The sequence below is a fragment of the Ammodytes marinus genome (genome assembly GCF_949987685.1).
Source record: "Ammodytes marinus genome assembly, chromosome: 6".
Lineage (NCBI taxonomy): Eukaryota > Metazoa > Chordata > Actinopteri > Uranoscopiformes > Ammodytidae > Ammodytes > Ammodytes marinus.
Window position 1 is genome coordinate 9,612,937 of NC_137235.1, and position 247,404 is coordinate 9,860,340.

At 40.3% G+C, this 247,404-nt stretch overlaps 16 protein-coding genes across 20 annotated transcripts; 11 read left to right on the forward strand and 5 right to left on the reverse strand.

Moving 5' to 3' along the window:
• Positions 1 to 27,451: 27,451 nt before the first annotated feature.
• parn (poly(A)-specific ribonuclease (deadenylation nuclease)) lies at positions 27,452 to 35,622 on the forward strand. The gene is made up of 26 exons (XM_080028944.1): positions 27,452 to 27,495; positions 27,735 to 27,812; positions 27,909 to 27,988; positions 28,078 to 28,145; positions 28,291 to 28,372; positions 28,539 to 28,599; positions 28,740 to 28,905; positions 29,743 to 29,805; positions 29,888 to 29,926; positions 30,018 to 30,060; positions 30,149 to 30,229; positions 30,316 to 30,372; positions 30,538 to 30,615; positions 30,730 to 30,773; positions 30,873 to 30,915; positions 31,209 to 31,284; positions 31,375 to 31,485; positions 31,572 to 31,641; positions 31,729 to 31,784; positions 32,379 to 32,465; positions 32,561 to 32,635; positions 32,736 to 32,892; positions 33,026 to 33,153; positions 33,771 to 33,837; positions 33,924 to 34,084; positions 34,715 to 35,622. The coding sequence occupies exons 1-26, from the start codon at positions 27,477 to 27,479 to the stop codon at positions 34,759 to 34,761; spliced, it is 2,037 nt and encodes a 678-aa protein (XP_079885070.1). The 5' UTR covers positions 27,452 to 27,476; the 3' UTR covers positions 34,762 to 35,622.
• Positions 35,623 to 37,739: 2,117 nt separating this feature from the next.
• On the reverse strand, positions 37,740 to 46,756 carry rexo5 (RNA exonuclease 5). Its single transcript, XM_080029032.1, has 19 exons — positions 46,682 to 46,756; positions 45,803 to 46,081; positions 45,213 to 45,339; positions 44,995 to 45,115; positions 44,483 to 44,590; positions 44,141 to 44,229; positions 43,497 to 43,612; positions 43,182 to 43,320; positions 42,638 to 42,732; positions 42,432 to 42,534; positions 42,183 to 42,289; positions 41,951 to 42,059; positions 41,015 to 41,131; positions 40,646 to 40,786; positions 39,609 to 39,701; positions 39,144 to 39,477; positions 38,842 to 39,047; positions 38,072 to 38,181; positions 37,740 to 37,988 (listed from the first exon to the last, which is right to left on the reverse strand). The coding sequence occupies exons 2-19, from the start codon at positions 46,063 to 46,065 to the stop codon at positions 37,934 to 37,936; spliced, it is 2,433 nt and encodes an 810-aa protein (XP_079885158.1). The 5' UTR covers positions 46,066 to 46,081; positions 46,682 to 46,756; the 3' UTR covers positions 37,740 to 37,933.
• Positions 46,757 to 47,231: 475 nt separating this feature from the next.
• On the forward strand, positions 47,232 to 51,619 carry eri2 (ERI1 exoribonuclease family member 2; the record flags this gene model as incomplete). Its single annotated transcript, XM_080029916.1, has 9 exons — positions 47,232 to 47,254; positions 47,546 to 47,610; positions 48,066 to 48,146; positions 48,224 to 48,351; positions 48,480 to 48,642; positions 48,819 to 48,919; positions 49,185 to 49,266; positions 49,367 to 49,455; positions 50,177 to 51,619. 9 exons carry the CDS (start codon positions 47,232 to 47,234, stop codon positions 51,617 to 51,619), a joined length of 2,175 nt encoding a protein of 724 aa, XP_079886042.1.
• A 1,900-nt stretch (positions 51,620 to 53,519) lies between these two features.
• Positions 53,520 to 56,621, forward strand: thumpd1 (THUMP domain containing 1). Its single transcript, XM_080030131.1, has 5 exons — positions 53,520 to 54,057; positions 54,574 to 54,757; positions 54,849 to 54,934; positions 55,253 to 55,415; positions 55,833 to 56,621. The coding sequence occupies exons 1-5, from the start codon at positions 53,851 to 53,853 to the stop codon at positions 56,162 to 56,164; spliced, it is 972 nt and encodes a 323-aa protein (XP_079886257.1). The 5' UTR covers positions 53,520 to 53,850; the 3' UTR covers positions 56,165 to 56,621.
• A 15,492-nt stretch (positions 56,622 to 72,113) lies between these two features.
• LOC307251683 (axin-1-like) lies at positions 72,114 to 84,661 on the forward strand. Its single transcript, XM_080029077.1, is given in 14 exon segments — positions 72,114 to 72,260; positions 73,727 to 73,840; positions 73,842 to 74,411; positions 76,074 to 76,267; positions 76,508 to 76,660; positions 76,942 to 77,076; positions 77,207 to 77,303; positions 77,475 to 77,612; positions 77,775 to 78,165; positions 78,621 to 78,798; positions 78,901 to 79,077; positions 80,319 to 80,618; positions 80,746 to 80,895; positions 81,032 to 84,661. Coding segments are annotated over 14 exon segments (2,760 nt in total). The 5' UTR covers positions 72,114 to 72,224; the 3' UTR covers positions 81,159 to 84,661.
• Positions 84,662 to 87,457: 2,796 nt separating this feature from the next.
• Positions 87,458 to 108,725, forward strand: gtf3c1 (general transcription factor IIIC subunit 1). 3 transcript variants are annotated; one of them, XM_080029631.1, is made up of 40 exons: positions 87,458 to 87,897; positions 88,523 to 88,732; positions 89,310 to 89,486; positions 89,580 to 89,726; positions 90,213 to 90,309; positions 90,396 to 90,519; positions 91,296 to 91,466; positions 91,642 to 91,757; positions 92,201 to 92,253; positions 92,353 to 92,687; positions 93,100 to 93,168; positions 93,354 to 93,490; positions 93,628 to 93,743; positions 93,846 to 93,999; positions 94,455 to 94,558; positions 94,711 to 94,787; positions 95,615 to 95,989; positions 96,398 to 96,543; positions 96,676 to 96,773; positions 96,872 to 96,968; positions 98,081 to 98,264; positions 98,378 to 98,474; positions 98,789 to 98,921; positions 99,067 to 99,154; positions 100,186 to 100,244; positions 100,408 to 100,516; positions 100,650 to 100,792; positions 101,171 to 101,313; positions 101,409 to 101,493; positions 101,607 to 101,719; positions 101,830 to 101,889; positions 101,997 to 102,090; positions 102,287 to 102,459; positions 103,239 to 103,916; positions 105,679 to 105,818; positions 106,138 to 106,242; positions 106,340 to 106,629; positions 107,147 to 107,691; positions 107,815 to 108,001; positions 108,340 to 108,725. In XM_080029631.1, exons 1-40 carry the CDS (start codon positions 87,677 to 87,679, stop codon positions 108,547 to 108,549), a joined length of 6,660 nt encoding a protein of 2,219 aa, XP_079885757.1. In that variant the 5' UTR covers positions 87,458 to 87,676; the 3' UTR covers positions 108,550 to 108,725. The 3 variants fall into 3 exon arrangements, with proteins under 3 accessions (XP_079885757.1, XP_079885758.1, XP_079885759.1); XM_080029632.1 differs by having other exon boundaries at positions 93,357 to 93,490; XM_080029633.1 differs by having other exon boundaries at positions 108,350 to 108,396.
• Positions 108,726 to 109,838: 1,113 nt separating this feature from the next.
• LOC307252280 (vascular cell adhesion protein 1-like) lies at positions 109,839 to 125,048 on the forward strand. The gene is made up of 9 exons (XM_080029917.1): positions 109,839 to 109,967; positions 110,522 to 110,605; positions 111,047 to 111,379; positions 112,685 to 112,969; positions 120,424 to 120,588; positions 121,340 to 121,621; positions 121,752 to 122,078; positions 123,400 to 123,657; positions 123,900 to 125,048. The coding sequence occupies exons 1-9, from the start codon at positions 109,895 to 109,897 to the stop codon at positions 124,064 to 124,066; spliced, it is 1,974 nt and encodes a 657-aa protein (XP_079886043.1). The 5' UTR covers positions 109,839 to 109,894; the 3' UTR covers positions 124,067 to 125,048.
• A 1,325-nt stretch (positions 125,049 to 126,373) lies between these two features.
• Positions 126,374 to 131,422, forward strand: LOC307252281 (hsp90 co-chaperone Cdc37-like; the record flags this gene model as incomplete). Its single annotated transcript, XM_080029918.1, has 8 exons — positions 126,374 to 126,484; positions 128,246 to 128,542; positions 128,635 to 128,728; positions 128,820 to 128,935; positions 129,023 to 129,145; positions 129,233 to 129,415; positions 130,585 to 130,656; positions 131,300 to 131,422. 8 exons carry the CDS (start codon positions 126,374 to 126,376, stop codon positions 131,420 to 131,422), a joined length of 1,119 nt encoding a protein of 372 aa, XP_079886044.1.
• Positions 131,423 to 136,760: 5,338 nt separating this feature from the next.
• LOC307252282 (3',5'-cyclic-AMP phosphodiesterase 4C-like) lies at positions 136,761 to 145,972 on the forward strand (the record flags this gene model as incomplete). The annotated part of the gene is made up of 18 exons (XM_080029919.1): positions 136,761 to 136,802; positions 137,766 to 137,900; positions 138,743 to 138,873; positions 139,262 to 139,444; positions 139,584 to 139,623; positions 139,778 to 139,848; positions 140,273 to 140,435; positions 140,878 to 140,971; positions 141,101 to 141,258; positions 141,684 to 141,782; positions 141,879 to 142,043; positions 142,157 to 142,256; positions 142,355 to 142,509; positions 143,261 to 143,383; positions 143,606 to 143,788; positions 144,718 to 145,187; positions 145,363 to 145,370; positions 145,530 to 145,972. The coding sequence occupies 18 exons, from the start codon at positions 136,761 to 136,763 to the stop codon at positions 145,970 to 145,972; spliced, it is 2,763 nt and encodes a 920-aa protein (XP_079886045.1).
• A 1,840-nt stretch (positions 145,973 to 147,812) lies between these two features.
• Positions 147,813 to 156,909, reverse strand: LOC307251986 (ADP-ribosylation factor-binding protein GGA2-like). Its single transcript, XM_080029492.1, has 16 exons — positions 156,776 to 156,909; positions 155,725 to 155,809; positions 155,188 to 155,263; positions 154,784 to 154,882; positions 154,373 to 154,496; positions 153,156 to 153,256; positions 152,887 to 152,967; positions 152,511 to 152,648; positions 151,444 to 151,657; positions 151,146 to 151,313; positions 150,973 to 151,040; positions 150,791 to 150,894; positions 150,111 to 150,271; positions 149,791 to 149,960; positions 149,262 to 149,372; positions 147,813 to 148,842 (listed from the first exon to the last, which is right to left on the reverse strand). The coding sequence occupies exons 1-16, from the start codon at positions 156,816 to 156,818 to the stop codon at positions 148,732 to 148,734; spliced, it is 1,854 nt and encodes a 617-aa protein (XP_079885618.1). The 5' UTR covers positions 156,819 to 156,909; the 3' UTR covers positions 147,813 to 148,731.
• A 1,882-nt stretch (positions 156,910 to 158,791) lies between these two features.
• On the reverse strand, positions 158,792 to 167,096 carry ears2 (glutamyl-tRNA synthetase 2, mitochondrial). The gene is made up of 10 exons (XM_080030065.1): positions 166,754 to 167,096; positions 166,022 to 166,177; positions 165,682 to 165,871; positions 165,147 to 165,297; positions 162,645 to 162,966; positions 162,351 to 162,459; positions 161,069 to 161,222; positions 160,369 to 160,499; positions 160,129 to 160,264; positions 158,792 to 159,405 (listed from the first exon to the last, which is right to left on the reverse strand). The coding sequence occupies exons 1-10, from the start codon at positions 166,890 to 166,892 to the stop codon at positions 159,310 to 159,312; spliced, it is 1,584 nt and encodes a 527-aa protein (XP_079886191.1). The 5' UTR covers positions 166,893 to 167,096; the 3' UTR covers positions 158,792 to 159,309.
• A 1,297-nt stretch (positions 167,097 to 168,393) lies between these two features.
• mslnb (mesothelin b) lies at positions 168,394 to 203,057 on the forward strand. Its single transcript, XM_080028921.1, has 76 exons — positions 168,394 to 168,441; positions 170,892 to 170,989; positions 172,162 to 172,180; positions 172,325 to 172,361; positions 174,181 to 174,303; positions 174,596 to 174,795; positions 174,882 to 174,985; positions 175,700 to 175,812; positions 175,929 to 176,180; positions 176,657 to 176,731; positions 176,916 to 177,157; positions 177,733 to 177,814; positions 177,994 to 178,137; positions 178,440 to 178,642; positions 178,739 to 178,851; positions 179,391 to 179,509; positions 179,607 to 179,783; positions 179,877 to 179,908; positions 180,148 to 180,245; positions 180,407 to 180,429; positions 180,553 to 180,574; positions 180,862 to 180,889; positions 181,128 to 181,206; positions 181,325 to 181,471; positions 181,574 to 181,779; positions 182,285 to 182,379; positions 182,556 to 182,674; positions 182,796 to 182,966; positions 183,044 to 183,075; positions 183,255 to 183,352; positions 183,524 to 183,546; positions 183,670 to 183,691; positions 184,260 to 184,287; positions 184,387 to 184,465; positions 184,573 to 184,719; positions 184,822 to 185,027; positions 185,659 to 185,753; positions 185,924 to 186,042; positions 186,164 to 186,334; positions 186,418 to 186,449; positions 186,541 to 186,638; positions 186,959 to 186,981; positions 187,077 to 187,098; positions 187,201 to 187,228; positions 187,334 to 187,418; positions 187,546 to 187,692; positions 187,774 to 187,985; positions 188,081 to 188,184; positions 188,565 to 188,683; positions 188,790 to 188,945; positions 189,178 to 189,392; positions 189,594 to 189,679; positions 190,057 to 190,193; positions 190,437 to 190,562; positions 191,589 to 191,779; positions 191,887 to 191,975; positions 192,335 to 192,462; positions 192,616 to 192,743; positions 193,217 to 193,334; positions 193,913 to 194,131; positions 194,248 to 194,418; positions 194,849 to 194,998; positions 195,095 to 195,159; positions 195,252 to 195,381; positions 195,981 to 196,066; positions 196,162 to 196,291; positions 196,803 to 196,993; positions 197,528 to 197,618; positions 197,729 to 197,846; positions 197,932 to 198,122; positions 198,840 to 198,995; positions 199,078 to 199,214; positions 200,427 to 200,569; positions 200,692 to 200,786; positions 201,071 to 201,725; positions 201,978 to 203,057. The coding sequence occupies exons 2-76, from the start codon at positions 170,938 to 170,940 to the stop codon at positions 202,067 to 202,069; spliced, it is 9,159 nt and encodes a 3,052-aa protein (XP_079885047.1). The 5' UTR covers positions 168,394 to 168,441; positions 170,892 to 170,937; the 3' UTR covers positions 202,070 to 203,057.
• A 2,800-nt stretch (positions 203,058 to 205,857) lies between these two features.
• On the reverse strand, positions 205,858 to 215,322 carry txndc11 (thioredoxin domain containing 11). The gene is made up of 13 exons (XM_080028949.1): positions 215,006 to 215,322; positions 214,104 to 214,200; positions 213,822 to 213,941; positions 213,386 to 213,483; positions 212,667 to 212,796; positions 212,349 to 212,442; positions 211,922 to 212,034; positions 211,570 to 211,773; positions 210,324 to 211,044; positions 209,053 to 209,237; positions 208,328 to 208,440; positions 208,110 to 208,190; positions 205,858 to 207,613 (listed from the first exon to the last, which is right to left on the reverse strand). The coding sequence occupies exons 1-13, from the start codon at positions 215,128 to 215,130 to the stop codon at positions 207,082 to 207,084; spliced, it is 2,613 nt and encodes an 870-aa protein (XP_079885075.1). The 5' UTR covers positions 215,131 to 215,322; the 3' UTR covers positions 205,858 to 207,081.
• An 817-nt stretch (positions 215,323 to 216,139) lies between these two features.
• Positions 216,140 to 223,820, reverse strand: LOC307252546 (bifunctional apoptosis regulator-like). Its single transcript, XM_080030243.1, has 9 exons — positions 223,673 to 223,820; positions 222,589 to 222,869; positions 221,267 to 221,365; positions 220,493 to 220,586; positions 219,228 to 219,400; positions 218,888 to 219,032; positions 218,543 to 218,722; positions 218,083 to 218,279; positions 216,140 to 217,396 (listed from the first exon to the last, which is right to left on the reverse strand). Exons 2-9 carry the CDS (start codon positions 222,867 to 222,869, stop codon positions 217,204 to 217,206), a joined length of 1,362 nt encoding a protein of 453 aa, XP_079886369.1. The 5' UTR covers positions 223,673 to 223,820; the 3' UTR covers positions 216,140 to 217,203.
• Positions 223,821 to 224,514: 694 nt separating this feature from the next.
• Positions 224,515 to 232,006, forward strand: LOC307251808 (uncharacterized protein). Of its 3 annotated transcripts, none has more exons than XM_080029225.1 (12): positions 224,515 to 224,653; positions 225,422 to 225,596; positions 225,710 to 225,999; positions 226,565 to 226,739; positions 227,034 to 227,086; positions 227,629 to 227,794; positions 227,888 to 227,971; positions 228,091 to 228,165; positions 228,276 to 228,362; positions 228,884 to 228,961; positions 230,267 to 230,509; positions 230,859 to 232,006. In XM_080029225.1, the coding sequence occupies exons 1-12, from the start codon at positions 224,645 to 224,647 to the stop codon at positions 231,641 to 231,643; spliced, it is 2,220 nt and encodes a 739-aa protein (XP_079885351.1). In that variant the 5' UTR covers positions 224,515 to 224,644; the 3' UTR covers positions 231,644 to 232,006. The 3 variants fall into 3 exon arrangements, with proteins under 3 accessions (XP_079885351.1, XP_079885353.1, XP_079885352.1); XM_080029227.1 differs by having other exon boundaries at positions 228,884 to 228,937; XM_080029226.1 differs by having other exon boundaries at positions 227,647 to 227,794.
• Positions 232,007 to 233,500: 1,494 nt separating this feature from the next.
• On the forward strand, positions 233,501 to 238,518 carry LOC307251761 (uncharacterized protein). Its single transcript, XM_080029172.1, has 6 exons — positions 233,501 to 233,756; positions 235,626 to 235,721; positions 235,877 to 235,951; positions 236,087 to 236,316; positions 236,755 to 237,024; positions 237,748 to 238,518. The coding sequence occupies exons 1-6, from the start codon at positions 233,527 to 233,529 to the stop codon at positions 238,365 to 238,367; spliced, it is 1,521 nt and encodes a 506-aa protein (XP_079885298.1). The 5' UTR covers positions 233,501 to 233,526; the 3' UTR covers positions 238,368 to 238,518.
• Positions 238,519 to 247,404: the final 8,886 nt, after the last annotated feature.

Genomic DNA, 247,404 nt, shown 5'->3' on the forward strand with positions numbered 1-247,404 from the left:
TCACCATACTGTGTGTGTGTGTGTGTGTGTGTGTGTGTGTGTGTGTGTGTGTGTGTGTGTGTGTGTGTGTGTGTGTGTGTGTGTGTGTGTGTGTGTGTGTGTGTGTGTGTGTGTGTGTGTGTGTGTGTGTGTGTGTGTGTGTGTGTGTGTGTCACCCCTCAATTGGTCTCTCGAGGATAAATAAAAGTTAAATGAAATGAAAATAATATGTGTGTGTGTGTATTTTAAAATATAAATCCATAGACAATAACCAATAATTCTGATTTGTTATGCATATAGCCTTTCAGCGCATTCTTTGAGTGTCTGTTAGCAAATTGGACTACAAAAGGCTAATCGATAAATGTTGGTCTATTGATTTGCACTTTTCAATGAAAGACACACAAACACACACAAATGGCAACAAGAGTTGGTTGACTACATGAAATTGAGCTTGGAGGCCAAAGAGTATATCCACATTGTCTTGCCTAATAGTAGTGTACCTTTGTGCACAAACACACATGAAAACACTGAATATGACGATGTAGATGGATTGACTTGAGTACAATGAACCAGCAGCAGGTATGAAAGACACAGCTACAAGGTGATGTATTAACATTTTACCAGCAAAAAGGCTATAAATATATACTGTATAAAAGACTTTACGAGGATATTGCTATAGACATTGGATAGTTCTATGACATTGCAAGGGCTTCAGATGGCGGGTTCATGGGTTACAGTTAAAGTCATCTGGCAACCATAAAATAACATGAGCTGTATGATCCCAAGAATGTGTTGGGATGAGGGTATCTGTGTTATGACTGTGTTTATGAATGTGTGAGATGTATTTCACTGTGTTGTGTAACACAGCCTTGTGTTTCTCTGTCCTCAACACACTTCAGGATATTAGTGCAGATGTTAATAAGATAAAACAATAAACTCTTTTCACATTCCTTAGTATTCAGTCCTCATATTCAGTTTTCCCAGCGATGCAGTGTAAACTTTTAACGGGAAAACATTATCTCTTCACAATTTTCTCACACAAATAAAACCTTTCCTGCTTACCACTAGTTGTTTCCAGTCATGCAGATAGTTTTGAGTTGATTTGCTTTATTTGCTCAACCTTTAAAATATCAAAGCGTGACCATGAACACGAATGTTCTGAATATTTTCAAATCTGAAAAAAAAACACCAGATTATGTTCAATGACAATGTACCTGTGCATTGTAACAGGGTCGTTAAGGCAAGTAAAATACTCTGGCTTGCGTTAAAGTTATTATCATGTAACCGGGTGGTACAGTTGATATCTTTATGAATATAACACTTTCAGTTGCAGTACTTGGGAATGGGATTGCGGGTGGTTTGCAATGGGTAGTGTGGCCGTTTGGTCACAGGGTGGCAGTATTGAGTCTTACTATATAGTGCTGCGCCCAATGCATCCTGGTCCCTTCTTCCGTTGTTTACCTCTGGACAGCGTTGGTCTTTTCCGTGAAGACGAGGTATCTCCATTGTTTGCGTTTATAGAGTGGCTTATGGACATATGCTGCCGGTTGTTGCTGTATGGAACAGTTTTATAGCGATACCAGTGAGTATTTGTGTTGGATGGCCGTGTTTGTTTAGGATGTCTGGAGATTTTCGGCGCCAGTCGCCAAACGTGGGCGTTCGCTTGCAATGAGATGTATGGCACCACGCGGTGTGTTTGTGAATCGCAGTGTCGTTTAACAGTGTCTATCTTTTAGAGATAACGACTCGGGGGAAATAAGTCCGCTGGAAACTTCGGGAAGGGCTTGCTTTAGTTCAAGTTGCTGAAATGTAAGTGTTATTCAATGTGTATAATATGTATAATGAGTCATTTACTGTTTACATTATTAAATGACCTGTTAATGTTTATAGTGGCGAAATATGTGTGTAACGTGATGATTTGTATTTTCTGTTTAGTCATGCCACTGCCGTATTTTATAGGCTAGTATTTTATAGGCTAGTATTTTAGCTGTATTTTTCTACTGAAGCATTTTTCTATATTAGTATTTACTTTATTCATTTCTTTTATGATTCGGTCTCCTAGTGTTAAATTGTAGTGCAACTGTTGAGCACTGAAGGATAAAGAAAGTCTTTTAAATCAAAATATATCACTCTGTCACAATAATTGAAATGTGTTCTATAATAAATTAATGCTACAAAAACCCCGAATTCATTGTGTCCTGTGTGGCAACCAATTCCACGGGCTACATAATTTGGTACCAGGAGTGGGGTGTAGCAAGAACAAATTTATTTTTTTAATTGGCAACAGAGTGATTTAGTTTTAGTTTAGAAAATACGGTAGTGGTGAAGATTCCAGGTCCTTTGGTGATTGAGTCGGTGAGGCCAGCCTGCGGTGGAGGTGTTGAGCAGCGGGAGACGTGCTGAGGTGCTCCAAGGTTTGCTGCTTCCTGGAGAGACGACTCATCGGTACCAGAGCATCTGTGAAGAGGATTCAGGGACTCAAATTTCAGCTGCGAAGAAAAGAAACCTTCAGCAGGACATCAAGTTAAAGACTGTCTTCATAGTATCCTTAACTCACATTTTGGACTGGTGTTTCACATTGTAACCGGACTGTGCATAGACTTAAAGGTCTCATCATGAGTGAATCGGAAGATGAGGGTACTGTTATTGATAAAAATGTCCAGCCAAGCCAGGTTCCAGTTACAAGTAGCAAGGCTACAGGGGAAATGCAGGGTCATTTGCAAGAGCTCGCCAGATTGCGAGATGAGCTTTCCCGGTTAAATGCTGAAACAAGGGCTCAGAGGGAAAATAGTAACCCCGCACCAGCACGTTCATACATCTATGTTCCAAGAGAACGTCACATCACACCATTCAGTGGGGAGGGTGGTACAGATGGGAGGTCAGTTGAAGAGTTTATTGAAGAGGTTGAAAGGGTCTTGAGGTCCAGAGAGCAGACACCATCAGAACAGTGTGACTACATAGTATCTCTTCTACGTGGTCCTGCCTTAGAAGAAGTTAGACTATGCATGAGGGGCCAGTCTGTGTTTCCTAGTGATTTGTTTTCCTTCTTGAGAAATGCTTTTGGGGAGAAACGCAGCGCCACACAGCTTTTGCAGACCTTTTACAACCGTAGACAAGCTGACGGGGAAGACCTCCGTGATTACTCCCATGCATTGTCCCAGCTTTTGAGCTCTGTAATGAAGCAGTCCACAGATGCAGTAGCTAATGAGGAAGCTGTTCTCAGGGATCAGTTCATTGAGGGTCTTAGAGATGCCGCGCTACGGCGTGAACTCCGGAAGATGGTAAGGGACAGACCGGGCTCCTGTCTTCTAGATGTGAGGGATGAAGCCCTCCGGTGGGATATGGAGGACAGCAGGTCCCATAAGCCCAGAGTTGTAAAGAGCAGCCATGTTAAGTCTGAAGTCTCGGAAATGCAGAGTTCCGCTATTAAAACAAACGATGTCCAATGCACAGTATTAGACGATGTCCAAAAAACAGTAGCCCATCAGGAAAAACAACTAGCAGAGTTAGCTAAAACACTCGCTCAGCTAACTAGCGCTGTAAGTGAACTGAGTAGGCGCAGCACTCAACCGACATACCGAGAGCCTCAGCATCAAGCTAGAGCCCAGCCTAAGTTCACACCCGATGGTCAGCCGATCTGTTTCAAGTGTGAAGGCGTGGGCCACATTGCGAGAAAATGCCCACATGCTAGAAGGGGCCAAAGTGTAATGACACCTGATCTTTCTGTAGCGCAGGAAAACCCTTACCCTCGGTTGTCATGAGCCACACAACACGGGGGGAAGCAGTTGGCTCACGTAAAGACATGACAGACAGATGTAAAATCTTAGAGAACGCAGTTGGGGAATGCAAGACTGTTGAGTTGAAACTCCGGGGTGTTACAGTACCATGCCTGCTTGACACGGGGAGCCAAGTCAGCACAATTTCTGAAGGTTTCTTTAGAGAGCACTTGGCAGTAGAGGGTGAAGATGTGCATTCGGCCTTCGAGTGGCTTAAAATCACTGCAGCAAATGGTTTAGACATACCTTATATAGGCTATGTGGAGTTTGATGTAGAGGCAATGGGTTTGACTATCCCGGAACGAGGTTTTCTTATAGTCAAAGATTCTGCACACTCTTCCTCTGTTCCAGGTCTCGTGGGGATGAACATCGTCAAAAAATGCCAGGAGTTAGTGCACACAGAGTTTGACACCACACTACAGGGTAAACTTGACTCACACTGGAGGGAGGCTTTTCATCGTGTCCATGCTGTAAATGTAACAGACAAGCTCTCTTTCGCTAGAGTAGCTGGTAAGGGTGTAGTCCATGTGCCCGCTTCATCTGCTGCCACAGTCATGGCTAGGGGACTCAGAACTGTGAGTGAGAATGGTCCTTTGTTGTTGCTGGAGCCTGTGGGTACAGCTGTGCCTGATGGTTTGGTTGTTGTTCCAACCTTGGTTTCTTCTGAGAGTCACATTTTCCCTGTGCAGGTAATGAACATGTCTGATGAAGATATCTGGCTAAGGCCAAGAACTCGGTTAGGTGTCTTGACTCATGTAGATAGTGTGAAAAGCGATGAGTCTTGTGAAGTACAGTTTCAAAGAATCTCAGCAGATACTGAACAAGTGAGTATCGACAAACGTCCTGAAGCTTCTATAGATGTACAGTCTATCTTAGCCGAGCTCAATGTAGGCGGTAGCCCAGAACAGCAAGCACAGTTGGCTTTGTTGTTGGAGAAATACTCTTTTGTGTTTGCGAAAGAAGATGAAGACTTGGGTTACACTGACAAAGTACAACATGAGGTCCATCTTACGGACGACATTCCAGTGACACAGCCATACAGACGTATCCCACCCACACAGTACAGTGAAGTCAGAGAACATATTGGCAAACTGTTAAAAAAGGGAGTCATTCAAGAAAGCTCCAGTGCTTATGCTTCGCCAATAGTGCTTGTGAGGAAGGCAGATGGTAGTCTAAGGTTATGTGTCGATTACCGAAAACTCAACTCAAAGACAAGACGTGATGCATTTCCTCTCCCGAGGATTGACGAGAGTTTTGATGCACTAAGGGGTGCACAGTTCTTTTCCACCATTGATCTAGCGAGTGGATACCACCAGGTGGCCATGCATGAGAGAGATAGGGCTAAAACAGCTTTTACTACACCATTTGGTCTCTACGAGTACGTGAGAATGCCCTTTGGTGTTTGTAACGGGCCAGCTACTTTCCAGAGACTTATGCAAGTCACAATGAATGATCTCATTTTTCAGATGCTTCTGGTTTATCTTGACGACATTCTTGTTTTTTCTGAGACATTTGAACAGCACCTGCAAAGACTTGAGACAGTGTTAAAGAGACTAGCAGAGACAGGTCTTAAGGTAAAACCACAAAAGTGTGCATTTTTACAACAGTCAGTGAAGTTTTTGGGCCACCGGGTGTCTGCAGAGGGTGTGGGGACTGACTCTTCCAAGGTCTCCGCTGTTAAGAACTGGGAAGTTCCAGCCACTGTTAAAGAGTTGCAGTCGTTTATTGGGTTCTGCAGTTACTACCGGAGATTCATCAAAGGTTTCTCACAAGTTGCTGGTCCACTACATGACTTAGTAAACAAATGTTCAGGTGTGAAGAAAACAGGAAAAGTAAGTCACCAGGTTGGTGCAAAGTGGTCACCAGAGTGTGAGGCTTCTTTTGAGCAGTTGAAGGAAAAACTTACGTCAGCCCCCATTTTGGGCTTTGCAGATTTCACACAGCCTTTTGTAGTTGAGACAGATGCCAGCCTAAACGGATTGGGAGCTGTGTTGTGTCAACAGCAGGGGGACAAAAAACGGGTCATAGCATACGCTAGCCGCAGACTACGTCAGGCTGAGAAAAATGACCGGAATTACAGTAGCATGAAGTTGGAGTTACTTGCACTTAAATGGGCGGTTACTGAGAAATTCCGGGGTTACTTGCTCGGTGCAAAGTTTGTTATCCTGACTGACAACAACCCGCTCTGCTACCTTCAGACGGCCAAGTTGGGTGCTATAGAGCAGAGGTGGGTAGCACAACTGTCTGTTTTTGATTTTGAGGTTAAGTATCGTCCTGGTTCTAGCAATGCAGCTGCAGATGCACTCTCTAGGCAGGAGTTTGCAGGGGAGCCTGAAACTGACCATGATGCAGAGTTTGACAATTGTGTCGCAGTGTGTAACCCTATTTGGAGAGGAACAGTTTTGGATCCTGGCCTTGCCACTAAAGGTCTTGAGTGCTTCAAAGTGAGACAGATCCGGGTTGCCGAGTCGGTTTCTGGTGAGGATAGTGTGGGGCAAGGCAACACACCCACGCTGCCGGGTTACACTAAGGACGAGCTCATAGGTTTTCAGACCAGTGATTCCACTCTAAAGGGGTTTAGAGCGTTTTGGGATCGGGGGAGGAGGCCAGGGCCTAAAGAGAGGAAAGCCCTGTCAAGTCAGGTAAAAAGACTGTTGAAACAGTGGAGTAAAATACAACAAAGGGACGGGTTGCTATACAGGGTTATTCATGACGCACGTCATGATGAAGTGTGGCAGTTACTTGTGCCTAGTTGTTTGAAGGACCAAGTCTTACAGAATGTACACAACAACATGGGACATCAGGGCATAGAGCGCACTATAAACCTGTTAAGAGAGAGGTGTTTCTGGGTGGGGCTATGTGTCGATGTTGAAAACTGGGTTAAAAACTGTGAGAGGTGCATTCTTACCAAGATGCCGCAGCCAAAAATCCATGCACCAGTTAAAGCCTTTCTGGCCTCTCGACCACTAGAAGTAGTGGCAGTTGATTTTACAGTGTTGGAGCAAGCCTCAGACGGGCGTGAAAATGTCCTGGTTGTGACGGATGTATTCACAAAGTTTACCCAAGCATATCCTACTAAGGATCAGAAAGCTGACACAACAGCTAAAGTTTTGCTGAAGGAGTGGTTCATGAAATATGGGGTTCCAGAAAGACTTCATTCAGACCAAGGTAGAAATTTTGAGAGTGAAGTTATAGCAGAGCTTTGCAGACTCTATGGGGTTAAAAAGACACGGACAACTCCTTACAGGCCACAAGGAAACGGTCAGTGCGAAAGATACAACAGAACACTGCATGATTTGTTGAGGACGCTTCCTCCAGAGAAAAAAAGGCGTTGGCCGGAGCACCTTCCTGAACTAGTGTACGCCTACAATGTCACTCCTCATTCCTCTACGGGGTACTCGCCATATTTTCTGCTTTTTGGGGTGCAGCCACATCTCCCTGTAGATGCATTAATAGGACGTGAGTGTGTTTCAGACAGGAAACAGGACTGGTTGACTGTTCATCAGGAGAGACTTAGACAGGCACATGAGAAAGCGAGAGTGTACTCAGAGCAGAAAGCAGCGGAGAGAATCACACTGCAAAATGAAAAAGTGTATTGTCCTCCTGTCGACATTGGTCAGTTGGTTTTTCTGCGTCATCGCCCTTTAGGTAGACACAAGATTCAAGACGCATGGGGTCCAACAGTTTACAAGGTAGTTGACGTCTACGGTACCACACACACAGTTGAGCCTGTTGAGGGAGGTCCTGTTAAGAGGGTTCATAGGTCAGAGTTGCGTCCTTGTCCCAGACCAGTTCCAAAACCAAGAACTAAAGCTAGGTTGCAGACTAGAACACAGCCTGTAGCCAAGGACATGCCAGAGTCACTTGGACCTGATTTTGTCGTTGTTGAAGAAGTGTTTCCTTCTCAGCTTGTGCAACCACCAAACCTGTTTCATGTTGCAGAAAGAGAGAGAGTTGATGTATCAGTATCTTCAGATGAGAGTGACTTTGAGGAATCTAAAGAAAGTTATCCAGATGTGAAAAATGTTGACACCGAAACAGAACATGTGGATAGTGATGTGTATCCAAAGAACAGTGAGGACAGTGATGGTGACAGCACCTCAAATGGGGACGACGGGTATACATTTCCAGTCAATGATTGTGCACAAAGTAAAGCCTATACACCTAGAGCTGCCGTTAGAAAAAGCAAAAGGGCAACAGCTGGGTCTCATTCTAACCCATTTCACCTTCCGAAGTCATCTTGTAATGCTGTTTCAGTCAGCGCAGACAACGAGGTTTGGACGAACGTCTGTACTTCTCTATTCACATTTCTCTTCACAGCCGTTTTGTATGGACTTTTTCGGTGAGAAATAGTGGTTGGGAGGGTACAAAGAGGAACACTTACAACACTTCATTGTTGAGCAAATACAAGCATTGTTGATGTTTTATGTTAGAAATGATCAGAGTAAAGCTGAAGCTGGATTTGAGCTTCTTTAAAGTTCTGTAGTCACCGAGGACGTTGACTTGCTGCAGGGGAGTATGTAACCGGGTGGTACAGTTGATATCTTTATGAATATAACACTTTCAGTTGCAGTACTTGGGAATGGGATTGCGGGTGGTTTGCAATGGGTAGTGTGGCCGTTTGGTCACAGGGTGGCAGTATTGAGTCTTACTATATAGTGCTGCGCCCAATGCATCCTGGTCCCTTCTTCCGTTGTTTACCTCTGGACAGCGTTGGTCTTTTCCGTGAAGACGAGGTATCTCCATTGTTTGCGTTTATAGAGTGGCTTATGGACATATGCTGCCGGTTGTTGCTGTATGGAACAGTTTTATAGCGATACCAGTGAGTATTTGTGTTGGATGGCCGTGTTTGTTTAGGATGTCTGGAGATTTTCGGCGCCAGTCGCCAAACGTGGGCGTTCGCTTGCAATGAGATGTATGGCACCACGCGGTGTGTTTGTGAATCGCAGTGTCGTTTAACAGTGTCTATCTTTTAGAGATAACGGGCCTGTTTCAGGTAGCTGGTTTTACATACTCTGAGTTTAATCCTGCGCTCTGAGTTGGTAAACTCAGAGCGCAGGGTTGATGAGTAACTCTGGGTTTTCGGTTTCAGAACAGTGGATCAGCGTTGGGTTTATCAACTCTGAGCGTGTTCACTCTGGGTGGAGCATGTGCGTAAAAGCCATCGTCAATGGATCGCTGATAACATGATTCACCATGGAAACAGAAGAAACAAATGCTTGATCCTCCCACTTCTCCACTTCTCAAAAAAGAAAAAAAGAAATCTCCGCTCCTCCCACTAGAGTTAGAAATATTAACGAATGAGCTTATGGTAGCCTATGGAGAAGAATTAACGGGATATTGTCTCATAAATCTGATCTAATCTCCTCGGCAATTCAGAAAAAAACAGAGCAAACATTTTTTGTCAAGAGAATAATTTCGCTTCCGTATGAGAAGCCATAGTCTATTTTAAAAAGTTACGCATATCAGCTGTAAAGTAATAAAGCTGGCGCGGCACAGCATTGCTGACAGTGTTTTATATTTGCTGTATAATATGTTGGCAAGCTATAGCCTAATAACCTACTGTGCAGTAAACAGAACAGACTGTCGCTTCTTTTAAATGGGGAGTGAAAGACATTAACGTCAAGACACATTAGGTGACAGTTTCCATTGAAGAGCCTGATTGATTTATTACCAGATCCATTTTCCTCAAGTGATCACAGTTTAAATTATTATATAATTTTTATATTCATATTAGGCTATTTAACGAGGCTCGTCTGTGACTTTAGGATCGCAGAAGGGAACTGTAACGATCGCGTGCAGCCGCAGCGTTACATGAATCCACCTGACACAAATCTGTTCAGTGGCACATACGTTAAAAAACATACAATACAAATAGGTTTATTAATCTGAATGTAGAGCATGTCACGATGTGTAAGGTGGCCGTCTATGAACGGACCGAGGGCTGAGAACAAGGCTACTGATCAGATAAATGATCGGTCAAACGTAAAATCATCAGGAAATTATAAAAACATCCCGATGGAGATCTTTATGGAGTGATTTTGCTTCAAACTGTACAGGGACGCGTGTGACAGTGACACTCTTTCTTCAGTCGGAGCTGCAGCGTAAAGTGAAAACAAACTCAGGGTAGGACTAACCACCTCCCGAGCAGGTTAGACCCACGGCGTATGTTGCCGCAGTAACTGACCCTCGGTTGCGCTGAACCTGCTACCTGAAACGGAAAACCCAGAGTTTCCACCAACTCAGAGCGAACAAACTCTGGGTTGCCTCAAAACCAGCTACCTGAAACAGGCCCAACGACTCGGGGGAAATAAGTCCGCTGGAAACTTCGGGAAGGGCTTGCTTTAGTTCAAGTTGCTGAAATGTAAGTGTTATTCAATGTGTATAATATGTATAATGAGTCATTTACTGTTTACATTATTAAATGACCTGTTAATGTTTATAGTGGCGAAATATGTGTGTAACGTGATGATTTGTATTTTCTGTTTAGTCATGCCACTGCCGTATTTTATAGGCAAGTATTTTATAGGCTAGTATTTTAGCTGTATTTTTCTACTGAAGCATTTTTCTATATTAGTATTTACTTTATTCATTTCTTTTATGATTCGGTCTCCTAGTGTTAAATTGTAGTGCAACTGTTGAGCACTGAAGGATAAAGAAAGTCTTTTAAATCAAAATATATCACTCTGTCACAATAATTGAAATGTGTTCTATAATAAATTAATGCTACAAAAACCCCGAATTCATTGTGTCCTGTGTGGCAACCAATTCCACGGGCTACAATCAATATAGTGATTTTGGTATTAATCCACACAGTCTGCCGTTACCCTTAACTCAATGATGTTTTTTCACTGAAAACAAGAACAAAGTGTATGCTTCCTGCCAAGCACCAATTAGAGAGATCCAGATACTTGGTTGTGTGTGATCATTGTACATCATGTAACAGCTCAGGAATTGGTTGAGACCAAAAACATACTTATGTTCTTACATTTCTCAAGTGTTCAGACTCTAAAAGTGTGGTCATGTTGCTCTGTTACTACTGGATGTGTAAATAGATTGATACTGATTCGACAGTGTAGAAGGTGTTGTCATAGATTCACAGTGTGGCCAAAATAATTAGTGTCTTGCACCATCACCATCGAGGTCAGGAGGTCTGGACCTCTGTACTTTCTTCCTAGGTGTATACAATAAAAGTAAATCATTTCCTATGATGTGCTTAAGATCAAGATCGAGGTCACCCACTTTCTAATCGGATCCCCATCATCAGTTGTGAGTGTGGGTGCTGCTGTGGTGAGGTGGATGATGCCGTCCTTCAAGAGCGTTCTTCAACACGAGCCTTCTTTGAGGAAACTGGACAGGCAACTGAACCAACATAAAGTGTGATACAGTTAAATAGGGAATTTCACTAGCAGACTGCTTTTGGTTACAGTATATAACATTCATCCCCAGACATTATCTGATGAGCAGCTCCTGTGTGATCGTGATCGAGCGTCTCTAGAGTTGAAATAAAGGTCACTGAATTGAATTAAACATTGGCTATCCATCACGATGCAGGTGTCATCGGTGTCATGCAAAAAACTGATGTCCGCCCACGGCAACACGCACAAACCGTTAAAGATGTATCGTCCCGTTCATATACATGTGCAGCTGCTGAATCTAGAATCAGTCTTCACAGACCCCAACCCCCCTAGCAAGCTCATGTTTTGAACCAAGAATGTACAGTATATCTGAAACCTTGAAAATGGCCCTGCATGTCAGTGTCAACTGTTTCAATGGCTGACCAAGACAATTATCTTTTCCCACACTAAGTCTTTGCGTTTGTGTCATAATATAACCATAAAACAACGAGTAAGGCTTTCTTTGCCACCAGCAGATATTGTTGTTATCCGACTTACAGACAAATTGTACTGTGATCTCAAGAGTCTAAGGACATAACACTTTTATTTTCTACGGCAGTGCCACGTGTACACAGTCGTTTTTCGGGTTGTGTACAACTCCATGGTCCTAATTCAATATGCAACCTGTGTGGTGACAGGTGGAACCTCGTAAACCTAATTCTAAAATCCTCCTCCTCAATAGGTTCTGCTATTTATATAGAGCAAATTGACAGTTAAATTAGACGATGTGTCTTCCCTTCTTTGTTGGAACCATTTTAATCCCCTCATCTAGGTCAGTTCTGTCACTTGTACGAGGTGAAATGATTCTCATATAGAACATGGAACATGAAACCCAATGGATCATTATGTACATCAAACAGCTGCTTTATCTTACAAATAGAATTCAACCTGACTAAAGCTACACAACCGTCCACCAGCCCAACCTCTATTACACTTACATTTGGACGTCAAAATATCAATAGTCATACTGGGCTGGATTGTATAACATGTAGTAGGGGTATGTGGTAAATGGAATTGAATCCATTTCACATGGACCTTTTATGATAAGGTGCATCCTGTTCGCTTTGTGCCTTAATGGTTTGACATCAGCAGCAGTTCAAACAGGCTTCATAAAATGCAAGAATGCATGCCATTACCTGTAGTCATCATGAGATCATTTCCGTGTTTTCTTTGCTCCACTGCACATGGGCCAGTGTGTTGAGCAGCTGCATGGTTAATAACAGAGGCCCGGCATAAGTCCAACACTTTCATTCCAATTCATTTTTTATTAAAAAAAATTTCACATCGACACTGGAAAGCATCACATTTGCATATCTGCTCATGAGGAAGCCCTCTCCTCTCTCTTTGTGCATGACAATTTACACACAGTCAGGGTTTAATTCGAGTCATACCCTGCTCTTCACCCTCACATGTGGTACAGCACACGCTCCAGTTCACAAACTGTAACGACGGCTGCTCTGAGGGTGGGCAGCAGCGGCCATGCCTGGGCTGTGGGCAAAAGAAAATCCACATAGCATATGAGGAAAGAGAGATTTAATTCTACAAAAAAACTTGTAAACCTCCATAGAACATATAACATTTATTATTTTCTCCATTTCCCAGGAGATTGCAATTAATTAAACTGATACTTTAAGCTGCTTTTAATGCATAGACTTGATGAATTTCCTGTTAGACCTACCTGTTCATTAATATTAAAGTGATAAACAACACATTCATAATAAGGATAAATGCCAAAGCTACAACAGCAGACATTTAGAAGGTCATCAATATAATATGATTAAACCAATAATACCATGTTGTAATCTGTGATATATTAATTTTATTTTTATTTATTTTTTAAAGCACCACAGATAGGATTTAATATTCGCTCTTACGACCTGCTGACCTGACACCATTTACAGCTCACATTATTATCTGAATGTGATTCTGTGTGTGTAAAGCATATACAGCATGAGAAAAAAACAGGAAGAATGCAGTATGCAACAGCTCATGCCGTTAATGTCGAGGGGAAGATGTATGGACTAGTTTGCTGAGGGTAATGAGAGGAGGGGGCTGCTGGATGAAAATACATGCCCGAGATGTAGAATCTCATCTGGGATGAAAAACAACTTGCTGTGGGACTTGTGCACCCACAGCGCTGCTCACCTTCCACTCTGTGTTGGGAATAAAACAACTGCTTGCTGACTCTATGTTTTCCCTCACATGCTACAATTCAGCATGCTCTACAGCAGTGGTTCCCAACCTGGGGTCCGCGCCCCCCAGCAGGGGGCGCCAGAGATCGCAAGGGGGGCGCACAAGTTTGTCTGTGCTGAGGTTGTGACTTGTGAAAAAAAAAATAAAAAATTGCACATTTTTTTTTTTTAACCTTTATTTATACAGGTATATCCCATTGAGTCCGAAGACTCTTTTGCAAGGGAGACCTGTTCCCATTTACACGTTACCATTCACACACACATTCATACACCGATAGCAGGATAACTATCGACATTCACACGAGGCAAGGTGGGTGAAGTGTCTTGCCCAAGGACACAACAACTATGACACAGGTGGCAGGGCGGGGATCGAACCTCCAACCCTTTGATCATCGGCCGACCCGCTCAACCAACTGAGCCACAGTCGCCCAAACATTAAATTCATAAAACCCCAATAACATCCAATTGGATAATCAAAACGATGTTTAATGCTAATTAAAACATATTATTGGTCCACATTTAAATTCATTATTATATGACCTCTGAACTTGCGTAAGCAACCTTCTGGTCGGCTTGTGGGTGGCGGGCAATGCTGATTGTTTTGCTGTGGTCAGCCTCACTTTACACAGAAAAAAAAAATGTCTGTGAAACGTAAATGTACAGATGGTTCGTCTGTACCAAAGATGAAAACAAAGCAATATCTCGAGAGATACATCGATTTTGGTTTTATGGAAGGACAGGACAGTTTTCAGAATGCGTCATTTGTGGCGAGAAGCTAGCTAATCAAAGCATGAAACCATGCAAACTGAAACGACACCAGGAGACCAAACACCCCGAGACTATTGGTGAAAGTCGAGAATATTTTGAGAGAAAGAAGCAATTGGCACTATCAAGAATATCCACGGACATCAGAAAAGCTTTTGAAAAAGCAGATTCTGATTTACACAGAGCCACGGAGATCTGTGTAAATCAGAATCTGTTTATTTTTTTTGCAAATAAAAGTTATTAATCACTCTATATTTTATTGTGTGTATGTGGGTCGGAGTTAGGGTTGGGGGGGCCTTGCTTGTCTTGGACCCTGGCACGGGGGTCCTCAGGGAAAAAAGGTTGGGAACCACTGCTCTACAGTGTACACAGTCATGAGTCGTGTAATAAAGAAAGGCCCGGGCCGCCAGGCCTGGTCATTGGGTCTTTCATTTATTCAATCTGTGAGTGATGTCTGCGCTCAGTGGACTACTCCAGAATTCATTTTTAAGTTTTGTTATTCCCTTTGTATACTGAAATTCGCAAAGACATCCGGAGTAGTTCAGATTGTATATCTTGATGTTAGCTTCAACGTGCTTTTAGTGAACAGGACTATTTAATTTAAATTACTACACCTTTCAATGATGCAATGGCAATGACTGCCCGATGATTTGCTCCAAAATCTCAATCTCAATTTCTGCATTACAGAGATTTGTTATTTAATTTTACTTAAGATGATCTATAGGGACGTTTATTAGGTGGTATAGTGACTCTGAATTGATGCCATAATGTTCAGTGTTGTCCCATACTGAGAATAAAATAAGGCCACCGAACACCATGGAGACCAATAACCGGTGTTGTTGTATGAGCCCAGTCTAAAAAAAACTTTTTGACACTCCGTCCTGACCTTGGAATCGATTGCAATTTTACTCTGTCTTGTCTAAGTCTCAGACAAAAAGGACTTTTTCAAGACTGCTCATTAACTCACATATACAGTCAGTGGCGGACTCAGACTGTTTGAAGGGCAGGGGCGAAAAAATTAAAAGGGCACATTCTGGACAACACGGGCCCCACCAGCGCACACAGTGGCTTTTCAAACTCAATGGTATTTTGTTCCGCTAACGGAGCCTGCAAGGCAGCGCTGCCTGGAAGGCCCTATTCCCTTACCTTAGCAGGTGCTGCCGTGAAAGTCCCGTTCGGGGAACTTGTTACACCTCCATGTAGTAAAAATGTTGGGCTCATACAATAAAAAATGTTGCTTCAAATTTCCCCTTATTCTAGCGACTTTATTAACACCAAAATGAGTTGTTTCACATCTTAGCCAAAGAAAGGAGGATGCCTTGCTGCTTTAATTTTTACTAACATTTAAGTAAAAATTAGACTGCAGAAAATTCAATGTGCCGCTACCATACAGTCTTTGACGGCAGACAGCCAGCTACGGAAAAAGTTGTAGCTGTTTTCCTTCATGTTGAGGTGATAGCTGACTATCATCGTCTCTCTTGCATGACATAACCTACACTTGAATGAGGACCGCACCTTGAACGCTCAAAAAATGTATATACATTTTAAACGGATTATGCAAACTGAAAATATTACGTTTTTCTAACTTGGCATCTAATTGCGCTTTTCCACTATGGGTACTGACATACTCTTAATCCGCTTTTTGCTTCGTTATCCAGTGGAGATTTAAATACCACTCGATGAAGCTGTTTGTCATAGCGACGCCACATGAAACCAACGCCTCTTTCGCATTCCCCGTTCACGTGTAAAGGGCAGACAATAAGGCACCATAGAGGGCACTTTAGCAACACTTTTTCAACCTTGGGGCACCAGACGGGCAGAAGGGCACTAGAAGGACCAGAAGGGCACCAGAAGGGCACTAGAAGGACCAGAAGGGCAGAAGGGCACCAGCCAGGCAGAAGGGCACTAGAAGGACCAGAAGGGCAGAAGGGCACCAGCCAGGCAGAAGGGCAGAAGGGCACTAGAAGGGCACTAGAAGGACCAGAAGGGCACCAGCCAGGCAGAAGGGCAGAAGGGCACTAGAAGGACCAGAAGGGCACCAGCCAGGCAGAAGGGCACTAGAAGGGCACTAGAAGGACCAGAAGGGCTAGGGGAACCAGCCAGGCAGAAGGGCAGAAGGGCACTAGAAGGACCAGAAGGGCACTAGAAGGACCAGAAGGGCACTAGAAGGACCAGAAGGGCACCAGAAGGGCACTAGAAGGACCAGAAGGGCAGAAGGGCACCAGCCAGGCAGAAGGGCACCAGCCAGGCAGAAGGGCAGAAGGGCACCAGCCAGGCAGAAGGGCAGAAGGGCACCAGACGGGCAGAAGGGCAGAAGGGCACCAGACGGGCAGATGGGCAGAAGGGCCCCCTGAGTCCGCCACTGTATACAGTATGGCAATGAAAGAGGTGAATGATGGGATCATAAGTAGTTTTTGTTGGAGTTTTTATGTGAATGTGGCTCTTTCTTTCAGGATTGCCTTTGGATTGCGTGTTCCATATTTCATTTTAAAGGTCACCTATTATACAAGATGCACTTATTTCATGTTATTTTCACCATTAATACTGTTCTGACAACAGACTCCCAAAATGTGAGTAAAAAAACTCTGTCTTTCTCTCCACCTCTAACTTTTTCAAAAACCTATGTTCAAAAACCCCAGTGAGATGACGCCATAAGCGGAGAAGGCCCTCCCATCACCAACCTTGTCTAGCATTACCTCAACCTGTACTAAGCACACCCCCAGATACCACTGAATATAACTGGCAGTTATACATAATTGTTACTCATCCACCGAGCATCATCTTGATTGGTCCTGAAATAGAGAGAAACAACAGAAAATGCTCACTTAATGCCACTACGAGTAACTTTGTCCGTTGGCGGCCCCTTTGGACAAAAGCGGTAGTATTTTTCCGACGCCCGCTGTCGTAAAGCTGTTTTCTAGCTCGTGCCGGGCGTGCGAGTGTCAAATGGTTAGGGCGCGGGGGCTCAGTTGGTAGGGCAGCAGCAGACACGGGTTCGATTCCCGCCCGCGGTCGTTCTCTGCATGTCACTCCCCTCTCTGCCCCATTTCACCTCTGTCACTCTGCACTGTCAATAAAGCATAAAAATGCCCAAAAAATATCTTAAAAAAAAATAAATAAAAGAAAAATGGTTAGGGCGCAATATATTGCATGTCCGTGTGTTGAAAGTGTGAGCATGCGCGAACCAAAAATCTAACTGGGTGTGCGACCAGACCAAATGCAGTAATAAAAACTATATAAAAACGTATTTCTTTGCACTGATGGTCTCGTTTGCTGTTAAAGGTAATTTATGACTATCAGAGGAAACATGAGGCTGTTTAAAAGATATTTAAATGTTACTCGTGGATGCTTTAAGGTGGTATTTCTCTAATTACATAGATTTCATTTCAGTTCCTTCTAAAACAGTTTGCTTTGAAAGGCTTTTTATAGACCTTCGCATGAGAAAAATGTGTTTAAACATCTGGGACAAAATGTATTAGAATCACTGGGAAAGAGAGAAAATTACCTTTGAAGCAAATAGCTAGTCCAAATTTGAATTAACGAGCAGACAAATACGTAAGCACATTTTCTGTCATAGAAATTGCCATACAAGCCCACGCACACACACACACACACACACACACGCACACACACACACTCACACACACACATACACACACACACACACTCACATACACACACACACAAACACACGTTTGTCAGCACCCGATCATTTTCTCCCTTTTACATGGTGTATGACACAACATATTTTGCAGAAAATAACGCATTGCTTTTCTACAGTGGTTATAATGAGCACATTTTGAATATCATCTCTCAGATATAAATTAGTCTGACTTTTTTACTCTCCGATTTGTGTTTGTTTGTGTTTGCACATGATACTGTGTGTGTGTGTGTGTGTGTGTGTGTGTGTGTGTGTGTGTGTGTGTGTGTGTGTGTGTGTGTGTGTGTGTGCAACTGTGTGACACTGTGAGACACTGTGCTACACAATCTAATTTCCTGCTCGTCTCTGAGGGTCGCATGTCAAGGCCACGATGTGAAGCATGTCAGTTTACAGCACACAATCAGTCCTACTTTTGGGAGCCATGTGGTAAACTCTTCACATGCATGATCACACGCATTTGCACATCAATCAATCGTTTAAATACACACACATGAATAAACACATACACACATCAACAAAATAAAACCATCTTTTATTTCTAGGTTTACGTGGAAATGTGGGTTTGAGGTTGTCTGGCTACTGTTGTCAACTGAGGAAATGAGGACAGATTCAAACCCATTACACAAACTCCCTCGTATTATTTCTTTTTCCTTTTTCTCTCAGCTTTTTTCTCTCTCTTCATTGCATCATCGTCCTTTTCTTTTCCTTCAAGGCTCAACTCAAGCTACATCAGTATACTCCCTTAACACAAGGCTGTGTGAGATTAACTGTATGGGTGTGTGTGTGTGTGTGTGTGTGTGTGTGTGTGTGTGTGTGTGTGTGTGTGTGTGTGTGTGTGTGTAAGAGAGAGATAGAGAGAGAGAGAGAGAGATTTACAATCAATGCTCTCAGTTTTCATCACACACACACTCACACAGATAGATGTGGTCTTACATGTACTCCACACTAACAAAAGGAATTTTTAAAGAATAGAACCGATGTGGAGGTAAAAACATAAACTGAATTGTTCATTCTTGTCTCCTGTATTTGTTTTTTTAGTTTTTAGTTTTTCTTGGCAAGCTTTCTCGTTCCCTTGTTCATGACTGTCACCATTTAACAGTGCTGTATTGTTTCAAATGAATGCATGCCTTAACTCATAAATCATTGTCACAGAGGAAGATGAATTATCGGCAGACAGAGAGCAGCAGAGACATGCCAATGGAAAAGCCTGGAGGAAACTATACCTTTATTTATTAAGTGCAGGTTCTCAAGTATTCAGGACTCTGAGTCATTGGATGCATTCCCACAGTGCCACTATTTGACAGATTCCAGGTTTTATATGAGATCATTATATTAATATAAGACAATACAAATAAAAAGGTCAATGAACCAATAAGAAGTTTTCAAAAATAAACAAGCAGTTGATTCAGTACATTAAACCTGCAGTGTGTAGAATTGTGGGATTTTTTTTCATAGCAGACTTTGTAGAAAATAATTATAATATCCATAAGTACGTTTAATTTAGTGCATAATAGCTGTTTTTTTTTATAACTATTATTTTTTCCCTTAGAAAGGGTCTATTATATCTCCGTGTTTCTCCATACAATGGACCAAGGCATGGGCGCTGCCATTTTGGAAGCGTCATGGTTGGAATGTCATCAGGTGCATTGTTTAGAATTTAGAATTGTTCTTGTCCTTGAAGGCCAGTGTAGCTTCTGTTATTATTCGAAAGGGGTGGGGTTATCCAGGGAGCGTTGCATTCTAGAACTTTCTAGATGATGTCATATTACACACTGCACCTTTAAAGGGACACTGTGTAACATTTTAAGTAATTTATTAGCTAAAATCAATATCCTCATTCATAAATATGTCCTCATTGGTGTAAATTCACCTCTGCCAATAATCTGAATTATCCTCCTGAGCGGAGAATTACAAATATTAATGTTACATTTTGTACATTGAGCAGGCAAGTCGTATGGAGGAATCCATGTTTTTGGAAGGTCATCAGGTGCATTGTTTAAAATTTAGAATTGCTCTTGTCCTTGAAGGCCACTGTAGCTTCTGTTATTATTCAAAAGGGTTGGGGTTACCCAGGGAGTGTTGCATTCTAGAACTTTCTTGAACTTTCTTGATGATGTCACATTACACAGTGTCCCTTTAAGTCAACAAAACAGATTTTTAAAAGGAATTTAAAGGGTGGTCACTTTTTCAATGTGTTTTATTTTATTCAAAAGGGATTTTTTTAGTTACCATGTACAAACTTATTGCAAACTAACTTATTGCTTTGGACTTTGTCTCCGCCCATCGAAATCGCAAATATTTCAGCAAAGAAAGCTCTTTCAACCAATATAGTTCCATTTTTCTACATACAAAATAAAGTGCTGGTCGGTGCTTATGCATTACAGTTGTAGCATAGCATTTTCCTGATTATTGGACTCAAGGTAAATTAAGGGGAACCACCGGAGTCTTTAGGAACCATCTAGCTGTTAAGATATTTCTGCCACTACAGCCGGTAGCCTGGCTAAAAAGTGAGCAAGCAACTCACTGACTGTGTGATTAGCTTACCGATTAAGTGGGTGACTCAACTAACGGAGTGATAGACAGACTGACTGACTGACTGACTGACTGACTGACTGACTGACTGACTGACTGACTGACTGACTGACTGACTGACTGACTGACTGACTAATGCAGCGTGTGAGAATGTTCTTGTCCTAACTTGTGTGTTCATTACTTCTACAACAACTGGTACTTCATAAATAATGCACAGTGTTTTCATGTTGGTGTCACTCTCGAGCTCTTGCCCACGCACCTTCCTTCTGAAGATAATTGTGCTACATCGCATACACATACCTATACACAAAGCTCACTCATGCCTATAGACACAGGCTTCATTAAGCCACCGCTAAAGCACACAACTTCCTTCCTCATTATAGGTATATTCTCTCCCTTTCACAGACACTATACACAGATCAGATGTACAAAAACCCACGCACCTTGATTATTAGGTTAGCATCCTCCCACACAATATGACTGTGTAACTGACAAAGTGATGGTGTTTAAAGTGAAAGCAATAATCTGATATTAGTTCAATTAAAAGAATACTCCACGAAAGGAATTGCCATGTTTAACACAGTTTCTAATTAGCTTAATCCAAATAAGGTCATAGGTTTGAAGTAAAGACTTGGAGGACTCAATTCCATTATTAAGCAGCACTTTTGACATGTATATGAGCTTATCAGAATATGACTCGTGGAGGGATTTTCTGGCACACACAGCAGTCGAAGCTGCTTGATGACGCATGTGCTACTGTTTGCATGAATTAAATCTCATATATAGCCATGGAACGGGACAGAACAAAGTAGAAATTTGCACAAAGCAGCAACAGAACGGAAAGGACTCAGAATTTTTTTTAACGCGCTTGTAAATGGTATGTCCATTGGGCCAACATTTGCACCTGCTGGAGAAGCCAGTTACCTTTTGATAACACACACCTGTGCAATCTAATGCAAAACCATTGTCCTTCAAATAAAACTACTTTTTCTCTTTGTACTTCTAATTTCATGTGTGTGTGTGTGTGTGTGTGTGTGTGTGTGTGTGTGTGTGTGTGTGTGTGTGTGTGTGTGTGTGTGTGTGTGTGTGTGTGTGTGTGTGTGTGTGTGTGTGTGTGTGTGTGTCACTCCTTTTCTAACCTCTCGTACCCTTACCCCTAACCACCCTGCTAGTGTGAAAACCCAGACATTAAAAAAAAAAATCAGAAAATCTGCTCACGTCTTGCGCTGAGTTCAGCTTTCGGTGAACTTTGACATGAACTTTGAGTGGTTGACCAAAAGCAAACAGTTTTGACAGTGCTGCCCTTTAAGGTAACGCAGAGCCAGAGGGTTCAAAACCTTCACATATGCTTCCTTTAACTGCCAAGCATCTAGCACCACCTTCATGAGGATCGTTTGTAGCTGAACAACTGGGCGACCAGGCCTTTAGTCAGATTAGATTTGAGGCTATCAATATTCAATAAGATATTTATTCACCTCTATGGACATTTCTTTAGCTGCATTTCATGGAATTATAAAACCTTATTATTTTGACTTACACACATCTTGTAATGGCCAACTGGTTACTATAATATATAATACATTATCTTCTTCATTCATTACAGCCATTAAATGATGAGAAAATGTGGGTCTTTTGGGCTTGTGGACCAGTTTTTTCACAAATGCTGTGTTGTGAATGAATAATTGATCACTTCATCATTTCTATGTCAGCCTGAACTAGAAAAAAACTTGAGATCCAGCAGTGCCCGAAAACCATTTTTCAGTTAAATGAACTGGCAACTGCAATTTTGTTTTCATCTCTGTGAAAATATATCTTTAAAAGCCCTCCATTAAAACTTTGAATCGTGGTTGCATAGTCAGAAACAGGGGTTATTATTGTTCCATAAACAAACCCTGAACACTCTTTTATGAAAATGCCTGAACTGTATTAGAAAATGACACTGTGACCCTTTTAGAACAAATAAAATTCAAGCAGCCACTGTTGGGTTAGGGGTTAAGGAGACGCTCTCCATTCTTATACTCACAAAGATCAGGCTGTTCAAAAACCAATTGTACTGTATCTGCTCAGTACTAAACAGTTTACTGACAAAGCAAGCAACCAACTAGTAAACACATTGGAACATTAAGCTGCTTAAAGCTATGCTGGGTAACTTTATCATATAAATACATTTTGGTCATTCAAGCCATTGCCAAATGAGTTGACACAAAGTTCATAAAGCCTATCAGCTCCACAAAACTGTCTCTGTGTTTAACATTAAGGCATTTACAGACTGGTGTCACCCCCTGACACTGGCGCAGGAGCTCAAGAAGCGCCCAAGAAATGAGGCATACCTCATTTACATTAGTCGACAGTGTTGTTGTACTTACTCGGAATCCTTTAAGGGGGTGAAATAATTTACACACTATAGCTTTAAGAACCAGATATCTTCTGAAGGAGGTGGTGAAGACCAAAGCGGATTAAAAACTCAAATTAATATTGGACTTTATCCACCAGGTGGCTACAAACATTAATCTAAATGACAGCTAATGTGTCTTCTGAATGTGTAAACAGGCAACTGGTTGCTACACGTTTACCAAAACAATTCATATGGTGGTTCACGTTGTGTTTAAAGCTAGATCTGCCCTCCTCAAGTGGCCCAAAACTCAATTGCTGCAATGCAGGTTTAAGTGACATGGCAAGGCAAGGCAGGCAGGCAAAGCAAGATTATTTATATAGCACAATTCAGACACAAGGCCATTCAAAGTGCTTTACAGGGGCAAGATAAAAATACACAATACACAATTAGAAAAGCATGGTTGGTTAGAAGACGAGAATTCACCTTGCTCAGTAGCTGGATACCAACCATGATGACATAAAAAAGCATGGAGAGGACAGGAGAAGGGTTAGATATCATTGTCTGCTGGCCCAAGGCAACACCGTGTAAAAGTTAATGACTTCAAGGAATCTTTTAGAACTCTGACATAACTCAAGCGACAAGATATTTAACTCAATACCGCTAACCTTCACATCACTGGTAATTGGGTTTTAAGCGTTGACAAGGATAAAGCCTGATCGTGTGAAAGATACAAAGAGACTGAAAAGGGAGAAGCAGCAGGAGTGACTGCCCTTTTACTTAGCTGAATGATGAAAGACAGAGTAACAATAAAAGAAAGCTGTTTGAAAGATCTATCCATCTATCCATCCATCTATCCATCCATCCATCCATCCATCCATCCATCCATCCATCCAACTATCTATCTATGTATAGATTTATATATAGGCTATATTGTGCATATATATAGTTTTGCAGCAACAGATATATTGGGCATTAAAATGGGTGGGGAAAATGCAGGCAGTTTTTTAGCTGCCTTCTATCTTGCAGAGTCAGAGGCCTTTGCAATTGGAAGTGATTCATGAAATTATTGTGGCAGGGAGTGCCATCACAGGATGAGATTATTATCACTAAATGCTCAGCGCTGTGTGTGTGTGTGTGTGTGTGTGTGTGTGTGTGTGTGTGTGTGTGTGTGTGTGGGTGTGTGTGTGTGTGTGTGTGTGTGTGTGTGTGTGTGTGTGTGTGTGTGTGTGTGTTCCATTAGAAGTCGTAGCCAATAAAAACGTTCAATGTTGAGCATGTTTCATATGTAACACAGAGAGAACAGCTGCTAACACCTTCATGCAAATCCAAGCCCAACGTTTACGTTTATTCATATCAACCAAAGAGCTAACCGTTTGTATGCTCATCTGGGATCATCATAGCACGACTTCACAGCTGGAGTTTTGGCTGAACTTGGCCTTGACATTGCAGCCACATTCCCCTTTGTGTCACTTTGTGTTTTGCTACGAATTAAGCCAGATTCCATATACAGTAACTCCAAGTTTTATTTTAACTGGCTTCATTCTTCAGACCAATGGTGCTGACCGTTTGGTGCATGTGGATTAACCAGAGTGTATTCACCGTGCCAGTCACCAAGGCAGATTTAGATTCTGAGACTGCACATATGTGTTTGGTTTGAGATCTCAGCCGCATGGACAGCAAACAACGGGGGGAACCCAGAAATGCTGAAGAGTCATTCCCAGAATAATTTGCGATCAATTCAGAGCCCCAGAATGTTCTTTTCAAACAAGAGAAAAGCCTGCTCCTTTCCCGTCCCCTCCACGACAATTATAGAGTAATAAATTACCCTTACTGTGTTCATTCTTCTATTTGGCCTAAAAGCAAATCAGATTCCGTTCACGTCAGGACCAGTTAGCAGTTAGTGTGTGTGTGTGTGTTTGTGTGTGTGTATGTATGCGTGCGTGCGTCTGTGTAACGAAAAGGAATAGGACGCGTCAACAGCAGGTTTCTGCTTGTGTGCTGCCACCTAATCTCACGCATGATTAGGAGAGCAATAACACGACTGTCTGAGCAGCTTACAAAAAATGGGAGCTCCACTCTCTCTGTCTGAGTGAATGTGTGTGTTTGTGTGCGGATGCTTTTTTTCATGTGTGTGATAGCCAAGAAAAAGTGTATTGAACCACTGACTGTCACATTATTAGCAGAGTATTTATTCTTGTGCTCCTTCAGCTTTAAGTGTCATGTCTTTCTTTTAATGCCTGTTGCATTACAAATCTCTGGCCTCTTTGCCCTCTTGACCTTCGCTTAACCTTCCTGATTAAGTCTTTCACTACAATATTTATTTTCTTCACCACCTCCATCCTCTTTGGCCTATCTTCAATTTCTTTGTGTGTGCTATAATAAAATTAAATAAAATGGTTTACTGTGGAGATTCCCACTGGTTAGATCAGTTAACACACACACACACACACACACACACACACACACACACACACACACACACAAACACACTTGACAGATGCTAATGGGGTCCCCACTGCCTGCCCTTTTCCTTAAATTGCAGCAACCCTTCTTCCTTCCACTCATCCTGCCATTCTCCTGATCCCACTCATATCAGTATGACTGTATTTCACTCTTTCATTCACTTCCTGGCTCTGCACAGTCTGTCACTTCCCCATTGTGCTCCTTTTGACTGTAAACGCTATGATGTACTGTGATGAAATTGGAAAAAAGAAAAATCGAAGGAGCAAAGAGCTCAAGAATCCCCATGCAGGTGTGTGGGTTTACATGTGTGTGTGTGTGTGTGTGTGTGTGTGTGTGTGTGTGTGTGTGTGTGTGTGTGTGTGTGTGTGTGTGTGTGTGTGTGTGTGTGTGTGTGTGTGTGTGTGTGTGTGTGTGTGTGTGTGTGTGTGTGTGTGTGATATGAAGAGGGGAGGGGACGTGAGGGGAGGGGAGGGGACTGTCGAAAAGCAAGATAGCATCTTAGCCCATAATATGGAGTATAGTGCCCCCCTGTGGTGTCTGTTCAGTTTAGATCAGTCACCAGCAGAGATTTTTTTAGTTTATTTAAAAGATACTTTGTCATAAATCCAGTCAAGTGAAAGATGTTTTTTCCCCCAGTACTCCAATCCTCACTGTCCACAATTTAAATAGGTGTGATTTTGTGCTCAGTGATGTGTAAGTGGAAAAATAATCAAACTAATCCCGTTTTTTTATTATGAATGGAATTTGTTGGAGTGAACATTACAAAGCCTATAAGTGGTGGCAGAGAAGTATACTGAAAATGACGTTGTTGGAACAGACACATCTGTCGTATAGCTGATTAGGTTAAGGGTAGAAGAAAATGGCAAACAAATGAACACAATGTCAGAGCGATAATACAGTGGAATGAAAAGGAATTCCAACTTGATTATAATGCTACAAACATGATAAATTGGAGACAATTATTATTCCAACAATTCAGGACTAGTTTGATTTGGGACTTCAGGCAAAATACAACGAGGCTGTCATGTGAAGTCTGATGGGTGCATTGGACTTGATTGACACTTGACACGGACTGCACAAAGCTTGCTTTTGCCCTGAGGCCATAGGCAGTGTGAGTTAGGTTGGTTAGAAACACATCATAGCCTACTACCTAACAACATACTAAATATACACAAATACGGGAACTTTACTCAAACATCACGGTCAGTATGTGTTGTCTTATCATCATGGTTTGGATGCTGCTACATGACACTGCATAAGTTCCTGCCGACTGGGGACCTTTTGTTGCATGTCGTTCTCCATTTTTCCCTGCTCCGTCACTGTCCATTATACTGACATTCCCACTAATATGTTGAACTCATTTTGGTTGCTGCATTGAAGGCCTATTGCTGCTGTCCATGCTGGCTCCACAAAGATCCCTTTTTTTAAGCCATTTCAATTAAAGTGATGAGGGACAAATTCAAAAGCCTTCATTTTGTGTAAAAAAAAAACAGCTGGAAAATAATGTGGATGTGCCGTCCAAATTTAATATAAAAAAAAGGTCCCAGAGTGTCCTTGGTGAGTAGGGGAATTTGATCATAGTAACACAGAGAAGAAATGTTTTACAAAAGCGATGGTAATATACCCATAACATTTGTCTAACTCAGACTGCTTGAATGTCACGAGCTCCAGCTTAATTTAACAAGTCATTTTTACACAGTCAAGTCAAGTCAAAGTTAAATATAACAATTGACAATGACCTCTGGCCTTAAAACTACCTTAAGAAAAGTTAACAGAGAGAAATGTAATACATCTCAGGAAGATCAACAGAAGAGAGCTCCCTGCTCGTCATGTAGGCCTATGCCTACGCTCCAGGGACCCCAAGTCCCTTTGTGCCCCTGGTTACCCAGCCCACTGCTACGTGCCCCTGGTACTTCCCCCAATATATATATACACACTATATCTATCTATCTATCTATCTATCTATCTATCTATCTATCTATCTATCTATCTATCTATCTATCTATCTATCTATCTATCTATCTATCTATCCATCCATCCATCCATCCATCCATCCATCCATCCATCCATCCATCCATCCATCCATCCATCCATCCATCCATCCATCCATCTATCTATCTATCTATCTATCTATCTATCTATCTATCTATCTATCTATCTATCTATCTATCTATCTATCTAATGTATGTAAAATTATTTAAAACATAGATTTGCAGATGTAAAGTTACATGCATTATTCAGCAGAGGTGTGACATGTATTATGGTGCATGCCAAAACTCTGCATAACACCGGAAGTGTTTGTAAAACGGTTAAAAGGCTAGCTGACGTCGGCTAGCTAGCGTTAGCTGTCAGCCGGGATTCAGTCATTGTGCAGGGATGGAGGTGACACGCAGGAGTAAGTAACCAGCCGGAGTTTAAACACTGGATATTTAGCTCGCTATACACACAAACACACAATGATAATGCACAAAACAGTAGTGACCTGATATGTGTTTAAAACGCACACGACTCTTATTACCTCAATGTATGTGCTGCTAGCTGGCTAGCTCAGCTGCGGGTTTAATGTGTGCGTATGCTAGCTCGGCACGCGTCACTCACAATAATGTTAATGCTGTTTTCTCCTTTTATTCCCAGACTATAAAGAGTGTTTACCGACGGTGTACAGCGCAATAGAGGAGGCTGACTTCCTTGCCATCGATGGGGAGTTTTCAGGTATCTGTGTGAGAGCATTAGCACAGGGAGAGATTGTATTAGCCAAAGCTATGTCTACAAATTATGTTTGTTTGTGTGGGTTTTTTTTTTTTAAAGGTATAAGTGACGGTCCTAATGTCAGTGCACTTACCAACGGGTTGGACACACCGGAGGAGCGGTACACGAAGCTAAAGAAGGTAAATCCTCCAGTGCATCCTACATAAGTCCTGCAGACACTTTGAAACACGTGTATTTTACTATTTTTCTTTTCCTCTCTGTCCACCAGCACTCCATGGACTTTCTTCTGTTCCAGTTTGGATTGTGCTCATTCAAGTACGACCAGGCGAAGTCAAAGTGAGTCAGTTTGTAAATAGAACCGTTAGAAATTTTTAAAAATATATTAGTAAACCCGGCCAGCACTCCATTTTTAGCCGGTCACTTCAGCCACTGGGAGGGTCTCACTAATCCCCATTGTGTTTCTGTCTTCCCTCATCTGCAGGTATATCATCAAGCCTTTTAACTTTTATGTATTCCCCAAACCGTTCAACAGGACGTCTCCAGACATAAAGTTCATCTGTCAAGTAAGTCATTGTTTCTCTTATGGGTCATTGGGTTGTGTTAGCTTTAACAGTTATGTTTCTGGGAAATGCCTGTCCAACTGTGTTTGAAAAAATAAAAAATAACAGCATTTATGTTGACTTAAGTTTAAAAGTTGTAAAAATGGAATATGGTGTTTGTCGTTTTTAGAGTTCCAGTATTGACTTCCTGGCAAGTCAGGGATTTGACTTCAACAAGGTGTTCTGTAATGGTGAGTACACTCCACAGTATGACGGTGAAACGCATTGTGTCAGAGATTTGGTCTTTGCATGGTGGTGAACGTCTAGAGCCTGCACAGAACTTCAGTTCAGTACTCGGCAGTCAAATAGAATTTCCTGTGATTCTTTTAAGGAATCCCATACCTAAATCAAGAGGAGGAAGCTCAACTGAGGGAGCAGACAGAGGAGAGGAGAAATCAACATAGTAATGGTGTAGGGACTCCATCCTTCATCTCCCCTTCCTCCAAAGGCCCTGCACACGTCCCAGAGGAGCATAAAGACTACATCAACAGGGTCATGTAAGTGTGTGTGTAAAGCAGTTCATGTGGCTATTGTTTGAGGCCATGAACACAGAGGTGTGGGTACACTACAGACGGGGTCTGTGGATGAGCTCTTTTGGACAGAAGTTGTGCATGATCGGAATCAGAAACAAAATCAAAAATACTTTATTGGGCTCCGGGGGGAATCCGGTTCTTTACAGTTGCTCTAATTTAGAATGGAAACATTTGAAAGAAACGGATGGTACCAATATCTGGTCTGGTCCATGGACTAATACCTTGTTGCATTAAGCACATCATTTGCATATTTATTCAAACATTTCTGAAAAGATTGTAATATATATTTAAAAAAAATCAACTGGCAAAGTTTCATTAGGATATGTATAAGTGAGAATGTTTACCCTATTCCTCTGCACTGTCTTGCCTCCATTACATTAGCCTATCATTTTAGAGGGGATAACCACTCGTATAAAAGGTCTATCACATCAAAATATATTAAAAAATCACAACTAGAATTTGCCCACCCAGATGGTACTGAAAAGTGACATTTTGGGACTTGGCCCATGGACTATATAACCTAACAATATTAATATAAGTAAGCCAGTTTTATTTACACAATAAAAGTACTGGAATAACGTGTATATGTTGAATTTGATGGCAGCTTCTTAGTTCTTTATCACTTGTAGGAAGTTTGCCTTTCCTCAGTACATTCGAGCATTGCTCAAGGACTCGCTATGAGTCTCAAGGGAGGGACCTTACCTCTCCGTTGGCTTTTGAATAACCATGCTCTAAGGGCAAGACTGCAACTTTTCCCCGTCCCTTTTTGTGATACATTTTTTTTTTACTGTTTTCCTACAGAGAGAAGGTTGAATCCCTCTTCTCTAACTCAGAGAAGACTGTGATCTTGGATCCATGTACTGGGTAATCTCAAAATACAAATATTTTTATTATGTGTACATTTATTTATTTTTATTTTCTAATTATATTTGTATGTCCTAACCAGGTTTCAGAGAAAGCTGATATACCAGACACTCAACTGGAAGTGAGTGTCACTAATACACTTTGCTGTACTTTTTTTTTATTTAATTTTTTGGTCAGTTTGTAGTGTATTAAGATGTGTCCTCCTCTCCCAGGTTTCCCAAGGGGCTTCATGTGGAAACCATCGAAACAGAAAAGGTAAGGACATGTTTTATGTCAATCAGATTTGCATTTGTTTTTGTGTGGCATGTTTAAAATATTGCTGTGACTTCTTTGCTCTGTGCAGAAGGAGCGTTTCATCCAGGTCAGCAAAGTAGATGATGAGGAGAGGAAGAGGAGGGAACAGCAGAAACTGGAGAGAGAGCAGGTGAGTTTGCGGTTCAAGATGGATATTAAAAACTTTCAATATGCATTAGGACAATAATCTTACAAGCATTTGCCTACCTCCAACAGGAGGAGCTAAATGATGCAGTCGGCTTCTCCAGGGTCATCCACGCCATCTCTAAATCTGTGAGTTAACACATTTTTCTTTCAGTTAAACTCTATCGGGTATTGTTTTAAGAATTGCATTTTAAACTCTTAATTGAAAGTAGTTTGAATCCATTCATTATGTTTGTACATTGTTGCACTGACATTTTAACTTTTTTTTTTCTACCCATTTCATCCGTCTCGCAGGGTAAACTTGTGGTCGGCCACAACATGCTCTTGGATGTGATGCACACCATCCACCAGTTCTACTGCCCTCTGCCAGAGGTAAAAATTAAGATGGATGTTTTAAATGTGGATGCTTTTTGGCAGCATGAAATTACAGTTTATCGCCAAGTAATGTGATTTATGAATTATTAATGCCAATGCACTTATCTTCAGGATCTTCAAGACTTTAAGGAGGTCACAATGTGTGTCTTCCCAAGGTAACATTCACCTCCTTTGCTAAATGTTTTTAGTCCTTACAAGCTTTTCTGTGCTTATGGTTTTTCTATAATATTATTATATTATTTATCCACTTGCAGACTTCTGGACACAAAGCTGATGGCTTCCACTCAGCCTTTTAAGGTAAATGATCTCCTTCAGAGCTGTAGAATACCAAGAGCACCACATTGAAGTTTGCGGTATTGGGTTAAAAATAAATATTTTGGATAAAACAATTGCCCTGTCCTTTCACGTTTTGAAACTGGTAGGAGCTTTTTAGAATAAAGCAGTAGAAATGATATTTGCTACAGATGTGCAATTTAAGAAGACATAACATAAAAGGAAAAAAAATAAGAAGCTTAAACTCTAATGTATAGTAATGAAGCACTCGACTCAAATGTTATTCATCATTGTTATTTATTTTATTTGTGTTTCAGGAGATGATCACCAACACCTCTCTGGCAGAGTTGGAAAAACAGTTGAAGGGGAGCCCCTTCAAGTCACCACAAGTTGGTGAGTAAATGCACTGAACAACAATTGCCTCAGTCACACTCAATTTTACTGAAATCCTACGAACACCTTTTTTTGTACTGTTCCCGTCAGAAACTGCAGAGGGGTTCCACAGCTATGACACAGCCCAGGAGCAGCTCCACGAGGCCGGGTACGATGCCTACATCACCGGCCTCTGTTTCGTCTCGATGGCCAACTACCTGGGTAATTCACACTATCACACTCATCCTGAATTGCAAAAAGTGTAAATACCAGTCGTTTTAACTTTTTCTTCTCAACATTTGTTACAGGCTCTTTCTTGACTCCACCCAAAGCATTCATCGCTTCTTCCTCCAAACTTATTGAGCCTTTCTTCAACAAGTAAGAGATGTGTTTACATTTTCTGTATTTTTATTATCGAAATGGTTTAAAAAAAAAAATCATCATGTCTCTTTTTCTCTTCTCAAGGCTTTTCTTGATGAGGATAATAGATATTCCCTACCTCAACATCACAGGACCAGATTGTGAGTAAGACGATGTAGCACAGCAGGGCTATTTGTCAGGATCACTTGAAGTTACTCTGAAAACTGTAGCAATGATTTTACGTGTGGGTCCATTTGTCTGCTTTGTGCACACACAATACACATTCCTGCCACCAAAGTTGTGCTAAGCCTCGCAGTGCACTCGCAAAAGACCACAAGTTTGCAAACGTGTATGTAAACTGCACTGATGTAGATGGATAATTTTGGTCAGACACACAACTTTAACATGATTTTAACAGGAAAACATCATTACGGTCACAGGCCTGATATACTATCAACTTAGCCGTGTACTTGAATCCACATTAAATGTGTTCATTATGAAGAATGACACCACCACAGCAACACATGCGCAGTTTGTTTTGCCGGCCTGTCATTCGATTTAACTATTTATTTTCTTGTTTGTTTTTTCCGTTGCTATCCAAGAGGTGTTATCTGTCTGCCTGACGGGTCGCTTTTCATTTCTCAGCTACTTGCCAACTTCTGCTTTTGATTCACTGTTGATATGAAACGTCCCTTAATGAAGCTTTAAGTGAAAACTGCTCGCCTGTTGCACTAATCTCCTTTTTGTTCTTACAGTGCAACCTAAAAGAGACCATGTCCTGTATGTCACCTTCCCAAAAGAATGGAAGACCAGTGACCTCTACCAGCTCTTTAGTGCCTTTGGTGAGACAGGATTTTCTCCTGATATTTCTGCTTCCACATTCAGTAGCTTTATCTCATTGTTGATCACTCACCGTCTGCTGCCTTTGTCCACTCAGGAAACATCCAGGTTTCATGGATCGACGACACTTCAGCATTTGTGTCCCTAAGTCAGACGGATCAGGTACAGATAGGTGAGTACACACACACAGATAGGTGAGTACACACACACCACCTAAACCTAAAAAACGAAACGCTGATGCAATCTGTGAACGTTCTTCGCTCTCCCTGTAGCAATGAACACCAGCCGCTATGCAGAGAGCTACAGGATCCAGACGTATGCAGAGTACATCAAGGGAAGGCTGCAGAACAAGGACAAGAGCGGCCAGACGGTGTCCAAAACCTGGGGACAGGACGGCTGGAGATCTTCTACTGCTTTTGGATATCCCAGGTTATACAATGCATTTTTAATATAAAATCTCCGTGTTTTTCATTCTCTGCTTTAGAATTTTTAAAAGGTATGCACCCTTTGTTATATATTGATGCATGTACTGACTTTTTGTATTGTTTTTTTTTTGTCCTAGGGGTTTGAGGAAACGCTGCATCAGTCCCGTTCAGGGAGAGCAGGGCACCGGAGAGGCTGTAGCTGCAGACGGCTGGAGTAACTACTCATACCCAGACAGCACAGGCAGCAAGAAGATGAAAACTGATGGTATGTGTGCGTTAGTACTTTCCTGCTACACTGTGGTAGCATAAGTCAAGTAGAGATCTAGTGGCCCTTAGGAGAGGGCAGGTGGCATTCTGAATACAACCAATGAGATTAACTACGTCAAGGGAAGCTGGGTAAAATGTGTTTTTAACATTGCAGTATATCTATAAATGGCCACCTGCTGCAGAATAGAGAGGTTGGATATCTTCCTTATTGTAAACATTGTCCTTGTACACATATTTCAGAAGTTTTGTAGTTGTCATTTTAATTGAGGAAGCAATTTTCTCGCAGTTGTGCTTTTTATTGTCCCAACATAATTTAAAATTTTTTGTGTTTTCAAATGTACTAAAATACACTTAATGAACTCATCATACAAGGCAGCATGTTAAAGATAATGAGAATGTGTCCTAATTAGCATTTACTTTTTCTAGATTTTTTTTTAATACATTTCTTTATTAGGCAGCAAAACAAAATCTAATATTAGTGGCAATTCATCTTTAGTCCGGAGACATTTCCCCTTCGCATGTCTCAATCTCGCCTAGGTAAACTGCAATGTGTATTAACGCTGCATGAGAAGGTTTAACTCAGGTTCTGATTCACTGGTTTGCTTTGTATCCTAGCCACAAGTGGACAGACAAACACAGAAGCTGTGGAGAGCAAGACCTCAGAGGGATGGCTGCGGACAGCGTGAGTAAGACGGAGGTGATGCTTTCTGCTGTCGGTGTCATCTTGTTTGTGTTATTAAGTCTCTTGCTGGTCGCTGTGCCCTGCAGAGACTCATCAGACTCAGCGGGGTTAAGTCCGGTCCCTGACGGGGAGGGAAGTCCTGAGGGCTCAGAACCAGCCAATGACGCGGAAGGGTCAGTCCCCTGGCAACAAGCCCCGACACGCCATGGGAGGAAAGGTCAAAAAAACAAGAAGAAGAAGAATGACGGTTAGTTTCGTCAGTGTGCTGCACACAGTTTAAATGGTTAATAAGAGGGTTTGATGTCTAGTAAATTATAGACTATAACGTGACATCTTGCTTCCTAATCCCTGTTTTGGATGTTTTCTTCAGTATCAAAATGTGACAAGGAATTTTTATGTTTATCCATTGTTAAGGTGCAAACAGGAACAGTTATCAGCTAATGCAGCATGACTTTCCATAACATAGACTGACACATTTAAAAAATATATAGGCTTAATGCAAAAATACAGCAAGATATTAGATAGAGTTGGAAACCAGCTGTTGACCGTAGTCCAGCATTTAGCTGCTAAAAAGGCAATTATTTCTCTCAGGACTGCATGGAGACCAAAAACGGACTCATGACTCCAAATAATTGATAATGCTGTAGTAACATCTGGATCTGTCAATATAAAGAAACTTCTGGCTAACAAGTTGGGGATGGGTAAATTCTATCAACGTGGTTATTATATTGATGCATCGTTGACACTCCTTGAATTTTTATGTTTTCATATGTAGAGAACCCTGTAAACAAATTGAATAAAAACTGAGCTGGGGGTCAAAAGGTAAAAGGGTCTAGATTTGTATGATACCTTGAACATGTCTCCCTCTCTCGTACAGGGGCGGAATCTACCACGTCGCTGTTCCAGGTCCCAGAGGTTTGGTAGCGAGATGTGAGGAGCAGAGTGGCCGCTGTCCCACATTGAGCTGCTACTGTTCTCAGTCTCTTTTTGTAAGTACTTGGGGCGCTCCCTCCCTCCCCTGTAAGGCTGTACACCCCCTGAGAGTGTTGTACGCACTTAATTCATTGGTTCAATCGACAGCTGTGTGGACACCGTTTCCAAAGCTACCAGCCAAGCTACTTGACTGTTTGAAAAGACAGAACACAAGCCATAACGACAGCTGCCATATTTTGAGCTTGTACCAGAGGAGCAGGCAACTCTTCTGGGTAAACACACACGCACACACAACTGGAATCTTCAAAATCTAAACTACAGAAATGTTCACCACCACAGCCATAAAATCACTTTGAAAATCGTTCCTCAATTTTAACGTCACCTCCAATCAGTCTTATGTTTTCTGAGTGTGAGTTGTGTGTGAGTTTGTGCATGTAAGGGAGATTTACATTTAAATTGTATCCCTGTGACGCTGTTTTCATAAATACTGAGGGAAAAAAAGACCCCTTGACTGGTCCTGTAGTTCAGAAATGTCTGGTTTATTAAATATTTTTATGCTCGCATATATTTTTTAGTTCTGTCAACTTCCCCAGTTTTATTATACGTATATAAGATTATCAATGTGATGTTTATTAGCGGTGGCAACTTGATCCTACATGAGAGGTGCTTGTGTTTTTCTTTGTACAGAATTGTTTTTCTTCCCCTTTTGTGTTTTATGTTTTGTAAACGTGTCAAAGTATGTTCTAATGCAAAATGTGTAACTGTTAAGATGACGACTACATTTTTGTATAAGATGTTTAAAAATCCTTAAATATTTCCTTGGAATGGGGAAAAATAAAAAATTGTTTCTTAGCATTTTTGTCTTTTCGGTTCTTTAACTCACACCAGTTAAGTTGAGCATCATTTTCACTCTTTAGTCATTGCACAATTGTTTAAAACACAAAATTAGATTTATTTTTTTTACTTCTGATTTCATTATATCCTCATTTATAGGGATGTTAAAATTAGGATCTAATTTAGTCCTTTATTATTTAATCCCTCAACCCTATTTTATTTATTTTTTTATGGAGATGCGCTCTGAGGACTTCAGCACATTTTTAATTATCAGATTCAGTGACCAAGTATATGCACACACAAATTATTCTACCGACAAATAGGAGAACGATAAGTAGGATAGGGAGTTCAAATGGTGGGAGAATTTGATCAAAATATTGTAATGTTGTGTGGTACCGTTTCCACCCAGTTATAAACGGGGACCAGAGTTGAAGTTTTAAATCGAAACATTTAATGGTGCAGTATCAACATGGATAGAACCTGTGTGGTACATGCAGTTCAATTAAAGTGGTGGTCTCCTTATTTAAATTACATTTTAATTCTCAAAATTATTAATATTATACATTAAACTAACGGTGTTGGATACAGACACCCTATGACTATAGTGTTTATTTTTCTCCAGTTGAACAAATTGTATCTGGGGCCTGTTGCATAAAACTAGGATAAGGGATTAACCTAGGATATTTCGGTTATCCTGGCTTGCGTTAGCCATGATCCGGTTGCATAAAAGCGGAGGGACAGAAGTTACCATGGAGATTTATCCTTTGCGTTTAGCCTGGTCCCGACCAGGCTAAACGTAAAGGATAAACTTATTCTGTTGCCTGATTGGCTCAGTCAGCTGTCACTCCGATCTGAAATCAAGGTATTTAACAGTTATTCCATGATGTTCTGTGTATTGCTTTATTTTCATTAGCCTGTTTTAAGGTACCACATAAAAGACTGCATTGTCATTTAGTTAAATAGTTATTCTTTTTTATGTATTTAACCTGAACCATTTATAATTAACTTAATTATAATTAGAATAAGATGCAATGATATAAATTATAATAATTGATGTTCAATATTGCAGGCTATATTTATACAATTGATTATCGATGGCAGATGACGTTGCAAGTGTGGGTCAAATAAATTCACTTTGTACTTATCACTATATCGAGGTGCATCTAAAACAAAATTCAATATCAATGAAAAATTCCTTTTTTCTGTAATTGAATTCAAAAAGTGAAACTTAAATATATTCTAGAAATTCATTACACATGGAGTGAAATTAATCTAGAATAAGCATACTTTTCAGAAGGTCGACATTTCTGTATTATAAATCCTTTTTCTGATTGGTTGTATGTAACATTCTAATATTTTGAGATACTGGATTTTTTATTCCATGATCAATCAATCATCCAAAAAAAAGGCCTGACATATTTCACTTTTTGTAATGAGTCTATGAAAGTTTCACTTTTTGAATGGACTTTCCATGATATTCAATTTTTTTGATACACCTGCAGACTGCTCACTGTCAACTATTTTATCATAAAACAATGCAGGGACATCATGAACAGTTGGCAGAGAATACATGTGCTGTATGAAATTAACTGCCCCCTCACTTATGGTTTAAACTAGCAAGGCATTGTGGGAAAATGGGCCGTCTTTTCCATTTTTCCATCAGTAAATCTGTGTTCGATCTCTGGGTCTACTTCTGAAAGCTGTGGGCTGGCAATTAACAGAATTACTTACACCTGGCTTGACAAAGCAGCGCCTTTTCATCCTGGATTGGCGTTTATGCAACTGACTAATCCAAAGTGCCCAGGCTAGACTTTGTCAAGGCTGCCTTTATCAATCATCCTGGATATCTTAATTCCACTTTTATGCAATAGGCCCCTGGACCTGAAAACCCTTCCAGCATGTGTGAGTTGTGTGTGATGTTTGGACCTCGCTGCATATTGTAAGTTTCCCATTAAGAGAAAAACCAAGTAAAACCAAAATGTATATCTGCGAATAAATAATACACTAAAGCCGTGTGCTTATTTGTAGCATTTATTTCCATGCTACAACACATTTACAATTGCTCTATTTCACTTAATATACAATTTTTAATATACATTTATATATTTGCCAAATAAGCATTATCATGAAGGCACACAGATCTTTTAGTCAAAACAGTTAGTCTTATTAAAATTCAAAGTTTGATCTAAATTATTTGATTTATTCTTTATCTTCCGTGATTTTATTTGGTTCAAGTCACACAGGATCAGGCATCGTTGGACTGGAAGTCATTTTGATTGTGTAGCTTTGTAATCCTTGCCACAGTGCACCGGGTCACGGGTCTTCTTTGTCAAGACCCTTCCTTCACCTCCATAAAGCACAGACCAGGAAGGAGGCCATGAGCACTGGAAGAGAGAAAGGAAGTTGGGGTTTTACTATATTTCACTTTAGGGCAGATTTTTTCTCTAGACACAGTCAGAGTCCTCACCTGTTGTGTCCGAGCAGTACGACCACAGACAGGGTGCATTCTGGGAGGGATCTGAAGAGCTTCTTCAGGCGGCGGTCCAACTTCCTCAGCATGAGATCAGTTTCCTGCTCCTACACAGATTAAATTGCTTCATTACATGTGTTCAATTAAACAAACTGTACACAAATCTATATAACTTTGCCTCATGCTTCAATTCCAACAAGCAGAACAAAGCACCTTCACCTTTAGTGTGTAAAAAGTTAAGAAGGATACATTCTCAGGCTAATAAAGTCAGCCTTCATATACAAAGCTCGGTTTTCACTATGGGGTTAAAGCCAATAAAAAGATTGACGAGGAATGACTGACACTGCAATTTCACAAGCAATCGATTAAAGAAGAATCAACCAAGTGCATAGGACTATAGTGTTGCTTTAATGCTCAAACCAGCAAAACAACATTTCTGGATGGATGGAAAATGCAAAATGAAGTTATATTTCCGAGATAAAAAAATTCTAACTTTGAGACAAGGCCATGATGGCCATTATCTACATTGGACTCAGTTTGTCACATTCAGCTCTACATAGTCAGACGTTGCTCAACTTTCAACAGGCTCAGCTGTCCTTTACATTAGATGCTTACAATGCATGCAGAATAGATTTGCTGAAAACAACGCATACACAGCACCTTTCACTTGGATAGACACATTTTTGTACAAAAAAAGTGGTCATAATAATTGAGTTAATCCAGTTTTAGGGCTGTGAGACAACCAGTCAGTGCAACATGGCCTTTACCTGAGAGCCTGTGTGCATGTGAGTCCTCTCTCTGTCGTCGTCTGCTGCTGCATCTTTGTCAGGATCCTCTGGGGTATTTGCCGTTGTCATGGACACCCACGAAGGTAAGTGGGGTGGAGTTAGGGATGGACAGACCAGGTAGTTTTCTTTCCAGAGATCCTCAAAGGAGCTGAGAGCTGCACGTTTCTCCTCTGAACTCTCAAACTCTGTCGACCAGAGACAGAAAAATGAACTGTAACACATACGCTACAACAATAAAGGGATAATATACAGTACATCAATATAACTTTTTTCCCACTCACTTATATATGCATGTCTTGCATGTCCAGGTTTGGCAGGCAGGATGACCCTCTCCACCGTACCAAAGCGTCCAAACGTGTCTCTAATGCTCTCCTCTGATAGTTTAGACGTTGTGGTGGACTGCAGCCCTTCACCGTTTACTTGAACTGCTTCAATCCCTATACAGTTTGTACCTAACGTGTGTCCATTGACTTTTGCCTTTGAGACTGCCATCCACTTTGCCATACTGGGGCTCAACTTAACAACGTACAGGTGACTGCTGTTGAGACCGTCGCTCGTCAAAGCATCAAGAGTCAGATCCAAGTCCAACATGGACTCGTGAACAGGCCTCTGGACCTGGAGGAGGCACACACAAGCAAGCAGGTTGGAGATACTGCAGTCTGGAAAAGTCTCTAATAACTGTATCCTTTCATTCAAATGGATAAGTAACAGAGAACAAAAGAAAAAGGGGGAAGAGAGAGACTCACCTTGATGGAATGTCCCTGCATATTAAGTCCATTCAGAGCTTTTAAAGCCAGCACAGCTCCCTCCAGCAGCTCAAACTCTACCTCTGCATGAACCTATAGAGGAAATATTGTCAGGATTTTTTTTTTTTTAAATGCAACTGTGAGAAAACAATGAACTGTTAAAAGCTCAAGTGTAATAGTGGAGCGGCTAAGTGCTTATTTTCGTCAGAATCTTTCAGTTGATAATACAAGCGTGAAAAATGGCATGAGCTGTCTCCATGGGTCACTTGACAAGCATAAATAGTCCGAGACATTTGAGATTGTGAATTTGAACATTTCTCATAGAAATGTATTGGGTTTTTTCCATAGATAGTATATAATATGGATGTATCATCCGTGCTGACCTCAGTTATTCACACGGCATCCAATAATCCTGGTTTATGCGCGTCGCCATCTTGTGAGATTTTTACTCAAACATTGGATTCACCCTTAACTACTGACCTTCACTGTTTCTGATGTTGTATGTGGTATCATAGTAATCCCTGACCATGAAAACATAGGGGTAGACATTACTAGTTATGTGTTATTATGTTTGGTGCAGGAGTTATGAGGAAAAATGCATAATTAGGCTATGGCGGAAAGTAAAATGGTCGCCACGGCAACCATGATTACATTTTGCAATGGCTAAATATCTGAAACTGCTCAGGGCCCCAAACTGTATAAGTGTACCAAGTTTCATGCTTTTCTGAAAAGGTTAACAATTTGGCACATATCCCCTCTACCATAAAACAGTACTTTAGGAAGCCGAAAATTGGCATAAAAGGTGTGGTTAAGAAAACCCTTAAAAATTACTTTCCACCACATGGATTCCTTAAGACTTTTAGTATGTTATTTATTACATATTCATGAGTCAAAAACTGTTGGAATGGTTTCTGTTGCAATTTTTTTAAGGTCAGGTCATATATGCCTGGACTATATATTGATATGTTATTCTCACGAATATAAATAGCAAGTTTGTTAGATGTAGAACTTAAGGATTTAATGTAGGTGAGATGTACCCTGACGGTTGTGTTCAACATTTTGATTTTCCGAACGGGTCCGCAGCAACGAAACAGCCGCCGCACTTGCTTCTCAGAAAAGCCTGCGGGGAACGGCCCGGCAAACACTACGCACATATCCCGAAGGTTTGCACACACCTGCTGCTGGGGGTAAACACACACACACACACACACACACACACACACACACACACACACACACACACACACACACACACACACACACACACACACACACACACACACACACACACACACACACACACACACACACACACACACACACACACACACACACACACACACACACACTAAGCAGCACATTCAAATAATACTCGTAAGTAACACTTTGTTTTCATTCGTCCTCACCCTCTGGTATTGCTGCTCCTGACCAGGGAAGTGTCTTTTCAGATGGTCGGCGTAAGAAGAAAAGCGAAGCACTGAGAGGAACGGACACTTGGCCTGTCTCCTGAAAGAGGACAACACCTGGAGTGGAGAAACAGAAGAGAAAGAAGAGTAAAAGGGAAGGATGGTGAGTGAAAAATAAGAAATGCAAAGGACAGCCGCTGCCTGCCACCTCTGATTTGATTTAAAAACACTTGCTTTATACATGAGATGAGAGGAATCTGATTATCATTGATTATATTATATAATCAAATGGTAATCAAATTATTCTCTTAAGCAAAAAGAGCAGCTTCATAAATATGTCATCTCTTCAACACTTTATTGCTCATTTTCAAATTAGGCAGAATTGCCACTGAGGATATTTTTTCATAAAAGAAAAATACCCAAATAGGCCTTCCAGAAAATATTCACAACCTAAAGCAGGCGGGGATCCTGAGAGGAGAATTTGCTGTGAGAGCACCAGAAAAGAAAACAGGTTGATGCATATTTTAGCACAAGCTCATTTTAAAAGGTGGACGCTTGTTGTCAAAATCAATTTTTGTCAAAACCAGTGAATATCTCCTCACGCAACCTGTCCGTACTGTGTGTGCTGTGAAAAAAAATCTGGTGTTAAAAAACCCAGCCTAGCTAGCACCGTAAACGGGTATCTAAACAAGGGGGCCCACCGTAGCTAGCAACAGGCCCGTTTACAGAGCCTAGGCTGTGTATCAACACTGGATATATATTTGTCAGCGCGAACTCACAGCAGGTAGCAGATCACTGATTTGGACAAAAAGTGATTTTGACAACAAGCAGTCCCCAGAATCACTGACTTCACCTTTAACCATTTGGTCATGTAAATATCAGAAGGCAGCAGATGGCTCCGGAGTCAAAAAACCACAGTTCCTCTTCATGTCTCACCTCTTGGTCAGAGTTATGCCAGTGCTGATGTGACAGATCCAGGGCCATGTCAGAGCGCTTTCCTATATAAACCACTGAGCGGCCAAGTGTCTGTAGAAGGTCAGCAAACCTGCACAAGACAAAAAGACAAAGATTTGGTCAAACAGAGGAGCAGCAGCAGAATGTACCAGAGTTCATGTTCTGAGTGATGGCAGTGCAATGTAAAGGATCCAAATAGGGTTGCAGAATGTACCTCCGACTTGGTGTTGGTGATGGTCGTGGTGGTGGTGCAGGTGCAGAGTCAGCAGACTCCTCCACTATAGTGTATCCCCACAGCTCCTCCATATGAAGTTCTACAACCTGACAGTGAGCAAATATTCAACAGTGTGCTTTTGTGTGTGTGTGTGTGTGTGTGTGTGTGTGTGTGTGTGTGTGTGTGTGTGTGTGTGTGTGTGTGTGTGTGTGATTGTGTGAGTTTGTGTGTGTATGTGTGTGGGTGTACCTGGCGTGGTCCTATTTTAATAAAGTACTGGGCGAGCTCCAGGGCAGCAGCAGCATCCTCGGTGGGATCGTGACCCTCCTTCTCTTCAGTTTGTATTTCCCTCCTGGGAAAGTGGGAAATTTAATTATAAACCGTGGTGGGTGATAGACACATACACGCTGACAGAGAGAGAGAGAGAGAGAGAAAGAGAGAGAGAGAGAGCTTACTTCAGCACTGTCTCTGCCAAGACCTTAAGCTTAAACCTCTGTCCAAACTCTCTCCTGTACAGCAGTGAAGTGTCGATGACATGCTGGTGGATCAGCTGCAGGGAGGACACAAACACATTAGACCTCAAAAGTTCCAACTTTTTATAGAAGTAATGAATCTGTGATTTTACAAAATGAAATCCTTAATATATCTGGAAAATGGGGTGAATTCAAAATGATGTCTGGCATGAAGAGATATTAAAGCATTAAACAGACATGTTTCTATATAGTTTAAGTAATACGCTCACATGAATTTCTGACATGTGACTAATATCTTGTCCCTGATCTTGATCCAAGCCTTAAAAAATGTGCCACATTGTAGATAGATGTATTGACTCATGGTACAAAGATTGACATTTTGATTGACAAAAATTGTTAAGCACACATTTTTGTTTGTCTACAAAGCTTCACCTGCCGACACGTTCTTGATCATTTCAAACAATAACCATGAAGACGTAAGAACCATGTCCTGATCTGATAATCATGTTGTGTTGTGGTTACTCACTTTCAGAGCAATGAGGTCGTTGTTCAGAGAATGGCCCACCAGAACCGCATTGCTTGGCAACAACGTCCTGAGCTTCACTTGAACGTCTCGCAGGGTGGTTGTGATTGGTTGCAACATCGCTGCGGTTATACCAGAGAACCTATCAGAAGGTGCCAAGCAATGAGGGCAGCAAAAATGTGTTACTTCAAATATTTTAACGCAGTGATTAATGTCACCAGTGTGTGTGTGTGTGTGTGTGTGTGTGTGTGTGTGTGTGTGTGTGTGTGTGTGCGTGCGTGCGTGCGTGCGTGCGTGCGTGTGTGCGTGTGCGTGTACCTGGTGACATAATCAAGGATTCGGTTCTGAGGTTTCACCAGTTGGTCCAGTACACAGTTCCCATCGCTGTCCACCAGAGACACACGAGTCAACTCATATCCCTTTTCTGTTAGACACTGAAGCAAGACATTAACTCAGTGATTTACTGTTAGAACAGGAATGGAAATGTTAAATTTACATGGGACAGAAACTAATAATAGGCTACCTCCTTTACAGGATGATAAGAAATGCAAAATGATTCAAAGTGAAGTAGCTCACTGTCAGGTGGTGATAAAAACTTACAACCGGGGACATAGATATTCTTAAAATTTAAGTAACAATGTCAACTGTAAAACAGCTATTAAAAGCGTGATAAAATGGACTTCCTTGTTTTATCATATAATGGTCTCTTCAATTGATTATTCCTACCTTATAAAACAATTTAGTTTTCATTTTTAATAGCATATTATAGTATTTTAAGTGCACTATTGCACATTCTGACCTAACAGATTGTCCTATAAATTCATGAAAACTCAAAACATACTTGTATAAAAACATGTTTTTATACAATAACCCAGATTCCTCAGTGAATTCATTTCATATCGCTAACAGATTTCTACAGTGCACAATCGGTAATTTACAATACATTTAAGAGCATTTCTCACCATCTCACAGTCAAGTCCATACAGGGGGCTGTGGTCAGTCAAGCAGTCAACAGTGTCTGTGGACACAAATTCCTCAAAGCCTGGCATTCCTGTGGTAGAAGAAAGAAAAAGAAAAAGTGAGAAGGTTAAAGATGCAAACTGGGTGTGTGGCCTACTAAAAAGGCCAATATATGAACATGAATTAATAACCCTGACCTCAGAGCTTTAAGGGAAAACATGAATGCACAGTATGCCTGCTGAGATACAGTCTGGAGCAGACAGTGGCAGTTAAAAGTCCTGATAGCACTACCGTGAAAGGACTTAATTTATCCATGACAAAAAGAGAGAGAGAAAGAGACTCACCTTTGACAGGGAAGTGTCTCCTGATCATCTCGGCCTGGGGGAGAACGTACGCCGTTAGTCCTTTTATCTTGGTCCCAAACCTGATGATTACTGGGTGAATCCTCAGTTCTGCAGCAGTATCACACACACACACACACACACACACACACACACACACACACACACACACACACACACACACACACACACACACACACACACACACACACACACACACACACACACACACACACACACACACACACACACAATCAAACAATTAAGAACAATAGCAAAGAGAGAAAAAGACAAGCTGAGAGAAAATATTGAAACATTTAACTCTATACATGTATCTATAACTGGAGGGTGGAGGGTTTTCATCGATGGCCTATGTTCCCTAGGGAACTTAAAGGCCTAAGTATGTACCTATAACTCTATATGAGAAAACCTAGTGTTGAGTTTTACTAGTAGTACGGCATTCATATGTTGCCCGGTCTACACCCACTCAGAATGTTTTCTTCGATGATTCTCACCTTTGTCCAATTCACTGTTTTCGTTGTGTCTTTGGGAAAGAGGTGGCCCCTCAGAGTCAGGGACTTCACTGCTGAATATCCCTGATGGCAGGTCAGTAGACGATGGAGTAAAACTCACCCACTAATCACACCATAAAAAAAAAAATAAAAAAAAAATAGTGTTTACTAAAAACACTGACACATTTCCCCACCCTATTTTCTATAACCTGCTTACTCACAGTGCTGTAGTTGGTCCGCAAGTGTTGCAGGGCGAGGTAGTGTTTGTAGAAGTGACTCTCGGTCAAACCCTCCACCATCACCACATTCATGGCTTTAATCCTCTTCTGATGGAGGAGACGGCACCAGCTATAAGAGTCGTAGGAGGATGAGGACAGGGGAAGGAGGTTTAAAGATGGAGTCAGCGATTTTTGAGAAAACACTTGTGGTCAAAACTACTTTTGTGAAAACTGGAAGAAAAAATCCAGTGGTAATACACAGCCTAGGCTCTATAAACTTGTATTTAAACAAAAGGCACGTAAACAAAGGGGACCCACCGTAGCTACTAGCAACATGCCCGTTTACAGACGGTGTAGCAATACTAAATACATTTTCAGTGCAGACACAGGTAGCTGATCGGGAGGACAAGGACATATTCACCGATTTTGACTACAAGTGATTTAGACAAAAAGCATGCTCCATAATCGCAACAGCCTTAAAACACTCAACAATCACTTAGATTGTTGTTAAAGCATAGGTACACAATATAATTAGTGTACACAAGGTTATTTGATGAGAGACGATAATCTCTTCTCACTCCCACAGTCATTACCTGGGTTGTTTAAGGCCACCTGTTTTCCCCAGAGCAGCATAATGCAGCAGCTCTGTCAGCTCATTCAGTGCAATCGGTTGTTGAAGGCGGTCGGGCAGCACAGAGATCCTCGGTGAGCGAGAGGAACGTCCACACTCAGGCGTCTCACCACCGTCCGGCACTGTTTTTAATCTCTTGACGTTTTCCTGTGCTGTGGGAGTGACCAGCTTTCTTTTCTTTCCATTGCATGTTGCTGCTTCTGCTGCTGCTGATGAAGGCTCCATGTTCAGGCTGAGGTTTCTACAGGGAGATAACACATTTATTTGATATTGTGTCTCTCCGGGTCGTCAAATATACATAAATAGGGAGGTCTATTGGTGCTGAATATCTTCTTTAAGTCAATGGTTAGTCTGAAGATGCTTTGAGCCTACAGAATATAAACACAGAGATGAAGATCAAGAAAAGGAGTTTACAGGTGGGGGTTGTCATGCTTTACTAAATGAAACTAGTTGATCCCTTTGTCAGAGAACATATTAAAAGTATTACAGTTGTATTATAGTGTTATTGTTGAAGATGATGAGAATTACTTACAAAACATTAGGTTTGTTTGTTGTGGCACTTTATCCCACTTTAGGGGATGTGTGCATTAAAAGTATATTTAGTGTGTGTATTATAATGGTTATGTTTCATATGTGCTGTAACTGCAAAACACAATCAAATAAACTGATGCATTGCGGGTCAGTTTGGTTGTTCATTATTAGAATAAGAGTTACACCGGTAACACCACATTCCTAGCTTGCTAACTGACTCTTAAATAACGTTTTCCATTCATAATTTGGCAGTGTTTCTTGGTTTGGTACACGAGTGAGAATAGTTACGAGAGTAGAACATTGTAAATACCAGATGTTATTGCTCCTGCAGGTTCCAAATTCATATTTCAAACCACTGGTAGAGGCAAAAAAACACATGGCTAAAACACAAACTACACGTTACATGTGGTTTAAAGTTTAAAACAATACTTAAACTACTTCCTGTATCTAAGTTGAAAAAATAAACGTATACCGACTGTTTTTATTGTAAGTCAGTCAATGTGGCTAAAATCCCCTACATTTTACATTTGCACACTACACAAACGACTGACACTTTTGAGGCAAATAGATGTTGTTTTTATTCGTGCTGTCTTACATGCGTTGCATATTAAACTATCATTCAGCGCATTTGTTTTGAAGCGATAAAAAGTAAAACCGGAAATACAGTTAGTTCAGTTTGGGTAAATTCCTCTTTTTTAATGTGATCGATTATTTGTTTCTGCCGTTGATTTCAAAGACTCGCAGCCCAAATAAATCGAGCCTAGATTGATCGATGGAGAATTTAAAATAAACAGCGCGATTTGTTTTCTCTCGTAGCTAGTGGCTGGCTTCTTTTTTTGAAAGGTTGTTTGATAAACATTATGTCAACAAAGAAACTAGCCAAGTAAGTAACTGTTTGAATATGAACCTTTTAGCGTTAGCAAACGGCTAACATAAACAACAATAGCCATGAATGAAAACTAGGTGTTTGTGTTACGTTGTATATTGCATGGGTATTGTAAGTAAAACCATTTAAAGTGTTCGACAACATCACTCGTCGCTCCTTGGCTCCGGTGCTTTGAATGTATCTATACGACGTTACTATCGTTAACATTTGTCTAAAGACTATTATTATCTAGGTTTTTTGTTACTGCATTTCTAACAAAGGCTCTTAAATCCTTTCGTGCCTCCACAGAGAACTAGGATTATTGAGGCAGCGGAGTCAGTCCTCTGATGGTCAAAAGAAATCCCTGGTATCAAGTAAGTTTGATTTTTGTTTAATCGCGTGTAGTGAATGTTTGTCAATACAATTTCACATTGGATAATGTTCCTGCAGATCCTTAAAAAGTCTAAAAAAAAGCACTTCATCTAAAAATTAGGCCTTAATTGTTCTTTTTATATTAAATAAAATTTTAGTGGAACATTATAAATATCGGCTTTTTAGTTGTGCATTAAATGACTTACATAGAGAAATAATGTATTTAAAAAGATTTGAGATTAATTTTTTTATGTTACAAAAAGCATCAGGCAAATGTCCCCAACCTTAAATAATTGATATTTTCTTTAGTTTTGTTTTTTGTAAACTTGGCCATTAATTTTATTCCGAGTAGCATTTAATAAGTTTATAATGTCATTTGTCTAAAGCTGTATGAACCCTGCTGCTGGACACTGTTGCCCTTGCAACTGTGTAATATAGTTTCTGTTTATTTTTTCAGATCAAACCTTTTCATACCTGATTGTGATTGATTTTGAGTCCACTTGCTGGAGAGAGAAAACAAACTACGGCCAGGAAATCAGTAAGTACCTTTCCATATGTTACATTGGGAGCGTTTATCTTTTTCACACTCATAACATCTATCCTTCTTCGTGGCAGTTGAGTTTCCTGCTGTTCTGCTGAACACGTCCACGGGAGAGATCGAGTCTGAGTTTCACACTTATGTACAACCCCAAGAGCACCCCGTTCTGTCTGAGTTCTGCACTGAGCTGACAGGGATTACGCAGGTGTGTGTAGAGAAATAAATACATTGTTACTGTACAAACACACTAATGCACCTTCTTCTGGTCTACCAACTGTTGGAGTTAGTTGAACTTTCACTTACATCTGACAGCTTAATTTCTCTATCCCACAGATACAAGTTGAGGCAGGGATCCCGCTTCAGATCTGCCTTTCTCGGTTCAACCGATGGCTGCAAAAACTGCAGCTGGAGATGGGTGTGGTCTTTCCCAACAAGAAACAGGGATCTTCTGTACCTGCACCTTCTCAAAAACTGTGTACTTTCGTCACATGGTCAGGTAAAAGTCAAATGCATTGGTCTGCAACTCTTATAGTCACAGTCAATTACCATAAACCCATCACCACAGGTCCATGGGTAGTTTATTTTCACATGGTATGAATTTATACATTTTGGAAGAAGTTTAGCTGAACATGTTGTTAATTTAAATGTGTCTCCATCTGCGTTGCATTTCAGACTGGGATCTTGGAGTTTGTTTGCTGTACGAATGTAAACGCAAGCAGATCCATAAACCTGACGTGCTCAGCAGCTGGATAGACCTGAGGAGCACCTACAGGGTAAGATTATTTTAGTCTAATGAATAACATTTGATTGTAAATTCCTATACTAAGTTACCAGAGACCAAGGAAGGTATTTAATTGACTTATTTATATGCTTTTTAATACACAAAAGTACCCAGGAAAAGTATCAAGTCTTCGAGTGTTAGAAGCAGTACAAGGAAAAACAATTTACTTAAAAAATGACCAATTTATTATCCAAATAGTCAGTGATCACTTCTGCACACCTCATATTGTGCTTAACCCCATTTTTTGAATTTTTCAGATGTTTTATGCCAGGAAACCCAAAGGCCTGAACGGGGCCCTGCAAGATCTAGGAATACAGTTTGCAGGGAGAGAACATTCTGGTAAAAAAAAAAATTAAAACTTTCTTCTGTCAAAACAAATTTAGGATTCATAGAAAATTGCCTTGATCTAATCAGGCATGTTATGTTCCTTTACACTCAGGTTTGGATGACGCCCGTAACACAGCTCAGTTAGCAGCAAGGATGATGAGGGACGGGTGTGTGATGAGGACCACTCGGAGCCTAGAGAGGGTGAGTCATCCGCCGATGCATCCCAACTTCTAAATCCCCCCCCGTGCCCCTTGTAACTCCCCAAGCAAATGGAGGAAGTCTTCATGGATGCTGCTCGTTCGGTTCACAAAACATCCTACATGTGGCGTGTTTAAGTTTGTTGTGAAGCTTTCTTTTTTTTTAATATATGTAAATAAACAACTGGACTGTCGCAAATCATAAACACTGATATTATTCATTCTTTACTTTGTCAAGTTTTTACACATTTGTGCTTAATCCTGTGTAATATATAAAATTAATATGTTTGGACATTGAAGAGAGAAAGATTGAACTAGAAAGATAAGTTAAAGGTGGAGAGAGCGATTCCTGAGAGCTTGTCAAAATTAATTTTGTCAAAATCGGTGAATATCTCCAGACGATCCACTACCTGTCTGTACTGTGTGTGCATAATCTGGTGTTAATAGACAGCCTTGGCTCACAAAGGGGGCCCATAGTAGCTAGCATAAGCTATAGGCTGTGTATTAACACTGGATTTTTTTTCAGTGCACACAGAGTATGGACAGGTCGTGGATCATGAGGAGATATCGACTGATTTTGAAAACATGCTTATAATGGGACTATACAGACAGTGTAGCACCAACAAATGCTGACTGTTTATATCACAATATAGATTATAGAAAAGCAATGGATGATTACTTTATGTATTACTGATTCTATCTCTCATCTTATGTTCTTTCTGTAGACCCCATTAACAGTCAAACCCTTGTTTGGAAACACAACTGCAGAAAACAAGAAGGAGCAATCCAACACAGAGAAAGAGAAAAACAAACCTTCATCCTCCAAGATTCCTCTCAAATCATGTCAGATAATGTTGTGTTCAGAGAACAATACAAGGGATTTAGCCACAAAGGAGAACCAAGGGTCAGCTCAGGAGCTGGTTCAAATCTGTCAAAGCCTGATCTCCCCAAAGACACTGCTGAATGGTACAGCTACCACACCACTATGGGGACGCAGCCGGAGATCAGTTTCAGCAGAGGCGGTCGCTTGCATTCCCTCTTCAGTTATGATCAATTTTCCTTCACCTCACAATAATAATAATAACAACAGCAGCCTCGTTCTGTGTTCTACTACTGTGGGCTGCCTTTCAACTCTCCCACAGCCAAACCAGTCCTCAAATACTGGGGTAACAGTTAGAGTTGTGGAGGAAGAGGAAGGTGCAGAGCTTTCGGTGGAAATAGAGGACAGGTGTGGTTCATATGATGACGTGGTGTTGGACGGTGATGACGAGGATGATGTCACCAGGGAAGTGGAAGGAGAATTTGATGTAAAAAGTGCAACAGATTTTGACAGCGGATGCCATGTGTGGGAACAGCCTGATAAAGCGCATTCGTTGTGTGCTCAGGTCACATTAATGGACAGCATGAGAAAAACAGTGAGTGTTGGAAACTACTTTAAACCTCCTAAGATGACCACTGAGTCCTCAATGAAGTCTCTGTATGCAAAAATGAGCTCCAACATGTCGAGTCACCTAAACCAAATCGGGCAGAGTTCGGAGCCTAATTATTGTTTTGCTGTCCCTAAAACTGTGACTCAGAACACAAAATCAGTACAAGAAGAGTCAGATGGGCCCCGTAGTAAAAACTCTAAAACAAACACAACCTTTCCATCAAGGCACAATCGGTTTGTTCCAGAGAAGACCTCCACTCCTCATACCTCATTTGCCATGCCCAAAGCAGGCGTCACCACCACACATCACAAAAAGCCCACAGAGAATCCAATGTCTTCCTTTACCATCTACACTGACCCAGCAGCAGGGCTCTCACGTCCCTCTTCGCGTAGCTCCATTAGCGCCCCAAAGAACGCCCTCTCCTCTCTGTTGGCCAACTCGAAAGCAGGCCAGAGGATCACAGCGCCGCTGTGTGCGTGTGGGCGCCGTGCAAAGCGTCAGGTGGTTGCCAATGGTGGTCCGAACCACGGCCGAGGGTTTTTTTGCTGTCCGGTGCGCCGGTCGGGTAGCGGATGCAGGGTCCAGAAGGGATGTGAGTTCTTTAAGTGGGAGTCGGCTCTGATGAATAGCAGCTCGGTGGCTTCTCCTACAGTCAGGGCCTCCGTCTCTCTCTGTCAAATGAACAACATCGTGAGCAGCCGTCCACCCCAGAAGTCAACGATAAGAAAGAGCTATTAGGATGTTGGAGAAAAAGAGTTGAGGGTATTTGTTTTACCCTACAAAGTTTTTGTGATGTGACTTATTTGTGTTTTAACCAACATCCGCAAAGACGGATATTTACTCTTTTGTTATAAAAAAAAGTAAAAAATGAATTAATACAGTTGAAGACCAGGAATTTTTTTTCTATAGCTGTCAAACCGATAACCACTGGGGTTATGTCCTACTATGAACTATATGAAGCAGAACAAATCAAAGCTGTTACTATATTGACGTGTTGATTTTAAATTCACTGATTCCAGTTTGTTGGCATTTATCAAGTTCAAATGCCCCCACAAATCTAATGTATTATTTTTCTGTATTTCACACCATTATAAATTGAGTCATACTTTTAAGGTAATGAAAGTGCAATAAGTGTTTAATGTATAATGACAATTTTAGCTATTGAAATGAATTAATAGTAATATGAATTTTAATGGAGAAATAAGTCAGCCCATTTTAACCACTTGTAATAAACTGCACTATTGTACAGTTAATTTTTTTTAGAAACATGTTTTGGAGATGCAATTAAATCTAGAGTGGCTTTTTTAAAACATTGGTGCATGTCATTATCTTTAATATTGTAATATTATGTAGTATTAAACCTACTACATTATAAGCATAACTGTATTATATTCAAGAGACAATCTCTTATGAGCACTTCCCTTAAATGTTGCAGCTGGTAAAGGTGGGAGTCATTTCTGACTCCCACCTTTAGCTTATATTTTTTTGTAATTTTAAATTTGCACTTACATGCGTTTTTTTTTTTGAGAGACACTCGGAATTTATCATTGCTAATGTCTGCTTCGGTAATTGTTGTGCATATGATAAACAAAAATATAACGTGAGTAAAATAAGATATTCCTTTATGGAATCCAGATTATGTGCAGTGGTATTTCACGTGGTGATCATTGAACAGTGTAGTATAAAGTACATTTATACTTAAATTATGTTCAAGAATAATCGTACTTAAGTAGGCCTACAGTAAATATAGTAGGTCCTCCACTGCTTGTTATGTAGTATACTGTATACAGCATGCATACAGGCATTGCCAACAATTACTTACTTAGGCCTTTAAATTTCTTAGGGAACATAGGCCATCGATGAAACCCCTCCATCCTCTTCGGTCTTGTGCCTTCCGATCCTGTTGTTGCCATGTCAGCCCTTTCGTCTTCATCTCCTGCTCTGTGGTTCTTCTCCAGGTGGCTCTAGGTCAGTGGTGTCAAACATACGGCCCGGCCCGCGACTTGTAGAGCACACATTTCTGAGCATTTAAAAAAAAATACGGCTCTAGAGGAGTAGGGCCACACATGGAAAAAAAAAGTTCTGAGATTAAAGTAAAAAAATCAGAATTCTGAATTTAATCTCAGAACTTTATTTTTATTTTTTATTCTGATTTTAATCTCAGAATTGTGAGAAAAAGGTCAGAATTCTGAGATTAAAGTCAGAATTCTAACTTTTTCTCATAATCTGAGAATAAAATCTGATTTTTTTTCTTGTGTGGCCCTAATCCTCTTCCGTACATTCCTGTGAGGAGTTGAGAATTTTTAAAGAACTAAACAAAATGCTCACTCCAGCCGCTAGGGGGCAGCCAAAATAAAATAAAAGCTTGTGGCCCTCGAACCAAAATGAGTTTGACACCCCTGCTCTAGGTCTTCCCCTCCTTCTCCTGCCTTGTGGGTTCCATGTTAGGGCCTGCTTTGTAATTGATTTGTTTTTTCTTCTAAGTGTGTGGCCTATCCATTTTCTCCACCTGATTTGGGTCTCTATTGGTTCTTGTTTGGTGAGTTCCCACAGGTTGCCAACAATTCGAACGTGCAAAATGTTTCGCGAAAACCAAACGGTACCGGACACTTTTGTCCCTCCTCACACACCATCCGGAACGACCAGCAACAACGTGCTTTGTTTTGGCTCTTTAATAGGTCCATGGTTTTGGCTGAATGAAACGTCGTCCATTGAAACCGCCAGTTTCTACGTTAATTTGTGTTTAGCCAGAGAGAGTTAACAGTTTTAATCTTCAGTACATTTTGTTTTTACATAGTAGTCGCTGCAGCTTTGAAATTTGGGAAATCTTTTGTCAGTTGAGCTAACAGCTAGCCAAAGGGGGGAGTAACCAATACATCAACTAGGTAGCCTGTTGCTATCAAGCTTTATTAACATTCTTGGGGTTCTCTTAGTTTTTTGATTTTACGAAAGGCTTTTCTGCTTCTACCATGTCGACCGTGTCAAACGACTCGAGGAAACGGGGCAAGAAGCGGTATGCGGCCGGTGGACACACCAAGCGGTGGAAGACTTCCCGTGAGCTGGAGGTGGGCATGCAGGGGATCCTCATCACGTGCAACATGAACGAGAGGAAGTGCACCGGCGAGGCCTTCAACCTGCTCAATGAGTACGCAGACAAGCTCTACGGGCCCGAGAAGGTGAGTCCACTCCACGCACCTCTTTTGTCTGAGTCTATGGTCCACACAAACTCTTTGTATTGCCTCTCACAGACCTGGGCCTAGGCCTGTTTCACATTAGCCCTTCACTGTGCACCCTGTCATTGAAATGGGGTTCACACTAAAGTAAGTAATTTCATCTTCAAATGTGCATTGTCTTTTGAGTATTGCGTGGAGGTAGACAGAGCAAACACTTTTCATTTAGCACATGCAAGTGGAATATCTTTGGGTAAAGTCATTTCTTGAATGATGTTTCCTTGCACTCAAAAGTGTCAGTAGCCTTTTTCAGGAATTAATTTCCATGTTATAGGCAAGCACCTTTTATTTCCGCAGCACATCTCAAACCCAAAGCCAGTTGCTTAACACAGGCAATTAAATACAAAACAATGAGCAAACCAGGATAAAATGAATGATAATTTACAGAACAGCGGACCAAACAATGAATTGAAGTTGCAGATCTTATATGGTATTCATAAAGTTCCAACCTCATGATCCCAGTTTCAGGTCCAGGATAAGAATGGGAGCAGCAGTGAAGAAGAGGAGGGTGAAGAGGAAGATGTTGAAGTAGCGTTGAAGAAAGAAGTGGCACAGCTTAAAGCCTCTGGAGCTAAACGGGAGCGCCGCTTCCAGGCTTTGGACAGCGGAGCAAACAATGTCATCTTCATCAAAACTCTAGATCTGGGTATGTCTTTTTTTCATTAATGTGATATGGTTTGATTTTTCTGTTTAAGGTGGCCACAATTTTAAGTTTGGGGTTTTCTTTTGTTTCCTAGAAACTGACAAGCTGGTTCATCACATCATGTCTGATCTCCACACCACCAAGAAGAACAAGTCTCGCGTGATCCTTCGCATGCTACCAGTGAGAACTAAAAATCACATAAATTAACATGTTAGTGTTAAAATGATGCATGGGATTTAACTAAAATGGATTATCAAAGGACTAAGCTTGTGTCCTTATTAGAAATAAGGCATTTATTGTATTTGAGATTTAACGGATAACACTTCTCACTGTGTGAATGTCCGAACATAGATCATAGTTTTCATGCATCACTGATTTATTATGTCTCTTGTGTTTATTGAAAATTAGGTGCAGTATCCTAATCCCTAAAATAACTTGTATAGCTAAAGTGTCATGGTGTTGTCTGCGGTGCCTTATCCTTGTTTTGGTCTCATCCAGGTCACTGGAACGTGCAAGGCCTTCGAGGATGACATGGTGAAGTACCTGACCACTTACCTGGAGCCTTGGTTCAAAACTCCAAACTGTGCTACTTTTCAGATCGCCTTCAAGGCCCGCAACAGCAGCCACAACAAGAGAGACGATATCATTAAATCAGTCGCAGGTAATATTGCACTCTTTATTAATTTGATTGGATTTATTGTCTGATCATTTTGTCGGGTTCAAAAAGGGTATTTCACCTTTTGTAATCATCATCAGTAGTGATGCAACACATAACAATTCATGCATGATCCGCAAAGTTCACCCACCAAGGTTGGACACGCACGTAAACCGCACATTGGCTTTACCATCAATCTGTCTCATCAAGTCTGACAGCAACGCTCTATCAGGGTATTGATAGTTTGTGAAATCACTGTCCATGTATAAAATAGCAAGATACATTGAAATCAAAGTTTATGTTTATCTGGTCATCTTTGCCCTTTTTTGTCGTTACTGATATGAAAAATGAACCTTGTTATGCATCCCTTAGCAGCAGTGAATGAAACTGACTCCTCGTCCTTGTGTTCTCTGACCATTGCAGGTCTTGTGGCGCAGATGAACCCTAAGAACAAGGTCGACTTGACCAACCCAGAACTGACAATCATTGTGGAGGTCATCAAGGCTGTGTGTTGTCTCAGTGTGGTAAAAGACTATGCACTATATAGAAAGTACAATGTTCAGGAGGTAGTGAAAGAGGACACACCGAAGCCTGATGTGACCACAGCAAAAACAGATGAGAACACAGCCGAGCAGAAGAAGAAAGAAGAGGCAGCAGAGGCCAACAAAGAAGAGAAGAAGGCTGAAGATGACGACGATAAAAATGTACCAAAGGGCAACAAGAAGGCTGATACGGGGGAAGGTAACGGGGAGTAACACCTAGTATTATCTCAAGTTGTTTTATTTTGTGGTGCTTTTGTTTTTAAATGGGAGCATCAAAGTCAAGTCAAGTTTTCTTTTCCCTGACATAACATGAGAATCCTTAATGTTGTTTTTTTTTAATATTCATTAAGATATCTATCATTGATATGTCCATTTTTAATGGCAGTGATTTGGAATGAACTGTCACTATTCTACAGCATAACTTTGCCATTGGCTGATGTTTTTATGCTGCATTTGTTTTTTTATCTTATTTTGACATTTTTACTCCAAGGAACAAATATTTGTTCAGGATATCTGGTGTGTGGCTTTTTTGTAATTATTTCCTAAAGCGGTCACTGGATTAAAGCTATTTGTGTTCGACTGTTTTTGACAAATATTCTTCGCTCATGTTATCCTTCAATTATTGACACAGCAGCAGAAGAGAATAAGAAATTGTCAACTACATTAAAACATGTTTTTGTCTAAAGGGTGCTATTTTATTTTACATTATTTGGTGAAATGCCTGCCTTTTGACATTGTGTTTTGCCCATAACCCTAATCATGGAAGTGGCAGTTCTTCTCTGCACCACAAGGTGGAGTTAATCCCTCATTTTGTAGAGTTGTGAACGTCTCTGGGAAAAGTACACCTTAGTTATTGACAGTTATCACAAAATATTTGATACAATCTAATTATCTTTGCAACATCACCTTCTGGTATCAATAGCTGGGTCATTCTACGAAAACTTGCCATTTCCCTCTCTGAAAATCAGATTTTCAAAGTATTATTTTTATTGTGTTTAAGGACTAATTTGGTTTAAGTAGACCCTTACCTGTAAGAAAAATATGTGGTGCCATCTCAGGCTATTTTCATTTATTTTTTATTTCCCTAAAATAATCAACATGGACATGTGCTTTGTCAATCGCGTTACCAACACCAACTTGTATTAAATAAGTAATGAAGTGACACTATATTTAGGGACAAAACATGCTATTCTTAATATAAATAACATTTATTATCATGTATTGTATAAATTACTCTGGTTTGGACACACAATAAACATGGGGTCATGGCGGGGAAAGGGTTAATAGTTTACAGGTTTGACAAAATATCCTTTTGGCAGCCATTACTAGCCATGTGGTTGACACCACATGGTGTGCATTCTAAAGATGCTAAAATGTGTTTTTATATGTACATTTTAATTTAAAATGTTTAATTTTTTAATACATGATATAATGGTAACGCAGTTTGACACTATGACCGTCCACTTTAGTCAAATTAAAAACAACTCAATGAAAATTCATTAAAATAGAGCAGCACTTTCTTGTCTCTTTGGCAGCATCCTGATAAAAGGCAGATGAGGACACTTCCTGAAAATGATGTCACTTATGGGATAGTGCATTGTCCCTGGGGGCGTGTTTATCCAAAGTAACGCATTTGACGTAACATAGGGACATTACTTAAATGTAATTTTTTTCAATATTCCAAAAAGGTCAAGAATAAAATAAAAGCATTATCTGTTAACTAACAATTAAGGCTTTTCACAAATTAAAGTTGTTTTCAGATAATTTGATTTTATCCTCTCTAAAAGCTGCTTGTAATAGAAAAATGTAACCAAGGGACAAGCCATTTTTACAATATTTAACAGATATACAATTGTAAAATCTTTAAAATGCAAAAAAATATCAATGTATGAGTATTTAATGAAGATTGTTTACCATATCATACCAATGAATTTTTTTTAAATTGTGTTGTTAATACAGTTTATTGGGGTAGATTTTGTGTCAGGGACACAAAATGGCACGTTTTCGTAGAATGACCCAGCTGCTTTAAATACTTTTTCTTAACGTTCTGCAGCTATTTTTAATTGTGAACACTATGTTATCACACTGCTCATAATTCCATAGATGGTGTACACAAAATTAAATGACTGCAGAAAAGTAATTGACTAACGACAACCAGGGAAGCCAGAAACCGCATTGGGTGATTTTTTTTCAGCTGCATGCTGACATGAGGTCTACAAATATGTTAACCAGATTCACCAATTTAGTTTTTAGCCTGTTAGCATGCTAACATGTGCCAAATAGCACTAAACACAGGACAGGCTGGTGGTAATGTCAATATAGGTTAGCAGTGTTTTTTATTGTTGTCATAAACAAAAAGAAAAGTAAAGTAGCCTACTGGGTTTAATTTATTACAATTCACCCTAAAGGGAATGTCCGTGTCTGTAGTGAAGTCCATGGTAATCCATTTAGGCAAGGCAAGTTTATTTATAGCACAATTCAGACACAACGCCACTCAGTGCTTTAGTAGCCTAGTTAAGAGATGTCACTAAAATACACATGTTAAACTTGTGGCTGTGTTACAGGAAATACTGCGATCACATAAGGCAATAGGCTTTATCATCTGGGGACCATTAATGTACAAAATGAGTGGACAGATTCCAATAGATGTTGAAGTATTATGTCGGTCTCGACAAACTTGTGGACAACAAGACCAAATATGAGAGCTGTTTTCTTGTTTTTTTTGTTTGCAATTTGTAATTCCAGCATGAGTTTTTCTGTTCAGTTTACAGGTTTAAGGCAAAACATAATACCCTGGGTCTCTCATATGTGTCTAAGGTGCCTCTCTGCAAAGGTCATGAACACTTTTATGGTTGTCTTTTTCAAGATATGACAGAGGGCATGCCTTTGTCTATATCTTTTTTAAGTAAGACTAAGTTTAAAATCAAGAAAACAATTTTTATATAAGGCAATAATGCTGCAGTATAACCACAGAGCTGGTATTCAGTGAAGGCATTAATCATAGTGAGGACGTCCACAGTTCTCTACCTCTGTCACGTACACAAGCATTAACAGAATAGTGTGAATTTCTCTCTGCTCATTACACTTGGGCTGAACTGTTGCTGTGACCCGTCAGTCGTTATCTTCGCCGTATTACAGCTAAAACTCACAAATTGCATTGCTACTGGCTCTCGGGTGCCCCAATCAGTGTGACCTGCTGACAAGCTTATAGCTCCCAACGCACGGGGGAAAGGAGTGGATGTTTTCAGCCTGCCATGTGTGTTATTAGCACAATCCCAATTAGACTGTGTGACTAGCCTACATAATGGCTGACATACAGTGGCGGCATCTTAACGATATCTCTGCTGTCAGGTGGAATCCTGATGTCCTTCTAATAACACAAAATAATAAACATTAATTTGCTACGGATGCAAAAGCATTGTTTGGGATTGCTGAATGTTTTCCTATAACCGCACCATATAAAATAAATTAAATCCATAAGAAGCTTTCGGTTTCAAATGTCTAACCAGGAAAAGCACAATCAAAATCAAGAGAATAATAACAGTGGTGTTGTCTGCATGAGGAAAATAGCCTCTGATGTTTTTAATTGCCCCCAAGGCCATGTCTAATTAAACCACAGTGGGAACCAAAGCCCACTGCTTGCCAGCCAACTAAATAGGCATACAGACACGTGCTCGCTGTTCGTCCACCCAGGATTGTACTTGTGTTCGGGTTTAAATGTCACAGGCCTGTGAAACAATTGCATCTCCAGGCGCATGTGCACACGGTCCCCCGGGTCAGGATTAGCATCCATTGGTGTGGCTCCATATCTGACCTTTATGAGTGGCTAAGTAGTGCTCTCCAGGGTCTCATTTGTCTCACTTTAACCCAACAATGGCCTCAGCCCCCTCACAACTGTATAGCCTTCTCAGCCCCCTCACAACTGTATAGCCTTCAATCTCACAGTGAACAATGAACATGTCCAGGCTCAAATGTGTAAAGCTGCAGCAGAGCTTTTCAAGGACTCCAGTTGTACTTGGTTAAATAATATTTAAAGCCTTGGAAAATTCAAGTGTCGCATTATAACCTTCAATATGTATGACTAAATAAGATGCAAGCAAAGTAAAAATGTAATAAAAAAATAAAATGCCTCATTAATACTGTGTTTGTGGTTTTCTTAAAATGTAGGGACATACTGACAACATAAGCAAACAACTGTCAGCACCTTTGGATTAAAATCTTGCTAAATTGTGATTTGCATGAATGTACATGACATCCCTGTTGCAAATCCACTGTGACGAACACATACAAAAACAAATACAGAATTCTGTCATGTGAAATAACCGAAAGTGTTCTAAAAAAAGTTTGTTTAAATTATAAAGGAAGCCATCTCCTGAAGGAAGAATAGGGTTGCGTTCCGAATCGCATACTCTTTCTTTTTTCTATTCTACATACTACATCTGACGATAAAAAGAATCTAGTTAGGATGCAGTAGGCATACTATTGGGACGTACTTTTCTCTCTTATTTCATCATAACATTGCGCCTTGATCTTGCCTCTTGCTTTTATATCCGTCGCATCCCCGTTTGTTTTCATAACATGGACCTATAGGCTTCGTCGATGTTACGTCACTTCACGTGCGCACTGGATTGTGGGTCAGAATCGCCCAAATAGGATGCACTTTTCAACACTAACAATCTTGGACGCATGAAGTAGACCATCCGGGTATTCTAACCATCCTAAATCTGGCCACAAGAATCGGGACATCCTAAATCTTTTTTCTACATACTATATAGTAGAAAGTATGCGATTCGGAACGCAACCTAGGTTTTTACTTTAACTGCCTATGGCTTTTCTCTTTGTGCACGAGTTTGTTTTTGCCTTAAATCCCATTGATCAAAATGCTGATTTTAGTTGTAATGTGCAGAGTAGTGTTCATTTGTTAAAGACCAGATTTAACGATATCTCGATCAGCCATATGTCATCAGCCACTTGTAATAGCAGTGTTAACTTTTGGAGCTCTTGACTGTATCAGAATCAGAAGCAAGTCTATTGCCATTTACGTACATTCACACATTAAATGAATTTTCCGCATGTTCTGATGGTGCACATAATAAACACACACTAAACATAAACAAAAAGAAAAGCAAGTCAAAAACTATAAATGTAAAATATATCATAGAAAATATTATGAATAGAAAAATTATGAAATTATCAATCAATCAGCAAAAATCTAACTATTTCAGTAATTTATCATAATGCTAGATTTCTCTGAATATAAAAGTTTGAATTTGAACAAGACACATTTTAGAGTACTTCACAAAAAACATGCATACATAAACAAAGATTAGAGAGTCAGGGAAATGACAAATTAATCAGTAGGACAATTACATGTTTCTTTTTACTTGTCCCATTATTAAGTTGGCAGATTTATCTTGCAACAGATTGGAATGAACACCTAGGTTGGACACCACTTTTCAAGAACAATAATATTAATATTTGCACATTAATTATTAAAGGGATTTTTGGTGTATGCAATTTTCATAGTTACTAACAACCACACATAGCTTCCTTTCGGCACTTGCCTCTCAAAGGCCCTTATTCACAGTGGGAAAAAAGGCACACGTGTGAAAAATGAAATGAATGATGGCTGGATTCCATATTGGTGCTTCAGTTTAAGGGTCCTTGTATTGTGCATTGCGGCTCACTGTCACGCTGCCATGGCTTACAGGGACATTTGAATAAAACAGCATTGTTAATGTTATCAATAAGGCAATAACGAGCCAAAATGTTTCAGATTGAATCACAATTTAAATTTTTCACATTGTGCATTTCATTTGTATCCTTGGACCATTTAGAGACGTGAGCAGTGATCGTGAGATCACATTGAGGAATTTGTATTTTAATATGGAAACAAAACCTGGAAAAAAGAGAGGAAAGTAATACTGGTGCTTCCCAGGTCTGAAATATTGCAGTTAGATTTGTGATATTCAAGGTCATCGCATTTTTTGAAGCTGAGCTATTTGTGTATCTAATTGTGATTTAAGTTAGACTGCGGGACCTTCTGGTGCATCAGTCACAAATGTATGCAATATGGCCAAAAGTAATGTCTCGAAAACATTGACGCACACCGAATGCAGGAAAGCGGCAACGTCTGGCAACTGGGGAAGCTGAGTGGACATTGAGTGATGGACACTAAATCTGGTAATGTTTTTTTAATACCAATTATGGCCTTGAAAAATACTGAATTAAACAAAAAACGATTGACAGCCACAACGAAAAGAGATAACAAGCTTTGTCAAATTTACTGCACAGCTATTGTTCAGTAAGGTCTTTTCTGTTATTTTGTCCATCCCAAGGTGTTAGTTTGTAGCAGATGCTTTTTCTCTTGTCACACCAATGCATAGTCAATAGATGCACATAGCAACCATTTCTATATTTATTTATATCTATTGTTACAGTGATGGGAATATGGTTCGGAGGACATATTTTCTGTGTGTGTGTGTGTGTGTGTGTGTGTGTGTGTGTGTGTGTGTGTGTGTGTGTGTGTGTGTGCGTGTGCGTGTGCGTGTGCGTGTGTGTGTGTAAGTGTGTGTGGCAGCCAGCTATGTGAATGGATTTCAGTAATGAGAAATGCTTATCAACCCTCTACAGCCTGTCAGCTCGGTGCCATTAGCTGTTATACCCCAGCAATCCCACAGGTAGATGAGCCAAGAGTGCTCGTATATTGATTCCAAAACATTGTATGTGTCCCCTCACCACCACCCCCTAGCAGAAAGGCACCCAATAAGCAGACGGATTTAGTTGATTGGGATTATGGGAAGTCATTTGTGGAGGAAAAGAAGTGGGCCATTAATGTTGGTAAATTAGTTTCCTTAATACCTGGGTGTAGTTGCTGTTAGAATGTAAATCAATGTTTATGCGACCGGAATGAGAGAAAAGAGGCTTGATTTTTTAAGAAAAGCTGAGGAATATGTTGTCCTGCTGAAGAGATGCAGAGAGAGGAGAGAGCACGAGTGGACGACAAATTCGGGAGCAGTTAGTCCCCTTCCACACAGACACGCTCACATTTGCTCATTCGCTCTCACGATGAGTGGTGTAATCCCGGGCTGAGGGTGCTTTCCATATCACTGGGATGGCTGGCTCTCGGTGTGGGGAGACACATTTTTGCATAATGCTAACAAGAACCTTGACAATTAGTTGGACAGGAGAGGGGACGTGGGGGCAGAGAGGCAGCAGGGCAGTGTGCAGAGGAGAAAGACTGGAATAACTAAGTGAAAACCTGGGGAAAATATAAAAAAACAAGAGGCTAAAGAGAGGAGATGGGACTGAGACTGGGACATCAGCTGTGTGTTACTCTTAAACATCTTTAATTACTTGTCTTTCTTGTTACTGATCAGTGCTAAGAGGAACTGGATCAAAGCCCTATTTCAGTGAGGAGGCTTTTCCCTTAAGTCTACCACAGATTACATTCACAGAAAGAGATCAGCATATCACTGAATGGCACCAACACTTGTAACATGTAATTAGTCAATGTAGTTGTTTAGAGATATCTACAGGCGACAAAGTCTTTGTGGCCACTTAATAAATAATATCACCTTTTTACTATGACCCCAATGCTTTTATTTTGCCACAATTCCACCAAAAATGTAACATTCTAAACATCTTGGAGGTAGAATGTAAGGCAGTGATGAAGTGTGTTTGATTATACAGCTGCTCCTTATAACGTGTTATAAAACACTGTAGGCTACTTCGGTGCAAATCATCTTCAATCACGTCATAAGCCTTTCATAAAATAAAAGCTTCTGAAATGGAGACGCAAAGTATGTCTTTCAATCATGTGCAGGAAAAGCTTTGGGCTTATTACACAGTACAGACTTTATAAATGATATGAGCTAACACATTGGTGATTCAGGGAAATTATTTCGACATTAACTCAATGCAAGCAATGTATAAATAGCTACAGTAAGTCTAGTCATGTCTAGTCATCAGCTCAACTTGTTTGGCTTAACGATAACTAGCCCAGCTGAAATGAGTAGCAGCAACTGCCATCTTACCTTTTGACCTTCTGCAGGTGATGTAGTGTGGTTTAAGTTTGAGGTATAAAATATTCATTTTTTAAAGGCATAAAATAATGCTTCACACCCTTTCAATATGTTCCTCAGTTTGTCTGAAAACTTGAAACCCTTTGTTTCTCAACTTCTTTCTGTAGTTACTGCTCTCTGCGACTAAATATACAAATACTGTTTATAACTTGATGATTCAATTCAATGTATGGCAAAGATATGCTGATAGTTGGTTGGCTGTAGCCTTTTCTCTTTGCTGCTACATAAAATTGGGGCGATGATCTCATTGGATCGGATAGCAGCTGCCGCGGAGGATTGAAAGACATGTATATGTGATTTTCAGGCACATGACAGACAGACAGAAGGGCTCCTCCGGAGGACATACAAACTTTTAACAGGATTGGAAATGGTACCCAGCAGCTGTAGGAGGTAAGAGAGAAAGAGCAGGGGATGAGCGTCAAAGTGGGAGGAAAGGAGGGGTGGAGACGTAAGGAGGAGCTTTCAGTTTGAGGAGGAATTATCTGTCATTTAGCCACAAAAGTTGACCACTTGGATGTGTTTGTGTTTTGCTGCAACAGCTTGGAGACATGGATAAGGAGGATGGAAGAAAGAAAAAAATGGTGGAGAAAGGGAACAAGCTTTTGGGATGAATGAAGCCGTTAAACACACCATCAAACGCTGCAGGCACAGCAGGGGGCCTCCTCGGCATACACCCGTCTGAGAGTTGGGTGGCGTGGGTGTGTGCGTGTGTGTAGAGTTTTGCATCGGCCCTAATAAACCAACCAATCTGCATGGAGAGGAGAACAGTGGATGCTGGGGAGCTTAGGAGTTGAGGTGGGGGGGTTACAGCACTCTTAATGCTCCATATTTACACTCCTTTCAAAACGCACAGACCGACAGATACACACAGTCCTGCCCCAGACGTTCCCTTTGATGCCTGTCGATAGCGCTCTGCGTGATGATGTCATACGGCAGAGAGCAAGGGGAGGGAGGCATGATCAAAGGGTGGAGAGAGGGAGGGATGAAGACGCAAGAGGATATATCCAAGACAACAACGGGACAAAGATGGCGACTGCTTCTGCCGTGGGACGTCCACTGGCGTCAAGACCTCTGCATCGCCAGGAGGAACGCCGGCCGTGTGGCGAGGGCATTGACCACTGCCCTGATTCTAACAGGATGACCACCAGCATGATACACTGGAACCACCAAGCCAACCTCACCAGCCACCACCACTACCGCGGGGCTAGCAGCACGGTAAGCTCTCCGTCTTACCTTAGCCATCATCTTGTCCGCTGCCGTTAAAAACCCTCAACGCCCCGATGTCTGGTTACCATCACTCCATCCCGAGTATTCATCACGACTTGCCATTCTCTCTTTTTTTTAATAACACATTTTCTGGCCATTTTCTTTCTCTTTTTCTGGGGCCCTTTCATCATGGTCTTTTTGGCTGTTAATATAGGCCTCTCTTTTTGCCATCAAAGGCAGCACATCAATTGCCTTGACTCCCAAGTGTATGTGTGTGAGGGTGAAAGAGAGAAAGGGAGAGAGGAGAAAAAAAGAAGAACGAACACCATGTATCAAAGATCAAGGCACGCTTTCATGCCTGATTTTGGCCCTGGTTGGGGTTTTGCTTTCCATCATCTTTCCATCCTTCCCTTTTTTTCTCTTCCCGTTCCAGGGATACAGACGCTCTCCGGAAGAAAAAAAAACATCGACGTTTTCTCCTGACCATCACTTGTCCAAACGCAACATTCGTTGAAAAATGTCAAGTCACGCGCTTTTGGGGGTTAAAATGGAAGCAAAGACATGTTGTTTTTTTTTGTTTTTCTTTGAGAATATTCTGTAGCTTGTAGGACTATTGGGCCACAAGCTCTGCCCCGATGATGACAATACGTGAAACAATATTTGAATAAGCAGCAGGAGGGCAGCCAGCTAATCCACTGTGGCTAATCCAGTATTGGTGCAGGCCATATTGGTAGCTGGAGTATTCAGCCCCACCACAATACACATCAGCAGGACGCCATGGCAGATATACTGACACTCTTACCACAGGCATGGCTGGGAAAAGGCCAGCAGATGGACGGATAGGTGGGTGGATGGATGGATGATATAGAGATACATGAATAGACAATTGCATGGAAACTCTTGATAGTGATACTGTGGTTTCTTTATTTTATATATTGTCTAGTCCTCTCTTTTTGAAATAATTACATAAAAATAACAGAAGGAAATTGTAGGATTAAGACAAAAATAGAGGTGATGGACTTAAGCTTCACCTCTCAGTGTCCTTTGTGGCTCTGTGACCGTGTCTGATTTGAGAGTAAACAGGACTACAAACCGACCTGCAGTATTGATACACTCCCCAACTCACAATGAAAGGGTTCACTGTAAGAGATTCTCCTTATCCTTTTGTTTCTGGGCCTGCGCCGCGGCCACACCAAATACACGTCTGTAATTAATTTGCTTAAAGAGCAGAGGTCTGTTCCCCTTTTAAGATGTATATAATGAAGATTTCACTCCCTGTGAGGATCTAAATGGGCCTTTGTGCTGGGAGGCCCCCAAGAGATAAGCCTGTTTCTGACAGGCCTCCGTACAGACGCCCAAATCTGCTGTGGCAGCTGGAACAAAGGGACCCCATGAGCTAGACCAGCGCACTGACAAAAAAATAAGCCCCATCCCAGTATAGTCCAAGGGGGCTGCCTCAATTTAAGAATTAATAATCCACCTTTTTCCTTTACTGGAAATAGTTGTTTTCATCACATACTTGACAATGCTCAGACAGAGCTCTTTGTCTTTTAATTGAGACACTGTGAATAGCTAAAAAGATTCATCACTCAATTGATATATAGATCTAAATGCATTATTGACAATATAATTAACCAGTATCATCGCAGCTACATCCACAAATGCACAATCTTATTATACAAAGCAGTCGGTCTCCTAGAGCACAGAAAGGGAAGAGAATTACAAAGAATTCCCCTGCCCAGGGACGGAAGATAGAATATTGGAATCTGGTACAAAGCAGCTCTTCTTATTTTTCAGTTCATTGATTTGCAACATTCCCCCCTTTTTTTACAAAATATTTTTCTAAAGGAAAAGCAGAGGTGTAGGTGATGAAAAATATTGATGGGTGAATTCCACATAGATAATTCAGTTTCCGGGTCCTGGTATTGTGCATATTGGCTATATTTTACAATGTCATCATGGTCTTACATGGAGACTTGAATAGAACAGATCCATTGTTCATGTTATAAGTAACACATGTGCTATTATGACAAATCAAAATGTGCTATGAGAAAGGCCCATGGCCGAAAGAAAAAACACCTAATGATAATGTTGTCAAATTTCCTAAAGCTAAACATGAATAACCATAATATAACAGGTATTTAAGAGCCCATTAATGTTGATTGTTTATCAAACTTAATATAAATCCAAATGTCAAGTTTGAAAAAAATCAAGTTCAACTGATTGTTAACTGTAAAATTAAGCTAGGAATGAAAACAGTCTTACCTGATGTCACACTGATTTGTCATCACTGGGAGGTCGCGTTGCAACCAGTGGAAGAAATCACTGCGCCCGGTCAAGAAATAGTTCCTTACGAACCTCCTGCAAAACAATAAACATTTTGTCTTTATACTCCAGTTTTTGTACGGATTAAATCATATATTGTGAACTTTAGAGGACTGGATCCCAATACTCAGTCAATATTCTCAATAAGCTATTTTTAAGAAAAGTGAATAGGTGATGAGGCATTATTTCAATACATATCCCTATAGATATACAGTATATAGATAGAGGGAGCATGAGGCCAGGTGTATGAGTGCCCCCCGTGAGTTATGACCTTTCTTCAGTTACGAGCCACACACACACACACACACACACACACACACACACACACACACACACACACACACACACACACACACACACACACACACACAGTCAAGGTTCATTATATATTCATAAGTACCAACACACCCCCAACCCCTCCTCACCAAGACATCATAAAGGTCAAGTTCATCTTCCTCAGTATTCTCTCTGTGTCTCCCCTTCCTCTCTCCTCATTGTCTCTGGGGGCACTGCAGCAACCATAACAACGCCATCCGCCTGTTGCAGATGGAACCTGTGTGTGTGTGTGTGTGTGTGTGTGTGTGTGTGTGTTGGGTGTGTGTGTGTGTGTGTGTGTGTGTGTGTGTGTGTGTGTGTGTGTGTGTGTGTGTGTGTGTGTGTGTGTGTGTGTGTGTGTGTGTGTGTGTGTGTGTGTGTGTTGGGTGTGTGTGTGTTGGGTGTCTGTGTGTGTGTGTGTGTGTGTGTGTGTGTGTGTGTGTGTGTGTGTGTGTGTGTGTGTGTGTGTGTGTGTGTGTGTGTATATGTTGACTGTAAGTAGCATATAAGCAAAAGTGATATGAATACATTTCCGTAATGAAGCGTGTTTAGCTTGGCTGTGAGGTCTGCCAATCAAACACACTGCGAAAAAAAAGGCACATTTCATTTTCATTTTCTCAATCAACGGTTGCAAACCACCCTGTCTGTCTTCATTGCAGCCAAGCTCAAAGGCTTCTCTACATCTCAATGTCTCACTGGTTGTCTCTTCAAACACATTTAAATGGTTTTAGTGTATGGTGTCTATACTAAGGTGAGGCTCATCAATTTACTTTAAAAAAAAATTCAACCAAACAATGACCAAACAAATAGAGGTATTTGTCGTTCTTTTCGGTCAAGTTAATTAAGTTATTCCAGAAATGTTCATCACTTGAGCTTAAGAGAACACAAATGTCAAGCTATATTATGTAAATGAAAGAAAAATATAAATGATTTTTGTAAATTTTTAGGCTGTTTTCAAGTGTGTCAGCTTCTTAAATTGTGCATTAAAAGAAAAAATACCTGATTTCTTAATGTGTTTTTTACTCCCCAGATTACCATGGTAGAACTGTGTATCCAAGAGTGGACAAAGATGAGAACAGGTGTCTGGACCTCAGCTGAGCCACCGGACCCTGACAGCGAGCCTCGACGGCTTACTGGAGGCATGGCAAACTACTTCACTGCTGTGCATCATGGTAGGAATTAAAGTCTTCTTAATGAATATTTAAAAGAGAAAATAACCTCTAACGTTGTATTATTTTAGCCTCTTAATACATTGAAAAGCAAAGAGACTGTCTACAGAGAAATCCGGAAGCTGCCTTCAAACGACTGGTGTTGATTTTTCAGGGATATTTTTAATTGGATTCAAATCAAACACCATTTGAATGTAACATCCATAATCAACAGGTCCAGATGCACTAATTAACTGTCAGTGTACAACCTCCACACTTTCATTAATTCAAGTCTGGTGCTCTGATTCTCTGTGTCTTGACTTGAGTGTTCTGTCTGCATTATTTGTTGATTTAACGGTTGGATTGGTTGGATTTTGCTTCTAATTTTTTGTACTTGTTTTTTATAGATTTTTGCCACTGTTCCAATAGCTTATTATTAAAAACAAAAAGCCAGAGCCACATTCATTTTTGCAAGCACTGTTATTGGCTGAGAGGTTCAAAGTTCGTTCTTGACCTTGAGAAACAACAAAATCTCACCACAAGGTCCAAGACTGACAAGAGCCATGCCAACTGGGCACACTCTATGTGCTAAGGACAATCGTGTGATTTGATCAACAGCCCCAGAATGGATGATCTAAATAGAGATTCAATTATTTATTTATAGCATTTTTTTCCTTTTCTATTTTTATTTATTTATAGCATTACATGTTAACACATCAGCTCCACCATTAAGATAAAAGTAGCCTATTATTTTGTAGTTTTTTTTCATATGGTTGTCTGACACTGCATGTGAAAATAGAAATTTCCCATGGAAATTATAGTCTAATCTCCATCTCTCACTGACTGTGTGTGTATTTGTCTCACCCTCTCTCTGTGTGTCTCTCTGTGTTTCTCTGTCTGTCTGTCTGTCTGTCTGTCTGTCTGTCTGTCTCTCTCTCTCTCTCACACTCACACACACACACACACACACACACACACACGCACACCCACACACACGCGCGCGCACATTACCCAGCGGTGGCAGTCCGGTGCTCCTGACTGAGTGACAGCCTGTGAGAAGCAGGATGCTCAGGTGGCGGCGGTGGCGGTGCGCTCTTTCGTTCCTGTCAGTCAATCTGCCTCCGGTGGTGGAGCAACTAAACACCTGTTTCCCAAGGTAAGAACAAATCCGTAGTTTTGTCACTCTGTGTCGCTGCCATGTGGGGCATGTCTCAAACGTGTCTTGCAGTCACACCTGGCTGATTTTCTTGTTGCAAAGTATTTTTTTTTCTTACCTTGTCTGTGCTGCTGCTCCTGTGACGGGCTGTTTTATAGTTTTACTTTCAATGCATCCCATTCATCTTTATGTGCACCGTGTAGTACAATTAACTTATCCTATAGCATGTACAAACTAATTAGTCTCTAAAGAGCGGGCGTTTGTAATGCAAATTACTTTAATATGCTGTGAAATCTGTAATGACCTGTTGGTTTCGGTAGGGGGCGCTATTGGGCCTATTCCACTACATAGAAATGCGACAGATAGAATTGATATTATCTCTAAAATCTGTTTGATAGCAATTTATTTAATTCAGTGTCAATGCTGGAAATGTATTAACCCTATTTATGCAGAGTTGCACATGCATAGTTTTCATGAATTGATTCATAATTGAATAAACTAAGTCATACTGGATTATTAAGTAGCTCAGTTTAGCTCCTTTACAACTACAAAAAGTACTGGTCAGATTCTTTTATATACGGTATACTGTATATGGTCAGATGTTAATGTAATAATTCTCATTAAGCCTATAATATTAATACGGCCCATCCCTTATGCGATTATTCAGACACATTTAAAGAAAACACTATCAGAATGCTGTAACAATGATACAAAACTAAATAGATTCCACACAGAATGCTGACAGAATAAAATTAATATTGGTACACATAGAAAATAAAAAGGTTAGTCAAAAAGGTATTCCAAAAATAAAAGACAAAGGGAGGACAAATTGGAAAGAGAGTGGAAAAAGAGGGAGAAAGAGACTAGAATTAAAGTGCGTATTTTTGGGAAAATATTGTTATCAGAGGATTGATAACTGTGTTCAGAACAAAAAAGTATGCTGGCAACATAAGAGATAGTTCTTACAATATTGCAAAGTTTTATTTAATATTAACAATTTGACCTCATGCATACTACGTATTTTATACGGCATCTATTTCTTCAATATTTTACAAATGCCTTTCACATTAACGCCACACAGTTCAACATGGTGTGATCCGATATGATAACATTGATACGTTTACATTTTAAAGCTATAGTATGTAACTTCTGTCGCCCCCATGAGTAATTCGGAGTAATTACAACAACACTGCTCGTCTACATGAGGTCAGCCTTGGGTTATCGCCTTTTATATACTATCTATGGTTATCGCGCATGGATTTTATTAATTCTGCTGTATGTCGAGGTTTTTTCTTAGCAGTGGAATAACAGCTGAAACCTTTCTTGGGCGCGGCGAGGGTTTTTCTGTGCCAGTGTCAGGGGGCAACACCAGTTTATAAAAAAGTGACATATTATTTGTATAATTTTTGACTTTATAGTTGTGTATTTTGAATGCCCGGTAATGCCTCGTTGATATTTTACTGGATCAAATAAGTCATGTTTCATGCAAAGTGTCCCTTAAGTAATTAATGCTGTTTATATCCTCTTTTTTCTTCTTTTTTTGTAAAATTGGATTCCAATTTCATTCTGAGTGCCATTCATACCTTCTTAAAAAGTAGGTTGTCCAACTTGCCTTGTATTCTATAATCTATAATAATTTAATTAGGCCTACACTTTGTTAATATTAGCCTACTTCCAGGATACAATATAGGATTTTCTTTCATTTTGACTATTTTTTACATGGTGGTATTACTAATTTAATTTGAAGTAAGTTGGTTGTAATAACAATACCCAAGATACTTTTGTACCACATGTCCACTGGGAGCTTCGGACAGCGCTGTGATTGTCGATTCTATTCGTTGTGGTTCTATGAACGTAGACTGAACACCGCACGACGTCGGCGTTCACGCACGTACTCTCTCGCGCTGTATTATTGCTCCGAAAGCAGCCACCATGGGGAGTTAAGGAGACAGTCGACGGGCTATTTTCGTTCATATTTAATACCATAACGCTATCCATATGCTGCGCTTTGGAGCACACAGTTCGCGCCAGTATCCCCAATGCATCGGATTACGGGGCCCGGGCTTTCTGACACGGTAGGAAGGACACTTCTGTGGAAAACACGGGACGTTAACGTAAAGCTAAGCTAAGATAGCCAGCTAACAGGCTAACCCCAAACTAGCTAACGCTGCAGCCAGTAGAGTGGAAAACGTGCCCTCGCTTTTCTTGTTTTGTTTGATCTCTGTTGGGCTGATTTGTTTGGGGGGTTTATTAGTTGGAAAGTTTGCGTTGTTTCTGTACGAGTTTGCCTGCCGCTAATACATGTACATGTTAACGCTTATGTTGAAGTGTTTTTTTGCTGAACGCAGGCCCGTCTTGTGTGGTTGTAGAGTTTGTCTCTGTACCCATCCCCCACCGTCTTTGCAGGCCAAGATGAATGAGATTCTCACTTCAAAGCGGTGGCATTGGTGCTGGCATTGCTACGAGGCTAGCTAGCTGTCTACGCTTGATAACATTAGTTTGGTTATTTAGGAAAACTATGTCCAGCCGTTATAAAGTGTGAGCTTTGTTTTGACAACTGTTAGCGGTAGCTTTGCGGATAGCTGGTAAACTGACGACACAAACTTAATGTTGCACTTCAGCTTGGAAATGTTCACAACATTAAGTTGTATATTGTCACACTGGTGGTGACTACCTTGTTGGTCACACGGAACTGTCTGATTATTACCAACGTATGCTTACATGTATTTTTTAGTAAGCCGGGCTTCCTACAGATCATTTGAATGTCTTGAAATGCATAATCTAAAATACAAGGCCATACACTCACTGTATTCAAATATCTTTGGTCAGTCTTTCCAAAGACATGCCGGGTAGGATTTTATCAAGCGTGTTTTTTCTGACATTTTAAAAGCTTAATATGAGTGGTAGCATAGCATCTATATTTTTAGATAATGTACAAATGGCTCTCACATTAATATCCTGAAGATCAGCAGGACATGGTCCCGTTGAGATATTTAATTGAAACATTTGTATTGTGTTTGGCTTTTTAGTTGTGTATTTTGAATGACCTGAAACAAAATAATGACATACCTAAATCCACATTTAAAGGTACTTTACTTTTTCGCTGGACCAAAGAAGTCTTGGTTTATGCAAAATTGTCCCTAATCCAGTTTAATTTGTATTCTTTCTCTCTAGTTTTGGTTATTGTCAAATTGGTATTTAATTTCACTCTGAGTTGCATTAAAAAGTATTTAATTGAACCCTGGTAAAATGATATGGCAAGTTAGCATTTTAGCAACATTTTTATTTCTGTAAAAAGACTCTCCTCATTAAAAGCCACATCTTGCTCCATTCTGTTGTGTTTATCTGTCCAGCTTATCATCTCATTGTGTTCCTTTTTAACAGTGCTACATAGCGATTTATACATACAGATAGTGGTCTGACACAGCGACGGGAGCAAGATATTAGTCAGTCAATCTTTGTCCTCTTACTGATAATGTTTATGTCCTTTGTGTCAAATGATGCTGCTAAAACTAACTGCTTTTCCTCTTTCCATTCGTAGGGTGAATTGTTTGCCAGCAAAATCATTGCAAGAGGGGAAGATCTGACCTCTTCCTTGTGCAATCAGAGACATGAGCGTCGTCAGAGAATCACATGGGATTGGGTACAGGGGCGGTGGTGGGGTTGTGGCCTCGTTGAGCGGCCCTACCCACTTCACTGAGGATGCTCCGCGACCCCCAGTTCCTGGCGAGGAGGGATCTGATGTGGACCCGCCGGTCCAGTCGGCCAACACCCGTCCAAACCCCCTTTTCCAAACTCTTGGCTATCAGCCGTCCTCCTCTAAAATGGCGGACCCATCAAGTTACACGCCCTCCTCATCGTCAGCGACCCCGCGTCGCCCGGACCTGGACTTGGGCTATGAACCCGAGGGCTCGGCTTCACCTACTCCACCTTACTTGAAGTGGGCAGAGTCACTGCACTCTCTCCTAGACGACCAGGAAGGCATCCAGCTGTTCCGTAACTTCCTGTGCCAGGAAGGGTGTGCAGACCTGCTGGACTTCTGGTTCGCTTGCTCGGGCTTCAGGAAGACAGGCCAGGAGAAGAGGCCCAAGCTGGCCAAGGCCATCTACAGGAAATACATTGTAGACGGAAGTGGGATCGTCTCCAGGCAGATCAAAGCAGCCACCAAGAGCTTCATCAGAGACTGTGTGGGAAAACCTCATCCAGACCCTGCCATGTTTGAACAGGTAATTTAAAACACTGATTTGTGTTTGTCAACGCCAGATACATTACACTGACACTGCTAGATGTTACAGATTTTCTCACAAGCTGTGTATTGTCCATCTCAGTTCTTTGAAATGGTCACATAACGTTCAGCCAGGCTAAGGGAGGATATTAAAGGTATTTGCCAATGTGACACAGCATTGCAGACTGGCAAGAGGCAGCCACTGAAACTGAAATGTGACGGTTGGCAAGATCATTTATGAAACCCGGAATGAACCACAATTGCCTTTGATAGCAGTGCTGTCTGCAGACTGGTGCTGAGAATTTTATCCTTTAAAAAAAAATCACATTTGGCGTCCAAGTGTTTTTGGCCTATGCTTGTAAAGCCATCGATGTTTAGTTTTATGTCAATAATTACGTATGGATTTGAATAACTTGACAGCTACATCTGCTAGAGAGTATATTGGTTTCAGAACATGCCAAAATTGCATTTCAAACCATTGAGCATGTTTGCGTCTGTGTATATAGTTTCTATGGGAGATTAATCATGTTTTCAGTCGGGAGTGAATGCTCCACAGCAGTTGTTGCAGGCTTAAGGCTTGTGATGGACCTGTCAGCAACATTCAGTTAAAGGACAGGAACTATGGCCCAGGAGCTAAAACTGGATCAGGTTCCTGCAGTTGAAATGCAATTATCGTACCTGAGTACCTCCAAAGTATCCTGTGACCAGAAACGGCTGTTAAAGCGTTGCTGTAAAATTTGATATATATATATATATATATATTTTTTTTTTAAATATTGGGCAAATAGAGGATGCAACTAGGTTCCCCTATGTATGTTTTTTCTTGTGTTTTGTAAACCACAATAAAATACCAATCAAATAAGTTGCTAATTTTGGGTTAGTTTTCACTCCCTCGCCCACCTGTCCCGTTTCACACTTTAGCTCTTTCATTCTTTCTGTCTTCTTAGCTCTTTTTTCTTAAAATGTGTTGAGACCACATACTGCTTTCATAGCTTGTTAACAGAGACTCCGGTCTCCAACTGTAGTTCCTTACACATCACCGCTGAAAAATGGAATGACACAGAATGAGATTACATAATTACCATAATGAACCAAATGGAGCTACTTTCAGTTAAGAATTTCTCTGCAGCCAATTATTTCATGCACTGTGCACTTTCTGTTGTTTTCTTTCCTATTGCAGTGTTGCTTCTTCTTCTTTTCTTTTTTTTAAGAAGATTTTGGAAGTTGGTTCTTCAAAATGAAATGCTGTCTGACTTGCATTCAAACCTAGTTAGGCGGACTGTTGCTGAACCACATCGAGGGATGCTTATTCACCCATTGAGTTTGACCTTGTAGTGGGCATAACACACCTCTGTCTCGGTCTGGATTGAGAATTGCATTACATAAATGTGGGTTTACCCCATGTCATTGTGTTGGTCTGGAAATTGTGATAGTTTGCTATAGAAATCTGTGTTGTGTTAGCAGTTTATGAATTGTGTTCAGCCTTACTGAAGAGAGAGGTTGTGAACTAGGTTCAAACGTTTCAGAGCATTATTCTTTGCTTCAGTCTGAAGGAATGTGTCATTGATGACTAGGTTGTCTAAATCAATTTTGTGAAATGAGGCAACATGTTGAGGCACCAGCTCTGATAGAAGATATGTATTATTCTGTTTGTTTGTTTCAGGCCCAGACAGAGATCCAGGGCATGATGGAAGAAAACACTTATCCGTTGTTTCTGAAGTCAGATCTGTACCTGGAGTACACGCGGACAGGAGGAGAGAGCCCCAAGCCTAACCCCAGTGATCAGAGCCCGTCATCGGGGCTAGCCAAGCCTGTGCCTGGGTACTTACCCACACTCGCTGAGGATGAGGAGTGGAGGTGAGCTGATACGCTACTAATTTAACTTATTGCACAGTATCCATGCCTATTATTATTATTATTATTATTATTATTATTATTATTATTATTATTATTATTATTATTATTATTATTATTATTATTATTATTATTATTATCTAGAATAACTAAGCCATTATCTTGAGTTTTCTTTCTCATAGCTTGTGGAATACTGAATGTTTTTGATGTTTGACTAACAGATCTAGTTTAATCTGATTTTAGGTGTGGAGAAGGAGAGAGGGAGGAAGATGAAGAGAAAGATGAGGATGAGTGCGGAGACACACCAGCTGGTAGGCTGACTCACAGCCTGCTTATACAGACAGCACCGCTGAGAGCCTCGTCCATCAGGAGGAGGCCAGACACTAGAGATTGCAGGTGTGTGTCTGTGTGTCTTGAAGAAGACAGTGTTGTCGTCGAGTTTATATTGTAACACACAATATATAACATTTTAGTAAAAAGCAATAATCCAAATCTTCTGAGTAACAAGCAACCAAACGAGAGAGATGCATTCTCAGACATGGAAGTCTTTGGGGGAATCTGAAAATTCATGGATTACTCCTCACTTTATTCAGACCCTTTTGTGTGCGTGCGTGCGTGCGTGCATTTGTTCATGTATCAACATTTTTCTGCATTCTAATCTCTCTTCTCATCTTCAGACCGTGGCGGGAGCCGGTAAACCCATACTACGCAAACATGGGCTACGCTCGTGCTCCAGCGACCAGTGCCAATGACAGTGAGCAGCAAAGCATGTCGAGTGACGCGGACACCATGTCACTGACCGACAGCAGTGTGTAAGTACACACAGACACACACAGATTTACTGTGTATATTTCACACATTTGCGTTTAACCACAACCCCGGATCTCACAATAAATGTGTTGTTAAAATATGTGTTTGATTGTCATTTGTCTTTGTTTGCAGAGATGGTATTCCTCCATACAGATATCGGAAGCAGCATCGTAAAGAGATGCATGAAAGTGCCAAAGCCAATGGACGTGTGCCCCTACCTCATATACCTGTGAGTTATACCGACACTACTTCTGCCTCACTGAAGGCTGTATTCTACTGTGTGAGCTGCCTTCACTTGTCAAAAGTTCACATGTTAATTTGCTAAAATTGCATCTCCGCTTTACCAGCAGAAGTAGATGGGAATATGTTTCATGTAATTGTTGTGCTTGTGTCTATACAGCGCACGTACCGCATGCCAAAGGACATCCACGTGGAGCCAGAGAGGTTTGCAGCGGAGCTCATCAGCAGGCTGGAGACGGTTCTCAGAGAGAGGGAGGCTCAGGAAAGACTGGAGGAGAGGCTGAAGAGAGTACGACTGGTGAGTTTGGCACTGTGTGTGTTTGTGTGTGTGTGTGTTCCTTATGTTTTGATATGAGTTTTGCTACAATTTTTTTTTTTTTTCAATATTTGGCCAAAGCTTTTTGTCCTTGTTGCGTTGTTGTCCAGTCAGAGACAAACATATGTCTCCTATTCCCAACAGGAAGAAGAGGGTGACGATGCTGACATCTCAGTGACAACCTCCATGTCTTCTCATAGCATAGCGCCCCCGCTCCCCTCATCGTTTCCACCTCTCTACGGCGCCCGTTATTCAGAGACCACTGCTAACTCCGCAACAGTCGCCACTTATGGTGGCCTGGTTGCCATGGAGGATTCCCATGACGACGACCCTGAATCTATTCTGGACGAGCACGTTCAGCGGGTGATGAAAACGCCCGGCTGCCAGTCGCCAGGGGCAACAAACAGCACCTTAGGAGGAGGGGGTCGACATTCTCCTCCCAAATCATCCCGTTCACCGGACGGAGGGAGCGGGCATCCTCACTACCCCCCACACAGAGGGGCCGGCCACAGTCTGCCTGCTGCCGGGGTCAAAGGTAAGAGGACCAAAACATCCCGCCCTACTATTTTCATCAAATCCTCTTCTGTGGTGTTGTAGATAAAACAATCTTTATATTCTGACTTTCTTGCCCTTATTTAAGCCCCCATGAACGGCTATATATGAACTATAGACTGTAGCCTATATACTCTGATTGCGGCTATCGCTGTCGGGCATAAACTCCGCCTACCAAGTAAGGGTGCTGTCTGCAGCGGAAACTCAAGTCAGGTCTAGGGTTACCGTGCTGAACCAAACTGTGCTGCTCAGTGGAAACAGCAGAAAATAGTTTTATTTTTCTTCTAAAAGGATTGATTAATTCCTAAATCTGCTGGGCACAGTTTTTTTTATAAATTTTACTCAAAAAGGAGGAATTGGTGCTTATTGCTGGACTATTTTCAGCGGTGGATGAATATCCTGTGAAAATTGTGTCACTAATAAGTGTTGCTGTCTCAGGTATGCATCACCCCAAGCAGCTGTATCACCACAGAGGAAGAGAGGGGCTGGAGGAGGCGGGCTCTAGGTCTCAGGCCAACTTCCTGTGGAACGGAGACCCTGCCAGCCAGTACGCAGGGAGAAGTCGTAACTACGCCGACGGGGCAGGAGCCAGCACGCTGGAGGGCATGGGTTACAGGTAGGCTGACGTCTGCTAAATGTACAGCAAAAACTGTCTGTGCCGTCTTTCATACATGTGATCTAAACTGTTCCGTGTATGTGTTACCTGTTTGTTCTGCAGTAGTAAAGGCAGCACGCTGTCACGGCGAGGCTGTAAGAAGACATCAGAGTCACCAGGCAAAGGTGAGGAGAGCGGGCGTGGCGTGGAGGGCCCGGTACAACTGGAGGATCTGGAGAGAAACCAGAAGATCCTGCAGTGGATGATGGAGGGAGACAGACAAAGGAAGACGACTCATGGGTGAGTCATATTCTGTGTATTACTCATGAGCCATGTTAATCTGTAAATTCTCATAAGAATGGAAAAACACTATTAGGATTGCAGATGCTCATTTTCTCTGCGCTCATCAGTACAAAATGAATGTGTTTCAGTGTTTCCCGCAGGATTTTTTTCAGCAGCGGTGGTGTGGTCCCCCGAACCCTCTAAGGGGGTCCGGGGCATGCCCCCCCGGCCGAAAGTTTTTTGTACCTTTTTAAATTTGAATGCATGAATCTGGTGCACTTTGAGAGGAGAATATGCACTTAAATCCCATTCAAGAAGTCTTGTGTATTACTATAGATAGGATAGGGGGGTATGAGAGCACCCCCCAGAAGATAATTTCCTGCATTCTGGTGAATTCTGTGAAGGAGAAGACTACATTCAGGTTCATTGAGAAAGCTATTATGGAATATATATATTTTTTTTAGGAATCGTGACCCAGCACCGTCGTAAACTATTTATGACAGTTTACATTGGTAATGAAAAAAGCCACCACTGGAAACAAAAGGGAGCAGCTAGCTAACGTTAGCTACATAACACATAACCAGATAATGTTAGCATTCATCCTTAGACACTTGACACAATCAAACATCAATATTAGCACGCTATTTAGCCACATAGATTGGCCTATTTAAAGCCCTTTAGAAAACTGACATCTTTTTCATTGATGCAAGTTCATCAATTAATGGCTTTAAATCCTGAGCTGTAGATATTTCAGCAGACATTCCTAGCGGTAAGCTGCGCGAGTGTCCACCCGTTGGGAGCGTGGGCGATGTGTGGATATGAGACATGCTCCTAATGCAGCAAAAACCTTTTTTTAAACCTAAATTTATATGCAAATTATTTTTATAGCAGCGGCGGGAAAAATATAGCTGTGTGAACCTGGGGTAAACACTGCGTTTAACTCAGTTGTTTAATCCACGATAATTTAAAACATTGATTTGAACTGATTCATACTATCGAGTTTATTTTGCTTATTTCAAAGGGCAATCTATTCAAGATATTCCCTGCTTTCATGTCCAACAAATCTCATGAGAAAAAGGCTTCACATTTGCCTGCCTAATAAATTTAAAAAAGCAGGTCATCAGTTACTTTTCCTTCAGAAAACTGGATTTTGGGGGCTGGGGGGTCATATTGATCCAGCAGCATGATTGAACAGACTTTTTGCAGTTCAATAAGTGTGAAAACTCATTTCCTTTTTCTCACCATTTTGTTTTTCACAGGGGCAGCACCAGCAGCTCGAGGAGAGGCGGTACCAGCAGCGAGTCGCCGCACCCGACGTCAGTGGAGCGCCCGGGAGCCGTGCACCCCTGGGTCTCTGCCCAGCTGCGGAAAAACCCTTCCTCAGTGTCCCCCGCCATCCCCGGCCCACCCTCCACACAGGTCCAGCCCTCGCACCCTTTCATCCAGGACCCGGCCATGCCCCCAAACCCCGCGCCCAACCCCCTCACCCAGCTGGAGGAGGCTAGGAGGAGGCTGGAGGAGGAGAGGAGAAGGAACGCACTACAGCAGGCCAAGCAGAGGTAGACGGCAATTTTGCTTTGTGAAGCCCAAAAAAATCACACATTTGCCTCCAGAGAGCTTTAACATGTGTCTTGTGTTTGCATGTTTTTATGAGTGTTTTGACATGTATCCTCCTCTCTCTATAAGGCATAAGTCTGGGAAGCGGCAAGTGTGTGAGAACATGACCGTCGCCTACTACTTTTGCGGGGAGCCGATCCCGTATCGAACGTCGGTCAAAGGCCGCGTGGTGACTTTGGGCCAGTTCAAGGAGCTGCTTACCAAAAAGGGCCACTACAGGTGAGAACATACAATGCATATATTTAAAAAGAAATGTGCAGTGTGGGCTGGAATGTCTCAAAATGCACAGCAACCATTTATTCATTGTTCGGCTTGAAAATAAACCAACCCGTATGTTTGTTTTCTTTGTGTGCAGGTTCTACTTTAAGAAAGTGAGCGACGAGTTTGACTGTGGTGTGGTGTTCGAGGAGGTTCGTGACGATGACGCCATCTTGCCCATCTTCGAGGAGAAGATCATCGGGAAGGTGGAGAAGGTTGACTGAAATTATTTGGAACAGGAAAGTTGACACGGAATTTGCAAAATGATCATTTGGAGAAGAAGGAAAGGAAAAGGAGATCTAGAAGAGAACATTGGGATGGGGTAGAAATACAGCCGTGAGAAAATGAATGAACGAAAGCAAGTAGAAAGATGGAAGGAGCAATGTGTGACGGAAAGGAGATCGCGCTACATTGGTAGAAGCTTGAGTATTAAGAAGGTGGTTATGTTTATGGAATATCTGGACATCTGCGTCACGCCTGGATCAAACCCACAATACAGTAAAGAAGCTTGGCCAGATGAAACGGGGAGCGGAGGAAAGGAACCTAAATTATTTCACCCGTCTTGTCTTCACTGTGGATATTCGAGGAGCGCTGTTCAAACCGGAGTTCTGACCAGTCTTCCACTTCAATGGATGGAAAGAGGTGAGAGGGGACTGCTGGAAGGAGAGAGAGAGAGAGAGAGAGAGGAGAAAGTAGTCTTCCACTTCTGCTCTGGACGAGTCGGTCCTCCGCAGACCATTACGATGCTGCTACATTACCACGGAAACTCTTCAATCGGTGCTGGGGGCAGTAAAGAAAGCGTTTTTATGTTCCATTCGGGAGTCTCGCTGCCTTTTGCTGTCTCTGTTCCTCGTCAGCTGGTGACAAGGGGGGAGAGGACAGAGGATTTTTGGGGAGTGGAACTTTTAGCCTCTCGTTGACTTCATAGCCTCAAAACAGAAAAACGTTCTCACCTGTGATTCCTAGATGTCATGTAGTGATCTCTCACATCAACATGTTCAGACGACAGTTCTCCACAAACAACTTGTTTACCAAAGCTACATATTTTTGATAAGACAAGTATCCTAGCTACTTGTTTCATTTTATTTGAATTGTGTATGTATGTACAAGGCAGGTACTATTACTTATTAATGCAGCCTAATTTCGTTATATCTCAACTTACTGTTGTATTATTGTGTATGTTTTGAAGCTAGTTCATTAGTCATTTCAGGGCAGACATTTTGTTTTAGTTTTTTTCCCCTCTATAATACATCTTCAAATGCACCTCAATTCTCTACTGTTAACCTTTTGAGTGTGCAGCTCTGTTTTCCAGCGCTAGTGATTTTTTATTATAAGGTTGCTTTTTTTCCACCATCAAAAAATCTCCATGAAAAATACACACTAAAAGCTGTGCCATCTTTGACCACAGCATCGGTTGTTTTTTAACAGATCACACTGTCACCTCATGTACGCTGTACTCTTTACTATACTGAGAGCCTGTGTACATAACTCCAGACTCAGTCTAGGTGCCTGCCCCCCCTAACCCCCCTCTCCTGCCTGCCTGACCAGTGCCATTACTAACTAAATGCTTACTATGTAGGGTGATGGTGAGTGTGAAAGCCTGTGTCGTGAATACCTGAACTCAGCCAAAGAGCATATTGTGCGTCCCGTATGCCTACACACGTGTGACGATGCAGTCCAAGTCCATAAGTATCAAATTATTATTATTATTATTTTAATTTTTTCTCATCATAAGCAGAAGATTCCTAAGCTTCACACATTGAAGCTTAACACCGAGTTTGAAATCTACAGTTCACCCTAAAAGAAAAAGTTTTACATCATTAGGAAATGCATTTATTTGCTTTGTTAGAAAATGTGATAACCCTATCATGTCCATATAGCAAACATGAAGCTACAGCCGACAGTTGGTTAGCTAAGGTTAGCATAATGAATGGCCATGGGGGGAAACTTCTTGCCTGGCCTTTGTACAAAAAAAAGAAAGGGCTACATTTTAATTTTTCAATCCGTCAAATTTAATTTTTTTAATCAGTTGTTTATTTTATCAGTCTCCCGAATCCCGAATTGTCAAAAAAGAGTTTTTTTTCAACAAGACAAACAAGTCTTCACTATCTAGAAACTGGAATAGTGTGTTGTGCATTTCTCCTTAAAAAAGTATTTGAAGTTACCAAAATTCTTACCCGTTTTATGAATAAATAATTCAAGCTTAATTTCCAAAACAAACTGCATTCGATGTTTAAGTATTTAAGCTTAAAGGCCTACTTCACCGGTTGGAATATGAAGGTGTATTGAACTCGGAGATCCTATTTAGTATAAATGTGCAAAAAAAAATTGAAATCGGATCATCTTAGCCTGAGAAAAGGCAGAAAGAGTGTTTTATGGTCTCACTGTCTAACCCTACAGTTTCCTTCTTGTGACATCACAGTAAGGGTTAGGATTAACAGGACAGCTGGGCCAAGGGAAGACTGAGGGAAGAAAAACCTCATTCATTATATTATAATAGTTATTTTATAATGATAGAACGCTGGTTCCGTATGGGTGAAGTATTCCCTTAAATGTGCTGATAGGTGTTTTTGTTCCCTTACGATGGAGCCAGGCTATCTGGTTCCTTCGGTTTCCAGTCTTTATTCTAACCTAAGCTAACTGTCTATTGGCTGTAGTTTATCACACAAACATGAGAATGATATTCATAAAGCATGATGGTAAATAGGCGTATTTTCCGATAATGTTCAACTGTTCCTACAACTTCCTCATCAGTACAGTGCTGCATTAAGGCTCCAGAGCCAGAATATCATTTGAAGCGCCGTGCAGACAATGCACTGGTCACACACCTGCTATTTAAGCTGAATGTAATTGAATATTTTTTTAATTTAAATTTTTATCCTAAAAAGAAATCCCTTCATTGGTCATGTCTACATGTCTGTCTTCAGTATTGATCTCAAACTGTTGGCGTGATTGAGTGTTTTGTGTTATCTCTATGCTGGTAGTTCATTGAATGTGTTGATCAAAGAAAAGAGGGTCCGGCAGGAATGTCGAATACAATTTTATCCTGGGTTTCTGCCCAGCAAGGGAATCATAGGATTGGAAAACATCTGTCCTTAACTTCAACCCATTATGCCTTCAATATGACATTTTAAATTTAGATATGTATTTGTTTATAGAAAAAAAATGTAATTTTAATAATCACCAAGCATGATCTTTATAAGGAATGTTTTCCTGATGAGTTGAATTATCTATTTTGTTTTGATGTTTATGTGCTATATGGCCCTCTGATATATTTTATCTGTTTTGTTAAAACGAATGCCCAGGGACAGATGAATGACAACATTTGTTAAGAGTTGTTTCTTGTGATTATGATTTCGATGGACAAAACATACAACCGCGTCTGTTGTGTTGTCAATTTTGTGTGAAACACAGTGCCTTTATCATGTTATCTTTAAAAAAAAATTATCTTTATTGAACCAATCCATGCTGTTAATGTAAGTTTTTATTTTCAGTCCCGTTGTATTTTTTTTTCTTTCTTTTTTTTTTAGCTGCAGTCATGCTCGCTCACTTCTGTTCTGTTAAATCCTCTGCTGTAAATATGTACATTATCATTTCATATGTCTCTTCAGACCTGCACAACATGTCCACGGTGTTTTCTGTTTTTCAAATGTAAACACCAAGATGTCACTGTGCTGGTTCCACTTGTACATTTCTTTTAAAAAGGTACTTCATAATAAAGATGTTGAATAAACACATGCTCTCTTTAATTGGTCAGGAGTAATTATGTGTTCACCTCATTTTCACCTCAATACCTTATTCTATATAGTACCGCATGATACTACACACGGCTTTAACCCACTTTCTGCTTGTGGCATCTAAAACCCCACAGTAACAGTTGCTCCATGCTATTAAGTGTGCCACTAAAACACCGGAAACTGACACAGCTTATTGAAATTCAGCCGTCATTTAAACCTTTGCTATTTCTACTTTCAGGAACCTCTTTGGCCCCTTTATTCATTTGGTTGAAAGAGGAAGTATTTACTGAAATTAATTGTAAACTGGAGATATAGCCAAAAGAATAAAGTTAAGATAACTTATTGTGTAAAACATAAACATTTACTGAGTAATACAAATTTCAGGAGTAATTTTATTATAAAATAATTGTAAATAAAATAATCCATTTAAATGAAAAATATGCGTGAGAATGAAATCTGGCTTCTCAAAACAAAGAAATAATCTCTACATATACAGGTCCTTCTCATATAATTAGCATATTGTGATAAAGTTCAATATTTTCTGTAATGTACTGATAAACATTAGACTTTCATATATTTTAGATTCATTACACACAACTGAAGTAGTTCAAGCCTTTTATTGTTTTAATATTGATGATTTTGGCAAAAAAGTAAAGAAAAACCAAAAATCCCTATCTCAAAAAATTAGCATATTTCATCCGACCAATAAAAGAAAAGTGTTTTTAATACAAAAAAGTCAACCTTCAAATAATTATGTTCAGTTATGCACTCAATACTTGGTCGGGAATCCTTTTGCAGAAATGACTGCTTCAATGCGGCGTGGCATGGAGGCAATCAGCCTGTGGCACTGCTGAGGTGTTATGGAGGCCCAGGATGCTTCGATAGCGGCCTTAAGCTCATCCACAGTGTTGGGTCTGGTGTCTCTCAACTTCCTCTTCACAATATCCCACAGATTCTCTATGGGGTTCAGGTCAGGAGAGTTGGCAGGCCAATTGAGCACAGTAATACCATGGTCAGTAAACCATTTGCCAGTGGTTTTGGCACTGTGAGCAGGTGCCAGGTCTTGTTGAAAAATTAAATCTTCATCTCCATAAAGCTTTTCAGCAGATGGAAGCATGAAGTGCTCCAAAATCTCCTGATAGCTAGCTGCATTGACCCTGCCTTTGATCAAACACAGTGGACCAACACCAGCAGCTGACATGGCACCCCAGACCATCACTGACTGTGGGTACTTGACACTGGACTTCAGGCATTTTGGCATTTCCTTCTCCTTGATTTCCGAATGACATGCAAAATTTGCTTTCATCCGAAAAAAGTACTTTGGACCACTGAGCAACAGTCCAGTGCTGCTTCTCTGTAGCCCAGGTCAGGCGCTTATGCCGCTGTTTCTGGTTCAAAAGTGGCTTGACCTGGGGAATGCGGCACCTGTAGCCCATTTCCTGCACACGCCTGTGCACGGTGGCTCTGGATGTTTCTACTCCAGACTCAGTCCACTGCTTCCGCAGGTCCCCCAAGGTCTGGAATCGGCCCTTCTCCACAATCCTCCTCAGGGTCCGGTCACCTCTTCTGGTTGTGCAGCGTTTTCTGCCACACTTTTTCCTTCCCACAGACTTCCCACTGAGGTGCCTTGATACAGCACTCTGGGAACAGCCTATTCGCTCAGAAATTTCTTTCTGTGTCTTACCCTCTTGCTTGAGGGTGTCAATGATGGCCTTCTGGACAGCAGTCAGGGCGGCAGTCTTACCCATGATTGCGGTTTTGAGTAATGAACCAGACTGGGAGTTTTTAAAAGCCTCAGGTATCTTTTGCAGGTGTTTAGAGTTAATTAGTTGATTCAGATGATTAGGTTAAGAGCTTGTTTAGAGTACCTTTTCATGATATGCTAATTTTTTGAGATAGGAATTTGGGGTTTTCATGAGCTGTATGCCAAAATCATCAGTATTAAAACAACTAAAGACCTGAAATATTTCAGTTGGTGTGCAATGAATCTAAAATATATGAAAGTTCAATTATTATCATTACATTATGGAAAATAATCAACTTTATCACAATATGCTAATTATATGAGAAGGACCTGTACATCCATGAAAAAAAACTGTTTGCTGACTACGGAAGACTTGTGGTAGGCTTCACTCAACAGGACGCACTCAAGCACTATATAAACGGTTAGGACAGACAGTTCAACGTATTTCATAGAGTTCATTACCGAACATTACGTCTTCCTGAACTATATCCAGATGTAGAAAACATCTGAAACATGTCATGCCTCTCTTTAGTCTTGTTGTTTTCAGGCACAATAAAATGCACATTTCACTGGAAGGCCTCCTTCAAATTGACAGTTGTAGCCTACATAATATTCAAGATTGAGCTTAAACGTATGAATGTCGAAGGACAATTGTGCTTAGAATAATACATTGACAAAAAAATTGTAAACACACAAAGCAATCTGAATTAAAGTTCATAGGCTTGTGCACAGAATCTGGGCTTCTCTTGTATTATCAAATCTAGCTAGTCGGCATACGTGTAGCCCATAAAAAAAAATGTAACGTTGGCAACGTATTATTATTATTATTATTATTATTATTATTATTATTATTATTATTATTATTATTATTATTATTATTATTATTATTATTATTATTAGTGTTGTTGTTATTATTATGAGAAACTGTCTTTGAACGCCACCCTGTGGATTGTCTGTTTTGAAACGACGTACAACGTGACGTGAGGTCTACGATCACATGTGACGCAAGCACGCACGCAGATGCTCACAAGTTGATAAACGTAGTTAGAGTATGCAATTTGAAAGCAAGTTTTCTTTCTAGTTCCTTAATTTATTAGCACAGTCATTTGACTGTAAATAGCATCAGAACGCGGATAATCTCTTCTTGATATCCAGTGTATTTATGAGGCCGGAACGACTGCATACAAACTGCTAAACTAGCGGTAGCTAAAAATTAGCATGTTAGCATGACGATAGAGTTAGCCTAGTCCATGCCAAAGCTATGGATCCGTTGAGTATAGTCGTGGATGAAGTGGCTTTGGAGGGGCTGGATGGAATAACTATGCCCTCTCTGTGGATACGGCTGGAGGAAAAAAAGTCCAAGTTTCCCCTGAAGCTAGACGACGGCACAAAAGAGCTCATCTGGAGGTCTCTGATCCACAACACCGACCTGACACTCTACCAACAACCACAGGAGAGGCGAGATGTTGAGCTGTTTGATAGGTGAGTTCAGCTCCACAGGATCACTTCTTCACAATTCTATACTTTTAAATTAAATAATCAAATTCATTGATTCCCCTCTTAGCCATGCACACATCCCTGGTTATTCAAGATAATCCACAGAGCGCAACAAACGTGTATTTATAGTGAAACTAGTTACTCCAGGAAAAACATGCTGAGCCTCAGCTGCAAGAATAAAACTAATGCACACGGTTCCTTCCTACAGATCCTTAATACGTCTAAAAGGCATTTATTCAATCTATCTCAAATGTATCTGATGTTGCAATTTAAAATCAATTAAATGTATATATATATGTTTAAATGCCTCTCACATGTACACAACACAGACATTTGTGAAACATATTAATATTGTCTTTTTAGTTGTATATTGTGAGTTTACCCGAAATAAAATAATAACTTACCAAATAAAAAATTGGAAGGAGATGATCTTACTTTTGTACTGGACCAAAGAAATTAAGTTGTATCCACAAAATAATAATGTAAAAAATCCTAACAAAGTTAGTTGAAGTCATTTTTTCTCTACAGTTCTCTACAATATACAAAGTGCATCATACTGGATTCATACTGACTCTGATTTCGTCTTTTGCATGTGTTTGTGTATTTTCAGGTTCAAAGAAATCGACCCAGATACAGGAATTGAAACAACGGAGAGGTTTGCTGACACACGGCCAGAAGTCTACCCGGTCGAAATGGTCCAAGAAAATAAAGATGGGCTACAGGGCTCGTGTGTGTTCTTTAAACGGAGGATAGACGTCACTAAGCAAGTTCGCTCCAAGTCCCTCACCCCATTGCTCAACCTGCAAGAGGCTTTGGAAAGGTTCGGAAGAGTTTGTTTGATAGCATTCAAACAAATGCTATCATCAGCATGGTGTTTATAACAGAATGATTGAAGCATTATGCATACAAGAAATCTTGATGGACATGATAATGATGAATAATATACGGTATATATAATGACAAAATCTGCTTGAGTCTATTTCAATGTTAATAGTAGATTGCAGGTAACATAAATATAGAGTTAACAGCATTAAGTGTGTAGGACGCATTGAGGTGAGAGACATCTTGAAATACTGCACTATGTTAATAGCTTGTATTGACTTTACTTAGGTACGAGTTTCAGTAAAGATTCTCTGATATATTGCAATAAATGTCATTAAAGCAAAAGCAGAAATATGAATAGATTTTTTTTTATGCAATGCATTCAAAATGATGAATCAGAATATTCTGCTTCAGTACTACATTTAGAACCAATAGTGTTTATCCCCTTAATTACACTTTAGAAGAACCACACAGATGTCTTTTGGGTAAAAACTGTTTATCAAAGTTGAGCTAAAATTATACGTTTTCTCTTAGTTTTCTCACTTCTCCCTCTTTTCTGACCGGTACCTCCTCAGATATGGCCGAAAGCTGGTTGTGGTGGCGTCTCAGAACCTGCGATTCAGGACTCTGATTGGCTTGGAGTGTGATCCTGAAGTGAAACTCAACGACGACTCTTACTGTGTGTTGGAACGAGTGGGCCGAGCGCGATGGCAAGGGGAGCTACAGAGGGACCTGCACGGATGCTCTTTCAAGTACGGCACACACAGACATATTCATTTAGCACAGAGGCACTGCTGATCTCTGTTTACGCTGTGCACTTGACAGACTGTGTTGTCTTTCAACAGGATCGACGCTCGAAAGCTGCACTACATGAGGAAGTCCCTGGTCAGCCACGGCCTCATCAGCATGCAGTCTCATGTCGCACGGCTGACCACCACTGGACAACAGCAGCACTCCATTCTGTTGCTGCTCAAACGCTTCCATGTAGACAGGTGTGATTATGGTCTGTTTATGTTTTCATTCTAAAACTGTTTGCACACGTAAAGAAGGAAGTGGGGAAAATACAAGAGTGTTTCCCCTAGGTTTACTGCTTTGACAAAGTCACGTCCATTCAAAATCTCTTCTATTTGGCTCAGGACAGGCTGTTTTGAGCACTTTACCAGTAGCTTACTTTCGAAACAGTTTCCACTGCCTCCTGGTATGTAAAGTCAGACACCTCTGGTCCATTGATTGAGATCCTCATAAGATGTCAAGTGTTCACTTTTTTTTTAAGTAAAATAGCACCTGATATAGTATATGAAAAGAGACTGTAGATAGATGACTTCTGTTGTTAATTAGCACAAAAATCGTGTTTAAAAAAACATGTTTGTGCTTTTACAAACATTATTAGGATTCAGGAGCATCCTGAGTGTGTCCCTCCCCCTCCCTGTCGTTGTGTCTCTAGGATGAATTCTTCTTAACTTCTTTTGTGCTTCCAGGAGGAGTAAGTATGATGTGTTGATGGAGTACGTGTCCAACATCCTGCAGGAGTCACCTGATAGGTTTGCCACCTTGATCATGCTCAGAGATAGACTTGTGAGTATCTCTCTGTGAGTCTCCGTTGGTCTGCGTGTGCTGGCTTTTTCTTTTTAATGGTTAGACCCGTGTGTGTTCTTTTGCAGAATGTGAATGAGCGCTCTTTCAAGCGTATATTTCAATACATGCGAGCTTCCAAGTTGGTGGAGTTTTGCCTGTACCCTCTGGAGGACTTGGATCCCAGCGCTGGTCCCTGTATCAACAAAAAAGGTACTGTGCTAAATTGAAACACCAGCACATGTAAATACCACATGATAGTGTGCTGATGATCTCACCAATCTAGTTGATCTGCTCCAATAACAATACATTGCTATCAGAATATGTCATTACAATTAGGGGTGTACACAGGTAACCGGTTAGTAAATCATAACCTTTTACGGAAATTCAATGATGTCACGGTTAACCGTGTACACAAAAACATATTTGTTGTAAGCGTTTACACCCCTAATTACAATATCAGAAAAATGTCCATATTGCCCTCAACAAGTTCCCATGGCCGAGGTGAAATCTTCGGTGCAAACGCCAGATGTGTTCAATTTACTATTTAAGCAAAGAATATTGACAAATATTCATATTTGCAAAGCCGATGATATTTTTGGCATTTTTTCTCTATATCGCTGAAAATGGTTGTAGATCACTGACTTATTGATGGACAACCTAAAGCGCTTTGAGTGCGAGAAAAGCGCTATATAAATTAAATATATTAATATTATAATTAATAAATATAACAGTCACATTTTTCCTCTGGTGATCATTAATTACATGTAACTGCAAACAAGACCATCTGTGCAAAAACTGTATTTTCATATAGTTTTTTTTAATGCCTTTGTCATAGGTATGCTCACCCAGGAACAACAGCTGGCATAGTAAAAACACTACCGCTTTTGTCCAAAGGGGATGCAAAGAATTAACAAAAAAAAGTCTAATTTACAGTTGATTGTATTAACTAACAAATCTGCACTCAATCTTTTCCCCTTGTTTCCCAGGAAAGAAAGTGATGGTGCGCTGTGCCAAACTGCTAAAGCCGTATGTAAGGAAGGGCGTCACTGAGGATGATGACGAGGATGAGGAAGATGACGGCACCGGAGCAAGAAGGAGAGATCTCCCTTTAGGACGGGTCATGGAGAAAGATGTGCTCACACAGGCCTATCACTGTGGTGGGTTTTACTGCTTTCATCGTTCACTTAACAGATGACGGGGAAACTGATTGTCAAACAAATCAAATGTGTTCATTTTGCTCTCTTTTTATCAACCAAAAAGGACATTTTCTCATTTTTAAACTACTTTATTAATAATTATTGTTTGTTTGTTTGTTTGTTTGTTGTCCTACAGTTTTATCCTCAAGCACAGATGGAATTTCCCAGCGTGCAGTTGGTGTAAAGATGAACGTGGGCAAGCTGGAGGCTCGCATGCTCTGCCGAAAGATGGAGAAGGAAGGTGTTATTAAGGTAAGACCTTTGATAGGTAAGGCTGTAACGTTTTCCCATACAGAAATAATTTTTTTTCCACCAAAATTAATATGCTACATATCCCAAAAATAAGTACTTAAAAAGCCGCTTGAAAATGCTATGAATTCTATTACAATTGTTTGGGTGCAGTCGGAGAAATTGGGGGGGAAATGTTACGTAATGGGATTTGTTTGGTGTCGGATGGGAATAGCTTGTTTGAGTGAATATTGCTGCTTGTTTGCATTCATGACTTGCTTTTGTGATGACCATCACAGCAGCCTTATATGTTACATTAGATGCAAACAAATCAAAGATTTAGCTAATACACAAACTGAGAAATTTAAAGTAATATCATATTTAAATGAGGGCCATTTGATTACGTATTCTATTTCATTCTGAAGGTGTTTTTCCGGGTTTCATTTTATGTGTGTGATGTCCTGCAGGGATTCATGGAGGACGAGGGTCGACAGAGGACTACAAAATTCATCAGCCACAGGTGTGTAGCTATAAACAAATGGAGATTTCTTGAACAGCACCTCGTATGAAATACTAATTTTTTCCTACCAAATCATGCTCTACTCTCCTCTCTCGACAGGTGTGTGGGTGTGAGTGATCAGCTCCAGATGTTTGATAAAGAGAAGGAACGGACAAAGCTCCTCTACTCTTCTGAAGCACAGACATCAGTAAAAGAAAAGACCAAAACCAAGAAAACTCAGAAAGCCGTTGGAGGAGGAGATGGCGATGCAGAGGAGGCTGGGCAAACGAGTGGTGATAGAGGAGTGGATTCAGAGGGTGAAGGATTGAATGGAGATGGGTGTAAAGCAAGAAGAAAGTCTGCCGGGAAAGGGAAGACGGCACGGGGGAAAAGCAGCGGAAAAACGAAACAGGCAAAACCTGAGATCCCCATCGTACAAACTACATCAGCTGAATGTAAGTGCTCATTAAACATGGAGTCAAGGTGGAGAATGCTCGTTGTCAAAATCTTTTTTTTTTGGCAAATGGGTGAAGATCTCCATACGATTTGCCACCTGTCCGTACTGTGTTTCCGCTGGAAAGAAAATCCACTGTTGATGCACAGCCTAGGCTCTCTAAACCGGTATGTAAACAAAGTGTATTTAAACAAAGGGGGGCCCACCATAGCAAGCAACATGCCCCGTTCACAGAGCTTGCGCTGTGAATTAACACTGGATGATTTTTCAGTGCACTCACAGTACGTACAGGTAGCAGATTGTGAGGAGATATTTACTGATTTTGACAAAAGTTTATTTTGACAACAAGCTCTATCCCGCTACAGCTCTTTAAGTTGTTCCACTTCTTAAATTAAATAAATGCTATCACTCAGGTGAAGCTCCAGACTGCAGCAATTCCACCAACGGTGTGACACCTGACTCGGTGGCTGATCCCAAAGCAGGTAATTTTCAGAAATGGGCCCAAACAACTCCACTACAGTAGAGCTACAGTTAGGATTTGAAGGAACCGTAGTGTTTTCATATTGATTTATTTTATGCTTTTTTCCGTGATGGATACGTGTTATATTTGAGTTCTTCCTTTAGTTTCTGTTCAAGCATATTGAATCCATTTTGTCTTTTCTATCAGAAGGAGCTCAAGTTGAGACCGAGGAAGAATCCAACTCGAGTCCTGAAAGCCCTTTGCCTCAAAATGATGTGTCCAACAGGACCGATGGTACAGACGGAAACAACATTGTGACTGTTGAAACGTTTCTACCGCCGAAGGTCAGTCTCACTGGTTGAGTTCAAAATTTGTTTCTGTTCCTTGCTGTTTTTGTTCCAGCAATTTGAGATGTGTGGATTCTATAGGTAACAGTTCAATGTTCCGTCTTCACCCCCCCCCCCCCCCCCCCCCCCCCAAGGTGACCAGGCCCAAAGGTTCTCTGGTGGGCTCTAAAGAGACGTTCCGCCTGCTGAGGAGGAAGAACCTGATCGTCGACGCAGTCCGCAGCCTCAAAGTCATCGAGGGATATTTCCCGTCAGTTGGTCTTCTTCAATGCTATTGGTTCATTTAAAAAAGCACTTTAATCACACAATACGGGCAGGGAAAGAGAAATGTTCACATGCTGTGTTTCTCCAGGCTACAGAAGATTATCAATGATGAAGAGAAGCAGGACGGAGTCAGCGCAAAGTGCTGCAGGAAGACTATCTTTCGTCTGGTCCACAATCTGTCCAGAGGAGGCCTGCTTAAGATTTATAAAACCACTGTCATTCAGGATGGCATCACCAAGAAGGTAAATGTCATCACACCATGAGGGTAAATGAATTTCAACTGTACAGTTTAATGTTGAACTATTCCTTTAATCAATATCCCTAAGGGGTTACAAAACATATGTTTTAAATGAATATTACATTTTTAAAAACTGTCACGATTTTTTACTGGTCATAGGCTCATTCAGGGAAATAAACAAACGACAGACGTAAGAACAAGAATACAATTTACAAACAAGACTTTCAAGCATCATGTCAAGGTCTTTCTCAAACCATTTCTGTCTGTTTTTCAAATGTCAGTGTGGTATTATTGCATTCGGTTTCTATGATCATCGCTATAACACAAAGTAGATTAACGGAAGAACGTGGTTTTTTTTTTTTTATCAAACAGCACATGCATGACAAAAGCACTAAACTACTGGTCCCCCGCCATTGCCACCTAATCCCTCTTCCTGTGTGATATCCTTCCTACATGTAGGTAGAACTTATCGTTCATCCATCCGTTCAGCAAAACGATGAAGTCGTGTGCCGAGTCATGGACCAGATCCGCTTCAAAATCTCCAGCTCGTACACAGCTGTACGGTGAGCACAGACTAAATACTCTCAATAATAAAATACAGTCTGTCTAAGAAGTGTTACGTTTGCTCATGTTGAAGTAAATTGACGCTCTGATATGTATTGTAACTTGATGATGCATCTGCTCAACTGTCTTTGGTCTTTCTCCTCTCCATCAGTCAAGCTGAACTGAGAGCCAAAGAACAAGAAGACAAAGCAAACAAGATCAAGACCGAGAAGAAGCAGTTCAAAACAGGTTCTGTTTTGACTGCATTAAAACGATAGCAAAAATGGAAGCAGCTAGCTCGGGATCTAGAAGTCTAGTCTTTCTCTGAGAAGTTAGTGTTCGGTCCCAGGCAGCTGAATTAATTAACAATCGGCACAAACAAAAGTATGTCAGTTAAGAGGACATATGTATGTCACCTTGCATACAATCTTGTAGATTATGGTTCTATGTTGTGGGGCAGCTTTTATGCATGATTGCAGAAACAAACTATTTTACAATTTTCTTTAACTCTATACTATCGCGCTGGCTGGTGCGTTTGCCAAAGCATCAGTAAGGTCTGTTGTATACTTAAAACTAGTCACCATACCGAACTAGGGTGGCAACCATTGGTTAATCTTCTGAATATCTTCTTTATTCATTATTTCGTTAAAACATTTAAAAAAAAGATTGGTTTGTACCTCACCATGGACAGCATCAGAAGATAGAGAAAAGTTTGAGTATAATATTTAATGAACATTTGTTTCCTCTTAAAAGCATAGTGTATGTTCAGCTAGTTACAAAACTGACAAAGTTAAGATGATTTTACCATTATTTCCATAACGTTACTCAAGTATAGTTGGGGAACATGTAATTAAATGTCTCTTTGTTTAGAAACATCAAGGTTATCATTTAAAGAAAACTTTTGAAATTGAAATCACAGTTGGGAAAAATGCTTTCTGATCCTGCCACTTTGCCCCACCTTGCTGCTCTACTTAAGTGTCTTTTTGACGATTTGATTATGTACCGTATGATGTTTTAGATCCGATTTCTTTCTCCTCTGTTCATTGTTTTGTTGCTTTGTCTCTTCTCCTCTCTAGTTAAGGGATTGGGGAAGTCTCTCGGCTTCCAGCCTAAGATGCATCGTCTGCGTGTCATTCACAACTTCATCTGGTACCTGACATACGGTCACCCGCTCAAACACGACTTTGCGGCATCCCAGTCGACCAATGAGACACCGGCAAACTCAAACAGCTCTGGTCCTGATGCCAAACAGCCAGGCGACCATGACAACCAGGATCTGAAGGACACCCACAACTCCACCGCCTCATGTAAAAATGCTGCTGCCGGCTCCATGGAGAAGCAAACCGCAGATTCTACTTTGACCAAGTTATATACAACGTCATCCTCAAGTGATGAAGAGGAGGAGCCCAAGGATAATTCCAGACCTGATCGCTCTGAGTCTGACATGAGAGGTGGGAGATGTGTGGGAACTCTAAAACACGTGTTCCTTTTTAATGAATGAGCTTCCATTTAGTTTCTTATAGAATCTGTCTTTGCAGGATCTCTCTATACCGTTATTTATCTCTATGTTGGGACTTACTGGTACACACAATTTAGTTATTCAAGGTAGAGTCAGTGATTCTGGAGAATGCTTGTTGTCAAAATGTACTTTCTGTCAAAATCAGTGAATATATCCTCATGATCCAAGGAGATATTCACTGATTTTGACCAAAAGGGATTTTGACAACATGCGTTCTCCAGAATCGCTGACTCCGCCTTTAATTATTGGGACAATATTGCTCTTTCATACAGGTTGGGTTTCCTAAAAAAAAACTTAAATAAAAACTCAACTAACCACTGTGATTCTTCTTCTCTGATAGTGTACGCTGATGAAGAGTCGTGGAGGAGGTTCGTACCTCCTGTCCGTGTGCACAAAGACTTCGGCAGCGGCTGGGCCATGGTGGGGGACCTGCTGCTCTGCCTGCCACTCTCCTTCTTCATTCAGGTCATACAGATCAATTATAAGGTGGGCACCCTAAAAAAACTGTCAAATTCATGTATATTTTATTTTGCCTCATAAGTTGTGTATTTTAGTACATGGACAAAAACAGCAGACATGTTGGCCATACAAACCCATTTGCTGCCGTTGCGTCCATAGGTGGATGGACTTGAGGAATATCTCAACGACCCCATAAAGCAGCACTATCTCGTCAGAGAGCTTCCTGCCAGAATGAAAAGACAGCTGCTTTATAAACGGTGACTTTCCCTCTCTCTTACCCTCTCTCTCTCTCTATGATGGAAACATTGAATCTGTAATTCTAATCCGAGAATGTATGGGTTCTTTATATTTTTAGGAAATACATCTTCTCATTTCATGAGAACCTGCAGAAGTTGGTCTACATGGGCCTGCTGCAGTTTGGTCCCGTAGAGAAGTTCAAGGACAAAGGCCAGGTTAGACGATAACCCCATCAACTCAAGTCTACCAAAAAAATAACACACAGAAAGACGAGATTTACATCATCTGACGGCTCGTTTTTGCTTTCAAATATATTGTAATCTTCTTTCATCTCTGAAGACAATCACCCTTTTTTATTTAATTTAACTTGAATAAGTACATTTAAAAACACATAGTATTAAAGGTGCTGTAAGCGGAATGGTTCTTTTAGCTAACTTCCTGTCAGTTACTGCAGTTAGCAGTCCCCTCGCTCGTCCCTACGTCACCACATTAATGCACTGCGGTCTTCAAGCAGCGAGTTATCTAGCATCATCTCAGATCCATAAGTGATGAAACATGATTAAAAACCATAAAAACAGACATTGGGAAGGATCTTTACCTGCTCCGCCATTGTAGGCGAATAAACATTCACCCATCTGTTGCTCTGCGGGTGCACTGGCAGTGAGACGGGTGCCGGTTTGTAGCGTTCTTTCTTCTGATAGGATACCACTTTCGGGATCCCCAAACTAATTAATTTGCCGATTACATGCAGAGCGGGTGACTGAGAGATCGGAGGTATGAAACGCGCACACTATTTAAGTGATCACTGTATGAATATAGAGCGATTTAATACTTATATTAACTTAAATATATCGCTCACTTCACCTTTAACAGTTTGAGTTTTTTCCCTTTCTTTTTATAAAACAAACAGAACAACTGTACAAACTTGCAAGTAACCTGCAGTTCAACTAGGGAAGGTTTAAGTTTAAAATGAAATATTAAATTAAACAAACCAATGTTAACACAAACGTAGATTTTATTTTAATTTTTTAACTGATTTAATAGAATAGAATAGTCCTTTATTGTCGTTGTGCATGTACAAAAAAATAGGATGCAGTCCTGTCAGTGCAAACATAAGAAAAGTGCAAAACGGGTATAAATAAATATAAAAAAGAGAGTTGCGTCAGGAATCTATTTCAGCATGCATTGTTTAGTGTGTAAAAAAAATAATCTCACTTTTAAATAAAAGGGCATGCATGAATGCTGCTGAAAGTATAGAGATATTTACTTTGTCAAATTCAATTTCAAAGTGAAGTCTTTTTTTCTCTCCATGTCTGCATTCATCCAGGTGTTTTTGTTCGTTAGACGCCATGCCGCCATCGTAGACACCACCAACGCTGAGCCTCACTACTGGCTGGTAACAGAGTCGCCGGACAAACCGTTTGAGAGGCGCCAGTACACATTCAACACCATGAAAGATGTAGAAAACTACTGGTTTGACTTGATGTGTGTCTGCCTCAATACACCACTGGGTATGCACACTGACACACACTCACACTTTCACACACATCAGAGCAGAATCTCTCACAGAACTTGGTAATCGTATGGAGGATTGCAAATGTTATAGTCATTTTTCCGTTTTTAGGGGTCGTCCGCAGTAAGAGATATGCCACGGAAGAAGAAAGGGATCCTTCCTTTGTGCACGAACGCAATGTGTTCGTTGGACTGGCATACCTGCTAAAGTAGGTGGAATGTGACATTAGAAGAAAACATTAAAATTATTTAAAAAAACACGAGGCAATATAATAAAGACAATATGAAATAGGGTTTTCTAAAGTAAAATGGAAGATGAAAAATTAGCTGAATAGAAGACAATTTAAATAGAATAAATTATTACAGCACAGTCCAGATTTGACTTAAAATGCAGTCGCAAACAAGAAAAGTTTTAAGCCCTTATTTAAAGGGAAAATTTAAGTTAAAAAAAGGGTCACCACCAGTGTGTTAAAGTAGTACTGATGTATATGTTTATATGTTCTGCACACACACATACACACAGGGGCAATCGTGAAGCGTGTGACGACGCGTCAATACCAGGAGACGGTAAAGGAGCCGGCGGTCTGGACTCTGAGTTCTTTGGTCATCTGAAACGCAACTGGCTGTGGACCAATCACCTCCTCGCTGTCAAGACGGTACGTACAGAAAACACTGGCGGAACTTGTGTCCACAGTTTGTAGGTGTGTGTGAAGTATAGACGGATACCATATGAAATGCTGGCTAATGTTTGTGCTTTTGGCATTTTGGACCACATGTTTCTGTTGCTGTTTCTTTTCCTAGACCCCATCTGGTTTAGAGGCGACAGAGAACAAGATCAGACTGAAGAGCCTGTTGAACAAAAGTATCCTCAGGATTGCACTGAAGACTGGTGAGTCGCTGCTTGGAACGTGATCACTTTCTGTGTTCAATCATGACAAAGCTCTCACAGCTGCATTCACTGATTTTGATATGTATCTACTGATTTTTTCTTGAATATTATAAGTGAAATTATTGTTGTTGTTGGTATTATGTGTCAGTTAACATAAGGCTGGAGTAAACAACTCAGCACATATAATTACAAATGCAAAAAACTTAAAAATGCATCAAAGTTAAATGTTTTCCAAAGCTATTTATTTGAACAGTTTCTGTACATGACAATGTTCAAGTGCAATTGTAAATTGGCAACTCTTTCATAAGGTTTGGAAGTGGATATTTGAAATAAAAGTGCAAGAACTGTGTAGAGAAATAAATATCCTCACTATCAAAAGCCCATATCAACTATGTTAAAAACAAAAATGGCTGATTCTTGAACAGAACAAATCAAGTTGGGCTTTATGTTAATTTCATTTATTTATTTTCATTTATCCTTTGTTTAATCAGGTTACCGGTAGTCTCATTGAGATTAAAATCTCTTTTTCAAGAGTGACCTGGCCAAGATGGACAGCAGAACACAGTTACACATAAAACACAATACAAAATACAAGTTCGATATTAAGTACAGTTGTAAAACATAAAAATTAGATTATTAACTAAAAACATTCACAATTTCCGATGGAGTCCAACTTCAAACTCTTAACAACAGCCTTAAATTCGTTTAGAGTTACTAGGTCCTGAAGCTTAAGCTGCTTCTGCAGGTTATTCCATGACGACGGCGTAAAAAACTTAAAAGCTGTTTTACCCAGCTCTGTACGAGCTTGAGGAGCGGCAGCAACTATTTAACAGCATCATTGATCTAAAAGCATGTGGGGGAAAAGGGACCTGGATTAAGCTGATCAACTGATGGAAAGCGTTTAAGGCCTTTTGCCCTCTGATTTCCCGCCAAAATGAACCTTCAAACTTGGCTTCATCTTTACCAACACTCTGTCACTGTGTTAGTGTTCATTTCTAATATACTTCTTAAATGTCTATGTGCTACGGCAGGAATTACTTCAGCACGCTCCATGGCTGGCAAGCGACACCTGCTAACAGAAAATGTTGAGGTACAAGTTCAACCTATTTTTAAAGTTAAATCTTCACACACACACTCTCTGTTGACAGTTTATGAGGTACACTTAGCTATATTACAATTGTCCTTCAATAAATAATACAGAGGCATTCATTTGACTCATAAAAAGTAATTAAATATTTGTTGTTTATAACCAGGTGTGTGTGGAGCCTGCATCCAGAAACCAACGGGTGGTGGGAGGAAAGAAACGGAAGAGGAAGAGACTCAAAAAGGATGTTGTCAAGGTCCCCCGCAAGAAGAGGAAAGGTACGATATGAGCGTAAAGATTCCTACGTGTGACTGAAGATGGACAGCTGACTGATTGTGTGTTTTTTAAAATATATATATATATATATATATATATAAATATTTCTTTGTGTGTTTGTTATTCGTCTTAAAGAGCCCAAGCCACGCACCCCGTCCCACGATGCGACCGACCACCAAGCTTTGAAGATGATGACCAGGCAGAGGGTCTACTGGTCTTTACAGGAGGACTCACTGATGATGCTCTGCAGCGTAGCCTCCCACCTGCTCAACAGAAAGGTACACACACACACACACACACACACACATGCAAATTCATGAAGTAGTGCAGAATTTCCCGCTCTGTTGCTCTTTCTAAATCAAGGGTCTAATGATATGGGGTATAATATGCTGTAGAGATTTCAAAACCTCAAATTTGTGATCTTTTTGGATAAAACTGATTGGCTTAACTAGAGTTTGATAAAGACAATTGTGCAATGATGGTTTAAATGTATAAAAATGTGCACAACATTTTGATGAACATAAAAAAATAAATAATCATTGCTCTAGTCTGTATCTTGTTTTTCCCCTAACTAATTTATTTTTTAATCTAGAATATTTTCACTCATTTGTTCCTCTTCGGATCCAAACCCACAGCGTATTGTTATTGTGTTGCAGCGGAAAAAGCCGTTCATATCTTACCACGTGGTCAGAGACCTGCTGCACGCAGAGTTCGAGATATCCATGGATAAAACATCCTTCGCCGTCGGACGTCGCTCACGATACATCCTCAAAAATCCTCAGACTCTTCTGAACTACAGGTTGTTATAAAACACACACACACACACACACACACACATTTTCCACACAATTTCCACACAAACATACAGATTTATTTATCACATATGCGTTCTAGGATCTGTCTGGCTGAGGTGTACCAGGACAAACCTCTGATGAGAGTGTTGGAAAAGAAGCTACCAGCTGATCTAGACAATGTTCAGGTGTGCCATTCATTTCTCTTGTTGTTAATCTTGCTTTTTTTGGTTTGGTTTCTCAATGCTTGTCGTTGATTTTCTGATGTGACAGTTCGATTTCTCTGCCTGTGTTGTTTTAGGATTGGTGTAAAGCGTACTCTGAGTACATCAGTCTGCTCAGACACAAGTTCAGCTCTGCTCTGAATGCCGGTGAGATGACCATGCCTGACACCAAACATGAGCTATACTCAAGGTAAGAGGAAATAGGAGATTTGAAGTGCTGACTTAAGGCAAACAGTGATGCTTGGTACCAGAATCAGTAGTGTAGTCTGTAATGAAATGCATTTCATGTGTGCGTTACAGGTATAAGGTCTCAGCAATAGAGAATAGAAAGCGGGTGTCGAACAAAGACGTTCTCAAATGGTGAGGATCAGTTCGATTCAAACATTTTCTTCCACTGTTTTAAATGTATTTTTTTTAAGGTAGCAGTTTGATTTTGACTTTTTTGATGTGTTTGTGTCCTTTTGCAGCAGAGAGGACATTCACACCATAGTGTTGCAAAACTTGATCCAAAGCACTCTGGCCATGAACAACAGTCAGATGAAATCCAACAGATCCTTCCAGGTGCGGTCATCTTTCATTTTCTTCCTCTCTTCATAACGTTTTAGTTAAAGAGCACCATTCAGTGCCTCACTGACACAAAAAACACGGACTCAAGAAGCGTAAAAAACAACCATGAACACCAATTATAATACATTGAAGAATACAGATGTCATTTTGTTCCCACCCTACTGTTTACCCATTGGTCCTTTCTCTTTAGACCTTCCACATGTACAGTCGCTTCAACCAGGAGCTGCTGTGTCAAATCTTCATACAATGCAGGTCCAGAGGTCTGGTCAACCGCCGTCGTTTCAGTAAGCAATTCGGGCCAAAGAAGAACCGAGCGCTGCCCATCCTGCCCATGTCCTTCCAGCTGTCTCAGTCCTATTACAGGTACACAGCCGTCTGAGGGACAAAGATACCTGACCATGTGCCATTGTAACTTGCTGCGGTGCTTTATTCTTCATTTTATTTCAATGCAGTATTCAAAACAACTGTTGTAATTTGATGTGTTGTGCCAGAGACACTGTATATTATTATTAGAGCTACTCCAAATTGCAGCTTTCAGGGCCCTCGTGTTCTTGTTTTTGTGTCATCCTGTAGTTCCTGCTTTTAAAAATCCCCTGCTCCATGGGGAAGTCATTTACAATCAAAAGCCTCAAGAGTACGGACATTCTATAACATGCTCATAATAAGCAGTGTTTCTAGTAGCACTATATCAGTAATACAGATGAGTCAAACAGACTTTTGATAGAACGATATCAAGTAGAAAATATCTTTTTTATTTTTTTATTTTATTTTTTTTAACCTTTATTTGTACAGGTATATCCCATTGAGTCCGAAGACTCTTTTACAAGACTCTATTGCCTTTGTGTTATTTTTTTCGAACTCTTCCTCGAAATATTTTTAACATTGATTGAAACCTATCCATAATTGCTTTGACACCTGGCATGTAAACATTACAGTGTGGTTCTTTGGATGTGATGCAAACACAACCACAAATTCCCTCATGGAACGTTTCAGCTTCTGATGTCATTCCTGAATGTACTTCTCTGGAATATTTCGTCCAAAAAAGCAATGCATTTTGTGTTGTTGTTAGTAGCAATATTTGAATCCTTTCTACTAGCTGTTGGAGTGTTTTCACCCTGCCTCTCCCACTCCTTTTCTGACAGGCGTTTCTCGTGGCGTTTTCCTCACACTCTTTGCACCGATTCTTTCCGCTTCTTGAGGAGTCTGATCAACAACGGCACGCAAGACGACAGGCCCTTCACTGTGTTCCACCAGGAGACAGAGAGCCGGTCGGGGAGCGGGGAGGAAGTGACGGAGAAAAGGGCGGGATCAGAGAAGAAGAAAAAACAGAACGCGGGGAATGGAGATGCACGACCAGGAAGTGAACTGGAACAGGAACAGGAAAAAGCAAACGGTGACTCTGCCAAAGATGGAGAGAGCGAGCAAAGGGAACAGGGAGGAAGAGAGGACTTGATGGAGGTGAGCGACCAGAGAACGGAGGCGACAAGCAAAACAGATGAACAGAAAAACACGGAAGATTGCTCCACCACTGGTTCTGGTTCTGGTCTTTGTGAAGAACCCTCCAGCAGGGAGCTGACAGGCGATGATCAGCCCAAAGAAGAGCCTCCTGAAGCGGGGGATATCTCGGACGCGACGCCTGGAGTTTCAGAAGAGCATCCAGAAGTGTCGGAGATGATGCAGTTCTCCATGGAGTCTCCGGGGGGAGCCGGCGTGGTCTCTCTCAGCCTCATGTCCCTGGGTCTAGTCAGTGTCTACTTGTCCATTCCTAAACAGATGGTGGTGGTCGACAGCACACTGGTGGACAATGATGCGGTCAAGAGGTGAGTTTAGAATCGGTGCGCTACCGTCTCTGCATTTTATTCTAATCACACAGCCCTGGAGGAGATTACAGTGTAATGGGAACACCAAAAAAGCACAACATGTGAAATTCTATTTCCACCTGCAGTGTGTTATTGGTGGAGGCATGAATCCCACAGTTATTTATACCCTGTGTCTGTAACATGAAATATTTCATAACCTGGACAACTATCAGAATGACATATTACCAAGCAATGGTAAATAAAAAAATTACACTGCCCTTGTATTTTACAGGAACTCAAAACAAAAAATAAAAGTAAAATTATAATTTTTTTAATTAGGGGGTACTTTCCTAGCCTGGCACCGCCCGCCTACCTACTTCCACTAATTTTTCAAGTTCTCAAGAAATTAGAACGATGGTCTGAGAGGAACAGGAAACCTGCATAAACCTTCAAATGACTGTTAGGGGATTTCCAGTCATCAGTGCACCACAGTATAAGAATGCTGGCTTCAAATCACTCATCAAAGTTAGTTAAAGTACATATTTTGATAAAAACCAGTCGAAAAGATTTTCAGAGCCCTATTTTGGCACTAAACAGTGAAATTGCTGTTTTTTTTTTTTTTTTTTTTTTTTTGGTTTTGTGCAAGTACAATTGGAGACAAATCTGGCCTAGTGCGCATAAATACCAATTAATGCTGCATTGATGAATCACTGAGTGCATTTACCTGCAAAATGGTATCTTATTTTTTAGTCGGTTATGCTATTTTTAGGGCTGTCAAGCGATTACATTTTTTTATCTAATTAATTACAGGCTCTGTGATTAATTAATCTAAATTAATCGCATACTTATATGACACTGTATGCCTGTTTATAAACAACTGTATAGGCTTCTCTCTCTCTCTCTCTCTCTCTACTTCTCTCTCTCTCTACTTCTCTCTCTCTCTCTACTTCTCTCTCTCTCTCTCTACTTCTCTCTCTCTCTCTCTCTCTCTCTACTTCTGCTTCTTGCTAAATGACGACTGTCTATCTTCCACACAACAGACAGCGCTGCACTGCCACAGGTGCGGTGCGCATTGCCTATGCCGACTCAGCAACTAGCAGCCCATAACACATCCATAGAGCCCTCGGCCTCTTTCCCCTGCTTCTTTCTTCACTCTTTAATCCCGTGCGGGCTGTGTCAGCAAGCTACAGGTGCAGCTCCGCTATCGTCTCACCTCTTTTGCACCGGGTCAAAGGGCAATATAGAAGTGCGATTAATCTGCGTTGATTTTTTTAATCGCCTTAATTTTTCTGTGATTAATTAATCGAAGTTAACGCGTTTATTTGACAGCCCTAGCTATTTCTGTTCATATTCAGGATAATGATCATTCATATCCCTGTAAGTGTTCACAATACCCAGGAGGTTTCTGATCGTCTGCCTGCTGGTGCGTTCTGATATCTACCATCTCAGCTGCTTATTTCTGTACTTTTCTACTTTTCAGAGGCCTGGATAAATGGTTTATATAACATCTGGGAAGGTGGATGTAAGATATGTGGCACTGTCTTATCGGACACACATAGGGAGATTATAGCAAGGGTGAAAACTGTGGGAGAGATTATATGAGACAATGAGAACACTTCGAGAGACTCTATGCAAGTGAAATAAACTGCTCCTGGGCTCAGTTACATACGTAGCTTAAAATGGTTTTGAAGCAAAAAAAATAAAAGAATGTTACACTTTTGCAGGTTTAGTATTCAAGTGTGTGTCAAAGGTACTAACGTTGAGGTGACCTGTGTCTTCTCAGTATGGCTGCCCTGGATGAAGAGGACGAAGAGGAGGACGACACCGAGGAGTGCGACGGGAGAAAAAGAATGGAAGTGAAGTCACATCAAGCCTCTCACACCAACTACCTGATGATGCGGGGATACTGCAAACCTGGCATAGGTAGTGTGTGTGTGTGTGTGTGTGTGTGTGTGTGTGTGTGTGTGTGTGTGTGTGTGTGTGTGTGTGTGTGTGTGTGTGCGTGTGCGTGTGTGTGTGTGTGCGTGTATGAATGTTTCGATAAATTTACAGTTTCTGGTTTTAGCTTTTTTAAATGTGAATATTTCCTGTTACTCTGATTGATATCCTTTTGACTATTGTTCAGACGATTTTAATTGATTATTTTAGAAAATTGAAAGATGAACCTACCTACCTATCATGAGAAGATTTGTTCCAGCCCTTTTCCAGATCTGTAAAATGATTCTATTTGTTTTGTTTCTAGTGAAAATACGTAACCTCAACAGCAATGATAGCATCGTGGTGGAGTCGTGCACTATGAAGATGCAGCTGCGCAACACACCTGCTCACCACGTGTTCAGTGCGGAAGGTAGGTATTCGACATGTGTGTTTTTTTTTGACAAACACAGTCATCCGCAAAAACTGCTATCATAGTTATTTTCCTTTTTTATTCCCTTTAATTTCAGACTCTTCACCGTTGGACTTGACTAAATGTGGTCCCTCTCTGTTGCCCTCCATCCTCACCCACACCATCCGTTCGTCCTCCTTTTCACCATCCAACGTGAAAGAGTGTGAGGGCCGTTTGGTCGAGCAGAGAGGATACACTCCTCAGGACATCCAAGCATGTGCTGAGCTCAGCAGCAGCTTAGATAGAGCCGGTGAGAACGGCCTGGATATACATGAACTGTACCAGAGCCACACACACCTGGACGAACCAAAGGCCGGACGCTCCAGGAGCCTGCAGCAGTACATGAAGGTATCGTGTTGTTGTTGTTTTTTTGTGTTTATTGGGGGGGATCAACATTGGTGTACATTGTACAGCACAACATGCATACATCATTTTCTGTTTACATTTTTATCAATACAATTAAATAATAATTAGTAAATGAATAGATTAATTAAATGCTGAAAAAGAAACAACGCAAATAAACTGTGAACAATTAACATTTGAGTAGCTTAAACAAAATCTTTGGGAAAAGTAATGTATGTATTACATAATATCAAATGTTTTCTATTTTCTGGGGGGCTGCTCTTGGTGTAGTGGTGAGAGCGCCCACCCATAAAGGCTCAGTCCTCAGAAGCAGCAGACCACGGGTTTAGAATCAGGCCCGTGGTCATTTCCCTCTATGCCCAATTTCATCTCTTTCTCTCCACAACTGTCAAATAAATCATTAAAATGCCAACAAATTATCTTTTTTATAAAACATTTTTTTCCCCTAGTTTCTTCTTCTGAGTTTCTGCCAGATCTGATTTTCTCCCTTTCTATGCCCCAGGAGTTGGAAGAAGAAGGCCAGGTGTTACAGGTGGGGAGTTTGGGCGCCCGTTGGGTGCTCAAGAAGCACGCCGAGCCGTGGCTGCTGACTTTAAACCCCAGACAATGGTCCCAGTCACGCTTCACATCTGACAGACAGCAGTATCTGGAGCATCAGCACAACATCCCATTCATGCGCAAGAGATGCAGACTAGATGTACAGAAGGACCCCGGGGAACCGCCAGCCAAGAAATCAGCTGTGGACAGACTAGGGGACGCGGAGGGACCCTCTAGTGTCGCGACACCAGAGAAACGCACAGAAGAAGAAGAAGAACAGCTAGAAAAGCAGAACGAGGGAGCAAGTGGAGACAATGTGTTGAACTCGGTGGAGGAGGGAGACAAGCAGATGCAGCCTGAGGAGAAAGGGGAGAAGGAGGCAAAGCGGGAGAAAAAGATGGCAACTCAGGAAAAGAAGAGAGAGCTTAGACCCAGAGGGGACAGAAGAATCAGTGAAAGACATGAAGATGCATGCTCAGCACCAACGGGACCGTCCAGTGCAGACCATGAGTAAGTAAAATACTTTAATAGACAGATTATAGAATTGAAGTTCTTTGTGCATTTTCCATCTCCTGTTTGTCACACCCTTTGCTTTCTCTCTTGTTTCCTTCACCAACCTGCGATCCTGTCCAGTGAGAGTGTGAGTTTCATCAGCCGGCCGTGGCGCATGGTGGACGGCAACTTGAACCGCCAGGTGTGTAAGGGCGTGCTGGAGTCCCTCCTCTACCACGTCATGTCCAAACCCGGGCTCACCCAGCAGACACTGGTGGAACATTACAAAGCAACGCTGCAGCCCATGGCCGTGCTGGATCTGGTGCAGGTAAAACAAAAACTTGCAGTAAGTGAGTAAGCTCACATGCAAATTGTGATTGTTAAATGCAGTGCTGTTGTCACTAAAAGTATATATATTTTTTTTTTAAAGATATTTTTTTGTCATTTTTATGCTTTATTGATAGTGTAGTGACAATGTTGAATTGGGGCAGAGAGGGGAGTAACTTGCAGAGAACGACCGCGGGCTGGAATCGACCCGGGTCCGCTGCTGGCTGAGGCCCATGGGGGGGACGCCCTACCAACTGAGCTAAGGGCGCCCCCTAAAAGTAGGTTTTTAAACATAAAATTGATTTGCTGATATATGCTATGCCTATGTCTTCTCCACAGGCTCTCATAGATATGGGCTGTTTAAAGAAGAAAACGCTGGTTAAAGGTCCTAAACCCTCGCTGTTCGCCCGCCCAGCGCATCAGACAGTAAGTGACACCAAAGTGAAGATTGAGGAACCAGATACGGTGTTCTACGAGCCCACTATCAGCTGCGTCCTGCGGCTCAGTCAGGTGTTGCCCAACGAACGTCACTGGAACTATTGTGTATGAGAGCGATCATGGGCCTCACATGGGTCCGCACTTGGACTTTCACTGCCTTGGGAAGTTTTAAGTAAAAAGTTGAAGCAATAATCAAACTTTTTATGAAAAGTTGTCATGTCATCAGGTTCTTTGACAGGTTAGCTTGCACTTCTGGTTTTACAGAACTTTGCTTGTTTTGTGTTCGGTTTTTTTGTGTGCTAATAAAAAATATTAAGAAAAATGCATTACATTACATTGTGGAGTTCTTACAGATCAGTTTGCACGCTTAGTTGTTAAATGCTGTTACCAAATACAATGACAAACTAACGTCAATTTATTTGCGACCACAAATTAATATTCTTTGCAAAATTGCAGATTAACTTGAGAATCCCAGAGCTCCCACAAGCTGATGCATGTGCCACAAGTTTGTTTTGATATATCGCTGCAAAGGCCAAAGTTGTTGTTTGTGTATCCAGAGGTGAAGCAACAAGTGACACCATTTACTGTAACTGTAACCATACAATGTCTCACTTTCACTTTCAAAATTAACGCTTTTAGACATGAAGGAACTTGAATATGGGTTTTCAGTGTGTGCTGCCAACATGCCAACTATAATAGAAAGTCCTGGGGCTCTCGGTGCTTTCCATAGCAGATCATCACAGGTCACAATACAAAACATATTTTCTATTCTAATAAGCATTCTTATTTCACATTAACATATCTGTTATCACATTTTCTTCCACGTTGACCCTTCTGATTAAATTATAAATCCCACAATTCAATCATTCATCAGGCATCTAATGTTTGGAAAATAAGATGTATTGCCGCCGCTAAAACTCCCTGCATAATGCAAAGGGGAAAACTGTCTAAATACAATAAAGTCATACAAGCAAACTATATAAAATCACTTCAAACAGGAGAGGGGAATCAGACCCAACTTGGTTATATACACAGCAAAAATAATTCATTAATCTTAGGGGAATGTACAAGTCTACCACGCCTCACAAATGCCCTATTAGAATGAAAAGAAAAGCTTTGATTCAGTTATTCCAAAAACTGTTTCTAAGTGCTTTGTTATCTAAATTTAAGATGTACTGAGAGTCGATTTAGAGGAGTGCACATCACTAGAGGCCAAAGTGATGTCTCTTACAATGCATACTTTGTCCAAACCTGTAACAATGCCAAACTTTCACTTTCAAAAATGTAACTGAAATTAAAAAACCCTGAGGAGGGTTTGTGGTTGAAAAATAGGCAGGGCCAACCCTCTACCACTATAATAAGGGTGGAAACAGGAGTGAACTGGTTCACTTTCGGATTACCTTTTGTTTAAAGTTTGACAAATTTTAATTGATCTCAAAATTATTACGTGGGAACCATGTTTTTCTGTGTGGTCTTTTTGTTTGCTTCCTTGATGAGTTTTCTGCCTGGCTTCTACATATCCGCTTGTGGTAAGTAAAGCATTTTCCATCTAGCACCAAAAAGGGCAATTTTAATCATTTGACATTATGTTTTTCATTTCCATCCAGAACCTTCAATAGAAACCTTCTAAATCAAATGTGATTTTTTTTTTGTGATTCTTTTTGGCATTCATCCTTTTCTATTTTGTTTTACAACTCAGTATTTTGGTTCCTTTGTGCTCGACAAAGTTTTATAAATGTTTTATTAATCAAAAATAAAAACAACACAAAACATTTAATTTTATTTGTACTTTATTTATGCTGAAGGTCTCCTGAGACCAGGGTCTCATAGGAGTGACCAGCAGTTCCCAAGTAAACATATACAGAAATAAATAGCAGTTGTAGCAGTCAGTGTCTATTCTGCACAATACACTAGTTTAAGTGTGTATTTTATATACTGTGTACAATAATCGCACTCAATAAGACATATGCACATTAAAGCAGGACGATACTCCCAAACCGTTCATAGACCTATACAAAATGTAATTATCAATTTCCCATCATTCTGTTTCAAATCATTGCCTAACGTAACGCCCGTGTTACAGATCCAAACTGTGCAGGTGGACGTACACCTGTTTGCAGTCCATCCAGAGTGTGTTGTAGGTCTAGCACTCCGAGAACTCTCTACCGTAAGTAGACCTGCTCTTACACAAATATTCTGTTGCTAATGATGATTTAATCCTTTATAATTAAAAATGTAAATTAAAGGCCTACTTCACCGGTTTGAATATGAAGGTGTATTGAATTCTGAGATCCTATGTAGTATAAATGTGCAAAAAAAATTAAAATCGGTTCATCCTAGCCTGAGAAAATGTACTTTGTAAATATTACTGTGATGTCACAGTAAAAGACATCACAGTAATATTTACAAAGTAAGTTTTTTTTAACCCTATATTTCTCTTTCTGTGATGTCACGAGAAAGAGAAATATAGGGTTAAAAAAAACACTCTTTCTGCCTTTTCTCAGGCTAGGATGAACCGGTGAAGTAGGCCTTTAATAATAATTTATCTCGGTTGGATTAGGGTAGTTTAGATTGTATATCCCTACATCGTTTCTGTTTGACTCCACAGAGCCTCCAAATGATGTGTCCATCCGTTTCGTTGATCACACTGGGCCGATGTTTGAGGGTGGTCAGTACACTGTGGAGTGCAAAGTGCAGGATGTTGCTCCTGTTAAAAACCTGGTCGTGACCTTGCACAGAGGAGAGACAGTACTGGGTCAACTACAGTCCAAACTTAACCAAATGACGACACCAGTGACTGAGAGCTACACTTTCAACATTAACCCCAGGAAAGAAGACGACGCAGTCCCGTACTGGTGTGAAGCCAAGCTGGAACTGGGACCTGAAGCAACACAGCGCCCTCCAGTGGTGAAGTCACAACACATCACTGCTTCCGTCTACTGTGAGTCTGATGCGGAAGGAATTTTTACTTATCATGCAAATGTCAGGTTCAAATTTGTAATTTCAGTTCTACTAGAAACTGTTTCCATGTTGCTATTTCCCAAAAAACATTTAGACTGTATTTCTCAGTGCATTCCTTAATCCTCTCCTCTCAGCCTCTGTCTGAGCGCTCCATTTTATAGCCTGTCATGGGTCAGATTCAGGGGTATCTGGAGGTGTGCTTTTCACAGGTGAAGGTAGTGCTTAGTTGGGTTGGTAATGAGGGGGCGTGGCCTCTCCCCTTATGACATCATAGTGAGAGAGACATCTCACTTGGATATTTGAAAGATGGAGGTGGAGAAAAGGAGAGTAAGTTGTTGTTTTTTCTCATCGTTTGGGAGTCTCTTGTAAAACAGGAGACCAACATTAATGTTGAAAATGTTTTGCTTATAGGTAACCTTTAATACAACACATAGGACAGCCATACAAACAGTCCTTTTGTTCCCTCTTATAATGTATGAAGAAAATCCCAATTCGTCACGTTCTTGCTGAGAGTTAGATGAGAAGATTGATACCAATCTTTTGGTTCTCAATTAAAAGTATCAACAAGCATTCTGCAAAAGGGCTCAGTATGACTTTAATGTAGCGATATCAGAGCAGTGCTCAGAAGGTGAGCTGGCACCTCTTTAGGAGCTACCACTATCAAGGTTACTGGTCCCTTTCTGGACTTGCACCGGACACCCTCTAGCCTGGCACCGCCCTCCTACGTACTTCTGCTTAATTCTCATTTCCCTTCAGTAGTCAGTCTGGGTAGGCTATATAAATGGGTTTTCTCTGCCAGATTTTTGGCGGTCCAATCAGTGAACAGAGGGAGTGGCTGAGAACAATGACGATGAGGTCGTCCGCCAGTCAGAAGCCGGCGCATGATGTCACGACCGAACGTTATGCAATTGGTTATGGCAGATCCAGAGTGGCACTGGGCAGATCCAATAGTTTTAAACTTCAACAGACACCCGCCTTCAAGTGAGTTAACGTTAGTCAATTGAGCTACTCCAGACCTTCTGTACAAATGAAATGAAATACGATGGTCTGGTAGGACCAGGTAGACACCCTCCGGTTCCGAAGCATAGTCCCAACAGACTGAGCTGCTGCCGCTTCATGTTTGCCTTACAAACATGACAGTTGCATTGATCTTTGCAACTAACTTTAGTAAAGAAAGCTAAATAAATCAAAAAGTGTCAAACTATACTGTACCTTTGATAACCATCTGTTTACTTATTAATCTATACTTGTTTGGTATTTCCCTTTCTGTACGATCAACACACAGATAAGCCTCAGCTAAAGGGATCGTCACATCTTGATCCAATCACCATAACAGAAGGAACCCCTCTACATCTGAATTGCTTGGCCGAGGGAAACCCCACCCCCTCATACACCTGGATGGGCCCTTCAAATAGCATGTCCCTCTCCAATAGTAGCGACCTCACCATCGACTCTGCAACCTCTGCAGATGAGGGGTCATACACCTGTGTTGTCACCAACGATGCGGGGACTGCCACTGTGACGTTTAATGTGGTCGTCCAATGTGAGTTCAAACTTCAAACTCTTCCAAGTTAGTGTTCATATGAATTTGCTTTTTTACACATTAAACACAGTGGCTGTGATTGTTGCTAGTGTTGGTATGTCGGTTACTTAATGTTGCACATTAAAAGCCTGTTTCACAGCCAATACCAGTCAGACAATGTCCACAATCTCATCACATCCACCATAACCAGCAGCAGACAGTCATGATAATTAGCCTCCACTAGTTAACAGAACATTAATAGCCTGCAATGAGAGTTACCTTCAATGTATTATACACAGTAGGCTTCCTTACTCATTCTGCACTTGTTTGTTTGTTTTTTTCCTTCCTCTTCAATCAACACACAGATGAGCCATCACGTCTTGATCTGCTCCAGTTCCTGACAATAATCTCAGGGGTGACAATTGTTGCCATGATGGCTAAGATGACCCTTTCAATGGGTAAATTAAAGGTGCTGTAAGCGGAATGGTTCTTTTAGCTAACTTCCTGTCAGTTACTACAGCTAGCAGTCCCCTCGCTCGTCCCTACATCACCACATTAATGCACTGCGGTCTTCAAGCAGTGAGTTATCTAGCATCATCTCAGATCCATAAGTGTGATAAAACATGATAAAAACCATCAAAACAGACATTGAGAAGGATTTTTACCTGCTCCGCCATTGTAGACGCATACACATTCACCCATCTGTTGCTCTGGCGTGCACCGGCAGTGAGACCATGGAGTGTATATAGCCTACTATCTATGAGTGAAACGGGTGTTGGTTTGTAGTGTTCTTTCTTCTGATTGGATAAACATTTCGGGATCCTCCAATAAGTTTATTTGGCGATTACATGAAAAGCAGCTGACTGAGAGATCGGCTTTATGAAACGCGCACATTATGTAAGTGATCACCGTAGGAATAAAGAGCGAATTAACACTTATATTAACATAAATAAACCGCTTACTTCACCTTTAACCTAAGCTGTTGAACGGCGCTGACTAGTCCATATGCAGATTGATGTTTAATGTTTGTTTCACCTTTTCGGAGAGATGATGCATAGGGGTGACACCCAAAGTTATCCATGCGGTGTCAGTGCTGCCATCAGGATGGATAAAAAGCCATCATACTGAACTGCTCGGCTGAGGGAAACCCCGCCCCCTCATACACCTGGATGGGCCCTTCAAATAGCTTGTCCCTCTCCAATAGCAGCGACCTCATTATCGACTCTTCATATTCTGGTAACGTTTAGGTTACAATGGTGAGAGGACCATTCATCAGTCATTACGATTGACTCACTGGTGAAGAATTGTCTGCACCAAATTTCATGGTGATCCATAAAATGTGGTGGCCTGAAGCACAGACCAAATATCATTTGAACCACACTGCTTGCATGACAAAAAAAAATCCAAAAGATTATTTAAATGTTATCTTCTCGACAAAATTGAGTTTTGCGAATCTCCATGGTCCTTATAATAATCTTAGCAGGAGCAGTTGTATGTATGTATGTGTGAGTTATCCTCATCACCATCTTCCTCTTCAAATCTCTATTAGGCTTATTCTGCAGTATGTATCATGATTATCAGGGCAGTTTTTCAGTATTTCTACGGTTTGCAAAGCTATATTTACTCACAATGTAATACTTGTGTTTTACCACTAGAGGACGTTAGACTGTAATCTACAAAGTGCTTGGTGTTTAAAATGATCTTCCTGCCTCTTGACCTATTGAGGAATCAGAACCAGGGCTGCTGCTATCATTGAATTAAAGTTTGTTTAAGCAACTTGGTGTTTACTAGTATAGAACATGTTTAAGTCAGCTTTACTTGCTCAATAAATGTTTGCTTGAATAAATCAAGTTTTGAAGTATGACAGCATTGAGACTCACAATGGGAAAGAAAATGTGTGGAAAAATAATTAACGGTGAACCAAATAAATAAAATAAAAATGTTTTAAATGCAAGTTTTTTAGGAACATGATTCATGACCTCAGTATGTTTCTATATGTGTATGTGGCCGAGCTCAGAGCACACTGCAGTGAGTGATACGTTACAGTACATTATACTATAGCCAATTAACAATTTAACAAGACAAAAATATATATATATATATCAGTTGTAACTGTGCCAATGCCAATTTTTTTTCTTCCATTTTCTATAATATGTTAATACATGACATGTGTTTTATTCAGTTAAATACGATTAATTATTCGTGTTCATGTGCAAGAACCGTGAATAAAGAGTAAACGTGACTTTCTTCTCTCAAGCCACGATTGCAATCAAAGCATAACAAGTGTGTTTCCTGTGATTGAAGAGTTGAACTGCTCCCGGCTCTGAGCTGGATAAACAGGATTTTGCTCTTGTACCTTGTAGTTTTGTATAGGCGTTACCTCACAAACTGTATAAGCCACAAGATTCAGAGTGTCCTCTATTATTAACAGTAACTTTAACATTAATCATTAATCATTGTAAGGTCATTTTTTATCATTCCTTTAACTTGGCTGACATAATGTTATACTTGTAACAGTTTTAAATACCACTAGAAGGCCCCACAGTCACATAATGTAACTGAGGATAAGGTTTCTCTTTTAAATCGATTTTAAATATTTGCAAGTAAACAATGCAAGAGTCCATAATTACAGCTAAAGCTACCTACCTACTACTACTTCAGGACAAGCTAGTAGCTAATGAAAGCACTGAGCAACATGGGAATATTTTATGACTTTAATGTCTACGTGAATCCGGTTGGACAATGCAATATGGGCAGGTTGTGACTTGCACAAACCTTACCCGTCTCACCTCATCAATTCTCTAGCGTTTTGTTCTCCTGACGATATACACTCAACAAAAATATAAACGCAACACTTTTGTTTTTGCTCCCATTTTTCATGAGATGGACTTAAAGATCTAAAATTCTTTCCAGATACACAATTGTACCATTTCTCTCAAACATTGTTCACAAATCTGTCTAAATGTGTGATAGTGAGCACTTCTGCTTTGCTGAGATAATCCATCCCACCTCACAGGTGTGCCACATCAAGATGCTGATCTGACATCATGATTAGTGCACAGGTGTGCCTTAGACTGTCCACAATAAAAGGCCACCCTGAAATGTGCAGTTTTGTCTCACAGCAAAATGCCACAGATGCCACAAGCATTGAGGGAGCGTGCAATTGGCATGCTGACAGCAGGAATGTCAACCAGATCTGTTGCTCGTGCATTGAATGTTCATTTCTCCACCATAAGCCGTCTCCAGCAACTTCGCACAGCCATTGAAGAGGAGTGGACCAACATTCCACAGGCCACAATTGACAATCTGATAAACTCTATGCGAAGAAGATGTGTTGCACTGCATGAGGCAAATGGTGGTCACACCAGATACTGACTGGTTCTGAGTCCCCAGACCCCCAATAAAGCAGAAAAATGCACATTTCAGAGTGGCCTTTTATTGTGGACAGTCTAAGGCACACACCTGTGCACTAATCATGATGTCAGATCAGCATCTTGATGTGGCACACCTGTGAGGTGGGATGGATTATCTCAGCAAAGCAGAAGTACTCACTATCACACATTTAGACAGATTTGTGAACAATGTTTGAGAGAAATGGTACAATTGTGTATCTGGAATGAATTTTAGATACACAAATTGAAAAAAAAAAAAAAGATTTATTAAAATAAAATAAAAAATAAAGTGTTTATTTTAGTGTCCATATGTTCTCCATCATATGTGAGTATATCAAATTCTCCAAACATATTCAAAAACACCTTTTCTGTAGTATAAATGTTGGTCTTTTCTGCAATCCCTCCATATTGTCAGCTCTTGAGCCTATTTATGATGCACTTACGCCTTTTGTGCGCCAAGCTCAACTGAAGGTTTTCACTTACGCCTTTATGTTTTCAGCCTTTATTTCAAAAAGTATAATGTTTAGTGACGTTATTCGTTTACCATTTGATAGAACTTATCAAGACCTTTAAAATGATATATAAAAGTCATTTCTAATCTCTATTAAAGTAGAGATTGCTTCCATATGCTGTTTTTTGTTAAATATTTACAATCAATAAAAAGTTTGTTTTTGCTCTCCTGTAAAATTCTGAAAATGTCACTTACGCCCCTTTTGCGCCAAGCCCTCGAAATGTGCTGTCAAGAAATGAAATTTTTAGATCCTAATTTCCAGTTATCCAACATCGGCACCTGGTGAAGAAAGAACTGCACACCCTCTGACTAAAGTATAACCTCATAGTGAACATGTGACAGACAGTACTCCATATTGCTTGCTGTCAACTATGACCTATTGTGCTTTCCTGCCACCAAAGGTCAACTTATTCTCAATGAAGCCCTCAGTGAGCTTGTGTGCGTGGATTTCTGTTTCACTTCTGTTTATTTTGCAGAACTGGAAACCTCTAAATACGTAAAGGTGCTGTAAGCGGAATGGTTCTTTTAGCTAACTTCCTGTCAGTTACTGCAGTTACTTCACCTTTAAGAATGCGTTTCACAATGACGGGGAATGTCACTGTTTCCACATGAAGCTTCAAAGCATTAAAGGTGGAGTCAGTGATTATGTGGAATGCTTGTTGTCAAAATATTTTTTAGTCAAAATCAGTAAATTTTTCCTCACACTCTGCCACTTGTCCGTGCTTTGTATGCACTCCCAGAAAATCTGGTGTTAATTCAGAGCCTATAGGCTCTGTTTTGTTAAGAAAGTGGAACCACTAGCAACATGCACGATTACAGAGCCTAGGCAAAAAATAAAATAAAAAATCACACACACAGTACGGAAAGGTAGCTGATTGTGTGGAGATTCACTGAATTTGACAAAGATCATTTTTCTCTAGACAAGTTGCGGCTTACAGGCATTCTTCAGAGTGCCTAACCAGAAGTGATATTCAAACAGGCAATATATACATACAGTGTTGTGCGAAAGTTTGTGAACCCCTTGAGCCTTTTGGAATTTTATTTATTTTAACCATTATTAATTAATTTTTTTCCAATACCAGTATTTTTTATATGAAATAACAGATGTTTGTTTATCAATTCAACATTTTTCTTTTCCAGAAATCAATTGTTAAAATAGATAAAACAAATTATTTGACCAATGTTGTATGTGCAAAAGTTTGTGAACCCTAAGCTGCATTGCTTAAATCGAGCAAGGTAAATACAATCAGGTGGGCCAAACTGATTGATGAAATAGACTAATGTAATGAGAGATCTTGAGGGAAGAAATTGGGCGCCACTAGATAAAACAAAGATAAAACCAGGTCAGTTTAGGCTCACCAAACTGAACCCATACAGGTCAGACATGCTCAAAGGGGAAAAAATCTCAGAGGATCTCAGGAATAGAGTTTTGATGTTGCACATTTGTCTGGGGACAGCTATACATTCGTATAAAAAAGTTTGAGCTCCATCGGCCCACCGTGAGGCAAATCATCTACAAATGGAGAGCTTTAAGAGTGACTTAACATCTGCCTAGAAGTGGACTTCCTTCAAAAATATCCTCAAGCGCCACAAGAAAAGGGATTTTTCAGGTAAAAGCCAACCCACACATTACATCTGGAGATTTGCAGACCTCTCTTGCAACATCTAGGACAGATGTGCATGGTTCCACAATAAGAAGAAAACTCAGTCATTACATTGGTCTATTTCATCAATCAATTTGACCCACCTGATTGTGTTTACCTTGCTCGATTTAAGCAATGCAGCTTAGGGTTCACAAACTTTTGCACATACAACATTTGTCAAATAATTTGTTTTATCTGTTTTAACAATTGATTTCTGGAAAAAGAAAAATGTTGAATTGATAAACAAACATCTATTATTTCATATAAAAAATACCGGTATTGAAAAAAATGAATTAATAATGGTTAAAATAAATACAATTCCAAAAGGCTCAAGGGGTTCACAAACTTTTGCACGACACTGTATATCTCTTCTGGTTAGTCACCCGCAATAAGTCATATGTGCTGCAACGCGTTGATGCATATTTGATACTTTTTGCCATGCATTAGCCGCATCAATAAAGGTTTTTAAACTTTTTTCAAGTGCCTTGGTGTTTTCACTGTTTTGTTGCTATCGGATCACCCTAAAGGCCAACATTGAAAGTGAATTGAAGTTGACTTTAAGCAGAAAAGGTGTACATCTTGTTAACATTTTGTTATCAAGTCACTCCTATGGTTAATATCATGAATCCGGGGGAGGTAATGGAGTCACATATCTACATACCAGTTCCTGGTTCAGCATGTCTCTGTTTATGTTATCGGTCAAACTCCTCTTATTGCATTTAACTGGAGCATCCTGAACCCCCCTTACCTTCACCCAAATAATAAGTTACTAAAGGATACATAGAAGTAGTCTTGAAACATTCAAAGTTATGTAAAAATTAATAAACCCATGGAAAAAACATTACACTTACATTCTTCTTTTCGATATATTTCTATTCTAAATTTAAGCAACTGTAACAAAATAACTTCCCCCTGCAAGCAATACAATTTGAAGCATCCCTGTTTTTAGTAAGAACATGAAGTGCAACTTAAACCGGAGTCAGATCATTTGTTTGTCACACAAATGGCCAATAAGCTGATTCTGACGTTAACCAACAATGCTGTTTTCTAGATCTATAAATAAATTAAAAAATAAATAATCCACAGCCTTCAGTAACCTGTTAACCTTTTATAAAGAGTTGTTTTTAATCAGAAAATGTTGTTGGTAAGGGTTTGGTTCACTGGCATTCAGGAACCCCCTCTTCCCTTGGGGTTATTCTGGTTGCGCTGCTCTGCTACTCTATTTCTATCACCAAGTGCCATTAAAATATCTGGCCTCCTGATATAGAGTCCTGCCTTCCTCTGATAGAAGCTGAAGTGGAGTGGGGGAGGAGCAGGAGGTGAGGTAAAATAACAAACTAAAAAAAGCACAACAGAATTCCTGTAGATGGAATATGGAGGGAGCAGATAAAGGGGTAGGAAGATGGGTAGAGGACTAGAGGTGCATCAGTAGGTCTTCAATCCTACTTGAAATGAAACTCAAGCGTAATTTCCTACTAAGGGAGTAGGCCTAAGGGCCCTCAGGAAGGAGATAAGGGAAGTGTGCTTCCGGAGCACTGGAATTCCTTCACCGGAAAAACAAAGCAAAGCTTGTCCTTATAAACCTGTAAGCTCTGTGGATTGTGATTGTGTGTATACCACCTGCATGCTGTTCTGTGTGTGTGTGTGTGTGTGTGTGTGTGTGTGTGTGTGTGTGTGTGTGTGTGTGTGTGTGTGTGTATATGTGTGTATATGTATGTGCTGTACATTAATAGATCTATCCTTTTGTCTTCATGTTGAGTTGACTCAGGGGTCATGAGGGTCATCATCCTCCATGACACAATACCGGGATTTCCAGGATTCCTGATTGCTGACTAGTTTCATTTTCACTTATCTGCCCCCAACCCCCCTTCCTTCCCCCCCCCCCTCCCCTCTTCAGTATTACCTCATAAAGTCTCACTGCACAGAGGAGGAGTGTCCAATGTTCATAAAAACCAGAAAGGGAGTGTACTTTTGTTTTGCCTTTTTTCACTTTCAATTTCAACCGGACTGCTCATTTGCCTCCGAGCCCTATAACGGAAACAATGTTTTTCGGTCACATATTTGTAGCTGTATCTTTGTTGACTTTTCTGCAGGACTTTCATGTGTCCTGCGATGCCTGTGGTGAGTTTTTTCGTATTTCTAATTCGTTGTGTGACATGTACTAAAAGTCTGCCTCTGATAGTGGTTTATGCTCCATATAGACCACGTGGTAACTTGTCTCATTAGAATAACACTTTTCATAGACAAGCCATCAAATAGCCGATATTATTTATTTGTTTGGTTTATTGTTCTCGGGACTTTCTTTTATCTGATGGTGTGAACATGTGTAGTTACATACTTCACATTCAATTTAAGAAGCATATATTGTATTGACTTACCATACTATGTTTATATTTGTAATCATGATTGTTTACAATGCACTGTGTTGAAGTTATGCAGTTGTTATACATGGTTTAAACCCTCTGTAGTATATTGATATATAGTTATATGTAAAGAAAAAAAAGTGTTATCTTTTAAAGCTAATATGTATCATTCAGTATCTTAATAAAATGCTGTGAGCTGTTGGGAGAACAAGTGAATAGCCACACACCTTATATTCAATTATGGCATATGCTATAACCTTAACGATTCATTCAGCAGTAAACTGGAAGTGTAGAAATGTAAATGAACAGTATGATTAGAAAAACATGACAACATAATGTAAAATGTACTCTCCACCACTTCAGTGTTATTGGCAGAACTAGCTATTCAGAAAAAAAACACATCATTGATTAAAATAAACAATGTAAGCTGCAGTATAAAGCAATCATGCAACTTTTGGTTTCTTGAATAACACCGTAAGATGCTTCAATGTCGAATGTGTGTGTTACAGTTCAAAACTGCACCGATAAACCTACATTCACTCCATCCAGCCTGGTAGTGAGGTTTGGTGATCCGACCTCTGCCAGCTGCACTGTTTGTCAGCATCTTTGCCCCGATGACCTGTACGGTTTGGAGCATTCGGTTGGAGTCTCGGACAAAAATGGGACAACGATTTCATGGTCCGTGGACAACATGACTGAATGGGACACAACTCCTCAGTGTTATTATATGATTATATATACGGATGACAATGTTACACACATTATTAGGACATTGCCTATAATTCTCTACCGTAAGTAAACATGTTACTAATGATGATTTTATCCTTTTTAATGTAAATTAGTAATATTTCATCTTGGGTAGATTTAGGTCAAGATTCTCTCATGTTATGTCCCTACAACTCTTTCTGTTTGACTCCACAGAGCCTCCAAATGATGTGTCCTTTAGCATTAACCACACTGGGCCGATGCTTGAAGGTGATCAGTACACTCTGCAGTGCAAAGTGCAGGATGTTGCTCCTGTTGAAAACCTCATTGTGACCTTCTACAGAGGAAAGACAGTACTAGGTCAACTGAAGTCCAACAATAAAGTGAAGAAACCAGCAACTGAGATCTTCACCTTGAACATCAACACCAGTAAAGAAGATGACGGACTCCAGTACTGGTGTGAAGCCAAGCTGGAACTGGGACCTGAAGGACCACTGCGCCCTCCAGTGGTGAAGTCACAACACATCACTGCCACTGTCTACTGTGAGTCCAACAGGAGGTTAACATTTGTATGGTTAACACCCTTGGTTATCATGTTAGTCTCTTTTGCAGCAATGGAAACATTTGTATAATTTTACTCACAACTGCTCGGATATATTTTTTCTTGGGCAATGGAACACAGGACTACTTATCTACCTACACATTGTTACTCCCTTTCATGTCTTCCAAATGAATGTTAATATTTTTTAAGCTCTGAATGAACTGGAAAGGTGATAATGTGTCAGTGATGTGTTAGTTTGTTTCTGCTTCTCCCAAGCGGCCAAAAAAGTCAGTTATTGCAGGTTTAAATCTTATAGCACTGTACGAATGGGACGATATGAACTTTTTAAGTCAAAATGTTCACAAAATCATCCCGATAGTCATCAGGAAAAAATACCGGAATCACTTTACATCTTTTTTTATCAAATCAATTAAATCTTTTAATGTGACAAAAGTTTTTTTTCTGTTTGACAGAATTTTTTTTTTGTGAAAAACTAAAAATCTAAAAAGTATATAAACATTTTGTGGGGGATATAGTTGGCAAGCTGAGCCTCTTGCCATGGTGACATGGTTTATGAACCCTAATGACTAATGGAGATCCCCTGACTTTCCCCTAGGATCACCATAAGGTTTTGGTTTTGAGTGAAATCTCTAGTCACTTATTGAGTTTTGAACCTTGGCATTCATGTATCCCTGAAGATAAATTGTAATAACTTTTGGGGATCCAAAAAAAAAGATCTTTCTAGTGCCATCATCAGATTAACAATAAATTCAAAGCTCCAATCTCTAACACATCACTCCCTGCTTGTTACAGCATCTAAAACAGCAAGATGATTCTTGTTTATATAAAACATCAAGTAGAACCTAAAAGGGAAGTACTGTGTTAGGGAAAGCATTGTGATGAAAGATATTTGGTACTTTCCAGTTTCCACTGTCAACATGTTCTGTAAACACTGAGAAAGTGAGCACTCAAGAGTCAGTGAAATAACACATATTTGAAGTTAAAGTTATTATTATTGTACAATAGGAGACAAAAACAAAGAATTTGTCTTTCGTTCTGACACGGAAAAACATCAAATGATTTGCTGGTTACTCAAAGTTTAAGTGCCAATTCGATACCATACAACTCACGATTTAGACATGTAAGAAGTCTTGAGGAAAAAAGAGAACAATTGGTTTAAATTCAACCTGTGCTAATGACGAATGAACAACAAGAACTCGGATGAACAAATTATATACCTTATCGATTGGATTCAACATTTCAAAGTTGTTCCCATTTTGCTGTTGCTGACATATGTTGTATTTCTTCCTCCCTAACCAACAGATGAGCCACATTTGGAGGGCTCGTCACATCCAGTTCGGATCACCATCGCAGAAGGAAACCCTCTACAACTGAACTGCTCTGCTGTGGCTAATCCTAACCCCTTGTACACCTGGACTGTCCCAAGTGACGGCCTTACCCCTCCCAACAGCAGTGTCCTCTTTATCGACGCTGTAGCTCTTGAGCACAAAGGGCAGTACACCTGTGCTGTCAGCAACAAGTTGGGGACTGCCACTGTAAATTTTAACGTGGATGTCCAGGGTGAGTTTTGACTTTTTCTTATGTCTTCAAGGTTATGAATGGTTGTGGAAAACAAGTCACGAAAGAGCAACCACAAAATTTGCTTTCAGTTTTGCTTTCCATAAGCAGTTTGAGAATATATTGTTACCCACGTGAAAGCAGGAAGGAAGTTCATTGCGTCTGTTTTGGTGTTTGGTCTGACTTGAACTATTCTCTGCTCCTTTTTGTTTCTTGTCCCAAACCCCTCACCCATGTCTCTGCAGTGAACTACAACACATACATTATAGTTGGGGTAATACTAGCTGCTGCTGTTGTCATCATGGTGGGAGCCTTTATATACACCTGCTACTACAAAAACAACCGATGTGGACAGTACAACCTGATGGACGTTTTGCGTCCTAATGCACGTTCCAAGTCAACTGTAGTGTGAGTCAGCAGGAAGGTGTGAAATGAGTATGGACAGTCTGGAGAGGTTGCTTTGACCCTGTTGCTTCAGAGTTGAAGTCATACCTCAGGATTTACTGTGAGACGCCCAAGAGGAACCACAACATCTCCAATATGAGTCTGGTGAAGGACCTTTGCTTCAGAAAATCTTTTTCATTGTTAATTTATACTTCAGTCCATCCGGTCATGAAGTGCAAACGGTGTTTTGAACATGTATACATGGTAACTTGTATTTCCACAAGTGTTTGTAAAAAAAAAATATATATAAAATGAGTAACCCCTTGTGACTCACAAATAAAAAATTGTTTGGTTACAGAAATGGCAGTATCTCGAAAACAACAAGCAGTTATATCAAATGTTTGGTCCCATTGGATTCAAAACTGCTTAAATTTCAATGATGCATGCTTTGAAACTGTGTAAATAGGATACTTGTAAAAGAAGTGTTGAACCTAATGTTGTTGTTGTTTTTTGCATTTTTTTAAGAAAATCCACTTTATCAATTGAGGTATGACATATGATAAGTACATTTTTTGTAATTTGTCATGGGCACTACAACTTTGTGTTTCCACCTTTATAGTCATTGCTAGTTTAGGACAGATGTATACAGCTACTTCAATACTGCATTTTTTTCACTCTTTATGTAGTTATACTATACGGGAAAATCAACTGTGTGTGTGTGTGTGTGTGTGTGTGTGTGTGTGTGTGTGTGTGTGTGTGTGTGTGTGTGTGTGTGTGTGTGTGTGTGTGTGTGTGTGAGTGTGAGTGAGTGTGTGTGTGAGCGTGTGTGTGCGTGCGTGAGTGAGTGAGTGAGTGTGTGTGTGTGTGTGTGTGTGTGTGTGTGCGCAGCATTGTTGTGCCAGCTGAGTCAAAGTAAAAGGGCAGAATCGATACAAGTAAATACTATAATCTGCACACTGGAGTAAGCTCTGACCACTTTCATTTAAAAGATATAAAATGTGAATAAACGAGGACCCTATGTAAATCCCAGTCTATTTTAATCAAAATTTGTTGCATTTTAAAGTAGTTGCAGTGAAAGGGGCACAAGATACTGTTGATGGTCAGACATGCTTGGCAAGATGTACAACAAGATTGGCAAAGTGGCATGTACAGTTAACCCCAAAGGTAATGCTGTTACTGGTAGACGTACTCTGTAGATTCCTTGTTTATGATATTCTTTGTTGGTAAGCTATATAAACACCTAAATAACTTCATATTAGGGGAAACACATGTCTGATCTGCCTCAATACATGTGATAGCCTACTTGTGTGAGACTGAAATTAAAGCAGGTCCATCTTCCATGTCCCATAGTCCCCTACACATTCACATGTTTATTACCACTAGAACAGCCTACATTTACTTAATAGTGTGGCCTTGTTTACAGTCTGATCGGCAGCCTCACAAAAAAAAAAACACTTCCAGAGGAAACACCTGTGCATCCTGGCCTGGAAATCTGGCCTGGAATTCCTTCCATGTTTACGGAGGCACAAGTTCATGTTTTCAATTGCACAAGTGTGAACTTGTGGAAGCATGTGATTAAATGTGATTAGTCATACCCTGGTTGCCCTGATACACTCAAATACAATTCTCCTTAGACATGTTAAGCAAACTACAGTACTGGCATCTCTTAAAGACTGAATATGCAGTATCGTTCGCCATCATCATTTTACATATACAGATTTAGACTGTTCAAGATGAGTGAGTTGTTACAGTATCATGTGTTATTTTCGTTTTACACAAGATTATTTCCATTCATAAAATACTGTATAGGCCAACCATAAAACGGAGCGTACATATGTTCCCAGAATGGGAATCAACTACATGCCATATTCCTTGAACACAACTGGGCAGTTATTGTACCAACACTAAAACCATGTTAATTGATGTGGTGTCTATATGATACCTAACTTTTTCTGTCCCCACAAATCAATCATACACTCTATTACTGTTTTTGTCAATACAATTAGGCAACAGTTGTGTTGTGTTCTTTGGCTATTTAAAAGCATTATTATTAAATGTAAATGAACGTGCAGTCAAGGCTAGTCATGTCCAGTCCCACGCGCACCTTGGTGACGTTGGCGCGGATTTCTGTAAACAGCTTATGACTGCCTGCTTCTTTAAGAGGATTTGGGGGCGACTATCATGTTTTGTCTTGTTCACGGACGCTTTGTCGGTTGTAGGGTCCCAGCTAAACAACCCTTGTAGATTCACTGCCACTGTAACTAGTGTCACTTTATCAGCAAACCCGAGGAGAGAGAGGAAGAGGAGGGGGACTGAAAGAAAGAGGCCGGAGAAGATGAGCTCAGGCATCGACTACAGCGTGTGGGATCACATCTATGTGTCCGACGACGAAGACACGACCAGCCCTTACGTCGACACGGAGAGCTTGTTCAGAATGAGACACCGGGTCAGCAGTGAAATAGTAGTATATGTGAAGTTTAGAGTTAGTTTTTATCAGCAGTAGAAGTGACTTAGTTAACAGATAGACAACCGGTGGAGTCGATACAGCAGAGGGTTCACACAGACATCTGTCACCTGTCAAATTAAGTGTCAACGCAGGATCTAACTTTACAAATTGCTCCCGATGGTTCAGAAAGCGCCTTGCATTGGCAGCTACTGCCATCGGTGTTTGAGTGTGTGTATAAAATGTGTTAAGATTTGTGAAGCGCCTTGTGACCCTGGTCTGTGAAGGGCGCTCTATAAATAAAAGCTTACTTACTTACTTACTTACTTAGATAAAAATCAAAACAATAATTTCAATTGGCTTTAAAGGAATAAGAAAAGAGGGAGGTATAAGGCAGACAGAATTAAATATGTAGGCCTAAATCACAACATGAGATAAATAAACGTAGAGTGGGCTAAGCCAAAGAAAACACTAGAAAAAGATTAAAAGAGTGAACTGCTACTGACTTTTGTATAAGAGCTGTAGCCTACTAGTGGCTATATGGAAGCCAAGAACGGCCATGTATTTAGGCTTATGTATTTAGTTAAAATAATCATGGATTTTTTTAAACTCAGAAATCAAGTACAAAACAATGCTTACTAAAAGCGTTGAAAAAGCCCCTACAGCATTATTGTAGATCAGTGATCCCCAATGTTTTTTGTGACCACTTAAAATGTCTAGCGGAACTACTTTCAATAGTGTAATTTCTCAATAATATGTGTATGTTTTAGAGGCCTGAAAAGAGAAAACTATTAAAAATAAATATCAAGATTCGCAAATCAAAAGTATCTGAACTAGTGTGGCTGATGATGTGTGTTGGTCAAGCTCAGATTGTATGACTCTGGTTCTGTGCAACTAACTAATGAGCTTAGCTGGTGTCTGGCTGTCATGTGACTAGTTGAGTGAAAGGTAGAGTGACTTGTAGTCTCCAGCCTTCTCCTGGTTTCCTAGGTGTCTATAGTGCTTAAATCTGATATTTATAGAAAATCAAAGCTCACAGAGATGTGGTACAGTTAAAATATTACCACTGATTGATGTGTTTTAGATATTAATGGCTGGTTCCCATGAGTAGGTGTGGGTACAGCTCACTGTTGAGGTACTGTTACCTGGAATTTGGTAATATTTACGAACTGTAACTTTTTTAATAATAATGTTATATGAAAATTGTAATTTCTGTTGTAAAGATAAGACCAAACTTACCATTGACCTGACTGTTCAATTGAACAAGCTGCAGAGGGTAACCTACTACCTAAAATGTTACAGTTAACTCAAGATGAAGGTTAAGGTGTCAGAAATTCTGCACCAATCGGTTTTACGCCATGAATCGTTAACCGATAGTAGCTACACATGTTATTCCGCTGGTACCCTTAAAATAACTGATTTCTGTACCCAGCCCTACTCATGAGTTCAATATCATTGCTCACTGCGGCCATTTAATCTACATGTTTGGCCCTGTTAGACGTATTTAGGTAAGATTTTTTTTTTTTTTGTATTTCATTGTCCAGCAACCGGAATAATAGTTTGAATTATTAGTTAAAATATGTTGGATCTTTCTTCCACATCAGCTATTGTTTTTAAATAAAAGACAGTCCTTATATTGAAAGCTATATCTTCTAGATAAATAGTTGTCTATCATATGCAGTTTGTTTGTGTTCTAGTTTTCGTATGTTTCTTGATCATTTATCTCCTTACTCTCATCTTCTCTGGCCTTGTCACTCACAACAGTCCCGGCTGGAGAAAATGGCTGACTTTCAGCAGAGAGGAGAAGACCTGGAGAATAACTTTGCAGAATGCAAGAGGCTGCTGGAGGAGGCCGAGGGGCTGCTCAAAGAGCTGGAACAAAGACGGATTGAAGGAGAGGAGGATGAGGAGAAAGAGGCGGAAGTGATTAAAGTCCATGCAGAGGTGAAGAAACTGAAGAAGGACGAGAAGTCCTTTGTGAAAAAGATGGAAGAATACCGGCGAGAAGCAAAGAGACTGCCGTGGAGCGTCGACACTCTGAGCAAAGAAGGTTTCAGTAAGGTGAGGCAGGTGGCATCATCGTGCTCACAACGTTTGAGGGGTGAAAGTGTGACTTCTTGATCTATCTCTGTCCTTTTCCTTTTGTGTTCTAGAGCATAGTCAACACAAAGCCTGAAACAGTGGTGGAAAAAGTAGACAACCATAAGACCTTTGTGGAGAAGTACTCAAAGGAAATCAAACACTTTGGTATGCCTTAGTCTTAAAGTGACAGCGTAAAAACATAATCTCTGGAGCTCTATGCAGCATTACACTGGTTGTGGTTGTGTGTGTGCAACAGGTATGTTGAGGCGCTGGGATGACAGTCAGAAGTATCTATCGGACAACCCACATCTTGTGTGCGACGAGACGGCCAATTGCCTTGTTGTCATCTGTATTGACTTTGAGATAGATGAGGTGAGTGCTATGGGGGTGTATGCATTTTATCGGTAAAAACCCCCAACAAATTCAGCTAAGCCTTGTCAATTGTGCATCTTTTCTTAGAAACAAGCACTGATGGAGCAGGTGGCCCACCAGGCCATCGTCATGCAGTTCATCTTGGATTTGGCTCGGACGCTTAAGATCGACCCCAAAGGTTGCTTCAGACAATTCTTTTCAAAGATCAAGGTCAGTGGTTAGCAAAGTGTGAACCGTTGATTATTTATTTTTGGTAAATTTGTGTGAATTTTAGCCATTGTATTGTTTTTGTGTCAGACTGCAGACAAGCCATACCAGGACATGTTCGACCATGAGCTGGAGTTGCTGAAGGGTCGGGTCCGCAGCTGTGCACAGATGCGTATGGAGAGCGCTATGAAGGAGCTAGAGGAGGAGGAGATGCAGAAGAGGCTGGGCCCAGGTGGTCTAGACCCCATAGAGGTCTATGAATCACTGCCAAAGGTAAATCCTTCACACACATATGCAAACATACACACAATTATGAGTATTTCAGGGAGAAGTTCGCCACAGCGGTCGGCAGGTGCCGATTAGCAAAGTTATGACATGATGGGACAAACTCATGAAAGGTTACTTTTAACTCTAGTTATGAATAGTATGTGTGTAATTGGATGCAAACTAATGCCCTTTTGTTATATTTTCAAACTTAGTGGTGAAATCAGTCAAAGATTCACCACAACATCAAATGAGATTCAATTTGATCTTTGATCTGCTAACTCTGATCTGTGTTAAAACTTGTGTATAAGATAAGATTAGTAGCAGTATAGCACATGACAGTGACCTGTCTCCTTCATAAACATGATAATAAGTAAGTATAGTTGATCGCAATATAAAGTGTTTTTATTAAAGTGTCTTTGTTTTTCTGTTTTCAAACAAATGCATGATCTCTTATTCAATGAAGGCTCACCAAAGAAGCCAGTCAATAAACCTTGTTTGATAAATCCAACAAAGTTTGGAGCAGAATAAACTTCATTTTGCTCTAATGATTACTATCACAAGTATGAAAACACTGACAACAAAAATGTTTACTATGAATACATGTCAGCAAGATTTAATGAAGCCTTCAACTGCAACTTAAAGAAGTGTGTTGCATCCCTCTATATCCCTCCAGGCTGAGAGAGAAAACAGCAGCCTATCTCATTCAGTTCACACACAAAAGCATTGACCTCCTCATTTTGCTGTATTGACTGGATCTTCAAACAACACAGTCGTGTCTCGTGCAAGGGACTCAATTTTTTCACAGATTTCCAAACCCTTTGTTTGTAGATTTACAAGTCAGTGTTTGCGCGGTCTATTGATATGTTGCCAGTTGGATAATCGGTCAAGTCAACACACAATTTAGCAGAATTTAACTCCACAAGTCAATCCTGTGGTCTCTGTATAAGGTAAATAGCATTATCTAGTTCTTTCCTCAATTTCATTAAAAATAAGTCAAAACTTAATGTAAATAGATTTAGCAATGAAAAATGAATTTGAAACACTCTTGTCCCTTTTAAGAGTGCTCATATGCCGAAGTTTAAGACATTACAATGAGTTATTGACTGACAAAGGCGGTACTCGGCTCACGCGGTTTATTGCATTACATTATACAGATTTTTTTAACTCTTCCATAGGAAATACAGAGAAGCTTTGATGAGAAAAACCTTCAGAAGCTGCAGGAAGCCATGAACAAACTGGATCCTGAGGTGAGGCTGTGTGTAACGTGTAGCTCTCGCCCTAAAACATTGTTCACCCATTCACTCTTTCAACACTGGTTTGACTGTGTTCCTCAGAGTTAGGACTAAACGAGGAGAAGCAGCTTTTAGTTTTTATGCACCAAATATCTGGAACAAACTCCCAGAAAACTTGAGGTCTGCTGCAACCCTCAGTTCTTTTAAATTGAGTCTGAAGACTTTTCTGTTTCCATTTTAACCTGTACTTTTTATTCAATTTGGTAACACTTTACAATAAGGTACACAAAATTGTAGTAGCTACTACATACCTACTACATAGTTTTTTTTTTGTGCTACCTATGTGTTAGGTAGCACAAAAAAAAAACCCTATGTGCTACCTACTACATAGGGTTTTTTTTTTTTGTGCTACCTAACACATAGGTAGCACAAAAAAAAAACTATGTAGTAGGTATGTAGTAGCTACTACAATTTTGTGTACCTTATTGTAAAGTGTTACCTTTAATTTAAATGTTTTACTTATTTTCATTCGCTTTTAAATGTCTTCTAATGTGTTTTATGCATTTTAATCTTGCCCCTGTAAAGCACTTTGAGTGGCCTTGTGTTTGAATTGTGCTATATAAATAAACTTGCCTTGCCTTGCCTTGCCTCTCCACAGGAAGGAAGTTACCACCTGATGAGGTGTATTGACTCTGGACTGTGGGTCCCTGATTCAGGAGACGGTGATGATGATGATGATGATGATGATGATGAAAAAGAAAAGGATGAGGAAGAGAACTAATGAGAGATGCAGATCCCACAGTAGATGTGGGATAATGTTTCTGTTGGCATCGATTGAACTGATACATTTGTCATCAAATCAATTTTTTTTTTAAAGATATATTTTTGGGCATTTTTTTGCTTTATTGATAGTGTAGAGACAGAGTTGAAATGGGGCAGAGAGGGGAGTGACATGCAGAGAACGACCGCGGGCTGGAATCGAACCCGGGACCGCTGCTGGCCGAGGCCCATGGGGGGGTACGCCCTACACCCATCAAATCAATTTTAACCAAAAAGTTTTCACTTTAAAGGTGCTCCAAGGAACTTTCAGTTTGTGTTTGTTCTTGCACCCCCTTTGGACAAAAGCAGTAGTGTTTTTTCTACACCAGCTGTTGTTTCTGGATGAGCGTCCCCATGACAAAGGCCTTAAGAAAAACTATATAAAGGTCACGAGCATTCCGTTGCACTGATGGCCTCGTTTGCCGTTACATGTCATTTACGATCATCAGAGGAAAAATTTGGGAATATAGTTTGAGAAATATGCAAAAGTTCCTCGTAGCACCTTTAAGTTAACATTATTTGTTAGTTGACTGACTGATCCATACATGCAACATAATGTACATATTTGACGAGCTTATAGATTTTAACCATCATGTGATACTATACAGGATTAGCAGTCTTCAGACTAAAGTATCTTTCATTCTTAAGCTGTTAAGTGCAAACGAAGTAAACAAAATCACTACACGTATACATGTATCTTTGATCGTTTTCATGCTGCACACATTTGACCCTGAATTAATGTTGTTGGAATCGACTGATTTGAATCATCAATTGATTCCTCTGTATTAATCACATTAAAAGAAAGCTCTCACATAAGAGAACTTGCAAAAGTCGCCACTCTTGATGTCTTTATTTATTTATACATGTTATATGTGATGATGGCATCTTAACCTACTTTTACATTTCAATGCTCAGTAAACATTGCCATAACAGTTGTTTTTGTTGAAAATTGTGGAAAGGTCTTCCTTCCGTTTACATCAAGTGAGGACAAAAGTTTGAAAGATCTGCATCTGTTGTCCTACTGTGGTCGACAGCGCCATCTCAAGTCTGTTTGGAGGAAGACAGCTCATAAACGACGCCAAATAATTCAATGTAAGATCCACCAACCTTATCATTTTTTGTATAACTTTTTATAATTTGAATATCAGCTGACATCTGTTGTAAATTGATGAAAGGATTCCCAGACAAAGTGTGACAAGTTACATGTAATCACATGTAATTGGATTTTATAACAATGACAAATTGAAAAAAACAAATTGTGTGGCAGTTTGACTCATCAGCAGAGGAACTGTTTCACCTCTACACTTTTGACGAGTATACCAGAGTGCAATGTCAAGACGTAAGGGTTTTTATGTGCACTTTTTATTTATTTTTAAATGACCAATATGTATTTTATTTTGCATCTACCTTTAAGGTTCTGTCTGTTTTTAGATTGTGTTGTAGAACTGGTTAAATAAATCAGGCTTCATTATTTTGTGTTGAATGTATTACATTATCCACTAGTTGCTGTGAATCCTGCCTCATTTTCTGCCATAGGCTACTTGTTTATACAGTACATCTCACTCACACACATTTTTGAAAAATTAATTACAGCCCCCCCCCCACCACCTCTCTCTCTCTCTCTCTCTCTCTCTCTCTCTCTCTCTCTCTCTTCCTCTCTGCATCATAATTAATCGGTAGGTTTGATTTAGTGCTCTGTGCAGGATTTTGTGAGGCAAAGCTTCTCTGTGCAGTCACTTAATAGAAAACAATCAGCGCAGGCCCCAGGGCATAAATCAAATCTAGATAATGCCTGTATAAGTGACAACCTTGCAACTTCATGCAGAAACCCCTGGGTGTTTATTTTTTAGGTGTACATCAATATGTCAAAATTGCAACAGTCATGTGAATATTATTACAATGTATTCAAGCATTGAACAAGAAAAGGCCACCACAGGTTTATTTTTTAAAACATTTTTATGCTATACTGTTATCATCAGAGGCTGCTCTGCTGACATTTTATCACTACTATCACTAATAGCTGAAACAATCACAAGCTCAGTTTATGGACTGTGTTAATGAATCGGAAACTTTTGAATACTGATACATAGTTTAATCCCATTTTTTATAGCGAAAAAATGTATCTTTGTCCTCAAATTTGAGGATCGGCTGCCTTTAGTTGTCGTACATTACTGAATACCTTTGGGCTTGGGACTCAGACTCTGGGAACCTTTTGGGTATTTTCGTCGGCGATTGCACAGAACACAACATGTTGTGATAATCACTTTTTGTCAAAATTAGTAAACATCTCCTCACGATCCGCTAGCTGTTGGTACTGTGTGTGCACTGAAAACAATCTGGTGGTAATACACAGCCTAGGCTCTGTAAATGGGTGTAAATGTAAATGCTCGTTTAGGCTGTGTAGGCTACAGCAGATGTGTTTTTTTTTCAGTGTGCACTGCACACTTTTTCAAAGCACACATTGCATTTAGCCTACTGCCTGGTTGTGGATTGTGAGAGGATATTCACTGATTATGACAATATGTGATTTTTACAACAATCATTCTCTGGAACCGCTGGCGCCACCTTTAATTGATTGCCAGTCTTGTTAAAAATGTAGCCTAGTTAATTCATTCATTCATTCAGTGTAGCATCAAACACGAAAAAGAAAAAGCTTACTGCCCTTTGCTTTTGGAAGCTCATCATCCCCAATGTAATCACACACTTCCAACTGTTTTAGAATAAACAACACAAACGAGAAGTGTTATTCCTGCTTTAGGGCCTAAAATTGACATATGTGCTGCATGTCCTTGAATGACTTTAAAAGAACACGAGAGAGAAAAAAGAACAGCGATGAACATATGAATCCTAATTTTGTGTATGTTCGGAGGGTTCCAATGCAAATGTGCTCTGTGTGCGGATGCATCATGTAATGGAGAGAAACGACGGCTGACTATTGAAGCAGAGAATCAGCGTGTGGCTGCTAATCAGAGAGGGAGGGGTGGTGGGCAGAGCATGGGGTACCGATGGAGAGAGAGAGGAGGAGCGGAGGCTGTTGTATGAGATTAATGGACACACTGTGCGGGAGGAGGGAGGGAGAAGAGATGGGCTTCTCCACGGAGGCTGTGGTGTGTGTGTGTGTGTGTGGGGGGTGGGGGGGTGTAGGAGGGAGGGGGGTGCTGGCTGGGGGAGACCACTGTGGCAGGGGAGAGGGGGAAACAGGGAGGGAGGCGGGTGAAGCCACGGATATTCATGAAGACGGCAAGTGGTTTTCTCTCTCTCTCTGTCTCTCTCTCTCTCTCTGTCTGTCTCTCTCTCTCTCTCTCTCTCTCTCTCTCGCCGTGGTGACACACTGCTGCTAGTCTGCAGAGAGACTGAGGGAGCGGGGAAGGAGACGGCTGGAAAGCAAGAAGACGAGGCCCAGCCCATCTTTCCATTGATCTTGAGGCGATTAAGGTGAATGTTATTATTCGCACATGCTGGCGCCTGTGTGTGTGTGTGTGTGTGTGTGTGTGTGTGTGTGTGTGTGTGTGTGTGTGTGTGTGTGTGTGTGTGTGTGTGTGTGTGTGTGTGCGTGCCTGTGTGTGTGTGTGTGTGTGCGTGCCTGTGTGTGTGTGTGTGTGTGTGTGTGTGTGTGTGTGTGTGTGTGTGTGTGTGTGTGTGTGTGTGTGTGTGTGTGTGTACTGTGTAGCCTACATGTGTGTCCATCTGACACATATCTCCTGCAGTGCGTGTGGAGACAGGCATGATGCAGGGCTGTCCTCATGTATATGCTTGGTTTCAGTATGTCTTCAATATATATATATATATAGCCTATATTTGTGTGTTTTGTAACCGAAGAGCGGGCTGGTAGTTGAGCTGCATATTGATGCATTGCTGCTTGGTTTTATAAGCTGCTTTATCTGGAGTGGAGGTGGTGCTGGTGGCAGCCATAGTGTTGAGTGAATGGTCTCAAATCTCCTATTGTCTGTGTTTATATATGTCACTGTGTCACTATGCAGTTGTTGATATATTAACTCTGAAACCATGCAGACTCTGGTGTGAGAGTGCTTTCAGAGAGTGGGTCTGTCTTGTTCATGAACCCAGGTGAAAGACGTCCCCACCAATATCCCTGTCTGTTTACCAGTTCAATCAGAAACACTCACATATGCTGAATCCATCCTATCCAATGGAATTAGGTCATCTCAAAATGTTACTCGAGTTATTATATAACATCAGAGAGCTTTTGGTGTTGCAGTATCTGCTCTACACTGAAGGTACAGCTCCTACAAATGCTACCACAGCCAAAATATTTAGTTTGTTTTGGGATATTGGTCAACCAATTTTTTATATTTGTATTTCACTTTTTTCGGAAATAAGGTTTGTGTTGTGGAAAACAATTGGAATATGCTTCTTCATATACTGTGTATCCCAAAGCTAATTTGCACTTCTAAAGGAGTACTGTATACGTGGGGAATTATTTTTCTCATACTTGACAATGCATCAAATGAATTGATTAAATGTAAACAGGACAGCGAATTAGGTAACGCTTTTTGAATTTTTGCTTGTACTAACTCTTCCTTTCTGTTTTCTCACATGGGATCAACACCAAAGAGGACGCCCTGAGATGGGTTTGAGTATGGACCCCGGCAAATAAAATCTGTTCTGACTTCTGACATCTGGACTTAAGACTTCTCCCTGTGCAGTATTGGGATCCGATGGAAAAATGATCTGAAACAAGGGGAGACTAATTGCAAATTCTCCCACAAACTGGATCTGGATTATTCAATTGTTGGACTACTGCATTGATGTGGGATCAGGTGCACTCCTGGGAAATGTCATGCGAACTGGACTCAGAGTTGGATCAATGTTTCAGAAAACTTGGGGAAAGGTTTTCTTCAGTAGTGACATCATGAACTCTGACCCTGATATCCTATTGGCTCGCCTGGCCAGAGCGACGACATGCAAGCGGACCTGTTTATTTTCCAGAAAATCGTAGCTTACACTAAAATGGAGTGAGGATTTTCCTTCCGCTTTTTCTTTCTTCCAACTCAACATCAGATCAAAAACAAAAGTCATCCACCTCAGACTCTTGAGGGAAACTTCAATGCACCTTTTAGCACCTCAACGGCAGGTTGGACGCCCGTTTTCAGAGGACTGAGCCTGAGGTGAGAGCGGCGGTTGGCTTGCTGAGTCAGCTCCAATGGGGGCCGGTTGTGACCCGGTCTGACCCCGGTTTGACCTTGCAGTGACCTTTGACCTCTCCGGTCCTGGCTCTCCACCTGCTCTGCTGCCTGGGTTCGGGAACGCTCCGCCCTGGGGCCCAGAACGAGCCAATCAGAATGAAGAAGAGCCGCAGTGTGCTGTCGGTGACTGGAGAAGAGGTGAGAAGGAGACTATAAACAACCGGGGAAATACTCAAGAAAATACACTCACGTGTGTGTGTGTGTGTGTGTGTGTGTGTGTGTGTGTGTGTGTGTGTGTCTATGTGTGTGTGTGCGTGTGCGTATGCGTGTGTGTGTGTGTGTGTGTGTGTGTGTGTGTGTGTGATTCCTTGAATTAATACCATGGCATACACACCTTGTGACTTTCAAATGTCCAAGGCACCCTTTGTTCTTGTTGGCAAGGTCTGTGGACACACTCAGAAGTCAGAGTGTACTGTCTGTCTCCTCCTCAAAGTGTGTGTTGGTCACAGTCCTCTATGTAAATGAGCATCTGCTTAATAAGTGCCCTCTGTAAAAGAGCTACTTTCTTTTAAAGGTAACGTCTTGTATGAAGGACGTTATACGATGCATTATTCAAACGCTCCTCTTTATTGATTATGCTGAGTGGGTGCCCTTACATTTCTGTATGTTTGTATGTACTGTATGCATGTGTGTGTGTGTGTGTGTGTGTGTGTGTGAGGGGATGAGAGCATCTTTGCACATCTGGGTCTGGACAGCATCAAACGCAGCATGGAAGCAACACGGCACTGTTGCCTAGCAACTGCTACCATTCCCCTAGTGTTTTGTTGCTACGGTACTGCAGTGCAGATCAGCCTCTAAGAGCTCAGTCTGTAGAGGCTTTATATCCCAGACACACACACACACGCACACACACACACGCACACACACACACACACACACACACACACACACACACACACACACACACACATGTAGCCGAACACACGCACACATTGATAATTTATAGTCTGTGTTCTTGAGGACTTTGGACCCTATTCTTTAATTTTTAATATGGACTCCACATTTTTACTTATACATTTACTGTAGCCTACTTTCTTTTTATTCCCAAAGAAAGACATATTTTGAACTGTGTGTCTCACGTGCTATCCCCCTGTCTCTCAGGGTAATGACACTGATGTAACAGGTGCTGGGGAGAAGGCGGAGTCATCTCGCTTCAGCCGGTCCTATACGTCTGGTGCCACACTGGGGGCTGAGCTACGCAGAGGGAGGAGCAGAAGACTCTCGTCTAGTCTCCAGGTATTGTAAGGAAGCATTGGGTGCATTAACGTGCTTGGAGCCCTGGGCTAACAATGAGCTATTGGCCCCTCATAGCAAGGGTCACACCATTAATTTTTCTTTTTTTGTGCTATTTTTTCACACAAATTATAGGCTATACAGTACACATGCTAGCCATTTTACAAAACAATTACTGTGTTTTCGAATTTTCGAATTAATAATTTTCCTACCTTAAAGCTGGGGTATATGATTTGGGGAGAAAATAGCAGTTGGGATAGAGATTTGAATCCAAATACCTCAAACACTCCACTTGTTTTCTTTGGTCCCTCCCCTATGGTCCCTCCCTGACACACTCTACACCAACAATGTCGGTGCCAACAGCCAATAAGAACAGACATAATTTGGAATCGGAACCTCGCTCTGATTGGTCAAAGTGTAACGCTCATGTTCACTTTGACCAATCAGAAATCATATACCCCAGCTTTAACAAGGATCCACTGGCTTTTCATTAATCTGGCAAGATGTGAAGATTTGCTTGAGTTGTTTAATCTATCATAGTAAATTTTAACGTACACTCTCATTATAAGGTAGCGCAGTTCAGACTTTCCAAACCAATCTATGGTTTAAGAGCTTCACCATGAAAAAATAATGTAACAGTAACACCAAAACATTACTTATTGCAGGAATCTAATAATTGAATTTCACATAATGGAATGGAAACCAATGGCTGGCTGAAAAATGACATACCCAATGCAGTTACATCTTGAACAGAAGAGAGGCTGAGTGTTCAAATTGAGCTGTACACCTGTCAGTGCTGACTAGTATCACCTAAAGAAGCAAACCCTTCCTTTGTACGTCTTCAGGTTCCCTGCTGGCTCCGGCCTCGGGACCGCACTCGTTCACCTGAGGTCCTGAACAACGTGTCACGGCCAACGACTCTCCCCCTGCGCATTCCGCCACGCATCTCCATCACACAACCAGACTCAACAGACAGGTGTGCACTCAACTGATCTTTAAAAAAAATGTGATTTCAATCATTTATTTTCGGCTCTTGACTATAGTATCATAGTATGAAGCACGCACCAATAAAATAATAACAGAACAAAACAATGGCGTACAGCATTGGACAAAACAAAAACTCAATTTAAACAATGGAAGGACATTTTTTTAAAAGGCATCTGTTTTACCAATAAAACTTTTGGTCTTTCGGACCTCCAAAGCAAAATTAATTTAAATATAGATGGAAAGTTAACATAATATTTTGGTAAATAAATTACATTTATATTATTACACTCATACAGGACACAATACTCTGATTTCTATCATACCATTTCCCAGTAAGCTTTTGCAGGGCGTTTCATTTGTTGTACCCTCCTCTCCAGTTTTGAAGCAGAAAATGGCGTGTCACCAGGTCACACCCCGCTGGGCTCACAGAGTCCAGGCCTGTCCCCGCACACCTCCTGCCTCCCGGGCCAGAGGAGAGAGTCCTTCCTCTACCGCTCCGACTCGGACTACGACATGTCGCCCAAGACGGTCTCGCGTAACTCCTCCCTCGCCAGCGAAGGGTGAGACAAAAAGATATGAGTGAGAGGGGGACAAAGCAAGTATGTCTGTACCCATATGTTTTTTCAGGAGAAATATTGTCAACACCTCATCTTAGCTTCCTCTCTTATTTTCAACTCTCTCTGTCCCGATATCTCTTAGGCACACAGCAGAGGACTTCATCGTCACCCCTTTTGCTCAAGTGAGTCTCACTCAGTAGATAACGTTATTAACATACTGTAGAGTATTCATCATTATGTTAGGGATTGTGTAAAAAAGGTTCTCTTTATAACATTATTTTGTTGTATGTATATTTGTCGACGGTCATTGTGTATATATCTTGTGTGATTATTTAGGTACTGGCCAGTTTGCGATCAGTACGGAGCAACTTCACCATTCTTGCAAACGTCTCCACACCGACAGTCAAGTCAGTACCAACTCATTGTCCAGAAATGTCCCACTTACGCACACTATTATAATATGTTGCATTTTGCATTAAGCAAAAACTATCACTTTCTTATCAAAAGAGAAAGACAGACACTTTCATGGTGTATCTTCTATGTTCCCAATGTTCAATTCATGTTTGTATTATGCAACAGCTTTCCTTCCAGATGAAGAGATACTCTGTATCGTATACAGTAGAAAGGGAAAGAAAGAAAAAGATATATCAAAGGCTATGAGCTTTAAAAACGATATCCTATCCAATCCAACTTTATTTCTAAAGCACAGTTAAAGACAAGAGGTACCTGTCATCTGGGATTGTTCATAAATTAACAATAACAATTTTTTTCTAAAAACTTGATGTTATGTGAGCAGCTGCTGGTAGGTCTAACACTATGTTGTGACCTCAGGAGGTCTCCTCTGGGTGGAGTATGTGTCAGTCCCAGAGCCTCTCTATCAGACCAGCAGTACCAACAGCTGGCCCTGGACACACTGGAGGAGCTGGACTGGTGTTTGGACCAGCTGGAGACCATTCAGACACACCGTTCTGTCGGCGAAATGGCTTCCAACAAGGTAGGCCTATGCAGCAATGAACCAACCAGCAGGCTTATATTGCCTTACCACAAATATAATAATATATCACTATCAGCATCCTGTATATTTCAGATAGAAATTGCAGTTCATTTGAGAGTGTTGACTTTTTTTTTGCAGTTATTATTTTAAAATGATTTACTGTCATCTTGTGTTTGTTGTTACTGTCATTCACAATGGTAAAACATGCATTGTTCAACTGTAAAATATTCTGCCAAAGTACATATCATAGCTTGAAAAACAATCAGAGGCATCACAACCCAAAAACAAATGTGTGTTTTGCAATAATTGTTTATTCTGAACTGTGCTATAACTCAAAACTATTGAATGTTGCACGGAAATGTAACTTGATACCAGAAGATAGTAGTGTTATAAGTAAGCAACCTTCACCAACATCCTCTGCTTTGCTATCATTCTGCACCAGTTTAAGAGGATGCTGAACAGAGAGCTGTCCCACCTGTCAGAGATGAGTCGCTCTGGTAACCAGGTGTCTGAATACATCTCCAGCACCTTCATGGGTGAGTAGTGGGAGCAGAACCTGATTTCTGTCTTCATCACCTTCACAAACTATTTTCAAATCAAACACAATACATCCGTCTTTGCTCTTGTGGGTGTCTGTGTCCATCCATGTGTCCATCAACCTGCAGACAAGCAAAACGAGGAGGAAATCCCATCACCGACTCTGAAAGACAAGTCTATGAGTCAAATCACTGGAGTGAGGAAACTGTCTCACAGCTCCAGCCTCTCCAGCAGTTCAATGCCTCGCTTCGGTGTCAACACGGACCACGAGGATGAGCTCGCCAAGGTCTCCTTGTCTTTGCTGTTTTTTTTTCTTCTCTGACTCACATAACATGAGCCACAAATTGGTCCCTGTTCAGACTTGGGCCGTGCTCTGTTACATGATATATTTTGTATTATCCTGACGATGATAAATAACAGTACTTCAATGGTAGATTTGTGGGTAGTTTTATTGAAATCTTGGCTTATTTTTGTGTCTCTTTTTATGGTGCTTTACTTCTGAGGCTGGTTCAGTGTCACATTGAGACTTAAGGCAGTGGTGTATTTAATAAAAAAAGGAAAGATGTCATTGGTTGTCATAATGTCAGTTATTTGAACAATTTGGTTTATTGTCCAGCCAGATGTTAAATTCAGATGCACACTGTATTGGAATGCACCCTGACCAAAACAAATGGTTGGTGTTTGTGTGTTTGTGTGACGGTGTTTGAACAGGAGTTGGAGGATCTGGACAAGTGGAGTTTCAACATATTCAGAGTAGCAGATTTCTCCAACAGCAGACCTCTCAGCTGCATCATGTACACAATCTTCCAGGTAAACAGAACTGAGTGTGAATGTGTGTGTGTGTGTGTGTGTGTTTGTGTTTGTGTGAGTGTGTGATACTTATGGCTCTTGTCCTGCCCTCCTCAGGAGCGAGAGCTGTTGAAAACATTCCGTATCCCGGTCGACACCTTTGTCACTTATGTGATGACCCTAGAGGACCATTACCATGGAAATGTAGCGTACCACAACAGCCTCCATGCTGCAGACGTCACCCAATCCATGCACGTCCTGCTCTCCACACCTGCTCTTGATGTATGTGAACATGCATGCACACACACACACACACACACACACACCCAGAACAAATATAAAATACATTTAAAATGGATGAAAGTATCAAAGTTTCTCTGCCTTATCCCTATCAGGCCGTCTTTACTGACCTGGAGATACTTGCCGCTCTCTTCGCCGCAGCTATCCATGATGTGGACCACCCTGGAGTTTCAAACCAGTTCCTCATCAACACCAGTGAGAACACACACACACACACACACACACACACACACACACACACAATAACAAATGGTAAAACATGTCTACCTCCCCCTCTGTCTCTCTTCCCTCAGACTCGGAGCTGGCTCTCATGTATAACGATGAGTCTGTTTTGGAGAACCACCACCTCGCTGTGGGCTTTAAGCTCCTTCACCTGGAGAACTGTGACATCTTCCAGAACCTCACCAAGCGACAGCGTCAGAGCCTCCGCAAGCTGGTCATCGACATGGTCAGGACAGTATCTACCTCATCTCACGCCACACCAGTTCAATTATAAACAGACACACTTCAGATTATGTTGGATAGTTTTTGCTGCAATTTTCTCATTATTGATCATTTGATAGTTTTGGATTGTCTCATTTATTAGATTTATTAGCTATTGATGGCTTTAGCCAGCTCTTATGTTGTCATAAAGGGGCCCCTAAATGTTGTTCTACAGGTAGTGATAATGACGTTTGTTTTTTTGATTCTTATTGAATGTTACATTGATTTTTTATAGTACAAGTAGGCTACATTGTGTCTCTCTTTGATATGGTTTGTCAATAACTTGTTGTTGCCTGTTTTGACATTGAATGTTTCTGATTTTCAATGAGATTTTCTCAATTACTTGTATGCTATAAAAAAAAATCTAACCTATTTGATCTAATCTGGTAATCTGATATTTTCTTTTAAATAAAAGCTTTTTTCAAAATGACAGCCAAAGCTCCCAGCAACTAGATGAGTTGTACAATAGTGCACAAGCGGGCCTTTTCAGTATATTTCAGTCACTTGAATGGGGTTTCCTCCAAATTCAGAAAACTTAGCATTGATTTAATGTTTGCAATACCTGGTCTTTTAAAAAGTGCTCTTTGTCTGGTAGTTTGTTTTTTATTAAAAGTTAACCTAAATACTTATTATATATTATTATTTGACACATAATGAGATTACATTGTATCTTTATGCTACTTTTCTAGCTTTAACTTACTGTCTCTTGCCTGCAGGTGTTGGCCACAGACATGTCCAAACACATGACTCTAATGGCTGACCTGAAGACCATGGTGGAGACCAAGAAGGTGACCAGCTCAGGTGTGCTGCTCCTGGACCACTACACAGAACGGATACAGGTAACCAGTCCTCTGTATATGCCAACATGAATGCTCAGTGTTGTGAAATCTGGATATGTCGACTGTACATGTTAATACACATGCTGTACTGTGTGTGTGTGTGTGTGTGTGTGTGTGTGTGTGTGTGTGTGTGTGTGTGTGTGTGTGTGTGTGTGTGTGTGTGTGTGTGTGTGTGTGTGTGTGTGTGTGTGTGTGTGTGTGTGTGTGTGTGTGTGTGTGTAGGTGCTGAGGAACATGGTGCACTGTGCAGACCTGAGTAACCCCACCAAGACCTTAGCCATATACCGACAGTGGACGGAGAGGATCATGGAAGAGTTCTTTCGCCAGGGTGACAAAGAGCGAGAGAAAGGGATGGAGATCAGTGCCATGTGCGACAAACACACTGCGTCTGTGGAGAAGAGTCAGGTAATGCCTTGTCTCTCTCTCTCCCATCCACTCTGAATGTGTTACTTTGAATCCAAGTTGGTGAATTGGAAATTGTGTTTAGATGTTATAGGTGACTTAAGAAACACACACTTTAGAATTTGATACAACAGCCATGAAATCAAATCCTGTTCAGTGAAGCTTAAACCCTTTACTTTATGGTGAGACTTTCAAAAGTGTGAGTGGTCATTCTTTTGATGCCATTTGTTGGTGTCATTACAGTGAAAGCAGTGAATCAATTAGATTAAAAACATGACTATTTGGGCTACTTTCACAGACAAGGATTAAGCCAAGTCCTCGACTAAATTGTACTTTCAATGGACAATCTCCATTGAAAATTCCATTTAGTCGAGGACTAGACTGGGGTGACTGTGGCTCAGTTGGTAGAGCGGGTCGGCCGATGATCAAAGGGTTGGAGGTTCGATCCCCGCCCTGCCAACTGTGTCATAGTTGTTGTGTCCTTGGGCAAGACACTTCACCCACCTTGCCTCGTGTGAATGTCGATAGTTAGCCTGCTATCGGTGTGTGAATGGTAACGTGTAAATGGGAACAGGTCTCCCTTGCAAAAGAGTCTTCGGACTCAATGGGATATACCTGTATAAATAAAAGGTAAAAAAAAAAAAAATCCATCTCTGTGTGAACTGGCCCATGATGTGTTGATTAGAGGTGAGCTACAGACATGCTGATATACAGATTCAGTTACCTTGACACATACAGTATTTAGCTGCTTCCAGTCTCTATGGTAAGCTAAGCAAACCGGCTACAGGCTGTAGCATCATATTTACCACACATTGAGAGTGGTATCTCTCTTCTCGTCTTACTTTTGTCAAGAAAGAGAGTAATATAAGCATATTTCTCTTGATGTAATTGTTTTCCCTTCAATTTCAATAATTTCTTTTCTTTTTTCTAAGGTGGGCTTCATCGACTACATCGTGCACCCGCTGTGGGAGACATGGGCTGATCTGGTGCACCCGGACGCCCAGGAGCTGCTGGACACGCTGGAGGAGAACAGGGAGTGGTACCTGAGCACCATGCCCCAGTCCCCCTCCCCTCCCCCGGACAGGCACCTGCTGCAACACGACCGCTTCCAGTTTGAGCTCACACTGGAGGACCTGGAGCACAACAACCACAACCACATCCACCTGAGGAACAACAGCAGCAGTGGGCCCAAAGCCATCTCCCAAGACGACCACCAAGCCCAAGACCCAACACAAGAGCCGGGCACAGACGAACACAACCACGTAGAGCCCGAGCAAGAGGACCAGGAGAACCACAACAGTGAACAGAACGGAGTGGCAGAGGAAGACGAGGAGGAGGAAGAGGAGGATCAAGGGGAGGAGGAGGAGGAACAAGGAGTGAAGGATGAGGAGGAAGAGAACAGGCAAAATGAGAAGGGAGAAGGAGAAGAAGAAGAGCAGGAAGAGGAAAAGGAGGAAGAGGAAGAGGGAGGGGAAGAAAATGAGGAGGCAAAGGTTGAGGAAGGAGAAGGTGAGGAAATGGTTGGATGTAAAAACATGACATATACAGTAATGTGTTAATTTCGTAGTGAGCTGCAGAAATGCTGGTATACAGATGTTGTTACCTTGACACACACACACACACCAACACACACACACACACCAACACACACGCACACACGTATATATAGATATAAAATGTATACTGTATATAGGTATCGCTCTTCTCATCTAACTTGGCAATAAAACATCCTTTCCTTTTCTAGGTGGGCTTCATGAGGAGGAGGAAGAGGAGGAGGAGGAAGATAATGGGCAAAATGAGGACGGAGAACAAGAGAAGGAAGAGGAAAAGGAAGAAGAGGAAGGTGAAGGTGAAGAAAATGAGGAAGCAAAAGAAGAGGAGGAAGCGGAAGATGAGGAAGAACAGGAAATGGAAAACGAGGCAGAAGTGGAGGAGAATGTGGAAAGAGAAGAGGGAGAGGAGGAGCAGGAGGAGGAGAAAGAAGGAGAGGAGACAGCAGAGATGGAGGGAAATGTAGAAGAAGATGAGGGCCAGACAGAGGAGAATGTGGGGGAGGAGGAAGAGCCAGAGACGGAGGATAAGGTTGAGGAGGAAGAAGGAGAGACGGAAGAGGAAGAGGCTCCTCCGGTCGAGGATGAAACCGCAGAGGAAGTAGAAGAGGAAGTAGAAGAAGAAGATGACAGTTAGTCGGGTTTCAAAGATGAATGAATAGTCAGAGAGGAAAGGCGAAAAAGAGAGATGAAGGAGAACATGAATGGAGCCAGGGAGGCTTCGACGGTCTAAGAAAGCTGAAGATGTCCCCTTCTTACTCCGGCCACTTTATCATGTGACCCCCTCTCTCTCTCAGCTGAAGGCCAGTGTTCGCTCCACTACAGGCGTCTTCAACTAACTCCCCGGCATAGAGGGAGTCATTGAAGACGGGCGGAAACAGCACGGGGGGAGACACATACAAACTACTGGCCAGAGCGCACGTCTTCCCAGGGCAGCCAGGTTGTTGCTTTCCAACGTCCTGATTCGCTGGTTGTGATAGAAAAAGACTAGAGTCGTCTTCAACACCGAGTATCTGTACATCCATCACTGCCGTGTGGGAATAAACTGGGGGATTATAATAAAAGGGAGGGGGGGGGCTGTTTTATCAACCTTTTGTAGCTCCTGAAAACAAAAAAAAGGAATACGTACATGCAAATAAGTGCTACCCCTCATCTCTCTGTCACTGTCTGGTTTATGAGGAGGATAGCACACACACACACACACACACACACACACACACACACACACACAAACTGACCAACAACTGTAATAAGAATGTCAGCTTCCTCTGTTCTGTCAGAAAAGAGAAAAAAAAATATGCTAAAAACGTAGCCTGTTGTCTTCTATTTACTACAAAAAACGTTCCACTTATGAAGCTGAGAAAACCCTCGGGACTCTGGTATAGGAAAAGTTTAACTTCCTCACGTACTCACTTTAAAGTAACAATGCTGGATTTTTCTGAAACCACTTCTAAATGCGTTCGGTCAAAGTGGAATACATTTTGTTTTTCGTACAGCTCCAGAAGGCTGACCTGTCTGTACGTGTTCGATGTCGGTTAACGTTTGAGAAGAAAAAACAACAACACACAGTATTTATCCCATCACGACAGCTTCACCTCAACCCCCTTTCAGACTGTGAGTGTGAAGTATCCCCCGACCAGCACTGAGCAATTCAGCCTTCCTTCAAACCAAGGTGGCTCTACTCGTCCGCGAAGCAATGAACTGTGGGACCAGCGTTAACGGGTGTGATGGTCTTCCACTAATCACATTTTCTTGTTTGTTTTTCATTTGTTTTTGTATAAATGGTATTTGGCACTTTATCTAACACCCTGTTACATATATGTACATAATAAACATGTATTTTAATCTGCTGATGTCATATAATAAATATGATCAATGAGGTTGACGGATTGGTGTTTTCTGGCATCTTTCTACCCTGGATAATACACCAATTTTGGTTGACGCATTGTTGTATTTTATTTGATATTTCCTATTAATGCAGAGCTAAAATAATTAGTTGATTAATTTCAACCGTGCAGACAATTCTGATAATCCTAAAGTCATTTAGGTTAAGCCAATTATCAAGCAAAACAACATTTGATGCTTGTTTTCTCTTACATCATTGTCTGTGTTCTTGCTGTACATTTTATAAATTGCGACGTTTTGAGTTCTATTGTATTTTATATTTAAATGTTTTGCTCATGTTACACAGCATTGTGTACAGTGTTATACGGTAGTTATATTCTTAGTTAAGTAAAAGTTGGCAGTACTTCCTCCGACACAGTAAGTTGAAGCTGTTGTCTTATTCATCAAGTGTGTCCAAACACAACTCTCTTTTAGTCCGTGTTAAGAAAATAGTCAAAGTTGAGTCACTATAGATTAAACTATAATCAGACTTAGGGATATTAGTATTAGCATAAACATTGTGCACAGAGCCTTTGAGCTTTGTTGTGTTTGCATTTGTATTTATTGATAGCAGAGCAACACACTGTTGGACTAACAACTAGCAGACAAGCATTCAAAGAGACATTAATGTTGTCTTGAATTCACCAAAATTGTTCTGACAAACTTTAAGTGCAGCCCGTTATGAACTTCTGACAGTAAAATATGATTAAGCAGGTCAAGCTGCACTGAATCAAATTATAACGCTTCACAGTATAAAAAAAAATCATTAAGAAAACACTGATTTGGTCATATGGCCCGCTTGTGTTCTAAGCTGCAGCAATTGTTTCTCTTAGCCAAAAATGGAAAACATTTCAAATTAAATTAAAAATCTAAAACTTTTCTGTTATACAATTGCATAGCAAAAAAACAAAAACAAAAACAACAACAATTCTTTGAAGGTCTCTCTGTTGCACACTTACATTCGATAAGGCAATTTCTTTCTTAAAATAAATACATCTTTAAAACACAACATCTTTCTTTCTTATGGCACTTTTTGAATGTCACAAATGCACAAAAGCAGATAAATAGCTAAGAAGACTTTTAGCAAACACATGGGCACAGTGTATGCTACAGTTTACCACAAAATGTAATATTAAATGGCTTAAACGACAGGCAGGAGAACTTTGGCACATTTAAACAGCAGAATACTGACAACCTGAAACAAGTCAAATCAGGGATGTAACAAGCTAAAAATAGAGTTTACCCGCATTTTTTGGAACAGTTTATTATTATTTCAGAATGATCACATGAAAAAATGTGTTTGTTTCTCACCTTTTTCAACTTTTTCTTTTTTCCTGGTTTCACTGTACTGTCTTCAAAATCTTTTTTTCCGTTTTCTGTGCATACCAGATCCAGCATTTTACTTTATTTTATTATTATTATTATTATTATTATTATTATTATTATTATTATTATTATTATTATTATTATTATTATTATTATTATTATTATTAATCCAAATCCAAGAAACTTCTAGCGGCCAATCAAAGAAGTCCAGTCAGGAAAGTTATCGATCTCTCCAGTCTCGGTCAGCTGGTGACCTCCGTGTGTCAGAGTCAACTTGTAGCGGAGACGCAGCTTTCGCTAAAAGAGGAGTGAGGCAAAGACGTCAGATTCTGGAGAGTGTAAATGAATCAATAATGAAATGTAAATGAAAACTTTCAATGTTGACTACTGGCTCTAGTTTTTATACTGGTCTTCTTATTTTATGCAAAACATCCACATTTTATAAATTTACATCCACTGGCTTCGCAGTTAACAAATATTTTTTAATTTACTTTTATAATGTCTCACTCAGAACAGAAACTTTTAGTACTCAATTATAATTCAGAGGAAACCAATGTTTACTTTTTACTCCACTGCATTTATTTAATAACTTAAGTTACTGGTTAATTTGCAGATTCATATGTTATGAATAAACGGGCTATAAGTAACAGTGAAATGGAGACTTAAGATTGGTCACTAATGTGGATTTTCCAATGTTAATCAACAAACAAACTCACATTTTGAGGATTAGCCAATAGAAGGACCTGGGAGATGGCAGGTGGCGGCAGAAGAGGGTTGTAAGGAGGTAGGTGAGTCCCTGAGGCAGGCTGAAGCTTCACTGACATGGTCTGCAGGAGACAAATCGAAATAGATTATTTCATGACTGATAAGACTACAACCATAACAGAAAAATTATTGTTTGAATGATTGATTATTTTTTACAAAAACTACACAATAGAGCTGTGTGGTGGCATCTTTAAATAGTTTGTTTTTTCTCTGACCAACAGATAGAAACCTGTACACATGTAGCCACAAAGCTATAAAACATTATTTTTACACATGAGACATGAGTTTGACCTTTTTGTCTTTCAGTCACATTTACGATCATAAGGTTTCAACCGAAACAGCAATGAACTTAAAACTTTGAAAACATTTACTATTAATTCTGCATGAAACATAACCTCAGTCAAAATATAAAAATTTAAGAAACACCCCTCTAATATGTTATTTTGTTGAAAGATACTGAACATGTATGGAGTTTATCACCTTTGGGACAGCAGCTTGAAACAGGAAGTCTTTCACATCAAGGGCAGAGGTGTTCACCGTGGAGATGGCGACCACGGCAACCCCTGGATGACCCGGCGCAGAGTCTTTAGTAAAATGGAGAGAGACATGGACACCGCCATGATCGTATAAAGTGATCGGCTTAAGATTACCTACAAAATAAACAGGACAACAACACACATTTAGACTGAATATCCAGAAGCCAATAGACACAGAACAGAGGCATCGTTAGGAATAAATCCTAACACGGAAAACACAACGTTAGCCCATAAAACCTGTGGTTTGAGTCTAAGGGGACGTACTAGACTTGATACTCTGCACTGGAACAAAGATGTTTTTCAGGACTTGTGGGGGGCAAAAGCTTCCCTCCAGATTCACTGGAAATCCTGATGCTACATTGAGTTGTTTCTGCTCATTTGACGATAATCCTGACCCTGGAAACTGTTGACTGTGTGGGAGCGACCTGGTAGAAGGAAAGACACATTCATTTTAGTAAAATTGAAGGAGCCAGAGAAAAAAACACTCTTTACGGTTATAATTTGCTTTAAAAGGTTTAACAAATAAAGATTGAGCCTGACTGATGATGGACTTTCAGCAGGATGATATAATTGGTTTGGCACTGAGTTTCAATTTGACAGGATTTGAATTGTTTTTTTTTCTCAAAAAAAAAAACAATTTGCAGAGATGCCAACACTTTCAAGGAAAAATTGCAAGAACATTTTTATGCTCAGCTCAGGTGGAAAAATCAATAAACACAAAATGGAATTGAAACAGACTCAACAGACACCTGCTGCTTATCTCAACAAACCAGCTCTTCATAGTTGCATAACGGCATAAAAATTAAAACTTTTGGAAAGGATACTGAATTAGCATTTCTTTTTGGGGGGGTCAGTTTTACAATAGTCTACAAGAGTTTCTGAGCTACAAAATGTCATATAATGTCATAAAAGAGTCTCCGCTCCTTTCTTTTCTCCATCATTACCATATGTCGGTCCTATTTGATGTCGCTCCACATCCACGGGCTCTCAACATAAAGCCACTCTCTCTGTTCTGCTCAGCGGTCTTTGTTTGAACATCTCCATTAAGCTGTCGATACATGTTGAACTGTGTCAAACACCATTTCAAATACAATCACCTTCAAACCTTCATCTAATCAGACCTCACCTGCAGCAGATCTTCATAATATGACCTTGAAGTGTCTGGAGTCTGTTTTGAGACCATGTGACCAAACTCTGTGATGACAGGAAACCACATTGTTATACTATGATATACACTGTACATTTATTACCTTAAAAGAGAAAAACAACTAGAAACATGTAGAAATGCAGACCCAATACCTGATTCACTAAAGTCCTGGTCAGCCGCTGAGTGGAAGGTACTTTCCAGAAGAGAGGAGGAGTCATGGAGAGACGGTGGTGAGTCAGCTTTCCTTTGCGTGTGTGGAGAGTCCAGTGCAGACAGGTCGATGAGGTGGTAGCTTTTAATCTCTCTGGGACTCTTAGGAGCTGGAGGAACAAGAAGAAACAGGATCAAGGTACAAGCAGTGCAGAGCAGAGCCAAACACCAGGTCAAGGGTTTTTGTTCACAGTGGGACTAGTAAAAGAAAGAAAAACGTGTGTAAAAAATTACGCCCACCATTATTTTTACTTTCCATTTCTTCTTCACTTCTACTTCTTTCTCTTCCGCCGTTACACTCTCTCCTCCCTACTTTTTCCTTATAGGCGTTCACTACGAGTGTTAGCTCATCGTTAGCCGCCAGGATCTGTACCAGTGCTGCGTCGTCCTCCATGGTGTCGCTGGCTAGGCGGAACAGGCTGGGCCTCAGCCTATCACAGCGCTCGTACATGGCCTGCAGCGGGGAGAGCAAAGGATTGAAGGTTGAGATACTTTTTCACACACACAGAAATTAGATCATATCTGTGGGTTTGTTGGGCCAAAATATCACTTTCTTGCCTCTAATTTTCCCATGATAAGTTCTGGTCTTTTGAACGTGTTTTCTCAAAGTATAGGTGAGGGGGAAAATAAATAATGCAGGATAAAGTACTGCAGACTAAACATATAACAATATCATAAAAACAACGTCAGTCAATTTTTCCACTAAACAGTGGAAACAGTGCAATCCTTGCAAGAAAATTATGAATGGATTCTCTCCACTTTTAATTTTTAACATGTAGCTAAGTGTTGAGTTCAGGAAACAAGGGGGTTTCATACTAAAAATATGATCAAATATACTCTCTAATATTAAACTGAGGGAACTTGAAATAAAACCTGTCTCCAATACAAGCCTGTTTAAAATGAAGGCCTGGTACCCTCTGAGGTTGAGGTAATAATTATATTTAATTATCTCTATATTTAGCAGTAATGATCTCTTTGTACAATAGAGGGAACAACAATTATCAGTTGTACTAAAAGTGAAGCGATGTGTTGCCTCCGACCAGATTCAAACAGATGATGATATGGGTGTGTTGAGTAAAAAAGAAATTTTTGAACTGAATTTAAGGGACATTGTGGTAAGAAAAGAGTACAAGTATAAAATATCAACACATAGATATCCATAATGCACAAAATCCAAAATATACAGAGATAAATGAGAACTCCCGTTGGAAGGATATTTATTTATTCAGGTTTGCTAGACCATTATTATATGACCTCCTTATATGACATGTCTGTCTGTCTGTCTGTCTGTATAACATCCATCATACCTTCACATCATCACTGGGCTGTAGCGAGGTTCCAGTGATGGCGTGCTGGTCCAGTAGCTCTCTGAGCTGTTTGGTGCAGCTCTCCACCTCTGTCAGAGTAGATTCACACTTTGATGCTTTCTCAGCCTTCTCCTGCTCCTGGAACAAAACACATAAAGAAATGACTATACATTTCTTACAATAAAAAATGCATGCATAATAAAGACTAGTGCAGTCCTAGCTCAGACATGTCTTTCTGCCATTTGGACTTTTATGCACATCTATTTGTACCATTACGGTAGCAGCGCACTATTGTCCTGCAAGCACTGTTACCGTAAAAGCAAGGATAGACATGCGCCAAAGTCCGGTTTGCATCTTTCCCCACAGCACTTCTCACCTCTTTCATTGTGCTTTTAATGAGTCTGTTGGCAGTTTCCAGGTCTTCAGGACGGGCACTTTTCAATAATCTGGCTAATAACTGATGATAGAGAGACACATTTTAGTAAAATGAAACCTACTGTTGCATTAGCAGTAGCACATGTCCTTTAAAACACACACACACACACGCACACACACACACACACACACACACACACACACACACACACACACACACACACACACACACACACACACACACACACACACACACACACACACACACACCTTGGCCTTGTCCTCCTGGTCAAAAACTGAGTCTGTGGATCTTTGTGGTGGAGGCGCCATTATAACTTTGTCTGGAATTTTGGGATCTTTTGTCACAATACCTGAAGTAACAAAAAATAAGATGCAAAATTAATATCACACCTTTATACTGTCTTATACTAAACTCATAATATCAATTGTATTCAATGCTATATTGACATAATATACTATATATTGTTTAAAAACAATATAAAAACTATTTATATTATTATTAGTATTATTATTATTAACATATTATATTTATTATATTTCTTTCTGATACTTAATTAGCCTGGTCCAACCAGACCATCGTACTTCATTTCATTTGTACAGAAGGTCTGGAACTGCTGTAATTGGCAAACGTTCACTCACTTGGAGGCGGGTGTCTGTTGAAGTTTAAAACTATTGGATCTGCGCAGTGCCACTCTGGATTAGCCAACCAATCGCATCACGTTTGGTCAGACGTATGTCATGAGCCGGCTTCTTACGGTGCGTTCCAGTTGTACAGGGAACTCGGAAATTTTAAGCTATCTACCTACAGGGACTACAGGTGAAAATTAGCCTACATGGCTAAATCTGGCACATTTACATGTTGAACTTTGGTGCTCATGTTTATCAATGTGCGCTGTCCCTTCTAAATAAAGAAATCTCTCAAATCTCTCAAATTTCCGACTTCACTACATATTGTAGTCTATGGACCTACCGGTACCTGGCAACGGTAACTTGCTAGAGCCTAACGTTTAGTCATTTGGATGAGAAAGGTTGTAGGCGTCCATACTTTCGCGAGCAGATGCACTGGAACACGAGCAGAATTCCATGAAAACACCCCAGCCCCAGACTGACTACTGAAGTGAAATGAAAATTGAGCGGAAGTAGGTAGGTGGGCGGAGCCAGGCTAATACTTAATCATATTAGGTATCATATTAATTATCCAAATTATCCCATTGATCAGTGTCTCTAGGTTTACTATTGATGTGTTTGACAAAAACTAATATTTCTGTTTATTCTATAATTTACTAGGCTACTACAACATTTCTCCTGAATTTAAAACAAAAATATTGTCATTTAGAGCATTCCATCCATCAATATAGCGATGATGATTTAAGAAAAAAAAAACTTACTTATTACTACTTCTTTTACTGTGTACCCTCTTTGGAATCAATAGATGCTCATCTTGTTTCATACATCTTGTTATTTACCTTGTTTCTTGAGCATGTAGTAAGCTTCCTGGATCTTGGGTTCATCTTTGAGCCAGAGAGACCAGCCGTAGAGGACCTCTGTCACTCTGTCTTTAACTGTCTGTGGAGTCCATGCGCCAAAGTACTGCTCGGAAAAAGAACGACATCCATGTGATTCCTCGGAAAGTAAACTTTTTTTTCCTTCTTTTTTTCACATTCCTTGGTAAGTAAAGTGATAAAATAGACAGATAAGAGAATTCTATTCAATAAGACATTTAAATGTGCACCATCACTGCTTTTTAGCACTAGAATCAGACTCTACGTTCTGATTTTAGACTCTTTAACAAGTTAAATGACTACATTGTGTAACTATTTTAGTGTAAAAAACCTCTTTCACCTGGCTTCCAGATGCTAAAGACAACTGTGTCGTACCTTTGGTGTTAAGACTTTGATGAGCTCATTGAGAAAGCGAAACTTGGCGGCTTCGCTGTGAAACTTCTTTCCGCAGTTGTTCATACATGCCTCCAGAACCTGGAAAGCACCAAATCATTAGAAACAGATGAAAATGAAAGTATTTTGTTCTTGCTCAATAGAGAGAGAGAACAGATTTGTTACTCCAGTTTCCTGGTTAACCACTGTTAAATGTCACATGTCCATACCTCTAGAAGCTACATCATCAAAAAATAACATCTTAAATGCAAAAAAAAAGTAGGGTAAAATCGGTTGCTTGTTGCTTCTGGGAATTTCACAGATGAATATTTTAACAATAGATAAGATAATAGTGTGTATCATTCATGTATATATGATATGTGGAGATGAAAACCCAGGTTACTTACAGTGAGAGCCTGCAGAGCCTCTTTCTCCTGGGGCGACTGGATTTTATGGGCAAGAAGAGGAATGGCTACCTGTGGGCTGAAGGCAGAAGCATTTGAGCCACATTAAAGAGAACATAAGAAAACAACATCATTATGCAGATATTTAAAAGAAGCGCTGTTCACATAGCACCCATCATGGATTGAGAAAAGCTAATGGAAATGTTCACAATCATCCTAGTTTTGAAATGAACACTGCAGTACAATTGGACTTTATTATATTGACAAAATAAATAAATAGGAAAAGGGTCCAAATGTGGTGTTGCAAAGTTCCTCCTTTCTCACACACGAGGGTTTTATTGAGAAGCTGTGATCGCAACATGGATATGAAGCAACTCTTTCCTCAGGACCACAATTGCGTTAAACAAACTTCTAGAAGAAAGCCCCCAACCCCCCACTCATGAAACACTTCAGCTCAGGTTCAAACGGCCTGAAGAGGGCCTGAAAAGCCCATGCAGTAGTGTGTGTTAAGGTTCTGGTTTGTGGTTGTGTTGATCTTACCCATGGGTCTCTTGGTTGATGAGCTGGTAGAAGCCCTGGATGCAGTCCCATCTGTCCTCCTGATTGTTTGGGTCTGTGGCCCGGCCTGGAACAATCACACCACACAAACAGGTTTACATCTATCTGTCTTTATACATGCAAACAAATGATATTGAATGAGGAAGTGTAAAGAGAAGAAAGATCTAAAAAGACTGACAGACAGACAAAACTGATTATGTTAGTAATAGTATATGTAAAAGGTGTGAACAGTTTGTGTATTGTGTGCACCAACATAATAAACCTGATTCTGATTTTCTCCACTTTATATCTGTTCAGCAGAGTTACTTTGAATAGTCAGATGGTGCCTTGAATATGATAAGAAATGTGTGTTTCCAATGGCAAGCCACTTTGAAAACCATTATTTTGACATTATCCAAAGAGTTTAAGACGGAAAAATATCTTGATTCTGATTACGAAACTTGAACACATCTGAAGGAATTGAAACAAACAACAAATGTGGATGTGTGGCTTGCACAATAGTCTATTACTGTAGCACAAGTTTTAACTCGTCACATGAGACGACTTATTTGTTCATGTTTAATTATGCCTACTGTTTATAGCCTACTACATGTTTACTAAGTGGGTTAATTTTGTTAATGCATATATTTAACTTCTACTGTCTATTAATCAACCGTTGTATTGTTACTCTTATTCACATAAAACATTCAAGCAACTCTAACGAGAACTAAAAAATATATTAAAATAAAATTGATGTCACGTTGCGCGCGTGCACAAGCAGAGGAACAGACACAACACGACAGTGAGGCACGCGCACGGTCTAACCTACTTCCTGAAACAACTGATACTTTCTGCATGATGCCAAACTTATTTTGATAAAGTGTAACTAAACTCACACATTCGGTATTTAGCCTATACTTGCAAAAATAACATTGTATCAAAGTAATTAACGCGGATAGCCTAAATGAGACACGCGGCACGCCTGATCGCGATGTGTCGGACCTAAACAAAAGCAGCTAAACAACAGACAGGAATTTTAAATTTGTCCACTTACTGAGCAATGACTCTAACGTGTCTTGGCTATCACCAGTCGCCATGGCCGATCGTATCCTGTGGGTCCGGAGATGTTTAGTGCGCGTCTCACCCGGGTGAAGCGGAGATGTCAAACTGCCGCCGCCTGCCAGGGCGACATGTGACACTCACGCCCAGTCACACTCTTGACACACAAACCAACTTATTACACACACACCCTCCCCTTATAGACACACAAACCAACTTATTACACACACACCCTCCCCTTATAGACACAGTAGTAAATAGGCCTACCACTTTTATAAAAAGAAACACGAAAGTTAACTGTAGGTTGTGGGAAGGACTGGAGCCTAACATGTTCAAGCTTCTTTGTTCATACCACATGACATTACTAAGAGGCAGCTATTATACTTTTTTTTCACTAGCCTATATTTGTGTGAAAGCTGGTTAACTTTGCAGTGCATGTTTTTCAGATACAAACACATGATAAGCTTATCAAATATTGTAAATAATATTGAATGTGTGCCCATTGTTGCAGATTACACTACAAGCTGACTTATAACACACACACACACACACAAATGAAGGCAGTGATGTTTAACATGAGCCCCATTTTAAAGATATACATCTATATACTTAATATTTCTTCTCTTATGTGGTAGGGGAGAACGGGGTAATCTGAGCCACTTTTTACATTTGCTCCCCTCTAAGCGAGCTAAAATGATTTATCACTCAAATTTACACATTTCCCATTAATTCAGGATGTTTCCTAGAAATGGGCATTAGCAGAATTTTTTCAAGACAAAGGGCAGTGAAAATATGATTGTTTTAAAAAAAGTTGTCATGTGGCTCACTTTACCCCAGCTGTGGGGTACACTGAGACAGACCAGAAATATCAAGGGGGTAAACTGATCCACTTACTTTTTCCACTCTGAAACTACCATAACAACACATATTGTAACAGTTAGAATCCTGAAAGCTAGCCACACATTCCAGAACCAATGCCGGACTAGTAAAAGAATGATGGGGTTTGGTCAATTAAGCAAAGCAAATTTTCTAAACACTTGAAAGTAACTCTGAACAAAATCAAATACAACATATTATAATTCAAAAGGTTTTAATAAGATTCAAATGAAAGATAGAACCAGTTAGATTAGAACAGTCTGGGGGTCAGAACACAGGACCCTTAGAGCCAGCTTGTGTCTGGGGGTCAAAGCATAGGAAAATCAGAACCAGCGAGAACAGCCTGGGACTCAGAACACAGGAGAAGACCCAACTGGATTATAACATCAGCCTGTCATACTCAACTAGGCCTACTCTACATTCCAGCCCTGAAGGTTACACGGAAAGATGAGATGCTCTTTCCGTGTGGTTGCCCCAGGTCGTCTTCCTGGTGTATTTCCTTGGCATGATGGCTTTTCTACAATGTGTATGACATTGTAATATTACATTAAAATATGGTTAAGACTAAACTTAACTTGTGCCTCATGGTGGGGTAAAGTGAGACAGTGTCTCACTTTCCCCCACAGCATTTGGCTCACTTTCCCCCACCACCACAATTTGAGAAACACTACCTCTCTTAGCATTTCAGGCTAATCTTTGGCTAATATCATCACATGGTTTTTATATGTTGGTAGTTCATCAACACGTATGATAGAAGTTTTTCTACGTGAATACATTTGCTCTGGCATAACAGTTGATTAAGTTGACAGCAAGAAAATTTACTTTTACATGCAAAATACCTATTTTGGTGAAAAAAACATGCTTACCACAGCACCATGAGGTCCTCTCTTTCAGGGCCATGGGGAAATGAGAGGGGCTTGAAAACATATATCTCACATGACCACAAATGTTTTCCGTTGCCTAGATACAGGGGGTGGCTCACATTACCCCATGCCTCAGATTCCCCTGTTCTCCCCTATTACGTACTGGTATTTCATATAAGCCTACCTACAAAGTTAAATAAATACATAGATAGGGTAAAAAAAAAAGCTCCCAATCCTCTAGGCTATTATGACATGACAGTAAAGCTGGGTATTTACTCAGTGTTGCCTGATTAAGTTAATAAAAATAAGCAATTACTTCAATCAATTTATAAACAATTGATGATAACATATCTCATTTATATCCAGTGCTCCTTAGTATAACGTTTATTGTGTCTCTCTCTTTCAGTATGACTAATTTATAGCAATAATGTGCAATATTTATGACTTTGTTGTGTTTTTCTTGTGTATTTCTAGCACATCTGCCCGTTGTAATATTCAGGAGAAAGCACACATTTGCATAAAAAAATACCACGGTACTTCCCATCCATGTCTGGGTGTGTCAACCTGGTCCTGTAAAGTCTCAAGGTACAGACAAAAAAAGAAAGCATGTAAGTTAAATTAGTTTTCTTCTCTTTAATAAAATATAAAAGTAGAATTCAAGTATTGTTTGACTTAAATCAGTTAAGTGCAGTTGTGTCCCAGACAGTTCTTCTTTGGCAGAAAACGTCTTTAAACAGCAGCTTTTGCATCAGGCTCCCATCGGTCTGAAGTGGCAGGAGCTCCGCTGTCTTTAACTCGTCTCTGAAAGCAGCAGGAGTTTCTGGAATCGATGGTTGATCTCCGCGGGCCCCAAAGACACCATCATCTCAGCTACACTGGGCCCTTGCTGCGGGTCAGAGGGGAACAGAGCGATCGGTGATGTAATGAAGTAAAGGAAACAGACAGTAACATTTTGTGAAATTGGTCAGAAATCCACTTCCTTTTTCCATATTCGCTGTCTGAATATGTGCATGGTTAATGTGGTGAATGAGTCAATGAAGGATCCATTACCAGCATTCTAAAAGGGCTATTTAAGAGTTTAGCTTAGTCATGCGGCATGGCACGAGCAGACATCACATTACAGCCATAAAAAAAAAAAAAAACGTCTGATATTGCTGAGGTGGAGTTTGAAAATACAAGATCATTGATAAAATTGCAGAAATGAAAATTGCAAGTGTGAAAGCTTAGTTCCCATGATAGTTAAGATGATCTTATAATATTAAAGTCAAGGTGGTTTTATTCTGGTACACACAACACAATCTATGGAAACAAAGCTAAGAAAAGGGGTTTGTTTGTTTTGATTGTTAAGAGAACATTCAGTCTCAGTGTGTGGCTGGATTTTATTAGGAGTGTGATTTGGGTCATAGCAGGGGTTCTGGGTTGGAGCATCTTTCTGTATTAATATGACATGTGACTTAATTTCTCAAAAGTGTTATTAAATCATCTCAAAACATTCCACAATGGTTGGATGCACTTCAATGAATATGAGTTTTAATAATATTTGAAAGATTTTTGGGATAATATCAAGAATCGCATTCTTTTTGGCCAGGACAAACACGTGTTCAGTTACCTGCAGACCACTGAGAGCCAGACGTAACAGCTTCATCACTTCTCTGTACTTGGTGCTTTTAGTCTGTTTGGCCAAAACCTTCAAGTCTTTATTAAGTCGCTCCACAGTCAGCTCTGCACCTCGCTCGGCTATCAATCTATAAAACAAAGCCATAGAAACATCCAGAATTGTGCTGAAACAGTGTAGTTGTTAAGGTATAGTGTAATTGCAGTTATGTACAGTTTATTATACAATAGATACCTCAGGATTAATGAAGCAATGTGCTGGGCCTCTGCACTGAGTGTTGCCACCTGCTGGTGGGAGAAGGAAGGGCGCACCCACAGGTAGGAGTAAACTGGACTCACAAGCTCCTTAAGGGAGGATATGTGACCCTGATGAGAGGGGAAGAGATTAGTTTCAGTATTACTGTAGAGACAAGGGAAGAGTATTGAGAAATAAGAGTAGTAGATTGACTGCCTGTAGGAAAAGAAAACAGGAGGTTATTGGGCTCAGAATAAAATAAATGAAAATGAAAACTGAAAACACTCCCTCACAACAATTAGTTACACTTTTTCTTTTTTTTAACACAAGGGTAGATTATTATTCGGGCAAAGGTTCTTCCACTCTCTGAAGGTAAAACCCAGATGATGTTCTGACCATGTAACGTCCAGGTCAAGAACTCACAGATAACCCCGCTGGTATTCCATTGGCTTCTACTAATTTATCAGCCTGACCTAAAATCTTCACATGTTTATTCTTTGCCCTGAAAAATAAAATAGCATCACCAAGGGGAAAAACACAGAAGTTTCATTCATGTACCGATTTAAGATGATAACATTAAAAATACAGTAAAAGCAAATATAGTTCTCGGACAGAGATTTCTGACTGGGAACTAGAAAATGCTGTTCGTTCTTAAATTGTATTGATGAATACATATTCATAAGCATACTGTTGTAGTTACCTTACGAAGATGCAGCACCCGTCTGAGATAATCCTCATGCAGTACTTCTTTCTCCTGGATCTCTGCTGTGTAGGCCTCTTGGATCAGTCCCTGCAGATCTTTTATCAGTAAATGGCACCGCTCCTCATCTTCAATACGCTGCTGCAGGTGGATTCTGACACGATCAGAGAGAATGTTGATACATGAATCTATGACCTTTATAACTGAAGGGGGGGAATGGATAGCCATTCTAGCAGCCATATGAGGCTGTACATTACATACCAGAATAAAACATGTGTAGATGAATGAAAGATGAGTTTGACAGTTTCACATTGCACCATAATAAGGTGCAAGTGTAAGGTTAAAGTTTGGCCTGAGGGGGGCAGCAGAGGACAAGCCATATTGACAATAAAGAGTTTATTGTGTTCACAATGGACATTTAAAAGAACAGTCACTTTTTTTGCAGAGAGGGTGATGGGAAGATTGTTACCACCATTACACCTGTCTATCAGATATAAAGTTACAGGCAGTAGCCAATTAGCTTAGCTTAGCATCAAGACTAGAAACAGGAGGAAACCGCTAGCCTGGCTCTGTCCAATAGACACTAAAACACAAGACTGCATGAAGTCACTGGCACGTTACATCACTCTAAAACCCACATGTTGTTTTTGCACTTTGTTTTTTGTTCGAACAAAACAACACGTCAGGCAACATGAAAAACAGTGAGCAGCTTGGCAGATCATCTTGCCTTTGCACAGAACCAGCCCAGCTCGTTCCCCCAGTTGTCAATCTTTGCGGTAAGTTAACTATGTGCTGAATGTACCATCATATTTCACATACAAATATGAGGCTGGTATCAATCTTCTTATCCAACACATGATGAGGAAGTCAACAAGTGTACTGTTTAGCCCAAAGTTATGAACTATTCCTTTAGACTCTACGTGGGGCTGAGACTGATGGTGAATTTGACCTGGTGCCACTTAATGAGAAATAAGGTGATTAGGTGATTATCAGTCGTAACAACTCTTTCTTCTTAACCTACAACTTGACAATCTGCATGTATTTCAAGTTGATTTACTGGATAAGTGTCAAGACATTTCCCTCTCTAACAGCAGAGTGACTGACCAACCGACATCATCGTATCAACATCGCACAAATAGTTTGGCAAAAAATCTGATATATCCATTCAAAGAGAAGGCGATAAGTAAAAAACTTTTATTTCCTGTTATGAGGGAGAGAGCGAGAGAAAGAGAGATATGAGAGAGAGAGGGAGCGAGAGACACAGGACAAATATACTACTCACCTGTTGAACTCTGGTAGTTTTTCCAGGTCTAACAGAGCAGAATGTGTTGTGATCTTTGAGGGATTAAACTCAGAGATTAGTTCATCAATCCTCCGCCCGATTTGATTGGCTGTGAAGCAACAGAAATAATTTTGAAGCACGTTATCCATTTTGAATTTGCCATCCACTGTTTCAAGATGTCATTTTAAAAGCAATATAATATGTGCACTTAAAAGCAGTCTCCTTACATCACATGGTTTACTCTTAACTCATTTCTCTCTTTATTCGATCTGTGATAACTCCCGCCTGACTCACTGTTGAATCCAGACCCACAGTGGGTTGTGATGTCCAGCAGAGCCTCTGGCAGGACTCCGTCTCTCTGGAAGCTTTGAATGAATATGTCCCCCTGCCTTTTGGACAGTTTACTGCCGTCTTTGTTCAACAGCAGCGGCAGATGTCCGAAGGTGGGCGGCTGCCACCCGAGGGCGCGGTACATGAGGAGATGTTTGGATGTGGAGATGAGCCACTCCGATCCCCGCAGCACGTGACTGATCCTCATATAATGATCATCCACTATGTTAGCTAGGTGATAGGTGGGAAACCCATCTGCTTTCATCACCACGGGGTCCCCCTCCACCTGAAACAAAAAAAGAAAGACAGAGGGTATGAAAGGCAAACTGAAAAGAGGGAGTTAAGAAAGTTATCCTCAGACATACAGTCAAGTGCGAAAGTTTGTGAACCCCTTGAGCCTTTTGGAATTTTATTTATTTTAACCATTATTAATTCATTTTTATCAATACCAGTATTTTTTATATGAAATAACAGATGTTTGTTTATCAATTCAACATTTTTATTTTCCAGAAATCAATTGTTAAAACAGATAAAACAAATTATTTGACGAATGTTGTATGTGCAAAAGTTTGTGAACCCTGAGCTGCATTGCTTAAATCGAGCAGGTTGACACAATCAGGTTGGCCAAATTGGTTGATGAAATAGACCAATGTAATGAGAGATCTTTAGGAAAGAAATTGGGTGGCACTAGATAAAACAGAGATAAAACCAGGTCAGTTTAGGCTCACCAAAGTGAACCCATACAGGTCAGACATGCTAAAAGGGAAACAAATCTCAGAGGATCTCAGGAATAGAGTTTTGATGTTACACATTTGTCTGGGGACAGTTATAAATTCATAAAAAAAAATTTGAGCTCAATCGGTCCACCGTGAGGCAAATCATCTACAAATGGAGAGCTTTAAGAGTGACTTAACATCTGCCTAGAAGTGGACTTCCTTCAAAAATATCCTCAAGCGCCACAAGAAAAGTGATTTTTCAGGTAAAAGCCAACCCAAACATTACACCTGGAGATTTGCAGACAATTTGAAACCACCATTATTCACTTGGGAGAAGGTTCTCTAGGTGGTAGGCAGAATTGCGTTTTTGCCCAAACATGGCGGTTTTGGTTATGACCAAACAGTTCAATTTTTGACTAATCTGTCCACAGAATAAGACTTCAGGTATCTCCAGGTGCTCTCTGGCAAAGTTGTGACAAGCAGTTTTGTTCTTTTTTGAGAGCAGAGGCTTCTTCAGCAACCATCCCATGAAAGCCATGTTGACTGAGTTTTCTTCTTATTGTGGAGCCATGCACATCTGTCCCAGATGCTGCAAGAGAGGTCTGCAAATCACCAGATGTAATGTTTGGGTTGGCTTTTAACTGAAAAATCACTTATCTTGTGGCGCTTGTGGATATTTTTGAAGGAAGTCCACTTCTAGGCAGATGTTCAGTCACTCTTAAAGCTCTTCATTTGTAGATGATTTGCCTCACGGTGGACCGATGGAGCTCAAACTTTTTTTAAAATAATTTATAGCTGTCCCCAGACAAATGTGCAGCATCACAACTCTATTCCTGAGATCCTCTGAGATTGTTTCCCCTTTTAGCATGTCTGACCTGTATGGGTTCACTTTGGTGAGCCTAAACTGACCTGGTTTTATCTCTGTTGTATCTAGTGCCGCCCAATTTCTTCCCTAAAGATCTCTCACTACATTGGTCCATTTCATGACTCAATTTGGCCCATCTGATTGTGTTTACCTGCTCCATTTAAGCAATGCAGCTCAGGGTTCACAAACTTTTGCACATACAACATTCGTCAAATAATTTGTTTTATCTGTTTTAACAATTGATTTCTGGAAAAGAAAAATGTTGAATTGATAAACAAACATCTGTTATTTCATATAAAAAATACTGGTATTGATAAAAATGAATTAATGATGGTTACAATAAATAAAATTCCAAAATGTTCAAGGGGTTCACAAACTTTCGCACTTGACTGTATGAGTTTTTGGTTTTTTCACCTTCACCCCTAACATCAATAATTCATCAGTGTAATAATATAACTGTGCAAGTCACTTAAGTATCATTGCACTATTACAAGGCTGTTTACTGGATTATTGATATTGTTGTCATTGATGCTAATATTTGTTTTACATGTTTCTCATTTCTCATATATTTCGTATTGTAAATATATCAAATTACTATTTTTAGATACCTATTATTATTTTAGTTATTATTATGGTTATATTTTTATAGTGTTAGACTATACACCATATACATATGCACATTCTTCACATTTCTAACTATATATTATTATTAAAAAATGGGAGCATCTGTCAAGAGGACAGTAAATGTATTGAAATGTAAGAAATCCGGGATTCAAATCAAATGAGCATTACAATTAAAGGCAAAAATGCATGAAAACAGCAGAGAGAAAGGGGGAATTGATGGTCGTAAAACCCACTGAATCAAACGTATATTACAAATCGGACCTGGGCCACGTCGTGATGACTCAATCCAAAGATCAGATCCTGAAAAGGCTCTACACCAGCTTCCAGACGAAAGCGGATCACGTGTGGCGCCCCCTGAGCCAGTTTCTCCTGGACCTGATTGGTCTGGAGGTGACGACATCTGTTATCATACCTGGAAAGAGAGAGAGGGGAACGAAAGAGAAAAAAATAAAAAATCTGACATAATAATCTGGCAGTCTGGATCTGCTCCCTGCACATTATAAATGGTAAATGGACTTGACTTATATAGCGCTTTTTTAGCACACACACACTCATACACCGATGAAAGTAGCTGCCATGCAAGGTGCTGTCTGAACCATCGGGAGCAATTTGGGGTTCAGTGTCTTGCCCAGGGACACTTCGACATGTGGCCGGACAGGGGATCGAACCTCTGACCCTGCAATCCAGTGGACGACCGCCCTACCCACTTTGCCACAGCCGCCCCATATTCAAGTCTGTGATAATACGACGTGGTGAAACTGTAAACCCTGTGTGAGTATTCATGCTATGTAGCCACCTGGGCGTCTGTCCACTCCTTAAGGCCTCTTTTTTCAGCAGGTCTAGTCTCTGTGCGCTGCAGAAACAGTAGTAGGCGTGATGGCTCTCCACAAGCTGCTGGGCGGTCCGCTGGTAGAGGTCCAGCCTCTGTGACTGCAGATAAGGCCCCACCGGCCCTCCTTTACGAGGACTCTCATCTGGAGGTATACCTGGAGGGGAAGGTGAGCTTCAGTACATTTCTGGGATTGACAGTGAATGGGGGACATAATGAACCACTATATCAAGTTTATCAAGTTACTATTTAGTCATTTTTCAGTTCATTTCCAACGGTCACTTGACTCTGTCCAGTGTTTTCTCACCGGCCCACTCCAGCATGTCCTCTATGGACTCTGCAGCCCCCGGGACCAGCCTGCTCTGATCAGTGTCCTCCAGGCGCACCATGAACGAGCCGCCGTACTTCTTGGCAAATATGTAATTGTAGAGAGCAGTCCGGAGGCCGCCGAGGTGCAAGAAACCTGCAGCCAGGAACAAAATATGGTTAGAGACGATCATCGGATCGACTTTGATTTGTTGATGAGCTCTTCCTCACTGCAGCAATAATAATAATAATAATAATAATAATAATAATAATAATAATAATAATAATAATAATAATAATAATTAGTATTTATGATATGTATTTATTAATAAAAAATAATAATCATTATTGTTTTTATTATTATATAGATACAATAAACAACAATAATCAGACTAGATGCATTCTTACTTTAACTTATTGTACTGTTTATAGTTTATTTCTTATTTTTGCTTCCTTTATGCGCTGTGATTTAATGCTGCTCTATTTCTGTTGAATTTCTAATTTAATGTAAAGGACTCTGCATGTAATATCTATATTGCAAAGATCTTTGAGCTGCATTTCTTGCATGGAAAGTGCTATACGAGTAAAGAAGTTTACAATAAAGATATTACAAAATAAAATTCTACAATAATACCTGCAGTTATCCCTGGATGCTCTTACAGTCCATGTTAAAGGACAGGTGTCTCGGTGAGGCTCATAGACTGTTAATAAAAGAGGTGAGGTCGGATCTTACCTGTGGGACTGGGTGCGAACCGGACCCTGACGTCACTCTGACCCGAGGAGCAGCATCTTCTCCCTGCAGCGGTCAGCTGCAATACAACCTGTCTGTTTCTGACAATTGTCAGACACTGAAAACCCCTTAACAGACTCATAGCGACGTTTACAGTCGCTTCTCCGGCTTCGTAAAGGTTCACACCGATAACAGAAACTACATTTCCAAACACTACGGCGAGACAGTCACATGGTGTCCCTATGTAAGGTTATTCCGCATGTGTTTTAGGTTTAGACTGTAGTTAAAAGGTCTTAGGTGGCGTTTGTTTTTATAATAGGTCCATAGCTTGTTTAGGTCAAACGGTCCATCCATGCAACAATTTTCTTCTTCGTCGCTACAGGACCGGAAATCCAATTGAGCGTCGTCAAAGCGCACACCGCCACCCAGCGAAGGAAATTATTATTTCACCTTCTACTTCTTTATCTTTTTTTTTCGCCTTTTGTTTTGTTTTTTGGCAAACAACTTTTTGATACATTACCATCAACTGGTATGAAGTGTGGAGTAAATAACAACTTCTCTACAAAAATAAAAATATATACAAAAAATTAAAGAAAATAAAAAATAAATTGGAATAATTGATAAACGTTATCTTTCCAAACAAATTAGTTACTATAAGAAAATGAAATAGAATTTGATAATACTTATTGGAATTATTTTTTAATATATAATTAATATATAATAATATCTATTAAATCTAAATGTACTTTCTTTTCTGAAATGTTCCCTCATCTATCTTCTGTCTCCCTCATACCTCTCACAATTTCTTTTTTCTGTCTAAAAGTTACTTAAAAAAAATAATAATAAAAAACGATGTATGAGGTAATGCATCACTATGTTGTCGTAAACATGTTAAAACATTGAAGTGTGGTAGTTACTAAAAAATACCATAATTATTTATTTCCAATAAAAATAAAATAAAATGGATCGACAATGTCCAGGCAGCAAAAGAGAAAAACTGTCAGTGCTCTGCTGAGGAAACTAGATGTGTGGTGGAGATTTGGGCAGGAACCGACTTCCAAGAGAAGTTGGAGAACGGCACGAAAAAGCCCAATACCATGAAATAGGGGGGTGACACTTTGATTCCACTGAATGAAGGCTGGTTCACCAGAAAGCACCAAGGTTCTCAGTCTCAGAACCAGAACAGAACCAGAATCATGTCGGTGTAAAAGCCCTATCAGTTCCTGAAATTTTGACTTTATTATTGAAATAAAATAATTAATAATCTTCCTCCTTTGAACGGAATTATGCTTGTATAAAGATCAACAAACCAGTTTAACTTGATCTGCGTGCGGTGTGTATGACATAGCGGTTGTGTGTGTGTGTGTGTGTGTGTGTGTGTGTGTGTGTGTGTGTGTGTGTGTGTGTGTGTGTGTGTGTGTGTGTTTGTGTGTTTGTGTGTGTGTGTGTGTTTCCAGTCTTCCACACATGTATACATGTACCAAAATTGATGTAAATGTACATATGGACACACACACACACACACACACACACACACACAAGAACAAACCAGTTCCATTACATGCCTGAAGTAGAATGACAAAGCTGGTCCTGCCCCCTTGACACAACCCTGTACAGTTTGTCTGTGTCTCAGGTGTCAGGAAAGAGAGTTATAGCAGCTTCACTCAACAGCACCGGGACGACTCTAGCCGGTAAGAGATTAGCTTTGATTTCCTACCGTTTAATATATATTTTTTCTCTGCCAACTCTCTCACTACAACCAAAAGGATTCCAATATCGATTATTAATATTATCCCTTTTTGTACTTGTCATAGATTAATGTGTTCCTATTGACACATGTTTTACTCTTATTTAAGAGGGTTATATGTATGGTTAATGCCAGCAGGTTATACAGTACGATAGATGTATTGAATAATAAGTGATGTTATCAGTGTGTGTGTGTGTGTGTGTGCGTGTGTGTGTGTGTGTGTGTGTGTGTGTGTGTGTGTGTGTGTGTGTGTGTGTGTGTGTGTGTGTGTGTGTGTGTGTGTGTGTGTGTCTGTCTGTGTGTGTGTGTGTTCCTCTGGCAACAACATGCTGTTTGGGGATTTGAGCTGTGGGAATAATACATTCTGCCTCATTAAGCGGGGTTAAAGTGTCTGTGCTATTAGAGACATTTCCCTCACAGAATATGTTTATCTTAGCCAAGACAACTTCATGAATAACCTTTAGCTCAAACAATAGCAAGTGCATAAAGGTCAATTCAGCTGACAAAACAGCAAAAGTAAAGACATATTATCTGAAGAATGTACAAACAATATGTTCTGCTTTATGCATACTCAGTCAGAGTCTTATATAACTACTATATACATTATATAATCAATATATTATATATTATAAGCAAAGTACCTCAAACTGTACAGTACTTAAGTAAATGTTGTTTTGACATTTTTGTACTTTAACAGTGACAAGTGACCACAAGTCAGTGATCAAATTTATCATGGAGGAAAGAAATTGCTCTAGGCCATCACAGTAACATTGACATTTATGATAAACTAAAATAAAGTAAATAATAACCATAATAATAATAACCATAATAATAAGTAAATAATGCATCACTTAAATCATACATGTTTTGACTCGATTATGAAATCACATCTGATCTTATTTTGTCAAAATAATTTCAGACTTTATTACATTTTTCTACTTCTACAATAGATTTATAATTCAGAATTGATAATGGGTTTGAAAACGAAATGGGAAATGAGAGGAATGATGCTTGTGCATAGAAGAGGAAGGGGAGTGGGTGTGTATAACCCGCCTTATTGGACAAATATTTCCATACCACTTCTGCTAAGCAGCTTTCAAAATGGTGAATTGATCACAAAGGATCTAAATGGTGTTTGTCCTTCACTTGGGGTGCCACTAATGTATGTGGAGCTGGAGCGATCCTGAACAAAGTCTTTAAAGTTTAACAAAGTATTTCTTCTTACACAAGGGTGTATGTTGCAATATATAACAGTGATTGATTCCAGAAGTTCTTAACCGTCAACATCTTTCCACATTTACAGCAGTCTTGAACTGCCAAGTGTATTCTAGTAATTTCGACTTTATTCTCGACATTTCGACTTTTGCATAACGAAAATACACTCGATACACTTCTTAGTGGCATTTCAAGAAGTCACAACGTAACATGATCATACAGCAGACATACTGATATGTGGTAGACTAAGCAAGCTACGTCAGGCATACCTCGTGACTTGGCAATGTTTCCACCTACACAACCTGATTTATAGTGAAATCCCACTTGGCATGTGTGTCTACACTGTGACCAATTAGGCAACCGTTTGCCAACACGTTTTTCTGTTACGACTTTATAACAGGATAATATTTCACGTTGTGTTTGTGCAAGTAAACGCAAAGTCATCCTAAGTGAGCAAACAAGTCTGCGTGCTTTATCATTTTATGATGATATGATGATTTCATGATAACTGAAGCTGTGAGATGTGACAAATCACTACACTACACATATTGGAATTATAGGTTTGATTAATTCTCCTATACACCCAACAACTGCTACACCTTGAGATATGTTCTTGACGTTTACATCAGACAAGATACTTGCACTGATTTTAGATCATCAGTTCATTGGCAGATGAAAACATTTATCCATTTGCAAAGAATACTGATATGCATCACTGCAATGATTTCCTTTGTGAAAGTCTTGCACAATATATTTTTCTAGGAGTGCCATGTATTTGGTTTATGGTCTATTTGTGTTCATTGTTGAGAGATGAATGTTGAAGAGTTTCAGTGTTCTTTCAACTGACTCGTGTTTTGTTTCCTCAGCTTTCAGAAACATTGTTAAAGGTCACTTAAAAGCCACTCCCTGATTGCTATCTTTTACCAAACCCACAGGCATCAACCTTAATTTCACAAATAGCTTTATTTAACAGTACAGTGATCATGACAGTGTACAGAAAAAGTGTAAAGAAGCCCAAGATTTTTATAACATCATCCTCATACCAAGAGATTTTTATTGTACATTTGAGTATACCTTAAAAGACAGAATTATTTAGTACTAGGGATTTCCATTCCACCTGTTGCTCTTGTTGGTGTACTGGCTGACTTTGTCACCTGCTCTCTCTGATTCCTTCCCCAGTGAATTTAAACACAAAGCCTTCTTTTCCCATGAGACGTGTGTCATCATGAGATCCCATCACCTATTCTTACTGATTTACCTACTGGGAAGCAGCTTTGGTAAGAGCAGATTGTGTGTCTGATGTGTTCTCTAGATATAGTCAAATGAACAATTCATCCCTTAACATCAAGGCTGGTGATAATATATTTACATATACATAAATATATATACTTTATATACAGTATGTACATACAAAAAAAACATTTAATTGATCATACTTATAAGTGTAACAAATAGATTTTGTAGAAAGTAATTATAATATCCATAAGGACATTTAATTTAGTGCATAATAGCTCAAAAAATAATATAGAAAAAATTATATATGTAGTGTCATAAATATATTGTTTAAAATGTAAAAAGTACGTTTTAAAAAAGTGTCAGTTATTTCTGAAAATAACTGGGCAGTCTAGACTTAAAGGCATGCCCATTTAATACCGAACAATTTTTGTCAAAATCAACTAATATCTACTGACCATCCCCTACCTGTCCGTAGTGTAAGTGTAAACATAAACACACATTCTCTGGACATCATATAAATACTACTCAAACTTTATATAATTATTTTCAGCTATGGATTTATGTGTGCACTAGAGAGTAGACCTATCTATAGCAGGTGGTGACGGTTTGTATGGGATTGAATAAGATTGAATTTACAGTTTAGAGCACGTCACCCAGTTCAACAGGATGTTTGAGACTTTTCACTGGATGTGTTGACAGTACAAAAATATGGTTTACATGTACATGGAGGCTCTGGGCCCATTTTAATAATCAGCAGGGTTTTTTTCTTTTCCCATGTTCTTAAATACCAACAACAAAAGAGGCATTGGGATACAGTATATTTAGTGGAAATATAATAAAACTGTATAGTTTAAAAATCTTTTGGCACACCGTTTTGACTCAGTTTCTCAGAAAGGGTCGAGCTACTATCATCTAAATGTTGACCATTTTGACACTCAACAATCCTACAAAGACCAATCAACTATACGGAATGAAAAGATACCATTTAGCCTCAATTATGATGATGTGTAAATACTGATTTCGCTCATAGGGTTGAAAACAGACAGCAGGACAACTTCAAGCTGTTACTGCATTAAAAGCGGGAACAATAATAATCGTATAATGAGACATCTCATGATAGAAATATGCTTAATAATAGCCTATATCCAAATCTATTTAGAGTATTTAAGATTCTTGTGTCAGCATTAACAGTGATTTTGTGTTCTCCTAACAGGGGCATCAAAGGCACAGAGGTAAGATCGGACAGTTGAAATGACTCAGCATTTTGTTTTTAAAGCAAATTGTAAAGTCGTCACTCTCCTCTAACAATGATGAACTATGTCTTCTTTTGTTTCTAAAAACGCACGTGTCGCTGCCTCTGTGATGGAAATCTACAGAAATGCAACCTGTGCTACAAAAGAAACCTGTGGTCAGGTGAGTGAAGTTGTCAAGTTGTCAAGTTGTATGTTATTATGCACAAAAGCAAAAGGCTGAAAAGAAATGGTCCCAAAACTACAGGTAGGAACATCTTGTTCTGATTTTATCTGTTCATTCAGTGTGCCTGCACATGCTGCTCGGCCAGAAGAAGGGTTCGATGTCTTTTGGAGGACCTTTCCAAAACCGTTTTTGCGAAAAACGCTATGGGAAAATGAATGGGAAACTGACATTTCCCAAATTAAGAAACAATGCAGGTTTTTTTCAATTTACATTATATTGGTCTCTGTGAGGGAAATTGATTAGTAGGCACTGCAGCAACTACAACATCTCTGTTTGAGGGAGAATATACAAAGAACTTTCTCATAGTGGGACAGACGTGCATTCCAGTTCAGACCAAAGATTCGCCTTGCAACTGCTTGCAACTGCAACTCCTTGCGACGAGACCGCCGAAACGTTCTAAAACTGGACCTTGCGATTTGACATGTTGAATCTTCTGCGACGGCTTGCAACGCGCTGCAACGAGCAGTTCACCCTGCTGTGATTTATCCCCTGCGACGTTCTAAAACCGTCTCGTCGCAAGCAGTTGCAAGGCGAATCTTTGGTCTGAACTGGGAAATGAGAGGAATGATGTTTGCCCAGTTCAGACTCTTTATAGGTCCATGAGTTCAGACCAAAGTGTAAAGACGTCATGTGTCCAGAATGTAATGTACTCTCTCAAAACTGCCCAAATCACATACCAATAGTTGTGTCCATTTGTGTTATTATAACCAGAATAGATAGCTGCTGTAATACAAATATTAATATTATTACTTACACCTGTGATTTCCCTGCTATAACATGTCAAAATGTCTACTGTTTCTGGCCCCTATACAGGTACAAAAAAAAACATTACCTCCGAATGTTAAAGAGGACCTATGATGCTTTTTGACTTTTATGACCTATAAACGTTGTTATGATGATTCATAGTCATGCTTAACCATACTAAATTATCAAATAATGACTTACATGCATTTCGACGTATTCCCTGCTGACCGTCTGGGGTGTCTGTGCAGAGCACTAAACACTATTCTAGCCAGTCGAAAAGTCACGTCTTCAAAGCGGTCTACCCTTTCATAATTTGTGACGTCGCATAAAAATTTGTGACGTGACCACGCGGATGTTTCCATGTATGGTACTGCTGTCACTTCCCTGTTCGCGTCTGCCTCGCGCCCTTATAGGTCCATGCTCGCGCTTCCCGCCACTGAAAGTGTTCCGGAAGGAAGGTAACCAATCACAACGGAGTGGGGTTTGCAGGAGGGGGGAGGGTAGCGGAGATGGCCGATGCACAGGCGGAGGGAGCGGAGATTGCCGAAGCACACACACTCAAGTGTTGACAGGATGTGCTGGATCGCCAAAATAAGAGAAAGAGCTTCCCGAAAATCTACATAGTTTTTTGTGATGTGATTCGTGTCAGGTTGCTCTATAGCAGTGTAAAACAAGAAATTAAGACCAGAAAAGTAGTATAATAGGTCCTCTTTAACTAACCACGTCTATGTTTATCTATCAGAAGTTTATTTATTAGCTTTATTTCCTCTGTGGAATACTAATTTCATTGTTGACAACCAAAATCACTCTTCATTGTGAAACTGATTGATGTATAACTAGGGACAGCTAAAAATGTTAATTCAAAGGACAACATTGACTCTTGTTAACCAGATTAATATACAGTAAATACAACATATCCTTAAATGTGTCTTTCTAGTCTCCTCCAAAATAGGAATTCGGTTGTTTAATATTATACAAATTCTGAAGTTTTCCTTGTGTCATGAATTCCAAGGTTCCCGATGCAACCTCAAACTTCCTCCATTGTGTTGGATTACCATCGACAGACACAGGGAGTGACCACCTGCGGAGACTGAAAGGAATGCTTGAGGCGGCGATGGATGTGTTCACCTTCATGGTATTACTGACACAGGAATGTTTCTCATAAGACGCACAACAGGAGGAATGTTGTCACAAATTCCCACCTGACTAGTTGGTTTTATAATGCTGTTTGTTTGCGCTTGATCGCGTGGATTAACGTTCACAATACCCTGACCTTTTATCACAGTGCCTTTTGCACAGACTATTCATTTACTTTTTACATGATGATGTATTGTAGTGCACTTCAATGGACAATGTACTATCACCATAATCCCACACCTTGTTTTTACTTATTTTTTTTCTCCACCAATCCATCAACTCAACCACAGAAATCCAGCGTGACAGGAGTTCCACTTCTCAGCCTACAGGGGGAACTGGCATTAAACCCAGAAGCAGACCCTCTCCACAATGAAGCCCTGGTCCAGATGTGGATGGAGGTCAAGATAAAACCGCTGCTGAAATCTATCACCAAACACTTCCTGTCCTGCCTCAGCACCAAGAACTTCAGCTGCTCCACCTACCAGACAGTGTGGGTCATCTGCGTCTCTGTCTATCTGCCTGATTCTGTCACCTGTTTCAGTTACTCTCATCCAACAATCTTCTCTCTTCTTGCAGAGTGAGGGAGCTCAGTCACCATTACTCTGAGATGAATCCAGTTAGACAAAAGTGGATCTACACATTCTTCATGTACCCATTTCTGTCCGGAGACAGAGTAGCTGGTAAATATTGTTATTATATGTTTTTAATGCAACTTGATTATTAAGCAGAAAAAAAAATTGAATTCACATATCTCCACTGCACATTTCTTTAAAATTATCATTTTGGTCAAATCTGCAACAACAAATGAAATGTAAACAACAACTTAAATGTTAGGGGCAATGCATCTGGTGAAGACATACAGTATGTCCTTCTTGTCTTGAAGGTTCGCAAGACAAAACATATTGGCCTATGTCAGGTCATGTCAAACTGTTCAAAGTATGGCTAAGCTCCTGTGTTAGCCTTTTTGGCTATTCACGTGAGGCGCATTGCCTCTCTAGTATCACGTAATCCCGGCAGAGACAGTGGGAGGGCCCGGCAGAGAGGTGGGAGGGGCCAGCCAGATCGCAGGCTGCAGACACCAATATACTGTAGTGTAGGTCATCCTGAGACCAGAGGAAAATCAGGGTATAGAGGCTTGCTACAATAAATGATCTGAACGGGTTTTTCAGCAAACATCTAAACAAATAAGTATTAGGGACTACTTAAACCATATAAAATTGACAGAAAAGTGCATAATATGGGAGCTTTAAACTCTGAGTGTTGCTGGAGTATGAACCTCTAAGACTATTTGCCATCTCAATGTATTTTGTATGAAGGTGAAATAAATCCCCTTTTCTTTTTGCACATGTATACAGTACATATGAATTCACTCAGTGTGTGTAACCTCTGTATAGGTTGTGTGAGTTACAACGAGAGCAGCGAGGAGTGGCTGATGAAGAACTTTGGTTCCTTCAGTGCCATGGCCCGGGTGAAGGACTTTTCAACACTCAACATGGTCTTCAGCGGAGTGAGTTAACTTAACTTTTCCCTGAGATCTAATAGCCTTACAACACCAGTTAACTTAACAGCAACACTGAGAAGAAAGTGTTCACTTATCTTCCTCTCTCCTGCTTTGTTCTTTAGTTGGAGGTTCTTCACCTGCTGTCTCCAGCGCAGAAGGCCGAGCTGCTGCTGAGGCCGGAGGTTGCAGGTTTAGACAACGGCACCCTCAGCCTGGTCTTCCACAGTCTGTTGACAGGGGGTTCTGGTCCTCCTCCCACCTCTAGCCCTGAATGGGGCCACAACTGGACCAGCCCTGGATACCCTCCACCCTCACACCCACAAACCACATATAACCCGTACCTACCGCCGTCCCCACACAACGGGCTCAGAGAGGTACTATAGTGTAGCATAGATGTAGCGATATTGTTAGGTATTTTATGCTGTAATAATCACATAACAATTGTTTTTATAATTTAATAATACTGGGGAGAATCTGAAATAACTTTATTTGTCTTAAATAAAAAAAGTGTGAGTCTGCTGGTAAGCAACTACCTGGTGAACATAGTGTAGCATTTAGTGGCTAAAGATACTTTCCTCAAGGGTTGGTGGAGAGAAAAAACAGTGCTAAAAGGAGAGTGAATATTGGACTCATATAAGCAACTGTTTGCTGAAACGGTCACCATATCAGCTTTGTATGGTGGTATGGTCAGTGACATAAGTTCACATTATTGTACCCCCCCAAAATAAGTAATGCAGGTTTAAACATGTACAGGATTTGTTTGGAAATCCTGTAGTTCAAGTTTAAGAATTTAGGATGACAAATTCTTACATCTGATTTGAGACTATTTCACCTCTTTTGTCACACACAGGTTGCAAATGGGTTCATGATGGCCTTCAGACCCATTGGGAGTTTTGTTCATGAATTTGTGTCCTTTACAAAAGAGGTACAAGCTCTTTTTCATACACACACACACACACACACACACACACACACACACACACACACACACACACACACACACACACACACACACACACACACACACACAGCACAGGCTACATACAAAGACATGTTGACAGTTCACCTGCCATGCTAAATGAATCCTGACCTGACCTGTTTTTCTCTAGCGGGACGTTTCAGAAATAAGAAGCACCACTCTGGCCCAGTTCGTTCTCAACTGGACTCTGGCTGAGCTGGCTGACATGTACCGACCCCAACACACATCTGTAGGTCCTGAGATGCCAATGTTTGATGTGACAAATGTGGAGGACTGGTACCAGCATGTGGTGATGCCATTGTTACGGAGGTTCTTGCCAAATGAAGAGGCCCTGATGCATCGAAACCTCACACTCGCCTTCCACGAAGTGTTGTAAGTCAAACATTTTTGATCAGTATTTCTCATCCTGCAGTATTTATTTTTGGTTGATATATTCGTAAGTGTGTGTCAGTAAAGATTTTGGTGGGAAACGATAACATGAGTCTAATACAAATTCAAAGCTCCTATAATCTTAATGGTGGCTCACTTCTAGCAATTAATACAATGTAATGCAGAAATTAGCTTATCACTCAACTCTAGCTCTATGTAGATTGTTTCTTACCAATTATATTGTCTCCAACATCAGCAGGTACGCCTTGCTGTTTTCAGAGAAAAAAAAACTGTAGGCCTACAAACCACACACCAAACTGCTAGCGACATGCTAGTAAAGAAAGTGGAGCCTTGAGCAGCTAAAGACCCTTAAATTTTACTCAAGAGGAGAAGGTGGGGGAGGGGACCAAAACAGAGATCAAAGAAAAATAAGTCTTGGATTTAGAAGATGCGGGTTGTCAACTCTGTGTAGATTTCCTGTGCCCACCACCGCTATAAACATCAAGGAATCTTTAGTCACTACAATCAATTCACCCCAGGTCAGCAGGATTTTAAAGTATTTTTATGTCTGTGTGCAGCTATCTGGATCATGCAATGGACAATGAAACTTCTGAAGACCTGGATGTCTGCAGCATTACTCTTGAAAAGCGCCCTTGTGGAGTAAGTCTCTCTTAAATTTTATTCTTTAATTTTGACTAATTTTAGTCCAATTTAAATGTTTTGAACTTATTTTTAAACATTTGCAAAAGTCCCGTGAAGTGTCTTAAAAAAACAAGAAAAAAACAGAAGAAGCTGGGTCTATGTGAAGTGTCATCTGAAAGAGCATCTTGTCCCACCAGCTGACTGATGCAGTGGGAAATGTGGCCCGTGTTTTGCATTGTGCCGCCCGCACCAACCTGACCATGTCCGAGGCCGTGATTAGGAATCTGATCATGGAGATGACTGAACGTCTGGGCTCACTGTTCAAAGAGTTGTCCACAGCGGTCAGTATATCAGTCAGTAATAGGTTTGATGCCAAGTATTTTAATTTAAAAAAACGTAAAGCATACTTTTATTTTGAAATATCAACATTTCTCAGTGGGTCATACATTTAAAAAATAAATACAAACATTTTACAGCATCAGCTAATAATTAACTATGGGTTGGAACTGTCAATAAAGTAACAACCTATGTTGGGAACGATAGCAAATCCATAACAAGTTTATATCACAAACAAATTTCACCATAAAACTTAGATAGTTTTAAAGTGTTAAAATCAGTGCTTTCTTTCCTTTTCCTTCTCTAGAACTTCACTGAATTGGCAGCCGACTTTCAGGAGATCTTTCGGGAGGCGGAATCTCCGTCTCTGACACCGGAAAACCTGGAGGACCCGGAGTTCATCAAGCTATGGTTTCAGGTCAAACTGATGCCCCTCCTGCCCGACGTACACACAGGCCTCCTGTCCTGCCTCAGCACAAAGAACTTCTCCTGCCCAGTTTTCCAAACCATGTGAGTTTGAAGGTTTGAAATGTCATTTTTTCCGTTACAAAAACACTGTTTGGTAAAGGTAAACTGCCATTTCTTTCTTCCTTTCTATGTGTGCAGTGTGGCAGCACTCAGCAAACACATGAGTTTCATGGAAGCGGATCCAATGTACAGTCAAAACATCTATGGGTACTTCATCCGTCCCTTCCTGATGCGTCAACAAAACAGTTCTGGTAGGTTCACTGAAGTAGCAGCCTTTACAAAAATATATATATCCAAACCATAACACTGAAAATGTATTATCCTGTAACAACGACATAAAGATGCTTTACATGGCATTTTAGCAGATAATAGGAGGTCAAAAGTTATATTTTCCATACCATTTATTCAAGAAGCCATTAGGAACTTTTAGATATTTTGAAACAAATTTTTGTAGGCAGCGTTTTCATGTTGAAGTTGGTGGAGGTTTAGCCTATTTGACCTATTTTACTTGTAACAATGCATCATATTTTAAAAAGCTGATCATTTTTTGAACAAAGAAGAATTAAATGGAAAAGATAATAAAATTATAATAATTTTTAGTAATGTTATGATTATAAACTATTCAAAATAATAATTTATAATTATAATAATGAAACAACATAATACAAAATATTCATAGTAGTTCAAACAAATGTATTAATTAATAACAATTTTTCAAATGTAATTTGTAGTAATTGTAGTAATCTGTACTGTACTTGCGTAAATGTACTTGTGCTTTTGTTTGTTACAGACCCCCAGTGTGTCTCTACGGCCAATCAGAGTGCAGAATGGCTGAGAAACAACTTTGGTTTCTTTTCAAGATTTGCCTCCATCACTGACTTTTACGAGCTCAACCCAAACTTCTCTGGAGTGAGTCTGGAAAACCTGTCACACTGGAACCAACTTAACTGAAGCTTTTACTTTATTATTAATCCTTATTTCTCCTCTCTTTGGTTTTCTTGTCCAGCTGGAGGCTGTTCACCTCTTGACTCCAAATCAGACTGCAGGGCTGCTGCTGTTGCCTCTCCGTACTCCGCCTGAGAAAGACGAGGTTATAGACTCAGTCTTTGACTTCCTGTTGGAGTCTCCTGACACCAGGAGCTTACCAGAGGTCCTGCACCATGTGGTCCAGCTGGCCAGAGAGGTAACAGCTTCGTAATGATACTCAGTAACTCCAATGCTTTCTTTGTACTGTCCACTGTGATTAATGATATATTATTATGATTTGATTTCTCAGTCGAATCTTCCCTGCAATGTCTACAAACAAATGTGAGTATTTTTCAGATGGTTATATCATGTATTACTGCGTTGGCGATTCATTCAAGCAAACTTTTGTTTTGTTTTTGTTTGACCACAAGAAGCGGTCAAATAAAGATAAATGTACTCTGACCCAGTGCTATTATTTGAATTAAACTGACCTGTCTTTGATTCACTGATCATCCTTCACTATGTTAATTTGAACCAGATGTGTTCATTTTGGTTTATTTTCTATTTGTTTACCTGTGTAGTTTTGAGAGATTGTTCGGAGCCATTCGGTTTCTGCCACCAGACCTGGAGCCTGCCACCTGGTCTGCCATTGATGAGCTGATCACCATAGCACCAGAGGGTCTGTTTCTCTTTACACACACATACTGTACATACTGTATGTCGAACAATAATAAAAAGTCTACCTCCCGTATACCTTCTGTCTTCGGCTTTATTTTGTTAAGGTGTATAAAAAGTGTTATAAGTGCAAACAGTAGTTGACATACTTTTTTTTTTCAACAGAGTGTGTGCCGGAGAACTTTACCGTGAGTTTTTTCTTTCAATTTGTTTTATTTATATTTCCAATTTAAAAATGTAACTGCATGTTTACATTTGACTTATGAATACTTGTATTGTTCCTTAAACTGTATCAAATCTGTCTTTAACAGTGTCCACAAACCCTATATAATGGTAAGAGCTTGTTGACACATGTTACATGTAATATATGATCGCCATAGAAAAAATTTGACTGTTTAATAAATATTTGAAAGTTCCTCTACTTTATGTTACTTAAGCTACTTTAAGTAGCATTTTAATTCATTTATCAATTAATTACTATTAAGAATTTACTGAGTATTGTAAACTATGGTATTTCTACATTTAAAAAGTAGAGGATTTGAGTTATTCCTCCACCTCTGCATTACTGTATTGTAAATATGGTTAGAGCTAAATATTCATTTCTCTGCTGTTTTTTTCAGGCACCAACATCTGCAGAGGAATTAACAGGTATCCGATTTGTTATGATTTGAAAAAAATAAATAAATAAAAATTTAAAAAAATATATATATATATAGGCTATATATATATATAAATAATAATAATAATAATAATAATAATAATAATAATAATAATAATAATAATAATAATAATAATAATAATAATAATAATAATAATAATAATAATAATAATAACAGTTTTAATAGTCTGTACTGACGTGTATATGCCTTTTTGCATGTTTTTGCAGCTCCCAGCTGCACTATCACTTGAACACATCTATGAATGTTCCCTGCAATTTTACCCTGGAGACATACGCGTGTGCACAGGTGACTAAATTATGTCTGAAAGTGTCAAAGTCTGATTGGAAATGCCCGGATTTTTAGTTGTAGTAATCTTCTATGCAACATGCTGCCTGTTTGACCCCTGACTGTCTCACACACACAGCTTGAAAACTTCACAGCCAATCAGCTGGTCTCTCTCCTGAAGTGTAATCTGCCTGGAAACAGTAGCCACTCCAACAGGCTGTGGAAGATGCTGCTGACTAAGTTATCATATGTCTTGGACCCAGCTCTGGACATGTTGGCTAACATGGTCAGTATATTTATAACCCTCAATCCTTTTGAGAATTATTAAAGTGAATAACTCGGATGTATCCATTATTATATGTACTAATGTAATTGATCTACTGTGCAGTCCATGGTTGGTCCATCAGCGTTGGAGGTCTTGGATGTGATTGGAGAGCTCAGAGTGTCGTTGCTGACTGACGAGCAGCTGATGAACAGCAGTGTCATCAGGACGTGGTTCACTGGCCGTCTGAGCGGGTTCCTGCCGTCTGCATCAGCAAGGTTTCTGAACTGTTTGAGTGGCAGGAACCTCAGCTGTCAATCATATCAGCAAATGTAAGTGGCGCTGCCTAACCTTGTGATACAACTCCTCTTTCATAACAACCTGTATATCGCTGTATTTCACACTTACAAGACAGTACCAGTTTAAGAGGGTTTATTTAGAAGGAATCTGGGGTTTTGGGCCGGGCTCCGGAGGGTCTGGCAGGCATGGGGGTCCAGGGAGAAGTGCCAAGGGGAGAATCCGGGGAGACGAGCAGAGGCAGGCAAGAGCAGGCAGGCAAAGGGGTCCAGGGAGGAAGAGCTGGCTGACGAGGGCTGGAGCTGGTGGCAGGCAGGATCGTAACATTAGTAATACTAAACCAATTATAAGATGAATTTGAACTGCTCAACAAGCACTGTTACTCTAAAACTCTTAAGTTAATTTTGCTTTTAACACTTTTGTTGTTTTACCAAAGTGAGATGAGAGTTGTAGTGTCATGATTCTTATACCATTTTTATCATGAAATAGTTATCTAAAAGAACACAATATTTATCATTCTGTCCGTGGTTTGATTGTCAGACTGCAGGTCTTTATCCACCATTTCGATGCCATGACCTCAAAACAACAGCACGTGGTCTTAAAGGATTTCGTCCTCCGTTTCCTGTCGCACTCAGGTACTCCTATTTCTAGATTACTATAATGCTGTAAATGTTCGTGTTTTCAAATCTATTTCCAATATTAAAACTGTAATGGACTTAAAGCTATAGTGTGTAACTTCAGTTGCCCCATAAATAATACCGAGTTGTCAGTATTTACAGATATCTCTCTTTGCCCTCATGACTCGGCCCAGGTCCAGACTGTGTGTTGCTTTCAAACAGCAGTGCAGAATGGCTGATGAAGAATCTGGGTCCATTCTCAGCGCTTTTGTCCCTCAAAGAGCTGCTTCACCTCAACCCAGACTTCAACTCTGTAAGATTTCAGTTCTGCAAACGTCACAGATAGATAAGAAACTTGGCCAATGCTGTTATCATCACCTTGTTAATTTTTCTTGAGCAGCAAACTGTCATTTGTTCCCTCCATTCTGTTTTAGCTGGAGGTCCTCCGACTCCTGACTCCAAAGCAGACCGCAGAACTGCTGGTGCTGACTCATCAATCTCTTCCTGAGAGAGACGTGGTCATCAATAGGATCTTTGATCACCTGACCGAGTCTCCAGACAAACTGCCACAGTTCCTGTCCTACCTCCCCATGTTCCTCCAACAGGTAAAATGACTCACATGATTTCTCTTCATTTGAAAGTCAAATAATCTTTTGTTAATCATTGTTTTCTGTATTTGAAGGGAAACCTTTCCTGTTCATCATACAAAACAATGTGAGTTCATATATTCATTTATATTTTAAGAAGTGGTCAAACAAAGGGAAATATATTATGACCCAGTGTCCTTACAGTATTAAACTGACCTCTCTTATATTAACTGATCCTCCTTCACTTTGTTCATTTGAACCGGATATATTAGCCTAATGTTGTTTTATATCTGTGTACTTGTGTAGTTTTGAGAGATTGTACGGAGCCATTCGGTTTTCGCCACCAGATGTGGAGCCTGCCACCTGGTCTGCCATTAATGAGCTAACCACCATAGCACCAGAGGGTCAGTTTCTCTTTACACACACACACATACACTGTATGTTGAATATTAATATAAAGTCACATCTACCTCCCTTATACCTTCTGTCTCTGGCCTTATTTTAATTGTAGGTGTATAAATACTGCACTGTTTTTAGAGCAAACAGTAGTTGACTGAATATATTTTTTTCAACAGAGTGTGTGCCGGAGAACATCACCGTGAGTTTTTTCATTCAATTTGCTTTACTTATATTTCCAATTAGAAAATTGAACTGCATGTTTTAATTGAACTTATAAATACTTGTATTGTTCCTTAAAATGTATTAAATCTGTCTTTCACAGTGTCCACAAACCCCATACAATGGTAAGTGCCTGTTGACACATCAGCATAAAGTCTTGCTTGATTACTGCAGTAGTGATTCAAATTAAATAATGTAATATTATACAATTACTTTGCTATACTATTCTTTATACTTTTATTTTAAAGTATTTCACTGATAATATTTCTGTTTAAAGTCGTTATGAGGAACTTTACGATTGTGTTCATTCTAGCGGCCCCTTTGGACAAAAGTGGTAGTTTTTTTAAAGACGCTAGCTGTTGTTCCTTGGTGAGCGTACCCAGACAAAAGCATTAAGAAAGACTATATAAAAATAGTGTTCTATACACTGATGGTCTCGTTTGCTGTAACATGTAATTTATGATAAGGAAAAATAAGACTGTTTAAGAAATGTTCCTCGTAGCTCTTTAAGTGGCATTTTAATTAATTTATCAATTGATTAATCATTAATTCTTTCAAACTTTACTGAGTATTGTAGACTCTGGTATTTCTACATTTACTAAAGTAAAGGATTTTAGTTATTCCTCCACCTCTGCATTACTGTATTGTAAATATGTTTGGAGCAACATTTTCATTTCTCTGCTGTCTTTTCAGGCACCATGATCTGCAGAGGAATTGACAGGTATCACATTTGTTATGGTTTGTAACAAAAAAAAAATAAAAAAAATAACAGTTTTCTTTCTGTACTGACGTGTATATGCCTTTTTGCATGTTTTCGCAGCTCCCAGCTGCACTATCACTTGAACACATCTATGAATGTTCCCTGCAATTTTACCCTGGAGACATACGCGTGTGCACAGGTGACCAAATCAAGTCTAAAAAGTGTCAAAGTCAGATAGGAATTGCCTGGATTTTTTTTCTATGCAACATGCTGCCTGTTTGACCCCTTACTGTCTCACACACACAGCTTGAGAACTTCACAGCCAATCAGCTGGTGTCTCTCCTGAAGTGTAATCTGCCTGGAAACAGTAGCCACTCCAACAGGCTGTGGAAGATGCTGCTGACTAAGTTATCATATGTCTTGGACCCAGCTCTGGACATGTTGGCTAACATGGTCAGTATCACTATAACCCTTAATTATTTTGAGAATTATTAAAGTGAATAACTCGGATGTATCCATTACTATATGTACTAATGTAATTGATCTACTGTGCAGTCCATGGTTGGTCCATCAGCGTTGGAGGTCTTGGATGTGATTGGAGAGCTCAGAGTGTCGTTGCTGACTGACGAGCAGCTGATGAACAGCAGTGTCATCAGGACGTGGTTCACTGGCCGTTTGAGCGGGTTCCTGCCGTCTGCATCAGCAAGGTTTCTGAACTGTTTGAGTGGCAGGAACCTCAGCTGTCAATCATATCAGCAAATGTAAGTGGCGCTGCCTAACCTTGTGATACAACTCCTCTTTCATAACAACCTGTATATCACTTTTTGTTCATACGTAGGTATCTAGTTTGCTAATTAGTGAAAGTGACAATTGGGTCACATTTTTATTTAAAATGTTATCTCTACATTTACTCAAGAACCGTTCTTTTGCACAAGTTTGAGCTACTTTTACTTTACATTACTCTTTACATTTTTGGCTACTTCATACTTTTGCCATACATTTCATCAGGAAATATTTTACATTTTAGGCCACATCTGACAGCTGAAGTTACTTTACTACACAACTTTGGATAGGTTATTAAAATCTGAAGCTTACCAACAGTATATAAAGTAGTGAATAAAATGTGCTCCACCTCCACCAGCTGTAACATTAAAATGCATGCATGAGTGCATGTTGAAGCATTAGTAATACTAAACCAATAATAAGATGAATGTTAATTGCTCAAGCACTGTTACTTTGAAACTCATAAGTTAATTTTGCTTTTAACACTTTTGTTGTTTTACCAAAGTGAGATGAGAGTTGTAGTGTCATGATTCTTATACCATTTTTATAATGAAATAGTTATCTAAAAGAACACAATATTTATCATTCTGTCCGTGGTTTGATTGTCAGACTGCAGGTCTTTATCCACAATTTCGATGCCATGACCTCAAAACAACAGGACGTGGTCTTAAAGGATTTCGTCCTCCGTTTCCTGTCGCACTCAGGTACTCCTATTTCTAAATTACCATAATGCTGTGACTGTTTTCAAATCTATTTCCAATATTAAAACTGTAATGGACTTAAAGCTATTGTGTGTAACTTCAGTTGCCCCATAAATAATACCGAGTTGTCAGTATTTACAGATATCTCTCTTTGCCCTCATGACTCGGCCCAGGTCCAGACTGTGTGTTGCTTTCAAACAGCAGTGCAGAATGGCTGATGAAGAATCTGGGTCCATTCTCAGCGCTTTTGTCCCTCAAAGAGCTGCTTCACCTCAACCCACACTTCAACTCTGTAAGATTTCAGTTCTGCAAACGTCACAGATAGATAAGAAACTTGGCCAATGCTGTTATCATCACCTTGTTAATTTTTCTTGAGCAGCAAACTGTCATTTGTTCCCTCCATTCTGTTTTAGCTGGAGGTCCTCCGACTCCTGACTCCAAAGCAGACCGCAGAACTGCTGGTGCTGACTCATCAATCTCTTCCTGAGAGAGACGTGGTCATCAATAGGATCTTTGATCACCTGACCGAGTCTCCAGACAAACTGCCACAGTTCCTGTCCTACCTCCCCATGTTCCTCCAACAGGTAAAATGACTCACATGATTTCTCTTCATTTGAAAGTCAAATAATCTTTTGTAAGTAATAATCATTGTTTTCTGTATTTGAAGGGAAACCTTTCCTGTTCATCATACAAAACAATGTGAGTTCATATATTCATTTATATTTGTTGTTGGTTATTAATAAATGTTTGTATGAAATTTTGACCTTAATCCGACATGTTGCTGTTCTAGGTTTGACAGACTAGACTTGGCCATGGCTTCAGTTTCTCTTCATGCAGCCTCATCCATCACATACACCAAGATGGTCATATCCAAGCACATACCACCAGGTGAGAATCACAGTTTATACTTTATTTATACATTTATACAATATTTATGATGTAATAAATACTGTTTTGTTTCTGCTGCTGGTCAGAAAGCTGTTGTTCAAAGGAACATTTTTAATTTATTCTTTATAACCTGCTGCTGAAAGATGGCATAAGTCACTATAAATAGCAGATTCTGTGCTCTACGTTTATCTTACCTGAAAATCAACATGTCTTTACATTTTCCTAAATGTCATAAACTAATAATTGAAATGAGCACCTGCATACTGTATGTATGTTCTGAACTTTTACCGTAAACTAATTTGTACATGTGTTTATTACAGGTTGCATTATTTACAGTGGAGAGGTAATTAAATGGGATTTTGGTCTCTTTTTCTAAATAATGTTTGTTTCACTATAAAACAAGACTCATGAGTATCTTTATCTTTTTCTCCCTTCAAGTGCAATGTTACCGTGACAAATGGTAGGTTATCTCACTGCATGAATGAATTTAATTTAAAAAAGGATTCAATATTACATTATTAATAATCACCATGAATTCATTTATTGCTTTTTTTCTCCACAGAATCAGCCATTTGTGCTGGAGTGAACAGGTGGGGATCTATAAACCACTCTCTAGTGCCTCTGGTGTTTCTTTAAACATTTTAATATGCTGTTATTAAATGTTTCAATATTATTTTCAATTTTGAAAACTACAGCACAATGCTGCAGCCCTACCTTGACAGCGGACGGCTGAACGGACGTTTCTGTGACTTTGCTGTTGAGGAATTCGCTTGTGCCTCGGTAAGATGCAGAAACACCTCAGATCGCTGACTTCAAGTCCCAAAACAGCTTTTTGCGTGATACCGTTTCACTTCCCTATGTTTTCTCTGATCCTTTCCTTCATTCTTCACCTGTTGTCATTGCAAAGCTGTCAGCGTTGAAAGCGGAGGATCTGTCCGAGATCTCGGCGTGTAATCGTTCCTCCAACTCAAGCGGCTCGAGACCCATCTGGAAGCTTCTCCTCTCCAAAGCTTCACATGTGCTGGACCAAGCTCTGGATCTGCTAAGCAACAAGGTATGAATCACAAATCCACCTCACTTTAAGCCTTTCCTGATCAGATGCTACATGATCGATGCTTCTTTTTTTAACTTTTAGACTCTGGACCCCAGTAATCCTGCACTGACGGTGGTTTTGGATTCTATTCGTGAAATCCGATTGGACACGTTTGGCGTGGCCAGCCTCAATAACCCCGCCTTCATTCAGCTGTGGTTCGAGCGTCGGCTTGGCCCGTTCCTGCCCGCCATGTCCCCTGACTTCCTTTCATGTCTTGCCACAAAGGGTTTGAACTGCAGCAGCTACCAGCAAATGTGAGCAGAAAGACGTTCAACCAAAACTGCTCTGATTCTCACTCTTGTGATGTCAGTAACAACATAAGCCTCTCGTTTTCTATGTCTGAACTCAGGGTGAAGATCTTCAGCCGTGCACGGCCACACATGCCGTTCGCCAGGCAGATGTCTGTCTACACACACTTCTTAAAGGTTTTCCTGACCAGGAATAACACCGCAGGTCGGTTCTCACATGTCCATAAGTCTCATAAAAATATCACAACGTGTCTAAGTACACTTTATAAAGGTAAAAAAAAAATTCATAAATGTAACATCAATGGTGGAAATTAACTAAGTACATGTATTCACGTACAAGTGCTATTTTGAGGTACTTGTACAAACCATTTAAAACGTGTCAATGGGAAATAATATACTTTTTAATCAATTTATGTTTGAGTAAATTGACTCATTATCCATAGCATCATCGTACATATATTCTTCATTCTTGAGATACCAAGAGAATTATCATTCCTCGGTAAATCACATTAGAGGTACATGATGCCCACGTAATTAATCATACAGTAAAGTTGAATGTATCATCTGTGTGTCTCTGTGTTTCAGACCCCACCTGCAGCTCACACATCAACAACAGTGGAGAGTGGCTGCATAAGAACTTGGGAGGTTTCTCCAGCCTTGTGTCCTTCGAAGAACTTCAGATGCTCTATCCCGGCTTTTCAGCGGTACTTCCTGTCGCATTGCATCTCTTGTGTTACTAACTTGGTCATTTCCTTGTTGTTTTTATGTCTCCAGTTGTTTTTAAATGTATTTGTGTGTGTGCACATGCAGATGGAAGCCTTACCTCAGCTGTCAGTCAGACAGCTGGCCGAGGTGTCTGCCACACCTGGCCAGCTCACCTCTCCTGAACAAGTTACAATGGTGATGAAACACGTCCCCAACCATCTCCTCCCCGCCTTCTTTGATGACTTCTCCCCTGCTATCATGGTCAGTGTGCATGAGTTTTCAGATATATTGTCCTTGAAGGCCACCAGGAAACAATATTTGAGTCACATAATGTTTATCTTTTTATTTAAAGTACAATACATATCAATTCATACACGTTCAAAATGTAATTAAAGGGACCTTTTTGTGGTTGACTGGTTACCTAAAAAACATTCTCTCTTTGGTTGATTTTCACAATTATTTTCTTTATTTACCATTTTTTTTTACTCTGTAGGGTCAAGAAAACCTGTTCCCCCCGCCGGTAAGGTCGGCCATGTTGCAGGTTGTGTTTGATCGTGCAAACCTCTCAGATCACTCAGTGGGGGATTCAGTTATTTCGTTGTGGCTGCATAACCGGCTCCGCCCCCTGCTGGTCAACCTGTCGCCAGTCCATGTTGCACCGTTCTTCGGAATACTAGCGGGAAGAAACTGCAGTATTGAGACGCAGGGGTAAGTTTGGAGCCCCCGTGGAGCAAATTGATTTGAAATTAAATTAAATGTTTTAATGTTAATTTTGTAAAAATAATATTTGTTGTACCTTACCTCTAAAGTTGCTTTTATGGCATTCCATTCAACTGTCAAATGGAAATTATTGTGCACATACAAAAGAAAGAACATTTATTGATTAACTTTTTTTATTTATTTTTTCAGAGTCAATAACCTAAATTTAACAATCTCAACGCTCAGTGAAGACACACAGAAAGAAATCCACTACCACATCATTCAGGCTCTCAAAGGTAAAGACAAAAAGCATTATGTAAGGAAACTAGTGACAAATGTTCTTCCTTTAACAATGAAAACAAATCAGGATACTGATTGCATTTCGAGGGCTTGGGCCATAAGTGACATATTTGTCCAAAACTACTTTTATATATAATTTCAAAGGTCTTGATTAGTTCTATCAAATGGTAAAAGAATAATGTCATTTAACATTTTACTTCTTGAAATAAAGGCAGAAAACATGAAGGCGTAAGTGAAAACCTTGATGACTACCTTGATGGTAGTGTAATGCAAGCAAATGTATATTGTCCAAAGCTTCTGAAATACCCTCTTTAAGACAAGTCTCCATTTTAACCCAGTAAATGTATGTTTTTCTTGTCCTCCCTCATTCTAGGACCTGTCCCTCTCCGGTGCTATGGAGACAACTTCGACCAGAGTTTCTACAGTTTCCTGGAGCGTTCATTCCTGGGATTCCAGTTCCCTAACCTGACGACCTTCCTGTCCCTCATGCCTCACAACAGAACCAATCAGGTGTGTTTTCAACAAGCAAAGAAAGGGTTAACTGACAGTTAAGGAAGACTATGTTCAGTACTTGGGTTGGGGATGGCTTTTAAGGGTGTTTGCATGCATGGCCACACTGCTATTGCGAAAAAAAATATCAAATATATTATAATAGTACTGGTAATATTTTATTGGGATACACACCAAGATACAGGGACACCCAATGTCTCTGCTGTAGTTCTCTAATTATGTTAATGTTTGCCATTCCGTTAGCTGGTGAACTCCATGCCTCCATCACATCTTGGGGATTTTCTCCGTCGCCCAGATGTGGTCGACAACGATGCAGAGCTCTGTGAGATCTACAACAACTACATCCAGACACCGCTGTTCCTGGAGACAGTATGTACACACACACACACACACACACACACACACACACACACACTGACACACACAATGCTAGATCCTCCTGATGTGTCTCTTTATAATGTTAACTACTTTTGTGTTCCCGCTCAAAAATGGCTTCCCGATGATAGGTGATTATAAATTCATATATTATCACCTGATGAGTGTTGTGTTAAATCTTTATACCAACTTAAGTTCTTGTCATCATTACACATTTTAACCCCTGTTCGCTCTTTATGGTCTGTAGGCCTCATTGATCTGAGCTCACACAAATGTTTTTGATAGATAGATAGATAGATAGATAGATAGATAGATAGATAGATAGATAGATAGATAGATAGATAGATAGATAGATAGATAGATAGATAGATAGATAGATAGATAGATAGATAGATAGATAGATAGATAGATAGATAGATAGATAGATAGATAGATAGATAGATAGATAGATAGATAGATAGATAGATAGATAGATAGACAGATAGATAGATAGATACAGTATATATATAGATTATTGCCTACTTTGTTTACAATGTTGTGAATGTTTGTGAGAATTGCCAAAAGGCGTGGTCGACCTGAGGGCTGTACTAAAAAAGTTAGATTAACAGGTTGGCGAACAATCCGAACGAGCAGACAGAAACCTTTTAATAAAATCTCAGGTTACAATTTACCTACTTGGTTATGAAGTGTGAAATGCGGTAAGCTGCGGCTATAAATCCATCACATTCTATCTAAAGGTGCAGTAGACCACACCCAGATACCACAGGAGTGTAAACTATTTAGTGCACGTTTCACAACAAATGAAACCAGAGGGGAAAACAATGGACTGGCTGGAACAGTTCAAGGATCAATCAAGTTATTTATTATTAAACTAACAACACAAGTAAATAAAGGCAATCTCCACAAGAATAAGCGAGGACAGACTATAAGTAGTAAAAGGCAAAACTTTTAAATCGGCCAAATCTGACCAGAACACTACAGGAGGGTTAATATCATCCCTATGTGTTTTATTCCCTGCAGGAGACCATCCCAGCAGTAGTACAGCGGCCCACACTGCCTTGCGTCTTTCCCATGGCTCTCAGTAGCACCAATAGGTCAGAGGTCAACGCCTGGTTTGACCGGCGCCTTCCCAACTACTTGGTCTTCCTCACAAAGAGTCTGATAAGCCCCAACAGCACGCACAACGCCTCCTGCCTGGCCTTCCAAAAGCTGTATGTATGGTTTTCACAATGCTCTAGGCTCATTGTATGAAAAATACAAAGTGTTTTTTGGGGGGATTTTTTAACCCAATCTGTTTTGGTTTCATTCTCCTTTTCAGTGTTGCAGTTCTTGGTGAATACAACTACACTGCTGTAGACTTTATGAGGCAAGACGTGTTCAACACCATCAGAGCCTACCTCACCTCAGGTCAGTTTGAAAGGTTGAAATGTAACTGTTCCTGCAGCTGCTTCAGCTGCAGGAACAGGACATTTTTAACCCATTTTTAGCCCATGTGCTGTCAGCACATGGGCTAAAAATACATCAAAACGTACAGAATTGTGTGCTTTGGCTTTTCTTAGAACTTTCGCCCGACCGTTTATGCAACAAACAAAAAGAAAACTGAAAAAAATACGTAAAATGTCGCTATAGAAAAAGAATGATCTATGAGTTTTCAAGCAACAGAAAGTCCAAGCAACTGCCGAAAAAAAAATATTACCCAATCTAGAAATTGGGTAATAATATTTTTCCCTCAGTAAAATCCTCCAATTTGTTATTTTTCATTGTAGCTTCAAATCCAAGGTGCTACAGTCCCAGCCACCCAGAGCTCAACTCTACCGCCTGGTTTGCTGAGTACATCGGCCTCTTCATGCCTTTCCTCACGCTGGAGGACCTTCAGTCGTTTGGATCTGCACAGGTACTGAACCTCATTTTTTGGGTGGAATTCTTACACTGCAGCTCAACGTTTTTATTTCAATGAGATCATATCAAGTAAGAAATAGTTAAAAGGAAACGGATGAAAGGTGTATTACAGACAGTGTTTCTACCCCACCCTCTCTCCTCTATGCAGATAATCCAGGTGTTCACAGTCAACCCCCTGAACATCGCCCTCCTCAACCACTCCTTCCTACCTCTCAACCTCACCAACTACTACACTGAGCTGGTTTATCAGCAGGACAGCAACTTCAACCCTCTACTGTGAGTCCCACCCATGCAATTTCTTATACCTCTCGGATTCAAAAAAACTAAATGTACAAATACATGTGTGTAGCTGTGTAATGTAAGTAAAGTTACTTATATACAAGCAATGTGTATGCAATTAATGTGAGGTATTTCTTAAGTTGAATAAACAATATCAAACCCCACTTTGGATCATCTGAAAAATACATCGTCAGAAGCAGGGCCGTATTTCTTGACTTTTTAGTAGTACGCTAGAATCATATGAATATGATGCATTTCTATAGAATAAACTAGCATATAAAGTTATGCACTATTATATAAATGAGTTCAACCTTTAACATCTGCTTAATACATATTAACACACCATGAATATTAATCCAGAAACATCCGATATAATAGGAAAACAAGGACCATTTTACTGCGCATCAGGAATGTTATCTTTACGTAAGTAAAGGATGTAATATCTAACTGGTTCTTCTCTCTCTTTGTAGCCTCCCTCTGTTGTGTCGATGTGTCGTTCCTGGTCCGGCGTTCAGCCAGCTGACTGCAAATGAAAGTATAATAGTTCTGTACAACCTGACCACTCTGTGCACAGACCTGGACCCACAGGTAATACACACACACACACACACACACACACACACACACACACTAGCAGTATAAGGGAAAAACCTGTAGAAATCGGGAGAAATATAACAAATGCAGATGTGTAATTTCCCATCCAGAGCCTGAGGTGTCACTGAATGGTTTGATCAACAAAACTTTTATGAAAATCTTTTCTGATATCTTACTGATAACGTTCCTTTTTTGTCAAATTTTAAATTTGATTGAAACAATATTCTCAAATACTGCGAAGTTGAGTTTTTGGCTTAGCCCTGGAACTTATATTGTATAACGATCAAATCCTTCTAACTGTACTAGAAACTTATCCGGGTTAGTTTGGGGTTTATAGCACGAATATCAGCTTGTAACACCCTTCCTATGAATCACTTCATCGTCGAAACATTTATAATTTGGTTCCTTTGGGTACATAATTGTACTTTAAAAATGGACTTTGGAGTCAGAATACTACTCTGTATACCTTCAATAGGGAACTGCCTCATGAACAAGCCTCTGCACCCAAATTACAAAGACTGCTTTACTTAAAAACTTAAACCGACAACGCTTTTTTTATTTTTCTGCTTTAGGTTTCTGCAGCATTGGCGGGTAACCTTGGTGACAATGTCGACGCCACTTCTATCGCTGCCCTTGGCAACGAAAGCACCGGCTTGTCCACGGGTCAGATCAACATGATAAAACCACAGGACCTGCTGGCCGCCCTCAGCACTCTCAGCGTTGTGATGGGCTGGAACCATGGTCAGGCCCAGGCCATTATCCTCTCTCTCATGTCGTCAGGGGTCATGCAGGTATGGCTGCTGTGTGTCATTGTATGTTTTTAAAGTCTAAACGGTCAGTGAGCACACCACTCAGACTAAAGCTTTCTCATCTGTGTGCGTGCTCTGTGTCTTTGCATCCCCTTCAGATTAACAGTTCGTCATCGTTAGTCATGCTGGGCTCTCTTGTCGTGGGAATCCCCTCCTCAATTTATGGCAGCATCAGTGGCGCCCAGCTGATCGCTGCGTCCCAAAATCCCTCATTCCTGGCACACTTCATGTCCGCATCACAGGTCATCCGGCAGACCTTTGTCACTCAGGTATGAAAAGCTTTGATTTCGTTTCAAGATTGTATTTATATAGATTAAAATGTAATTGTTGCCCCATAAGATATATCCGCAAGTGTTTTTTGTTTGTTTGTTTTTTACTACTATTATGCTACGTTCAAAGTCAAAGCGTTAACATTTCTTTCCCACCCCATGCTTCAATTGAATATTAGCTGATGCTACGAATGACAAGGGCCCTCATTTAGACCACTTTATTTTGCTAAACTCCAGTGGTTTAACCTCTTACCTTGCTGCAGTGATGTAGAAGTGTACTTTTGGACAGCGTGACATTACTGTTGGGTGGGGTCACAGGTGCAAAAAGCACACACACACACACACACACACACACAGGTGAAATGAACCATTTAACCACAGAGGGCAATGAAACACATATTGAACTCACCTCCTATTTCCTCACACCCAGATCATAACAGTGAACAGCAACAGTGAGACGATCATACAGAACGTTCCAGATGATCTAGCCACCGAGATCCCTCGTGCTACGCTGGTGGGCTTCACAAGCATCTCCAGCGTTATCACCACACTCAACGGAAAGAAATGGAAAAAGCAGCAGGTAGGAGGGAACCAACACACTAAAACACACACTGTTGCACTAAACACACCTAATGGATAGGATCTTGTTACATACGTTTTGCTTCTTCTGTTTTAGGCTGAGATGTTCTTTAATGTAATAGCTGCGGAAAGTGCGACCACAACCCTGGGAAGTGCAAACAAGTGAGTTTTCCAGCAAGAAATAGTTGACACAACATAACCAGTCAGGGTTTCAATATGTACATAAAACACATTGTCTTTGTGTGTGTGTATAGTTTGTCATCCTCAGTGCTGCAAGGATTCACGTGCACCAGTGTGAGGACTGTTACAAAGGTGCAGATCAGGAGGCTGGTCAAAGCTTGTCGGAGGAGAGGCAGGAACAGGGTCAAGCTGGTGGAGACTCAGGTGAGAGAGCAGGAGTGTGTGTGTGTGTGTGTGTGTGTGTGTGTGTGTGTGTGTGTGTGTGTGTGTGTGTGTGTGTGTGTGTGTGTGTGTGTGTGTGTGTGTGTGTGTGTGTGTGTGTGTGTGGGTTGCAGACGTTCAGAAATGTTCTCTGTTTTAACTAAATGAATCATCACTGCATCTTTTCAACCTGCAAATAACAACCGTTGAACAGTAACAGTATTTTATTCATTGTGCTTATTAGTTTTATTTGTTTAAATTGTTTTTTCTGAATTTTAAATTGTTGTTTTGCTTTTAAATTGTTTACCTGCATTATGTACAGCACTTTGTTTCAGCTGTGGTTGTTTTAAAGGGCTTTATAAATAAAGTTGAGTTGAGTAACAGAGTTAAAGGTTCTCCGAGGAACTTTCAGTTTGTGTAAATTGTTGCATTTCCTTTGGACAAAAGTGTTTTTACTGTGCCAGCTGTTGTTCCTGGATGACTGTACCCATGACAAAGGCATAAAGAAAACTATTTGAGAATAGCATTGTTTCAGAAATATTAAAAAGTTCCACATAGCACCTTTAAATAAAGAATTGACGACTTGCTTCTCCTGCCAACAGCTGACCTGCATGTTCAACCACATTAAAGGAGACTCAGATGTAACCAGCTTCGACCTCTATCCTCCTGACGTGCTGCTGTACTATGAGTGAGTTAAGAATGAACTTTTGAATGACTTTGGAATGAGTTGTATTAAAACAACAGAACTGTCCGAACAGTCACCATGTCTCTGCCTCTGTACAGTTACTCCCTGGTGCCACAGGCCAGCTGCAGGTCTTATTTCCAACAGCTGGCAGATGCAGACTTCTCCGTCTTCTCCAGAACCCTCAGCTACAAACGGACCGCTCTGTTTGAAAACAGCAGGAGCTGCCTGGTGAGTCAGGACCTTTTTAATGTGAAGGCCCGATTCGAACACCCATGGATTAGGCCTAAATCAATATTAATGAACCAGATTACTCAGGTATTGTTTGGAATCTATTGGAGTTAACTCTTCGGTTTAAAGAAATCTAAAAGGAAGCAGTTTTAGCATTAATTAGCTAAATGATTGAAAGGACATAAATATAAAAGCCCCTCATGCCAGCCAAATACAACCAACTTCTCAGCAAAGATATTTGTTTCGGAGATAATTTTGCATGCAAAATTTTAAGAGAATTCATCTAATTTACAATTGTTTTGAATCCTTTACCTTTACCAGTGCCACCTAAAGTCTATTGTTTGCTTGATCATTTATTTACTTATTTTACTGAATTTTCAGTGTGTAGAGCAGTAAAAAAAGAAAATAAATTGTGCCTAGAAATCTAATGAAAATGTAAGAAACATCATGTTTCAAACTGTTCATTTAATCTTGTTATAATGAATCTAATTCGTTTTTTTTGTTTTCTAAGGGTATAACAAACACAAGCTTGACTGAAGATAATATATCAGTGTTGGGAAACATGTGCTGCGCTCTGGATGGGTCTTACATCCAGAACTCCCACCCATCCATCTTGGATAAACTCAATAACTGTCCAGATCTCACCAACGCTCAAGCGGCTGCTGTTGAAACTCTACTGCTCAGTGGGAACACTCAGTATGGGTACGTCATATTTTCCGTTTTCAAAACGTCCTAAAAGCCTCGTTGTATGTCCTTGTACAGGGTTAATGCTGATCCTTAAAAAGTATTTATAATCTTAAAATTACATTGAATTCATTAATAAAATAAAAAAAGCCTTAATAGAAATTCAAATGTGTTCAATTAGTCTTTCAAACATCTTAAAAATGACATGGGAAGTAGGATTTTATGAATCATTTTTCTAACTTTGCAATTTTAAAAACAAAAAATAATTGGTCACATTTACTTGTTAAAAAGTATTACATTTTCAAAACTTGTGACATTTGGGCCTCTGACTGATTACAATTATTATTGGCTTTTTAGTTATAGTATATTCGAAATGACCTTAATGATAGAATGACAATTTTATTTTAACTTTTGAAATAGACAATCTTACCAAAACAGGTAAAAAATAAATAAAAATAATAATAATAAAATTATTTGCTTATATTGTAGTTGTATCATGAGTTTTTGTTTCACACTCTTTTTTTTTACACTCTTTGCTTATCCGATAACCAGAGCTCCATCAACGTGGAATAAACAGACCCTGGAGGACCTCGGGATGTTACCGCTGTATTTGTCTTCCGTCTTCTACGACAACTTTGACAAAGTGAGTGACGCATGTAGACAACTGCGTTTCCATTCATCTGTGGCATTACGTCATTGCCACAGATTGGCAGTTGGTCATTTTTTTGGTGTGTGTTTTAATCCTGTGAACAGAAAACAAAGAGGTGGTTGGTGAGATCTGTTAAGAGAATGACAGTGGGCCGAAGAAAGAGGAGGAGGCTGTTGAGACAAATCAGAAAGTCCATCAGGAACAGGTCCCAGCGATCCATAGGCGAGTCATCCTTCATTATCTCTTCCACTATTCGCCTTCCACAAATGTTTTCTCTTCGTCATAATTTTCCAATTTTGTGTTTTAGAAAACGAGTGCACCGTAGGAACGATCACCCAGGTGACCATAAGCGATGACACGTTCCCCTTCGACTACGAGGACGCGACACAGTTCAACTGCTGCCTCAGTGCCACCACTGTTAAAAACAACTTGGAGTCAATCACTGAGAAGGTGGATGAGGAGGACTACCTCAGGATTGTTCTCAGCAAGTTGCGAGAGGTTTGGAATTGGTTTGGAATTGGTTTGGAAATGTATTTTTGAACCGAGCAATAGAGGTTCAGGCTTGTTGGGTCGAGATAGATAGATAGATAGATAGATAGATAGATAGATAGATAGATAGATAGATAGATAGATAGATAGATAGATAGATAGATAGATAGATAGATAGATAGATAGATAGATAGATAGATAGATAGATAGATAGATAGATAGATAGATAGATAGATAGATAGATAGATAGATAGATAGATAGATAGATAGAGAGATAGATAGATAGATAGATAGATAGATAGATAGATAGATAGATAGATAGATAGATAGATAGATAGATATGCCTAAAATAACTTATAATAAAAAATTAAATTTAGTATTAAAGTATTACATTTCAATTATAAATGCACAAATGCTGTAAGAGTAAGGCTAATTGTACGATTTTATATATTGATGAGTACCCTGTACTGTACATTTTCCTCCTGTGGATCAATAGTCTTATAGTAGGAATTTGAAAGTACTTTGAATTTTAGTGAATTCAAAATTAAAAAATAATCAACATACAAAAATCAGTTTGAGAAAATATCTTCAGTTCAGATATTTAAAAATAAAAAAATATTTTCAAATTGATTTTTATTTTCTTATTTAATATGATTTTTCTAGTCACAGTTAGACATTTACAGTATACAATAATAATGTCCTCCCTGTGTATTCTCACATTTATAGGCTTACAACTCTACCATCCCAGAAGTTCAGGTTCAGGTCTTAGGCCCAGCGTCCCGTGAGGCCACTATTGAAGACATCAATGAGTGGAGCATCATTCAGATCGACACGCTCTCTGCCTTGATGGACTCCTCAAACGGGGAGTGGGACCCAAGCCTGGTGAGCTAAACAAGCAAACGACTAAAGTTAGTCTGTATGTAAGCCTGTGCATTCTCATGAATGAATGTTTCTTCTCGGCCAGGCTAAGGCCATCATCTCTAAGTATCTGAGTCAAGATGGAAACATACTGGGCTCTGCTGAGCTCAATGCCATCGGAGGAACCAACCTGTGCTCCCTCGATGCTGATGTTTTGAGTAACATTTCTCAACAAAGCCTCAGGTAAGAACTCACCCCTGTGTGTGTGTGTGTGTGTGTGTGTGTGTGTGTGTGTGTGTGTGTGTGTGTGTGTGTGTGTGTGTGTGTGTGTGTGTGTGTGTGTGTGTGTGTGTGTGTGTGTGTGTGTGTGTGTGCATGTTTGTGTAGGTAATAAAAGGTAGTAAAAAACTAATCTTAATTACTGCATTTATATCAATCAAGCAAATAAGAAATGATAATTAAATCGCTTATTGTGCTTTCATAATAATGAAAGTTCCCTACACAAAATCTAATTTGGTTTCATTGTGTGTCTATCACACCAAAGTTTTATATGAACAAAATTGCCAGAAAGATGTTATTTTCTTTGTGTGTGTACAGAACTTCTTTTAAAGGGAATAGTTCAATATTTAAATTTTTTGGCTTTTTGCCTCACTCTCCGGCTCAAGAAAAAGGCGGCAGAACCCGTTCTTGTAACTGTGTGTGCATTTTTTTATTTAGAAATGGACAAAGGTCGCTCATCCAGGTTAGCTTAGCTCAAACAGTGGTAGTCAAGCGGAGCAGGTCAAAATATGCTTGTCAGGACTTTTTTATTTACCACATTATGTTGCACTCTATATTCTTACACAATATGTCATTTAAGAACTAAATACATACATGATTGTCAAGTGAACTGCCTTGATTCTAAAATGACATAAAGTGTAAAATATAGAGCGCAAAATAATGTGGTAAATAAACAAATCCTTAGAAGCACACAGGAGCATTAAGTGATGTTGTAAAGTTTCTATTTTGACCTGCTCCCCTTGACTTCCAGTGTAGTCAAAGGGCTAAGCTTACCTGGTTGAGCAGCCTTGCCCATGTTTATATAAAAACAGTTACAGGAACGGTTTCTGTCACCTTTACTTTAGCCGGAGAGTGAGGCAAAAAAAAACTAAAAATGTAAAATGTTGAACTGTCCCTTTAAAGATTCGTGATAAAATTGACTTTTTTATAGATTTTAAGAGAAAGAAAATAAAAGTTTTAATTACAAATACAAAGTTCCCTCAATTAGAGCTCCCTTGAACTTTTGTTAGCAACATTTGAACCCAACGTGGGTCTTCCTCAGGCAGAGAAAATGTAAAATGTTGTTAACAAAGGCTTAAGTTAACGATAGTATTGCTGATATTTTTTGGTATCCAGTACCTACTGAAGTTTGCCTATTTCTGATGTCACACTAATCACTGTTTGTGTCTCCTGCAGAGAGGCAGATGCCTTGACCGTGTCGAACTGCACCACAGAGAAACAGAAAGGACTCTTCAGCATAGCAGAACAAGCATTTGCCGAAAACACTCGCACAACAACAGTCTCTGCTAGCTCATATCAGCTCACACAACCTTATGTCGGTAGGCAAACAAACCAACACGAACATGTACATACATGGAGATCCGTCCTGCATGTAGGCCTACAAACATTTTATTTGAAGACAAACAGTTGACAGTGAACATGTTTATTTTCTGACCTGCAGGGGGTGCAACTTCAAGCTATGTCCGAAGTTTGTCTAGCTCCGGTATCAACATGGACTTGGCTACCTTCACCAGCCTGGATCAGGACGTTATACTGGTCAGTGGTGTGTGTGTGTGTGTGTGTGTGTGTGTGTGTGTGTGTGTGTGTGTGTGTGTGTGTGTGTGTGTGTGTGTGTGTGTGTGTGTGTGTGTGTGTGTGTGTGTGTAGGTAGGCTACTTGTATTGTATTTTTTTTAAATATATATTTTCCCAGTGTTATAAGAAGACATAACAGCTAACAGAATGATTGCCAATGCCAGCTAACAGATCTGATGCTAGTATAGTCTAAGTGTGTGTTTATTTGAACATAAAGATACAACGTCTCTGCTCTGCTCTCCTTAGAACCTGAGTGTTAGTGAAGTTCAAGGTCTTCTTGGCACCAATCTGGCGGATTTGACGTCCTATGAAAACCAAACGGTGGTAAATAACTGGATCAGCAGGCAGCAGCAAACAGATCTTGATGCACTGGGAATTGGGCTTACGGGAGGCAGGGCGACAGGCCCCACCAGCACTCCCGTAACCAGCGCTCCAGTAACCAACGCTCCAGTAACCAGCGCTCCAGTAACCAGCGCTCCTGTTACCAACGCTCCCGTAACCAGCGCTCCTGTAACCAATGCTCCTGTAACCAGCGCTCCTGTTACCAACGCTCCCGTAACCAGCGCTCCTGTAACCAACGCTCCTGTAACCAGCGCTCCTGTAACCAACGCTCCTGTAACCAGCGCTCCAGTAACCAGCGCTCCAGTAACCAACGCTCCCGTAACCAGCGCTCCTGTTACCAACGCTCCCGTAACCAGCGCTCCAGTAACCAACGCTCCCGTAACCAGCGCTCCAGTAACCAACGCTCCCGTAACCAGCGCTCCCGTTACCAACGCTCCCGTAACCAGCGCTCCCGTAACCAACGCTCCTGTAACCAACGCTCCTGTTACCAACGCTCCTGTAACCAGCGCTCCTGTAAACGGTGCCACAGTCGCCACAGCAGGAACTGCTACCACGACAGGTTGGTTTTGAAAAAGTTGCATGTTGTAAAAAACAATATTCAGGTAACAATTTACTATCAATTAAACCCCTGCAACAAAGTTTTCTTTTGTTTTTGTTTTCATGATGTCGTTTTAATTTTTTAATCATGGAAATGCAATGACACTGATTGCTGATCTAAACTGAAACAGATGAATATAGGCCTATTGTAAATATGTATGATTGTAAATGTAGCTCTGATCTCGAAAGTAAGTTTCTGTCTTTGTTTATTTAGGTAGCAGTGGTGCCCGCATACGAGCAGACTCCGGCCTCTCCATCCTTGTTCTGCTTCTGCTCCTCGTCGCTTCTCAGCACATCCTTGTATGAAGAAAAAACATGACTAAATATTTGTTATCGATAAATGTTTGGTTCCATTAACATGAGAAAAATACTCCTGTCAGCATGGGTTACCTTACCTCACACCATAAGTAACATAAAATAGCATTTGCTACATGCTAAATTGTATTGCTTACTATTAAGAAATTTACAATTTGTGTGCAATAACAATTCAGTAGATGTAAATAATGTATTCTTTATAAATTGATCCTTCAGGAGCAAGAATGCGAGCTACAGTCTACACGTAACATATTTTTACTTAACTTTGTATATTTTCCCCTGATGATTCAGTTGTTTTAATTGTTAAAATGAGGGTTTATAAGAAAAAAGCAGGTGATATTATCTGCTGTAATCCTGCTTATCCATTTCGATATATAGGACTTTTATTAAGGCTGGTTTACCTTGAAGATTACCAGCATGCCTGGTGCCATTTTAGATGTAATAAATAAATGCATTTTCAATGTAGTTGCACAGTTAATTTTGAGAGGTTTATAAGTTGTCACAAAATTCTTAAAAATCAAAAGTTTGTCTGAGCTTAGGCTTCTGTATGTGCAAGTGAACAAGTAAGTGAGTAACTTTGTAAAACTCTTAAGGCAGCCAATAACAGTGGAATTAGAGGCATGGGTAGACATATAACAGTTTCGGTGGCAACCATTTTATTTCCATAAGATCCAGTTATATTACATTTTCTGAATTAAACAGTGGTTCATTCCCGGGAGGAACTACTGTCCGTAGTCTGGTATACAAATGAATGTGTTGGAAGTTTAACTCTTAGGGACACCATATCATTATCAATTTTTCTACTTAGGTAAGGTTTAGCATTACATGGAATAGGTTTGGTTTACATTGATTAATCCATTAATGCAATTTAAAAAGTGACAAAAAAAAGTTGTTTAATTCTTAAGACCTTATCGTGACATCTTTAAATGTTTAGTTTTGTCCCAAACTGTACATTCTTCTATCATTAATGAAAAATAAAAACATCCAATAACAACATTTAAAAAGCAAATATTGAGCTTATTTGGTTTAAAAATGTGCACAATGGATTATTCGATTAATCAAAATAATTGACTATTCATTTTCTGTTTATCCAGTATCAGTTATAGGCGCTTATACACGCCGAGTACAGTCTTGCAGGAAGGGCAGGTGTGCTTTGCATCTTTCAGCCGGTCCACACAGAATGGGATGAGACAGCAGCCTAAAACAAAGCTGGAGAGGACAGCAGCTAATGTTAGGATCATCTGTTCATAAAATATGAATTTTAGACATATTTTTTGATAATGAACCTAATCATAAAAAAATATGTGTCCTATCTGTCATGCATTTAAAATATTTGTTAATTATAAAATAAATGTAAGGTAAAGTGATCCCAGGATCAATAAGCAGCAAACCTTAATTTTTTTTGCCCAAAGACCATCAAAATAGATCTTAAAACCAAATTTCTTAAACGGGAATAATAAAATAACCCACAAATTAATCATTCATTACGATACATTTTTTTTATTTAAAGTATTATAATGGAGCGAATGCTGCTTCACTGCTTCTCACCCACAGAAGAAGAGTCCTCCACAGAAGATATAGGTTAGCAAACCAGCGGAGTAGTCCACCTTGGAGACTACTGTTTGATGGCACGCAGGACAGGCCACCTGAACTGGACTCACTCCCAATGGGCCGACTGTGACTGAACAAAATGAGGATTGAGAATACGAAAAAGACAGTTGATAAATAGAATGACATAAGCAGAAAAGTTACAGAAAATTTGATTTGAGCTGAGGAACAACAAATTAGTCTAAATGTTTTCTGCTGCAACACAAAAAGACAGTGTAATAAACTTACCAACAGGCACTTGTGTATTTGCCATCGTTCCTACAATTCATACCAAACACGTAGGTTAATATAAGCTACAACATGTGACAGACATATCCATGATAATACAATCAGTTGCTGAAATAAACGGTATCTTTTCAAAACAAGTACTTACAGTGTGTGTAGAGGAAGGTTTGGACTGCAGAGAGGACAGCTTTTCCCAGTGTCGGCTATACACTTTCCCCACCAACCTTGTTTAAGCTACTTCCTCACAAGTCATAAGATGCTGGAACTGACCCAACCCTATTACAAACCTAATGAGCCAGGGAAATCTTTTAAACAACAACCTACACAAGTGCAGATTTCTTAGTTATTTCTCAGATCCGTGCACAAGAGCAACTTTCACCATGGCTTCTTTAAACATGGATTTATATAGTGGTATAGTTACTGTATAGTTGGGTGCAGATTTCTTCATATGAACATTTTTACTTATTCCTAACCACCTCCTCCTGCACCACAGCCTGTGGGAAAAATATAATATTATCTTCTTATGTACTTTGCTGTTCACTGCACACATGTATATTTACATATACGCAATAACACAAATTTTAAAACTTTAACACGCCTCAAAAAAAGTTTTCTTATTGCTTGTTAATCCCAGCCTGGGATTCACAGATAAAACATATTTTTTATTTAATTTAAGGACAAATAAATAATTAAAGCACTTAGTCAAACTAGTATGGTAGAAAACATATATATTTATAAAATATCTATGTGGCAGAGAGACTTGCAGCGCATGAAACTAATTTAAGTCAAATAACCTTCCATTCAGACTGTAATTGGCAGCACATGCTCCTGCTGCTCCAAATTAAATCTAGCATTTAACTCTTTGCAGAACATGACGGCACAATTTATTATGACACAGTCTAGATTAAAGGAGGAGGTTGGCATTTAAAAAATAATATATATTGTCAACTAATCGGCAAACATTCTAATGGTTCCTACAGAAAACGTGAATATTTGAAAATAGATATTAATTTGACATGTATGAATTGCATCTGTAATTGCCTAAAACTGTTGTTTTTTACCAAACAGGAGGAAAAAGTATGGAAGCTGGTAGCGGCCATGCTCATAGATGGTTTTTTATTCCATTATCACATGAAAAAAGAATGATCTCGTCTTCATGGGATTACAAAACTCATTCCCACTCATTAAGTATAGTGGGTGCTGCTATCTAGTTTTCACAGGATTAAAAAAGCTTTTCTGGTTCATTTGATCAGAGCTGATTTTAGACTTTTTCATAATTTGCATGACTGTAGCGACGTGTCAAAATAAGTATACAGCAAGTTAAAAAGCTTGCTGCCTATAACATGTTAATAGGAACAACAATCCTAGTGAATCTGATATTTTCACTCACAGCCACAGTTGTCAGACGCATATGAAAGCAGGTACTCCTACAAAATAATTAAAAACAATGTTACGAGCATGGCAGCTCTCCTCTTCTGTAAAATAGTGCATTTGTCTTCACCTAAAAATAAACATGTGCTAGTGAGCTTTTAAAAGCTGGTGTATTTACAGTGTATATGGTATTTAAATTAAAGTACAGAAGCAGATGACTGCTGAAATGTGTTAAAAACCTGTATGCAGTTGTAGGTAGTTATGTAGCTTCAAAGCAACTTTAAGAATATTGATTTGTGCCATTTTTAATACATTTACCTATGTAATACTCAGATATTGCCATGGTTTAAATTTTAGATATGTTCAAACCACAAGTTGGGAGTGAAGCTACTGAAAAAGGTTTAATTGTACGTGCATATAACATGGCATTTCGTATGATTGGAACAACAGCAGGAATCTGACAGATCAGTGATTTGATTGGGAGATGCATTTCTATAAATTGCTCTGTATTTGTACTTTTTCAATCCTAGACATCAACCACAAAATAAAACGCAGTAGCACAATACAATGAAATATTTTTAATCAGTAAAAACAGGTGCAATATTTCACATGTAAACAATTGCAGCATCTTAATACCTGAATAGTTATACATATAAATCATATTTTAGTGACTTAAGAATTCCTGTAAAAATAGATCAGTTTAACAATAACAAAATCACTTTATCCCTTCAAAAAAAGAAAAGAAGAAAATAAATCTCAGCAATTACTTCAAGTGCTCTAAGGCTCACCTAAAGATCGGTGAGCAGGTGCCACATCTTAAGTATTTTATGCGTCTCAGTTTAATATGTAGCCCTCTCTCCCTGCAGCCAAATTCTGCCCTCCACCTTGTAATCGCGCTCTTGAAAGGAGTGTTGGGGGGAAAACACCGTCATCTTCTCTCTCAGCTTGCAGTTGAGCAGCAAATGTACATTCTCAAATAGTGGCATTCACAATATATATCCCCCAGTGGCAAAGAGAATCAGGCATTTATTTTCTTAACTCAAAATGTCCTACATGTTCACCTTTTGCACTGATAAATTCATTATAAAATGCATTTCAACAGGCCTAAAAGCCAGTGTCATGTCAATTGTTTCAACTTTGCCTTTTTGCTGCATTCCTTTCATATGGAGGCTTTTAAATGTGAAAAAAAAACTGCTCAGGAAGTATTCTGTTTTGTTGGCAGTAGCATTCAAACAAGGAACAAGTGGAATTATTAAGCATTGAAAAATATACATAGCAGCAATGTGGTAAGTATAACATGACGCTTATGTTGCACTGATGGAGAAAGAGCTGTGAAAATGTACATTATACTGAATTTACCATGTGAGCCTTTGGTGATTGTGATGTTTTGTTTTGCCTGACAGTAACTTGTTGGCCACAGGGAAGACAGATAATTTAGCTGCAGTAGTTTCATTTTTGCAGTTGGACAGTTGGCACTTATTTCCCATACTAGTGTTCCTAAGAGTGGACAAGCGCGCTGTCATAACAACACGTTTAGAGTATTCTGCTGTTTCCCCATGCTACCTATCCACCTCTTTGTCTTTAGAAGCGTTTTCCTTACTTCTGTCCTGACCTAGCAGCAGCCTTACATTTTCTTCTGACAGATCACAACTGTCATTTCATCCTTAATGAGGTCATTGCCTTACGGGATCTTCGTCCTTCTTGCTTCACCACATTTCTCTGGCTCTAACCTCGGCTCTTTTTCCTCTCACTTGCTCTTTTCGGAGTCACTCTCAAGAGTCCCGGCAGACGTCTTGTTGTCATGACGCCATGTGGCTTCTTCTCTGCTCGGCCTCTTGTCTGTCCAGCTCTGCCTGCTCTTCAGCCTGTGTCCTGTCCTTCAGTGCCCTCAGTAGGATCCTGAGCAGTGCGTTCTGGTTCAGCAGGTTTTCAGAGGTGTCGGCCAGCTCCTGCAGCCGCCTCACAGCCTCCCCGAGCTGCCGGCTTTTCTCCCGGTGCTGTTCCTCTAAGCTGTGCCTCTCTCGCTGCAGCTCTGTGTTCTGGGCCTCCAACCGGCGAGTGTCGAATGTCAGTCGTCGGTTGTCGCGCCACAGCTGCGCCAGCTGTTGGGAGAGGCGTTCGCGGGCGTGATGCAGTGCTTGAACCTCGCGCTGGAGAGCCAGAAACTGTGCACGGGTGACAGCCCCGGGTCCCAGGCCCTCTGCCTCCCCCCCGGAAGCCGCCACCGGTTGGTCTGTGTACTGCACCGAGCCAGAGTGCTGCAGGACGAATCGGAGGAGGTTGGGCAACGTGATGGGAATGTTGTCTGGAAACTTTACACTGTAATTTTTTCTGAAAGAGAAGCAGAAATGGGTAAAGAAAGATTTAAACTATTCTTTTGAAAGCCATTGATAATGTGGTGAAATGCTTTATTGTTTGGTGCCCAGACACAAATCTGTTTCTCTTAACTGATTAAACTTAATCAATTAACCAATGACACAGCATTGAGGTTGTGACTGCAATCACACTGTCTGTGGGTAACTGTATGTCCTGCTGGAGCTACAACAAACGATTCATTTATTTTCAATTCGTATGACAAATGTTTTCCTAATATAGAGATTGAAAAGGAAGAAAAATGGTGAAGAATTTCCTGATGTGACATCTCCAAAAAGTGTGTTTTGTCTGACCAACGGTCTAAAACCTGAATATATTAATGTCATCAACAATATCATCTAAATAGTCACAAACTATTTTCTGTTGATTAATAAACACTAAGGATTACTCTGTCATTGCCTGCCAAATGTCCAGGTATGAATGGAAAATGCAAATCTATGTGTGTCTCTCTTACCTGTATTTAGGAAACAGAAGAATGGAGGGAACGTGATCCACCATGAACTCCCATGGGAGGTCATTACGTGCGACATTCACCCTGCACAGACAAAATGTTGATATATTATTTATTTATTTTCTTAAAAGGCTGCACCAGAGAACTGAATATAAACATTTTTGAGAACTTTACAGTAATTGCAAAAAAATTATAAGTATGACTACACACACACACATTACCTGGCCACAGTGATGGTGCTGTTTCCCTGTAACAGTCGGGCCAGCTGGATGATGATGTGGTTGAGAACAGAGCAAAATCCACACCACTGGGTGTAGTAGAACAGCAGCACGTCCTAAAGGACAACACAAATACAAAGTTATATTTTGCTCTCCATAACTCAAGTTCATGAAATGAAATCAATTCAGTTATCTTCAGACCAAACTGAGGTCCTTGCTCCCCACTGGCCCTTCACTAAGCATAAAAGATACGATCCCTGCTGTGTTCTAAGGTGGAGGCCAACTCTAACATTGGGATGCCTTTGCCACTCTCCACACAGTAAATAGCCAAACATTAGCTATTCAAATTAATTAAAAAAACAGCTGTTTATATGGATATATAGAGTACACTGTAAGATAATATGCACAATGAAATGAATTTGCTTTTGTTGTACGTTGGCTACAAAAAAAATATGTAACTACTAGGCATCTCTTCTAATTTTTCTCAGGACTAATGTATTTTTTCATAAATGTTCCCCTATATATAGAAAAATATATAAAATAAATAAACAAATATAAATGTTTGGGGCCATGTTAATATTGTTAATTTATCACGTTTTAGCTTCGATACATATTCTGGATTATTTGTATAATTTGTATATTTTAAATACAAATTTGGGAAATGGCCTGAATTGCTGAATGGAAGTAGGGTTGAAAGGGTGTTGATGATAATCAGTATTTTCTCTTACCTTTTGGAGGTCCATGACGGAGGGCAGGAAGGTGGAAGTGGTCAGCTCAGTGATGAGGAGGCGTGGGGGCGAGGGCTGGTGTTCGTCTGGATGTCTGCTTTCTTCATTCCTTTCTTTCCTGTCTTCTCCCACCAAGTGTCTCTGCAGGAGGCTGTATGGAGCACTGAAGTTCCTGATGAAGGCCTCTTTAAATCACACACACACACACACAATGAAAACAGGGAGTGAATGTTAGGATCTTATCCAAATTTGAGATAAAAAAAAAAAAATCAAACTAGACAATTACAAGACAGTTGTGGTACTTCTGGCACAATTTCACCACCTTCCAAAGTGCATGAATCCTTTTTATTCTCTTTGAAATAACTTCTGCAGATAACCATTACATCATTATACAGTAAAAGTCAAAACATATAGTTTCATTTTTAAAAGTATAGTTTAGTAGTAATATATTACATTCAAAAGTCCTCATAAAAAAAAAACTTTAAAAACTTCATTGTAATTTTGTTTGTGGTGACGATCCCCTGCTAGCATCGGGACAAAAATAGTATGCAAAATACTATGAAAGCGAGCCAGATTACCTGCTACGCTGATATGCAAAATATGCAAAACTGTTGTTGCCCAAGACTGTTGTCATTGTTGATGTATTGATTTATCACCTAATGCTATATACTGTATATAGAATATCTGTGAGATTTATTTTCCTAAACCTTACATTCATTTGTAAAACAAAACTCAGAAATGTCTGTGTATGTTTTAGAAAACACAGCAAAGTAATGCATTTGTCCTAACTTCAGTAGATTTTTGGTGGTGGTCATTTCACTGCTTTGTAGCCACAACAGCCATGGGGACTTTTGTCATTAAAGCTAGACATCTGAAGTTGTGTTGAGGTAAGCAGCAGCCACTGACTCAAGAGGTTTTGGGATCAGTGTGATCAAATTAAGACCAACAAACAGCACCCCTTTTTTTGTGACTTTTGTAAATCGACCACAGTTTAGAAAAAGGCAACATTTGAACATGTCTCAGTCTCATCAAGTTCTCTTTCTAAATTCTTGACACAACTATTGAGTGACTATGAGTACAACACTATAAATGCGTTCAGAAAGTGTGCGTCGCTAATCCCGTTTGGATATGTATTACCCCTCTATGACGTCTGGCTTTTAACCCCACCTTTTAGTGTTCCGTCGACCCAGCTATGAACCCTTATGCTTGTAGACACAATCTAACAACACTTCAAACTCATGTGGTATGAATGAAATGTGTCCAGGTCTTACCCAGAGACTCTGTCAGTGTGGCTGCTGGGCTGCGGTGGAGAACATAATGAACCTCATCCTTCAGGTTCACAATAGCTGCAAACGAGCCGTCATCGCTCCCATGGCCTTGTTCACCAGCAGCCCGGTGGAGAGAAGCACTGCTGTTGCCTGTTGCTCCGAGCCTCACCGCCAGAGGCCAGTTCAGAGCCACATCCAGCACGTAGAACCGGAGCGTCTTGTTGGTCTGACAGCGCAGCCCTTTGATGGCGTCTCCTCCCTGCTGAGGGGCCGAAGATGGAGGGACTGAGGAAGCAGGAGGCGTGAGGGGAACTCTCTGCACGTCCGGCTCCTCTTTGGCTTGTGATTCATTGTTGAGTCGAGGTTCTACTTTTCTGCAGCAGGCACTGTATTGACTGAATGGGCTGTAGCTGCTCAGAAGGTTGCTGCAGCCCGCTAAGGTTCCCGTATTTATGGACACGTCGTGAGGTAGCTGGCGTAGGCAGCAGTGTCTGTGATAAGGAAGCAGCGCATCTCCTGACTCGGCTGCGGAGGGGAAGGAGCAGCGTGCGGAAGAGCTGGTCGGGCTCAGGTGTGACAAGCTGAGGCAAACCTCACACACACTCGCACTGGACTCTGGGAGAAGGACCGACTGGCAGCACTTTGAGTGGGAGGTGAAACTTTCGTCCAGGCTGGTGTGGTTATTGTAGTCACAGGAATGATAACGCACAGCAATGTCTGCAACCTGAAAGACAAAAAAATAAAAAATAGAAGTAATGCCATTACTACTACTACTACTAATAATAATAATAATAATAATAATAATAATAATAATAATAATAATAATAATAATAATAATAATAATAATAATAATAATAACATAATCAATAGAAAAACATTCTGAAATTAACTGGTAGCCAGAGATGAAGGCAAAGATATTGCATTTTGAACCACCTATATCAATGCTACGGTGTCGCCCTAAAAAAATCAAAAGGCAAGACAGATTTTCAAAATAGAGGACCCAAAACTGAGCCCTGTAGAACACCACAAGTGAGATAGGCAGTAGAGGATAAAGAGTTAAAAGTAATAGATTGTTTTATATTTGAGTTGAAACTATAGAAGAGAGCATTATCAGGCATACCACCCATCTCGAGACCATTAAGTATGTAAGTATTAAGTATGTGCCATGCATCAGCTGTGGCAAAGGGCAAGACCTAGAAGTAAGTGACAGAGACAGGATAGGATGGAGTATATTTTGTCCCCCGCTCACCTGCTGTAGTATGAGATTGGGCTGCGATCCGAGTGGATTGTGCGGCAGGAATAACAGCAGTGCTGGACCTTTAGTCAGCTCATGCTCCAGGAGGCGTGACTTTGTTCCTGGAGGCTGAAGCCAGCGAAGGATAGTTTCATGGTGCTCAAACACCCAGCTGCAGATGGCCTCCGATGTGAAGTTGCGTTCCCTTCGAGGGAAAATCTGAGAGAGGAGAACATACAGCAAGATGTTGGTGCAGTCCCATCATTACACATCCCAAAGTTTTACTGAAATGTATTGAGCTTTTAATAGCTTTTTTCTAAAACAGTGTTTTATGCACTGTCTATCATGGACTGGTGAGATTTCTTACCAAAGAGGAGTTAAATCTTCTGTAAAGGTAAACTGTTTCGTCTTCTTGTAGTGAGATGGCCTCTGCCACCTGTTTGTTGGTCACAACCCCGAAACGTATGACACCACGGAAATCTGCATCAGTAAACCAGAAAGACTTAGGGCTGATGACTGAATTCTTGTTCTTTCTATTCTCACTTTCCGTTTATGTGTATAATGTGTTCAGCAGGCAAACGCATATGCATTATTAACCACATGTTTTACCCATTATTGCACATGTTTTTTTTTTATCCTACCCTTTGATAATCTTTATTGTTACAAGGACCAAGTTTCCGCCAAACCTGGCCCCTTCTAATCTAATTTGACACACTTATTATGAATACAGGGTTGAACAAACCTTGCTTTTACAAAGTCCAAAGCACTAGCTTCAGTGCTGTATGATTTCTTACCCCTTTTTAGGGCCTGCAGGGCAGAGGTCAGATAGGTGATGTACCCCGGCGGCTGAGGAGAGGAGTTAAACTGGAAGAAACCCACCACTCGAGGCTACAAAACAGACAACCAATTAGAATACATTGTGCAAATATGAAAGCCTTACACACATATGCAAAGACACCTATCATTTAATACAATTAAACAACAATATCAGGAACATGCTAAACTGTAACTCTCTACAAGTGCATAGACGACCGACACACACAGGAAGGAATACATTTTGTGCGTCGTTTTGTGTCAACTTCCAAATCTATTGGCCTGAAACCAAACAATACCTCGTGACAGGCGAGGAACTCTTCAAGTGTGGCTCTGGATGGGAGGTAAGTGAGCGGCGTGATGACTCTGAGGATAAAGCTTTCCACATACGGAGCCACAAATGGACCCTTGTACTCAATGGGTCCAAACCTGCAGCACAGACACACAGATAAACATGATGGATCCAATTGAGTAATATCTCATTAACAGCTCAATTGTCTGAGTTAAGATGCTTTTGAACACCATCTACAAAGTCTCGAACGCTAAGAATGAAGCATAAACATGCAGGTCAAATGAGATTATTGGCTACTGTTCCATCTTTTCAATCATTTTAAGTTGATAATAAATATATCCTTTAATAACTCTCGAAAACATCAGCCCTAACGCTACTGTAAATGCAACAGCGCAATAAATACATTTCAACTAAAAGACATGAGGAGTCCAGGACTAAAATTTTAGTTCTGTTTTGCTAATATGATGAATGTAGGATAAGAGGTAAGGTAACAATATATGACGGAAATATTCAGGGTATTTTTAAGCATTTAATAAAAAGTCAGACTGGAAATGGCACCACAATGTTGTTGTGACTAGTCATAGAAAAGCAACAATATTCAGCAATTTTAACAACTGAAGCATGAAATCATAGGTGTGTAGTTACCTAAATTTTTTTTTTTGTTATTTCATTAAATTAGCATCTACCAATTCCGTTCAATACAAATGACTTTGTTCTCCAGCTTACCTCCTGTAAAACAGGTGGATGGTCGGGTACTGAAAGAAGCGGTTTTGTCTCCTGCATTTCCCCAGACTCCACCAGCAATTCACGGCCACAAACTGAACCTGCGTTAGTGTGTGAACGAAAGAGACACATTTTCAGAGCACAGACAGGCTTCGTTGTGTTTTCACTCATGTGTGAGATCAGACTTTTTTCTGTCTCATTTACATTAAATCTGTGGCGAACATTTTTATCCAAACAGTAAACATAGCATTTTAGATAATATCTTTAAAAGCTATATCAATATGTGTGGACGCGTCTGTAAGCGGACTGGCATGCTACTATAACAACAAACCATCGTTTTCTGTAATCATTTGATAGGGTGTTGGTTTGCGCTGCTATTTGTTATTAAAACAAACACTGCACAGTGTGTGTTCCTGTTGAGTATTCAGGAGCTCTGTACCTGCTTGGCCAGCTTCTTCGCTACTTGCTGCAGTTCCTGCCGGGCGGCCATGGAGTGAGCACACCACGGTGCATAGAAGAAGATGAGCGATACCTCTGCCACACTCCTGATACGCTCCACCTGGAAAGAAGATGAAACGGTTATTGAAATGTTATAGATCCACTGTACCCAATTGTAAATATTGTTTGTGTGCTAAGTATGATCTTGAATGTATTACTGTCTGAGAATGACACTTGACTCTTGGGAAAAAAGTTCTGTCAAGTCTGTGTCTTTGAATCTCACCTGGTCCATTTGCCCCATGTAGAGGTCCACTACCGGGGCCTCGGGAGAGAAGAACCGCATCGGAGGGCGAGCAGCTGCCACCACATTCGTAGCACGGCTAAGGAGAAATATATTTGAAATAATCATGATTTTAATGTAAGTCATGATGACGCCAACATCTTAGTTTTAGCTTAGGTTTTGGACTGTTGGTCAGACCAAAAAATATATGCAGATTTCACTTATGGGACTTGTAATTGGCATTGTTTCACTATCTAGTCATCTGTGTTTTGTTTTGTCATTTGGCCACACAAAGTGTCCAAAGTCTAAGGAGGAGGTGTGTTCAAAGTTCTAGTTTTTTTCCACTACTCTTGTACTTAAGTTATATTTTGAATAAAGGACGTTTACCTGCATCAGAGTAGGCTATCTATTATAAGATTTGAAGAGCCTACTTTTTCCACCACTAGGCAGTCTAGGCTACTGTATGAGAAGCATGATGTGTCACAGATCATTCATCTGCTGTTTGTTTCAGCTGTCATCTTCACAACTGGGCTCACTGCAGGATGAATGTGTTTTTTTTTTCAAATATATGGTTGTTTCATTGTTGTCTATCGACGCAAAAAAAATAAAAAATAAATAAAAACATTGGTCAAATCCTGAAACTGAACTATTACACAGTTAAGCGCTTCGATAATTACACAGTCTGTTCCAAACGGGTTAAATCACTAGTTAATCCTCTTTTCCTGCAGTACAAGTCAGTTAAAAGTAACTAGATAATAATTAGGAAAAGCTAATGCATGATTTACTAGTGCTAATCTCTCAGCAAAGTCACCAATATGTTCAGGACGTTTCAGTTTAGCCTGGTCGCTAATAACACTAATCGATTTACGAAGAGAGTTCAAGTGTTTCGGCCGCTGATTTGTTACCTGCATGTGAACATGAGGGCCAGCGTGAGCAGGACGCCGAGCACTATCGCCCCGCAGAGCAGAGCAGGTCTCCGGGCCATCAGAAACAGCACCTGCCGGAGAGACCGCCGCACCCGGCGCAGCATTACAGGCTGTCGTCGGCTTTCCGTCCCATTTATACGCCCCGGCTGCTGCCGCCGCTCAACACGTCCATTTGCCTAAAGGGAGGGGTGCAGGGGCGGGAAGGAAGAATGGTTCGACGGTGGACAGACCTGACCTGGATTGGACTCAGTGCTGCTACCGTGCACGGTGTTCAAACACGGTCAGACCAACCTTTCTTCCCCACGTAGACTTTTCACTTCCGCAACAAAGAGATAAGGGAACAACTGTAAAGTGTTGTCGGCTGTCAGATAAAGCCAAGTTTAAAAAAAATAAAACATATATATAGGGGAGGGGCGATTAATAGTTGAATATGTAAAAGGTAATGAAGCCAATCTATTATCAATATCATATTTTGATTTGTTGGCAATAATTGTGTTTGTAGTAATGTTTTGCTTTTTTGGACTTACTTGCTCTTTTACGCCAGTCCCTACGTTGTTATGGCGACAATCGTTGCTGCGTTAACGGTGGTTGGCCGCTAGAGGGCGAACGTTCTCAAATGTAAAATCAAGCGAACTTTATTGATAAAAAATACTATCACTGAGTGGGTACTACACTTTAGGTCCATGGTACTACACCAACTACATTCCACACTACATTTTCAAATCAGTAGGCTTATATATTTTGGTTACGACATAGTAGACTATAATCATCTCTATGCTCAATTTATTTTATGTTTTAGTCTTTGTTTTTGTATTGTATTTATAAAAAAGGATACATCAAATCTTGACCATAAAACTTTTTAATGAAAATCAAAGCTACAAAGCTGTTTCTAAAGTGTAGTCCAATTTGATCTATTTATCTATCTATCCATTCTAATGTGTCCAGAAAATATAGCAACTTTGAGTTTCTAGAACAGCGCATCCTTTCTAAAAATGAAGAAATTATGTGATGATAAAAAAAATAACAAGACATACAACAGGTGATAACATTATTTAAAAATCTTTATTTTTTTTCTTTATCATTAAAGAAACATTGAACAACAAAAATCACAGTGTATAACTTTTAAGTGCAAATGAACTAGGTAAAAAAAAGGAAAAGTCTTTGATTAGCTCTACCCATCATGGGAATGTTTACTGCAAACAAAATGTTTTGGAACAATTAAAACAATGTGCAACACAATATTTGTCAGCAGTTTCAGCAAATAAAATCTGTTTGTTTCTCCTTAAAATCATAAAAAATAGAAAAAGATTTATTTAAGAACACAACGCTATGTTTCATACCGAAGTGCCAAATGTATTGTGAGATGAATGTCACAAAGACAGCATTTTTAGTTTTTCCTTAAACCAACTTTAGTCTGATATTTGCTTCAGGCTGCAGAACTACATATCTCAACTTTGACACATTTGACAATCATGTGACTGAAACCTCGTAGAAGGAATTCTCTGACAGCTTTGTAGCACTGATATCACACTCACAGCCATAACCACACTGAATACCCAAAGACAGCCTTGATATGTATGCAAAATAATACAGTTACATTAATTCAAACTGACACCTTTGAAGCAGCAGTTCAATTGCTTCTAGATTTCATGCTAGATCAATACTTGTTTTGTTCCACCTTCAGTAGCCTGTTTATGCATAAAAAAAGAGGCTGTCTTAGTGCTACAAAGCTTTAAGAAAAACTCCCTGAGGGCCGGTCTTCACTACCACCAGTTTTTCAACAGGACTTATTGTTTGCATAAATGCCCTTTCATCCATTTAGGCAATGTGGTTTGCGAATGCACTGTGCACAAAGGGAGAGAGAGAGAGAGAGACAGAGGGAGATCACTCCAGGGATCTCTTCTAATCAATAACATCACATATATTTCACCGTTTCTTGTTGGTTTTGTTTCTCCTACAATAGCTCAATTCCTCTCTTGTTCCACATGGCAACCGTCCAGCAGATAAACAAGACCGGAAGCAAGAAAACTTCCCCTCTCACAGCAAATAAGCCAGTCTCATGATGCGAGTTAACAGCTAAAAAATAAACACTTCTTGTCTTCAGCAACTGGACTCCTGGCTATTTTGTTTGCTGTGAACTGTGCAGCGTTAACTGGGCACTGATTACATGCAGTTTGTTACAGTGCCTGTGTTTCTGGATGCATAAGCTGCTGCACCACCAGGTCTATATTAATGATGGGACTGAAGTAGAGAGCCCAGTAGAAGAGACAGTTGCACACAAACTGAGGAACAAAAGGCCACAGGAGGGCGAAGGCAAAACCCTGAGATAACATCTTCCACAAGTGGTTCCACATCCTGCGTGGCAGAGTCCTAAGGAAAGTGGAAAGCACATGTTAGTGTTTGTAGCCTTCTCTAACACATGAACTCACCAACATGTAGCTTAAATTGACAATAACATCTCCCTGTGAAGTTCAAATAGTGTAGGAATTTTCACAACACATGCAACATTTAAAAAAAAAATCTTGGCGAGAAGGCACTAGTGTTGTTTGTTTGTCACTTCAGTTATGAAAGCCACTAAAAATAAATTAATAGTATTATAGTTCTCCACCAGTTTGATTTGGCAGAGACAGGGGAGATAGAGAAGGTTTCCCAGTGTTACATCCTCAATGGTTTCTATGTTAAATGTTGCAATTTGTAAAACACAGAGGAAATTCAAGGCAGAACATTTAAATGAGTAAGGTGCAGTTGAGAATGATTCAGGGGACTCAGAAACAGTAAAAATCAGCCCATGTATCATAAGTCACACAGTGAGTGCATGTTGAACCATCAAAAAGTCTTGGCTAGTGAACCAAGCGATTTTACAACAGTTCGAGTTGCCATTCCTCTTCTAACCTACTAGCGGCAACCATTCTCTGTCTGAAGCACCTTAAAGTTTAGGTAATGGAAAGCTCCAGATTACCGGTTGTAACTGTTGTGAAAGACCTTTATGTGACTGTCTGTATCACAAAGAAAAATAAACAAATATACAAAGAAACCGGCCTTCCCCCTGTTTGTACCTGATCCTGGCTCTTGTCCACAGTCTCCACAGGGCGCAGCCTTCCAGCACAGACAGCAGCATGGTGTTAACGATAATGAAGCGAGATGTCCAGTAGTGGACGGCCAACCAGTCCCAAGCAAACTCTGCTATCAGCTGGTACGGAAGCAGGAGGTACTTTACAAGAAACTCTGCCCACTGTCGCCAACTGGGCTCCAACTAACAAACACAGAAACATCATAGAAAATAAAAGATCATGGTTTAGAAGTGGCTTTCTAACAATAAAACAGACATGAACGTATGTAAAAATATTTTGTATTAAGATCAACCATCATTCTGTCATTCAATTTGGCCAAATATGTAATCTAAATGTATTTTTATATTGTATTTATATATAGCCAGAGCATCATGTGTACATATTACCTACTGTATTGTTTTTCCATCTTATAACAGATTAAATGACAGTTGGCAGTTTGTGTCACCTGTGTGTTGAGGAAGCTGCCCTCCACTGATTGGTCGATGTGTATTAGGGCCGGACAGCAGGTGTGCAGGAAGGGAAGGAACGTTTCCGAGTAGTCGAATAAGTACAAATAGAAGAGTGTGAGACGAGGGGAGTGCTTCAATGCATACAGCAAGAACAGAGACTTCCCTGCGTTAGCAGCCTGCAGAAAGTGAGGGGAATACAAGTATACAGATTAAGAGGAAAATAATTTGGTTGAACACACTGACTGGAGATTTGTTTCTTAAAATCTTATTTTGAAATGTATCCATAGACGATTAAATGTGAACAATTAATACTAGTGTCGGGGGACGACCGGACTCTTTACCTTGTATTCCCAGAGGTTCTGCGGAGGTTTGACCCCCAGGGCTTTGACTCTGTCCAGTTCAGCCAGAACAGCTCGTCGGTGAGCCTGGTTTTCGATGCTGTAAGGAGGTTTCAACAATTCTTCTTCCACTAACATCAACAGTAGCCTATAAAAGAAGAAATCAACACCACGGCATGAACATAATGATTCACATCCTGAGCTTCTGGGTTTTGCTCTGTAACTTGAGGGTGGTCTGTGAAGTTATATTTTGTAGTGTATAATGTGCCTGCATCTAAAAAATACGGACAACGAAAGCAAACAAAACTCAGGCTGGAATAAAAATCCAATGTAATTGATCTACCTCCCATTGACCTTCTCCTGCTGGAATGATTCTCTGTACAGCTGGGCCCAGGGACCCAAGTTTTCCAGCCAGGAGACGACTTCCTCCGGTGTCCAGCGAGACACGGGTTTACTGATCAACGGGTCATGCTGCTCCACCACACCACTGCTCCAATGATACACCAGCACCATCGCCTGGAAACACACCATGAAACAACGCACAGTCAACAATTGTGCTCATTATATTTGTATGCGAGGAAAATATTAAGATTGGAAGTAGTCAGTCTCACTGTAGCCTACAGCACATCCAGTTAAATCCACCTTTCACTATATGCGTTTTGACTAAAACCTGCAGCAGCATAGTTGTATAACTTAAATATCGATTCATAAAATAGAAAATTGTATAATTTAATTAATCTCTTAATGACAAACTTTTTTTGAACATTCAATTACCGGTATAAATAAAAACTATTCTCTTCCTTTCAGGGATTATTGATTTACAGCACAAATTCATGTGAGCCAAGATAAACACTAAGTCAAATTCATGCCAAACAAACACATGCTTTGCACTTAAATGACCTGATTCCACCATGATATTCATTAATGGACCAAGGGTCAAAGACAGGAACATGCTGTAATCTATTAGCACACACTGCAACGAGGCAAGATACACAATGACGTTGCTCCAAAGTGCCACATGGACAAAATAAACATGCTCTGTGTAAATAATACGAACCACCATCCTCTAAAATGATAACGCACTGTTGTTAAAATCCCTTTGAAATGACCACCCTATAATGCTTCAGGTTTACAATAAGTTCCACAAAAGGTACAATTGGCAATATCATGGACTAAAAAAGAAAAAAAAAACTCTTTAGTTAGACATTATGTGTCACAAAATAACACTGATTAGAGACACAGCTTTGCAAAGTAAGAAATGCACCAGTTGGAATACTTAAAATGACATTGACTAGGCTGTATCTAATTGAGTATGAATATTATTTGCCAATCCAACTATGCAAACTGATTCGACTAATCTTCATGTACCACAAAATTGTATTTGTAACATCATAGCCATTTATAACCGAGTGTTACAGAAAAGGAGGTTTCTAAACTAAATCTTGTCAAGAGCCAGGACTTCAAAATCACTCATTTAAAAAAACAAAACAAGGAAACCACAATTTCACCTCAATAAATAAAAATGAAAAATAAAAATAAAATAGAAAAATTGGATTCAAGTGAGACTAAGTTAATCCATAAGTGTTCTAACTGTTTTTGGAAACTTACAGCGACACACGTGAGTGCAGTGAGGACCCCAGAAAAGAAGAAGCCCGCTCCTTTATGCTGGTTCTTCTTGGATTTGCCCAAGTTGTCGCCATACCTTAAAACATGCAGGTAAAATACAAATGAACAGATCAGACACAAGACATGTTCAGAGAGATATATCATCATTGTCAAAAGGGGAAGCTCTTGAACATTAAAGTCTATTTACAGGTACTGTGGAGAATGGCTTCATAAAGGAAAAGGTGTGGGAGATGTGTGAAGTCTAATAAACTGCCTAAAGCAGGGCTCCAGACTGCGACCACATGCTCGCATTTTGCGACCATTTTTTGAGACAGTACTTTTTACGCGACCGGGAAATTCGCCGACATATTTTTTCTTTATTATTATTACAGCCATTAGAGGAGTCAGCAGAGATATGTAAGGAAAAATCACAGGGCTCAGGAGTAGATGGGGTTGTGGTGAAAATGGGTCAAAATCCCTTTTCCTAAAGGAATGTCTGAAGGATTTCACATGGTGATGCAAAATCAAAAACACAATGAATTGTATTATCTGTTGTCAGTCTGGTCCAAAACATGCTGACAATACAATATCAGTAGCAGGCCTAATATAGTTTAAATTGTGAAACATTTTAATAGATACGTTGCAGGTCTATTTAAGGTGTGCCCCTACATTTTCTGCTTGCGCCCCTAAAAATTCTGAGTTAGGGGCGCTAGTGCTCTTAGTAAAAAATGTTAGTCTGGAGCCCTGGCCTAAAGGCATGTCTCTTTACTGTGCTACCTCTGGAAGGCCAGCAGGCTCCGGGAGATATTGGGGTTAGTCTGGACCTCTGTTTTCCTCCGCTGAACCACCTCACTGAACAGCTTTTCGGTTGCATCCCTAGACAGAAGAGCATTCAGTCAAATAAATAGATTGAGGAGCAATGTACAACAAGAGAACAAACAAAGGAAGTGGTGACAGTATGGCTATGGCTCTTGGGGTTTTCTTAAGCATCAAACTGCTTAGCTCACGCTGATAATACTTGTGTACGGTACAAAGGTGCACAAGGATTTGCGTTGTATTGGACAACCTTCAACCAGAGCAGTTTGCTGTGTGCTGTGTTTGATGCAGTTTACTAAAACTCTTAAACAACTGGAACGTTTCAGTAAAAAGGGAATTCAATATGAAGACGTTCAAATATAGGAATAGACAAATGTTTCCAGACGATAGAAGGAGCGGTGGGTGGTCATGTCAAGCATCAACTCCAAAAAGAAGCTAAAGCCAACATAGAAGGAACTACAGCAGTGTTTAGTCAGGTCATCCTTAACTGTTGGCTTGACTTCAATCAGGATGATAACAGAATTATGGTCACAGGGAGCTGAAAGAAAAGGTGTCTCTATGTTAAATGTAAACATCATAGTCTGTATGTGATCAAATTGAATAAGACTCAAAACTGGGACACATGTAAACACTCAATCTCATTGCCCGACTGGAAAACGTACTGCAATATTTGAAAGTGTATGGAAGTTTACTTTGTCAAAGTTGTTGCTACAGCCATCACCAAATGACTCACTAAATTCGGGTTCCTTAATGTCTGTATCAGGCGTACAGCTTAAAGATGAGTCATAATCTTCTATTTTGTTAGTTTGCTTGGTTGGAAGTCTGCGATAGTGTGCTAAATATCTTTGAGTTTTGGACTGTTGGTCAAACATAAAGACATTATTAAGACATCACTTTGGCCTCTAGGAAACTATGAATGGAATTTTTTTTTCAACAAATAAACATTAGTTCCAGCCCTTTTGTCAAGTGGACATTTGATCAGATTTGTAAACTTTGTTGATGTTTTTTACACTCAGATGTTAAAACAGTGTTAATCAGCATTTGAAAACTTTGGGTAAAATGGAATTGGTACCAAAACTCAGGTATTGCAACAGTGCCAGTTTCTAATGGAAGTGTATTTAAACTAAACCTGTCACACACACATTTGCTTTCTGTGTTTAGGGGTCGTCCCTACTAGTCAATAGGCCTCTGTTCTCTACTACACGTGAGAGAAATAATGTAAATAATGTGTTCAGAAAATCAAACATTCATTCCCACATATGGTCTGGCTGTGAAAAGCATACCTCAGCAGTATGTTGATTTTAGGAAAGCCTTCCCACTTCTCCCGGCACTCAGGGCACTCATTCTTGTGAGACGACTCCCACCACAGAGCCAGACAGTGGCGGCAAAAGTTGTGCCCGCAGGTCAACGTGGTTGGGTTTACTAAGATGTCGTAGCAACAGTGGCACGAGAATTCACTTTCTGAGATGTTGGTGGTGACGGGCTGCGACTGAGGATATTCAGCCAAGTGAATTGGGTCTTCCATTGATCCTCCCAGACCTTCATCTGATGAGTCCCATTCCATCTAGTGCAAGAAAACACAGAAAATCAGAAGGTATTAACAATGGAGAGGCTAAAAACAGACAGTGATTGGCATTTATGACTGACATAATTGGTGTCCTATCAAAATAGTTGCAGATTACTTTTTTGTAAACTTACTAATTGATTAAACTACTTATTTTTAAATTACATATCAATCTTATTAGAGAGATAGATAGATAGATTCTATTCTTCCCATGAGCATTGTTAAGACTTTTGAAAGATGAATTAAAGTAATCTTAATACCAATTATAGCATTAATTTTATATGAATGAATTTAATACCTTTAAGGCGTTTATGGATCTGTAGGAACTCTGTGCACAGCGAGCATTAGAAAAATAGTCATCTTAAATAAATAAAGTATATCAGTGGTTAAATAATGACAATCTTTAAACTTGCAACAAACAAACAAGTATCATCCTTTAAGATTAACAGTTGAGTGGCCTAACGTAGAATGGCATTAAGTACATTCAAGTATGAGTACACAACAGCTTTTTATGTCTAATGATAAAGGTAGGCCTGTGAGAATATTATTTTTGAAATGTTGCATACAAGAAGGAGCTAGCTAGCAGCTACTTCACATGACACGCCAGCTGAGCAGCAGTGAGCTGGTTAGCACCTAATAAGAAAGCGAAAGAAAGCTAGAGGTTAAACAACGCACTGACATTTTACGTAATTACTTTGACGACAGGTAATGTTATCTTATCACATCTTGTCATGGATATTAGCTCGGACGCTACCTGTGCTAAGTTAGAATCATGACCACTGCTGAATAAACTCGTGTTTTACCTTGCCTCAGGACCGTCCTGTGACTGGGAACCAGCTGGGGGTGGACATAACTATCCGGTTTAATAACTCACGTCCTCGTATACCTAGTTAACGCCTAAATAAAACCGTTCACGGAGGAGTTAGATATATCTGTAGTAGCTGTCGCCATGGCTGCGCGCGGCTGTGGGAAAATCCTTTGCGCACGCATACATGCACGCGTACGTCGGCGTGTCATGCACGTTCCCGAGCTGTTCTGGAATAATCATAGAGGTTCATGCAAATCTCGGTGCCGCCAGAATCAGTGTTGCCGAATAATACATGCCCCTCCTGAGTTTATTTCTGACACTTTAGAATCAAGAGCTTTTTCTAGCTTGTTTGCAGGGCTGTTTTGTCTAAACACTGTACATTTCAAAGATATAGCTCACACCTGTTCTGAAATAGAGGTGCATGCAAATCTTGGCAGGACCATAATCGCTGTCGCCAAATAATGCATGCACCTCCAAATTTCCTTCTCTGACACTTTAATATGGTCTGAAATATGGGTGCATGGATTTATAGAGACGAATATAAATAATGTAAAGTGACATAAATAGTGCAAAGAAATTCAAAATATAGAAATTGTGTAACCTATAAAATATACATAAAATAGACTTTATTTGCACTTGCAATTATGTCTTGATCTTGTTCTCCTTGTCAGATCCATGACCATGGACATATTATAATAACTCAGATATTCATATTGACCGAGATATAATGACTCGACTCTCCAGTAGGTGGCGGTGTGAGCCTTCCAGACTGTGTGAGCTGCCTCCACCATGTCCTCCACCTTTCTTCATAGGTCCATGCAAAGCCACGAAGAAGAAGTGGTGGCGCATCACAGTTTAGCGCTGACAGCTGCCCCCCTCATCCTGAACAACGCTTTAACTTCGCCTCATTATCTATTCACCACGGTTTTCTTATGACATCCTTCACACTCGGCGACCACATTGCACTATGTTTGAGGTAACGCACACAACTTACCTTCTATTCGGGTTTCGATCGCTGTCGTTTGTCGGGATGTAGCTAAACTGTTATAGTTCCTAACCAGCTAGCTGGATAGATACAGTCCGTTAACCTGGTATTCAGGTTTAAGAGGTACTTTGCTAGGTTTGGGTCAACTGGGGTGACATTTGGTTCACATATTTAAAAAAATATATAAATATAAATTAACAACAGCTCTTATATTCTGTGAATAGCTTGATAGCTAGCGTGTCAGCTTGTTTGATATTAAACTAGTGTTGCAGTCAGTGACATGAATAAGTTACAGGCTCCTTAAAATTTCTTAAAATAAATGTAATTAATTAGACTAAAAACAAAGCCATCATTGGTATTAACATGTCGTCAATACATCTTTCGAGTCTTAAACATGTCAGTCATGATCCTATATGGTCACATTAGGACATTTAAGTTTAGTTGTGTATTTCGAATGACTTGAAATAAAATAATGACAATAAAAAGTTAAAAACATTTCAACATTTGAAGTTCTTACTTTTTCACTGGCCCAAAGAAGCACTTTTTTTTGCAAAATTATCTTTAACCCAAAATAATTTATTCTTAATTGGTAAATTATAAAATGGGCTTAAATAATCATTCTCAGATGCATACAATACAATTCAGATTTTTGTAAATTTGGTCTTTTATTTCATTCTGAGTTAAATAAATAAAAAACTTTAATAGTGTTAATCCTATCTCATGGTGTTGACACGTGTCTCTGTCTTTATTTCTTGATAGGATCCTGAACTCCAAGATCCATTGTCACTGAGTATCAATGAAAACTATGATGACCAGAATTCTAAACATCATGATTCCATAAAAGCACCATCAAGCCCTGATTATAACTGTGAGACCCCAGATATTCAAGTAATCATCAAAGAGGAAGAGGATGGCTGGACTGTGAGTGATAATCGTGAGTGCAAAATCTTAAATATCAGCATCATCTTACTTTTTATTATACTGTCTTGTACATCGTATATTGTGACTTCTTACAATTTAGTTGTTGCCTTCTAATGTGAAACACAGATGAGGGCTTGAGCTCAGAGGGAGAAAAAGAGGATACCTCCACACACACCTGTTATCCACACCTCAAGGCATGCGGGAAGGAGAGCTCCATTTCAGACGGAGGAAAGAGACAGCAGAGAGGATGTTTGGTGGAGAAAGACTCTGACGAGCCCGGCGGCCCCCCTCTCTGTGGGCAGGGCTCCTCTGTCAGAGAGAGACACATGCTCACAGACTCTGATCAGAAACCTAAGATTTCCTGTATACACAGGAAAGCGCCGGGAGATGCGACGGTGCATCAGTGCAATAACACCGTACGTGAGACGACCCCCGGTCACACAGTGAACACAAAATCACATCAGAGAACATGCACAGGGGATGAGTGTTACGCTCAAGACCACTGCCTCAACATATAAAAAACAAAGCACATGTTTGCCAACAGAAGCAGAACCACATAAGATTAAAATATCAGCACCTTGCCAAACAGTATACAAACAAATGTTTAGTCCATATTTATTATGTATAATTAAAAAAACATTAGTAATATTGTTGTCAAGTACTGAACAATCTCCTTTTTTCTTAATTGTGACTGAAATCTAAAGATTATTTGCTTATTTTATTTATTCGTCTGTAAATGTCTTTGATAATATCACAGTAGGTTTCATACACAAACCACTCGTTGGAATAGATTTTATTGCACGTATGACTGATAGAATGCTAACTGATTAGTCATGGACCACTTTGCTTAAACATTTTTTTTTAGCATCTAACTTAATGTAAACCACTCCTTATTAATGTCTTTCTAATTGTTTGGAGAAGATTCTAAACCACAAGATATGCAGAAAGTAAAAGCATTTTCTCCTTTTGTTCTTAATTTAGGATTCTCCTGAACACAAGCCCCTGATGTCACATGGACTGAAAATGGAATCAACACAATTAAAGGACCAAACGCTCCATTTGACTGTCAGGCTGCAGGCAGGGGAAGAGGAGGAGGAACTCGAAGAAATTGGTGGTTTAATCAACTCTGATGGAGAAGTGGTTGAATGGGAAGCCAGTAAGTAATTCATAAAGAGCATGTTTACTGCATAGCCACAATGTATGCAAGCAGTGCACATTTATTAAGTTTTAGAGCTTATTAAAACAATGTTTTAAGATTCAGTTAGAAATATAAGTAATAAAATAAATGGTCTGGGAATTGGAAACCAAATATATATACTGTATACTGTATATGGTAAATATTTCAAATATCCAGCCATTTATGGATAAAACCACAGTTTTAGAAGATGTTGGATGTAATTTTACACGTCAGTTATCTCTGAACTTGAGTCAACTCTCTTGATTTTCACAGGAGACAGTCCTGATCGAGGCTCTGATTGCACAGAAAGTCCTCAATCTAGCAAGGTAATGTTGTCTTCGGACGTAATTGATCAATTTAAAATGAAAAGAGCTACCTCTTTCAAATGTATAGAAAGCTGAATATATAGGCATATAGAATTTAACTTGAACATTTATTTTCTAATGTCTGTGCAGAGAAAGGCCTGCAAAGTGTAGTGCTTTGTTTAGGGATGAAGCAGAGATACTGATTAACTGTCTAAAATGATTGGAATGGTAGAGTGTAACTTCTTCTTTTTGGTGTTTTCCACCTTTTAAAGTTCAACATAAAAATACAAAACAGTGAACCAAAACTTAGTTAGCAGAGGACAAATTAGTAATTGAATTACCAGTTGCCTACCATTACCATTGGAGCACTGCTCTCCTGTGCTGCGTCTTACCCGATACAGTTTAGAAAAGCTACACTACACTGCCACGGATTACAGTAGTTTGGATTTGATCTGTAGTAAAAAAGTACATATCTTTAATTGTAGTCTTTAGTGCTGTCACCCAGGGAGGGTCTTGGGGGGGGCGGGGGTGTTTCTGATGGTTTTTAATGATTATGATCACAGGGTGTCGTCCTGTCCCAGTCTCGGCTGCAAGGCCAAAACCAGAGAGACGGCAGTAGTCCGACGCTCATCATGGAAGTTGTGTCTGTGGGGGAGGAAGAAGAAAGGGAAGAAGGGGAGGAGAAAAAGAGAGTAGTAAAGATGGCAGCTGTCTCGCCCTTATGTTGTGGTAAACACAAGTTCAAAATTAAAACAGGTTATAAATAATAGTTATAATGAATGAAAAGTTACACTTTTTTGTTGTCGCTCATAATGTTACCAGAAAAGAGAGCCAGAAGAAAGAACAAGGTTCCCGTGGTGTCATTGGACGTCACAGATGCAGAGAGAGAAGCTCCTACAAGTCCTGGTGAGTCTAGAGATGGTAAAGACAAGAAGACATTCATTATGATGCACATTCACAATGTTTCTTCAAGCAGAGGATGCAGAGGAGTTATAACAAGACTTGCTGCTTTCTGTGTCACAAAGTAAAAAGAAGAGGCAAACGGAAGATTTCAGGAGCTCCAGTTTCGTATGCTGAAGACGTAGAGGAAGAGCCCGGAAGTGAGCGCTCCTCTTGATTTGAATGCTGGTTGACTGTCTGTACTGTGTATGCATCTGAAATTCTGCATGTTATTGTTTTGTTATTAACATTTTAACTTTTTATCTCATAGTATCAAGACGTACCCGAAGGAGGAGAAATGTCCCTAGCATAGTGGAAGCAGAAGAATTCAACACAAAAACTGTCCGCCGTGTTGCAGGTAAGACAGGAAAAGCTTAAATACAGAAAAGGATTGGAGTATTGTTCAAATTAGGTTAATACCTGCGCTGGTCTTCACGTTCATTTCATATTATTTGAAAAAGATAACAAAAATATGCCTACACAGTGGCATGCATATTTGTGGTTGTTTCTTTTCATCAGTGGATCAGTTTTAAGTGTTGCAGGTTGGAGTGTTAAAATAACTAGTTACAAAAAATGTATTAGAAGAACATGGCCTGTACTTGTGACTGACATTTGCAGTAGAGATCAAATCTCCACACTGCAGAACATCCTGTGCCGTGAGGTTTAAGAGTCCTGGTTCTGATCTGCCATATTGTAAATAATATACACATGCAAATTTCACTTTCATGGATTGATAAGCACAACACAAAAATACATTTCCTGACATATAAAACATTTAGAATGTAATGTTGACACCTTGCCTAGATTCATATATTACCAGGTATTAGTTAAGTTTATATTATAGACTTAGGCACTAAACTTTTCTTTTTCTTTTACCAGCAAAACGACCTTACAGAAGAAGGAAAGATACCAAACCAAGTGCTGCGGGACAAGGTGAACACGCAGGTGTTTCTGCTGGTAAGAGCCATTTAAGAAGCCTGGAAATCCAGACCTATATCTAGAACGATAGAGGGTCTGTCCACGATCAATTGACCTTTCCAACTCAAGGGGCGTCACCTACGCGTGCATTTCAAATGCCACTGCACGCAATTGGATAGCACTACGACCAATCAGAGCAATGAACAAGGTGACATATTAAGCCCCGTTCGTTTAGCAAACAGCGGGTTAACTGTTAAATTAAACTTTTGGCGTGGTCGGTCGGCAAAACAGAACATTCCTCTTTCTTGCTAATGATAGATTTGAGTGCCGTCTTCCAAATCGCTAACGCCCTCTGCACACATCCTGCGTCCACCTCTGGAGCGCGTCGCCTTACCTTACTACTGCGTCTCTCTGACTTTTCTCGGACACACATGGAACGTCTCAGCAGCTGCTGCTGCAGCGCTGCTTCTAAAAGCCCTATCTTTCAGAGTTTTCATAGATAATTCCCATTAAAAAGGAAGTTCTTTTGTGTCATTTATGATGCATATGATTTATATTGAGTCTAATATTGAGTCTGGACAGTAATCCGTGCGCCCCATTGCCTTTTTTTTTCTTTTTTTTTCACATTTTCGCTAGTTGGAAGTTTTATTTTGAAAGGGACACACCAGGAAATGGTGAAACTACAGCGAAAGCTGCCGGTATGAAGTCAATATAACTCTCAGCAGAGTATTTCTCTATCAGTTAAAGCAGAGAGACCCGAGAGAGACGCGCGGGTCTTAGAAAAAAATAGGCGAGCCTCCTGAGGTAAAGGGGAGCGTCGCTGCAGACGTGCCTCCGACGTGCATCAGCAGTGCGTCTGAGGTCGGATGTGTGCCCTCTCTAGGTTGATTACACGGTCAGTGACAAAAAGTCAGACGCAGACGCTAGGTAGACGCGCAGTAGAGGTAGGATGTGTGTGGAGGCCGTAAGTGTTAAGGCGAAAGCCGTCTCAAACTCGAACGACATATCCACAGCCATCCACATTACTATCACGGCTTCGAGGGCGCATGTACAGCACTGTCGTCATCCGGTTACGTCCGCCCCAGAGCACCATACATAGGGCTCTGGCCCGCCCATATCAGAAAGAACGATTTGATTGGTAGCTCAGGATTTCTTGACATATTAAATGAGCTTCAATGGAGAGTGTCCAGACCAACAGGCGCAGCAAATTTAATTTGCCTGCGCCTAGCAGCATGTCTGGATTTCCAGGCTACCATTTAAGACTTATTAATTTCAATAAGTTCTCTTCAGCATTAACACAACAGCATTACCTTGTAATTTCACTTTCTTCTCTCCGACACATAGGGAAGAAGCGCCCTGGAAGAAAGATGGTTCATGTTCCAATAGAAATCCCTCCGGAGCTCCTGAAGAAGCCCAAAGAGAAGATAGAGTATCACTGCTTAGTGTGCGGCAAAGAATTCCCCCATGCCTATAAACTGGAGAGGCACGAGCTGGTCCACACAGGAGAGAAACCTTACTGCTGCTCCATCTGTGGTCGCGGGTTCAACCAGAAGGGAAATCTCAAAACGCACTACAAAGTCCACCTAGGTCAGACCAGTTTCATCATTTAAAATGATCCTCCTGGAATACTTGCACCTCTTTTGTTATTGATATTGTTTTTGATATTTAATTAGGATACATTATTCATCAGGGTTAAAGCCCCTACATTTGCCTTTTTCCAGCTGCATCCATTGCACACAGAGCAATACCAGCATGGCGGTTTCATTTTTTCAAACGTAGTCTTGTCTCACATTTTTTATTGCATTATATAATATTTGTAGAAATGGCCCAAACCTTGCAACTTGGAAAAATAGTGCAGTAAAAAGTTCTAAACAATGTAAATATTACTATACCTGGACAGTAAAACAGAATTAGTCTCTCCTTTGTCTGCCCTTAGGTCGTAAGGGCGCTCCGGAACTTGAAGACGAGGTGAATCCCATAGCGTCAGAACTCTCTGAATACCTGAAGTCTCTGCCGGGGGAGTCCAGGATCAGATCATCCCTCCGTTGCCTTGAATGTGGAACAGAGTGCGAGAGTCAGTCGGCCTTACAAGCGCACCACGTCACGACACACACAGAATCTGCCGGGGAATCGGACACGCTCGAGCATGGCCCGTCGCCGCTCCTCTTCTGCCGCCGCTGTGGCGTTCAGTTCGCTGACAGAGAAAAGCTGGAAGAACACATGAAAAGCCACATTAAGGAGAAGCGCTACTCGTGTCCCGACTGTGGCAAGAGGTTCATCAATGAAAGCTACATACAGATTCACCAGCGCATCCACACCGGGGAGAGACCCTTCCTGTGCTCGCAGTGCGGCAGAGGTTTCCACACGGCCTCCTCTCTCAAGCTGCACGAGATGCAGCACTCCGGGGAGCGGCCGTTCGCGTGCTCCGTCTGCGGCAAGACGTTTCGGATCAACTCGTACCTCACGGCGCATTACCAGACCCACATCAAAGACAGACCGTTCAGCTGTAGCGTCTGTGGCAAAGGCTACTCCCGGGCTGAAGAACTGAAGGTGCACCACAGGCTCCACACCGGGGAGAGACCCTACCAGTGTGGAGAGTGTGGCAAGAGCTTCATCTACCGCCAGGGTCTGCGGCAGCATCAGCGCACACATGCCGGAAGACGCATCGGCCCCACCAGACAGCTCGGTAGACCCAAGCAAGACGCCAGGCTGGACATCTAACAGTCAATCTATTGGTGGACTGTTTTTGGTTGTTGTTCATTGTGTTGGGAGATATAACAGTTAACTTGTGCTTCTATCTGGTGTTTTTCCTTCCATACCTCCCATCTACAGCAGAGACGATGACTGTGTCTAAAGAAATATGCGCTCCAGAGTTGTGTATGGGTTGCCAAGAATCATTTGGAAGCTTACTGTGTTGTCTTTCTTGTATTCATGTTTTGTACTCATGTTTTTATGTTTACTCTGCTCTTGTAGCCCATATGTACTATTTGAGTGCCTTTGTATCCTGCATGCCAAATATTAATATTTAATGTTTAAAAAATGATGCACAATATCCATGTTATTTTAAAGTCCATGATGATGTAATACAGACACTTTTTCAGAAACCTGTCTGGTTACTAATCTACATTTGAAACAATATATCCTTACTTGATGAAATGTGTAGGAAGACGTGCAATATTAGATAGCCTAGGGGCCGTCCTCTGACAGTGGGTTTTACGGTAGTACAACATGCTACACAAAAACTCCAATCATAGATGAATGCATAAGTTACTTGTTCTTAAAGTGAGCATTACCATTGAATTACAATATTTACCGCATCAAGTATATTTAGTTATCTCTGACACTCACCAACTTCTCTCTCTTCTAACATTACTCCTAGTATATACAAACATATACCGATGGATAAAAATATCCTGAAAAGCAGGGACGCGTTCTCATTTCCAGACAGAAAAAGTATTGGTATAAAACGAACATCAAATCATTTTGGAGTTTACACTGTGGAGATGCTAGCATTTGGCCCTACACAGAGGAAAATAACCAGGAAACGTTCAAATCTGCTCTGATTCTGTGTCCGTTTTAAAGAGCCTGAGATCTTTCAACTCCTGTCTTGAAGATATCCTGTTGAAAGCACTGCAAGTACACTCCAGTATCGTACAACAAGGTATGCCTTTTGAATTGATGTGGCCTCCAGCACATGTAGAGCTGAAAGGTAATGAGGAGGCGGATGCATCAGCAAAACAAGCTTTACTCAAAGAATCAAGATTCACACATCCCATTAAAGATGGAGTCCGCGATTCTGGAGAATGTTTGTTGACAAAACCACTGTTTGTTAAAATCAGTGAATTTCTCCTTCAGATACATCTGTCAGTCATGAGACAAAGACAAGGGTAATGTGCGTATACAGTTCAAGCAAGATTAGGTCATCAACATCCAACCAGTGAACTCTCATACAGAGAAAGCAATAGTACATGCAATAATGGAGTGTACAAAATTCAGGCAAGAGTCTGAAGGATCAGCTGAGACAGAATGGAGCGCCAGCTATTAATTTAAATAGCCTACTGTGATGAATTTGCCAAGTTGGCCAAGCAGTGGAGTGATTTTTTCAGTTTATAAGACGAACTGGTTAGGGTAGGTAACTGTTTCACTGTAATATTTGGCAAAACTGTCATAATAGCCAGTCAGTTATCTGTAGGTGAAGTGCTCTGATAACAGCCTCGTTTGAGATGTCGCCGTCTGACCTGCGCAATTATGACGCTTGGCTTGCTGAGCGCACAGCATTTTTGCAGCATTTGTGTTGTGCGCTCAGCAAGACGCGCGTCATAGTTGCGCAGGTCTGAGCAAGACGGCTCCAAATCGAACGAGGCTAGTATCTACTCATCCCTTTGCTCTCCCCTGCCTCTGTATGCCGCCCCCAAAAATTGCCACCGCTTAGCCCACACTTTGACCAGTCAGAGCGAGGTTCCGACTCTCAATTCTTATTGGCTGTGGGACTGTCCGTTCACATTTAAACAACGTTGGTGCGTCAGTTGCGTGAGCGTTCACGACATGGTTCACGAGCCTAGCAGTCTGAAAGTTTGGCACTCTACGGCGGACAAAGAATAACAATGTCTTCATCAACGGCCCTTAAATGTCCCATTCCCCGGATACCAACAGCTAAGATAGCAAAAAAACGAGGACAGACACTTGTTGAAAGGACAGTTGCTAAAAGGGAGACGGAGAGAGCTCGAAATAAAACCAGAGTCAACATTGGTGTGGCTTATGAGCGATGGAGAGAGTTACGTGACCTGATAAACTTAAAATCGGACGCCGAGATGGCTACATTTCTTATAGACAGGTAAGGAATAGTGTTATCTCTCAATGGTATATTGTGAAGAATATGTAAGTTGTCTGCTGGTATTGTTTTTTACTAGGCAAAGCCACGATAACCGTTACATTTAAAACGAAAATAGTGGATAATGTGAGTCACGTTTAAAGCTACTTTGACACAACTGCCAAGATAAGCACAGCGAGGGAAGTGTAGCATATTCCATGTATTGTTATTACGTTGTTGCAAATTGGCTGAGCTGCTGAGCTGCTAGCAGCAGCCTAGCTAAGTCTCGCGATCGCTTTAAAGTGACAGTTGCCTTTAGCCTGGCTCCGCCCGCCTACCTACTTCCGCTCAATTTTCATTTAAAGCTGGGGTATGTGATTTCTAATTGGTCAGTTAACATGAGCTGTACACTTTGACCAATCAGAGCGGCGCTCCGATTCTCTGTTCTTATTGGCTGTTGGGACTGTCTATTCACTTTGGCACGACTTGTTGGTGTAGAGCAGGGGCGTGTCAGGGAGGGACCATATGGGAGGGTCCAAAGAGAAGAGTGGAGCAGTTGTGGTATTTGAATTCGAATCTCTATCCAAACTGCCATTTTCTCCCTAAATCCTCCACCCCGGCTTTAACTTCAGTAGTCAAATTCTGTTCAAATGAAATGAAGTACGGTGGTCTGGTAGGTGCAGGCTAGGTTTCCTTGTGCGTAATATATATATGCTATATTTTTAATTCAGATAATTTTTTTCTTTATTGTCCAATCACTGTTGAGCTTGACCTGTTTTGGCAGTTATGAGACCCTCACATCCCCTACTTCATCCACACCATGCAAGCGCAGGAGAAACCTGCCTCTTCCCCCAGCATCAAGCATACATTCAGAGACCCTCTTAGACAGGTGGTCACTACCCCACCTCCGTTTCCCATTAACATTTCCAAATGATTAGGTCACATACAAAACTAAACTGGAGATGACTTTCAGCTGCTGGTGGCTGTTTGGAACAGTATTATGCTGTTGACTTTTTTTATTTTTGATATTTGTAAATAGATTTATTAGGTCTAAATGTACTTCACAGTTTTATGTTATTTAGACACTTTGTTCTTAAAAAATATATACATTTGTTGTAGGATTTTGTATATAATTTTTTATGATCAATTTGTTTAACTTGTTCTGATAAAAAGGCATTTTATTATGTAGTGCTTTTATACTTATTTTAAACTTGTGCTGCATGTAGTCATCGAAGGCCTGTGTGTGTGTGTGTGTGTGTGTGTGTGTTATTTAGTTATTATCTTATTGTTTTATTTTTTAATAAAAAAGCTTTTTACCGCATCTGCCCTCATCTTTTATCCAACATTACACCTGCTGAATGTGCATTGTTATTATGATATGCTATAGTTATTTTGATATCTGCTGTAACCGACATGGGTCATAAAAACAGGAAATTGACTTGTGTGTGTATAAAGTGAACATGTCTTTTCTAAACATTTTTTTTTAATGATGCTTAAAGTCTCCTTGTGAGGAAGCCAATATATTGTCCAAGTGGGTCTGGGTACTTGTTCCGTATCCACCAGAACAACAACTAGGAATGACCACCCTGTGTTCCAGAGCCAGTGCTCCGTATTGCCAAACAACAAACTGCCTAAAGGCAGCAAACCTAAATAGTTTGTTGTCGTCCCCTCGGTCTGGACGGTCAGCCACAGCACGGACATCATTCCAGATATCATTCCAGATACTCCTGGCCAGCCGCAAAAAAAAGAGCTTGGTCCTTCCACTTCTCCACTCCACTAAATTCCGATTCAACGGTGTTCTTAATCACGTAGAATATGGGTATAGTGTAGTAAAGAAGTATTGTTGTTTGTTTGATAATGTTTTATATTATGCCTATGTTTGTTTCACTTCAGCTTTGAGAAAGGGAGCAACATTTCCACACCGTATATGGATGTAAACTCTGGACAATCTCCACCACCCAGGTCAAGCAATGGCTCTCAGTGTCTGAGGTACAATATTTAAATGACATGCTTTTTATTTAATTCTGCATGAAATGTTCAAAGTAACAGATTTGTTAACATGTTATGGCCAACAGTCTTATTCACAGAGCAGATCGATATATATATATATATATATATAATTAATTTTTTTTTTTTTTTTGCAGAGATGACTACAAGATGGCAGAGGAGAATGAGCTTGAAATTAACTACACGTCTCCTATTGAGGAGTTAGAAGTCAGGTATAGTCACTCAATCCAGTTTGTGGCACCCCTACTATTTAGCGGTATTTAGATGTTCATTTTACTTATACTCTCTCAGCTTTTAGAGTATACATTATGAATGGCTTTTGGAGGATTTTTTGTTTTATCTTTTAGCATTGACTGCGAGGACGAAGAACCGGATAGCGACCCTGACCGTGCTGATTCAGACTGCGAAGGTGTTGCCGAGGAACAAAATATCGACACTGGTGGTTTTGATACAGACTCTGGATCTGAGGGAGTGGATAACAACGCTGACAGTGATGATCAAGAAGACACACCAGGCATGTGTGAACAAGAAGCGTCTGTTCGGCAGAAGAGACTTTCATCTGCAGGGGTAAAAAAAGGTGAATAAAAATCAAGGCCTGGTGACACATTGACATTGCACATTACATCAACCATCATGTCATGTTCACTTCTTCCAGTTCTAATGGCATACAACGAATAGTGGGTCCTTATTTAATTTTAATTATAAATGATTGGGCTGCAGCACCACATTATTTAATGGAATATATACAATTTTAATGACAGTCCGATCTACTTGTGCTGTAATGATGTGGCACTGGTATTAATAAGACTTTTAGCTTAGGCGTTCACACAATCATCAATTAGTTTAGTTTTTGGCTTCTGATGTAGCGGCTTGTAATGCATCACTGATTAACTTACATTCTTCAAGTAACCAGACACACTGCTGGATATGGTAAAAACATAAATCTCATAACTTTGTTTCTTTATTACCTTTACCACATGTTGATGTGTTTTTTACCTTTTTATTTTATTTTTAGAAGAAGATTCAAGACTGCCCCAACCTGAACACAGCAGTTTACATGAACAGACTGAAGAAAGGCCACCGGAGGCACCGACACAATACGAGGGGCTTCCCAGACCCAAAAAGACCAACGACTGTTTAACCTGTGGGAAAGTGTTATCTAGCAATGACGCTCTGCAGCGACACCTCGTGATCCACTCTGGGCAAAGACCTTTCAAGTGCTTCATATGTGGAAAAGGATTTACCCAGGCGGGAAACCTCAAAACACACATGAAAGTTCACAAGGGTGAGAGGCCTTTTTCTCTTTGTTTGAGGAAAGCTCATGTCATACTATTACTTATTACCCTAATAACTTGTAGCTCTGTTAATTTGCTTCATCTACAGTCTTATGCCAATAAGTGTTGTTTTTTATTGATGTATAGACATTACAATTGATTAATTTTATAGAATAATATATTTTAAATTTTGGTAATGTAGTGACTGCTCTTAGGGCTAGTTGGTAAACTACTGTAGATGGTGAGTTTGTGGCAAACATGCTAGCCAGCCGGGTGGGCTACTCAATCACAGTTTCACAAGCTTCTCTGTACTGTGTTGTTTACTCTTGTTTTGCATTGTCTTTTAGACTTGTAAAATATTTTGTTCAATGAAGAGTCATTGAAAAGGGAAAAATGCTCAGGTAGCAAGCCTGTTACATTATTCACTCAAGGGTCAAATGTAAACTCAATATATTCAGAAGACTTTCTAGCATCCACTCCTTTCTCATAACTTTTTGCCAACCGTGTCACTTTTGTGGAGCCATTTATACTCAGGAAGTGGTGGTTTCATTAAATTACAACAAAGGAAAGCACTTTTTGTAGATTTACTTTGTCCATGCAAACAAACCCTTCAATATTTTTTTATATTCTTTTTAGCTCAATTTAAATGTGTTTAATGTTTTTACAACCATGCCTTTACAACAGTTGTCTGAAAATAAATTAATGTGACTATAAATGTGTCTGTTTTCTCACAGGAGAGGTACACAATTGGACATTATTACAAGAGAAGACTGCTCCTAAAGAATCCCCTATATTAGTTAATATCTGTGGAGAGTGTGGCATGGACTTCCCTCAGAAAGAACAGCTGGAAGAACACCGCCAGAGTCACAAAAAGCCTTACGCATGTCCAGACTGCAGCATGACTTTCAAACACGAATTTCTTTTAAAATCACATAAGCTCGTTCACTTTGCAGGAGCTTTCATCTGTTCAGAGTGCGGAAAGAGTTTTATGACATATACTTCTCTAAAAAAACACATAATGATCCACAGCGGAAAAAAGAATTTCCGCTGTAAGCAGTGCGGGAAAACGTTTTCAAAAGCCTTGAACCTCAAACTGCACCTCAAGACCCACACTGGAGAGCGACCTCACCTCTGCTCAGTTTGTGGTAAAAGTTACTCCAAGAAAGAAATCCTGAAAGCTCATCTGCGAGTTCACACTGGAGAGAAACCGTATACGTGTGAGAAATGTGGCAAGAGCTTCGTCTACTGTTCAGGTTATCAACGGCATTTGAAGAACCACAACAAGAAACCAAAACCTCCAACTTACCCGCTTGGGCGACCAAAACAGCAGCAGTTAGTTGTCAATGATCAGTAATGTCACATTGGAATTCAGCCCATGTTATATGAAAGTGAAAAGGAAAAATATTACAGTTTCATCTGTTTGTCAATGATTGAAGTGATAAACAAAAATCAACATGATGGTAATCACATTCAGTATAACAGGTTACAGTCACCAGGTAGGCTACTTGTACTGGACTGGTATTTCAGAAAATAAATTATGATATACTGACTTACATTTTTCCTTTTCACATTTTCTTTTTTAAATAAACATGCATGGTCACAGTTGCAAATGTGTCTAGTCTTTCATGTTAATTGCAGCCTTGGAGCTAGGTTCTAATATTAAGCACTCGTTTAATTTTTTTAGCAGGCTATTTAATTATGTTGTCAAGTAGCCTAACTTCATTAATGTATGATGTAACACCTTCTTGGTTTAGCAGATTTAAATTTCAATGTAAGACAATATTCTGGGCCAGATTGTTAGGTTCGACTACTAGAGCAGGATGGATGATTAATGAGACAACACAGTAAGTTTAGTTTTATGATGTATTAGTGAAAGATTTATCAATAACAGTAGAGATCTTCACTTTCAACATATATCTTTCTGACACAATAGAAAAAAAACACATATAAACAAATAAATCACATAACCTTGGGCCCAAGTAAAAAAAAGGATAAAGAAAATGTACCCCGGGGTATTTTAACTCAGACCGTATGGTGTTAATCACACCAATAAGTTATGAAAGTTCCGTAAAGAGTTCTCGTTGCACGGTATGCAGAAGAGTAGTGGCGTGCGAATCCTACCACTAGTGCAGGGCATTAGATAACTCACAGTCCAAAGAATTTCAACTCAATTCACTCATCACAGTGGATCCTGGTTCAGTAGTAGCTCGCCATCTTTGGACTGGATGTGGATTTCGAACATCAAAAGAAAACCTGACCTGTATAACACAGCCAGAATAACATTCAAAAACCTGCATTCAAATTGCTTATTTAACAGTCAGAATAATTCAAATCTACATTCAATTGTCCTCATAACTCATGTTGCATGTATCACTTTAACAGTGCAAACATTCATTAATTCACAAAAAGAAAATATTGACGAGGCATTTCTCTTACCAAAGGGAAAAAGAACACACTGGGGCTCTCCCGCAGCATCAAAATGGTGCCCGCGTGGCGGCGCGAAACAACTAAAGAAGGCAAAAGCCTCTATTAAGTACATTTATCACACAGTTCACAAAATACATCTCAATGCACTTCAAAATGCACACAACCTCTTCAACATTAATCTAACTGGTATTGCTCTCATAAAATGTGAAAAACTAATTAACTACGTCGTGTAGAAAACACCATTTTTACACTCTCATATAGACAGGCTTAAACAGCGGCCATTGCCGTTAGCATATGTTTAGCTTCACACGTTTATGATTCAGACAGTTAAACTCACCAAAAGAAATTACGTAACTTCACGTCTATCCAAAAAGAACAGCGTCGCTCTGACAGTTAGTTAGTTTGAGGGTATTCTGATCAAATTCAGTAAACAAAACAGTTGCTTGTTCGGTTCTAGCTCGGAGCATTAACGACAACGTGTGTGTTTCTCTCCGTCTCATCTCTCTTTCTGCGCAACTCACGGAACTCTCATGTGAACAACTACTCGCGCTTTACAGAGTTCAGAGTTCATACGTAAGAGTTTCAAAATAAAAGGCACTTATAATAAAATCAAGCTAACCTTTTCATACACTTAAAACAAAAAAGAGTTCTCTTAGTACAGCATTTTAAATAAGTATAGCTTTCATTAGCCCTACAATAAATGCTTTAGTAGCCCTTATATTGACAGGGTTACACCCTCCCCTCGTGAATGGAGGCACGTCCCTGTGCTCCTATTATGTGGCTGTCTTGTAATAGGGACAACAAGAGAGGTAAGGGTTTGAGCGTCAAATAATGGATCAGCACTTAATGACTTTACAAATGCAGTGCTGAGACCCTGGAAAAGTGACTGAACCACTTCTATTAAAGGATTTCCAAACTCTACATAATGCAGTCTTTTTGGCTTTGATCTCTGTCTGTTCGGGCGCTTGATCGCTTCATCAATCTCTTCTTCTGACTCATATGGATGTGTCGTGTCAACGTTAACATCATCTTCAGGGACATTATCTGTGTTGTCAGGAGAAGGTAGCTCAACCTCTCCAGCAGGCAACTCTGAGTGCACAGGAAGTGTAACATCACTGGTGAGAAAGTCACTTCTGTCTGTGCAACTTTTATCCAAGATTTCAGGATCTGTGGTATCCGATGGATTTGCTATCAAGGGTTCCTCATCCACGTCCGGTGGAGTCCATACATCAGTTTCTGTAGTACACGTTTCAGGAAGGAGAACAGCATGTTCAGCAGTGTTTTGCTCATGTACAACACTGTTTGGAGTTGGATCTGAGTTAGGCATCGTACTGAATATAGCTGATTCGACAGTTACACATCTTAGGGGATAGGATTCATCATCATCCGATTGCTCACATTCATTGTTTTCATTTTCATTTCCTGGATTCTGACGAGTTCTTGGCCTTTTTACCACTGGTGGTGGTGTTGGTTCTTCCGGAGTGCTAATAGGCAGAAAGCCACAGGGTAGCAAAAGATCCCTATGTAAGGTGCGCGAAGGGCCACTTTTTGTCTCTGGACAAACAGTGTAAACTGGGAGATCACCAGCACGTGAGACAACCACATGTACATCTGCCTCCCATTTGTCAGCTAGCTTATGCTTTCCCCTTATTCGCACATTTCGGACTAGCACTCGGTCACCTGGTTCAAGGCTGGAGTCTGTGACTTTTTTGTCATACCTGAGTTTGTTGCGCTCAGCAGATTTTTGCGCATTTTTACTTGAAAGTGCATAGCTCTCTTTCAGGCGATTTTTCAAGTTGTGCACATACTGTGAATGGGACAGAGAATGATCGTCAACAGGAAGTGCAAACACTAAATCTACAGGGAGCCTCGGCTGCCTACCAAACATGAGCTCATAAGGAGCAAAACCTGTGACCTCGTGTTTTGTGCAGTTGTATGAATGAACGAGGGGCTTCACATAATCTCGCCAGTGAGACTTATCCTTGTTATTTAGAGTGCCCAACATCTGCAACAGTGTTCTGTTGAAGCGCTCGACCGGGTTTCCTTTAGGATGATATGGAGTCGTCCTCGTCTTATGTATTCCTGCCATTTCACAGAGCTCTTTTATGGTACGTGACTCAAAATCTGGGCCCTGATCACTATGGAGCTTCTCAGGAAACCCATAATGCACTATGAAATTATCCCATAAACATTTGGCAACCGTGCTTGCTTTCTGATTAGGGGTTGGAATGGCAAGGGCGTATTTGGTAAAGTGATCTGTTATTACCAATATATCCTTTGTGTTACTCCGATCGGGTTCAACACTAAGAAAGTCCATGCAGACCAGCTCCAATGGCCTACTTGACTTTATATTGACCATTGGGGCGGCCCTCTCTGCTGGAGTTTTCCGACGCACACAGCGGTCGCATGTTTTGATTTTCTCTTCAACTGTCGACAACATTTTTGGCCAATAAAATCTTGCTCTCACTAAATCAAGAGTTCGCTCCACACCCAGATGACCCATGTCATCATGTAAGCTTTTGAGCACCGATGCTCTCAAATCTATTGGTAGCACCAGCTGATAGGTGGTAGTGTTGTCACTTTGTCTTTGTCTGTATAAAACTCCATCTTTGAGTTCCAACTTTTTAAATTCTCTCAACAGGAAAACAAACTCAGGAAGCTCTTTTCTCAACGAAGGTGCAGGTGATTCGCCGGTTTTTATCTGAGTTATTATTTCTCTGATGCTGGGATCGGCATTTTGCTTCTCTGACAGTTCAGCGAGTGAGAAGGAGGAAGCAAGTGGCAAACCGTGGTCATGCTCATCTTGAAAGCTCAGGGGCAAAACATCAGCATGGAGCGCTAGGGACTCAACTAATGCAATACAATGATCAGGGGAGCCAGACTTCTCAGCAACAGAGTAAACATCGTGCCTTTCACAGATGGCTTTGACCACCTCTGGCAGAACCATCTCAGAGGTCTGATCATCAGAAAGGTGATTGGCAGCGAACTTACTGATCCTCTCTTGTTCTTTTTGAGAAGCATAGTCACTAGCTAGTTCGTCGTGTGGTCGTCTTGACAGAGCATCTGCATCTATATTCTGCTTCCCAGCCCTATACTGCAGCTTAAACGAAAAGGTGGAAAGCGCTGACAACCATCTATAACTAGTAGCATCGAGTTTGGCGGTAGTCAAAATATAGGTGAGGGGGTTACTGTCAGTGATAACGGTGAAATTAGCCCCATATAGATAGTCACTGAATTTTTCTGTGACGGACCACTTGAGTGCTAAAAACTCTAACTTGTGGGCTGGATACCGAGCCTCACTTTTAGACAACCCTCTACTCGCGAAAGCTACCGCCCTCAGCTCACCGTCTTGCTGTTGATATAGAGCTGCACCTAACCCAGTAGTACTTGCATCTGTGTGGAGCAGATATGGCAGTTTAGGGTTTGCAAAACCTAGAACAGGGGCTGAAGTGAGCTTTTCGATTATTGAATCGAATGCTTGCTGGCAAGAGGGGGTCCATCTTTCACCAAAAATCTCTTTCGGCTGATAATACTGAGCAGAGTTAGCTTTAAGTGATTTCTGAGCAGAGTTTGCTTTAAGTGTTTTCTTGTGAGATGGGGGATATCCTGCAGTTAACTCATTTAGGGGCTTAACTATCTGAGAGAAATTTTTAATGAATCTGCGATAGTACCCGCAAAACCCCAGGAATGATCTCAACTCCTTCAGATTTTTTGGCTTTGGCCAGGTTTTCAGGGCTTTAACTTTCTCCGGGTCAGTTTCAACGCCGTTTTGTGAGACTATGTGGCCCAGATAGCGGACGGAAGACTGAAAAAATCTGCATTTCTCAGGGGAGAGTTTCAGGCCATACTCCTTCAAGCGAACAAGGACCCGCATCAGTCTCTCCTCATGCTCTTCCAGGGTGTCTGAAAAAATTATTAGATCGTCAATGAAAACCAGCACCTCTTTTAGGTTCAAGTCTCCCATGCAGCGTTCCATTAGCCGCTGGAAGGTGCTGGGGGCATTTGTGACTCCCTGGGGCATCCTGTTGAATTCGTAGAATCCCAGAGGACATACAAAGGCGGTTCTCTCCTTATCCACTTCCTCCATCTCGATTTGGTAATACCCTGATTTTAAGTCTAAGACGGAAAACCACTTTGAGCCAGATAAGACGGAGAAAGCCTCTTCCAAGTTAGGGAGCGCATACGCGTCTTTGATTGTCTGTGTGTTGAGTTTGCGATAATCGATGCACAGGCGGACTGAATTATCACGCTTTCGGACAACCACAATGGGGGACGCAAAAGGGGATTCAGACTCTCGAATCACACCTGCCTCAAGTAACTCTCTCAAATGCTTCCGTACAGCATCAACATCCTGAGGATGGATTGGTCGGGCTCTTTGTTTGAAGGGTGTTTGATCTTGGAGCTTAATGTGATGTTTCACCTTACTGGTGTGACCAAAGTCAAGGTCATGGTGAGCAAACACCTCAGGCATTGAGTTTAACTTTTGTGTTATTCTCTCTTTCCAGTCAGCAGACAAGGGAGAGTCAGCAAAATCAATGTTAACATCTGAGCTGGGTTTGAGCTGGTCTGTTGCAAGATCAGATGTGCTGGGTTCACCTTTGAGTGGTGTCACTTGTTGAACAGCATTTATTTCAGCTATGACTGTTTTAGGTGGGATAACAACATCATGCTCAGTTTCATTTTTGATTATGACAGCCATTGTACCAAGCCGCTTTGTAGGTAAGGTAACCAAACAACTTGCCACTAGCAGCCCCCCAGGTAAGGACGGAGATGACGGCTGCTCAACAACAGCCCATTTTTCATTAAGGGAGCCCTTGACGGTAAGCTGTCCCTCCAAAGCGATTGTACTTCCAGCAGGAATTAGCTTTGGGTCCTTCCCTGATAATTTCACTGAGCCCAGGTTTCCATTTTGTCCATGTTTGTGTCTGATCTCCAGAATTTTTAGAACTGCTTTGTAGCCACACTGCACTGGCAGGTTAACATCATCAATTTGAGGAGTGAGGATTGAATACAACACGTCAAGTGTGTTGGTGCCAATGAGGAGCTGCTCCTGAGCTTCCTCTCTCATGTCAGGGACAACCAGGGCCAATGTTGGAATCTCGATCTCCTGCCCTACAAACTCTTTGGGGAAACTGATATCTAACTCTACATATCCAAAATATGGGACTTCCTGGCCATTTGCTCCCTCAACCTCCAATAAATCATTTAATGGTTTGATCGGTTGCTCTTTCAACATTTTTTCATAAAGAGACAAGGGAACTGTTGTGACCTGGGACCCTGTGTCTAAAAGGCAGCTGACTTTTTGCTCTGCTATTGACACTTGAGCAGTGCACTTTGTCCCAACTAACCTGCGTGAAAATGTGTAGGGTTGGCCTTTCAAACGTCTTTCTATGACTGGCTTGGATGTGAGGGGACATTTATCATTAAATTCAACTCCTGTATGTCCCACAACGGGAGTTGCATTTAGTTTAAAGGTTGAGGGTAAGCAGGATCATGTTCAGATTCCCACTGCTGCTGCTTTTGTTGCAGTTTATTTCTTTTTGTTGTTACCAATGAGGGATTGGCTTCATTAGTGCACTTAGGAACTGTATGTCCATCCTCTCCGCAGCGGAAGCAATACCATGGGCGGGGCTTGTTGAGTTGCTTATACTCTGAAACAGCTGATGGCAAAAATGGCTGGGAGGTTGGCTTTATCTGTGAAGTCACATTTGTGTCAGAGTTTAAAAATGTCTGACTTTTGTTCTTGTTTTGTGTGGTCAATTTAGCAACTTGGGCCTGTAACTCAACAACTTGTTTTTTTAATTTATCTGCTTCAACTGAAGCTTTCTGCTCTGAGCAGGCACACACGCTTTGTAGCTGGGACCACACTCGCTGTTTGGGACCGACTGGGGGTTGTTTGTTAACACCGAGGTGTTTTTTCATGCGCATTTCTTTATTCGCATGTTTGTCTTCTTCTGTGCGCAGTAAAAGAAGAAGTTCAGAGAAGGAAGGGGGGCATTTCATCTTTTGCTCAAGCTGAAGGTCGGTGATTAAAGTATCATTCCAACAGCCTCTACAAAACTGCTTTAACAGATGCCTATCGAACTCATCAGCTGAGACCCCTCCCCTTCTTTTGGCAGTGTGTAGAACAATTTGAAGCCTATGGAGGTAGGTTGACGGTTTCTCTCCAACGTTCTGAAAGGTACCCATGAACCTAGCAAACAGTTCGCCGCCATCCTCTACTGTGCCATAAGCTGAGTCAAGGAGCTGAATATATGCTAGTGCCGATCCTTGAGAACCGAGATGTTTGACAAAATCTGTAGCTGGGGGCAGTAAGCTGTCTACCACTCTACGTGTTCGGTTTAGGTCAGATAGTTTTGGGTCTGTTAAGAGAAGCTCTACACTTGACCTCCAGGTCTCATAATCTGCCTCATTATTTGGTCGTGGCAGTCTACCAGAAAAGGAACGAAGACGAGCACCGGCATAGTAGGAATGTGGGGCTTCTTCACTCCTAACAATATGCTCCACCACTACTTTCTGTATCTCAGGTGGGTTCATGTCATTTACAGTTAACACTGCACTTGGATTGACAGTCACTGGTGATTTGACTGTTTGGGGGCCTTTGGTCAGGTTTTGATATAATGTGGCCGAGCTTGGTGGGGGAAACACATTAGCTGTTGGCATAGGATCATCAGTGGAAATAGAGGGAGAAGCCCTCGACTGGGTAGCCTTGTGAGGTGGCGACATTGGACTCAGACCAAATGTATGGTCTTCCTCATTTTGGTTGGGGTTAAACGCTGGGGTTACAGTAGTTACGTTTAGCTTTGTTAGCTCTTCTTGCATGACAAGTTGGAATGACTTCCCTGTCATTTTAGCAATAGCTCGTAACTCCGAAATGTAACTTTTAGTGGCACTCTCAGTAACGGTGGGGGAATAAACGCTAGCAAGTGCACGGACATGGAATGTTACATCAGGTAAAGTGGGACTTCTGTAGTTAAACGGTAGCAAAGGGCTGAGTGTTTGCATTGCAGTTCCGAATGTGAACTCAACTATCGCATTGTTATGAAACTCAGAGTCTGGCTTATCAATGTAAAGAACCCTGTTAATGGATCCATGAGACTCCAAATAGCTTTGAATTTCATTATCAGCCTCTGACTTAGTTAACCCACTAATAATGGCAGAGTTAGGAACTTTAACTCCTTCTTCCGTTATTATTTCCATTTCACTAATTTTTGCCAAAACACCTTAAAATTAAACATTCAATATTTTGACAGGATAGGAAAAAAAATGATTTACTCAAAAATCATCCACTTGCTCCTGGCTAGCTCGCCAAGTTCTGTAACACCTTCTTGGTTTAGCAGATTTAAATTTCAATGTAAGACAATATTCTGGGCCAGATTGTTAGGTTCGACTACTAGAGCAGGATGGATGATTAATGAGACAACACAGTAAGTTTAGTTTTATGATGTATTAGTGAAAGATTTATCAATAACAGTAGAGATCTTCACTTTCAACATATATCTTTCTGACACAATAGAAAAAAACACATATAAACAAATAAATCACATAACCTTGGGCCCAAGTAAAAAAAAGGATAAAGAAAATGTACCCCGGGGTATTTTAACTCAGACCGTATGGTGTTAATCACACCAATAAGTTATGAAAGTTCCGTAAAGAGTTCTCGTTGCACGGTATGCAGAAGAGTAGTGGCGTGCGAATCCTACCACTAGTGCAGGGCATTAGATAACTCACAGTCCAAAGAATTTCAACTCAATTCACTCATCACAGTGGATCCTGGTTCAGTAGTAGCTCGCCATCTTTGGACTGGATGTGGATTTCGAACATCAAAAGAAAACCTGACCTGTATAACACAGCCAGAATAACATTCAAAAACCTGCATTCAAATTGCTTATTTAACAGTCAGAATAATTCAAATCTACATTCAATTGTCCTCATAACTCATGTTGCATGTATCACTTTAACAG

Excerpts from the sequence above, each read along its gene's own strand:
- thumpd1 (XM_080030131.1), top strand. The coding sequence starts at position 53,851 with ATGTCGACCGTGTCAAACGACTCGAGGAAACGGGGCAAGAAGCGGTAT. Across the intron at positions 54,058-54,573 it reads AGCTCTACGGGCCCGAGAAG|TTTCAGGTCCAGGATAAGAA; the intron begins GTGAGTCCACTC and ends TCATGATCCCAG. Across the intron at positions 54,758-54,848 it reads CATCAAAACTCTAGATCTGG|AAACTGACAAGCTGGTTCAT; the intron begins GTATGTCTTTTT and ends TTTGTTTCCTAG.
- gtf3c1 (XM_080029631.1), top strand. The coding sequence starts at position 87,677 with ATGGATCCGTTGAGTATAGTCGTGGATGAAGTGGCTTTGGAGGGGCTG. Across the intron at positions 88,733-89,309 it reads CTGCAAGAGGCTTTGGAAAG|ATATGGCCGAAAGCTGGTTG; the intron begins GTTCGGAAGAGT and ends GTACCTCCTCAG. Across the intron at positions 107,692-107,814 it reads CCGTCCAGTGCAGACCATGA|TGAGAGTGTGAGTTTCATCA; the intron begins GTAAGTAAAATA and ends GATCCTGTCCAG.
- LOC307252280 (XM_080029917.1), top strand. The coding sequence starts at position 109,895 with ATGTTTTTCTGTGTGGTCTTTTTGTTTGCTTCCTTGATGAGTTTTCTG. Across the intron at positions 111,380-112,684 it reads CATCACTGCTTCCGTCTACT|ATAAGCCTCAGCTAAAGGGA; the intron begins GTGAGTCTGATG and ends ATCAACACACAG. Across the intron at positions 121,622-121,751 it reads ATTGCCTATAATTCTCTACC|AGCCTCCAAATGATGTGTCC; the intron begins GTAAGTAAACAT and ends TTGACTCCACAG.
- mslnb (XM_080028921.1), top strand. The coding sequence starts at position 170,938 with ATGAGATCCCATCACCTATTCTTACTGATTTACCTACTGGGAAGCAGC. Across the intron at positions 180,430-180,552 it reads GTGTGCCGGAGAACTTTACC|TGTCCACAAACCCTATATAA; the intron begins GTGAGTTTTTTC and ends TGTCTTTAACAG. Across the intron at positions 186,982-187,076 it reads GCATTATTTACAGTGGAGAG|TGCAATGTTACCGTGACAAA; the intron begins GTAATTAAATGG and ends TCTCCCTTCAAG.
- parn (XM_080028944.1), top strand. Across the intron at positions 28,600-28,739 it reads CAACAAGGTGTTCTGTAATG|GAATCCCATACCTAAATCAA; the intron begins GTGAGTACACTC and ends GATTCTTTTAAG. Across the intron at positions 30,061-30,148 it reads AAACCATCGAAACAGAAAAG|AAGGAGCGTTTCATCCAGGT; the intron begins GTAAGGACATGT and ends TGCTCTGTGCAG.
- ears2 (XM_080030065.1), bottom strand. The coding sequence starts at position 166,892 with ATGAGTCTGTTAAGGGGTTTTCAGTGTCTGACAATTGTCAGAAACAGA. Across the intron at positions 160,500-161,068 it reads GGGTGCTGCATCTTCGTAAG|GGTCACATATCCTCCCTTAA; the intron begins GTAACTACAACA and ends CCCTCTCATCAG. Across the intron at positions 159,406-160,128 it reads TGGCTCTCAGTGGTCTGCAG|CAAGGGCCCAGTGTAGCTGA; the intron begins GTAACTGAACAC and ends TCTGACCCGCAG.
- LOC307251761 (XM_080029172.1), top strand. The coding sequence starts at position 233,527 with ATGTCTTCATCAACGGCCCTTAAATGTCCCATTCCCCGGATACCAACA. Across the intron at positions 235,722-235,876 it reads AATGGCTCTCAGTGTCTGAG|AGATGACTACAAGATGGCAG; the intron begins GTACAATATTTA and ends TTTTTTTTGCAG. Across the intron at positions 236,317-236,754 it reads ATCTGCAGGGGTAAAAAAAG|AAGAAGATTCAAGACTGCCC; the intron begins GTGAATAAAAAT and ends TTTTATTTTTAG.
- LOC307251986 (XM_080029492.1), bottom strand. The coding sequence starts at position 156,818 with ATGGCGACTGGTGATAGCCAAGACACGTTAGAGTCATTGCTCA. Across the intron at positions 155,264-155,724 it reads ATCAACCAAGAGACCCATGG|CCCACAGGTAGCCATTCCTC; the intron begins GTAAGATCAACA and ends TTCTGCCTTCAG. Across the intron at positions 149,961-150,110 it reads AGTGCAGAGTATCAAGTCTA|GTAATCTTAAGCCGATCACT; the intron begins GTACGTCCCCTT and ends TTTATTTTGTAG.
- LOC307251808 (XM_080029225.1), top strand. Across the intron at positions 228,166-228,275 it reads CGTAGAGGAAGAGCCCGGAA|TATCAAGACGTACCCGAAGG; the intron begins GTGAGCGCTCCT and ends TTTATCTCATAG. Across the intron at positions 230,510-230,858 it reads GCACTACAAAGTCCACCTAG|GTCGTAAGGGCGCTCCGGAA; the intron begins GTCAGACCAGTT and ends GTCTGCCCTTAG.
- rexo5 (XM_080029032.1), bottom strand. The coding sequence starts at position 46,065 with ATGGAGCCTTCATCAGCAGCAGCAGAAGCAGCAACATGCAATGGAAAG. Across the intron at positions 42,733-43,181 it reads ACGACCTCATTGCTCTGAAA|CTGATCCACCAGCATGTCAT; the intron begins GTGAGTAACCAC and ends TCCTCCCTGCAG. Across the intron at positions 39,702-40,645 it reads TGTTGAACACAACCGTCAGG|GTTCATGCAGAGGTAGAGTT; the intron begins GTACATCTCACC and ends TTTCCTCTATAG.
- txndc11 (XM_080028949.1), bottom strand. The coding sequence starts at position 215,130 with ATGCTGCGCCGGGTGCGGCGGTCTCTCCGGCAGGTGCTGTTTCTGATG. Across the intron at positions 211,774-211,921 it reads GAAGATTTAACTCCTCTTTG|ATTTTCCCTCGAAGGGAACG; the intron begins GTAAGAAATCTC and ends CTCCTCTCTCAG. Across the intron at positions 211,045-211,569 it reads CCAATCTCATACTACAGCAG|GTTGCAGACATTGCTGTGCG; the intron begins GTGAGCGGGGGA and ends TTTGTCTTTCAG.
- LOC307252546 (XM_080030243.1), bottom strand. The coding sequence starts at position 222,869 with ATGGAATGGGACTCATCAGATGAAGGTCTGGGAGGATCAATGGAAGAC. Across the intron at positions 219,401-220,492 it reads CTGCACTCACGTGTGTCGCT|GCGATGGTGCTGGTGTATCA; the intron begins GTAAGTTTCCAA and ends GTGTGTTTCCAG. Across the intron at positions 217,397-218,082 it reads TGGACAAGAGCCAGGATCAG|GACTCTGCCACGCAGGATGT; the intron begins GTACAAACAGGG and ends CACTTTCCTTAG.